Here is a 279,378-nt window from a genome sequence, read left to right on the forward strand (position 1 = left end):
ACAAAAATTATCTGAGTAAGCTTATTTTTATGATTTAGTTTATCAAAGTTTAAATGTTTTATCATATTTTTGACTTATATTGATTTTGTAAAACATTCATGAAGGATATGAAAAAAAGTGACTCCGAAAAATAATGCAAACAAACAGATTCACGCATGCATATATAGGCTATGGCCTCTCAATTTCATTATTAGGCTTGTTAAAAAAATCGTTCTATTTTTTTCATTATAATATTTATATACTTCTGAAGGATTTTTTATTATTTTATATCTGGGAGTGGTTGATTCAGCTGCATCATATGGGATACATGATGATTTTGTATTATAAAAATGATTTACATGTTACATTTTGTAAATATGTATATTGAACTATCCAGTGGCGTAACTACGGGGGCATGGGGGGCACGTGCCCCCCCCCCCCCAATCGGCTGACCTAAAAAATAAAAAACGGGGGAAAGGAGAAAAAGAAGGAGAAAGGAAGAGAAACTTAGTGGGAAAGAAGACATTATTATTCATTATAATGCATCATGATTATGTTATGTTATTTTACAGAGAAACACTTTTTTATAACTTAATGAAACATAATTTGCTCAGGGCCAATGTCTTCATTGTTCCTGGTGCTCGCATTGTCTGTTTACCGAGAAAAATAATCCTGTTATACTAAAACCTCCCGTTTTCAAGTCACCAAACTGCCAAATTTCCTCGCACTTCGAGTTATTATTGTTTTATGTACAATAGTATGCTTCTTTTTCATGACTACTTAAAGTGATTGCCCCATTTAAAGATCTTAATATAAAACATTTCCTGTCCGTGCTTACGTTCGCAGTAGTGGATTGTTGTCTGCTCTCCATGAATTCCTAGAATCAGTCCGTAAAATGTCCCTTTTTCTGATCTGAATATCAAAAATTTTCAGCTCGCGCTTCGCGCTCGCATCATTTGGTTAGTGAACTACTTATGGTCTTCACGAATTCCTACAAACAAGCCTTAAAATGCCCCTCTTCAGGTCTGAATTTCCTAAATTTTCAGCTCGCGCTTCGCTCTCGCAAAATTTGATTAGTGAGATGGGTATGTTAATCATGATTACAAATGCTTTATGTGCATGTTTAGATGTAATTCTAACAAAATCAGCAAGCGCTTATTGGCACTTGCATTAGATGACTATGGTGAGATGTGTATACTCTTAATGGATTCCTAAATTATAGTCCTTACAATCTTCCTGTTTGGGGGTCAATATTTACAAAAATTTCAGCTCGCGCTTTCGCGCTCGCATTATTTAGCGAGACAGGTACGTATCATGATTACAGAAGATTGATTATACTGTCCATTTTTAGGTCTGAATATCAAAAACTTTAAGCTCGCGCTTCGCGCTCGCATTATTTTACCAATGAGATACATATCCGTTTAATGGCATCATCCTTAAAATGTCTTTATTAGGTCAGTAAACCTGGCAACTGGGCACGCTTCGCGCGCTCACTAAGTGACTAATTTTTTTTATGGTGCCCCCCCCCCCCCAATGCCGTGATCGACCCACGGTACGCCGCTGGAACTATCATTGTAAATGTAAAAAGATTGAAAGAGGAAATAAATAAATTGAATTGAATTTCGGAAATAAAGTCAGTTGAATGCACTGACAGAGTGATTTTTGCACCCTTCCACAGAGGTCGAGGAAGCGAGGGGGGGGGGAGTTGGGCACAATGACAATTAACATTAAGTTGCAAGAGGTGCAGCCAGAAAGCTCAATTTCGCACCACTAGATTGATATTATTTAGGCCAGGTACAACTGTGCAGGCATTTTAATAGCACCTTATTTTATAGGAAGCACGAAGCTTTCGGTGTTTCATAATTTAAAATGAAAATGAGCCGTCTCTCTTGTCTCTATAGTACAACTACAACTCAATTGACTTGTGATTTTGAGCCTTGTTTTCAAAAGTGATTATGAACGCACAAAAAGGGATAAAATGGAGGAAATTAAAATAATAATTACCCCCACGCGAAGCACGAAAGCTTAAAATTTTTTTTTCAATTTTTTTTCCAAAGAAAAAGGGTCTGAGATACTGAGGGTTCTCTAAGTTAAAATGAATGCTTCCCTAGCTTGGAAAGATCAGATTTGATTACAAACAATTATATCTTTAACAGAGGAAAAGAAGGGTATATGTGCTGGGAGGAATTAAATATTCCTCCCCGCCATATGAGCTATGAAACTCTGGAATTTCAAAGGGCGGACGTTCCATCAAACAGATATCTCCATCGGCTCTAATTTAATTGATTTTCTAAGATTATTGAACTTCATTACAGGAAAATAGTGCACAAAAAGTTGAAACTTCTGTGATTCATTTAAATTTAAAAAAGGATGGTTTTTATTATCATCCTGAAGCGCTTCATTATAATGATAAAGAAACTTTAATGTCATCCAAAATTTCAAACTGAGGGCGCAAAACAGGACAAGAGATGAATGTGCAGGGAAATTGAAGTTTAATGTGATTTGATAAAAAAAGTATTGTATTTCTTTTATTTAATATGACACAAATTGTATACTTTCCTCTTTTTGAGTATAATTTGCCCCCAAATTATGGTTGTTGAGCTGAAAAGCGGGAGCCAGCTGCCTGTGGAGGTTACGGCAGATTTTTGATATAAAGATTTTACCATCAGCCCGGAGTCGACCCGACCAGAAGTTGTGCGATCAATTTGAAAAAAAAGACATCCCCATATACTTTGGACTAACCTTACTCTAATTCTATGGAGCTATAAAACATATCTAATTCCATGCCCTATATGCATTTGAACATAACTGGGAAGAAACACATATAGCTGAGGTGGAAAAACAGGGTAAGAGAAAGGACGATGGGATACAAAGGAAAACTGCAATATTGTCATTTAACCGCGTGCAGCGTGGAAGCAAAATGCACATATAAAAATTCAGAGCAAGAGTGCAGGAGATTCTCTTTTGAGAAAAAAAAGAATAAAAAGAAAAACCCACAAAGCTATACGTTTCTTAACCCCCCCTCGCTTTCCTTTTTCTCCTCTCTTTTTTTCCTTTTTTTTTTGGGGGGGCGACCGCTCCCACCGCCCCCTGGCTACGCGCCTGCCGCACCTCCACCTCCCCCATATGCATTCTCTCAGTCGGATTGATTATGCCCAATGTGTAGAATCGCGAGTTGTTTATATGAAAAGTACCATACAATATTTGTCATTTATTTTCGTGCGCTTGTTTCGTGCGTGTGCATATTGGTTAGCAATGGGATACCGTTTTAAACTTAGCAGCTAAAATCGCAACGATGGCCATGTACGTATTCTTGAATTGAGATGCACGCGTGCGCAGCTGCGTGTGCGTTAGCAAGAAAAAAAGGTAAAACAACATAAAAGGGAACTTACTTGCTATATCTGTCGTGGTCTCTCTCTACAAAATGCTCTAAAAAGCAGGAGTTTCATCGATTTGAGTCCTGATTCTACCCATTAGAGTGAACGACCCAAGCGCCATGTCGAAACGTAAGAAACCAAGCAGAGCAGTGATAAATTCAGACAGTTCTGCATCGGAAAATGAGTCGGATCTGGAAGAGGTAATTTCTCCATTCACTTTACACACACAGAAAGACATGAGCATGACAGACACTGTCTGACACTGTCTTGAGAATCAGAGACTATGCCTATGCCACTCATTCAATGAACTTGCATGCATGGCATAGGCATGGTATATTTGCATGCAGTTTGTGTTTCTGAGAATAAACTTTAGCTGAGTCAATGAATGAGTGTTTGAATTTTGATGCTGATCTCCGATAAACGCGGAGGAAGAACAAGAAAAAGATGTCATAATAATAAAAGGAACTGCAACTTGCAAGTGCAAGAAAATTTGCTGGCGGTTGCTTTTAATGTAGACAGGAATAACCGTCGTTTCTGGGGATTTATTCAACAATTTCTCACATACTATCATCCCCATTCATATTTAAGTAAGCCAACGCAGTTCAGCAGAACGACCAAAGTACAGGGACTGAAGCTTTTGGTCTACTTTTAATGCTGCCATCAATTTTTCATACTTAGCTTTTGCATTGCACACCGAAGTCTGAAAACAAATTGAAAAATCATTGAGCCAACAATAAAACGGTTCATAAGGGTGCCTATAAGCAAGGCTCCACATTAACTTTTTTTGGTGGTGGCCCGTTCGGGCCACCAAAACCTTCAAATAATTTTTTTTGGTGGCCCATTAGTAAAGTTTGGTGGCCCGAAAAATATAAAGAAAAACATTAATTAAAAATGAATAAAACAAACAAATATTCTGCAGTCACTACCACGTACCACTATTCTTTGTACATCTTGTATGTTAATCGTGCTTGCTGTTATTTTACTTTGCTTATTTTGTGGTAATATATAAATTGTTCTATCATTGTGAATATGAAATGATTGAAAGAGAATAAAAGAATTGTATTGCTCCCAGGATGTGTGGACTTTTAATCTCCGTATAGACACACACTCATAATGGTAAAGTAAATAAATAGTGCATAAAGCAAACTCAGATTGATTTACAAAACAATGATTTTTCCTTCCTTTTTGATCGTAAAACCTAGATTATGCAGGCCCCAAATCCAGTTTATTTTCTCTTTTCCAGCATATTATAGCAGGAGAAAATCACAGAAAATATGCTGCAGAATTAGAACAATGTATAAAAGGGGGAAATAAACAAAAATAATTTTTAGAATAGTATATTGAAAAAAAAAATTGTAAAAATGAATAAGTGAAATATACAAATAAAAAATGAAGAAAAAAAAAAGAAAAAAAATTGAGAAAAAAAAACAAAAGAAAATGTAAGAAAAATGAATAAGACAAAATTATCAGAAAAAATGGGGGAAATTATTATTATTCAGTAGAAACATGTTCTTTAATCAGGCATATTCAATGGGAAGGGGTATAAATGGTTTTATCACTTAAAAAAAATGACAGAAAAAAATAAGAAAACGGCAAGTTATCTGGAAAAAACAGTGAGAAAATTCCTTCCCTATATTTGACAAAATGATGGAAAAATTCACATTTCATATCAATAAAATGCCTTCCCAAAGTATTTACTTCCTTAAGAGTGGTTTAAGAAGTCATTTATAAACAAGAAAGAAAAAAGCTGTCTATTCAAGACAGCTTCGAAAATAAACCAAATATCAACATACATACAAATGCACATGTGGGACTGTGATGTACTCACCTATGTGTATTAATGCATTTGGAAATCGGTCTTTTTGAGTCAAAAGAGAGGTCATAATTCCTCCTTTTAATGCTTGCAAATTATCAGGTTTCAGTAATATGGACTGTAGAAGGGCATTTCATTGGTTTAAAATGTGACTTTGACGTAGATTTTCAAAGTTCTGGGGAAGATTTCTTAGCAGTATCATTTCGCATCGCAGCTCCCTGAGTCTGAATAGTCTGCTAGCGCACAGCCAGCTGCACTGGTTTCACGCATGCAAAGCTCAGCCAGGCATAGGCCAACATACTGTCATGACTGCAATCTTTGTGTGTGTGTATTTGTGTGTAGATTAACAAAAAAGGCGCATGACGAATTGACTTGCAATTTGAACTGTAGAAAGTTGATAAATGCATGCAAAATCGGGAGAAAAATTGCGCTACTTTGAAAATTATTGGTTGCCCGATTCGGGCCACCAAAACTTAACATTTTTTCAATAATGGTTGCCCGAGATGAATTTTTGGTGGCCCCGGGCCACCGCTAATGTCGAGCCTTGCTATAAGCCTCGGGCAGACATTTATTTTGAAACCATCCATGCACACGTTGGTTGTAAATAATGCAGTCTTTGGATTAGCTGCTGAGAGTGAACGTTAGTTAAATATCACATTGATATTGCTTGATTTTTTCATTTGTCTTAGACTTGACTGAGTTTGACGTGTATAGAGTAGACACTATGGCAATCAGTACTAAAGGTGGTGGCATCAGCAATTTTTCTTGTGATTTCTATGAAAAGACCCTTGTGTTAAAAACTGTTACAGTACGGTATTGCAATTGAATTACCTTTGTTAAGGTATAGCGAGTGATTGTATTACTGACTGGCCTTGTATTACCAAACGCGCGCATCGTACGTGTCAGAAAATAATTTCATACGCTCAAAACTTTGCAACATCCTTCCAAGGTAACATGAAAAGAGAGATGATGAAAAATGGTCTAAAACATATTTCCAAAGTCTGAATATTCTAAAAAATAATCAAATATGGTCAAAATAGCTCAGTGATTTTGTTGTTTCATGGGGGAAATCATCACGGGGAGGCACATCTTTCACACATGTATGAAAAATGAAACAAGTGGGGATGTGACATCATCAGTCCATCTAATGAATATTTATGACAATGTGCATATAACTGTTTTCACAATATATTGCTAAGATTAAAAATTCAATAACTTTGCTATTTACTATCAGATTTTGATGAATTTTCAGCATTTTGCTCTGTGAATTTTACTTATATTTTTTAATAGATATTTTCAGCATAGATTGGTTTATTTACCGGCTCAATGACATTTGCTCCAATTGAAAATCTACGCATTAAGTGTAACCTCCAAAACTGAATAAACCCTAATGGCTAATCCATGTCTGTGCATTATTCTTAACTAAAAACTGTTCAAAATTCTGATTTTTTGTTTTCCTTCCTTTCATCCCACTGTTGTTAAGCTTGTTTTATTATTTTATTGCTGTTGCCAGGAACTGCTTACTTTAGCCAAAAGGAAAAAGGTGGAGCCAGAGTCGGCCAAGGAATCAACTTCACAAAAGAGCAATTCTGAGTCCGAGACATCAGAGAGTGATGATGATGTGAGTACAGATTCTCTTTGAATTTCAGCACTTATGTGCATAGCACTTTTTTGCAAATATTTCTTATTATATTGCTTTCTTCTTTTAGTCAAGTATATATGTGCATTATCGATAGAAATATAGAATATTAATTGTCTCAAACACCTTTAAATATGTAGCCTTGCATTCTGGTATGATTTATATGATTTTTTTGTAAATACCCCGTTAATGAAATAAGATGATGTATGGGCTATGCACTTCATTTGTGCTTGATGCTTTGACTTATCTTTTTTTTTCAAATTCTTTTAATGAAGCACATGACATACAAGAAAAAATGCCTTGCTGCTTGCGTATCTAGGACTAAGTAAGTGAATAATATCGAGATGTAATTAAAACATACATGAAATAATTGTCTCACATAGCAATAATGGCGAGTTATTTCACTATTCAGTTTTACTTTTAATGGATTAATCTTCACTACGACATTTTTTTCAGGGATAAATATAAATAAAGATAAATATATCTACATCTATATGGATAGGAATTGATCAGCTTTGATTTTTTTTTTTTGTATTCAGTGGACACTGGGTGGCAACAAAAAGAAGTCCAGGATCAAGAAGAACCCTAAGAAAAAGGTGGCTCGGTCAGCATCTGATGGATCCGGGGTCATCAGTGACTCTGACAAGTCTTCACTTGAAGAAGGTACTGTACAATAGGAATGTTCTCACTGCCCTACCTCCTGAGTTATGTCAAACCCTTGTCAATTACACTGTAGTCTTTTCAGTACCTTTGAATTGATTCCAAGGTGATGTTTCATTAAAATTTGAGTAAAGATGTTTTTATGTACATTCTTAATGAATGGGTATCCAACTCATCTCAAGCAACAAATCACAATAGCTCCAGTTCTGATTTTGTTTATAGAAAGATATGGTGTTGTGTAAGTATTGCATTACATGTGGTGTTAGGGTCGAATTTTAAATTCAGGTTAGCCCTTTGAGCAGATATTTGAGTTCTGTTTCAGCCTTTATATTCTTGGTGGGCATGTAAGGGTGCTTTGAATACATGTAGTATACTTTTTATGAAGCCCATATTTTGTTTACACATGTATGATAACATGGAACCTATAACATGAAGAGCAAGCATTCTTGGAGTGATTGATGCACTTAAAAAAAATGTTTTTACAAAACTCCCATCTAATATGTTCCCTTCTCAGGAGAAGTGTCCGATTCCGAGAGCGACGATTCCGATTCTGGTTCTGATGATGAGAAGTTCTTTGATGGGTACGATGAGAACTTCATTGGGGATGAGGAGGATCGGGCGATGCTGGAGAAGATGACAGAGAAGGAAAGAGAACAAGTCATCTACAACAGATCAGAGAAGAGAGATGCCCTAAGGACAAGGTCAGTTTAAAGAGGACCTTGTGTTCTGGGAAATGGGAAGAATGTTTTTAGAGCTTGCTCCCTCTTCCCTTCTCATTTGAATATTGAATAAAATTTTGCTGAAAAGAATTGTAAGGTTCAGGGGTTGTTTTGGTAATAAATGCTGAGGATAAGAGGATATTTCCATTTCATATCCTTCAAATAGAATACATTTTGGAAGCAGTTGTTTTGTCATTTCATTTTGAATGGGATGATTATGCCAGCCCAGTAAATTTGAAAATCCTTAACTCAAGAATGTCAAATCCTTCATCAGTCACTGATAAATGCAGTTATTCATTCTCTTTGGCTGTGTGAAGTATTTGTTGCCTGTTAGAAGAGTTACTTGAAAGTGCTATATTGTAAAAATGAAGAGATATTGAAACACAAAATACATTTTTATTTATACTATATATAGGTATGAAATTGAAAGAAAGCTCAAGAAAGAGAAGAAGGAGCGCAAGAAGCAGAAACGAGAGGAAATGATGAAACAAGCTGCCAGTGCACCGTCGGCTGCCGCTGCTGCTGCCGCACCCACTCCAAACAGTGCTGTCAACGTCTACAACAGCTCCAGAGAAAACCGTAGCAAGGAAAGGAGGCAGACCATTGAAACTAAGTATGACAAGAAAGCAAGAGCCATAGAGGATCTCAAAGCCCTCAGGGAAAAGAAGAAGAAATCAGGTAGGTGATTTTTTTCATATTCTTCATAGGAAATACCATGAAACTGTTTTGTAAAGACAACTTCCTTAAAAAATTTCACCTGTATATTCTTCTTGTAAAAATTGAGAAACAAAAATAATTGGCCGCATATTCTTTAACTGTTTTTTGTTTGTGTGTGATACATTGTTAAGTCTGCAAATTGGCATAATTCTATTATGTTACAGTAGTCTGAAAGCAAGGAGGGGGAGGGGGTTATTGGTAATTATGAAAGAAAAAAATTTAAAAAAATACAAAATCTGCCGTTTCCTCTCATGTTAAATGCAGTTGAGAATGCACCCTCAAAGAAGGAACTCCTGAAAGCCAGTGATGTGTACACAGACGATGAAGACGACGATGATGACGATGATGAGGAAGATGATGATGAGGAGAGGAAGGAAGATCCAAGATCGTCCGATCCAAGCGATGCTTCTTCTGAAGCTTCAGACTCGGATAGAGATGAGTGAGTGATTGACAGGGGGGGGGATTTCACGGAGTGATTTGTTGGTAGTTTTCATTAACCATTGTGAAGCTACTGAAATACTTGTATCTGATTGGTTGAGAGCAAATTGGTTATTTCAAATTGCTTATGAGATGATTCATGGAATGCTTTCCAGTTGTGAAACTTAAGACTGAAATATTTGATTTCATTCTTAAGTATCAGAATTTAGGCATTCTGTGGTAGTTTTACTGGTCAGAAAGTTAGACCTGTTTGTACATGTAAATTAAATCACATACTCCCATCTTGTAATTTGCCAGATTTTTTTTCTTCAAAAAAGTCTTTTGTTTTCCATTTAGGAAATTGGTTATGCAATAGCTATTTTCTGGTTACTTACCAAAGACTTATACATGAAAATGTGTATTTTATTAGGTATACGATATGTCAAGATCTATGTTTGTAAATATTCAGGAACAATGATGTTACATGTATATTGAACATCTTTTAAATGTGTCGGCTTAGGTTTGCAGGTGTAGAGGTAACTGATTGGAATGACAACCTTATGTCTTGGTGATGACTGATTTGCATTTTGCTTGTAGATGAAAATACGTTTGTTTCAATGACTTATTGTTTTCTGTGGTGTTTATTTTCAGTGACGATGATGATGAGCAGATGACCATGTATGTTTCTACCAAGGAGGAATTGAACAGGATCAGATTAACAAGGAATAAAATGGAAAAGTAAGGATTAATGTTAGTTTAGAAAATTAAATCCTCCACAGAGTATTTTGTTGAATCAAATAATGATTTGTATTATGATGAATTGAAGTATATTGTTTGATGATTAAGAGCTTATGTGATACAATTCAAATTATTGAACCTTTATCAAACCTTTAGATCAGCGTTAAGCTATACATGTAAATTGACAAGAGCATTTGTGTTTGCATTGGACACATTGAGTTTTAGAGAGAACGGATAACATTATTTGTGTAATTTTCAAATAAGATCTAAAAAAGATAATACATTGAAGGAAAAAAACGTTTTGTTTTGTTTTATTCAGGTGGGTACATATGCCCTTTTTCCCCCACACAACGATTGGCTGCTTTGTACGTATTGGCATTGGACAGAATAACGGCAGGCCTGTTTATAGAGTAAGTTGCCATTTCCCATACATATTCTTATATATTTATCAGAAATAGTTACATGCTCTACAGTTTGACATTTCTACTACAAATGATTGGATAGAACATCATAATATTTTGGGCTCTGTTTGTATACACAAAAACCAGTAAACTAAATATTCATTTTTTATGACATGACCACTGACCAGCATATCTTCATTTTAATGGACATTTGGTGATGATTAAAAGTCAAGTCCACCCCAGATAAATGTTGACTTCAATGAATACTGAAAAATCAAATTAGCGTAATGCTGAAAATTTCATCAAAATTGGATGTAAAATATGAAAGTTTTGCTTATTTTTTCACAAAACAGTGATATGCACAATTCAGTGACATGCATATGAGACAGTTGATGATTTGACTCACTCTTTCTTTTTTTTTTTTGAATTATACAATATTTCATTTCTTGCAAATTTGACAAGAAGGACCAACTTGAATGAACCATATAGTATTAAACAATGCTAATTCCACATGTTAAGGGAAGAATTGTTACGCTTTACAATAAGGAGAAAATTTGAATATTTCATATAGTAAAATACAAAAGAAATAGTGAGTGGATGACATCATCTGTGTCCTCATTTGCATACTGACCAGGATGTGTTTTGTGAAATCAAGCAAAAGTTTGAAAAATCGTAACTTTTCTTATTTTACATCCGATTTTGATGACATTTTCACTGTTATGCTTGTAGGATTTTTCTCTTATTCAAATCAACTTTTTGTTTGGGTGGACTTGTCCTTTAAAGTCTGTTTTTTTTTTCTTTGTAGGTGGCAGAAATAATTGATGTAGTCGAAACAGCTAAGGTATACCCTCTAGGAAGCACGCGTACAAACAAAGGTCTCAGACTGAAGTAAGTAGAATATAGTATCAACAACACGTATTTAAAACAAGCCATAATTACAATAAATCAGTATTTTTTTCCTTGTTATATTGACTTGTTGAAATTCATGAATCTTCATTCACCAGGGGGTCTAGTAACAAGGAACTCCTTTAAACTCTCTGGCCCATATTCTAAAGTTGGGTTTAACTTAAACTCGGGTTTAAAGTTTTGATTTAAGTGTGGATAGCCAATTGTTACATAAATCACTAACAGTAGAGATAGCATATTTCAGCTCATTTGGCTCTCAAAATCATTCATAATAGTCTAGGAAGTATAAATAGATGATTGTCTTCACCATTGATGAATCAGGAATAAGCACAGTAAGCATAAGAAACATACAACTTAATAATTTTTTTTCACTTTCGGCTTCCCATAAGTTTAGCACAGAGTTAGACCATGGTCTAAGTTAAACCTGACTTCAGAATATGGGCCTCTAGCTGCTAATACAAGAATCAATTTTGCAGTTAGACTGTGTATGCTTTCAGGTTGTCATGAAATTTCCTAATTTAAGTAAGTTTATGCACAAATTTGAATATGTTGATAATTGCATGTATTTTCAATATTTAATTCCAACTGGTTTAGTTTCCTATTTGCAAAAATCAGAAACTGATTTGGAACAAATAACATATGTTTTGTACCAATCACTGCTGATCTTGGTCATGATAATTTCTAACAATAGGTGCAAGTTGATGCTCATGCGTTTACAACGATTAGATCTATAAAGTTACTCCTCCTGTGGGAAGTCTACATCTTCCATTTAATGGTCCTTTAGCAAGTTTTGTCCCTCGATCTGAAAAATATACTTCATCGACTTTGTAACACCATTCTGATGTCTTTTGCATCCAGATATGCTTCACAAGAACGTGTCTTCAGATTGGAATTTGTCTCAAATCAGGATTTCACAGATACGGAGTTCAAGAGATGGCATGAAGATGTAAGATTTCAAACAAGAACATGTTTTTTTTAAGGGGGGGGGGTTCTTTTGCTTAAACAATGTTCATTTAGTATTCTTTTGAATTAGAATGACCTGATGTGATATAGACATTTTCCTATTTAGATGAAAAAGGAGAGCTGTTTTCACTATTGATTATATTGTATCCTGATGTTTTTTTAGTAGCTGTAAAAATAAATTCATAAGAATTTTCGAATTACAGTTTAATACTAATTGGACCCCTTTTCTTGACATGTGAGATGTGTGTGCTTGCAAGCATGGATCGGTATAAGCCATTGCAATTCTTTGTTGTAGGAGTGTGATGTATTGGGTATTTTTAAAATATTTTTTCTGCATTGTGTTTATTATTTAATTTCAGATGATCAATGGAGATTACGATCTGCCCACCATCAACGATGTGGAAAACAAAGAAGCAATGATCAAGAGGGCGCTCAACTACAAATACAAAGAAGAAGACATTGAAAAGGTAAAGAAGGTCTTCTGAATTTCAAGTGTAGGGTAGGGGTGACATCTGTTTTTGACAGGAAAAATATATTCCATATTCTCATTTAATTTGGGACATGGTAAAACTCAGTGATGAAAATTATGGGAAGTAGACAATGTCAAATTGTGCTTAAATCTTATATTGTGTTTACTGTGCCCTTTATTTATGATTCAGTCATTATTCCCAGACAGTTTAGAGGAGTCGTCCTGTACCAGCCGCACAGGAACGTTGTTTGCGCTATTAAACAGAGCACAACCAGTAGGCCCAATAGCATCTTTCGGATTGTGATGTCAAACGTGGATCCAAGATGTAAATAATGTGTTCGTATGGCATAGGGCATTGCTGCGACATTACTGGTTGTAACAGGTCCTCTGTTTATAGCGCATCGTTAGCACTCATGTTTCAGTGTGGCCAGTAATGGTGGAGTTGTCTTACCTTCATAACATCTCTTCACTCGTCTATTTTTCTCATCAGATTGTTCATGAAAAGGAAAGATTCAGGAAAAACCCAAGGAACTATGCAATGAAGAAGACAGAGCTGAGGAAAGCAAGGGTAAGCTTATCACACTAATCTCTTTGCACTGGTCACCTTCATAGAATGAATTAGGCCAATTATGTAGTTGTCTGCAGTGTAATCCGTATCTAAATTATTATACATTTAATATAGCATAAGAGGTGTGAAAATGTGTTCAAGTGGTACTGTTATAAGTCAATTTTTTAATTTATTATGTTTCAAAACATTAATAGAAGTGCCTTGTCTGAGTGGTCTAAGTTACCTTTCTAGAAATATGAAAGTGAGGAGTTTGATTACCGTCATGGCACCTGTGCCCTTGAGCAAGGCATTAATTCATAATTACTCCTTCATACATTAAAATGAGTGGAAATGCTATGGGTATTATTGGTATCAGTGTGTGAATGTGTCTACATATTAAGAGAATCTTGACTTTAAAGTGTCTTTAAAGTGTCTCATAAACATAACCCCTGTAATAATAGTTGGTGCCGCATACTATCCTGACAACACTCGAAATGTTTATTTTTTCCCCCAGGACCAAGCATTAATAGAAGGAGACGAAGACAGGGCCAAAGGTTTATCTCAGAAGCTGACAGATTTGGAAGAGAGGGCTCAGGAACTGGACAGGATCAGAAACCGTGAAGTCAATGCAATCACGTAAGAAACCTGAAAAAAAAAAACAGGGAGAAGCATACAACTTTCATGTATTCTCTAGATATATACTTAAACAGTGCATGTTAGTACCTGTACATTTGCATTTTGAGCATCAGTTTAAGACAATAAGAATTATTCTTATCAGTATAAGATGAATACAAAATTAAAAGTAAAACATTTCTCCGAAAAATTATGAAAACGTGAAACAGCATGAAAGAATTGAGACGACTTTTTGAAATTATGTCTTATAGGACATGTTTTATTTCTCTTATAGAGAAATTCCAGTAGTTGCAGTAAACACTGATTTCATGGAAAAGCCTGTAAAACAAGGCTTAATTGTCAGTATATCATCGAGGATCTAGATCTGGTACAGTTACATTAACTGAACTTTGTGAAATCTTGAAATCTACGCTGAAAAATGTTCACACCGAAAATCCCCAACACAGATAAGCGCACGTGGGACAATGTATAATTATTGCTTAGGGCGTCGGGCACGACGCTCTACCCGAATCCTGTGCTTATTTGCTGATTTCTCAGCAATTACACAATTTCTTCCAGAATCCTTTGGCACATGCTTTTTATTTATACAAACAGACACTTTGGTGGTCATTTCATTGGATTCTGTACGAACTCATTTTGACATCGTTACCAAAACTAGCATTTACCAGTTTGACTGTCAGAACATGAATAAGCATGTTTTAATTCATTCATCGACTAGTATTCATTATCCATTTATTTATTTAATAGGTACATCAATCAGAGGAACAGAAATAGGAATATAGCCGAGTCTGAGGTTGCCATGAAAGAAGAAATCAAAGAGATTGAAAACGCTCCACCGGATCCCTTCACACGCAGACATTGTAGACCACAGCTAGTGACAAAGGTAAGACATGCACAGGTGATTTAAGTAATAATAATAATCCGCTTTTATATAGCGCTTAATCCATCGGAACGACGTGTCTAAGCGCTTTACAGATATATTATTACCCCGGTCATCGGATTCAATCAGTCATTCCCGCACACAATGTGTACACATCCTCCACTCCCTGGGGAGTAAGTAACAAAAATTAAAGAATAAAGGGATTTTCCGCTTTACATTGTGCTTAATACAATCATACACCATATCTTAGTTATTTTCCACATATAATATATGCACTTTCTCCACTCCCTGGGAGCATTGTAACAAGATTCTCTCGATTTGCTTGGCCAGCTACGTGACATACGACTGGGCCCGTAACGCGAGTGTTAGCGATTAATCGCTAAATGAAGTGACCTATCAAGATCATCGTTGGTTGCGCGTTTTGCTCCGAGGACTGAAGTGGAACCAATCAGAATTGTCCTTTGATCACTAACCCCACCCATGGCGTAATTTTCTTCAGCAAGAAATTTATCCACATTGTGCTGCACTCGACCCAGGTGAGGTGAATGGGTACCCAGCGGGATTAATTCCTTGAATGCATGAGCGCTGAGAGGCAGCTCGAGCTAAAGCCGGGGTAATAATAATATCAACGCGCCTCGGAATAGAATATTTCTAGATAGATGGTGCTATATAAATGCCTATTATTATTATTATTATTAACCTGGGATGTTGAAAGTTATTGAACGTATAGAAAATAATATATAAATTACACATGCCTCTGCTTGCTTATGGTGGTTTCAAAGCAGCTGGAAGTATGATCATGTGTTCATATAATCCATCTATGAACTACATTACATACTGTATTGTTACAATATAGTGCTCTTTTTTTCCATCTTTCAATTTCTATTTCATAGAAACTTTCTTTCTCACCACTTTACCCTTTCTCTTTTTTTTTCTTCCTCTCTCTATGTATCTTGGTCCCCCTCTTCTTTCTGGAATGACTTTACCAAAACCCGAGATGTTGTACTTATACTTTACATTGTCTTTTGATCCATCCTACACAGGCGCGTGAAGATACGGCAGATATTCTCAAGAGACTGGAAGAAGAGAGGCTTATGCAGGAAAAGGCCGAAAAAGAAAAGAGAGAACAAGAAGAACTTCAGAAAAGAAGGGTACGTTTGTTACCAGATTTTATGTGTATTCCTAATATAAGCTCCATGCTTGTAAAGGATGAAGACATTGCTTGTATTTATCAACTTTTTGTCATCCATTTTCATACTGACTTGCCAGATAATGGTTTATATGTGAAATCTGGATCCATTAAAAATTCTCTTTCTGTTTTTTTTTTGTTTTGGAGGGGGGGTTGTAATTTGTATTTAATTCCCAGTGACCTACTACAGTATTAAATCTATTATACTGTCAATAGTGTTCTATTCCATTGATGTCCTGTTTGCAATTTGATTTTTTCTTATATATTTTTTGTCAAATTGAGAAATTTCTATGTGTTTTGATCGAAATAAACTATTCTAATTTGAATTACTAGTATGTATGGTATATACAGTTGGGAAGGTGCTGAGTAATGCAAAGATTAGATTAAAATTTGTTTGACCTGTATTGTCAACTGATGATTGATTAAAAAAAAAATATCATTTTGGCTTTTATTTCCATACCAAACTGCATTATTTGACCACTGCCCATTTTTCATAAATAACATTAATATTGAAATTTGACAGATATGTTTCTGTGTTGATTGCAGGAAGAAGATATCATTGCCTCACTGACCCAGGAAGCAGTTCCGGCAAAGGTCGCAGATAGGAAGGTATCCGAGGATCTCTTCCAGGCCCATGACTTTGACATTAAAATTGACCTCGATGTTTCTATACCAGGTGAGATTTAAGAAATAGAAATAAAAATATGATTTCTCTTTTTATCGAGGCTTAACTTTGTAGAGTTGGTTGTTCTGGGCTTTATTCCCTTGGCTTATGTAGACTAGGAATCTATCTGCATTTGCAAGTTGCATTTAATGTATATGTTTTTAACAAAGTTTACAATTCCACATGTTTTTCATGAAGAGTATTATTTTTTTCTCCCCAAATTTGCCTTGCACAGCTATTTCAAAGTTAGCATTATTGTCATTTGTTAATCCCATTTGCATTTTTTTTATAAATACTGTCAACATCATCTTTTTCTCCCTAAAATTACTCATATGTGTATGCTTCATACCAAATACGCCATCTAAAACAATGTTTGTCAATTTTTTACGGCAAAGACTTAATCACTCTTAGAACTCGTACAAACACTCTCAAAAACATGTTAATCAAACATTTACATCAAAGACACAGTCACTTTTTCACATTCAACAAAGCATTCTATCATCCTCTTCTCTTGTTGTTTGCACAGAATCCCGACCCATCTCTGCCGTCAACTCGGAGAGAGACCCTCAAGGTGCTCCCAGGAGGTCCCTCAACCTGGACGAGTACAAGAAGATGAGAGGACTCATCTAACTCCACCTTAACCGTCCACGGGGAGTGGTTTCATGAAGCATCTGGTCAGTGCTTTTCACCAACACATGTGCTCTGAGCCAATCAGATGCCTGGATTTCAGTAGCTTATAACCCTTGTCGGTGAAATTTCTTCAAGCATCTTATTAGTGCTTTTCACTGACAAATGTGCTCTGAGCCAATCAGATGCCCGGATTTCAGTACCTTGTAACAATAGTTAGTGAAGATCACCGACCATTTCTGTCATGAAATGCTTCCCGCAGACCTTCACCAAGGACTCTTTGACCCGTGTTCTACACAACAGGGACCACATGACCGGAACTGAATGCGATGAGCTTGCTTCACCGGTCGCCATCCATGAGAGATAATAGACTCTTGTTATACATATAGTGGTGCATCGGAGGAGGGCGATACTTGGCAAAATGCAGACAACTTGGGTAAAAAAATCATCCTCCAGAACGAGTTATTGATATCAGAGGATCAAAGCAATTGCAGATTGCAAACATTCACCAATACACCCAGATTTTTGTTGGTGCCCTGTGCATGCTTTGGGTGTATTTAGAAAGATTTTCCTCCATACCAAGTTTTTACACCAAGTGGGTTATGTATTATGGTTTTCGCGTTCGGAAAGTCGTAACATGTACTGTCGAAAGGAATTCTGTGAATTACTTCGTCCCTGTATGTTTGTGCTGTGCGTTAGAACTGCTCTAAACTGAGTCAAGCAGCTGGACTTTACAAATCTTTTGAGCTTGTGAATCATTTACTGGTAAATGATTGAAATCAAGAAGAAAGAAGATAAGTCTTGCATTTCATTCACCTTTGGTTCCCTTTAACACTTATCTTGTGGCATGTGTGCAAGGAATCACTCTAAGCAATAGACAAGAGCATGTTCTATTTACCAAATCTACCACTTTGTTTTAATTTCAGACAATACCAGGGTTATTTTGATGTCAGTTTTCACAATGTTTGCTATATTTTTCATGTATTCTCTCCTCATTGCCAGATAAAAACCTCAAAATTTTGTCGCTGAAATTTATTTTCTTTTCCATTGTCATTTCAGAGGAAATGTTTGAATATTTCTGAATGGGAATTTTTCATTTTCATCCATTATAACTAGCAATCTATTTCTGTATGTTCAAATATTTTCGCTCATTTTGGATTTTTATATTTGATTTTTGGATTTATACCAAAAGGGTTTGTTGTTAGTGTGTGTTTGTTTAATGGGCAGCTTCTTCAGTTTAGAGAAGGAATAAATTGATATAATATTGACAGCCTCCATTGATTTTGAAAAATCCAAGTATTCATGATAATTTGCATAGTTGGTCTAAGATTTATTTCAAAGTGAATTTTTTAAAGGCTTGATACAGACAACAAAACTCCAACACAAAGCTCAGAACCATTTTATGTACAAAACCAAAATGATATGAACCTGAGGTGTCAAAGATTGTCGCAAATGAAGGAGATTGACTTAGGGTTGGTTCTCTGTCTACACAAGGCTGTTAACCAATCAACTCTTTAATAGGTTAGAGCAAATTTATACATGTCTAAAGTTGCATGGATATAGGCCATGGCATTGTTATGGCATAATTAAGATATCCAGACCAGACTCTGCAGTACTAAGGATAATTTCACCATGTCTTACTCACATGGCTTTATAGACCACAAGATACAGGCAAATTTAATGCACATGTACAGTTTTTTTCTGATCTTGTGATTTGGATATAAAAAAAGCTTTACTGGAGTTATTACATTGAACATAACAAATGCGTCTGATGCAAAATTTGTCAGGTTTTTTTTTTTGGAGATAAGTAAGATATATTTATTTTTTTCTGAAACTTTATTGCACTACACACAGTACAGCAATTAATAAACACCCATAAATGTGACACAAACTTGCAGCCAAATTTTCTATCAAAATTTGTGATACTTCGGTATGTATAATGAGAGTATTTGTACAAAGAAACCCTGCAACAAAACCTCGACAATTAGACAGATATGATCGATCACTTTGTAGAAACTTGCTTTCCACTGATCTTTCTCTAGGAATATTCTCCCTAACTGGTAATGAAAGAGTGTTCAAGCTTACAAACTATGCTATTTAGTTACCTTTTCCCCACACTCACAAGATTAGGAGGAATTCAATTTTCACTTTTGTTCAAAAATAATCCTTTGAATGTTTCATTCACTGTGCTGCCATTGCATCCTGAAATTCCCAAAGGAGATGGCCCATTTGCAGTTAAAAATATAGGTATATATACAGTGTGTATCAAAAAATGAATGTGAATTAAAAAATATACAACATATGGGTAATTTTTTCACATATAATCTTGGGTTTGGGTCTCATCTATCCAATGAAAGTAAAAGTTTTGACAGAATGTTACACTTGAGTGAGCACTGTCCATTTTTGTAAAGCTCGCAGAAATCTGTTTGCGCAGAAATGCTTGTTTTCACGCAGTGTCAAGGGGAAAGGGCGAAATCAAACTTACCCTGCGATACATTTTTCCTACATTTCCCTTGCACTTTTAGTCAATTAAGATAAAACAGATACATTCAAGCATTTTTAAACAAATTTGCCACCCAAATTGAAATTTCAACACTTAGTAAGCACAACTTTTACCCTTTTTGTGCCAGCTGAATCTGAGGACATAACTGAATCGGAACAAAAGTTTACATCAGACATCTCCAGCACTTTTTCACTAAGTTTTTATTATTTAAAGTGGGTTGACATTTAATTTTTCATTTAATACTTGTTTCTCCACACTTTTCCCAAGCTTGACAATGATTAACAAAATGAAAATCAAGCCTAATTCATTTTATGTAAATCACAGCTCAGTGTAAATCAAATATCGTCTTGATGGCCTTGGTGTGTGGGGAAGTGGGCGGGGCGCAATGCACTCTTCGGAGTGTATTGGGCAAGGAAACAAGTTAAAAGAGGTCAAAGATATCTTCAAATCAACTTTACTCGCTGAATTCTATGTGTTCTTCATGATAAAGGTTTACTTTTATTCGCAAAGCTAACTCAAAGTTCTGCGCAAATCATTTTTCACTAACTTTTCAAAAGTAAGTAATGCTCACTCAAGCGGAAATATTTTTCGATAGTTATATCGTCATTTGCTTAAATGGATCTGTACCAATGTTTAAATGTGGAAAAATCTTCAGGATATTACAAATGTATGATTTTACAGGATTTTTTCAAAGTGTAAACTTTTTTTTGATACGCACTGTATATATATATATAAATAACTATTATTCACTAATTTATCATCAGGTTACTGTAGGCTTGAATCAGATATTAAATGATGTTAAAATATAAAATTGGCAAATATAGAGGTACAGAGGTGACTTAAGTGGTAATGCCATGTACCCCCCCCCCAAATGTTTTGTTCTTGTACAGAATTTGACTAATTGGGCATTGTTATAAGTTATAATATCGCAAACTAGACACATCCATGCCCTCAAAATGCTGCATTTCTCTTAACCCTAAAAGGCCGGGGGGGGGGTGTATTTCGCCCCCTCTACATTTTTCTCGATAAATCCACCACGCAATATTTTTCAACTGCGCCGCTCACCGACTTTTTTACTTTCAGATCTCACACAACTTTTGAGATCAAATTTGCAATGCTGGGGTCCGTGCTTATGAAATTGCGCAACATTATGTAAGTGCATGTCAGACCCAAAAGTGCTCAAAAACTTGTCAAAATGTTCCTCAAAATTTTGCCCCCCCCCCCCTTTGGAAAATCTTGGATCGGTCCCTGTCACAGTGTAATGATCAAGGCTGTGTCACATGGATATATATATGTGTATCAAGGGAATAGGCCATTGCTTGACCCTTCCTGTTCCAATTTGTTGTTTTCATTCATTTGTTATCTTTGAGGGCCATATAATACTATGTTGAACAGAAGTTTTCTAGACTGGAAATATTTGTTTGAAGATTACCATCCAAAATGGATATCCTTTGAGAAATAAGTTTGTACATTTTGTAAAGATAAGTGTAGTTTGTTCCATTTTTGAACAGCACGATTCAAGTTTAGTGATTATTCTCGGCATGTGAAAAATAACATCTAAAGTATACAACGATGTGATGGAAGGGAAGGTCTTTTATTTCATAAGTATCAGCATGGCCTTATGTGAGTTTACCCCCAACGAACTGCAGTGTTGACACCCTTTACGTTTGTTGGTCTACCCGATGTAATATTGCAGTTATGAACTGTAAATTTTCAAAAAGTCACAGCATTTTATTAAAATCTGACATTGTTGTTTGTATGGTAAAATATGACATATCATGAGCTCTTTTCATGTTTGTAGTTACATTATCAGATATTTTGATTTTCTGCTTAAGTAGAAAATATTTTGACTTTTGTATGTGTAAGATCTTCAATGATGCAAGGGGGAAACATCATGCATCTAGCAAAAAAACATTTCATAGGGAAAAGTGATCTGACATCAGGCCCATTTCTAACATACTGCCCATGTTATCGCTATGGTTACCATTTGATAAACGAATGCAAGAATTTCGAAACGCTGTGACTTCCTCATACATCAAAGTTTGATGACAGTTTAATTGTGTGTTACTGACTCTAAAGATTTGACTCATACTGATTTAAGGGTTGACTTGGACTTTGATTGTTCTATCTTCATATTTAATTTTGATACAAGCTTTGTTTGGGACATTTCAGTGTGCAAAGAATGTGACAAGTGTGGTATACCCTGTTTGTGTATCAGTGAAGGTCATAGAAAGTGTACTGTACATACATTTGTAGAAATAAACCACTGTTTTTATATGAATACCTGTATAACTTGTGTGGTCCGTCTTTTCCTTTTAGTAGTGACAGTATTAAGGGGAGAGCTTAGCACATATATATTACGTAGACATGTCTCGGCCTATTCTAAAATTGTCCAGTTTAGCTTCTGTGAGAGAGAATTGACCATTCCCAAAGCCCAACATAGATGGACTCACAAGACCCCCCCCCCCCCCTCCCCCCTCTTCACAGTAATCCATCCCCAAAGTCTACCTTACTGGATTGGTGCTGGTTTTGGGAAAGGTAGCATTTACGTTATCTCACACGGACCAAAGTGGGCCCTTTCTTATTAAGAGTTGCAATTGATCCAATTCGCAACTGTGGAAAGCCAGCAACCCCAACAACTAAAATGCATGTGTGTGTTCAAAATATTCCTAAATATGAATATCATGTATCATATTCGAGGCATTTTCTTCTCTCTGTGTTTCCACAAGATGAGCAAATATCATGTATCAAAAACATTGATGGTTTCTCAAAGTTCAGGTTGATTAAATAAATCACAACTCTGTAAGACGAGGCACTGGAATATATCTTATCTGAAAACATTTTTGATGCAAAGCCTAACTAGTATGGAAGGCCAACAGCACAATTTATTATCTGGAATGCCTGCATTTTGGCATAGCACTCTCCAGAAGATAGATATGCCTGTACCACAAAAATATTAGTTATCTAGCCTGTTAATTTTTTTTGAATGACACAGTCATACTTTCATATCAATAATAATTATCTTTAAAACTCTTTTCTTATTGAATATAGACAAACATCACATCTCTTTTGACTTCTCTTCCCTTTTGGATCTGCACAACTCACAAACAAAATCTTAACTGTGGCTGATAAATGGGAAACTAATACGAGAATTACAAAGAACACAAAACAGGCTTCTTATCATCCAGTGTCTTTATCTCTGAAAAATTGACAATTCAGCGGATATGCGTGTACAAAACATATATTGTGTGAATGACTGGGAGACATCAACAAAGTACTGTTGATTCATAATTTTCAAGTACTAGTAAATATGCAACAATTATGTAACATGAAATGAGAATAATACAAATAACTTTAAAGCTCATTTTGCACTTGTGTAACAAAGCTTCTCTCGACGGTTTAAACAACAGTTATGCTTCCTTGCCTGCAAAAATATGGGGTTTAACTTAAACTCAGCTTTAAAGTTGTGGTTTAAGTATGGATAGCCAACTGTTACATAAATCACTAAAACAGTAGAGATATCATTCACAGCTCTTTTGCCTCTAAAGTCATTCATAATTGTCTAGGAAGCATAAAAAGATGATTGCCTTCACCATCGATGAATCAGGAAAGAGCACAGTAAACATTAGAAACATACAACTTAACAAAAAATTTGACACTTGGCTTCCCATAATTTTAGCACAGAGTTAGACCATGGTTTAAGTTGAACCTGACTTCAGAATACGGGCCTGGGAGTTTAGCACTATAGAGAACACAGTTGTTACAGTGGCTACCAGTCAAAATTTAGTTTCCAAATTTTCCTTTAAGAATATATGAGTAAACACCTTGATTAGGCATGCTAGGAGTGTATCCCCTAATCCGAATGTCTGTGATCAAGCCCAAGGAGTGGGCATCATACTTGCACAAAGAGCCCGGGGGGGGGACCAACTACCATTCACGAGTGGATACCATGCGCGACCATGGGGTCTCGAAAAGCACCCTAAACACGTAATTTCCATATTCTGAAAATGCACCCCTTAACAAGTATTGGCGTGTGAAACCTTACCCTTAACAAGTATTGGAAACAAAATGATACTCTTGGAAAATATTCCCTGAAAGGAACCCCTAAACAAGTACAGGAATGTTTTATTGTTATGGGTCCTTCGGTCGTCGGCTTTACCTTATTTGGTTTAGTACGAACCCACCTTCTACACCTCGCGCAAATAGGACTCTAAACACGTAGTGTTGGGGCAAAAAAGGACATCCTTTATAAAACATTTTAATTTTGTTTTATCATCCCCGCAAATTCGACCCTAAACACGTAATTTTCCTAGCGAAATAGATACCCTTTTTAATTATTTTTGTGTTTTTGACACCCTTTTCACGTTACGTACGTAACGTGCCCTATCGTGAAAAGGACATCCTTTTTACGGGTATTTTGGTCGCGCATGGTATCTACTCGTCAATGTAAGTGGCCCCCCCGGGACAAAGTGCTCATTGCTTAGAAAAAGAAAGTTGGATGCATTTGCTCTTGAGGAAGCTCACAGCAAGTTGACAAGATTTCATCACTTAGCAGTTGCAAACCCCACACAGTGGCACACTCACTCACAGTAGTCCACACACATACACATGCCTGGTTAACACACACATTTGTCTACATTTATGTGCGAATGGTTATATTCACATGTGCATCATGTAAGCTCAAGCAGTGTTCACTCATTACGTTCAAGTCGTGTTCACACACGTTTATGTTACGAATCAAGTGACATTTCAACATTTGTTATTACTCGTCAATCTTCATCCATTGAATAAATGCAACAAGGCTTTATTGGTTGAAACTTTAGGACAAGGTCTTCATGGCGATTTATTTAGTGTAGTATTGACTTTCAAGTTCGTGTGCGTGAAAACGTTAGAGCTTCCCTCCGTGTAGGAAGTTTATTTAGCTGTAAATGACCCTACATGTCAGTTAGCAAATCTATATATTAGTTAAGATTTCTTCTTTAGAAAAGAGTTCGACGACGAGCAAGCCTGGCGATCACAAGGATACACAAAAGGACTCGGCATCAGATGATAGCAAGCCAATTAAAGCAAAAACTGAGCAGTCAGAAGATGTCGCGTCAATGCGGCATTCTTGCCAAGGTTACGTAAGAAGCTTGGCAAGACAGTTCCAAGAACTTGAGTTTCTCATGCTAAGCGGAGACAACTTTGATAAAGCTGAACTAAAGTACATTCAACTTAAAAGTAAATTCTTTCTATATGAAAGAAAGTGCAAAGACTACTTTCGCAAACTATCTACAGATGAAAAGCAAGCCGAGATGAAATTGTATGAATCTCAGATGCAAAATAAAGCTGAATCTGAACGAACGCCGATACTCAGAATGGGCCGATCAGATGAGACAACCCAAGTTGGAAGATCTACAATCTGAGAACTCAGATAAGCTTTGTGTTTGGTCAACGGCAATGAGGAGAAGCGGTTCCAGTCGGGCAAGCGGCTTGAGGTCATCTTCCTTGCAACTAAGGGATGACAAGGTGAAAGCACATCTTGCCAAGCTCAAGTTAGAACAATCAAAGAGAGCTCAGGAAGTTAAGCGGGAGCAGATAAGGCTCAAAGAACAGTTGGACGCTATCGAAATGGAAAATGAAATAAAAAATGTTGAGGTAGAAGCTCAGCTCTTAGAAGATATTGATAGTGAAGTTGAGCTAAAGGTAAATGACTATGATGTTAATGATATAATTCATGTACCACATAGTGTAAATAAGGAACCAAACAAGGAAGAGCGACTAACTGAAGGTGTAGCTAAAGATAACACAGGTCTGTCTAATCAGAACCCTAATGCCCCAGTATGGCAGACCAATCAAAATGTAGCAAAGGTGTGACGAGATAATAATACACGTATAAGTCTTGAGGACAGACTAGTGGAGTTAGTAATGGCCACAGGTGAACAACGGACTTGTTAGTCGGAATCGGACGTCATGTGTAAATTTGTAAATAATAAACAGTGTTTTAAAACCATTTGACACAGCGTGGTTTGTTTTCTAGGAGTTCATGAGTTTCTAAATGGAGATCAGGATCCTAGGAGGGTACGTGGGAGCTGTGGAGGAATCAGCCCACGTAACAACAGGGACTTGATTTACCTCAGCTCTTTCAGGACCTGGACTCAGACACACAGACTGAAATCTGATGATGGCGGTTTGACGAGTAAACGGCTCTGCGCTGACGCTGGAGTTGGACGGATAATAACGGTTTCCATCAAAAGTTTTTTCTTATAATTGGATGCTATCCTTGCAATTATTCTACTACCTTCGCCATTGTGACTTTCTTTACCTGTCCCCGTAAGTGGTTGTGATCTACTTCGAGTTATTTTGGTCTTACAAATTTGCGGCTGATTCAGCTCTGTGCATTAACACTAGCAGTATAGCAGAAACCACGCGGCCGACCACGTACAGTACCCGCACGTTTTGCTCGGATCGTGAAGCCCAGCCACGTTGACAACCCCCGCTCTTCGTCTCCATAAAAAAATATACACTGCACTAACTTCGTGTAAACATTTTGCGCCTCTACGTGTAGCCTGTGGGTAACCGTTTGTGGTTAACAGTTCGCAATGTCTAGCTCAAACCAAAAGAGGGATCGTTACAGTAATGTCACTCACTCTAACACTAATACTCCCCGCAGAGAGATGAAGAAACAAAAGACAAGTGGGTCTGGTACTGATGACACGTACCCGAATCCGATGATGAACCTCGACCCTGGTCACGATCAAGACCCCATGTCAGCCCCCGTGATGAGTGATAATGATAGGGATGCGATCACTCGGTCCCTACTTGATGCTTCAGATGGAGCCTCTGCTCAGCTTCCTTCTAGCCCAAGCTCCTCTAAACAAATAGTGATGGAAACAGTGGATATGATGGTCCCAGTCCTCAACAAACTCATTGAAACTGCTTTTGAAAAGATGCTGACGAAAATCAACGAAAAACTAGACCCTATCCAAGAGGTACGAGCTGACCTCCAACAAGTTCAAGATTCTCTGGACACACACAGGCGCCTCACAAAGTATGAGATTGACAACATCGAACAATACACAAGAAGGGAGAACATAAAAGTTTCTGAGTTTGCTGAAGAGGAGAGTGAGGATCTGGCTGACAAAATGGTAAAGCTCGCTGCTGAAATTGGCGTCGCTTTATCTCGCCAAGATATCTCGGCCATTCATAGAGTGGGGAAACCTAAACATGGAAAACCACGGGCAGTCATCTGTCGCTTCACCAACCGGATGCGAAAGGACGAGCCGATAAAGAATCGTAGAAGATTGAAAGACGTCCCTGCTTGCAAAGATTCGGTCTACATCAACGAGGACCTCACTACCCTCCGCTACAAACTGCTTTCATACGCCAAATCACTACCCAATGTCAAGAGGATCAACAGCAGAAACGGGAAATTGTTCTGCAACCCGAGGGACAAGCGACTAGTTGTCATTGAGACAGCAGATGACCTCTTCAAGATTGGTGTCGACAGTGTTGATTACGTAAAGCTTGGCCTGGAGATGCCTAGTAACAAATAGGGTCTTGCAGAGAGGCGGGATCATCCTGTCCAACGATCTTGTATATATGAACCTACTGAGCCAACCGAACCTGCCTGTACTGTCTCTACTGTTGCTAATATCAATATCCGAACCCTAAATAACGCAAATGATCACATTACCGTTAATGTCTCTCTCGACCACCCCTATTTCACATCAGCCAAAGTAAACGTTTCCCTACTTAACGTTGGAGGACTCGTTAACAAACTGAATATCCCAGATTTTGTTAATGACATTACTAATAATGATATATTTGCAATTGTTGAAACTAAATTGGATAAATTTGACCTACCTAATATTTGTGTTCCTAACTATAGGTTTATTGCTCAAAATCGTTCAAAATTCAAACACAAGTCAGGTGGTGTCGGAGTTTTTGTTAGAAATAGTATCTATAATCATATAACTGTTTTGAATTCTGATAATGACCACTGTTTATGGCTTCTGTTTGATAAAGTCCTTATTGGTAACCAATTTCTATTAGGAGTGATTTATATCCCACCGGAATCATCACATTTTTCTAGTATTGATTTATTTGATTCACTTGAGGAAGATATTCTGAGGCTGGCTAACCCAGTAAACAAAGACAAAATTCCAGTTTGTTTATGTGGCGATTTCAACGCCTGGTGTGGTGAACTGTCCGACTATGTTGATGTAAGTGACAAATCTGAAACTAATTTTAATGTTGATTATTTGCAATCCCTCCCCATCCTGGAAAATTTAAATAGCATTGTTAATCTAGATGCCCTGGGCATTGAAACTAACAGAAAGTGTATGCAAAAGAAAACAAACAGGTATGGTCATAGACTCATTGAATTATGTAAAAACAATAATCTTTTTATTGCTAACGGTAGATTAAGAGGTGACTGTGATGGTAAATTTACCTGTAAAAACTCAAGTATTGTTGACTATTTTATTTTGTCCCCTGAAATAATATGCAGACTAGCCACCTTTGAAATACTGGATTTTGAACCGCTATTTTCTGATGCACACAACCTGGTTCATGCAGTGTTTAAACTTAAATGTAATGAGCATGATGTTATTAATTCTGATAATGCTGATGGTGAAGGTGTTTCTGATATTGGCATCACGTCAAATAAAATTACCCGACCTAAATTGAAACCCGAACATAGAATTAAAATAATTGAAAATCTCAATGCTGAAGCTACCCTTCTCATAGAACAACATCTTAATTCCTTTCTTGAAAATTTATCAGTAGTGGATGATAATGCTATTAATGAAGTTACTAATTCTATCAATAATCTCCTACTGAATTCAGCTAAAATTTCCAACTGCTATTCACATAATGCCAGAATTGAGCATTTTAAGCAACCCTGGTTTAATCATTCTTGCAATAAATTGAGGAAAAAATATCGCAATGCCAGAAATACCTTCATCAGATCAAAGTCTGAATATAATAAACTCAAAATGAATCGCTTATGTAAAAAATATAAAAAACAACTTATTATAATGAGCTCAATAATAAACTGCGTAATCTAAAATGTAGTAAGCCCAATGAATACTGGAATATTCTTAAAGACAAGGCATATAACCTTAAACCATCATTAGAAGCCAGCTTTATAGACCTTGTTAATTCTTTTAAGGAACTTAATCAATCTTCAGGTAACACTAACCCTCCAGAGTTTTGTGGTCTTGAAAATCCTATCAATAATGATTTTACTCTCAATGAAGTAAAGAACGCAATTAAAAAGTTAAAAAGGAATAAAGCTTGTGGTATTGATGGTATAGTGAATGAATTTATTATAGATACTTCTGATGTTATTTCCCCAATACTCACTAAATTATTTAATATTGTGTTAAATACTGGTGTAGTACCTGACATATGGGGCATCGGGGTCATAACCCCAATTTATAAAAACAATGGACCCTGAGCCCACCCACACATGACCTCTCCACTATGACTATCATTGCTTGATTCCACATCGACCTCATGCTCCAGTGTGGAAGGTATGAGTGGGCTGCCTCAGAGGTTATGTTATTTCATTTGTTGTATCCTTGTACACCCCTTCGGGGTTTTATTTGAAGGATCGTTAATAAATTTGAAACTTGAAACTTGGATCTATCTGTAAATCTCCCCAAGCCTGATCTGATGAAATCTGATAGTGAACCAATAGATTACCAGTAATTTATTAACAACTTTGAAATCAATATAGATGGAAAGATTGCAGATAATAGGACAAGGTTGATGTATCTTTTTCAATACTGCTCAGGGGTAGCAAGGAGCAGTAGTGAGAATTGTGTTTTAAGGGGTGGGGACCTTGGGTACCTAGAAGCCAAAAGAATACTTAGGGAACAGTTTGGACAACCTTACTTGGTAGCCAAGGACCATCTAAAGAATGTCCTAAATCGCCCCCAAGTAAAGTCTAATGATGGAATTGGGATGTGGTCATTCAATAGGGACATGCAAAGATGTCAGATGGTTCTAAGTCAAATGGGTTATATGGCAAATTTCAATAACTCAAATAACTTACTCAAGATTCAACAGCTTCTCCCCATCCATCTCCAGTCAGAGTGGGCCAAGCAAGCACACAGTAAAGACAACCTTCGTGGAGAAGGCCGCTAAGCCGGCCAACAGTATGTTTGGCCAAAATGTTGGACGGTCCTCCACGAAGGAGAAAACTCAATCTTCAAAGTTGTATTCTAAGAGAAAGGGCACCACCCTGACAACGCAAGGTAAAAGCCAAAAAACAGCAGACGCCAGGACAGGATAGCAGGCCAAGCAACAAGTGCCCCTGCTGTTCTGATGATCATAGGCCGAGTGCTTGCAAGGTCTTCAAGCAAAAGCCCTATGAAGACAGGTTCCAGCTGGCACAAAAGGTGAGGGTATGTTTCAACTGCCTCCTGCCATCACACATGGCGAAGAACTGCACCAGCGAAGGTAGGTGCAGGAGAGAAGGATGCCAGAAGAAGCATCATACTGTTCTTCATTCCTCCACAAAACCAAGCTCCAGGTAAACTGCGGCCGGTGAAAGGGAAGAGATTCCACCTGAACCAGCAAGTGACGTAACAGAAGCAGGTCAATGCCATAGTGTGTCTTCCTGAAAGAAGGTGTGCCTGAGAGCTGTTCCTGTGAAGGTCAGGGGCAAAGACAAGGACATTTTCACGTGGGCACTCTTGGACCAAGGAAGTGATGTCTCGCTGTGTGACAAGAAACTAGTCGAGGAACTGGGCATACAGGGAGTAAAAAGAAGCTTCCAACTCACCACAGTTGACAAGTGGCACACTCACACACAGCACGTGGTCCACACACACATGCCTGGTTAACACACACAATAGTCAACATTTACGTGTGACTGGTTGTATTCACATGTATGTCATATAAGCTTAAGCAGTGTTCAAGCATGACATTCAAGTCGTGTTCACACACAAGTTTATGTTACGAATCAAGTGACACTTCGACATTTGTTATTACTCGTTGATCGGCTACCAGTCTGGCTGCATCAGTAATTAAGGTCTGTCTGAGAATTACCCCTGTTAAGATAAGAAATCGTGGTCGAGAAGTCAAAACTTGGGCTCTGCTTGATAGTGGAAGTGATGTCTCACTTTGTGACGAGAGGCTTGCCCAGAAACTTGGTATAAAAGGTGACAAGAAAAGATTTAATTTGTCTACTATTATCCAGGAGAACAAGGAGATGAGCGGTACAGAGATCAACCTCTCAGTCTCTGGAATTAAGGAAGCTGAATGCATTGACTAAGGAGGGGTGTGGACAGTCGAGAAATTGCCGATTTCTGATGGTGACATCACCATCCCTCAAATCTATTCCAATGAAGTAATGCTCCTCATTTAAGGGCATATTCCAGAAGCATTTTGAATTAAGATAGACAAGCTAAGAAGGGAGAACCATATGATATGCGTACAGTATTCAGATGGACCCTACTAGGACCAAACTTCCACCAAAATAAACAGAGGTCAGGGTTCACTCATACAATTATGAGTGATGGCTTGCTCGGAAGACTTTGGAGAGCACCGCCATGAGGGTAAACGGGGGCTGTCAGTAGAACATCAGCGAGCTGAAGTGATCTTCAAAGAAACAGCTAGGCCAAAAACATTGATGGGCACTAAGAGATTGGATTGCCCTAGCATCATCCGGATGTCACTTTGACGGATGCGATCAATACAGAGGCGCTTGGCTAAGGACCAAGTGATGCATGAGAAGTATACAGAAACTGTGGCGGGAAAGGCTATGCTCAAGAAGTATCTGATGTGGATAGTACATGTCATTCAGGAAAGACATGGTACATGCCTCACCATCCAGTTGTCCATCCACAGAAAGGTGAGGTACGAGTAGTCTTTGATGAGCCGTGGCACATCCATGAACAACCAGCTACTCCAAGGACCTGATTACAATATTAACCTAGTTGGTGTCTTGACAAGATTCAGAGAAGAAAGGGTTGCCTTGATGGCCAACATTGAAGCAATGTTTCACCAGGTGAAGGTAGCACCCAAATACAGTGATGCCCTGCCATTTCTCTGGTGGCCTAATGGAGACTTGTCTAAGACACTAAGGACCTACAAGATGTTGGTTCACTTGTTTGGTACCACTTCCTCTCCAAGTTGTCCAGCTTTTGCATTGAGGAAGGCTGCCAAGGAAAATGGCGGAGTGGGGCTCGAGGAAGTAATGAAGGCAGTGAAAGATAACTTACGTAGATGACTGCCTTGTGTCTGTTGCAACACGACAAGATGCTATAGACCTATCACCTAAGGTGCTGTCAGCTGGAGGATTTGGACTCACGAAGTGGGTCAGTGATGACTATGATATCATTGACAATATCCCTCCTTCTGAGCAAGCAGCATCTGTAGTTGACCTCGACTTTGATAATCCTCCAATGGAGCGGACTCTTGGGGTATCTTGGAACACTGAAGCTGACATCTTCACTTTTAAGGTAAATCCTCGGTAACCAGTTTATATGATCATCTCGGATTTGTAGCCCCAGTTGTGCACTTGCAGGATGTTTGCAAAGAAGGCCTAAGATGGGATCAAGTTGTTGGTGAAGCTGGCCAAGTTCGATGGAAGCTCTGGCAGAACGGACTGCAGATTCAACGGTGTCTGTAACTAAAGACAAGTGCAGAGACGTCAATACACGACTTACTAGTCTTCTGCCATGCTTCCCAGAGAACGTATGCAGCAGTGGCCTATCTCCATACAGAGGAAGCAGAAGGAAAGGTTCACTGTGCCTTTGTTATGGGGAAGACAAGGCAAGCATCTAAAGCTCTCAAGAGCTGTTCTTGCAGTCTTGCTTGGCCAGACAATCTAGAATGAGTTGAAGCTGCCAATAGCCACAACCACTTACTGGACATATTCTACATCATTATATTCAAAATGAGAGTAGGCGCTTTCATACATTTGTGGCTAATCATGTATCTAAGATTCTTGCTGCAACTGATGTTGCGCAGTGGCGATATGTAGACACAATGTTGAATTCTGCAGATGAGGGTACTAGAGGCTTGTCTGCAGGTGAACTGATTTCCGAAGCAAGATGGCTTAATGGGCCTGATTTTCTGTGGAAGAAACAGGATCGATGACCTAAACCCTTGCATCTAGCTCAATTGATGCAAGAACTTCAAAGGGACCCTGAAGTGAAGAAGATAGCAAAGAGCAACTTTGTTAGTAGTGACAGGATGATCTCCTGGAATGCCACTCCAAAAGGGCGTTGCCTAGATCAGGCGATTCTTGAGTACCTTTGCTTGAAGAGGTCAGAAAACAAAGAGCCATGCACTGACATCGTGCTTTTTCATGCAGAGCTGCAGGAGGCTGAAGTGGCTATTGTTAAGTACGTTCAGGCGAAAGAGTTCCCTGATGAGCTGATAGTTGTTAATGGGAGTGCTAAGAAGACCTCTGGTCTTAGCTTAGCGAAGGTTAATCCTGTCATGGTAGATGGAGTGTTGCCGTTGGTGGAAGACTTGCTAATGCACCAGTACAATATGATGGCAAACACCCAGTGATCATTCCAAGTTGACATTCCATGTCACCAAGCGGCTCATCATTCATCATCACATATTGGTGGGACATTGTGGTGCAGGTGCTTCATGAACTCCTTGAGAGAGCGGTTCTGGATCATTAATGGTGGAGCTACAGTACGCAAAACAATTGACAGGTGTTACAGATGTAAGAACAGGAATGCTGCCAGGGGGCAACAGTTCATGGCAGATTACCGGTAGCCTAAAGACAGTCACACCTGCCAAACCACCCTTTTCTTGTGTTGGCATTGATTATTTCAGGCCATTCCATGTTCAGGAAGGGCGGAAAACAGTGAAGAGATATGGATGTATCTTCATGTGCCTTGCAAGCAGGGCAGTTTACCTTGAAGTGGCTCACACTGTCGATACTGATTTGTATTCACATGTGCTAAGAAGATTCATGGGTAGGAGAGGGAGGCCAGAGAAAATTTGTAGTGACAACAGAAAAAACTTCAAGGGTGCTGAATGTGAACTATGTGAGAATCTTCACATTTTGAAACAGAAGGTAGCAGAGTTTCTGGATCAGAAGAATATCAAGTGGCAGTTCACCACTCTTGCAAGTCACATGGGCAGGGTGTGGAAACAGCTTATAAGGTCTGTGAGGAAGATATTAAAGAGTATTCTTGGAGAAGAACTTGTGAACGATACGATCCTAGTGGCGACACTAGTAGAGGTCCAAGGGATTCTTAACTTGAGATCTCTGACCAATATCAGGCAAGATCCAAATGACTTGGGGCCGCTTACTCCAAATCATCTTCTGATGATGAAGCAACCACACTGCTTACCTCCAGGCATCTTTACGAAAGATGATCAATACTACCGTCGCAGATGGCGACAATGTCATTATCTAGCTGATCTCTTCTGGAAACGATGGCGTCGTGAATATCTGCCGCTGCTACAGAACAGACAAAAAGGCTTCATTCAGTCAGGAACTTTAAGGAGGACAAGATTACGACAAGGGGACAGTGGGCCATTGGCAAAGTCTCGGAGGTACACCCCGGAAGCGATGGCAAGCTTCACCAGGCAGAAGGTTGGACCAAGGTTTTACAAGCATCCTATAACCAAGCTTTGCCTGCTTGAAAGCAGTGAGCATAACACTGCTCAAGATGAGTGTGGTACATGTATAGAGCTCATCTACTCCTGCATGTGCGCGGCCATCATTCAATGAAATTCTTTTTTGTGTAAATTGCATGCAACTTGATGCATTTCCAACCTTCTCTTATCACATAAAATACACTGTCTTTTATTTGTGTTGGTTATAATCAATTTTAGGGTATGTCAATGATTATTGGCGTGAAAAAACGAGTTGATTATTTAATTTTTATTATCGTCTTTGTTTATGTCTTCTTAATGTTTATTTCAATATATTTCTCATTTCCAAGATGTTTGCTATGTTTTATTGTTTATATTCATTGTTGTTACTTTAATAGGCATCTTTGCCGCTTATGATATTTTCTGGAAAGTTGCGCGCAGCTTCTACCCGACTACACTTAATGAGAGGTCCGCTGTGCTGTGTGGGCCGTTGCGCAGTTGCACTCAAGTATCAAGATGTAAATAAATATGCGCAGGCTAAATATATGCTCTAATTTTTGAAAATTAGTATCGGATCTTGACTCACCTTGTTAGGTATGTTTATTCCAAATTTAAGGATCCTGTATGAACGGCCATCGGAATTATATTTTTTGCATGATAATCTAGTCTTCTAGACCCAATTCCACTTTTTTTTTTCAGATTGGTTCAGGGAGCATGCACAGTTCAATGTTGAGAGAATATATCGAGCATGAGCATGCGCAGTACTGCCCATGAAAGTATATCGAAAAATACACGGAGTGGAAGAAAACTATACGGAGCTATTTGCAAGGATGTGTTTTCCTGAAAAATTGAAATTATACTTTGTCACATGATCATGAATTGACCAATCGTTTATCTAGAATACTCATGAATATTCATAAGAAGGATATAACAGTGTCTAATCGGGTATAAATAAGTTTAGGTAGTGACAGATTCGATGACCAGCGCAGTGGCCAAAGGGTGTAACTTTCCCATAATTCTCTGTGTGAAAGAAGATGCATTTAATAATAATAATAATAATAGGCATTTATATAGCGCCATCTATCTAGAAATATTCTATTCCAAGGCGCACTTTTTATACTGGGTTCAAGCAGGAGCATTATTAATTGTGTTCGAAGTCACTCTTAAGAGGAGAGGTTAGACTTTTAAAGAGAGCAATCCTGATTAAGCTATTGTTAATAGGGATCTAACAGTTGGTGAGTTATTTCATATTATCTTTACATATAAGAATTGTTTCAGCAGTAATATATCAGTTTATCACAACTAGTGTATTAGGTATTAATTGAATACTCTTCTCCGTTGTTAGTGAGTTATAATCATATTATTACGCGTTTATGGGTTATTTTATTTGACTTAAACAATAATTCCACAGCTTCAGGTTATTGACATTTACCATGATATGTTTCCCAAATTAAGTCGGAGATATGAATAATTAGGATTTTATTCCAATGTGTTGATAACAGTCAACTATTATATGCATTGATATGAGTTGTATATAAATTGTATTAACTGTTTACTTTTATATTTACTAAAATTTTTATAATTAAGTACCAGTATCTTAATTCTTGTATTCATTTTCTTTATTGTTTTCATTCAAACCACTTGCTGAATACACTTGCTGAATTACCACTAGCTGAATTGCATACACACACACACACGTGAGGTAGCCGCAAGAGGTGATCTGCATTTAAACGTTGTAAATACATCGCACATTTGGAACTGTGTTTTGTAACTGTTTCTCGCTTTGGTGAATGATTAGTGCATTTGGCACCGAACCCCCAATGTTGAAGGATCAACACCCAAGATGATTAGGTCCTTGTTGCATCAATGGATGAGCAACACCGCTAATGCATCACAGACTTGGCTTTTATCGCAATTAAACCAAATCTGTTCAAACTTAGATACCAACCTCATCTTGACTGTGATCTCAATCATGATTTCCCTCAACATATTGTGATATGTTAGAAAAACAGTATGTTTAGCAACTGATCTGCAGAGAGAACAAATTGCTTCTGCCATGCGTTTGCTGCCAGTCCTCGGGTGAGTTTCATGAATTATCTTTTAGCATGATGGTAAACCTCTTGACATGGATAGCACACAGGTTGGTTTGGAGCATTATGGATTAGTCTCCGGACTTTGAAACAGAGGATCGTGGGTATGGCACAATTTCCTTCAGCATGAAATTAATCCACAATGTGCTGCACTCAACCTAGGTGGGGTAAATGGGAACCGGCATGAATTCCTAAAAAAAAAAAAAAGCTGTGAGCAATGGCCGAGGTAATAACGGAATGCCTTGAGCACCTGACAAGGTGGATAAGTGTGCTATACAAATATCTTATCTTTATTCATATGGCCATATCAGATGGCCCTCACTTTACTTATTGAAGGGCCATCTCGGTGGAACTCTGGAAGCGCAGTTCTGTCTTCCAACTCCTCTGCAGGTTTTGTCAGTGATATTTTAGTTGGTGATTTTCACTGACCAATTTGCTCTCCACCAATCAGAAGCAAGGATTTTGCAGTAGCTTTCAACAGCATTCAGTGAAAATTACACGTTTCATAAAATGCTCCCTCGTACGACCGTCGAGTACGCTTGTTGAATTTTCCATCAAACGGTGGAGGCATTCTCACAGAGAGATATTTTCATCCATTAATGGCCACACAACTTCCATGATGAAATCTTGGGCAGTACGACCCCTTCCTAGGTACTCTTGACCTTTCAACTCTAACCCTTCAAGGTGGATGTCCGATGTGAAAGCATAGTGGGGAGTGGATTGAATCCCATCTGTGGACCTGTGTGCAATGGAAACAGCAATTATACTATGAACACTTTTCTATAAAAATAACAATACAATACGTGCTTACAGATTATTACCCCGATCATCGGATTCAATCAGTCATTCCTGCACACAATGCATTGTATTTGTTTCATGTTTAACAAACTCTTTTGTTTTAAATTTGTTATTTACCTAGTTTCTTCTATAGTGAGATGAAGGCAGTAGCCGCTGTGTCTTGTCAAAAAGGTCAATCTTGTTGGCGCACACCTTCCTTCTCTTCCTTGGTTGTCTGAGGGCAGTCTGACATTGTAGAAATAATCTTCATCCACACAGTGGTCTACATACATGAATATAATTATACATGGAAAAAATTGATCAGATTTTAACCGAAAATATCACAAAAATTTCGTGATCCTGCTTGACTTTTATTTTTTACACTATCCCATCAGCTAGTTCACGAACATAAAACATTTCACTAAAATGAGTATGTAAGCTCAGGTCAGTCAGGTGGTGCAGACTTCAGTGTTCATTGATAACAAAAATTTTTCAAAAGAAAAGTTTATACTTTACATTTGTGTTTTTACATTACTTATATGATAAGATTATAGTGTTTTATTCTATATTATGGAATATTTTTGTATACTTTATATGTAAAGACATTTTGTATTGTATTATTTGAAGTTTCAAACAGAAATAAAAGCAAACATACAAATTACCAAGTATAAACAAACACTCTTGAAAAGGTTGTACAGATTTGTCAGTAGTCACACCATATTCAGTCAATAGTCCCAAAACAATATCATCATCTTATTAAAGGACAAGTCCACCCCAACAAAAACTTGATGTGAATAAAAAGAGAAAAATTCAACAAGAATAACACTAAAAAATTTCATCAAAATCGGATGTAAAATAAGAAAGTTATGGCATTTTAAAGTTTCGCTTATTTTCAACAAAATAGTTATATGAACGAGCCAGTTACATCCAAATGAGAGAGTCGATGATGTCACTCACTCACTATTTCTTTTGTAATTTATTATATGAAATGTGAATTATTTTTATTTTCTCGTCATTGTCATGTGAAATGAAGTTTCATTCCTCACTGAACACATGTAATTCCATTATTTTAACATTTTGTGCTTTGTCAAATTCGTAAAAATTGAAATATTGTATAATTCAAACAATAAAAAAAACAAAGGAAATAGTGACTGAGTGACATCATCGACTATCTCATTTGGATGTAACTGGCTCGTTTATATAACTATTTTGTTGAAAATAAGTGAAACTTTGAAATGTCATAACTTTCTTATTTTACATCCGATTTTGATGAAATTTTCACCATTGTACTTGTCTGATTTTTCTCTATTGATTCAAATCAACATTTTTCTGAGGTGGACTTGACCTTTAATAGCTTCTTTTCATGTAACAGGCTACTTCTCCTCTAGTGGCCAGACAACGATCTTAAAATATTCTATGATACCACAAGAAAAGCATATTAAGAACGTGATCTTACACTGTTGGCTAATCCTATCCTGAACATGTTTCTTCATCTGTTGATACCAGGCATATAGCATGCTTGATGGGTCCATATTTTCAGGAGCATCTTGGGCTTCAGTTAGACCTGCAAAATACAAAATTGGAAATTCAGGAAGGAGTTAAAAAGATTAGAATATTAATAAGTTATTTGCTGCTTTGTCTACAGTTCACCCACTACTTGCTTTTTCTGTTTTGTCTCATCCCACATGATCTTATCCTAGTTTGTTTATAACTAGTTTGTCTACTACCCATTTAGTCTAATTGCCATTTAGCAAATTACCATTTTGTCATATTTCTATATACCGGTAGCAGTGGAGCGTTGTGGCCCAGTGGATTACTCTTCTGACTTGGAAACAGAGGGCTGTGGGTTCGTATCCCAGCCATGGCGTATTTTCCTTCAACAAGAACTTTATCCACATTGTGCTGCACTTAACCCAGGTGAGGTGAATAGGTATCAGGCAGGATTAATTCCTTGAATGCAATGAGCGCTGAAAGGCAGCTCGAGCTAAAGCCAGGGTAATAATAATAAATAATGCGCCTCGGAATAGATTATTTCTGGATAGATGGCGCTATTATCATTATTAGGCTATACCCATTTTGTCTATTATCCACTTGGTCTAGTACCTCTTGGTCTAAAGGGTTTATAGAAAAACTAATTACGAACCAAATTTTCATTTGATAAAGCAAAATATAATACATAGACAAAAACAAAATTAGGCAAACTAGCAATGGACAAAATGAGAATTAGGCTAAGTGGCCAAGTGAGTATTAAAACAGTATTGGTTACTCTATGGGAACTGAACCATTGATAGAAATAGTTACATTTATACAACGCTTAAAGGGATGGTCTAGGCTGAAAATATTTATCAAAAAAGAATAAAATTCACTGAGCAAAAATGCTGAAATTTCATCAAAATCGGACAACAAATAACAAAGTTATTGAATATGAAAGATTGTCAATATTTTGTGAAAAGAGTTATATGCACATCATCATGAATATTCACTAGCTGGGCTGATGTCATATCCCCACTTTCTTTTTCTTATGTTATTACATGCAAACATAACTGATACATTTTTTCATATGTGTAAATGTTGTGTCTCCATTATGATGAAATAAGTTGCGGCAATGAATAACTAATGCACTTAATTAGTTGCCAATCCAATTGTTTTAGCTCATGGTAGAAATATTTCGAATAAACCTAATTTCATACAATAAAATATAAAAGAACAAGTGGGGATATAACATCATCAGCCCACCTCATGAATATTCATGAAGACATGCCTAGAACTGTTTCACCGGAATAATGCAAATCTTTAAAATTCAATAACTTTTTTATTTGTTATCTGATTTTGATCAAATTTTCAGCATTTTGTTAATTGAATTTTACTCTATTTATTGAAATATTTATATCTCCAGCCTGGACCATCCCTTTAATATTTTGCATTTCTAAGAGCTTTACATGATCACTGACAAATCAGCATTAATGCATATGCTAATCTGCATTCTATAGCCTTATCACATGGAGAAATGGTTCTTAGTTGATTGAAATTAAATAGCAAATTACTATTCACTGAATACATCTCACAGCTACTATACCTTTAAGTAAAGAAATACTGTCCTTTTCTTCACACAAATCTTTTGCAAATGCAAGTTGTTCTTCGAGTTCACAAATCAAGAGCTGTAGATGATAGCAGCTATCAACAAGTCTAAATACTTCATCAAACCTGAAAGAAATATAGAAAATGGGATATTGGAGTGTACACAAAATAAAAACAAAAAAAAATTCTAAATGTATATTACCATTAGGGCATATATCTTGATGGGGAAAAATGGTCAAAATGTGACGTTCAGTCCAAAACTAAAAATAAAAGGGTCTCGTTCAGTATATTAATTTCTACAATAAATTGTTAATAATGCCCATATAAACCTACAATGCATTTTTTTCCATTTTCCAAGGTGTCCATTGGTGTTTTCTTGAAGAAAGAAAAATAACAAAGACACAGAATAACCCTTGATATTCATCTAGAACTGCTTATCACCTGACAGACAGATTGGGTAATTCACATAACAATTACATTGTATTAAGCAAACCAAGAAACATGTTGAAATATTACATTTTCATCCTACATCATCATGACTATCTCGACTCCAGATAAGGAAGAGTGGGTCATTCTCATTAACATTTTTTATTGTATTAGCAGGCCAAAGAACAAACTTAAAATCTTACATTTTCTTTCCTTGTACACCAGGTTGATTCTCTCTGGCTGCGGTGATAATCCTCTCCCTTTCTTTGATGTCTTCACCATGCACTTTTCTCATAAGCAACAGCTCTTCTTTTTTGACTTGGAGTTCATGCTCTCTCTTTTTTACCTGTGGATGATTTATGAAAACGTAACTATCATCATGTTTATGATTGTTTATTTTAATAATCCGCTTTTATAAAGCGCTTAATACATCGGAATGACATCTCTAAGCACTTTACAGATATATTATTACCCCGGTCATCGGATTTAAGCAGTCATTCCCGCACACAATGTATGCACATCCTCCACTCCCAGGGGATTGATTAACTTTGTGCAAAGAGCTGAGGTTTGTGGAGCCCTGCATGCCGTCAGTGCATGCAATGATCCCACGGCTGTAGTTTTTAAGCTAAATCAAGGTAAGATAGACAACCATGAAATTTAAAGGAGCACATAGGTCAAATGCATGATCACTTTCAACCCAAACAGACACAAAAGTATTTAAGCTTGTTTGTTTTCTTCTTTTTGAAATGCGACTGCATTACCTCAACTAATAAAGTCAAGAGCAAAAAAATTTTGCCGCTTGCGTACGATCAACAATCAATCCTACCAGATATTAGAAGGGATGATCTGATTGCCAATAGATGGTTTCCACCCAGAAGTTTTTTCATACAGCCATAATATGTTTGTGTATCATAAAATATGTTAGTTGAACTCAAAATAAGTCACTGCTTTTTTTTTCCTTTTCAAGTTATTTTTTTTCCCGTTTTGGTGCATTTGAGGCCAAAACAGAATAATCAACTTTCCATTTAGTAGTATTAGGGTATTTTTTTATGCAATCATTTAGAATAAAGTGAAAAATCAAAGATCCCCATCAGGGTTTCTTTGCATTGCGACCCCCCCCCCTTGGCAGCTGCACGTTCGATTGCGAGCCATCTGTGTACGAGGAGAAATTTAAAAAATGTTTTACTAGAAATTTGACTTAGTCTAGTAACAATACATGTCGAAATAATTAAGATCTTGATTCTCAACTGTCCTCTCTCTTTCTCGTTTCAGACTTTCCTCTGAGCTCTGGCTGTTCAGAGCCGAGACTGACACAGACAACACTGCAGACCACACAACTTAGGCCCAGAATCGCGATGATCTCACATTCACAATGACAAATTACAACCATTACCATTTTTACACTTATCTAGCTTTACTTTTCTTTGTCTTGAGGTCTCCATGATGATGTCTTTTTAATATTTTGACATACTGGTATACTTCTTCACGAAGAAGTACATCAAGGAGTCCTCAATGCAAGACTAGCTTAGACTACTTTAACAGTATGATGTGATCCCAGTCATCATTTATATCATCGACGTCTTTTACTGGCCCACTTGGTTAAAACGTGAATAGAAACATGTGGGTCCATATAGATACCGCATATACATTACAATTACATAGACGACGTTTATAAAAGTAAACGAATTAGTCTTTCAAAAATTTACTCTTCACTTGGCGCTTGAAATCTTTAAAATAATAAGAAAAAAAAGTAGAATCTTACCGTTTCAAATTCATCTAAAATGCGTTCCTGGCATTTCTGCATTCTTATTCGATGTCACAAGCTCACAGGAATAGGGACACTGACCACTTTTCTTCAAGTGCCGAGGTCTTTAACTGAATATCAGCGAAATTGCAGGCATGCATAGCACCAATAGCACACACGTGTGTCGCCGAATGCGCCCGGTGACCGTGGATGGACGGTCGCCGAATGCGCCCGGTGGATGGACGGAGCTGAGTACCGTACCCGGTACGTCTCTCAGCGCCTTTAACAGGCTCGCGTTTGTCGTCGTCTGCTAAACACTCAAAGACGCCATACCGAAATGAATGCCGTCGTTCTGAAGTCTGCATGCATGGACTGCATGGACTTGGGACTGAACTTGTTGGATTATTGCTCCATTACCGCTTTTTTCGCTGAAACAATCTATTGGTTATATGAAGATGAATGTATTTTCATTTGCTGGTTATTTTAGAAATGGTTTTGTTATTTCTTTTTGTCGAAAAAGTATCAATTTTAGAGCCTTTGGCAACCACCACCCCTTTCCGGTCAGCTCTTCAGTCGCATTCCCACTAACGTCAGGCAACGCGGGCCTGGGCATCGCTCCCGCCTGGCGCTCGTCGGGGTATTCCTCTCCAAGGATCCTGCTTGATTCATTGCACAGCTCCCGTGTGAGAACCGAGTTGAGTGTTAGATTCACAACGTCGTATGTTTTATCCCATTTTCAACAAACATCAAGGGCAAGGTGGGCCCATGATTCCTCATCACAAACATTAAAGTCAGAAAACTGTTTCTCAACAATTCCACTGTCTTGCCCTTGGAGGCAACATCATCTCAAATTGAAATTCCTTCAAGTAAGATTGGCAAATGTTTGTCTTTATAGGAATTTTAGTTCCACCAGATTCTTGTCATCTAATCCTGCGTCAACACAGTCATCATCAGGCCAACCAGTGAAGGATGACCAAGACCACAGATCTGTCCTTCACCAGCTGAAAAAGCTAGAGAACTCACTCAGATTTCACGGATACTCGACTATTCGTATTGGAGTAGGAGTTTTCATCATCATAGGTAATTAGATCATGGAGATAAGGGGTCTAAGTTTAGATTAAATGTTCAATGTACCGTAGTCTACGTCGGGCCCCCTACAAAAACAGTGACTAACGCATGGACCTATCCACGGAGGATTATCTATTGTTACCGGGGTGCTGTGACAATGCTCAGCACGGCCCTAGTAACAGAATAATCCTTCATGGATGGGTCCATGGACAAACATTGTTTTTTTTTTTGCAGTGATATAAGGTTTTACAATGATAAATTTTGAGTCGTGGTGATGCAACAATCTTGTCTCAATGATGTAGCCTCGATTAATGAGAGCAGGATTATTTGTAACAGAAAATGATAAAATATGCCAGAAAACACTAAAGGAATTAATCAATGTTACTTGTGACTCGTGAAAAACCTTTGACAATGATTTGAATAAAATCCAGGTAATTTTTTTTCTCTCCATTCCAGGTCTGATGGTGTACATACTGCGGGATCCTATCAGAGAAAACGTTGCTGTGGAAGTATCGCAAGTAGCCTCACGATCTCTGGAGCATGAGCATGTGGCCATGAAGGCAGAGGAGTTTGCCAAGTCTCTCCTTCAGACACTCCTACATGATGAAAACATGCACCGTCTAGCTACGCAATTTATCAAGCAGGTATACAATTGGCCTTGGCCGTGCTGCATGTAATTCAAGAGTTCAATCATCACAATTTGATCAAATTTTGTTAAAGGACTGAGATAGAGGGAGGGGCTAATTTATGGTATCTTAACATTCATATGTCTAAAAGAAAATCATAATTATAATAAGTTATGATTTTCGCCTGAAATCCAAAACATATTTTTGCCTATTGCTTAGAGAGAGAAGCCTCTTAAACATGTGATAAGATGTATTACTCTTTACAATTACAAGACATTATCAACCTTGCTGCAAAAGTTTGACTAAAGGGTAATTCGTTCCTTTGATCCATGGTTAACAATTCACTTACATAGTATTATTGAAGAATTTCTTCTAATTTGAATCAGACTTGATAGAAATTGCCATCTTTATTTTCCGTGATGCAGATTGATTTGGCACCTGCCAATGGCACCACTTTCCTTTTAGGAAGCCATGGAAAGAAATTATTGGATGTCATGCTAATATTCCACTTTCTATCATTTCATTTTTATCCATGCACCAATTTAGGTATTGAACAGCCCAGAGACTAGAAAAGCTACAACAGATTACATCTCAAGCATTCTGGAGGACCCACAGAACAGACGGCTCCTGGCATCAACCATCAAACAGGTCCTGCTCCTCGCCATCCATGATCCCGAGACTACGGCAGCGCTCAAGGCAGTGGTGGTTCTCATCCTGTCCGATCCAGAGTCTCAGAAAGCAGCCAGGGGTCTTATCACAGCCGTATTCAAGCACGACGACCTCAAGGCCGCAGCAGCGCTTTTCTTCGCTGATGTGCTCCAGTCGCAGGCTGTTGTGAAACAGGCAACCAAACTAGGTAAATTACCGTTTCTTCATTCCTTGTGGGGGAAGTACTAGGTAATGTGTATGTAATCTTCATTAGATGAGAACATGTTCTAGTGTAAAGTGATAGAATATGAATACCCAGAAGAAAAAAAATGAGACAGTCTCATCTCAACTACTGCACTTTGTGTTGTTAAGTACAACAGATTTTCTTCAAGTTTTTATACAGAGAACGGTTGCTTATTTTAATATCTGTGTAAAAAGAAAAAGGAGTCTTGGTCAGGGTGCAAACAATTTATCAATACCTCAATGAAACTTTTCCTCACGACCATATCATGGATATTGTGAAGAAATTTTCTCATCATGATGGTTATTAAGGCATACACCAATGCTTTACCCAAACTGCATTTTTTAGGGCTGTTGGAAATTTGTAATGCTACTTCCATCTTAATGAGATGTAAACATAGTCGATCACATTCTCTATTTTCCCCTGGGCCCTGTTCCATAAAAACTCAACTTTTGGCATTAATATGGTGATGATTATGGTAAGGGCTCAGCAGCCAATCAGAATCAAGGTTATAGATTTAGTTACAAATTCTGATGAAATATGTTTACATCTAATGAAGATTATATCAATACATTCTGTATTCTTAAAAAAGTAGAACATTAATGTAATTGAAAAGGCTGGGATTGGATGTATGTTACAAATATTGCTGACATTTCTAGTATTATGAAATCACTCAAAATATTTTTCTACTTTACTGGACTGTATATTAAGATATTTTGATGAAAGAAACATTACTTTTCCCTTCTACATCTTATATTTGAAATTTACAGGTAAGTATGAATAGCTCTTTAATACGGCATCTTTTTCTTTATAATTGTAAAAAGGTGTGCGATTGTACTAACACATTTAAATATATTGTTGGAATAATATCTAGAAAACTACATGTATTTTGTTGTTTTCATTTCAGGAAAGGATGTGACCTTCAATATCATCACAGACCCTAACCTGAAAGAAGAGACGGGAAAGTCTTTTTGGGAGGCTGTGAAATACTCAATAACACCAAGGTGGTTCTCAGGAGCGACATCATCCTCCTCCTCATCATCAGAGCCATCCGCTGATTCCTCAGAGATACATCCATCTTCATCATCGCTCTCTTCAAACCAGGACACCTTGCCCCCATCACCATTATCGTCATCATCGTCACTACCATCTCAACTAACGTCATCAGAGCCTCTATCATCTCAACCGTCATCACCTTTGCCATCATCATCGCCATCATCATCACTACCATCACCAGAGTCATCTCCATCATCACCAGAGTCATCGCCATCGATATCGTCGTTATCACCACCATCACCGTCAACATCTCTGCCATCACCACCACCTTCCAAGCCAACCGGGGAGTCGACAACCCCCTCACCGACTGAAGGAGAATTATTTGAAGAGCAACAACTACTTGATGAACAAGGACTTGATGAAGACTCCAATATCCTAACATAGAACTCGAGGGCTCCCCTTCTCTAAACTGTGACGGTTGGACCTCTGATTTTATGTCGCAACTTCAGCCTTCAGGCATTTTTTTATTTATGATTTTTTATTGCTACTCTTGACAACCTACTGCCTAATATTGCAACATTGGCTAAGCATTACGATGGGTATTTTCTGGGGATTATCTTTTTTTTAGGGCTCTTTTGATCATTTTTGGGTAGATATCGTCCCGAGACCCTGCATATTTTTTTCTTCCCTCACTTATATATCTCGAGTCTCTCTTTCACACTTTGACATTCAGGGTAGATTCTGTACATGAAATCATGGCTGTTTCCCTCTTGGATGTTACGATGCAAGTGGAGATTGACGATTTGAAAAAAAGATGGTCAGAGGATACTATCTATATTGATGTAGTGATTCCATAATAAACTATTGCAATGTGATGATTTTCCATTTGGCAGTTTTGAATTGAACCTGCATCTCAGCCTCACTTGGAAAAAGGAGATGTCGGAAGCATTACCTTGAGTGTTCATCATATACATAAAATATGATGGCATGATTAATGCCAAAGGTGGAAATTTTTTATTTCTAGATTGCCGTAAGACTTGCCGGTATTTTTCGGTCTAATTATGTTGTTATTCTTTGCCAAAGTTTGTTATTATTTGTAAGAAACATTCCAAGCAATGGAACATTGGTGCATGCAATATTTCATGTAATAATTGAATTGTTGAATTAAAAGAAATGAATTGAAATACTGCGTATGTTGTTCTTTATAGATTAAGCTCTTGAGACTTTTAGCAGTCAAGATGGCAAGGCCAGTGAATTATCTGTACAACAGAATTATTCGGACCATAATAAGTTTGGGTTTATTTGGTAAAAGTAGTCTATTTTTTTTGTGAAGAAAGTAAAGGATAGGACCCGGGACGAGTTTGATTAACATCTTCGTCTGACAAGTTCAGATCTGCCAACTTTCCTTGATCATGATTGGCTGACTAGCACTGTTACTTTGCTAACTGTAGGATAGGCCTGGGACTTTCGGGTTTTTTCTCTTCGGGTACCCGTGGTAATTTTCGGGCGGGTACCCGAAAATCATGTCGCTCGAAATATGACTGGTGGAAAAACCCCATTGGTGACGTCATCAAGCCAATGCGATGCAGGCCAATTTATGAATGAAAATATAGTAAGCATGTGCATTGCAAGCCTCCCGTGCGCCACGCAGTATTCCATAGAAACAAGTCTGCAATACTCTGTCACCTCGTACCAAAATCGACCTACAATTCCACTTTTCTATATTTTATATGAATTATAAAAGGTATTCTCAGAGGATCTGTTTTCTCACCGATACCGCACAGGTAAGCAAATATTTATTACTTCTTGCTTTTCCGTCAAAATCGTACGAAGTAGCGTCGATATTACATCGTGTTCGTGAGTTTGTAGAATCTATCGCTACGTGAACAAAGTCAATTGATTTCCGGGTTTTGGAGCGTCAAATGCGCCAGCCAATCACGATCGTGTTACCATTTTCGGTTTATGATGAACTGAAAATGGTATCAAGAACGTGATTGGCTGGCGCCTCGTATGCTCTGAAACCCGGAAATCAATTGACTTTGCGCTCCAAAGAAACATGGCGACGATTGAACGTTCTCAGTCACATCATCATCACTTGAAAAACTAGTATATTTATGGATATTTCGAGGGTAATTGGTGAGATTCAAAATGAGACTTGTGTACTTTTGTGATGAGTTTACAATCATGTCTTACACTACGCAATACAAATCAAATGTACGTTATACTGGTGAGCAATTTTCGGGTATCGGGTATTGATTTTTCTACCCGGGTACCCGAGGCTTCCGGGCGGGACCCGGGTACCCGGGTTTTAGTCCCAGCCCTACTGTAGGATAAATCAGGATTTGTCTGATAAAACATCTGACAAGTCCTTTCATGAAACGCTCTCCAGAAATTTAAACTTTGATCATGGAATGTTTTGTTCCTCAATACTTGATAAAACATCATGACATGATTTCATTGCACATTAAAACCCAAAGCAGTGTTGGGAAAATATAGGTGAACGCACTCTTCCTGTACTAGATTATTAAAATAATCAGCATGACTGCAACGATCATCAAGATACTGGCTCCTCAGTTCTCCGAAGACTGCATTTCCACTTTATCGATAATATCCACAGCGCAAAACAAAAAGACTCCATAAACACAAACTGATTAATTCAAGCAATATAGTATATTGTTTGAGATTACAACAAAGACAAAATCGGTATAAAAAAAGGTTCAGTGAAGGAAACGTGAAAATGCCGACTTCATACTATTGGCTATACAAGACAATGTGAGACATCTAAGAATACATAGTATTAGCCGTTATTACAGACAAAAAAACAACATAAAAAATGAGTTGAAAATTCATATCCACAGACAATAACTTTCTGACAAAGGAGGTTGAACAGTCAAAACAAACTCTGGCCTTATGCTAGTACTTAAAAAGCCAGAGATTCTTCAATCTTAGGATTCCAAAGCTCACTCAAAGTTGAAAGGATGTCAATTTTCACCTAGTTGTCATATTGAGGTTTAGAACGTGCAGTATGGACAGCAAAAATACTGAAATGACCTTGATTTTATTTCACACAACCAGATATCAGAGACATGATAAATTTCTTCATTTGTGTAGCAATATTCGTAATAATTAAAAGAAAGTTGTCTGCTTAAAGCCTGCAAAAAAGTAGTCAATTTCCTCATTATCCTTACTTTTTTTCTCCTGCAGAAAGCAATTTCTCCACTATTCCTTTTTTAACATCATTAATAAAGAGATATACTCTAATACAAATGATGTTTTTTTTTGTGACAAAGAGGCAAGGTCATTTTTAATGATTTTTAAACTGATTCACAACATGATCATTAATAAAGAGATATACTCTAATACAAATGATGTTTTTTTTGTGACAAAGAGGCAAGGTCATTTTTAATCAAATACATCAGGCAATGTTATTAAATCAATGATTCATCTAACTTCAATGCTCAAAAGTAAAACATGCAAATAGCATTTCGATCACATCGAAGTTACTTCCGCTTGCATTGAATTCATCATTGATATTAAACTGGAAATTTGAATTAAAACACATGATCATACTACACGAGATGTTTCAATACATACAAATTCTGACTCGATTTTACAACCCATGATCATGTCCATCGGCAACCTACATTAAATTTAATAACACAATCATGTTTTACAATCTTAAAAATTCATGAAATGGCAGGACATCTGAATTTAATAAAAAACAAATCCATTACAAAAACATTCACCTAAGTATATACAAATAGATTTTTTTAAAAGGATCAAATTCATTTAAAATTGTGAGAAGCTACTTTTACCACCTACATCACAGTCAAAATGCACTGGTAAATTTAATAAGTGAATTGATGAACCATGATTCGTCTGCGTTACACAAAAATAGTCGAGAAATTCAGCAGCTTTATCGGATGAGGAATGAAGATTGTTTATTTGACTCAAGGGGCTTGAATTATGTCTTACCTTACAAATTAAAACCATTTCAAAAGTGATCTATAATCTTGTCCCAAGTGTCATAAAAACTGATTCACAACAATTAAATGCTTGCAGTCTAATTTGCTCTCTGCAAGACACCATACATATAGCTTTCCACAGTATTATTAGGTAACTTGACACTAACAACTTTGTGGTACAGAAACCGTGTTTAATTTCAAAATGGGAAGTATTGTTGAGTTGAACTTAACTTTTTTCTTCACACAGACGACTTGACATGACGAGAAATATTGTTGAGCATGTAACAAGTACACAGTCTTCTCAGAACTGTTTCCAAGAAAAATATAACTATGTACATCCGTTTCTTGTAAAAAGAGGACCTCCCAAAAATTTGCAATCTCTATTCTGAATTCAATTCATTTTTTTTTTCTTTTTTTTTCCCCTTCTCTACACATGTACAAAGAGTTGATATTTCATTTGCAAACAACTTCATTCATCTACACCGAAAAAATCCCACTGCCGGGCTAAAAAATATAAATTGCTAAAAATTCATGCAGAGCTTATTTACACTCACAATAAATCCAATTGTGATTCATAAAAGCATTTAATAAAAAAATTGACCATTGGAAATCGCAAGAACATTCTATTGCAAAATACTACCGCAAAAAGTACTACAGCACCATATACTACATAGCAAGCTATAAATAAGGACACAACAGAGCACTGTACATTATTTGAGCAGTGGTTTAGTAGCTGTCCTTTCCCTACAGGTATTCTAAAAGTTGAAAGCAGAAAATATTTTCATTCTCATGTTAACCTATACTGGCAGCTACAAACTTATTCCCTACTTGCAGAATATCACCAAAATCTGAGATGCTGGATCGTAAAACAAGATACACTCTAGAAGTCTAACAACTATTTAACAATTTTACCCTTGTCTTATTCTATGAGTACTAAAATTCTTGTCTTTTTCCCCCTATTTATTCTTTTATACACTCCCAAGTGTAAGATGATATATCACAACCTGATAATTAACAATATACCATAAAAATTTTACAAATGAAAATTTATGAAAATTTCAGATTAACACAATTTTTCTTCTTCTTCCCTTTTTATTTCACGAGCTCTTACCAAAGTAGCAGAACCTCTCATCTCGATCATTTAAATGTTTGATTAATGCACTTAATTACATGTATTCAATAATATATCACAACCTGATAATTACAAGGTTACAGAATACCATGAGAATTTTGGAAAATTATGGATTAAAAAGATTTTTTTTTTCTCCCTATATTTCAATTAGCTTTTAACAGAATTTTTCATCCTTATTTACATGTTTTTATGTTTTTTGATTAATGCACTAAATCACATGTATTAAATGTTTTTCACTTACTTCACATGCCCATGCTCCACCCCCCCCCCCCCCCCCCCCCCCCCCCCCCCCCGTTTCCTCAAGCACCCTATACTTCCTTTACATCTGATGCAGATAAAGACTCAAGTTGATAACTTGATAATTCCTTGTTAAGGATGCATTACAATATTATTTCACAATGTTTGATTGAATACAGGTCTAGTTCAGCTACTGGATTGGTTCTCCCCCGATCCACTATTACATTCTGGCCTAGACTAGGCCTGGACCTGGACCAGATAGCGAAGACAGACCTGGTTCTCCTTATAGACTACAAACTCATTGTGACCCCAGCCATAGGACTTGCCAACGCGTGCTGGGTTCCCAAGAGGCAGAACAGCACCTAGATAGAACATGAAAATTGTTTAAAAAAAGATTCAATTAAAAAAACCTACACTTTACATGGTATGCGGATTCTTTTCTCATGAATTTTATTTATGAAAATATGATTCCGGATAACACTGGTTATTTTTAGATGTCTAGCAATGAAGGAGGAGGAAGGTGTATTGCATTATGTATGAATCACTTTAATTTGTAAATCTTTGATAGCCCTCAGAAAATGACATTTCAACAGTGAAAATATATTGAAATCATACTTCTGAGAAAAATGAGTGAAAAATTGAATTGATATTCATTATATATTGGATGGATAGAATCACTGAAAATTCATAAATAATGTACACATCAAAATGAGAACAATAATATCTATAATAAGTGAAATATTTCTGATGTCTCATGAAGGAAATCCATCCCAAATAATTATTATCTTCAATGATTGTTACTCATTTCATTTAGACCATGGAATGTGGCACATTTTCATCTATATAGAGTTCAAGCGATACGTTGAAAATGCACATTTGGTCTGCATCAATTGCCTGTGCAGTATCAGAGCATATCCCAATGGGTAAAAAAAATACATTGAAAGAAATTGAATTAATATTGCATCTTTCTTCCTACCTGTGGGGAGAAGAAGATCTCCGTTAGGGTTGGGTTCTTCGTGTCCAAGGCTCTTGAGACTGTTGAAGCCTTTCTTCAGTTCAGCATCCTCTGTCTGCATGTTACCCAGTGCAACCTATCAAACAAAGGATCGAAGTGGTGATAGAAGGGGAAAGCGCACCACAGAGAGAACAGAAATAATAATAATAATATAGGTATATTTACCAGGGAAGCTGCTTCAGTTCCGAAAACTGTTCTCCCAGCGGGCCCTGCTATTATCATCACCCTGGCTTTAGCTGGGCTGCCTAGGCGCTCAAGCATTCAAGGAATTTCTTCCTACCGGGGACCCATTCACCTCACCTGGGTTGAGTGCAGCACAGTGTGGATAAATTTCTTGCTGAAGGAAATTACGCCATGCCTGGGATTCGAACCCACAACTCTCTGTTTCAAAGTAATCCACAATGCTCCACACTTGCAGACAGATTATCAAACTTATCAGGAGAGTGTTTCGTCAACATTTTTGTCTGAAAAATTGTTGGATCTGACAACTTTCCTGGATTTCAAATGACCTAAGAACCACAGGTGCTATGGTCACTGTCTGATGAAACATGCTTTTTCGAATAAGGATATAACATTCAAAAAATCCTTTCATGAACTACCCTAGTAGTTGCAAGAAAGCCATTCAAAATTCACAACAAATAACAATTTGCATATTTGGAAAATTACCACTACACAGAATGTTTTTTCTTTCCTCTGTCGTCTTTCTATCTACTCAGCAGAAAAAAAAATATGAGCTACTTGATTTACATATGTAGAATTATGTTATTGTTAAGTGAGTCTTGGTATTATCTTAAGAGTGGCATCATAAAGTCTAGTAGACCAAATGGCTATTGAACCAAACTGATAGACCAAATGGATTCAGCCCATATGAAAAATAGACAGATCGCTTGAACACGGGAGTGAAAATAACCGACAGACTTACCTCATCGACGAAGAGGAAACGGCTTTTGAAGTCTGCACCATAGCTGTCTGCATAGGCAGAACTCTTGGTAAACATGTCAGCATGGTATATACCCTGAAAGTAAAACAAAATGGATTACAAAGTAAACTTGCATAAGTGGACCTTTCACGAATCGGATATTCACCTAAGTCAAATTTAATACAGGTGTTTTATCCTCTCCTAGGGGAAATTTCTTGCAAAGTCAAAAAAGATATATGTGGCCCAGATATATTTGAATTAAGAAAAGTTAATTACAATTCCTAAGTGTATGTGATACTAAATGCACATGCTACAACTTCCAAACAGACTCCACAAATAAAATTGCACGAGTTTTAAACATTCAAACCACATGAAGAGATAAAATAGCAACAAGGAAGAAGTAATATTTAAATGAAGTGAATAAGAAAAAAGAAATGACAGCCAGACATAAAGACATACATTTAGAAGGGAAGTCTGTTGCATAGAACCATTTGCCCATTGGCATGTAAATGCAATGCTATTTTCGTCATTTGCTTTTATTAGTATCAACGTAGTTACACTGAAAAATGAAAATAAAGAGCAAAAAGACTGTAAAATATAAGATGCTTAGTTTTGCTTACAGATCCATATCGCATTCCTGTAATGGGTACCCCAATAGGCGTCATGATCAGGCCTCGCCTGAGAATACTGAGAATGTTGAAAGGCTTAGTCCCATGCCACAGCAACTTGTGGTTGTCAAGGTTACATGATGCTAATGTATCTTCTTCTCCTTTCCTCCTCACTCTGTAGATCCTCTGGACATTCACCTGTTGTCTATCCTCTGACATACCACAAAATATTCAAATATTCAAGCATTTAAATATTCAACATGTTCAACCCATTCAATGCATTCAATATATTCAACATATTCATCATATTAAAAAAAATATATCAAAATATTACAATGTTAAAATGTTAAGATGTTAAATTATTGAAACATACAAATATCAAACTATTCAGCAAACCCAGGAGGCAATTTGAACTATGGATTAAACTTAAGATCCTTTCGTTTGTTATTCTTGAATATCTGTTCACCACACAAGTTTATTGACAAAGAATTCTTTGAGTAGGTCATAATTATCACAATCAATGAAGAGACTTATGGGGTATTGCAAGAAACTTCCGATCAATTGCAAGTCAATGTTTGGTCCCTAAATCAATCATATGTCTTGCAGTTAATTGCAGATTAGTGATTGATTGCTTATTTGCTCCTTGAAACAAGAAGTTTAATCTGATTTGCTACAGCTAACATTGATCTATCAGTTGTAAAATTTCAACAGAATATTTGCAATTGATTGCAAATATTTTCTTGCAACACCCCCTTAGTATAGTTTCATGTATAGTTTCATGAGAAGAAACAAAATGAGGGGATACTCACTTGTCTTGTAAATCTGTTGAAGAATAAGTTGAGCCATGACATCATCCTCTTCCAGTGGGACAATCTCACAGTCTAAGCATCGATAGATATAATCCAGAGGGTTCATATCTGTAACAACCAAAAACAAAAAATATGCTTCCATAACAAAGATATCCCACAATATATTGCAAGAGTGAAAGGCAGACAGAAAGATATATAATATACAAATATACCAGGCTTTGAGTAGGTATAGCGGGAAAATGGTAATTTTGCCAGTACAACCGAGGATGAATAATTCCCTCTATACTATCGAAATAAAGGCCAGGTATATTTTTTTTATATCCCAGAGCAATAGATCTTGATAATCAAGGTTCTTGTACTCGTAGTTCATCCTTCTTCAAACTGAACCAAGGTAACCCGCTGTGCTGACTGACCCATTTTTCCTGAAGCCATGTGTTCAGCGCGCGGAACGCGTATTAGAGCCTGAGCCATCATGATCTGTGACGTCAGTGATGGAATAGTGCACTATTCCATCATTGACGTCACCGAATAGCAATTTTTCTTCGGTGGGCGTTTCATTTTCAACATCATCACAAAATTGTGAGAATATGTTTGGTCACATGATGCTATTTAGACCAATCAGCATACATAATTTAATCTATGCAGGATATAATGAAGAATACCAAAGTGGAAGCTAGCTTTAGCTAAAGCCATGGTAGCAATAGTTGCACTTTATAATCCTCTGGAAAAAGTGCTACATAATTCCAGCAGTAGTAATAGTAACAATAATAATAATCACAACAATAATAATACTGATAATAATAACAGTAATAATAATAATAACTAAATAATAATAATTATTAAAAAACAATAATACTAGTAGTAGTAGTAGAAGTAGTAGTAGTACTACTACTACTACAACTAGTAGTAGTAGTAGTAGTAGTAGTAGTAGTAGTAGAAGTAGCATTAGCAGTAGCAGCAGCAGTAGTAGTAGTAGTAGTGCATGTAGTAGTAGTAGTTGTAGTAGTAGCAGTAGCACTAGTAGTAGTAGCAGTAGTAGTAGTAGTAGTAGTAGTAGCAGTAGCAGTAGTAGTAGTAGTAGTAGTAGTAGTAGTAGTAGTAGTAGTAGTAGTAGTAGTAGTAGTAGTAGTAGTAGTAGTTAGTAGTAGTAGTAGTAGTAGTAGTAGTAGTAGTAGTTTAGTAGTAGTAGTTTAGTAGTAGTTTAGTAGTAGTAGTAGTAGTAGTAGTAGTAGTAGTAGTAGTAGTAGTAGTAGTAGTAGTAGTAGTAGTAGTAGTAGTAGTAGTAGTAGTAGTAGTAGTAGTAGTAGTAGTAGTAGTAGTAGTAGTAGTAGTAGTAGTAGTAGTAGTAGTAGTAGTAGTAGTAGTAGTAGTAGTAGTAGTAGTAGTAGTAGTAGTAGTAGTAGTAGTAGTAGTAGTAGTAGTAGTAGTAGTAGTAGTAGTAGTAGTAGTAGTAGTAGTAGTAGTAGTAGTAGTAGTAGTAGTAGTAGTAGTAGTAGTAGTAGTAGTAGTAGTAGTAGTAGTAGTAGTAGTAGTAGTAGTAGTAGTAGTAGTAGTAGTAGTAGTAGTAGTAGTAGTAGTAGTAGTAGTAGTAGTAGTAGTAGTAGTAGTAGTAGTAGTAGTAGTAGTAGTAGTAGTAGTAGTAGTAGTAGTAGTAGTAGTAGTAGTAGTAGTAGTAGTAGTAGTAGTAGTAGTAGTAGTAGTAGTAGTAGTAGTAGTAGTAGTAGTAGTAGTAGTAGTAGTAGTATCATTATCATTATAGCATTATCATCATCATCATCACCACCACCACCACCACCACCATCATAATCATCATATTTGACCGACTCGTGATCATTCCTAGATCCAACTGTTCTCATCCTTAGCTGTGACTGCCATATCAAGCAGGAGTACTGTATAACTTATTTCTGTCTTACCTGCAACTCTATGCTGTGCACCAAGCATCAGGTTCCCCGTCAGCTCCAAGTCAGCCATATCGGCTAGATGCTGCATCAAGGTCTCTACAGTGTTTGCATCATTAATGGGCTCCATGCTCTGATGTGTGAAGGAGTCGTTGGGTACCAGCATGTAGAAATCGGAACTCAATGCAGCCATCTGAATGGAAAATATGAACCAAATTTAGCTTAGTTTCTTGATGACATTTATTTCATGATGCTAATTTCATGATGTTAATTTCATAATGACAATTTAATGATAAAGAGGACTACAAAAAACAAAATAAGGAATTATTGGGAACCAGTATATAGGACTCTGAATTCAAAGAAGCCATCTGACAGGAAATAACAAGTAAAACAAATTAACATTAGTTTCAAGATTATGTTGACTTCATGATTTTTCATGATAAAAAAGACATTAAAAAAAGAAGCAGAAGTAAAGAATAATTGGTTACCAGCATAAAGAAATCTGAAATAAATTAAACCATTTAATTGCAAAAATTGTTTGTAATAACAGAAAAAGGAAGCATGGCTGCATTTTTTTCTTGCAATGCTGATTATGAAATAAACTGATGTTAGTTTCATGATAATTTAATGGTAACAATAAATAAAAATGAATAATTAAACAACAGTAATGCCAACTAAGGCATCTGATTGTTTGCATCATCAACAATCATGTTGGAATAAAACTTTTGGCTCACATTCAAGAACTGTGTATTCCAAATATTCTTATTTCTGGGGAAAGGGTGCTACTTACCTTGTCGTATATTTCAATTCTTTCATTCATAGCTGTAGCCTTCTCCAACTTCTTGATGTTGTCCCTAAAATTTGAAAAAGAGGAGAAATGCATTAAAATCCAAGATTGCATATTACAGACAAGTTAGAAAATTCTAAATCAATAAAACCTTCAAGAAATTCAAAAATATCTTAATCTGAAAACTTTCCATTCAAAGAAAAAGAACTGCAACTGGTTGGTTTGCCCAAATGATCAAGTACAGCAGGAACTTGGAATAGAAAATGTTCTCTGGGATAACTAAGATGGCTTTGGCTTTGTTGGCTTTGTTGCAGCAATAACTGCATTCATGTGAATGATATTTACCATCTTGTTAAGACAAGGAGTATGGCGACCATTTCGTACTGACTAAGTACGTACGTACTAAGAAGGAAGCATTGCTGCATTTTTTTTTCTTGCAATGCCGATTATGAAATAAAATATTAGGCTTCACATGTTTCCATGAACAATTCATAAGAAGTGTTGCCGTAATATAAAATGTCCTTTTCTGTCGTACAACCATTTATCTTATGCATGATCTATCACATAAATCATTATCATAATATTTAATCTAGCCCCACTCACTGGATTTCTTGTAGTTTTTTGGATGCTTGGTCCAAGACTTCTCTTTGTAAGTGGCCAAAAGGTAGGTACTTCTCTGATGCCCCACACTGCTTCATCGCGTGTTTCAACATACTTGGTGAAGTCTTAAAAAAAAAACAGAATTCATAATCATTGGGTGTGATTTCTTCTTTTCACATTTGAGCCGAATGGCATTCATATTTACATTTCATGGTAACTGCACTTAGTGTCCATGGTAAATATACTTAGTACTCATGGTAAATATACATGTACTAATACTTTTCCTGTTATGCTGATTATGAAATAAAATGTTTGAATTGCACAGGTAAATATACTTAGTCTTCATGGTAAATATACATAGTATTCATGGTAAATATACATAGTATTCATGGTAAATACACAAAGTATTCAAGGGAAAATAAACCGGTACTAAGTATTCATGGTCAACATACTTGTATTCATGATAACATTGCAACAAATGGTAACTACCAGGGATACCTTGAAAAGGATTGGTTGTTGAATCGTATCAAAACAGCAGTTTTCAATGATAATACAAAAATCATATTAATCAGATTTCAGGTTTAATTAATAAAAGTAGACCCTAAAGGCTTATAACAACATATTATAGATAAATGGCAATGCAATTCAAGTTGGTATTTGTGAAATCACCCACTTATGTCTAAGCCTTGAAAATGAAGTACAGGTCGACCGGGGGCATTTCATGAAAGATGTCGGCACTGACTCAAATGTCGGCACTGACAATATCAGTGAAATCCTTGGTTTTTATTGGCAGAGAAGCACTGGCCTCAGGCTGCTACTACAGTTAACTGTCGATTAAAGAAAACTTGTCAGTGCTGGCAAGTTTAATGTAACAGTCCCTAGGTATAGATCCCACCAAGTCTGCTACCAGTCATAGTCAACTACATGTACATGTCCTTCCAAAAGCAATTTGAACAATTTAACGAATCCCTTCGAATTTTTCTCCAGAGAAACAAAAGAAGATGGTACTCACGAGTGTCTGAAGTAATTTCTGTGTCCCTGAGTGGAGTTTGGAGGGTTTGTCTGACTTGAGGTTGAACTCTACGTTCTTCACGGTTCTCCTATCAAAGTACGGGTCTGTTCTCACCAAGTTGTACTTCCCTGGATGCTTGGAGAATCTACACAAAGAAAGAAAGATGCTTTGCGATGACTACCATTCATGAAGTTATAAATGAAAATTGTTTTTTATTCAAAAGCATCAAATGGTACCCACGTCTTGATTTGAAAGTACAAGTAAACTTGAAGACCTATCAATTCGTGACTATAAAATTTGCTCAAGTCAAAGTAATCGTTTATACAAAATTATTTGGGTAGACTTGTATTATTCGATCTTCCACTCAGTATTGGCCCAATCAAAGTAATAAAAAAACAGATTATGCACAGCATGTGTCATATACTGCTTTGTCAAACATATTTCTGTGACACCAAAATATGTGACTGAGACAAAGTTACCTGTGCTTTCATTAATGCCAGGTGAATCTGTATTTCACAACTCCAGACCCTTACAAACTGTCGAAGCATTTTAGTATGTATTCACTCATCATAGCACCCAAACATCTCCTTAATAAAAACTTACTCTTTGACCTGGGACCATGAATTGCCACTCTTTGCTTTGAAGATCTTGCAGAATTCTGTGACGGCCTCCTCTTTCGTGCCGAAGGGGGTTCGTTGGAATTGACCCGAATCTCCGATGCGCCCCCATCTCGTCAGCAGGATGTACATGTCCTTCCCTTTGGCAAAGACAACCTAGACACCAAGACAGACTTGATTCAACATTTTATATCATATCAATAATTTTTTTTTACAATTACGGAAAATAATTGTGGTCAGATTACAAACACAACAAAGAGAAAAACTTTTTACGGGAGGTACATGATATGCTTTGTGTATTATAAAACTGTTACGGGGTGGGGAGGTGGTCATGCTTAATGCTGACGTGCACTTCATATCTAATGGATGATCTCATTTATCACTACGCAGTAGCGCGCCTCCTCTGGGCATGATCTGGATCCCGTCTTTCAAAGAATTGTGATTGATCCAATCAACCTCAACTACAGAAATCCATCAATGTCATAATTCTTAATACTGTAAATTTGCAAAATGTCCCTTTGTAAGGAACAGGGAACACACTTAATAGTCAAGACAATGATGCATGTATAAATATGCATCATATTCAGAACCAATTTTTTTCACAGATGTGTTCATGTAAGATGCTGGGGTTATTGGCTTTCCAAAATTGTAGTTGATTGGACCAATCGCAACTCTTTGTAAGACAGGGCCCAGATCAAAGCGGTGATATGTTATATACATCTATAAGGAATACCAACTCGAGCAATCCGGTGAATCTCATACCCTATGAGAAATACACCCTTGATCATCATACAAGTAAATATCATTGACCCTCCTGATACAATAAGATAAATGAAGTGAAACGAAAACAACAGCTGGTAGTGGGAATCAAAAGCGGGGCAAGGAGGGGGGGTCAACTGACCTGCATCTTGTAGAAGTTGTTCATGCCGTACTGGCCATATCGAATGTCAACCTTGGTCATCAATATATCATATGGAATGTCTTGTTCTGTGTCCATCAATACCTCACTGTTCAAATCGGAAGAGGAGAAAAGAAATGGATTACATTCAATGAACATTTTATTTATCTTGAGATAAGCCTGCTACCTGCTGAAGACTACCACACACAATATGTCTGTGATCCAAGATTGGATAAGAAATGTATTCAACAGTCATCCTGTTAGAGAACTTACAAACTAAATTACAAAATTTTGTTGCTATTGTAAGCCTCTTTATAATTGTAAAACAAAGTTCCTCCAAGGAAGCATTCAGACAATTTTATTTTTTGAATTTTCACATTCAAACCACCATATCTAGGGGCCATTTCATAAAGCTGTTTGTAGGTTAAGAGCAACTTTGTTCCTTTTTTGTGGAAAATAGTATACACCCAAATGTTCACTGGCAATGGCTTAGCGCATAAGAAAGGATCACTAGTCGTTCTTAAAGTCACTCTTAACATAAGAGCAGCTTTATGAAACGACCACCACACATGATATCAAAGTATAACCCGACTAAACAGTCAACATGTTTGTGTATAATAATGACAGTGTTACAACTAGATTGAACCCTTTATCACGTAAATCTTTAGAGGAGCCAAAGTAGTCTTTGACCACAAGGAGTGCAATACATCAACATCCCCCATTTCAGTAAATTCCATACCCTGCTTCCTTGAGCTGAGCATCTTTGTCCACTTTGGGTTTGGGATACTTGGGGAGTTCCTCAAGGTTCTTTTCACTCTCCTCTTTTACTTTGGTCAGGAGTGCCCTGGAATCTTCCCTGAAGTCGATACTGGGTTCTCCAGCCCAAGAATAACCATCTGTCCAAGTACTCTTCTTCAAGGTTGGTAGTTGCTGTTGATAGAATACAGTAGGGTTTCTTAGAACACAGTATTAAATATCTAAATGACAACACTGATGTGATATTGGATTATTATGGGTGATCTCAGAACTGTGTGACAAGCTCAGGTCATCAGAGAGACTGAATAAGTTTGCTGCTGACAAGATACACTAGGGTTGTTTCAGAACACAATGTTAAATATCCGAGTGGCAATACCGATGTGCGATACCTGACCATAGGTGATCTTAGATCCATCATGCATTCTCAGATTAGTGGAGGTGACTGTATTGCAGCATCGAGTCAAAGAATGGTGTAATGTTATATTAACTGTGATTGAAAAATAAGCTGCAAAATAGAAAATATAAGCCTGTGGATTCTTTTATTGCAATTGTTTGTAATATAATCAACTTGGTAAAAGGCTTGCATAACAATGTGTACGTTTGCATGAATAATTAATATAATGGAGCGGTATAATCTGTCAAAATAAGTTGATCAAGTTTCAAGTTTATTTTCATTTCCACAGTACATCACATAACATTATTCATGTCATCAATAAATAAACAATAATTAAATGCAGAGTGAAGGTACAAGTCTTTTAAACAGGGATCCTTGGCAGATTTCAAGCAGCCTGAAAAGCAGCATCCTTAGCTATGTTTAAATAACTACAAGCATACCATTTGAGGTTTCTTAATGCCCTGCAGCCTCTGTAACAGCTCTGCCATGACGTGTGAGCCAGCTTCCAAGGCATAGTCCAATGGGGACTTCCCCTCGCCATCCTTGGTGTCAAGGGGAACCCCTAAACTGTGGAACAGATTTAGCATGGCCTTATTCTGGTACGTGCCAAAGTCGCATGTACACATAAGGTGATGGATGACAGTGCGCCCTCTAGAGTCTCTCGCAGAGAGGTCAACGTTGCTCGTCTTGACGAAAGGTTTCTCTTCTGATAAGAACAATATAGTCAAAATTGATTGGTGAGTAGTGAAAGCATCAACTAATCTCCTCAGCTGATGTGAATAAATTTGAACAAGAAAAATAGGGCTGAATGATATGAAGATAGTATCAAAATACCGAGACATTGAAATTCCAATAAACAGGCGATATTAGGTTCATAACACATTACCGACATACATAATATAATGTAAACAAAGTAGATTTCAATGTGTTTCATACAAGAAATCCACCTTAAATTGCTTTAAAACACAAACATTATTCACATTACTCCAATCAAACTCACCACCAGGGTCCCAGGAAAATGGTTATAAAAAAGTTAATTATTATCCTGTATTCACTCCTATTTATCTGTAAATTAATTTGCAATATTCAAAATTGTTAAAATATTTATTCATAAAATTTCCTTTAACATGGACACTTTGCTGCACACTGAAATTTACTGTTTCTTTTTATATTTCTTTAACTCGAAGTAATATTAATTCTGTTTTTATCTATACCACAGATTTACTTTATCTAAATTTCAATCACTTGACCTTTGCTTCAACTTCACCACCCATTTTTGCTTTTGTTCATTGTTGCTCATTTAGCCCTAGTTGTTTGTTTCTGTATTTTTATTTCAAACATAATAGTAGAAAATCGATTTATTGTTATTTCTATCAAATGCATTTGGCATTTTATCGATGTTAATTTAACATATGATTTATCTCTCACCCTTGTATAATTATACTATAAAGGTTGATTTTTTTGCATGTAAATTGAACATTTTCAGCCTGCGAGCTGCCTGTTTGATATCTTTTTCAATAAACCAAACCAATTCAATTCAATTCTATTCATATCCCTAAATAATATTTTATCCTCCATCTCTACGCTGAAGCTTTCCTTGAAAAAAGGGAGGGGGTGACATATTCCCATATTGTAGTATCTATAGGTAGAAATAATCACATTTCCGAATATGCTGTATTGTGCAAACCAAGAGTAGGCTATTACAACCCGTAAACATCTTTAAATTTTACAAAGTACCAAACTGATACTGGTACTTTACTTAATTTCTGCATTCATATGTTAAACAGTATGACAATAGCAATTCTCTTGTAATAGGTTCATACATTACACATATTCTTTGGGTAATACTTTATAATACCCTTACTCTCTTCTGGTTTATTTTTATCTTTTTCCTTGTCATCCTCCTCCGAGACTTCTCCGTTCTCTTGGCTTCCATCATGGTCCATCTCCTCCTCATCATCCTCGTTCTCTTCATCGCCATTCTCGTCCATCTCTGCATCTTCATCTTCGTTCTCATCATCTTCATTCTCTTCATCTTCGTTCTCTTCATCGATTTCATCCTCCTCCTCCTCATCCTCGTCCATCTCGGCATCATCTCCGTTGAAGAGACCGGGACCTCCAGCTGGTGTAAAAGAATGTGATAAAGCATACAGGCTATCAACAGGGTTCCCAGCTTTTCAAGAAAACAAAATTTCCTGATGAAGTTTAAAAATTCCCTGATAATTATTTATAACCATTCCCAGTTTCGCATGGTTCCAAAGTTGTTGCAGTGAATTACATGTAAAAAAAAAATGAAAAAAAAAACCCCACCATAACCAGTCATTCAATGGATGTTGTTTTGATATGCAACAAAATATAACAGAGTCTGACTGACTACCGTGCTTTCGACTTTTGGGCCAATCAAAATTCCCTGATTTTTCCCTCATTTGAGACATTTTTCCCCGATTTCAGGTATTTTTAATCAAATTCCCTGATTTTGCCCTGACTGGAAAAAGAGTAAAATGATAATAATATAGTAACGTATATATTAAAAGTAAAATAATAATAATATTCCCTGATAGGCTGGGAACCCTGAGTGGCATTTCCAACATTGATTAACAACTTAAGGTTCTTTATGGCATAACAAATGCAAAGCTAAAAGAGAATGATCATAAATAAAGAATGTTGTATAGATCACATGGACAAGGGGGGGCAGGGGAAGAAATGTTCTTTCCAAAATAGAATTTTGATGCCATTTTTGCTTTCATTTTTATTGGAAGGGGGGGGGGTCAGAAACTTGATGGGAAAGTGCTTCCGGAAAACTTTTGCCCCTTTATTTCAATTTTGGACCAGTCTAAATAATGTATAAGCAAGAAAACAAAAATATATTTCAAACAATCACTTTAAAATGTAAATTATTTATATCATGTCATTACATATAGGTTACTCCACAAAGGGTAATATCGCACATAATTCTCCATTCGACCACAAGTCAATTATCTGCATCAAGACATGCAACATCACAACACAATTTGACAACAATAATGTGAAAGAATATATCTGAAAGTTTAAGAGCAAGACTTACATTTCCACTTGCTGACTCCAAAAGAACCCAACGAATTAAAAGTAGGGTTTGCAGTTTTCGTAGATGACGAGTCTGCATTGCTATCTTTTGCTGGGTCATAGTCATAGTTCAGAAGAAGCTTCACAAGTTTGAGATTATTCTGCAAGTGAGAGACAAAAATGTATTTATAATCATGAAAATACTAATAACAACCACAATAATAAAATAATTATTTCAGATCTTTCGACCATTAAATATAACATAGCATAACATGAAGTAACATCAAATACTATAATTCTATACAAAACATAAATAATAATAAAACAAATGTATGATTTCAATAAATACAACATTATCAACATAATAAATCTACAGCAAAATTATTTTTCTCCATCAGCTATCAAATGATACAAAGTTATTACTTTTAACATAAATGTAGTGTGAAACAGAACGAAAAAAAGAGAAGTGATGATTGATTTGATTCAACAGGTGAAACTTGATATCCTTGATACCCTTGTCAAGACTGCCTCACCTTCCTGACAGCACACATGAGTGGGGTTAGCATGTCCTTGGCCGGTAAGTTAGGGTCCGCCCCTTTGGTCAGGAGGAACTTGACACGGTCGAAGCTGGCGACCCTGAGAGCGGCTAGGAGGGGTGTGAGGTAGCCCACCGGGTGGTCTTCACGGTGGTGGAACCACTCCTCCAGCTTGTCGGCCGGGATGGTCTCTGCACCCCTCCCCTCGGTCTCCCACAGGGGAACCGGGAATGCAACGTTGAGGGAGGCGCCAACCTCCACCAGCCAGCTATACGCATGGAAGAACAATGTTCAAAGGTCACAGATTATAATTTACAAGTTATCATTCAGGTAGAAGGGCAAAGGAGGAGATTTTCCTAACTAGGATATCATTTTACACAATGCGATGAGCATCCATTCACTGTTAGCTTTGAAGGGTTGTATGGTGGTAAGACTAGGTTAATAGGTTTTCAGATACACCATAGAGTGGTAAACAAGAAACTTGCAGTCAAAGGCAAATATATTTGGAGTTTCCGAATCAATCATGTCACTTGGCAATCGGTCGTTGATCTACTCCATGCAACAAAGAGTGTAAGCGCATTTGCAGCAGCTTAAATTGATTTATCAACTGTTAAAATTGCAACAGAAATTTACAAATATTTTCTTGCAACACCAACATCATATAAAGATATTGCAGGAGAATAAAACTTCACCTGACTAGATTTGTGTCAAAGTATTCCCTCCTCCAGAAAGCTGTGGCCAAGAGGTTTCGTCCCTTCACGTCAGTACTGGTCAATGCCTGCTTGCCACCCTGCTGCTTCATATGACCTACAAGCAAACATGAAAAGAATGTCATAAATTTACACTTTCACATCCTAAAGATGGAACCAAGACCAAGTCAGTTAATTCCAGGGGTGTGAGTGGTCACAAATAAAAAGATCTGAAAAAGCTGAAGAGTATTGAAAAAGTCTGAAATAGAAAGAGCTCCCATACTTTTTGTACAGAGGAAAGCCAAATATGAGCTGAAATTCAGCTGAATATCAAAACAAAAAAATCTGAAATCAGATAAAAATATGAACCCTCACACCCCTGGTTAATTCTTTCCACAAAAGAAGATGCAGTTTCTCTATCCTATATGTGTACTAGTAAATGTGTAGCCACTTCTCTCTTGTAAATTGTCTTCTTTTATTTAAATAGCTTTTCTATACTGTGTCATAAGATGCTATTCATAAGATGCTATTTTCTTGTTTGGTTTGTCTGTTACCCAATAGTCATTATAATAGTGAACATATAAGTAGGTGTTCCCTAAAATATGTAGGTTGGATGCTATAGCATATATTAAATTTTTAAGCAACTTACCCCACAAGAACTTTGCAAGCCCTATGTTTTCAGAAAGGACGGCATAAGTTAGCGGTGTACATTTGAACTGGTCATGAGTGAGGCTTACTCCCTTTGAAAGTAATTTCTCAGCAACCTGAGAAACAAAGGAAATTGAATTCAATTCAATTAAGCAGTCAAAAAAAATGCAGGATATAAAATGATTGAGAGTAATCAATGAAAGGAAATGTTCTATTTACAAATCGTGCCATACTCAATATCATATTTTTATACCAAGTGTGAAATATAAAATCTCACCATGAATTATTGTCAACCTGCATGAAATAAATACAGGTCATATAAAGATTTTTCCTTAGCATAAAGCTTATCATCAAGAATTCAAAATTTCATTTTGTTCTTCATTTAGAATTCCAGATACATCCACCATATTTCATTAAAAGTAGGTCAGATTAAAATAGGTAAAATCAGCAGAGGCTGATGAATATTTCAGTCTTCAGTATTTACCCATTAACATGTGGTTCAATGTCTGGAGACTTATTAACCCGTTGCTTATTGGAACCAGGTGATACCTGTACAAAGTCTATTGGAATTACAGAATTCAGTATTCAACAGGTTAACTGGACCACAACTCTACTTATGCATGTTATTCGGTCAGTCAGAAAAGTAATTTCTTAACTACATGAATTTGTGACTATTCCTTACCTTGTTAGAAAGCTGATCAGCAGGCTGTAAGGCCAGGATGTGTAGAAGGTTCTGTTGCTTCGCAGCGACACCATCGACCTTGTGACCTCTGGACTTGGAGACTAGATTCAAAGCCATCTGATATCTGTGCTCCTCAATAGCTGCCTATAATCATATACGGAACAGAGAAGATAGTTCAATTAAATTTGATTAAATTCGGTTCAATTTCAATTCATTTGTTGCTTAGCAGCGAGACCATCAAGTTTGTGTCTTCCAGACTTTGAGATCGTATTCAAAATTCAGAATCACCTCAATTCTGTGCTCCTCAATAGCTGCCTACAATCATACAAGCAATAGAGAAAATTGTTTAATTCAATTAAATTCAAGTTATTTTTACCCTAAGAAGACGGGGGGGGGGGGGCTGAATCAGGGGGCTGTGTCATATAACATTAATAACATTAAATCCAGGATTGCAGTTGTTCATTCAATTAGTGTGTGGAATTTATAGCGCAATGGTCATGGAACCATTTTAATGGGGAATCCAGCCTTGGCCATAAAATGTTGTGTTGGGAAGGAGAAAAATAAATTAAACAGGAAGGTGTAAGTTTGAAAGAAATCGAACAAGCAATAAGAAAGTTATTGCTGCTTTAAAATTGAGATCACTAATACTATGTAGATTTCAAATTGGCAACTGGGTAAGTAAATTATGACAAGGGGCAAGGACATTTTTCCCATAGGCCATGTACTTTATTATCAGTGATTTGTGGTTTTTCTTTCAAGCATCCATTCCCCTGGGGTAGCAATCTAAATATAACCCAGGTAGTATATTGTTTTATGTCCTCATGAAAGAAAAATATAATTGAAATAAAACTTCTGGGAAAAATGACATTTTAGCCAAAATATGTATTGGAGTACATGGAAGAGTAGTCCTTACCTTACATCACTATGACATCCCATATGCAGCCAATTTGAAGTCTCCATGGGTATAGTGATTACCAATATTTCCAACTTTTGAAAATTCATAGCTTTCTTGTTGTTTGTCCAATATTGTTCAAACTTTCACCTTTCAACTTGTCTGATTTTTCTTTTCTTTTTAAAAACAAAAAGTTTTTATTTGGGCTGGATTCCCCTTTAATGGCATGGATGACATGTTGGGTTACCTTGATAGGTGTGATGTAAGGTACTTTGAACTTCTCCAGTCTGTCCATGAGGAGGAAGAGGATTCCCTGCCATCCGTTCTTCACCACCCTCCTGAACAGGGTCTCCGCAACGGTCGGCATCGCCGTCCTGCCCGTCTTCTCCCGCAGGGGCCTCCACTCCCAGAAATGCTCCTTCGTCTTCTCCTCTTCTTCTTTCTTCTTCCGGGCTTTCTCCGCCTCTTCGTCCTTGAGGGGCTCGAGGCGGGTGACGGTCGCTGAGATGTTGGCCCCCTGCTGGAGCAGGAAGATCACCACACTGTAAGAGATGAAAATGACGGAACATTATTCAACGAAACATAACATAGAATACATACCGTAACATAAGATGTGTACAGTAATAAAACATCATTTAACTTAAATGTAACAAACATATCATCACACCACATAACATAACAAAACATAACATAGAAATGAACAAATATCACAGAATTTGCCCGTAGATAAGTAATTTAAGGTAGTTAAGTTATCTAAGTGAGTTACGTTGGTTAAAGGTAAATGCTAATTTTGGTAACAATATCAAAATGAGTTCGTACAGAATCCAATGAAATGACCACCAAAGTGTCTGTTTGTATTAATAAAACGTACGTGCCAAAGGATTCTGGAAGAAATTGTGTAATTACTGAGAAATCAGCAAATAAGCACAGAATTCGGGTAGAGCATCAGGCCCGACATTCAAAGCAATAATAATACACTGTCCCATGTGCGCTTATCTGTGTTGGGGATCTTTAGTCTGAACATTTTGCAGCGTAGATTTCAAGATTTCACAAAGTTCAGTTTATGTAACTGTACCAGATCTAGATCCTCGATGATATACTGACAATTAAGCCTTGTTTTACAGACTTTCTTATGAAATCACTGTTTACTGCAACTACTGGAATTTCTCTTTAACTAGCTATTTCAGCTAGTTGTTGTTAGATAAGTAATTGAGTTTAGTTAATTAAGTTTAGTAGTTACGTTTTGTAATGGAAACCGCTTAGAGAAATTCTCATAGGCGCTATATAAATATTTAATAATTATAAATATTATTATCAAGTTGGGAGGAACAGGGAAATTGTAGAATTTCATAGAAACCAAACATTTTCACGTCCAAAAACAAGAATTACCAAAAAAAAAACAATGAAAATCATGAAAATCGACCAAATCCAATCAGACAAAACTTTGCATCAAAGGAAAATAGTGTTTACTGCAACTGTTGGTACTTTAAGAAACAAATACAAAATAAAAGAACAAAAATGTATCTCACCTGATGTGTTCTCCCATACAAGCCATAGAGAGGGGAGTGTTTCCAACAGAGTCTCTCGTATCCACACTGTTAACACACTGTAAAAAACAAAAAACAAAAAAAGATAATTGATCTTAAAAGAGTTTGCATAGTATGTGCCTAAGCCTAAAACAAGCTGGGCATTTATTGGTATTTCCAATAATCTGAATTTGAATCTAACACATAGCCAATTACCTTTTGATTGAATGTACATCAATATAATAAGGTAAGATCCATTCTTAGGATGTAATGGGCACTTTATATCTGTCAGATCTTAAAGCTGGAGGTAGTAACATCAAGGGTTCATTGAAAGTAGACAATGACAAAAGCTCATAATTTTAAATGTCTATATACAATGAATGAATTCTATTTAGTGATTGTAATCATTGGTGATTAAGATTATGATGATGAAAAAAATCACTCTGATTTGCCATAACCCAACCTATCCTAGTAGTAGTTTCATTCAATCTCAAAAATAAATAATAAATGTGCTGACTGTCCCTAATCATACATACAAAAAAATACATTCTTGAAACTTTAATAAAACTAAGAAATGGTACAATCTGGACAACACTTGATCTCCATATTTAGTTTTTGGTCTAATGATATTTGCGAGGAGTCCCTATCACGAGCACAAATAGGGTTTCACATAATTTTTTAATAAGAGGAAAATATAGACCGACCCCATCATTTTCCTATTACAGCAAACTTTTTTTTTTTTGGGGGGGGGGAGAGGGAGGCCTATGGGATATAAAAATCAGACTTACATCAGCAAGATCCATAAGTGAGATAATAGCCCCTCTTAGAGCTGCAGCATGGATGGGGGTCTGTCCTTGCTTGTCTGGGTGACCTATCTTCTGTTTCCTCATAGCGTCTTTCAACAGACTTGAAGCCTCGATGGGATCAATTGAAGATTTCTCATTCGGACTGGGGGAAAATGTATTCATTATCTTAGAGGATTCAACTCTTAGACATATCAGGGGTGTGAGTGGTCCCCCAAAAAAAATCTGAAAAAAGCTGAAGAGTGTTGAAAAAGAAAGACCTCTCATACTTTTTGCAGAGGAAAGCCAAAAATAAGCTGAAATTAAGCTGAAAAAAAAAAAAAAATCTGATATCAGATAAAAAAATCTGAACTCTCACACCCCTGACATATGCATAAAGCAAAGGAAAATGGAGAAAGATCATGACATGAACGGAATATATAATTCAGAGACTATCTAAATCCAGACATGAACCATTTCCAGAATGAGGTCACCGAACCCCATACAAGCTCATCCATATTGAAGAACAAAAGCGTAAATGAATCAGTTCTACATTAGAAAAGCAGTTATGGTTTCTTCTTCAATAAAATTATAATTTACACATGAAAGACGGCATAAATATCTAATATCAAAAGTCAATGGGTCATTGCATTGTTAACAATTAGAAATTATTATCTAAATATTAATGTAGACTTTCTAAATACGGTGATGTTCTTATGTTCATGCATAACTGGAAAGATTCAAACATGCTTTATGAAAGCACAGACATATCGCCAAACTCCCATCGCTGAAAAAAAGCTACAATATTCTGGAACAGAATACATACTTATCCATATCAAAGAAGAGGTAGTGGAGTGGCAGTCTTCCTTCGTTGTCCTCGGCGAAGACGTCAGCCTTGTTGTCTAGGAGGAGCTCCAGGGCATCCGTGCTTGGATCCCTGTCATTGATATAGGTCTTGCATGCATAGTGTAAGGGTGTCCTCCCTTTCCAGTCTCTGGCCTGGATCCTGGCTCCTTTGGCCAGGAGCTTCCGCATCACCTGACAGATCACCTGACTAAGCACATCTGTGGGTGGAGAAAGGGGATTGCAGAATTACTCTTTCAACAATTTGTTACGGGTTTAACACACGTCATGATGAAATCACAGATTACGTTAACGTGGTATGCAATGTCACAAATGTCATAGACCACAGAGTGCTTGGAAATATTTGTGATAACGTTGAGAAATAAAATGTATAAAATGTTTTTTGGAAAATTCTTCAACATCAATGTGATTTTATCATTACTTTCAATATCATCATCATCATCATTATCATCATCATCATCATTATCATCACCATTATCATCACCATCACCATAATTATCATCATCATCATCATCATCACCATCGTCACCAATTTCTTCTTGATCATTATCATTGTTATTTATAATCACTTTCATCCTCCTCCTCATCATCATAACCACCACCAACAAAACCACCATCATTATAACTATCACCACAGTCAACATTTTCTTCATCATCATTGCGATTCATCCATTGTAAATAAGAATCATCTTAATTATTTATTTCAAAACAATAGAGCGATGAGGGACTTACTGCGGTGTGACATGGCCACAAAGTGGAATGGTGTGAGCCTGTTCGGTTCGTTAGGAGCATTCACCGTGGAATCAGTGATGAGGAGATCTACCATCCCAAAATGACCATCCCTATAAAAACAAATTTCAACAAAAACAGCGAGATTAGCAAGATATATCACAATACAATCATGTTTTTTTTTAATGTATAACATACAAGGCCACAGTCACATTGGCGTAACTGACTCCACACCAACCAAATCTATTACATTATTTCCAATATCATCAGGTTTATTATTTCCAATATCATCATCATCTCGACCCAGGTGAGGTAAATGGGTACCGGCAGGAAGTAATTCCTCAAAAAGCTGTGTGCACCGAGAAGGTAGCCTAGCTTAGCCGGGTAATAATAGCAGGGCCCGCTGGGAGAACAGTTTTCGGAACTGAAGTGGCTACCCTGGGTAAATATACCTTTATTATTATTATTATTATTATCAGTCGGTTTGGAGCTTGCTTCCTTGATGTGACTGCAGCATTAGAGAAGGAGCCTGTTTCATAAAGGACTTGCAACTGTTGTAACTTTGCCATTATGGCAACTACCATGGTAACCTTGATTCTGATTGGCTGCTGAGCCCTGTTGCCATGGTAGTTGCCATTATGGCATAGTTATAACAGTTGCAAGTCCTCTTATGAAACGGGCCCAAGATAAGGGCCTTCCTTCGAAAAATTACATTACATTCCAATACATTTATACTATGGAAAGCCAACTATATCATAATTCATCATCCAAGAGGGTATGCCCTGTACCTTCGTAAACAAAATGAAGCTTGCCCGTTGATCATATTGAGGATTCAAGCAAAAAAAAAATAAAATTTTTCAATAACTACACTAGCCATATTTGATATCAATTCTTTCTTTTAAATAAAATAAATTATTTGAATGAAAATGAGATTAATAGTTGACGCCATAAACAAAGACTGCACCAGCCTTGAAGATACGTTCTTACCTCATGGCAAGATTGAGGGGTGTGGCCAGTTTGTCGCTGTCTTTCTCTTGGGATTTCAGATTCACATTTGCCCCTTCCTTCACCTGAAATACAAATAAAGAAATAATGATAATACGTCCATTCAAATAGAGCTGTTACTACATGCATTATACTCAACTGCACTTTGATACGTGGTGTCATTTGATTACCCCTGCCGTAGTTGAGCCGCCATATCGGCGCTGAAGAGTCAGGGAATAAATCCTACCGGGTACCCATTCACCTCACCTGGGTCGAGTGCAGCACAATGTGGGGAAATTTCTTGCTTAAAGAAAACGCCCCATGGCTGGGATTTGAACCCACGTCCCTTCTGACTGAAAGACGAGAGTCGTAACCACTAGACCATGACGCCCCCACTAGAAATCATACAAAGACACTAAATAGATATATTGCATTAATGATATCATGCAGATACATGATATGAATTACCAGGGGAGTGTTTCATGGAGCAAAGAGTTGGCAATTTTCATTGGCCAGTTTGTTCTGAGCCAATCGGGAGCAAGGATTTCAGTAGCTTATAACCATTGTCTGTGAAAACCACTATTTTCAATTAGCTAGCCTTTGAACAGACTACTTTTCTTAATCTGTCCTTATTCACAAGGCAAACATTTGAGAGCTCATAAACCAATCCTCACTTTTGGGGGGAATCTAAAACTGAAATCAATGGAGATATCAGTATTTCTTCCTCATTGGATAGCTGAAAAAAACCACTGGAAATAAAGTACCAAATTGTGGATAAATTTAATTTCAGTTTCAGTTTATTACCCATTTCTCCCAACAATCAGAATTTATGTGTATTGTGTTTAAAGGGATGGTTCGGGCTGCAAATATTTATATCTTAATAAATAGCGTAGAATTCACTGAGCAAAATGCCAAAAATATCATAAAAATCGGATAACAAATAATAAAGTCATTGAAGTTTACAGTTAAGCAATATTTTGTGAGGACAATTGTCATGAATATTCATTAGGTGGGCTAATTTAATAATAATATTTTTATCATTATTTCAGACTTGTGTGAATATGTTTCCCTTATAATGAAATAAGTTGCAGCAATAAATATCTAACGCACTAACTCAGTTGTCCATCCAATTTTTATAGTTCTTTGAGGAAAATAAATTGAATAAACCTAATTTCATATAATGAAATACAAGAGAACAAGTGGGGATGTGACATCATCAGCCCACCTAATGAATATTCATGATGACTGCTTTCACAAAATATTGCATAACTTTGAAATTCAATAACTTTGTTATTTGTTATGCGAATTTGATGAAATTTTTGGCATTTTGCTCAGTGAATTCTACTCTATTTATTAAGCTATAAATACTTTCAGCCCGGACCATCCCTTTAAACATTTTCATAGGCATTATACAAATTGTATACGATAGATTTACATTAACAGTACAAACATAATATTACATATATATCAGAAGTATATTCATCCCCCCCATTAATTCAGAGCTAAATGTACCTAAAGTGGAGTATCATAACAATTCTTTCTCTAGTAAAAAAAAATGCTGTCAAACTTACAAATTTCTCTACTAGTGAGACCCTTTTACATATCAGAAGTATAATCACCCCTCCCCAAGTTAATCCAGAGCTACATGTACCCAAAGTGGAGTGTAATAGCAATTCTTTCTCTAGTATATAGATGCTGTCAAACTTACAAGTTTCTCTACAAGTGCGATTCGGCCTGTCTTCACAGCCTTGATCAGAGGGGTACGTCCATCCTTGTCTCTGGCATTGAGGTCGGGTTTGTACGAAAGGATGGTGTCCAGGGCTGGGAAACTACTGAGCCCCGCCTTCGATTTCTCAGTCATCTCACAGAGCAAGTGGAGCACATTCTTTTCAGCTGTAAATTAGTGGGTGACGATAAAGATCATGTAATTACTCGTGAGTGGAAAACAAAGGGAGTTTAAATCTAGACCATTGAGTTTTCAGATGTTGCGGCATAGGTATACTTCATTTGATATTTGCACTTGGAAAGATGTGATTCTTGTAAAAGAATATGTGTGTTTGGTAAAATGCGCTACATTCACACTTGGTGTCATGGCCTTAACCATGGACTAATGCAGGTTTTAGGAAATTAATTTCCCTAAACTTGCATTATTCAATACTAGAAATCATCACAACAGACTCAAAGCTACATGTAGCATGCCTTACCAAACATATGTCATGCATCTAAATACTGTATAAGCTGTTATTTTCGCGGATTTCGCGAATTGACGAAACAACACACGAAAATATTGACACATTTATTAGCCAGTGCCAATATTCCCAACAGCAAAGCTTTGCTATTAAAAACATCCTGTGTAGTAAAATAATTGAGATATGCACCTCGCACCTCTATATGTACACAAAATAAGGTTTAGAAAGTACAGTTAGTGATTCAAAAAGTTAGCTAGAATTTCACTTTTTTTTATTTCTCAAACAAAATCAGAGCCTAAACTATTTTCTCACATAATTCTATTGATATTTATTCACTCACTGTAATATTGAAATGTACTTTTCATAAAATAATTTGATTTTGATTCACTATATACACAAGTATTGGCAGCTATTTGTATACTCATAAATATTCACATGACCAGAGCTTTTAGAGGTGTAAGATTCTGTTCACAAAATTCAACATATTTGCACTGAAATCAACTTTTTAAAAAGTGAATCTAACAAAACACAACTTCAAAAGATTACTCAACAGATCAAACTGTGACATGACGAATTTTCGGATCTCAAGGTACAAAAAAGTGAAATTTAAGCCACTTTTTTCCACATTTTGTAACTGCTTTTACAGGGACATATCTATGTACAAAAGACACACCAGCAGGGGGATTTTGAGGAGTATAGTTTTGCACATGATTTGCACGAGTTTTGCTTCTTTGAAATGCTGTGGAAGTGTTCCGTACATCTTCCGATCGCGAATTTAAATTTAAAAACTCGCAAAAATGTTGGGACCCCCGCGATTTGCAAAAACTTCTCTACGTGAAAAAAACAGCTTGTATAGTATCACATTAAAAAAACATCACAATACATAGCATAACTTGACATGGTTACAAAGTATAATTTACAAATGGTCTTTAAGTTAAACTACATTACCATGAGCATCCCGAGTGTTTTCCTTCTTCAATATCTTGGCATTGATATCTGAATGTGATAGTTCAAGCAAACGCTGTAAAATAAAAGAGCATCCAAATTAAACTTTAACAATGTGATTTACATATGGATAATGCATATATTAAGTAACATATCTTGTGGAAAAAATAGCATGTATTGTGAATCAATAACACAGATTGTGAAGAAATAACACATATTTTGAATAAATAAACAATTATCATTCTTAACATGTCATGTCTATGTGCCTGTAATCAACATACAGTAGACTCGGTGAAAGTCAACCTTTAATCAGTCCAATAATCGCCCAACTCAAAGCACTGTTTCAGACCAGAATATGCAGAACTTGTTTGCATGCCATCTTCTACATCAAAATTTGCCTAAAACAGATTCTTGTGGTCCCAAGATACCGGTGCGTTGGTTCATTTAATGGAATGTCCATTTCACAGCTGGGAGGTTGGGAAGACCAAAAGACATACAAAGATGGAAATTGTCACTACCTATTCGGCGTTCAACGTCTAAGGGATAGAGCCACGCCAATCTGGCACTGCGCAGTGGCTGCTGGGCCCACGATCAATTGGGCAAAATGATTTATTTTCAGAATGTTTCTATTCTCAGATCTTTATTTCAAACAATCAAATAAAGTATGTTTTTTTAAAAGGTTCGACTTAGGCAGAGTCACATATATATATATGTGCAAAATACGAGTAAATTGACTAGCTAGCACTGTCTTTTACTGAGAAACTTTGATGCTGGGTGTATGTATTCAACTACCATAAAAAAGAATCATTACCTTTAAAAATGATCTGCCTCTTTCATTTTGCTCTTCATTCTGCAAACAAAGCAATAGGAAAATTGAGAATTCAAAAGTCAACTTTCTCCTAATCACCAAGTATATATCCAATAAAATATTACCAATTTTAGTATTTTCATTATCCAATGATATCTTTATATCATGTAATCGAATTATCACAAATCTCATTCATTACTTTTTATAAGTAGAAATTTCATAAATTCATTAGGATACTTTTCAACATGATCATTTCATTTCATTTTATTTAGTTATGGATCCGTTCTGAGCTTCAAAAATAATAATTGTGCAAGTACATTTACTAGTATATTGTTTCAAGAGAAAACTTGCCAGGGCAGTATCAATGACATGAGCAATTGCATAATATGAGCAAAAAAATAATTATATTTTTTTTTCCTCCTCACTCACACCAACATTATTATATTGCTCCTCATTGCAATCATCCTACATTCAGACCTTCATTTTTGAGGAGGGCAAAATACTTACCGAGGCAAAAAATGTAAAATGTGAAATTTTAGCAATTTTTTTTTTTTAGCAGGAGTACGATATTTTGTAAACGTCTTGACCCAGGCCTTGTTTCACCACAGATTAATTAATAGCTACATAGCTATTGCATATACGATGTTAGGAAAAATCTATAATTTATCATACATGTATTGTATTGAATTGATCTGAGCTCCTCAAGGAAAGCGATTCTGAGGAGCTCAATTGAGCTCCTCAAAAATATAAGGAGAGCTATTTATTGAGCTTCATGGAATTATAAACGTGAAGGACTGTACCTTGCGACTGGAGTACGTAACATACGTAACAGCCCATCTCAGCAGCGGAGTATAGCACGACGAGTCTCTGGCCTGAGCGAGCTGCTTGATGAAAGCATTGGGCTGGGCCGCTGATGGAGTCTGGGCGGCGGTGTCATTAGCAAGTTTACTATCAGCAGAACACTCATTCTTCATCTGGAAAACCGGAAGATGGACAAAATTTGTGAGAACACAAAATAAACAGATACATATGATAATACTTTGGTGATGAAAGCAGTGTGAAGACAATGAATTACTTCATAATATTGCAGTCCGACAAAGGACTGGGGGAATATTTCAGCAATATTTTTGTCCAAGTTGCCGGATCTGATAGCTTTCCTTGATTTTGATTGGCTGAGAAGCCCTTTTACTTTGATAGCTGTCTGATAAACAGGACTTGGATAAAACGTCTGTCAAGAATTTTCACGAAATGCTCACCTGGTGCTGGCAGTGTGCCTGAGGTAATATTTTATTAGATGTATGATGTGGGCAACTTTTCATTGTCATTCGCCACTATAATAATAATAATAGCTGGATTTATATAGTGCTTCTTGCCTGAGGATACAAAGCGCTTGCTAATATTACCCCGGCTTTAGCTCAAGCTACCATCATCGGTGCTCAGTGCATGCAAGGAATTAATCCTGCCAGGTACTTGGTCGAGTGCAGCACAGAGTGGATAAATTTCTTGCTGAAGGAAAACATGCCATGGCTAGGATTCGAACCCATGACCCTCTGTTTGAAAGGCGAGTGTCGGAACCACTAGTCCACGACCTGCCCACTAGTCAAATCAAGATGTCATTCATCAAGTTTTTTAATAACTTGAAATATACTGGAGCATTGTGATTAAAACAAGTGAATTAGGATACATACATTTTCAGCCACAATGTTCAAGAGTTCAATCTGATCAGTGTCAAGGCATCGTTGGGCCATCAGATGAAGCAGATTCTCATTCTTCTCATTGGTGAAGTTGGTTAGCTTACTGCCTTTGCCCAGGAGGAACTTGACCATGTCAGCGTTGACTTGATTCTGAGTGAAATAAAGACAGTGAGGATTAATAGTAATAACATAAATATATTGACATTACAAATTATGAATTTTGGAACACACTGTCATACAAAACAATTACAAAAGAATTTTAAAAATGAAATACATAAGAAATTGACAAAACAATTACTTACAATAGAATCAATTCAAGCTTGACATTTTTCGCAAATAGTAATATTGGTAATGCTTTCCAGCAACTTTTTGCAAAAGATTTGTTATTGAAACACCTATTTTGAGGGAAATAACAATAAAGACAGAAATGCAAGCATCTCTTTCGCATGATTTAATATAATAAAATAGAAAGCAATTTTGTCGATGAAAACAAACTACATAGCGACAACGACAAGTGTCGTAACAGTCGGGTTAAAGCATCTGCATAAATTCAAGAACTCTATAACATTAAGTTATCAACCAGTGTCTTTGGAGTGATGCCTTGTTTTCTCTTACCCTCTTGATAGCAATGTCAAGGGCCGTTTCTCCGTCCGACGTCTTGGCATGGATATCACATCCTTTGGAGATGAGGAAGGTCGCCATGTCGACACTGATCTTCTTCCTCTCGTCCCTCTTTGCCAAGGTACCCTGGATGGTACATGGATAGAAAAGAAAAGAGATAGAGGCTCATGAATGCTCAGAGAAATTGTCATGCATTAAATCTCCTCGTTTGAATGGTATGCTCTTAACCTTTTCTTCAGAATCCATCACAGTAGAATTTTTCTAGGATGTTTCTTAGAATGAATACCTAGATGGCTTTGTAGAAATACAAATTTATTCACTCCAATTTTGAGACAAGAAAGACAAAGATCAGAGATTACTGTTCATTGATTCTCCATTTAATTTCTTCTTCAAAGGCTACTCCTCTCTTTCTCACTTAAACTGAATGCTCTTTAGCTACCTGTACTATTTAAATCAGAATTCACCATTAAAGGATCATTAAGTCTTCATATGTTTCTCAGTAAAAAGAAAAAGACGGCTTAATAGTGAGTTTTATTTGTTTATTTCAATTTCCGGACATAAAACCAGACAAAAATTACAACATTGTATTGCATTAACCCACAATTCAGAGATGTTATTACAAAAATAAGGTTACCAAAGAAAACTAGCAAGTGGTTATACTGACCTGATGGAAGTTAGCGGCTGCCAAATGATGAAGCTAAGGGAAAATGAAAAATACAATATAGATTCAAAAGGAACAAGGATATAAACATCTTCCTAAAATCTAAGGCACTCTTCATATTCAAAATCAATATTTTTACACTTGCTTACTGCAATGAAGTCCTGTCAGCAATATTCTGCACATATTACATTAATTTTCAATACATGTACACTGAGGATATATCCATTTCATTTTCTGAGGATAAAATCAAGAAATTTCTTTCACTTCGGACATTTGTCCTTTCTTTTTCTGTAAAGCAAGACCAGCAGAGTTCCCGAAAACTTTTTTTTTTTTAGAAGTTACACCCCTAACTCAAGAGGTCACAGTCACCTGTGCCAAAATAACTGGAAACGACAGAAAGTGATCCTAGAACTACTGATGATTGCTTAATGGCAATGAAAACTGCTCAGCGCTGAAGTTTTGGCGGGTAAACCAGGAGTGTAAAGACTTGCGTACAAGAGGGCTCAGGGTTGCAGGCTACTCTCTCCCTGCCTTTTTCCCCCTGAGATCTGGCACATCCCCTTAAAAAAAAAATATTGTGCCCTTAGAGATGGGGAAGTTCTTACCGCAGTCCAGTCGTTGGCATCCTTGAGGGTCACACTGGCGTTCTTCTCCTCCACCAGGTACTTCAGCTGCTCCCACATCTCAGGGGTCAGCTGGCTCACGGTCAGCATCACGATCGTCCAGCCGTCGGCATCACGGAAGTTCACATCTGCGTTGGAGTCCTCCAGGAGCAGGTCGGCGCATCCCACGTGGCCCTTCATGAAGGCAATGGCTAGGGGTGGTACCTACAAACAGGATGATAATGTGTTTGGTTCAATTTGGGTCAAACAATTTTCAAGGGATACAATAACTAGGGTAAGTAGCCACTTCTCTTCAGTTCTTGTGGGTGCGTTGTGGTCTAGTGCTTCTGACCATCCCCTTTCAAACGGAGGGTCGTGGGTTCGAATCCTACCCATGGCATGTTTTCCTTCAGCAAGAAATTTATCCACACTGTGCTGCACTCGACCCAGGTGAGGTGAATGGGTACCCGACAGAATATTCCTTGGATGCGCCCAGTGCTGGAAAAATGCTTGAGCTAAAGCCGGGGTAATAATATCCAAGTCCTTTGGAAGCGGATAGGAACGTTATGACATAACTGTGATATGCGCTATACAAGAACTGCCTTATTATCATACTTACTATTAATTTTCAAGGGATACAATAACTAGTGCAATACAATAGCCAATTCTCTTTAGGGGCCAATAACACAAAGCTTAGCAATGATCGTAGAACATTTTTCTACGATTGATAGCATTGACTACAATGTACAATCATTCGTGGAAATCAAGCATACGATTAATCACCTTTGTGTTACAGGACCCTGATCAGCTGTATGTAGTGCTTCCACTACAATCTTATATTTTTTTTATCATGGACTTACTGCTCATTGAAACGAACTTCATGAAAGAATTAGTCAGTCATTTTCATTGATTAAATCGACCTGAGCCAATCAGATGCACGGATTTCAGTAGCTTACAACTACTTGTTCCTGAAACATTCCCCAGAAGAAACTCACCTTCCAATCGTTGAGTGCATTCGGGTCCGCGCCAGCCGAGAGGAGAAGCCGGAGCATAAACCACCATCCATATGCAGCAGAATAATGGAGAGGGGAATTCCCTGATGAGTCGCTGGCGTTCGGGTCGCATCCCTTCCGAAGTAGGAATGCGGCGACGGGGACATGCCCGTTAATAGCAGCCAGCATCAGGGGCGTCCGCTTTAATTTATCTAGAGGACAATTAGCAAGAATTCAAAGTTTACTAGGGGAATAACAAAGGGTCAAATACAGTATATAAGGTAGACTCATTTGCCTTAATCAAAGTCTTACTGATACAGGATTAACACTAAAACTGTTGATGTGTGAGTTAGCAAAGTTGGTTTTAGAAGTGCTTTCAACACATATGTCTTTGTGGTGTACAAATAATCATAGTTGCAAAAAGTCAAAATAATATAATACAACATAATATAATTTTGTGAACCCATAATTTCTTAACCAAAATCCTGCATCTAAAAGCTGAAAAGAATTTTATAACCACTCATTACAATGTATATACAAATAATGTTATAGATCATACACCACCAGTAATAAACAGGTACCTTTTATGTAACCATTATAAGTCTAGCTTCATTTTTTTTTAATCTTATTATACAGACTCTGATTCAAATGGTTGAATAAAAGGTTAAGACTTCTATTTAGAGAGGAGGCACGATAGCTGGGTTCCGGATCCTGTTGACCGGGATTCCTACTTGGTGTGCTACTGTCCTCTGGTAAGGCATTAGTCTTCATTACCAGGGTCCCGTAACACAAAGGTAAGCGATTGATCATACGCTTGATTTTTATGATTGATTGTACATTGTAGTCAATGGAATCAATCGTAGAAAAATGTTCTATGTTCATTGCTAAGCTTTGTGTTACGGGCCCCAGGACCCTCGTTGGTCTTCTGGTTGCTTGCTTGCAGGCATTCATGTTTTCTGAACAACCAGGTAAAAAAATCACCTACATTTATTTACCACTTATTCATAAAACAGGCCGAAATGTTCCTGATTTTCTTGCTTTCGAGCTGATATCATCACTATATAACAATCCCCTTTTGGCCAGTCACATCAAGAAAATCAACTCCAGATCGATAAAATTGATTACATTATTTTCAATGACATACCACTGGGCGGTACAGAGTCCAGCATTGTTGGTGTGACTGCACCCATAAGTATGATGTTACTGAAATATGATTAAAATATTTGCGAAGTGAATATAACTCACCTCTCTGGTCAAGAATAGCCCCATGGTCAGCCATGATCTTGACCGTCTGAAGGTGACCCCGTTCACAAGCTACCATGAATGGGGTGAGTTTGTTCTTGCCGGCTGATAAAGTTGCTTGCAGGTTTGCGCCATGCTTGAGTAGTGCTCGAACAGCATCCTAACAAGAAAAATCAATGTTCATAATGCTATTGCAGTGAAGTCTTTCTTATTTAAAATCGATAGAAGTGAATCACCACTGTGCTATTTTTGTGGTAAATACCCTGAAACTTTAAAACATATTTTTTGTGAATGTGAAAAGGTCTTACCATTTAGAAAGAAGCTCACAGACTACATTGATAGTATTATTCATGAAACAACAGTCTATCCTGATATCAGTTTCATTTTTGGTTTTGATATTGGTGGCAAACATGATATGTGTATTAATTTCCTATTTTTATGTCTTAAATTCTATATTATGAGATGCAAGTTTCAAGAAATTGATTTAAACTTTCAGGCTTTCATAACCTTTGTCAAAGTAAAACAGAAAACAGAATACTATATAGCTGAAAAGAATGATAAGTTGGCACTGCATTTCAAGAAGTGGTCCTTTAATGTAGATTAATGCTTATCCCTCACAAAATTATTGTTTTCTCCATATTCTGGAATCTGGATGCCTTTATGTATTTTTTATTTATTGATTAATTTATTTACCTATTTATTTATTCTTTATCTTTTTGCTACTGAGAGAATCGTGTTTGTCCTGTGTATGTGTCGTCTTGTCATCAGTTGTGTAGATATTTTGTGTAGATATCTTAAGTACAGTAGCTATGAAGTTTTGTTGTTATTGTATATATTATTTTGTTTTACAATAAAAACATAAATACAAAAAAAAAAGAAAAATCAATGTAGAGCACAAGGTCAATTTAATAAAGTCAAGCTTCCTTGCAGAGTCTACATCTTCCTCACTTGCAAGGAGACTTGTATCTTCCATTGATTGAGGATCAGTCTTCAGTCTCTATCAAAACCTTATCGTCCGCATTGTGTTTTCTTTTTGTATTTGCCAGTGAGACATTTTCTCCTGCGACAATTGCTCCGGGCTTAATTATGTTTAAGATGTGGGGTTAGGGTTAGGGTTGCAATCAGGTTCTACGTTAGGTTTAGGGTAGGGTATAGTCAAACCCAGGGTTGAAGTTACTCAATTTGATTAGTGTGTGTAATTTACAGCGGCACAATTGTCGCCGGAGCAATTGTCATGGAGTGGGACCAAGTTAACCTACCGTTTACTTCGTAACATTATCCCTTCTTATACTTTTGCTCTCATTCCTCCCTCCTCTACTACTTACAAAAGTGTTCATTCAGCTTATTCCATTAAATCAACAAAAGAGACATGAGGTGATATAGCATTCTTTGCTGTTACACCTGTCTCTGGAACTCTTTCCCACTGCAAAATTCAAATCCTATCCTCTCTTTGGTTATTATAAAGAAAATTCAAACCTATGTAATGTCTTATAATTTCTCTTGATATCCCATTAACATATGAATATTCTATTAATCCATGATTTTTTTTCAATTGTTAGATGCCCTGAACATTTTTGGAATGGATATTTGTATATTAGAAATGAAGTTTTCATTATTATTTACTCCTGTTACCAATCCATGTACATATTTGTCATAAATATCTCTCTCTCTCTCTCTCATCATAGTATATGCAATGAACCAAATGCCACAATTGTTTATAATAATTTGCTAGGCAATTCTTGAACGATACCTAAAAAATCCAATTAGAAGATCTTAACCAAAGAAAATTGTCACTGAGTAATGCTAAGCTAATACTTTTTAATCACTATCATATAATATGTGACTGCAGTACATCGTATTAATCAGCAAGCTATCAAGGGCTATTTAAGATTTTGTAATAAATCATAGGGGGTGTTGCAAGAAAATACTTGCGATCAATTGCATATATTCTGTTGCAATTTTACAACTGATAGATCAACATTAGCTCTAGCAAATCAGATTAAACTTCCTTTTTCAAGGAGCAGATTAGCAATCAATCACTAATTTGCAATGAACTGCAAGACATATGATTGATTTAGGGACCAAAAATAGACTCGCAATTGATCGAAAGGTTTCTTGCAACACCCCCATTAGACTCACATTATGTCCATTCTCTGCAGCATAGTGAAGTGGTGTCTGACCAAATGTATTTCTTCGGAACACTCCACCCTTTTCATCTGGAAAAAAAAGGATGAAATTCATATCATTTGAAAAAAATAGCAATTTGACAGCAATCACTGAAAGATTGCTAAAAATATTAAAAATAATCAAAATGGGGCTTTAATATAATCAAACGAGAGACAATGGGTAACAGTCACAGCAACAAATTTAGAAGACGAGTCAACTTGTAAAAAAAAATATCTATTTCATAACTTTCAAAACTGAGAAAGCATGACGCATATATCACACTTAAAATAATATTTGATCTCTTTTATTCCAAGAGTTTACTGTATTTGATGTAATTTTGATAGAGAGCTTATCAATTCCGTCAGTCCAGCACCATTCAAATGTTCACTTAAATATATGACTGAAGAAAATTGAATACAACTTATGAATATGCTACTTGCGGCATCCTATTACCTGTAGTAATATTATAAATAGATTTACCTGATTTGAGTTTCTTGACAAGGACCTCAATGTTCTGTGTCCTGTTGAGTGAAGCGGCTACCATGAGCGGTGTGTTCCCTTGGTTATCTGTGTCGTCTGCAAACGCTGACCTGGAGGGTAAGAACAAACATAAAAACCCAATCAAATCCAACCCTGAGCCCCATCTGACCAAATGTTACAATTGATCTGATCAATCGCAACTATGGAAAGCCAGCAACGTCAACATCTAAAATACATGTTTGCTGAAAATATTTTCTAGAAATGATGTATTTTCACACATTCACTGTTTTCTTGACAATTCAGTATGCTTCTCTTTAGTTTTCAAAGGACATTGAGCAAATTTCCTACAGAAAAAATTATGACATTGATGGATTTCCATATACTTGAGATTGATTGGATCAATCGTAACTCTATCCCGTATATTAAAAAATGTCCCATGCTGAAGCACGCTTTTGTCACAGTGGGCCAAATTGACACCTGTTGCCATGGTTATCCACACCATCATATTCATGAGTCCACTGATTTGAATGAGACCACTCTCCAAAAAGTGAAATCATGAAAAAAATAGCGAATCTAACCATGGAATAGGTGTCAATTTGGCGCACTGTGACAAAAGCGCGCATCAGCGTTGGACATTTCTAATACACGCGCCCGATACGCGCTAAATTAAACGTAATTTATACAGGAAATCTGCGTAAACCATGGATTCAACCGTGGGTTTTCAAAACCACCTATGTGAATTCGGGCCTATACCTTAAATCAATTGAATCTATACAGTCGGCAATGCCTGCGTCCTGTAACACAAAGGTTAGCGATTAATCGTATGCCTAATTTTTAATCAATTTGCAATTTGTAATCAATCGTAAAAAAAAATTCTACGATCATTGCTAAGCTTTGTGTTACGGGCCCCTGGTCATAAGTAGAGTCTGAACTAATCATTTGATGAGGATCCACCCGGGGTGTGTTTCATGAAGCATCTTGCCAGTGATTTTTTCACTCATTCTTTCTTAGCCAATCGGATGCAAGGATTTCAGTAGCTTATAACAGCTGTCGGAGAACTTCACTGCCTATTTGTTTCATGAAAATGTTTCCCTAGTCCTCTTGTTAACACAAAGTAATGTACATGAGAGAAGAATTACGGTGGTGACACAACTTCTGCTCCTGAGACAATTGCTCCAGGCTTTATTTTGTCTAAGATGTAAGGTCAGGGTTGCAATAGGGTTTTATATTAGATTTAGTATGCCGGACAGGGTATAGGGTTCAATCCAAGGTTGAAGTTGGTCACTCGATTAGTGTGTGGAATTTACAGCAGAGTAATTGTCGCTGGAGCAAATGTCATGGGACCAGAAATACGAACCTCTGAATGAGGAGTTCGAGCGGTCCAGACCCCGTGCAGGCAGCAGCGTAGTGGATGATCTTCTTTCCTTTGGTATCGGCAAGGTTGAGCTCCGGCACGGTGTTCAGAAGCTTCTCAAGGATCTTGGGGTTGGGGTTGATGGCAGCACAATGGATTGGCATGATCTGTAAAAGAGAAAGGGAGTAATGAAGAAATACACTGTACAATGAAATACACTATACAATGAAATAATATCTGTCTCAGTGGGCACCTGTCTGTAGCAACCACTTGCCTCTAGTGCCCGCTAAAACAAATTCCTACAGAGGCACTTGTGTGTATACATGAAGTCTCTGTCTATAGGAACCACCTGTCTATAGTGAACACTATAACTGATTCCCACGGATGCAGATTGCCTGTATAAGAATTTGTCTAAAGCAGCAACCTGTCTATAGTGACCCCTATAACTGATTCCCACGGAGGCAGATTGTGTGTATGAGAATCTGTTTATAGCAGCCACCTGTCTATAGAGTCACCTGTCTATAGTGACCAATAAAACTGATTCCCACAGAGGCAGATTGTGCGTATAACAATCAGTCTATAGCAGCCACCTGTCTATAGTGACCAATAAAACTGATTCCCACAGAGGCAGATTGTGTGTATAAGAATCTGTCTATACCAGCCAACTGTCTATAGTGACCAATAAAACTGATTCCCACAGAGGCAGATTGTGTGTATAAGAATCTGTCTATAGCAGCCACCTGTCTATAGTGACCAATAAAACTGATTCCCACAGAGGCAGATTGTGTGTATAAGAATCTGTCTATACCAGCCAACTGTCTATAGTGACCAATAAAACTGATTCCCACGGAGGCAGATTGTGTGTATAACAATCAGTCTATAGCAGCCATCTGTCTACGGAGGCAGATTGTGCATATAAGAATCTGTCTATAACAGCCAACTGTCTATAGTGACCAATAAAACTGATTCCCACAGAGGCAGATTGTGTGTATAAGAGTCTGTTTATAGCAGCCACCTGTCTATAGTGACCACTATAACTGATTCCCACGGAGGCAGATTGTGTGTATAAGAATCTGTTTATAGTAGCCACCTGTCTATAGAGTCACCTGTCTATAGGGACCACTATAACTGATTCCCACGGAGGCAGATTGTGTGTATAACAATCAGTCTATAGCAGTCATCTGTCTACGGAGGCAAATTGCCTGTATAAGAATCTGTCTATAACAGCCAACTGTCTATAGTGACCAATAAAACTGATTCCCACAGAGGCAGATTGTGTATATAAGAATCTATCTATAGCAGCCACCTGTCTATTGACCACTATAACTGATTCCCATGGAGGCAGATTGTGTGCATAAGAATCTATCTATAGCAGCCACCTGTCTATAGTGACCCCTATAACTGATTCCCACGGAGGAAGATTGTATTTGTCCAGAGCAGCCACCTAACTACAATGGCCAAATTATGTGTTTCCCCTGAGTTGCCATTATAGACAGATTTCACTTTACCAGAATTTTTTCTTTGGGACTCTCCTCTGCTTGCATTAGGGTACAACTTCAGTCAGTCACATGCAAGGAAATGCTTCACCACTGTAGATGACCGGAAGCTAGATGTATCTCTCCTGGCTAAGACTATAGTGTACAACTAATGAATGTTCAAGAGTGCAATGAGGGGAAAGATGAAATGATCCATTCAACAAGGCATGGCCGAGTGGAAGGGATCATTCATTTCATCTTTCACCAAATTTTATTTATTTGAAATTCATTGAACATTCATTATTGTTTATATTTGACACCTTTAACCATAGATCCTTTCATTTGGCATTTTATAAATTTGAATGCAAAAGTGCATTTAGTGCGAACGCGATGTATTGATTGTCGCATACATACAAACACAAGCACTGTAAACAGTGTTTTTACGCGAACTGCCAGTTGTCTTGGCATGCGCGGGCAATGGACAAAATCGTATGGATCCAAAATTGCACGGTTGATGACATAATTGTAAAATGGGCTAAAAGACCGTCATTAAACTACTAATCAAAAAACAAGGATCTACATGTATCTAGGTATTGGTTTCTTGAATATCTTTGCACTGTCACACAGATATGATGTAGTGATCTCAGGGCCCCCGTCTTACAAAGAGTTGCGACTGATCCAACCAATCACAACTATGGATGGCCAGCGATGTCAACATCTAATATGCACGTTTGTTCAAAATATTTTCCAACTTTGATGCATATTCATACTTTCATCATTCTCTTGAAGATTCAGTCTGATTCTCTTTGTTTACTAAGGCGATTGTGCAAATTTCCTGGAGAACAAATTATGGTATGGTGGATTTCCATACAGTTGAGATTGATTGGCTCAATCATAGGTCTTTGTAAGACTGGGCCCAGGACATAGAGATGTATATTATTGACACTAGAGTAATCGCTCGCATTGACGCGCGCGTAATGCGGCTGTGATTCCATGTATTGCGCAGCCGCCATCTTAAAGAGGGCAAGAACGCGGATTTATAACACACGGCTCTACGGGAGAATATCACATATTTCACTTTTTTAAAATTATATTTTCAATTTAATGCTGTATGCAACGTTAAAATCACAAGGCAAAACATTTTTATGTTAAAATATATGATAACCATGCATATTTTATAAAGGAGATGGACTGAACATCCAGAAAACGGGAAAAACGACGAGGTCGACTGAGTTATAGTTATTCAATATATAACCATCATATAGCATATACCGTGACAAGGGTGTCAGATAAGGTCAACTTAACACTTTAGAGTGTTCATAAGCAATATACTGTGTTGAAACAACACTTTGAGTGTAAAATAAACACCAAATACTCAGAAGTGTTGAAACAACTTGGTGCTCATTTGACACTCCGGCAGTGTTCAAGCAATATACTGTGTTGAAACAACACTTATAGAGTGTAAAATAAACACCAAATACTCAGAAGTGTTGAAACAACACCGTGACAGGTGTTGGATAGAAATATTTTAACAAAAATTATTGTTCAAGTTACACTTCACTGGAGTAACTCAACACTGTCTGTTGTTGGGGTATATATTTAAAAAAAAAATACCCTAGTGTTAAGTTACACCATCAGGCTGCAGGTGTTGAAGAACTTGAAATCGGACACCACATGATGTGTATCCGAACCGTGAAACAACACCAAAGCTGGTGTTGGTATATATATTTTTTTAAACCAATGGGTGATTTAAACTTTTGTTTAAATGTTCGTTTCTGCAGGTGTTTGAGGGTGTCAAATGAACACCAAATGGTGTCAACTTCATAACATTCTCCGACTCGTGTTCAAATCGAACACCAAGACTGGTGTTGATATATTTTAACATCCTATAAATGTTGGTAATCTTAACACCAGTGGCAGTGTAACTCCAACACCAGATGGTGTGGTCCTTTATTGATTGGGCTGATGTTAGATTTATAACACCCGTGGTGTTAAATATAGCTATAACGTCGCACAGTCTCCAATATTATATTTAATGGGATTATCAGTGATTCACCGTATGATTTCTACTTTGATTTCCTCAAAATTAACTGAAAGGAGGGGAAACTTCAGACCAAGCCCTGATCTACATCATAGGTAATGCACGTACAGCAACCTATTTTTTGCCCTCTTTAAGATGGCGGCCGCCCCGAACATGGATTCACAGTAATTTGATGAAGTCCGCCATCTAGTGTCAATAATATACATCTCTATGGCCCAGGACCAACTATTCATGTATATTTGAGCAAATGCTAAGGAAGTTACAGGTACAAATCAAAGTCATTCCCATGTCATCAGGCACATGGGGCAGCGCCTCTTTAGTAACAGCTAACGAATGTTAAGTCCTCAAGTAGCTCAGTGCTTTGACTTCCCCTACTCCTTTCATATTGCTGAGTGCCTGGTAAAAAGGCCAAAAGAAAATGTAATGTTCTTGAAAGTCTATGGCATGCCCGGACTAATCCACAACCTTTCAGCTAAGGGGCACGTGCTTTAACCAGACACTTAAAACTGATTAAGCTTTATACTAAACGAAACTTGTACATTAAAATCACACAACAATATAGACCACTTTTCTTCTTTCCTTTTTAAAGTGGTCTCTACACAGAGATGCTAACTGATAGCATCAAAAAAATCCTGAAAACCCAGGCCGGGGGTCCTGGGGCCCGCCCAGGGCCCCTGGCGGGGTCAAGGGCGAAGCCCCCTGAAGCTGGAACGTTTTCTTATTGTTTAGAGGGCTGAAATCATTAATCTACAGTAGTACATAACAAATAATTAATGACATAATAAACTTCATATCATAGGCAAGAAAGGTGCTCAAAAAAAAAATCATGTAACCCGTACTCATTACGGTACGGGTTAACCTGCTGCGGGTTAATATGCTGCGGCCAATGGGTGCGACTCAGGACGGGTGTATGTAGCAGCTGGGGTGCCCTCTTTCACTCACTGTACTCATCAACAAGACAATCCTATACTATTGAAAATCCATAAATCACAATTTCTATCAAAATGATGGATAGTTCACACATATGAATTGATGAATACGCACCAGAGAACACATATTTCATGGTAGCAAATAGGTTTTCAGCTGAAATCCCGCGGCAGACAACCAATCACTCACGCAGCAGCAGGCAATTGCAGCCACACCGGGCCGTGCTTCGAGCGGTTCTAACGGGCGATCGCCCGACTGGGATAGCGCTGACACCCGTATCCCTGCAGGGTATAGGGCGGCGTTTGCAACTGCTACAATGTATTGCTCGCGCGTACCGTGCAAGTACAGTACAGCTAAACTTCATGCTGCGCACAACGCTAATAATTTTCCGTCTGCGCAAATTGGCCATCCAAAATTGAAATTGCGCTCTCCGTAGCGAACTCCGTGACAAGATTTGGAGGGGAAATTTTTACGGATTTCACTTTGACAATCGATTTTTTTTTCCGGAATATTTTTCAGCAAAGGAAAAAATCCGGAATTCCGGAAAAATCCGGAAAATTAGCAACTCTGCTCTACACACAGTGTCAGTGTAGCATCACAAACCAACTGAATATTTGATTTTGGTTGATTAATCTAAACCACACAGATAATAATGCATGAATAAGTACGAGGAGTAATGTTTGAAGTTTTCAATTCATCTTACCCTATCGCATGCGTATGGTTTCTTCTTGACCGAGACAGCCTTGAACGGAGTGAGCTCTTCTGGTTTATCACACAGCAACACCTATGCATAAAAAAAGCAAATGAATGAATGAATAAATAAATAAACAATTTTGTTGAAGCAGAGGTGCAGAATATAGCAAAGGCACAACATTTTCTTTTGACCAAAATAGCATTGTACCAATTTGATAAGATCCCTTGGCAGATATGAATAACAAAATATGTTCTTAACTACACAAAATAGACATTTACATTTCCCCTGAGGGAAAATAAATCTACTTCATAATCAAGCAATTAATAACTGAATTGCACGGTCTATTGCTTTATAACAATCTTCAGGAAGGTTAATCTATTTCACAATCAATACTACATTCTATCACTGAATCAAACAGTCTATTGGTATGTAACAATGTTCACATAGAATAAATTGTTTACAATCAATCAATCAATATTACATTCTATCACTAAATCAAGCAGTCTACTGGTATGTCACAATCTTCACAAAGAATAAACTTGGCAAAAAGAATAAACTTTTCACAATCAATCAATCAATCAATATTACAATCTATCACTAAATCAAACAGTCTACTGGTATGTAACAATCTTCACATAGAATAAACTTTTCACAATCAATCAATCAATCAATATTACATTCTATCACTAAATCAAATAGTCTATTGGTATTTAACAATCTTCACAAGGAATAAACTTTTCACAATCAATCAATCACTAAATCTACAGTCTATTGGTATGTAACAATCTTCACAAAGAATAAACTTTTCACAATCAATCAAACAATATTACAATAAATCGCTAAATCTACAGTCTATTGGTATGTAACAATCTTCACTGGGGATAAACTTTTTCCCAATTGATTAATCAAACAATATTACAACCAATCAATGAACAAAACAGTGTATTGGTATATATCAATCTTCACTATACATCATTCAAACAATATTACAATCAATCAATCAATCATATTATATATCAATCTCCACTGAAGAGCATCAGCATTGTGTAAATCATATTCACCTCTGAATGCAATCTGTTGAAGCCATGTCCACCTTCCTGCTCCTGACGCTTAAAGAGTTCCCCAGCAACCTTCCTGTTTCCTCTCCTAACCAGCTTCTGAAGGTCATTGCATACAACATTCTGAAAATGAGTCAAAGTGATGATATAATATCAACATTGCATTGGGTTTTTATCAATGAAGTCTGATATCAAAAAACAAGCACACAATCTGTTTATGCCCTTGTGTTGTTGTTTGTGTTTATTCATATAAACCTGTCCCCCCCCCACCTCTAGACATGTGATTAAATTAACATTTTTCAGATGTTAGCTAATGAAATTTACAAGTATGTATAGCACAGTACAGTATAATTCCAGTTCCATCATAAATATAATCAAATCTTTTTATATCATGGAGACTGCTAATTCATTCACATTGTTGACCTGGGCTCAGTTATATAAGGCTTAGGAATTGCATTGATAATTTTGCATGATCAATGCAAAGCTCTTATGTTTTACCAAGCCCAGGGCATGCTTGTTTAAGGATATTATAATCTAGATGCCTAATTATGATAATTATAATAATAGCTGGATTCATAAAGGGCTTTTCGCCTGAGGGTACAAAGCGCTGCTATCATTACCCCACCTTTATCTGTGCTGCCATACAGGCACTCAAGCATTCGAGGAATATCTTCCTATCGGGTTCCCATTTACCTAACCTGGGTTTCATGCAGCACAACGTGGGTAAATTTATTGCTGAAGGAAAACACGCCATATCTGGGAACCAAACCCAAATCCCTCAGATTGAAAGACAAAAGTCATAACCACTAGACCAGAACACCCCCACGTCCTCCCATAAGAGCAGTTAACCCCGCAAAAGCCAGACAATTGTTTACTTTACGATCTCAAATTCCTGTCAACATCTTGTCTTCATTGCTTACTTTTACTCCCTGTCTTTCTTTGCATATGAGATCCATCGTCGTCATAGAGACATCTGAATCGGTCAATTTATGAGCAATGCTTGTATCATCTTCCCGTCGAGCAAAACTGTCCTGTAATGCAGGATAAAGAGAGAGAGATGATAATAAAATACAACCTATGATAGTGAATATCATACATAGGCTCGTATTCTGGTAGTTACACCTTGGTCTAACCCTAATTCAACCTAGAATTTTAGACCACACCTCTACGGAATGCTGAGTTTCACAATACCTTTTCCATATTCATGACTAAGGTAATGCACCAATCAACTGATTAATATGCATTGTATTTCCCTATTTTAGATTTTAGGACAAAAATTACATTTTTGACAACTTTCTCTTCCAGGATTAGAATATTTTTACTTAGTGAAAGACTTATGGCATTCCATAAAAGTGTGGTCTATAAGTTAACTTAGGTTTAACTAAACCATTGCCATCAGAATACCACCCACGGGACAGTATTCTGAAGTAAGGTTTCAGTTAGACCCTGAATTAAAGTTGTGGTTTAACTATGCATAGCAAATAGTGGCATAAATCTCTAACAGTATAATTTCAATGTGTCGGGTAATTTTTCTCTCAAATCACTTTTGAATCACTTTTAAAGATTAATAAGATAGCTTTCTTCACCATTCACGAGCTAAGAAAGAGTACAGCATACATAAGAAACAAACAAGTAAGGAAAAATGTGTATTTGGCTTTCCAGAATTTCAGAATACGGGCCATCAAGTTTAAGTGCTTGGAAAAGCATAGGATTCAAACACAAATTTTCAGGTTGACTGTGCCTACCAATGACTTTCCAGAGAAGGAAAATGTACATTTTATACACTCAATCTGAGTACCATGCATGACATGAGATAGTTGACTATACAATCGAAATTCGAAGTCTCATGAAAAACTTGCAAACTTAAATTTCTACGGCTCTTTTGAATAAATCAATGAATGACTTTGATATCCTGAAAAAGGATGATACATGTACAGTACGACAATGAGAAGACAAACATCATTTTTATCAGATTTGTGCATATCTCAGCTGTAAGTCCTTTCAGGAGCTGTTTGCTTGCATTAAGGTTGGACTCAGGGGCAGATCCAGGATTTTCCAAAAGGAAGGGGAGGGGGACAATTTTGTTCAGGAAAAATATTCTTCACTCCCTAATCATGGTGATTTATGTAACGAAAAAAATGTGACAAGCAAAAAGGTCTTCACTTGTCTATGCATGACATTTTCCACTAGAAATATATTTCATGGATCTCAAAGGATAGGGGGAGGGGGGGGGATGGACCAGGGGGGGTGTTTCATAAAGATTTTAATAATGACTTAAGAGTCACACTGAAATGCCTTGTTGCATGTGGTATAAGAGGCATGGCCACATAGTCAGATCACGCCAAGAGGACACGCACTACTGCAAAATGAACAACAGCATTTCGCGTTTCATATAGTGTTTAAATGCGACTATAAGTCATACTTAATCTTTATGAAACACCACCCCCCCCCCCCGATGTGCCCCCACCTAGATCTGCCACTGCCACAAATCATCAGGGTCTCATTTCTTAACCCTATCTAGGCCGGGGTATTTTGGGAGTTCATATGGCCGGGGGGGGGGCCTCCCAGGCCCCCCCTTCCTTAAGATCTCGGCCGTCGACCGCGCGATCACGCCGAAAATTGGCACGCAGGTTGTCTGGGATATAATCTACGAAACTGTATAGTAATTTATATCATGCAAATCATCATTACGTAATTATGCTAATTTATGCGTAATTAGTATGCAAAATCATACTTTTTCCTCTAACTCCATAAATAAAGCTCCAAATATTCTAATTTTTGGCATAGAAACTCTTTGTGATGTTCTTGGCAAGTGCACATGAAAAAAATTTTGATATCAGATCAATTTCTTATGTATTTTATTGTTTTTTGCAATTTCTTATGTATTTCTTTGTTTTTTGGACCTCTTGTTTTTCATTTTTTTTTTAATGAAATTCATTGGGGACTCTTCTAAGATCATAAACAGCATAAAATACATCCATTTAGGCCAGCAAAACTAAAAATAATCATACATTTATGATTTTTTGGTTGAAAACACAATTTACATTGACTTTGTACACAAAATCACGTTTTTGAGCAATTTTTGGTCTGACATGCACTTACATAACGTTGCATAACTTCGGAACCGTGTACCAGGGTGATGCAAAATCGGTCTCAAAAGTTGCGCAAGACTTGAAAGTAAAATTTTGCGCGGCGAAAATATTGCGCGACTCGTTGAGGGGGGGGGCCTCCGAGGCCCCCCCACGGCCTAGATAGGGTTAAAACTTGTTAGAATAACAACTTTGCAATCACAGTTAAAAGCTACTGAAATCCTTCTGTCTGATTGGCTGATGGTACATTTGTTACAGATATTGTGCATTTTGCTACTAAAACCAGTCTTAATGAAAAGGGACCAAGGAATTAGGATACTCACTTTGAGGAATGCATCCTGCCCTTCTCGTCCTCCTCGTGATACGTTGATGGCCCGTACAGCATGCCCAAGACTCCTGTAGTTGTAACTAGAAGAAAGAGAAAGAAAGAGACAGGGATTATTTAGTTTGTTACACATATCGTCGGCGTTCATCTGAACTGTGGTATCAGTGAATTTTGGTTTAAAAAAAATTGATTTTGAGATTTTTGCGGAAAATGAATATACAAGTCCTATTCGATTCATAACTAAAATTTCTCGGCAGCAATTTATTTTGGTTTCTGAGATAGGAGACTGTCACTGCATCATATCGGCACTGCATTGACTTTGCAAGTGAAAAAGCGATATAACGTTTTGACTGATCGTGCGCATTGAAATCGCAGTCAGGGTTGTTGTACCCCAATGGCGTTTTGGTACAGGGAAAATCTAAACCGCTCAAACCGAAATTACAAGCAAGTAGCTCTTTATCAATATTTTCTCTGATCCTTGGTTTTGTGTAAAAATAACGGTACCAACGTCAAGCAATTGTCTTGGTCTTTCAAACCATGTATTTTTCTAGCGAAGAATAGGTTGTAAGGCTGGGTAACTAAGTGTGAAAATTATAGTAAACTTTGAAGTCGATTTTCTCTGAAATGGATTTGCATCGTCGTATGTGTGATACAATGGTTCGGATGACTGCCGACGATATGATGCAATCTGCAGACATTAAAAGCTCTGCTTTTTATGCAAGTTCCTTTATATTTCACTTTTATTTACTGCCATTGTTAAAATATTCTGCATTCTGTATGTAATCAAATGTATTTCTTGTGTTATGTTATTATATTTTGTTATATATTTTGTGAAGTATGAAAATAAATTCAATTCAATTCGACCTTATCTTACCTCAACTTTGCTTAAAATTTCACAGGTATGCAATTCCACAGTATTGGATCCAATTCATTTGGGCGATTCCATAAAATGATCAACCTTTTTGTACATTCGCCCATTTGCTTAATTCATAAGTTGCAATATAAAATGGACAAATTTCACATGAAATGAAATGCGAAGTGAATTATACACAAGTGGAGGTGATTCAGTATTAGCTATCATACGACTGGATTTAATTACGCAGGCACCAGTAAAACTGGTCACACCAACAAATCTGGCTGATAATATGTTGTTGGAAATAATGTGAAAGCTTTGGTCGGTCAGAAGTTGGCATAAAATCTTGTGTAACAAGACCAATGAAAGGGACAATTACAAGTAGATTACAAGATTATTTATAATCTTCCATATAGAGTGTTTCTAGAGCGATACATTAAAAACATGTATTTTGGTCTTCATCAATTGCAGTATCAGAGCATATCCCTAAAAAAGACCGAATTTCCAATCAATAGCCCATAGGCTACTGTACAAACTTTTCTGTTGAATATGAGAGCGTATTCAACAGTCTAGTGGGCATGCGCAAATGCTTGAAATATACAACGCGTACAACAATGAAAGCAATACAATGCGCACATAGAGCACAATTACACTCAATGACGTCATAATGAACTACAAGCAAAGTCACATGTCAACGACAAATAGCCAATAGCCATAAGACTTATTGAATTGAATTTCTCCCTCTCTTTTGTTCGCGGGAGGGGGTGGGATAGATGACAATAATTATATTGGATGGTTTTATTTCATGGAATATTCCACTCAACTGAGATTCTTGGAATATTTCTGGTATTCCATTCTGAGCCATCCAATACAATATAAAAATTCTACAGGGTAGAAACTCACCTGCCAGTATTTTCCTTTGTTAGACTGTGAACGGGCATCTCACATCGGCTTGGATTGCTCTTCAGCTCATTCAGGAATGCTCGGATGAATGGTTGACTGTTACTCTGAAACATGAAAACACTCATTTTGTTTACTTTTCCATTGTTAGCTATACAGCACTAGCGTACCTAAGTGGGGGGCAGGGGAGGCAGACTGCCCCCCCTGACGACTCACAACTCATGCAAGGGACGTACCTCTCCCCCTCCCCCTTGACAAGTCACAACTGCTGATCTCTGACAAGACTTGAAGACCTGTGTTTTTCTTTTTTTTGGCTTGTCAATTTTTTTTTCTGGTATGAAATCCTTTATTTATAGTTGAAGACCATTTTTTTTTGCTTTAAATTTGTTGGCGGACGAATTTGCCCCCCCCCCCCCCTTTGGAAAATCAATAATCTCACAACTTTGAAAAGCTCATCACTTTATTTTGATAGGATATCTAACCAACATTTAACAGCTATTGTGATATGTAGAAAACATCATCAGGAATAAAGTCTCCAGGCAAACATGCTATGTGGATATACTGTACATAGAGGTGTTGTAGATCAATGGTTAAGTTTTCAACTTTGAACGAATAGGTATGGGGTTTAAATCCCACAACAGCACTCATATCCTTCAGCAAGCTCTTTATCTTCATTTGCCACTCTCCACCCAGGTGTAGAATATAAGTACCTGGTAGGAAAAAATTCCTTGAATGCTTGAGCGCCAGATGAAAATAACCTTGCTACACCCAAGGTAGTAACATGTAGTGCATGGAAACATTTATAAAAGTTTATAAATGTTTCATTTCATTATATCAACTATAATAACAACAACTACAATAATCATAGTGCATTTATGTTGCACAATTTCTATATGAATATACTAAACTGTGCATTACAAAATTTTAATATTATTATCGGCTATTATTGGCTAGAGCCATGCTTCCTACAGGCGCTCTGGCATTCAAGGAATATATTTCCTACCAGGCACCCATTCACCTCACCTAGGTAGAGCACAGCACAGTGTGGTAAATTTCTTGCTAAAGGAAAACATGCCATGGGTGGGAATCGAACCCACATCCCTCAGATAGAAAGACAAGAGTAAAAACCACTAGACCACAACGCCCCCACTATCTATTGTCCTTTAATACCTTGATGGCATATCCCAGAGCGGTCTCTGGCACGGCAACGCTTCTCTGAAGAAAGACTGAAGGCACTCGTTTAGTGTCTGTCAAGAGTTGTTTGAGGAGAGGCATGTCGTTGGTGAGGACTGCCCGGATCGCTCTCTTACACTGAACTACCTTGGACACTTCGGGCATGCTGTTCTCATTTCTGTAAAAAAAAAAACAAAGGTCAATGATTTTAAGTCTCAAGTTATGTCTTTGTACACAGCATAAATCACATTGTTGTTATGTTCTTCCAACTAGATAAGCCCAAACTGATGAAGGTCATATACATGTATGTAGTACATAACACAAATCCCGTACAGAATACCAAATTTACTATCTTAAAGTTTAGTCCAACCTTGATAAAGGTGTGAAATCCCTTTTATTTCACATCCCATATGGACTGAGACGAAGTTATAGGTAACTCTGTCATTAATCCTGTAATTAATACAATATCTTCACCATTTTAACCCCCCTCTGTAATGGTCAAAATTTATTACAGAGAGTACATCATCATAGGCTCTGATAAAAATAATTTTCTGAGACGTCTAACTCAGAGTCATGATTTTCTGCTGAAAAACACATTTTTTTTTCATTATAAGTGACATTGCTTTACCTTCTATATCAATTCCATCAATTCTTTATCTCCATCTATGTTATTCTTTCATACTTACTTCACTTCAAACATGGGATCTTTGCTGACCAGTTCGATCTTGTTGTTGGGGACAAGTTTACGGTTGGGGTCAAGCTTGCCTCGTCCTTTGGCGACCTTTTCATCCTTTTTCTTTCCTGCTCTGCCCTTTGGGATAGCCTTTTTCTTCGCTGTGAAGGAAATGTTAAACAAGATCACAAAGTTCAAAATGTGAACATCTTTTCTTAGAATTTGGAAAGTTGATCAAACTTTGTAAAAGGCTTGTCAACATCGAAATAGAGAGGTGTGATTGTAGGACCTCAGAAATCCTTCAAAAGTGACTTTGAATAAAGCTGATAATGATGTACTGGTTTGATGAAAGTTTGTCTCGTATGCCTTTCTATGATTACCATAATTGTTGACAGGGGGCAGTACATGGTAATAAGGATTAATTCCTTACCAACCAACCAAAACAACTAGAGGATCCAATTTCTTTCCATTTAGGGCAACCACGTTACTTTGACACTCCTGAGAAACAATGCGATGCCTAGCAGTGAACAAATAGTGGGCAGGTGATTATTGCCTTATCAAAAACAAACCATTGAATATCTACACAGCCAAACAGTATATCATCGTAACACAGCGGAGACAGAGCTCACACATATGCAGCCGGGCTCCATGGAAAATATGTGTTATAGCAAATTAGCCGGTCTAATGACAGGTTAGGTAAACACAAAATTGTTACCTTTCGCTGCAGCCTTCTTCCTTCCAGACGACCTATCCTTGGCACTCTTGAGGATCTTGGAAGCGACTGCTCTGGTCTTGGTAGGGACTTTCCTCCTGCGGTTCGGAGTCGGTTTGGGTCTTGCAGGGGTGGAGGGGGTGGCCGGCTCTTTCCTCTTTCTCCCTTTGGAATTAGCAATTTGCTCTGAGAGTTGGTCCAGAGAGGCACGACCTGATAGGAGCGATGGCGTGATATTAACGTTAAGGGAGTATTCAAATCAGTATGGCACTTCCAACAATAAGAGATGCTTGAAAAAAATCATGAAAACCCTATATTACAAGCAGTGATTTACATTCATACTATGTTATATGCAAATAAAATTGTTCTGCCATAAAGAATACTACATGTATATAATAATATGCATCTATGTAGCGCAAAAACTATTTCTATATATTCTATTGCGCTGCACGAGCTTCCCAGATGCTGCACATACTATTGGAAAAGATAGGTTTTTAATTTTAATCTAAAATTGAGTAAAGTAGTTGAATTCCTAATGTCGAGGGGAAGTTTGTTCCATAGTTGTGGGGCTGATACAAGAAATCTCCTAGCGTTGCTTTAGTTATGAGTGGGGGTACTTGCAGCGTGAGTGTATCTTGTGAGCTTACGAAAGTGATGGTCATGAGATCGGGATTTTAATTTCAAGATATCTGAGATATAACTTGGGGCCTGACCATTAAGACCTTTAAAGACAATCGTAAGGATTTTGTCAAGTACCATAGGTACTTGACAAAACAAGCATCGGCAATAAAGGTTTGTGATGAATTAAAAAAGAAAGAACCACTGTGGTTGGTTCCTGGTGAGTATTTTGAATAAAGTATGCATGAAACGACAATCTTGATTGGTCACTGCCATTAAGCAATTTATTGAAAACCTTCACACATTTTTGTGCCCAGATAATAATTGAAGAGTTTTTACTGAGGGTTTGGGGAAACAACAAAATACACCCTACCATCGGCTTCACTGAGTTGTCCTTTCTCTTTCTTTACTGAGATATTGATGATCTTATCGATCCTGGAGATCTCCGTCTCTGGCAGCTTCTTGAGTCCTTTCTCTCCGGCCGGCCTGAGCTGGACCTGGGTGAGGACGCTGTCTCGGTCCACAAAGTCCAGGAAAGACATCTTGTAGATGCCTGGCTTGGTCTCCTCAAGCCATTGGATGGCAAGTTTGCGGCTGATGTCGTAGACTATCTTCAAGGATTGGCAAAGGAAGAAACCAGCTGCGGAGAAGAAAAATCGAGCATCGAGGGGAACCTTGGTATTCACATGGAATGCTTGCAATAAGGCGTATCTTCTCCATAAAAATATATCATAATCAGGCAAGGAGAATGTATTCACAAAGTTTCTAGCACAGTAAGCATCTGTATCTGACACATGACTATGTATATCTAAAGGGAATGAATTCACATGCTGCTCTCCATCAAGGGATACAAAGATCTTTATTTCCTTGAAAGTTTATAAGTTCCTTTGGTTATGCATTATAGATTGTAGATTCTTTGATTTACCCGCAGGGAGAGATATAAATGGAATGAAAATATTTACATCACTTTATGATGCTTCTAATGCTTAACATTTTGTAACAATGAAAGTAGATTTGGGGATTGCATTTTAGTGCCACTCTTTCTGCATCAGGTTGATGTTTCAAAAAGCTGTTCATAAGGTCAGAGAGACTTTAAGAACGACCAGTGAACCTTTCTTATGTGCTAAGTAATCACCAATGAACCTTTTTAATTGTGAATATCATTTACCACAAGAAAGGATCACCAGTCATTCTGAAAGTCACTCCTCACTTATGAACAGCTTTATGAAATGGCCCGGGTTCCTGATAATCCATGATATGCATCACAATGTCTATGAATAAGATCAAAACCAATGAGAAGTACTCAAATTTCATGATTGAAAGAATTAAGTCACTACCCTTAACCCTAATTAAGACTGAGGGGGGCTGATTTATCCCCCTCAACATATTTCACAATAAATCTGCCGCGCGAAATTTTTTGACCACGCCACTTGCTGACTTTTTATTTTCAAGTCTCGCGCAACTTTTGAGACCAAATTTGCGACCCCTGGGTATGCAGTTCCAAAATCACGCAAGTGCATGCAGACCCAAAGTTGCTCAAAACCCTGACTTTGTGTACAAATCCAATGCAGTGTTTTTTGCCCAAATCTATCAATGCACTATTATTTTTCCTTTTACTGATTAAACTCAATTAATTTTGTTATTTATATTTATGGTCAAAATATAGTCCCCTACGATTTACGTTGAAAAAATAAAGTTGAAAAACAAAGAAATACATAAGAAATTTACAAAACAATAAAATTGTGATATTTAGAATTTTAAGTGCATTTGATAAGAATCCTATAAAGAGCCTGTGAATTCAAAAAGGAGTATTTATGGGGCCTTATGTAGTTAATTAGAACATAATGTTGATTTTATGAAAAATTTTGATTTTACACATAAATTAGCATAATTAATTAGCAATGAGATTTTTTGAAGAATTTTATTTTACTATTATGTAGATTATGCCACAGGTAATGCATGTGCCAATTTTCGTTGTGATTGCGTGACCGACTGACAGCCGACATCGGGGGGGGGGGGGGGGGGACTGAATCATCCCCCACCCTAGTCTACTTAAGCATCAAGATAGCACGGTCTATTTAGGGTTAATACTGTATCACCCAACAACAGTACTTATTACTGTAATATAAAAGAAATACTATTATGAAGATTCCTGGTGATAACGGGGGGAGGGGGGGGTTATTAATGAAATAAATAATTTTTTTCACTGACAATTGTTATAAGCTACCGAAATCTTTGCATCTGATTGGCTCTGAACAAATTAGTCACAAAAAATCACTGATTATTTATTTCATGAAATTTACCCCCCCCCTCCCCCGTTGCACCCTGTCGACATACCATCACTTCTGACTGCCAGATAGGCCCCCTTCCCAAAGTAGACTTCTTTCTTGGCCGAGGCAGGCGTCCTGGTCTTGGAAGGCTTGGAGAATGCCTCCACCACATCGGACTGGTAGCGGTCGGCTTGGGTGCGCTTCCGCTTCACGTTGGGGCTGCGCTGTGAGCTGTCCGATTTGGCGGGGGAGGAGCGCTTCTGATAAGTTTTAAAAGATGCATTAAAAAGATTTTTTTAATATAAAGAAGGAATATAACAAACAACAAAAAGATTACATCCAGTATAAAGAATAAATAGGCCTAAACTTTGAATTCTCAAGTACATGTATTTATTAAAGACCATGACATTTGTAAGTTTATGAGACTTACAAGGCTACCAAGTTCATTTAAATACATGTAACAAGTGGAATACCTCTGGCCGTCTCACCTGCATCACGCGGTTCAATATAGCAGCAGTGCTGACTTTGAATACTTCTCTAACTCGCACAAGATATTCAGTGATACATGGTTAGACCAATAAACTTACAGAGATATGATGGTTATTCAACAAAAAACCCCAACATGGCTAAAGTTCATTGACCTTACATGACCTTTGACCTTGATCATGTGACCTGAAACTCGCACAGGATGTTCAGTGATACTTGATTACTCTTATGTACAAGTTTCATGAATCAGATCCATAAACTTTCAAAGTTATGATGGTAATTCAACAGATACACCCAATTCGGCCAAAGTTCATTGACCTTTGACCTTGGTCATGTGACCTGAAACGCGCACAGGATGTTCAGAGATACTTGATTACTCTAATGTCCAAGTTTCATGAATCAGATCCATAAACTTTCAAAGTTATAATGGTAATTCAACAGATACCCCCGATTCGGCCAAAGTTCATTGACCCTAAATGACCTTTAACCTTAATCATGAGACCTGAAACTTGCACAAAATGTTCAATGATGCTTGATTACTATTATGTCCAAGTTTCATGAATCAGATCCATAAACTTTCAAAGTTATGATGGGAATTCAACAGATATCCCCAATTCGGCCAAAGTTCATTGACCCTAAATGACCTTTGACCTTGGTCATGTGATGTGAAACTCGTGCAGGATGTTCAGTGATACTTGATTAACCTTATTTCCAAGTTTCATGAACTAGGTCTATATATTTTCTAAGTTATGATGACATTTCAAAAACTTAACCTCAGGTTAAGATTTCGATGTTGATCCCTCCAACATGGTCTAAGTTCATTGACCCTAAATGACCTTTGACCTTGGTCATGTGACATGAAACTCTACTAGGATGTTCAGTAATACTTGATTAACCTTATGGCCAAGTTTTATTAACTAGGTCCATATACTTTCTAAGTTATGATGTCATTTCAAAAACTTAACCTCAGGTTAAGATTTGATGTTGATGTTTTTTTACTATATTTCATCAAATTGCATGAACAATTAGAAATTTGAATGATTTTGAAATTTCTACATTTAATAATGGACATGTAAAAAACAGTGATGGATAATGTGGACAATATTCAAATGATAGAGACAATGTCACTTACTCTTCAATATATACTGTATGAAATTTCACATTTCAAAGGTTATAAATCTCAAAAAGAAGCTCTGAAATTTTGTCACAACAGATACCAGTAATATTGATTTTAAAGGTCAAGTCCACCCCAGAAAAATACTGACTTGAATAGATAGAAAAAAATCAAACTAGCATAGTGCTGAAAATTTCATCAAAATCGGATCTAAAATAAGTTATGACATTTTAAAGTTTCGCTTATTTTTCACAAAACAGTGATATGCAAATCTAGGTGAGTCTGTCGATGATGTCCATCACTCACTATTTCTTTTGTTTTTATTGTTTGAATTATACAATATTTCATTTTTTTATAGATTTGACAATAAGGACCAACTTGACTGAAACATAGTATGAAACAATGTATGAAACAATAGTATATACAATGCTTATTCCACATATTCAGGGAGGAATTAATCGTATCACTTGACAATGAGGAGAAAATTAAAATGTTTCATATTTCATATAATAAAATACAAAAGAAAAAGTGAGTGGATGAAGTCATAGTATCCTCATTTGCATACCAGCCAGGATGTGCATATCGCCATATAACTGTTTTGTGAAATTAAGCGAAACTTCAAAATGTCATAACTTTCTTATTTTACATCTGATTTTGATTGAATTTCCAGTGTTTTGCTAGTTTGATTTTTATCTATTTATTCAAATCAACATTTTCCTGGGGTGGACTTGACCTTTAAAAAGTACATAAGGAATGGAATAAGGTTTTAGATCAGATTTGAATAGATGAAATTTCATTAATTGAAATACATTATGAAAGCATGTGTAAAATCATCAACTCATCCAGTTAATATACATGTAGTTTTAGAACTTCAGAAATTCCACCAATAACAATTGATTCCATATTCTTTTGTGTTTTGCTTACATTTTGAATAGCCTCTTTTCAAACATATATTCCCCTGTACTCATATTTATCAAGTACATTTGTGGGGAAAATAAGAATGAATAACAGAGGTCACGCTACAGGTAGATTTAAAGAGAATTAGTTTGAATTCTTGTAAATATACATTCACAAATTAAACAATAATAAATGAAATCAGAATTCAACATTGATGTAAGTATATGTACCTAGAAATATAGGTTTTGAAATGTTTAATACATACATATACAATACATTAAGCCTGAGTCATATCGATTATTTTGAAAACCGGTGTTCGACAGCTCTAATTCGATCGAACATCGATGCATCGAATATTGAAGGCGGGGAAAATTTAGTCTTTTGTTTTTGCGTCGATGCGATGCGCTTTGCATATGCACTACGCACTGACGGTATGCGCTGGCGTTGGCCGGGTGAGCGTTGCACAAGCAGATGACAGCTAGAGCAAAGTTCGTTTGTATTTTCCATGATCACAAAACACACAAAAAAGGCCGGGGACCAAAGCAGAATTCTTCCCAAAATATCTTCAACAATGATATTTGCAGATGACAACATATAAGTTTAAAATGAAACAATAATAAAGACATGAATCACGGCTCACGCAGAGTCGATCCGAATGATTTTCGGTCAACTAGCATTCGCAGTCCATTCACCAGCCCCGTCCGCAGCTCCGTACACTCACTCTCCCGAAACGACAGGCGTGCTTGACGTCAGCGCCAGCAAACAATTGCAATCAACGGAGAGCGCTGTAACTTGCCTGAGATTGTGTAGTTGGATCCAAAATGAGCTCCAAATAAATTTATGGGAATAAAAACATAATTTTCTCTGGATGGTCATTTGAATTGCTATTCAATGCTGATATAACGATTGTGAGGAAAGATTGTGGAATATGAGTTATGACGATGTTCGAGAATTAATCCTGATAATGACAATCCAGTTTTTTAGACGCAATTGAGCATGCGATCAAAATAAATACGAATGTTTCGAATCGAGCCCTAAATTCATTATTACGATTTAACAAGATTTTATGGTCATACTAAGAATATTGACGATGTCAGCAAAGTATGTTATGTTCATATGGAAGAAATAATACTGGGATTATTTCTATTGTTCCATCTCTGGACGTCTCCTCCAGATCCAAGCTCCGAGAAAATAAGCACAATGCGCATGCGTGTTTGATGACGTATGACATATTTTCCCATTCATGAAATCAGAGCCCAAAGTTGGGCACAAACTAGCTTCAAATTGATGGGAAAAAATATCAAACGCAACTTTCTCTGTTTTGTCATGTAAAATGATATTATATGGTGATATTACGAACTTGAACAGAGTTTTTGCATGTAGACAATGTTCGAGAATCAATCCTGACGTGATGATTATTTTTTTTAGACAAGTGCGCTAGCTCGACTCAAGAAGTAAAGTCGATCGTCATGAGATGTCCGCCATTGAAAATTGAAACGAAATACAAACGTTTCACATCAAGCTCTAAATTCATATTAATGATTATCATATGCAAATTATTGTTAAATATTACGATTAAATAATGTTCTATGGTCATGATTTTAATATTGTTCATGAAAGCAAGATTTATTTTACGTTGATCGCGTCAATTTCCGGCCATTTTCTGGTTTGATTAAAGAACAGTACTGCGCATGCACGATCGATGGCCATGACTTCCATTCATGAATTCATCGTGCATAAATTATCTCGGCACGAGCAGACGAGTAAGACTCGAACTATGATCGAAATAAACTTCAAATTAATGGTGAATAGCATCATAATTACTCATTCGGTTTCATTTTGGGGGCAATAGAAATCAAGTAAGTAGTAGTAAAGTTGGACATTACTGATATTTTGATGATTGATTGTGTAAACCAAACAAATCGGCCGGCCGACGTTTTTTTTTTTTTTTTTTTCGATGCACCGATTTTGCAAAATCTGCACCGGTGTTCGATGACATCGATCGAACACCGATTTTAAAATCGATTCGACTCAGGCTTACAATACAACTACAAGTATGTCAGGGAATATTGTCATTAATTTTATCTAGTTTCAGTATTCATATTATTTGATTCGATGCTCACTCTACACACAAAAACATAATTTGATTTCTTCACAGGCATTATATTATACATGTACATTGTAATTCCGCCTTGACAATTAACATTTGGAGCAAGTCATACATTACTGATCCCTGCAATGATAATACAAACATGATCATATACAATGCAGAAGCCTCCTGTCAGGCTCTAGACACTAGCACGTTCAATGCTCCAGGCAGACTAATTGGAAGTTCATATCAAACCAGGGGAGAGTTTCATGAAGCATAATTCACTGAGTATTGTTATAAGCTACTGGTAAACCTTGCATCTGATTGGCTCATTGCAACTTAGTCAGTGAAAAGTCACTGACACAACTCTTCATGAAATGCTCCCTGCATGGAGATGAACATCAGTAACTCATGATGGGAGATGACAAGGTCTGTCTAATTGGCTCTTATACTGTAATTATCCTATCTCCTGAAACATGTACTTTGTATACATGTAGATCTGGGGGGGGTTAAGACAGTCTGTAAAATGACAGCTCACCAACTGATTTCAACAGATTTTTTTTTTTTTTTGATTTACATTTGTTCTCCTCATGCATTCATGGTCAAGTACAAATCATCATGTTAAAAAAGTGTCCCATCATTATTTGTCGACAAGTCAGAACTGACAACTTTCCTTACAAGTCCACCCCAGAAAATTGTTGATTTTAATCAATAGAGAAAAATCAAACAAACATAACGCTGCAAATTTCATCGAAATCGGATGTAAAATAAGAAAGTTATGACACCTTTAAGTTTCGCTCATTTTTTACGAAACAGTTTAAATGCAAAACTCAGCGATATGCAAATGAGAGTCGATGATGTCCATCGCTGTTTTTGTTTTTTATTGTTTAAATAATACAATATTTGAATTTTTACAGATTTAACAATAAGGATCAACTATAAAACTTAACCATAAATTGTTAAAAATTGTTATTCGACATGTTCGGGGAGAAATAAAACTTTGTTTCACTTGACAAGGAGGAGAAAATTAGAATATTTCATATTTCATATAATGAAATACAAAAGAAATAGTGAGTGGGTGACGTCATCAGTCTGCCAATTTGCATATCGACCAGGATGTCCATATAACTGTTTTGTGAAGTCAAGCAAAACTTTAAAATGTCATAACTTTCTTATTTTACATCCGATTTTGATGAAATTTTCAGTGTTTTGCTTGTTGGATTTGTCTCCTTTTTTTTCAAATCAACTATTTGTTTGGATGGACTTGTCCTTTAAACATTGTTACTTAATACTGTACCTTGGGAGGAGCACTACTCGTACTAGCTTCTTGATCATCAGCCATCTTCCTCCTCTTCTGCAATAAATGAAAATATAAAACTATATTAATCAAAATGATAAACACAAAAGCTATGCGCTAGTTTCTCAATGGATGCAATAATGAAATAAAAATAAATGCCATATACTGTTGTAGATTTCAACAATGTATTCAGATGAAGGGTTTTAGATGCATCCATATTCATATTAGGTTTGTTCCAGTCATTTCAGATATCAAACGTAATATATATATATGCCTATTGTGATGAGGCCAATTTAAAAAAAAAAGATTTTTTTTTTTTCAAATGGATGTAAAAGGATAGCACTGTCCACAAGATTATCATTGGTCAATCAATGATCATATTTGATCATGCACTTTTTGTGAAAGCCATGAGCAGATGTGCATATACTTTGTAAAAGTGCAGCATTTGATAATCACACATCTTGTGTATGATCCTTAAATAGGCATGTCGCCATGGCAACAAAACTCTGACCCTGTTCTCATTTGCTGAACTGGTTTTCAAAAACCAGATTAGAAAACAGCTTCATAAAGGTTGTTATGACAAACTCCTGAACTCGTTTCCCCCAATAACTTCATGTTTACATGTACAGGTACGTGATCGAGTTGCTATGGTAATGCTCCCAGGGATCACACATTTCGCACAAACTTTGAAAGTGTAGGGTTGGCATAGACATAGATATTGATTCTACACACAAGTGTACAAAAAAGCATACCCAACATGCACACACTACGCTAGTTACGGGCGAAGATCGCTACCCGAAGACAAGCTGTGTCCTCACCATCTCTTAAACCAGTTTAACGAGGCAGAGCAGTCTCACAAAGTACAAGAGATGGATTTCGAAACTTGTTTGGAAGACCACTAAGATCACCTCAAACACTGCTTCAAGTGTGCCCATTACACATAAAACTGGTGTTCTATAAACTAAACCGATTTAAGAAAGTAGATGAGAACAAGGTCTTCACGTATGAATGACATCTAACAACAGAACTGTGTTTATCTATCCTTTGATGGATTTTTCTCTATTTTTTTCTCCTTTACATAAAACAAACTTGACGCCCAGGTTTGGCATCCCTTTGAACTGAATTGGCATTTAATGGACAAGTCAACAGCGAAAGTAGGCATATTTGAGAACTTGCTCCACTTTGCTTCCATACATAAATAATCATGATTTTGGAGTGACATACATATAGTTTATTGCCCAATCTTCCAAAGTTTGTGCAATCCTAATCAAGCAGTTCATCATTTGGAAGAAAATTACAAGTGACACTTGCATACCAGATCTAGAGCATGTTACGTGATCTGCTCCTGTATGCTTAGGAGAAAAAAAGTGAAGGAAGTTGGAAGACTGATAAACCAGAAGCTACTTTAAACATAAATTCATGATGCACGGTGCTAGTTTCAGTAAAAAATCATGAGACCTGGTAACTGTTTAGCATTAAATGGTGACTGAAAACTTCAAAAACCTAATAAATGACGATCCTGAGCTCCGTCGAATTTCGATTCTACTAGTCCCCATAATTTGCCTCTTTATTGTCCCTTAAGTGCTTTATCCATAGCATCAAGAACAAACAGACTTTTATGCAAACATGTTTTGTATTTGATAAAAAGGTATGTACCCTTGCACTCACTACATGCAAACATCAAGGTCAACAGAATATGATGTGTTCACAACGTTTAAAACAAATATCCCTCTGATGAAAAGATAAGTAACCTATAGCATGTACATGTAACAGTATGAAAGTAGACTGCCAGATGTGGCTTGGAGCCATTGAAGGTCAAGTCCACCCCTGGAAAATGTTGGTTGAAACTATGAGAAAATTTAATATTTCACACATCATATAATGAAATACAGAAGAAAACGTACATAGGTGATGTCATCGGTGAGCTGATTTGCATACTGACCAGGATGTGCACATCACGGGTTTGTGAAATCAAGCAAAAACTTCAAAATTTCACAACTTTCCTATTCTACACGTACATCGATACTTGATGAAATTTTCAGCGTTATGCTTGTTTGGTTTTGTTGGGGGTGGACTTTACCTTTCATACAAATTCATGATAGTTTACCTGTTCTAATTGTTTGACATTGTACTTGTATTGAACCTCCGGGGGGGGGGCGCACTCATTGGTGGTACGGGGGCGTGCCGCTTTGATGACCCCTTTTTCAGACCTAATTTTCAGTTCTCTAGATACTCCGAATGACAAAAGTTCGGTTCAGAAGCCGCCCAGCCCCGCTCGCAAGACCCCCGTTACGAGACGTCTCAGTTCCCCAGCTCTGCCAAAATTGTCAAGCGCGAGGCTTTGCAACTCCCGACATATAACTAGTAGCCACTCCATGCATGGCGAGCACATGCACAGCACTCTACCTACAGTGCCGCGATCCCATTCCTTAGACCCTGCTTTTCAAACCGCACCGTATACATGTACATGTATGTTTAATCACCAAGACCGCACTTCACCCTTTAAGTCAGTTCCATAAATCTCCATTTCATAGTTTCGTGAGGCACACCCCCATCAAAAAATAATTTGAGTGCCCCCCCCCCTCTCCCAGTGTACTGAACATGTACACATGTGTCCACTGAAGAAAAACTTGAAATTTGAAGCTTTGGGTGTCTAGTTAATAATAAGTAGCTAATGTGTGTACGTTACCGTTATCAAGTGTATGTGATAAATCACATGCTTCCAAAAATACCTATTGTGTGCAGATTATATTTACATAACCCATTCATAAATCAGGGTTGTAAGTTTATGATTGATTCAACTCTAAAATAGTTTTCATTTAACATGGGTCATTAATTCTCTCCTTTTTGATGGTAGCAGGATTTCCTGACCACTACACAATCACATTTAAAGACATGAAATAAACATCTATCTGCTCAGTCTTGCAATGTTTTATCATGAACTAATACCCCTCTCACACTGGTTTTCAAATTGATCCCAGTGCTGTCAAGGGACGGCGGCATCGTTATAAAACCTGCTATAAATGCATTCACAGTAGAAAAGTTATCCCGGCACAGTCCCGTGATAAATTTCATGTACCCATTCACACTGCAGCAAGTGATTTTTATTACCTCCATAACAAAACATTGTAGGCTTGTGACCCTATAGGCAGTGCTGCACCATCCCGAGTTTGCTCAATCTTGAGATTTTAGCCCGATTGGCCCTCTTCGCAATTAATCTCGAGATTCAAGAATCCCCGTCTCCAGCATCGGAAGAAGAGCGATTCCTGCTCGAGCGAGGCATCGATGCATTATGGTCTGACGCCGTGAATAAATAAACCCGAGTGCGTCTGTACCGACGAATTAGAGGGATAATTTGTAAAATAGCGCGCTATTTTGCAAATAATCACAAGTTGCTTGGGACTGCAATCTCGAGATGAATCCTACGAACTAGCGCGATAATTGCGTCTCCACTGCAAATAATCTCGAGATTGTTCAGATCGGGATAATTTGCCGGATCAGAAATATCGCGCTAATATGAAAACTCGGGATGGTGCAGACGGCCCTTAAGAGTGACACAACTCTGACACCAAGATTACTTGAGGGCAGGGAATTGAACCCATGTCCTTCATATTGAAAGACGAGAGTCATAACCACTAGACCACAATGCCCCCATATTAATCATAAGTGGTAAATCCCGATGTTGTAGCGTTGTGCCTTCACATTGAAGGAACACCACGACAGTCGCGGGGCTGTCCCTACATGTATGGCTTGCCTAGCGATAGTTTGTTGCAGAGTTATTGCGAGGCAGGGTTATCCCGGGTAGTTTATTGTGGGTCCAAGAATTCACACGGAAGGCAACACCGCTACAGTCTCGGTACTGTAGCGGTGTTTGTGGCCAGTGTGAAGGGGGTATCAGAGACCAAAGGTACATTATCACACTCCTCTAACAAACAATGTACATGTGTATGAAGGTTTTATTTACATTTCCACATGTACCCATGATTTCATAAATCTGCACGATCAGACTGAATATCTGTTAAAACATATTTCCATGTACATGTACATTCAGAGGAGTAATACAGTATGGTAGAAAGACAGATTATATTACTGTACAAATCATGTACAGTACATGTAGGCTTTTAAAAAAAAACATTTCCACCTGGAGGTCACAGTGCATTAAAATCTCTGAAAGTAATAACTTCTCTTTCTAAGCAGTCTTTGCAAAATAATAATTCTTACACTCAATGTGCACGTGCTTGACATTTCTTTTTCTTTATTTGTGAATCATGTGAAAAAAATCACCCAAAGTTTGGGGGGTAATAATGCTCCCATGGTGGTCCCACCCCCTGAAAGAATTAATTCAGATGAGATACTAAAAAAAAAAAAAAAATACTAAACAAAAAATCATAAGATCACACGGCTGCTTGAATCTAAAAAAAAAATCGCCTGAAGTCATTTCATTTTCAAAAGGTCATTGATTGAAAGGAAGTCTTTTTTTCATCATGTTGTAGGGCAGATGGAAGATGATATTGTATACAATGTAGCATAACAGCAAGGAAAATGTGCTAATTGATTGGATCAATGGATTGGATTTAACAATGAAATTATTATAATATGGGGTAATACATGTAGTACTGCACACTCGTGTACACTCAATGTTGTCTATGAGGTGTATATGTACAGTATGTGTTTTGTGTATTTGTGTATCCAGACTAAGCCTGAGTCGAATCGATTTTAAAATCGGTGTTCGATCGATGTCATCGAACACCGGTGCAGATTTTGCAAAATCGGTGCATCGAAAAAAAAAAAAATACGTCGGGCGGCCGATTCGTTTGGTTTACACAATCAGTCATCAAAATATCAGTAATGTCCAACTTTACTACTACTTACTTGATTTCTATTGCCCCCAAAATGAAACCGAATGAGTAATTATTATGCTATTCACCATTAATTTTAAGTTTATTTCGATCATAGTTCGAGTCTCACTCGTCTGCTCGTGCCGAGATAATTTATGCACGATGAATTCATGTATGGAAGTCATGGCCATCGATCGTGCATGCGCAGTACCGTAAGGGCACTAGTATTCAACCCGGCATTATTCAAAGATTTTGACATATTTCCAAAAATATTTAGAAATATGGAAACGATCTTAATTTCATACCTTTGTTATTTCCAGGGTAATCTGTTGTCAGTATTTTCTTTATCAATCTGTCGACTGTATGCGCGTAGGATCGAATTATGCGCCGATGGCCTTTTGCACTGAATTGCACTAGTATTCAACCTAGTGAGGATAGATGGCAAATCTCAAAAGGCTTAATATTGCTAAATTAGATTTAGATCTATGTAAGTATCTGGCTTTGATTAATTCCCTGTTTGGTCTCATCTCAAATGGTCTAGTCCATAGTCGGATGGGACAAGGGCAGATTGAGAGACAGGACCATCTTTCATCGCTAGGTTGAATACTAGTGCAGACGGGTTGAATACTAGTGCAAAAAACCGTCGCCGTATAATTCGATCGCCCGCGCACACAGTCGACTGGTTGAAGAAAAAAATAACGGAAAAAGAATAACCAGCATTTGCTCTTAGAAATAAGACGGGTCTGAAATTCAGGTAAATTCTATGTTTCTATATATTTGAGGAAACTCTCCAAACGGGTTGAATACTAGTGCCCTTACGGTACTGTTCTTTAATCAAACCAGAAAATGGCCGGAAATTGACGCGATCAACGTAAATAAATCTTGCTTTCATGAACAATATTAAAATCATGACCATAGAACATTATTTAATCGTAATATTTAACAATAATTTGCATATGATAATCATTAATATGAATTTAGAGCTTGATGTGAAACGTTTGTATTTCGTTTCAATTTTTAATGGCGGACATCTCATGACGATCGACTTGACTTCTTGAGTCGAGCTAGTGCACTTGTCTAAAAAAAATAATCATCACGTCAGGATTGATTCTCGAACATTGTCTACATGCAAAAACTCTGTTCAAGTTCGTAATATCACCATATAATAACATTTTACATGACAAAACAGAGAAAATTGCGTTTGATATTTTTTCCCATCAATTTGAAGCTAGTTTGTGCCCAACTTTGGGCTCTGATTTCATGAATGGGAAAATATGTCATACGTCATCAAACACGCATGCGCATTGTGCTTATTTTCTCGGAGCTTGGAGGAGACGTCCAGAGATGGAATAACAATAGAAATAATCCCAGTATTATTTCTTCCATATGAACATAACATACTTTGCTGACATCGTCAATATTCTTAGTATGACCATAAAATCTTGTTAAATCGTAATAATTTAGATGAATTTAGGGCTCGATTCGAAACATTCGTATTTATTTTGATCGCATGCTCAATTGCGTCTAAAAAACTGGATTGTCATCAGGATTAATTCTCGAACATCGTCATAACTCATATTCCACAATCTTTCCTCACAATCGTTATATCAGCATTGAATAGCAATTCAAATGACCATCCAGAGAAAATTACGTATTTATTCCCATAAATTTATTTGGAGCTCATTTTGGATCCAACTACACAATCTCAGGCAAGTTACAGCGCTCTCCGTTGATTGCACTTGTTTGCTGGCGCTGACGTCAAGCACGCCTGTCGTTTCGGGAGAGTGAGTGTACGGAGCTGCGGACGGGGCTGGTGAATGGACTGCGAATGCTAGTCGACCGAAAATCATTCGGATCGACTCTGCGTGATTCATGTCTTTATTATTGTTTCATTTTAAAGTTATATGTTGTCATCTGCAAATATCATTGTTGAAGATATTTTGGGAAGAATTCTGCTTTGGTCCCCGGCCTTTTTTGTGTGTTTTGTGATCATGGAAAATACAAACGAACTTTGCTCTGTCATCTGCTGTCACCGGCCAACGCCAGCGCATTCAGTCAGTGCGTAGTGCATATGCAAAGCGCATCGCATCGACGCAAAAACAAGACTAAATTTTCCCCGCCTTCAATATTCGATGCATCGATGTTCGATCGAATTAGAGCTGTCGAACACCGGTTTTCAAAATAATCGATATGACTCAGGCTTAATCCAGACTGACTCAATCACCAGAGCACAGTGTACTCTTAAATTACAAGAACTTTTTCGGACCTTTAAATAACCAATAATTATTTTCTGCAATCATACCGACCTGAAGCAAACCCTTAATATGAATGTATTCGTATAGTCTGATTAGCAGACGAGGACAAGGTGCTTGCACTCAAGTGCTTGCTAGGTTGAGAAAGTTCCTGTAATTTGCTTTCACACTGCCACAATACCCAACATCAGAAATATCTCTGCGAATGTTATTGTAATTTTGGCAAGTACCGACTACTTATCAAGTATTTTCTTACAGAATATTACTAACATTTTGCTTTCACATAAGGTGGTTTCAGATCACCTCGAAGTTCGTCAGTTCCAGGTATTCTCTAATCGGGAAATTTACCCCGATCAGAAAATACCCGCTAAATAGTAGGTACTTGGCGAAATTACGAGAACTTTCGCGGGGATTTTTCAAAGGTCGCAGGTATTTTGGCAATGTGAAAGCAATTTACGGGAACATTTAGCCCAGCGTGTCGTTGGGCACCGGTGCCGTGGGTGGCTGCTGGGCTTCATTGGATTTCAATGAAAAGTTTATGATCACTTGTCAATGTAAAACATTCCCCCAAAATTAATAGTCTACAGAAATTGGATGGAAAGTTGGATACCGGTAATCAATTTATAAATTAACAAGAGTGTCTCTATAGGGCGAGCACATAATACGCCCGCCTGTAAAGCGGAAAATGGAGTTATTGGTTGAGCAAGAAAATTGGAGCCTTGACTTTTGACATTTTTACCACAAATTCAATATATTTCCTGGGACCAATGCTAGTATCATACCCACCAAATTATATGAGCCTACGTGTAGGTTAAGTTAAACTAAGGTTATCGCGTTTACAAGGACTTCAGAAGGGTAAGATGAAAACATGTCACTGTGACCTTGACCTTTGACTTTTTGACCTCAAATTCAATACATTTCCTGGTATCCATGCTAGTATCATGCACACCAAATTATATGAGCATAGGTTAAGTTAAACTGCAGTTATCGTGTTTACAAGGAAAAGATTGACGGACGGAGGGAGGGACAGACGGACGGACAGGCATAAGTGAAATACATGTACAATAGAGAATATTTTATTTGTGTAGATATTTTTTTTCCTGTTTTTCATGTGAAAATGACAGTAAACTACAACAAAACCTCGTACTACATGTATATCTTAGAAATGTACATCATTCTTCACATACCCTGCTTCTGCTTGAGGAACGTCGGAGCCACATACCACGAGTCATGGCGTATCAAATATGAAGACAAATCTCACTTGTCAATGACAGACACAATTCAAGAATACAATCACCCACGCCTCGTTGATTCTCTTCCCTGTGCCTTTAGCAGAATAGCAAGGAAATATTTCACGAGATTGATGTTCTTTTCTTAATGAAAGGTGCAAGCAGCAACCAATATGAGATCAGACAAGTCTGATGCAGAACATGGATGCAGCAGTGAGCTTATGTTCATTTTCCCACCATCCACCGGCTTTTTATACACATGTGTACCGTACACGAATGTACATGCCCAGACTTTAAATAACAAAGTTCAATATTTCAGAGACGAGCGGGTCTCTCTCTCTTTCTCTTTCTCTCTCTCTGTGCCTGTCTGAACCTGACCGTCTGACGTAATGATTGGGTACAGCCTCAACTGTATCCATTGGACTGCTGCCAATTTCAAGGGTGATGATTCTATACAATGATTGGATGTTTGTTTCCGCACCGGAACACATGAAAACAAGCAGTCAAATGAAATGAAAGTGAGAGCCGAGAAACAGTAAGTCATTAATATAGAAACTTCAAAATGTATTTCACAGAGTTGGGTTGATACTTTGAAATAATACCTTTTACTTGATTAACAAGTAAATAATTCAGTGATCCTTATAATGCAAATAAAGATCATCAAATTGGGCTAACTCCTCCCAGGCACTTGCCTATTCTGTGTAAATTTGTAGTGTGTTAGGCGGCGAGAACTAATATTGTTTTAAATCTTCTTTCACTTCTGCTCATAAGACATAGGATAAAAACTTGAACTTTGACTGTTCATTCAGTGTTTAAAAATGCTGGTACTGAGCAAACAATCCTTAAGTTATCTTTGAAAATCCAGATTGATTGCATTTTGGAGGGTGGGGTGTATACTCTTTAATGGAAATGGTGTTTCATACATGTAAAGTATATCATGGAAAGCAGATCTAGAGAAAAGGTGAATGTACCTTGTAATTCACAGCATGAAATCAAATCTAGATATACATGTACATGTATATTCCTAAATTGTATATGAATAAAGAATCTCCCTCAGGCGCAGATCCAGGAGGGGGCCAAGCCCCCCCCCCCCTATTTTTTGACAACCTGCGGAAAAAGTGTACTCTTTAACTTGATAGAAACTATGAAAAACAGAAAGAAAAGTAAGAAGAGGTATTATACCCATGATGCAAGGCTCGACATTAGCGGTGGCCCGGTGCCACCAAAAATTCATCTCGGGCAACCATTATTGAAAAAATGTTAAGTTTTGGTGGCCCGAATCGGGCAACCAATAATTTTCAAAGTAGCGCAATTTTTCTCCCGATTTTGCATGCATTTATCAACTTTCTACAGTTCAAATTGCAATCTAATCCGTCATGCGCCTTTTTTGTTAATCTACACACAAATACACACACACAAAGATTGCATAGTCATGACAGTATGTAGGCCTACCGCTGGCATACAGCAACTATTATTCAGCCGGCCGCGCCGGCTGTCTGGCTGAGCTTTGCATGCATGAAACCACTGCAGCTACATTGTAGCTGTGCGATAGCAGACTATTCAGACTCAGGGAGCTACGATACGAAATGTTACTGCCAAGAAATCTTCCCCAGAACTTTGAAAATCTACGTCAAAGTCACATTTTACACCAATGAAATGCCTTTCTACAGTCCATATTACTGAAACCTGATTATTTAAAAGCATTAAAAGGAGGAATTATGACCTCTCTTTTGACTCAAAAAGACCGATTTCCAAATGCATTAATACACATAAAACACAGAGGTGAGTACATCACAGTCCCAAATGTGCATTTGTATGTATGTTGATATTTGGTTTATTTCGAAGCTGTGTCTCTTCTAGCCAAAAATAAATAGACAGCTTCTTTCTTTCTTGTTTATAAATGACTTCTTAAACCACTCTTAAGGAAGTAAATACTTTGGAAAGGCATTACATTGATATGAAATGTGAATTTTTTCCATCATTTTGTCAAATATAAGGAAGGAATTTTCTCATTTTTTTTTCCAGATAACTTTTGCCGTTTTCTTATTCCCCCCCCCCTTTTTTTTACAGTGATTAAACCATTTATACCCCTTCCCATTGAATATGCCTGATTAAAGAACATGTTTCTACTGAATAATATTAATAATAAAATTTTTCCCCATTTTCTTATAATTTTGTCCTATTCATTTTTCTTACATTTTCTTTTGTTTTTTTCTCAATTTTTTTCCTGTTTTTTCTTTCAGCATTTTTTCTTTTGTTTTATTTCACTTAGATCTATTCATTTTTACAATTTTTGTTTTCTTTTTTCAATACATTGTATACTATTCTAAAAATTATTTTTGTTTATTTCCCCCTTTTACACATTGTTCTAATTCTGCAGCATATTTTTCTGTGATTTTCTCCTGCTATAATATGCTGGAAAAGAGAAAATAAACTGGATTTGGGGCCTGCATAATCTAGGTTTTACGATCAAAAAGGAGGAAAGGAAAAATCATTGTTTTGTAATCTATCTGAGTTTGCTACATGCACTATTTATTTACTTTACCATTATGAGTGTGTCTATACGGAGATTAAAAGTCCACACAACCTGGGAACAATACAATTCTTTTATTCTCTTTCAATCATTTTTCATATTTACAATGATGGAACAATTTATATATAACCACAAAATAAGCAAAGTAAAATAACAGCAAGCACGATTTACATACAAGATAAAGAATAGTGGTACGTGGTAGTGACTGCAAAATATTTCAGTTTGTTTTATTCATTTTTAACTAATGTTTTTCTTTATATTTTTCGGGCCACCAAACTTTACTAATGGGCCACCAAAAAAAATTATTTGAAGGTTTTGGTGGCCCGAATGGGCCACCACCAAAAAAAGTTAATATTGAGCCTTGCATGATGTGTAATTTACAGCCTCGTAACGGCCGGCCCAACCCCAAAAGGAAACAAGAAAAAGGTGAGGGGAAGAATTGGAAAATAGATTTTTTTTAAAAAAAATTTCGCTCGCGCTTCGCACTCTCATTATTTAATTGGTGATACCTGTATCCTATTCATTAATCACTAAAAACAGTCCTAATTGAGTCTTTTTTCACGTTCGCGCTCGCATTGTTTAGTTGGATACTTATCTTTGTTCATGATTATAAAAAATGCTCAGAATCTTCAGTTCTAAGGCAAGGCTCCACATTAACTTTTTTTGGTGGTGGCCCATTCGGGCCACAAAAACCTTCAAATAATTTTTTTTAGTGGCCCATTAGTAAAGTTTGGTGGCCTGAAAAATATAAAGAAAAACATTAATTAAAAATGAATAAAACAAACCGAAATATTCTGCAGTCACTAGCACGTACCACTATTCTTTGTACATCTTGTATGTAAATCGTGCTTGCTGTTATTTTACTTTGCTTATTTTGTGGTAATATATGAATTGTTTTATCATTGTAAATATGAAATGATTGAAAGAGAATAAAAGAATTGTATTGTTCCCAGGTTGTGTGGACTTTTAATCTCCGTAAAGTCACACACTCATAATGGTAAAGTAAATAAATAGTGCATATAGCAAACTCAGATAGATTTACAAAACAATGATTTCTCCTTTCTTCCTTTTTGATCGTAAAACCTGGATTATGCAGGCCCCAAATCCAGTTTATTTTCTCTTTTCCAGCATATTATAGCAGGAGAAAATCACAGAAAATATGCTGCAGAATTAGAACAATGTGTAAAAGGGGGAAATAAACAAAAACAATTTTTAGAATAGTATATTGAAAAAAGAAAACAAAAATTGTAAAAATGAAAAAGTGAAACAAAACAAATGAAAAAATGATGAAAGAAAAAACAAACAGGAAAAAAAAGTTTGAGAAAAAAGCAAAAGAAAATGTAAGAAAAATGAATAAGACAAAATTATCAAAAAATGGGGGAAATCATTATTATGATTATTATTCAGAAGAAACATGTTTTTTAATCAGGCATATTCAATGGGAAGCGGTATAAATGGTTTAATCACTGTAAAAAAAAATGAAAGAAAAAAAATAAGAAAACGGCAAAAGTTATCTGGAAAAAACAGTGAGAAAATTCCTTCCTTGTATTTGACAAAATGATGGAAAAAAATCACATATCATATCAATGAAATGCCTTTCCAAAGTATTTACTTCCTTAAGAGTGGTTTAAGAAGTCATTTATAAACAAAGAAAGAAGCTATTTATTTTTGGCTAGAAGAGACACAGCTTCGAAATAAACCAAATATCAACACATGTGGGACTGTGATGTACTCACCTATGTGTTTTATGTGTATTAAATACATTTGGAAATCGGTCTTTTTGAGTCAAAAGAGAGGTCATAATTCTTCCTTATAATGCTTGCAAAAAAATCAGGTTTCAGTAATATGGACTGTAGAAGGGCATTTCATTGGTGTAAAATGTGACTTTGACGTAGATTTTCAAAGTTCTGGGGAAGATTTCTTAGCAGTAACATTTCGTATCGTAGCTCCCTGAGTGTGAATAGTCTGCTAGCGCACAGTCAGCTGCAGTGGTTTCATGCGTGCAAAGCTCAGCCAGAGAGCTGGCGTGGCCGGCTGAATAATAGTTACTGTATGCTAGCGGTAGGCCTACATACTGTCATGACTATGCAATCTTTGTGTGTGTGTATTTGTGTGTAGATTACCAAAAAAGGCGCATGACGAATCGGATTGCAATTTGAACTGTAGAAAGTTGATAAATGCATGCAAAATCGGGAGAAATATTGCGCTACTTTGAAAATTATTGGTTGCCCAATTTGGGCCACCAAAACTTAAAATTTTTCAATAATGGTTGCCCGAGATGAATTTTTGGTGGCCCCGGGCCACCGCTAATGTCGAGCCTTGTCTAAGGACATATAGAATATCAAAGAATTTTAGCCCCCGTTTCGCACTTGCATTGTATATTAAGACCACATGAGATACATGTACATGTACCTTATCTTGTGCCCTGATTTTAATTATTTTCTTCCCATTTTCCCCTCGTTTAAACTACTTTTCTTTTTCTGTTCAATTTCACAAGTTACTGAAAACTGGATATATCAAGATAGATTACTTTAGTACAGTACAATACATACAAGTGAACCAGTGATACATGTACACCCCCCCCCCCCCTTTGCATCAAATGAGTGACTTTTCTCTTTGAAAATGTGAACAAAAAAACATACGGTATATACATGAACACCGTACAGTGTTTATTAAAGGACAAGTCCACCCCAACAAAAGTGGATTTGAATAAAAAGAGAGAAAAAAAAACAAGAATAACAATGAAAATTTCATCAAAATCGGTTGTAAAATAAAGTTATGACATTTCAAAGTTTCGCTTTACACAAAACAGTTTGCACATCTCAGTGACATGATGTCCTTCACTATTTCTCTTGTTTTTTATTGTTTGAATTACACAATATTTCATTTTTTACAGATTTGACAATAAGGACCAACTTGACTGAACCATATAGTTTTAAACAATGCAAATTCCACATGTTCAGGGAGGAATTAGTCATTGTTTCCCTTGACAAAGAGTGGAAAATTTAAATATTTGATATTTCATATAATAAAATACAAAAGAAATAGTGAGTGGATGACGTCATCAGTCTCCTAATTTGCATACCAACCAGGGATGTGCATATAACTGATAAATATGAAATTAAGCAAAACTTTAAAATGTCATAACTTTCTTATTTCACATCAGATTTTGATGAAATTTTCAGTGTTATGTTTGTTGGATTTTTCTCTTTTAATTCAAATCAACTTTTTGTTGAGGTGGACTTGTTCTCTAATTCAATATTGAAAACTGCATGTAATAATATTCAACAAGATGTTCCTTCTTGGTCACCTTGTGTTTTACTTCATGATTCAAATTCACTGATTTCCACAGTGAGCACTTAATGGGGAAGTTACAATACAATCATGTACATGAGGCAGTATCTAATTTCTGAAAATGATACTACATTATTTCCTCTGTTCGTGAGACATGTGTTCCAATGAACATTCAGGAAAGACAAAGTGTTGAAATTAAAATGTCTTCCTTTTTGTGTAACTATCCCCCCCCCCCTTATCCCCATCATGAAACATGCTTACATAGTTTTAAAGGTATTGTTTAACTTTGTGAGCAGCCGATTTAAAAAATTCTCAAACCAAGATGAAACATGTGTACAAGTGCATGTATTAGAACTAATAAACCCTGAAAACAACCATTTTTGAGAATGAAAAGCAAAAACTACAAGGCAAACACCGATTTTGTAAATAAGGCATCTTGTAGATGCCTAAATAGTGCACATAAGTGTATGGAATGAAATTAAGATGGTGTTTCCGGTCACTTTATATTTCAATTTTTGAAGCACTAAATAATTATTTTCGACCGCAATTTTTTCTGGGCTTCATTTTTGTAACATATCACAGACACAGGTGACAAGTGTGACCTTCTAGCTCACATTTTTAAAAAGTCAAACCAATGTTAACCAATCACTTTAATATAATTTATATTATTAATATGTTATTGATATCAGTTCACTAGCAAGGGGGAGGGGAGTAGGGGAGGGAAACTTCCTTGGCCCTGGAAAGCAGGGGTGCTTCAGCACCAAAAGATTTTTTCCCAGGGGTGCTGCATGTACTATTTTCCATAGGCAGCACACCTTGGAATTCTGGTAGGTGTGTCAGACAGAAGAAATGTAAGAAAAAATGACCAAAATCTTTTGTTGAACCCCCCTTTTTGGGGGGATGATCAATTTTTTTGGCACCAAAATGACCTCCATTTTGCAATGAAACCTCTTTTTTTTTTTTTGCTTGTCTAATTTACATAGGCGGATCCAGCCCCCCCCCCCCCCTTATTGGCAGAGCAAAATAAGAGGGAGGAATTTACAAAAGGGAAAAGAGAGGAAGAGGAGAGAATGAAATAAGGTGAGGGTAAGACATGGAAAATGAAATTAAAAAATCTTTCATATCACTATATAATATTTTCACTTGCGCTTCGCACTCGTATTGCATGTTTGACGAGATAGGCCTTCATAAGATTCTTCCTCAAAAGGCTGATATGGAGCTTAAAATACTAAGTCTTGAAGTCAATATATAAAAACATATTTCAGCTCCGACATCATGCTTTCATTACTTTGATTGATTTACAAATTGACTTTGAAAAGGTGTTATGTACTATGTCTATTTTATTGTCTCAGGATCAACATTTTCAGCTTGCGCTGCACGAATTTTCAACCTATTATTTTTGTGTATAAATAAAAATATATAAAAATATATCTCTTCAAGTTTGATTGTCAAAACCTATCAGCCAGCACTCGCATTTTAATTGGTGAGTAATGTATACCTCAATAATTACATAATAAGCTATGTATAAACAAACTATTTAAAATCACTTATTCTGACATCGCGATTAGCGCTCTCATTAATTTTTAGAAATATATTAATCCATGCATTCTGTTTATAATCACAAAAGTGCTTAAAATGTAGTTATCGGGCCTTAATATCAACAAATTTTGTTTCTTTTTTCAATATACTATTCTAAAAATTATTTTTGTTTATTTCCCCCTTTTATACATTGTTCTAATTCTGCAGCATATTTTCTGTGATTTTCTCCTGCTATAATATGCTGGAAAATAAACTGGATTTGGGGCCTGCATAATCTAGGTTTTACGATCAATAAGGAAGAAAGGAAAATCATTGTTTTGTAAATCAATCTGAGTTTGCTATATGCACTATTTATTTACTTTACCATTATGAGTGTGTGTCTATACGGAGATTAAAAGTCCACACAACCTGGGAACAATACAATTCTTTTATTCTCTCAATCATTTCATGTTCACAATGATAGAACAATTTATATATTACCACAAAATAAGCAAAGTAAAATAACAGCAAGCACGATTTACATACAAGATGTACAAAGAATAGTGGTACATGGTAGTGACTGCAGAATATTTCAGTTTGTTTTATTCATTTTTAATTAATGTTTTTCTTTATATTTTTCGGGCCACCAAACTTTACTAATGGGCCACCAAAAAAAATTATTTGAAGGTTTTGGTGGCCCGAACGGGCCACCACCAAAAAAAGTTAATGTGGAGTCTTGCATTAGGCTTATTAGATTAATAAATACAAAAATAACGTTTTCATGAATTCCTAATAACTAAATTGTTCCTTTCTTCAGAATGGAATATCTCTCGATTTGGAAGAATAGAATTTTATGACAAAATGTCCTTAGAATGCCCCAGTCCTAGGCTCATACATACCTCTGTGTTCAGTGGACCAAATCGCATAAAATTTAAGCTTGTTGTACAAAACAAATGCCATTTTAGGATTACAAATTAATTGCTTGCCCAATAGAAAAAATGCTTGCGCAATTTTTTTATAATTATTTTGCTCTTAATTATTCTTTTATGATGATACAAGATCTACACTTCATTTTAAAGGTCAAGAGAAATAAAAACAAATGAGAATCATGTACATGTACAATGTAGTAAACACACATATACATGTCGGCCTATAACTTAAGCAAAGTCATGACAACAGTTCTTATTGCCATTTTACTAGACAATGGATGTGCTAATTTTTACTGTTTCGCTGGTAGCTTGCGCAATTTTTTTATAATTATTTTGCTCTTAATTATTTTTTTATGATGATACAAGATCTACTTCATTTTAAAGGTCAAGAGAAATAAAAACAATTGAGAATCATGTACAATGTAGTAAACACACATATACATGTCGGCCTATAACTTAAGCAAAGTCATGACAACAGTTCTTATTGCCATTTTACTAGACAATGGATGTGCTAATTTTTACTGTTTCGATGGTAGCTTCACTCATACCCCTTTCATAAACCCAATTAAAATGAATTAGGCGGCTAATAGCAGCATAATTTGGTCGTAAAATTGGAGGAGGACAAGAGTTATCCGCATTACTCTGATGCTGCTATTATCCGCATAATAGCGGCATCGGGATAAGATTTTGAGTTTATGAACGCATTTCCAAATAATGCGGATAATTGCCATGGTGCGGTCACAAGGTCACCCTTTTCCAACACAACCGCATCGGAGGGGGCGTGTCCAGTTGTCATGGCGATTATCTGCCTTTTTCAGGAAGGGCGCTCGTAAAAATAATGCGGCTTATTTTCGGAGTTTATGAACGCAATTTTTATTGAATTATCCGCATTACTCTTAGGCGGCTAATTGGAGGATAGGTTTATGAAAAGGGTATCAGACTACAGTACCTTTGGAGCTATAAAAGTCACTGCCGATCATGATGACAAAAATTGCAGATTTTATTCTCATGACTCCTTACATGTATTTACTCACTTGGAAATGATTAAGAATGAGGCCAATAACAAATTCTGAAGTTTGCAGTGAGCTCGAGAATCAGCTGGCTCATTCATTATTGCGCCGATGTACGGGGCATGCGCACATTGTGAAATAATGGGTTTCCCAAGCCTGCCTTCGTCACTGGCAAATTGCACAGGAAAGTAGTGCATGCACACAGTGTACTTTAGAGCTATTAAGATGGCAGCCCCCATAGCCGTTCTTCGAACGAGTTACCTGGCGAAAAGTTATTGGTACATTGGCACCGATTTAACATGTTTCCACCACTTTTTTACTGGATTGACATTGTATGAAAGATAATTGGCCAATAATTGTGATTTATCCAAAACAGTTATTAAAATTTAATGTCATTTTTTTTTAAACAACCCCTTGCATAATCATGCAATTGACTTTGAGAAATGCTTGCCTACATGTCATTTTCACTCGCCCCAGGCAAGCGGGTTTGTCACACCCTGCGTACTGTAGGCTACGTGTAGAGTGGCACTCAAAAGGAATTATGAATCCTGACCCCTTTTCCAATAATAAGGGGAAATACACGCTGATGATAAGTTTATTGCAAAAATAGCAGAAAATATAGAAAAACTTTGGTGAAGGTTGGTAGAAAATCCATTAAAGATTAAGAAAGTATAGAATTAGAATTTTATGTTTTTGATTTGTGACTTTCAAGCAGCTGTTCTGCTGCCCCATATGTTAAAAATGCATAAATTTCATTTTTTTTAATGGTTCATGATGACAAAAAAAAAATTCAGGAGGTGTGAAATAATTCATCTCTTGATATACATGTATACTAAAAGTAAATGAACCCATTTTCAATTTTTAAGAAAGTGACATTTTCAATTCACGATGCAAAGCTGCTTGTATGTGATATCACAAATTAAAAAAAAAAAATTCTAAAGACTTTTTAAATCATTGATGGATTTTCTTCAAATCTTTACCAATATTTTAATCATTTTTCTGTTATTTTTTTACGATAAACTTCTTGTCAGGGTGAATTTCCACTAAAAACAGGATCCACGGTTTGACATTGATTTAAGCAGACATTGTAATTGACCTGTCAACATACAGAACAAGAGGCCTGTCAGCATTACAAGAGGCCAACTGAACAATTCTCAAAATCAAGTTGATTTTCAGTCATGATATACATGTACATTGTAACTGTGAAATCAAAGTTCTAAGTATTCAATATTAAATTGGATGGAAATGAAAAATAGGTAATAAGATTCAAGCAGATCAAGTTCTACTTGAATTAAGACATGTTCCATTTACCTATAGTACACTCTACAAAATCTCTACTAAGTAAAAATATTACTTTGAGCTGATTTGTCTCCATATACATGTTCTGTACATGCAGGATGAAAGATCTTTCCATTTTGTTCTGAAGTACAAATCACACCCATGTGGTTCTTTCTCCTTACAAATGTAAAATCCATTACGAGAAAAGTGAAATGAAATCTGCAAGTGTAAGTTATTAATTTCAACACAACCACATACTTTACTCTACATAGAGCTACTCTAATATGCTTTTCACACTGCACTTTTGTCTTAAATTGGTGGGGCTAAGGGGGGTCTTAGCCCCACCAATTTCCTGGGGTTAAGCTTAGCCCACTTCGTTTTCACACTACCTTTTAGCAAAGTGGGCTAGCACGGTAAATAGTACGGTAATATCTGGCCCTGCAAAAAAGCAGAGTTAGCCGGCTTATTGTGGTGCTAGATGCAGTGTGAAAACGAAACAGGGCTAAGGAAAGTGGGGCTAAGCACTAGCCAATAACAGAAGTCGAATTGCACGTTAATCACACTCTGTTTGGTAAAACCATCAATATTCATGAGCTGAGGGATAGTCCGGGGTTAAGGCATTAACCACGGTTGAGTAGATAGTATGGGGGTCAGAAAGACAGTGTGAATCGAAAAAAAGATAGTATGGGGTTAAGGATAGTCCGGGGTTAAGGATAGTATGGGGTTAAGGAAATGCAATGTGAAAAGCATATATATGTAGTACGTACCGGAGATTACATACGTACATGTATCAAAATGTAGGTCCAAAATCCAGTTTGGATGTTCAAAGAAAAACCAGGGCGCCGTCTTACAAAGAGTTACAATTGATCCGATCAACATCAACTATATGGAAATCCAATATCATAGTTTTTTTACAGGAAATTTGCATAATGTAACAAAGAGAAGCACACTGAATTCTCAAAGAAATGAGGAATGTACATGTATATCATCATATCTAGAAAGCATTCTGAACAAACATGCTTTTTAGATGTTGACATTGCTGACTTTCCATAGTTGTGGTTGATTGGATCAATTGCAAATCTTTGTAAGATGGGGCCCAGGCATAGATACAAAACTTATCAAAAGAGGGTGCTATTCCAAAACCTCAAGCTCACATGTTGATGTATATGTACAATGTCCAAACAAATATTAGGATGGTACACATTTACACGTAGACGGTACCGGTACTCTACTAGCTGCATGTATGAAATTTTTTTTTTTCTAAATAAACATTGCACATGATAATCCTTCATACAGCTTGTCCCAGAAAAAAATATTATTAATATTTATTAACAAATATATGTACAGTATGCCCAGGCCATGAACAAGGGCATTGCGAATTTGGTCTAAAAAATTGCTTTAGACCTGAAACAAAAAAAGTCAAGAAATGATGTAGTACATGCAAACATTTCACATCAGAGATTTCAGGGTTTAACATGCCATATTTTGAAACTAATTATTTAAAAACATTTTAAAAATACCCGGACTACTCATCTCTTCATTCTAAACACCAACTTACAATTCTTTTAATACCTATAAAATGCTGCCGCCGGAGGAAAAGCAGCTCCTCTGTCTACTTCCATGATCAAGGAGAGGCAATTCCACAAGTTGGTGGAAAAGAAATAAAAAACTAAATGATCAAACAATTTTTTTTTTGGGGGGGAGGGTTCACTAATTTCCATGGGACATCAAACCGTATCAGTAAACTTGCCACTGTGCAACTAAAGAGAAAAAAAAACCACGAAGTTGCAAATTACACAGGGCTTCTTTGATATTTTTTCATAAAAATTGTGATGAAGGAGGATCATTTCTATACTCTCTTAAAGGCCATGTCACATTTTGTCTAAGTACTACAAAAAATTGAAAGGACACTTGGACAAAATGGAAAGCGAGCAATCATGTTTCCCGTCTCTTGCATGAAAAATAAACATTGCTCTCTGATTTTACAACATACGAAGTTTCCATCTTTCCTTAGAAGTTAAGAAAACATATTCAGTTCAATTCAATTTATTTTCCATATATTGAGTAAAAAACACACAATACATGTATACAATCAAATACTATATAGATAATTACAATACAAAATTTTTATAATGCATTAGCATACATAGAAAATCAAAATGTGGAGGGGATTGAAAAAGGACATATTGATCTATCAAGGTCAATCCCCAATGAAAAGAAAAAAGAGATTAAAAATGGAATGCATAAATTACATACTGTACGAGGAAAGAGATACTTGACCTCAAAAACCCAGACAAAGCAAGACAGTAAAAGACCTATAAAGGGGGGGAGGCAAATATAAAACTACCCGAAGTTAAGGAGGAAGAAGGGAAATTTTATATTTATGTTTGAAAGACAGGAGTGTGGGGGAATGTTTGAGTTCATTCGATAAAGAATTCCAAAATTTGTATCCGACATATTGAATAGTGTTTCATGAAAATGTGCACTTGAAATTTGGAATAAAGAGATCATTAGCTTGTCTGGTAAGGAAAGTTAACATCTTGTCATATTGCTGTCCAAAAAATGAAACATGAGTAACTGGCTGAAAAAAAAACTTTGTGTCTCTGAGCGCTTTAGATGTATATATTTTTCCCCGAGTCCCCGATCACCATATTCCGACATGCCCGCACACAATGAATGCACTTTCTGCATTCCCTGGAGAGCATTTCAACAACAGTTCCAAGACTCAATTGCTACAGTACACTACATGTACCAGTCACAATTCTTTGACTCACTCTTACCTGTTTCATCCAGAGAACAATAGATTCAGTGGACCAAATTGTTCTCTGGTTGAAACAGGTAATAGCGAGTCAAAGATTTGTGACTGCTACCAGTAACAATTCTTCTTATGCCAACTCCTCCAATTGCCAACTCGTCTTCTATCATTTGGTCTACCATCAGTTCATCCACTCACCACAAGGTCTGCTTTCATTAAGTCTAATGCCATTCCGTCTAATAACCAGTTGGTCCAATAGCCATATAGTTCAATAGCCAATTAGTCCATATACCATTTGGTCTAATTGGACTAAGTGTCAAATTGAGCAAAATGAATAAAAATGAAATGGATATTAGACCAACTGGTTATGAGACGACGACGCTTCCACTCAAATTTCTATTCCAATGCATAGCAGTTTTCTTCTCAAGAAAAAAAACAGAATCACCACTCATATATGGGTCATTCCATCAAGTCAGTCGAATCTCATCTTTGCTGGTCAAAACTTGCCGTTGTCATTGTTACAAGGGCGAGTCTCTGTCAAATTTAACTTGAAATCAAAGCTTTAGTTTAGGAGCAAACTGACCAAAACGAATATGTTCCTTCATGAACTGTGTGTTAGAAAAAAAACTAGTCTCAAATTAATTTCGCTCCAAGCATCATGCAATTATAAATGCTCCACTTTAGGGGGGTTGAATGCCAATGGCAATTCCCTGCCCCCTGAACGCACATTATTAATGTTATTATTATTAAAGTGATAAATGCACAAGGAATGGATAAGAATTAAGATAACTAACGCGTAAGCTAGTTTCACCTTCGAGAGGAAGGGGGAGAGCCCCTCCGGAGGCATTATTGATACCGCTGATCGATATTGACCAAAATTGCAAAAATTTGCAATTCAAATGCAATCTGCAAAAGTGCAATTTTTATTTGCATCCTCTATCTCACATCCAACATTCTCATCTGGGCAAAGAATGGTTTGCTAAGATTCAATGGATATGGCTGCCTGTGGAAAATATCATAAAGCGCAATAAAGGGAATAAAAGTTACATTCTACAAAATCTGAAGCCAACAATACAGTCTATACGATAAATACTGAATACTGTCTGTACGCTCACTCAAGCTCTCTCTCGTACACAATCGGCCTCGCTGAGATTAGGCAGCAAACGCAAGGGACCTCCCCATTATTAACACAATACACATGTGGAACAACACGTCGAAGGCGAAGCCGAAGGTCTCAAACGCAACATCAAGGGGGCTCAAAATGCACAATCCAGACAATATAAGATTATCTATTTCATTGAGATTATCATAAATAATTGGGTTCATTATTACAAGTCACGTCACAATATCAAACATGAATGATTTGGGGTAAAATAAATGAAAAGTACATACCAAAGCGTCCACTATCCGGAAATTTATGGGTACCGCTCGCGATCGCGTTTTCCGATCAACGCTAATTTAGATGCCAGATTCTGAACGCAGATGGCGACATTCCACAAATGCGAACGATCGATCCAAAATACCGAAACGTGCAATCGTCGCGGTAAAATTAGATTTGGTTTGAGCATTGAGTTGATGTCAATTCCGCCCGTGAAAATACTTGAATTGTCTTTTTCAGATTCATGTGAGACTGTTGAATTAGAGGGAAAGCTGGAAGACGAGGTACAGTATGATTTTTATGAAGAATCGATAATGGATACTTCCAGACTAACGTTAGATTGAAATTAAAAAAATATTTTATCAATGACAATATCATCGACCCAGCCAATGTCACCTCAGTCCCACAACATTATTTTTTTCTGAGTTCTGGGGCCGTATTAAAATTGTCGTCTTAACTTTATAGAGTTACAATAAAATCCGTATTCCGAAAATTCTTGTATATTTTCTTGTAAATCTTCTTGTAACTTTTGCTGAGTGCATGATGTCAGAGCTAGAATTACGTGTAAAGTTAAAAACGACGCATATTATTTCTTTTGCCAAAAGTTTGCCAGGGTGACCTGGCAAAATAGGCCTAACCATGCTAACGTTGGGCTATAGTACAGGACAATTGAAAAATAAAGATCTACAAAAAAGGCTACACAGTGTAAGACTTGTGAAAATAATATGAAGAATTTGAAAGGAGGGAGAACAAAAGAATGAAGGAGAGAAAGAAAAGAGATGAACTTACTAAAGAAATAAAAAATGAATAAAAGAAAGTTAACAAAAGTTAGAATTAAAGAGAGGAAAAAGGTTTTCTGTCATTCTTTGAAATGAATATAGAAAGAAAGGACAGGAAGATGAATAAATGTGAAAAACAAAATGAAAGAGAGAAAGGAAAAAACTAAGAAGAAAGGAGGAAAGAAAGAAGCAAGGAAAGAAAAATATTACATAAGGTTCAGTTCTGGACGCAGGATCTTCTGTTCCTCTATGTCCAGCTCCTGATGATAAACAGTGATGTCTGAAGAATTAGCGCGGTCTGGGGGAGGAACCTTATATATAATCAAATTTAAATTCTGCATTACGCCACCAAAAATCAATCCTTTTTTCAAATTGTAATACATCCTTAGACTCTACTACAAGCTCAGGAAGACTATTCCATTAGTTGCAGATTCTCAATGTAAAAAAAGTTCTTACATGTATTAGCTCTAACCTTGAAAAGCTTGTGTGCATGACCCCTTATTCTAGTTAGCGAGAGAATTAAGTTGCAGACTTGGGGTAACGTCAGGGTCATATTTGTGAAGAATCTTAATCTTATCTCCTTCATTCTTTGAAAGAAACAAAGAAGAAAACAGGAAAGGGGGAAGAAAGAATAAGTGAAAAGAATAAGAAAGAAAGGAGGGAAGAATGAAGGGAGGAGCGGAATGAAAAAAAAGGAGAAAATAATGGAAAGAGTGAAAAGAAAAAGGAGACTGAGCATGGGAGAAGGGAGCAAAGAAAGAAAAGGTTTAGGAAATAAAGACAGATGGAACAAAAAAAGGGCAAGCAGGAAGGATAGAAGGATGAAGAAAGAAGGATAGAAAAGAAAGAAAGAGGAAAAAAGTTTGAACGTCAAGCAAACAAAGAAATCCAATCTAATAAAAATCATACTGATATTTGGTGTTTTAGAAATGAATAAAATTTCAAAGTGAAACATTGTCAAACTTAAAAATTAGATGAAACATCGCGGCATCATAAATCCATAATTTATTGTTCAAAATAGACATGAAATGATATACTCTGAAAATTTGCTTTGCCCAATTGATCATGGGCCACTGTGCAGCGCCAGATCGACGAGGCTCTATCCCTTTAATCGTTGAATGCCAAACAGGGTAGCAGCAACTCCCATCTTTTGGTCGGATCCCCCGACCTCCCGGTTGTGAGACGGACGCTCTGCCAACTGAGCCAACACACGGGTTCGTACACACAAAGACTCAAAACGAAAGCTGAAACAACTAGATCTAGTTATGAAAACTCAATAACTTTGTTCCCCTGATTACATCTCCAAATCAGTAATCTGAGAATCCATAATATTATTATAAAATTTCCCATGGATTTTGTGATTATTTTGGTGGAAAAACTGTTTATTGTGTGACCATTGCACCATTGAGAATCTGCTCCGATCCATGCCTTGCTTGTAGCCTGCCACACACAGGCAGTAGGCAGTTGGTTTGCAATGTATTTAATTGGGTTAGCAACAAAATCACTGCAGAACTTGCAAAAGTTTACAGTTAACAATTTTATTGTTGTTTCTGCTTCGTTATCTGTTGGTTATTTGCTGAAAATTTGTCACTTTTAAATGTATTAACTACCCTTTGTTAAATATTCTCAAATACGGGACAAATGGGCGTCCAGGTAAGTGTTTGTCGGGACGCCGGGGCAAAGGAGCAAAATACGGGACGTCTGGTCACCCTGATGTTTTCGCAAGATCGAGATAGAACAAAAGGTATTCTTGCATGTCTGAAAATTCTCTTAATTTGCGTTCTGTTAACTTCCTTGCAAAATACAAGAAAATTTACAAGATGTAGGGGGCTATGGTAACTTATTGTTGCGATATTTGTTCGTCTGCAATACATATTTCTTGCTGCATCCCTCAAGAACATGTTTTACAAAAGGAGACATTCCGAGGACATGAACAACAGTTTAGACTTTTCAGCAATAAAAAATTGGTTTTTGGTTCGAGACAATGAATCTTTTCAGAGAAGAGCCACGTGTATTTTTAACCCAGAAGTGCACAAGCATAAGCGTCGGTGGCACAAGGAAATTACGCCGCATACCAACAATGCACTTCATTATTTTTCAGAAGAGATGCTTCTATTGTTTGACCTAAGCATATTTACAAGCTTAATGGTTGGTTGATGATGAAATATTGTGTCAGAGATAAAATAATGGGCATGCTTACAGAGACAAGACAATTTTTAGAATTACAATTTAAAAAATTTTTAGCGAGCTGTGCTTGCTGACTTACAAGAAAAGTTAAAGTAGAAATATATTGAAAATCGTAAAAATGGAGCATCATATATCAAATTAAAGGAGAACATGATGGTGTCCATCATTTATCATTGAGACCAATGAAACTCATTAAATAGTTTAAAGTTCTCTCTCTGAATGCTTCAAACATGCAGAATTACGTCCGCGAAATTGGGGATTTTTTATGACGTCACTGTCTGTACGAGAGGCGTGATTGGCTCTCCCACGTGAAGCTCTACTTGCATGCAAAACCTGTTGCGAGGGTACGTTTTCTCCACATTGTCACTGAATACTTCGATCCCGAAATGAAACGAAAACCTAGAATTTTATCTAGATTTGGATTTTCAAATTGATGATTTTGAAGATGAAGAAAATGATGATGAACTGAACAACAAAGTGACGTAGTTGGAGGTAAATTGGGGGAATTACGCCGATGATGATGAGTCGGACAATTCAACTTGCAACACAATTACATGCAGATTCGCTACCAACTCATGCAGCTGCTACAAGTGCTAGCTACACCATGCAGGCCAAATTGAATTCATGAAAATGAATTACCACACTGTCCAGACAGAGTCTCTTACCTCTGACTATGAGGAAGGAAAATAATGATATAACTGTACTTACAAACAAGTGAATATAATCCGAACTTGAAGGCAAATCAACTCAACGAATAGCAGCAGGCGATATGCACCGACGATTAAACTTCATGTGGCTGTGAAATGTCACTCGTTCTGTTAGATGTAATTTTTATCTCATTAATTTGACAAAATTACGAAACTCGGGGAATTATTTATCTATATAAAAATATAGCAACATCTCGTGTTAGTTTTTAAATAATGATAAAACCTTTTTTGAATGAAAACGTTGAGGTAAATTAAAATTAGATGTAAAAGATCATCTCCAACATCGCAGCTCGTATATGTGATCGTAAACAAACCATCACAAACATGCCGTATTACTTGCCTCGCCTTGGCTGAGAGAGTAGATCTATGCACGTGTTGCACAGCTCTCAAAAAGCAAGGCGAGCAAGGAAGGAATACCAGTACGTGTGTGTGAGATGGTTTGTTTGCAATGACATACCGAGAACGGACCTATAGGTCCATGCATACAAGCTACGCAGGATGAACGAACCCCTGTGAAACGTCCCTGTTCGCCGAGACAATATTCTCTTGACGAAATATAGTTTAGGTGTTCTTGTACATTTACTTACAATGTTAACCTCCAGTTTAACTGTATGTTTTTCAAACCCTAAAAAACTTAGGCGAAATAAGAGCAGTCCTTTTTTACAATATTGTCCTCAATATCATGTGAATTTCTGGCTCCTACTAATATGTTGCATACTGCACACAGATCACTGGCATATTGGTTGATCTTTGGATAAATGATTGCCCTTTCTCTGTCTGAAGTTCGGTCTCTTGTCAATACCCATTTTTGTCGGCATACACTTCACCTGGACTTGGGGCACAAGTCGGCCGAAACCATTCACTCATAAGGGGCAAAAAGAAAATGATGACATTTACAGACGGCGCAGAGACATGCAGATATGAAGTGTGTAATCTTATTTATTGTTAGACGGAAACAAAAAACCCTCTAGTATAATAATCGCTCAGGATTATGTGTGTCCTGGTCAGCTGTGCTCATGGTCGGCAGCCATTAGAAGATGTTCAGCCTCTATATCAGCGGCTGGTAAATAATAACTGCAAACACGCGATCAAATGCTAACGTGCAGCTTCCAAAAAAGGGTAAACAAGTCGCAACGACCTCGTTTTTTGTTGAGAGCGGGATGTTGTTACTGCCAAGCTACAGGGCCTTGCCTGATATATCTCTGAATATTAATGATGTCACATTCTATTGCATCAAAATTTGATATACTTGTGAATATAATGTTAAAATTGACATTAATGAATAATATATATATGTGTGTGTATATCTATATTTATGGGTATCTGTTCAACAATTGTATAGTAATATATTATTAAAGGTCAAGTCCACCTCAGAAAAATGTTGATTTGAATCAATAGAGAAAAATCAGACAAGCACAATGCTGAAAATTTCATCAAAATCGGATGTAAAATAAGAAAGTTATGACATTTCAAAGTTTCGCTTATTTTTAACAAAATAGTAATGTGAACGAGCCAGTTACATCCAAATGAGGGAGTCGACGATGTCACTCACTCACTATTTCTTTTGTTTTTTATTGTTTGAATTATACAATATTTCAATTTTTACGAATTTGAAGATTAGGAAGTTCCTGCTTGAACCACAAAATGTTAAAATAATGGAATTCCACGTGTTCAGGGAGGAATGAAATTTCATTTCACATGACAATGCCGAGAAAATCAAAATATTTCATATTTCATATAATATAATACAAAAGAAATAGTGAGTGAGTGATGTCATCAGTTCCCTCATTTGCATACTGACTGAGATGTGCATATATGTGAAATGAAGCGAAACTTTAAAATGTCATAACTTTCTTATTTTACATCCGATTTTGATGAATTTTTCAGTATTATGCTTGTTGAATTTTTCTTTTTTTATTCAAATCAAGTTTTTGTTGGGTTGGACTTGTCCTTTAATGAATTATAAAGGGGAGGACTATTATTCCTCGGTGGACTGACACCAGACCCATGTGACCCCAAAGAGTAATGAGGTTTCGCGGTCTGTGTCATAATTTCACCACACCCGAACTGGTTGTATGGTGATGAAAAATAGGAAAATCAAACAGAAAAAAATCAAGGAATTAGTTCGGTCACTACAACCTTTGTCATTTTTCTATGTACACAATCCAGGTCATGATAGCGGCCAGCGAGCCTCGTGCCTATGTCCCTTTCGGTCGCTCCATCTCTCGCAGTCACCCCGGCCAAGACGGCTTGCCCCAGCAGAAGGACCTTGTCTCCGATCACGACGTCCCTCTGGCTGCTTTCAAGGATGTCTCCCTCAGTGAGGGCCCAGAGGTAAGGTGTCCACTCTTTCAAGTCGTACATGTACCTAGTCAAAAGTGCGAGCTGCACCATTCCCGTAGAAATACGGAAGCAGCTTCCCGTTACCAATCATCACATGTCCATCATAGACAAAATGATTTGAATTCACACAGTTATCACTTTGTTTCATTTTTAGGAGGAATCCTGGCAGGTAGTAAATAGATCAAGGTATCTATTTCTGCTCTGATATCCATTCTGATACTACTGCATGATTAATCTGTCAAAAACCAAAATGGTGTCATGCTACCCCTCTTCTAAATGAACTACATTGGCTACCTGTTTCTGATAGAATACATTATCGAATACTTGTTCAAACCTATAAGTCTCTGTCAACCACACTACCTTCTTACATTTCTTCATTATTTCAGCAACAAAGATCTACTTACTCTCTTCGTTCTACGGCTGCTCCTTCCTATGTAATTCCAAAGTCCAGAAAACAGGCCGGTTTCAACTCCTTTCAATCTCTTGCCCCCCGTCTTTGGAACAAACTCCCTCCATCTCTTCGAAACCTCTCTTCTCTTAACCTCTTCAAAAAACATCTCAAAACACACTTATATAACCATAAACCTTAACTTGTCTTATGCAATTAACAGCGCTTTGTATCCTCTGGAAAAAGCGCTATATAAATCCAATTATTATTATTACTGCCAATTATTGTTCTGTTTTGTACATTTTAGAGATTCATTGTAGATGTTAAATGGATTTATGCTAAGACATCAGTCTGAAATAATCAACTTGTTGTTTTAAAAAGACCCATAGCAGATAATAAATATATTTTTTATTTCTGGTTCATTTTTGAGAGACTCATGACTTATAATGATTAGATGAAGTTATGCATTAATGTTCAGCTAGCAAGTAATTGATAATTAAATGCCAATTATGTTTTTTTTTTGTTTTTTTTTTCGAAAGAATCATGGCAAATCACAATAAAAATATAAAAACTTAAAGTTGTCTTTTTCTGTTCAGTTAGCCACTGTGATGATAATAATGCAATATCATTTTATTTTCTTCATTTTAAAGATATTCATGGCAGTTAATAGATAGGTAAAGCTAAATCAGTGCACATTTTAGATTGCATGCAGCTTGAGTGCCGCGATGGGGGGGAAATACAGTTTTTCATTCACAGAGGTTGGAAGGTCTGAGTAAATAGATAAACACTTCAATTTATTTATTTATATTCTGTGAGCCCTTTTGATAATGCCAGTAATCATTGTGTTTTTGTTTATTTCAGAAGGAATGATTGCAGCTAATTATCAAGAACATTAAGATTCGTGGCATTTAATAATTGATTCAAGCTCAGACAACTACTTTGATTATACCCATTATCATTCTGTTCAATGTAGAAAGAATCATGGCAGATAAGAGAGTGTACAGATGCAGGGGACTGTGAAGAGGAGCTTTATTTCAAAGATAGGGTCGTTGTATGGAGCAAGGGATGCGGCTACTCAACGAGCACTGTTCAAAAATCTTTCACACTCCATGATCCAGTTCTGCAGGTTTGTGTGTTCAAATATGGGGCCGATTGCACGAAAGGATCTTTGCATGAACCGTCTTTCGAGTCACCCATTTTATTATGATGCACCATGTGAAACGCATTTTAAATAGATTACCTGCAAACATATTTTATTCATCCGTTAAAGTAAACAAAATCTTTGTTTATGAAATGATGTGATATATCATGAAGTTGTGTACAAATTGATTTAAATGCTAGCTAGGAAAATTTTGTTTGTTTATCATGTATTTCAAAAATACCCCGCATACAGCGCATCATAAAAGATGGGCGACACGAAAGACGGTCCTTAGCCTGGAAGACCTTTTCGTGCAGTCGGCCCCTCCATAAGCATTAACCATAATAGTTGTAATAGTTGTAACCATGATGCAATGTTTGATATTCAGATAGCCATGGTTTAGTGAAACCTGGGTTAACTTAGACCTCACTTTTATGGAGTGCCAGTTGTCAACTAATTCACCAAATGAATTTTTTTCTTATCCTGTTACAAACAGTTGTCAAAAATTAATTGAGATATGAAATTTGAAGAATGGGAAAATGCAAAAATACAATTGATTTTGATGGATTAATTATACATTATAATTCCCACAAATATGGAAGAAATATTATAAAGCCCAGCATTCCATAGAGTTTGGGTTTGAAATGCTAGTTTGGACTAGGGTTAAACCTAGGTTTGATCATCAGTATACCACTCAATGAGTTTACAAGGAAGCTTTGTGCTAGTTTGAATTTGCTACTAAAAATATCTTCCAACAGCAATCTTCATTTATGATATCTGAAATTTTGGGGTGGGAATTATAATATGGTCCATTTATATAACGCAGCTACTATAATTGCATATTCTCTACTGCGCTTGATACTTGGTATTATATTATTACCCCGGCTGTAGCTGAGCCACCATATAGGCGCTAAAGCATTCAAGGAATAAATCCTACTGGGTACCCATTCACCTCACCTAGGTGGAATGCAGCACAATGTGGGTAAACTTCTTGCTGAAGGAAAACACGCTATGGCTGGGATTTGAATCTACGTCACTGTGATTGAAAGACGAGAGTCATAACACTAGACCATGATGCTCTCATATTAGTGATAAATCAGTCTTGAGGGTGTAACAATAGATAAAGACATGTTTTATTGAACAATTAATGCTATCTTTTGTGTTACAAGGCTCAAAGTCACAATTTTGCTGTTAATTAAGCCTAATTTTCTTATTAGCCTATTCAGTTTTTGCAAAAAAAAATTTCTGATTGATACTTTTCTCTTCCATAATACTCCAATATAGTAAGTGTTTATGTATCTGCTCTCAATATTTGTTTGATATCAATGTTGATAAACTAAGTGAGGATAGTAAAAGCAGATTTAAAACAAATACTTTTGTCTATCCTAGGTCGAATGGAGTCGGTTTCGAATACAAAGACATAAACAGACTGATACCAAGCCATCTCTTGCTGAGAATAACCAAGGTAAGATCAAAGAGTGAACATTTGTCAGACTGATTTTGTACTTTCTTATAAAATGTATTTTTGTCATTTTTTTTTATCCTTGGCAATTTGCATGTGATTATTCTGCTCCCTTTCAATGTCACTAATATATTTTCCTCTTCTTTTTTTTCGCTTCACTCACATGCCTGAATATACCAATCGATGATTCTGTGAATTTGATTATTATACCAATTTTGAATTTGTATTATTTCATAAATTATTTGAAAAGTATTTCTTAATGATTTTGAATTTAACTGTATTATTGTGCTATTGTTGGCAAAAGTATGGAAGCTTAAAAGTGCCACCGAGATGTTGAGATAATTATCTTGGGAAGTTGACATCATGATAGCACAAGATCAGATGACGAGATTCTGGATCTCGTCATGTTGACATCTTTTGGAAGAGATGATCAGATGTCATGATCTCGTAACTCGTCATGTCTACATCTTTTAGAAGAGATGATCAGATGACATGATCATGGATCGAAGATCTTGTCATCTGATCATCTCTTCTAAAGGATTTCGACATGACGAGATCCGGGATCTTGTCATCTGATCATCTCTTCTACAAGATGTCAACATGACGAGATCCGGGATCTCGTCATCTGATCTTTTGCTATCATGATGTCGACTTCCCAAGATAATTATCTCAACATCTCGGTGGCACTTTTAAGCTTCCATACAAAAGAAATGAAATTTGACAGAATAATCATAATTAGCACTTCTTTGGGGATTTTCTTTTGGAAAATCTAGAAGAGGATGTAGTGGGCATCAGTATCTCTCACCCTGCTAGCATCACTGTCTTCACTGAAGCTGGAGAAAAATTTGTGGCATCACTTCCATTTCAGGTATGTATGATATATCGCAGACATTGTACTCTAAACTTTTGACATTTACTGTATCACTCTGTATGATATATGCATACCATTTTAATTGATGCATTGTTTGTAAATAGTGTATTAACTTTTATCTGGGCATCCTACAGGACAGCAGCTTCTACAACACGTCTGTAAAAACTCAGAATTTTTCATTTGCAATTTATTTGTTTGTTTGTTTCCCCCCCCCCCCTATAAATTGGTTGAAAGTATGGCCTTTCCTTACATGTTTGTTCCTGAATTTTCTCATTCACAATGATTTTGCACAGGGACCACTTGGTTCTTGTAGGTTAACAGCAGGTTAACCGTGGGAGCACTTCATTGAACAAAATAATCAGCGACTTTCACTGACTTTTGTTATAAGCTACCAACATCCTTCCATCTGATTGGCTCAGAGCGAACTTGTCAGTGAAAATCACTGACTTCTTGTTCCATGAAACTCCCCCCTTATTATCTTCATTTGTCAACTAGGTCTCAAAAACATGGATAGTAGACGGAGGTATGTTACTGGAACAAGCTGTCTCTCAGACGGAACTAGCCTCAGTTTATGGCAAACGGTATGTTCTCTTCTCATAGTTATATGCAATACAATGTTTCTAAGTGCTACATACCATATCTCTTGATCAAGTGCTTGAGCATTCAAGGAATTCCTTCCTACCGGGTAGTCGGGTACCCATTCAATACACCTCAGTGGAGAGGGGCTAATTCTTAACTTTTCTAACATTATCAGCTTTTGGCACTATGGCACTTACACAAACTATCTTTTTCTTTCTACTTTCCATCAGAATGTTTTATCAGGATAGAATATTTCTGAAATTGATGACACTGTATAAATGCTGTCTATTATTGTTGATGTTGCTGTTATCATTTTTGTTGTTCCTGATAATGTATTATTTCATTATTACTGTTATTAGTGCATAATACACTCTTGTTTAATGACTCTTGTTTTTTTCAGTAGAGCAGACAGAAGTATATTTCATTCTGTTTATCCTGCATGTTACAAATTTATTTGATGTTTACAGAGAGAAAGAGAAACTACCAACTCTTTTCAGTTTGCTGCATCCCCTTGATGAACCAACCCCAGTATTGTGTAGAAGTGGCAGTAAGTGTTGCACTCTCATTTTCATTCTGTTTCAAAACTTACTTTTTTCAATAGTGTAAACAGACCTGCCGACCAGTATATTTTTTCGTTAAAAATATGTTTTTGAAAAAAAAATAATAATCTTTTTTTTTTACAAAATTGTAATTTATTTAATCTAATAAGAAAAATCATCTCTATATGTCTCTATTTCATAAAACTTACATAAATATGATTATTAGATTAATGTACTTTCAGGTAACTTTTTTTTTTTTTCAATCATTTTTTTTAAACCAGGGTGAGATATCCACATGTTTCAATGTTTTTTTTTTCATCTGCAAGAGCAGTGCGCATTTTAGCTTGCATGCAGCTTGAGCGCCGCGATGAGCGAGTGCGCCGCAATGAGCGAGTGCGCCGAGCATTTTATTATGAAATACACTTTTTTGTGGAAAATTCAGTTTTTTTATCACATAATACAATTTTTCATTCCCAGAGGTTGGCAGGTCTGTTTAAATTAATAATTTTGTGGAGGTACCAGTAGTAGGTTTCCCTAATCCTCCTTTAGCTATAACTTAATATGTAGTATGCCTAGCGATTGCTTATTGAAAATTTTGTTTTAGTGCTCCACAGGGAGTGGAGTGAGTGCATACCTTGCATGCCAGTATCTGATGCCTGGGGCAATAATATACATGAATGTATGAAGTGCTATTACAGATATGTTGAGATGTATCAAGCGTTAAATAACAGAATATAAGTATCATTGTTGAATGTGCTATGTATTTCAATGGGCAATATAGAAATTGCATATTATAAATCTACTATTGTTATTGTCATTATTATTAAGCAAATAAATGGGTAGTTACTTTCCATTCTGACACAACTGAAAAAAAAGCATTGCTGTTGTGCATATTCAAACATATAAAACCACCTTGGGCTCGTTGCATAAAACTTTTCACCAGAGAAAACTCAGGTTGTTTTTACTGGAGTTTTTGCCGTGTTAAAGTCAATGGCAGAAATCAGACTAACCTTAGTTTTTGTCTCACCTGCGAAGCAAAGTGAGACTATAGGCGCCGCTTTTCCGACGGCGGCGGCGGCGTCGTCAACATCAAATCTTAACCTGAGGTTAAGTTTTTGAAATGACGTCATAACTTAGAAAGTATATGGACCTAGTTAATAAAACTTGGCCATAAGGTTAATCAAGTATTACTGAACATCCTATTAGAGTTTCATGTCACATGACCAAGGTCAAAGGTCATTTAGGGTCAATGAACTTAGACCATGTTGGAGGAATCAACATCGAAATCTTAACCTGAGGTTAAGTTTTTGAAATGTCATCATAACTTAGAAAATATATGGACCTAGTTCATGAAACTTGGACATAAGGTTAATCAAGTATCACTGAACATCCTGCATGAGTTTCACGTCACATGACCAAGGTCAAAGGTCATTTAGGGTCAATGAACTTTGGCCAAATTGGGGATATCTGTTGAATTCCCATCATAACTTTGAAAGTTTATGGATCTGATTCATGAAACTTAAACATAATAGTAATCAAGCATCACTGAAAATTTTGTGCAAGTTTCAGGTCTCATGATTAAGGTCAAAGGTCATTTAGGGTCAATGAACTTTGGCCGAATCGGGAGTATCTGTTGAATTACCATCATAACTTTGAAAGTTTATTGGTCTAGTTCATTAAACTTGGACATTAGAGTAATCAAGTATCACTGAACATCCTGTGCGCGTTTCAGGTCACATGACCAAGGTCAAAGGTCAATGAACTTTGGCCGAATTGGGTGTATCTGTTGAATTACCATCATAACTTTGAAAGTTTATGGATCTGATTCATGAAACTTGTACATAAGAGTAATCAAGTATCACTGAACATCCTGTTCGAGTTTCAGGTCACATGATCAAGGTCAAAGGCCATGTAAGGTCAATGAACTTTGGCCATGTTGGGGTGTTTTGTTGAATAACCATCATATCTCTGTAAGTTTATTGGTCTAGTTCATTAAAAAGGGAAATAAGAGTAACCATGTATCACTGAACATCTTTTGCGAGTTAGAGTAGTATTCAATGTGAGCACTGCTGCTATATTGAACCGCGTGATGCAGGTGAGACGGCCAGAGGCATTCCACTTGTCTACTTTTACCAGAGTTTTCTCAGGTAAAAAGTTTTATGCAACAGGCCTGTTTTGAAAATGAAAAAAAAAGTTAAACAGGTAATATGGGGATTAGAAAACGTTTATTTTTAACATGTTTTGCGAAATCTGGTTCAACTTAATATGAAAAACAGTCGACTTATTGAAGGCCAACCTACGAAAGTTTACCCGTACATTAACTTTTGTCAGTTTTTTCTCCATTCTCTCATCTCTAGGCAGCGGAAACACTAGAGTCAGCTTCGTGACAGACCCCATGCAACAGATTGTCTTTACAAGTCAGAAACCTTCCCTGGTCATGACCTTTGACCGGTCGATTGGAGTCCACTCGGTCTGGGCATTGAGAAAGGTCAAAGAAGAGGTAAAAAAACATATTTTTTAATTGATTTTCATTTGTTATGATAACCTTTAAATCAATTTCATTCTATATATAAAATTCATTTGTTCCAGATTAATTTCATTTGTTTATATATGAATTTAATTTGTTTTAGATTAATTTTATTTGTTATAAATGTATTTCATTTATAACAATCCTTAGGGTTAATTAGATTTGTCTCAATTTTCAAAATAACAAAGATTGCGCAATGCATATATTGATCTTTGTGTTATATTTTTTCCATCAACTTGATATGTACATTTATATGGCAAATACTTATTTTGCATTCTGAGACAAATTTTATCATTCACACAGGCAATGAAATAATGTAAGCCATCTCTTGTATTTTATTGATTTATTTGGTTTCAAAACACTTAAAGACATGATTTGATGGGTAAAATGACCAAAACTAATCATGTTTACAATAACTACACTATAATTGTAGATGAAAGCAAAATAATTCATAGCAAGATCCAACAAATACCAAAATCAATAAATCTTTCATAGGTAAATACATCATTACAGAATGCGGTTAAATAATTTTTTAATTAATTCTGATGTTTACTTGTCTTCTTCCACCAAATTTCAGGAGGCAAACACAGCAGTGAAGCTGTTAGATGTCCTCAGTGGGTCTCTCTCCCTCCACTCCTCCATGGCGAACACCACCGGTCTTGGAGCCACGCCCAAGCACCATAGCACTAGCTCTACAGCAAGCTTACTGGCAGGCCTGAGCATGAGTGCCCAGTCACGCCTTAGCATGTCCAGCGTATCGCCGGCCATGTCACCTGCACCAGGTTTCCGGGGCTATGCCCGCACCCTGGCCTCTCCTCATTTGGCCTCCAGAGGGCAGAGTCCGGCCTTGTCTCACTCAGGAGTGAAGTAAGTTTGGTTTGTCCAAGTCAGGGTATTTTTCATGTTTCTTCCTGAAAGGCATGGAAAATCATAAGTTGAGAAGAATTGAAATGACATTGAATATACATGTAATTGTGTTACTAATGGTATGGCTAAGAAGTTAGTGCTGGGATAAATAATGACTCTTCCTAATCAGTTCTTTAAAGTTCACAAATAGGTATTTTATTTTTGTCAGACTCATTATGTATTTGAATATGTCTGGAGTTCAAAAAATATCTCCTTTCTTTACTAATTACTTATCATGAAGAAATTTTTTTCTCTAACAGTCGATAATAATCTAGGGCACAGTCTACCCTCCTTGTTTCCAGGAGTTTCTTTCTCAAAAAGAAACTCCTGAGCGTGGGTCAAAGGAACAATACAGTTGTATATCATCTGCATAACAAATATACTGTAGACCATTTTTATTAATAATGTCAGAGATGGGAGTGATATACAAACTAAACAGAATCGGCCCGAGAACTGACCCTTGGGGTACCCCAAACTCAGTGACCCATGGGTCAGACAACTCTCCGGCTATGCTTACCCTAGATGACCAACCAGTCAGGTATTAAAGACTTGTGAAATCGAGATTTTAAGCAATTCAGTAGTGTCAAAAGCTGCACTTAAGCCCAATGAGACTAAGAAAACACACTTATGCTGATCGAAAAATGACAGAACATCATTCTGCAATTTCAAAAGGGCTATCTCAGTGCTGAAATAAGATCTATATGCTGACTGCATTGGATCGTATAAGCCATTATCATTTACGTGTTCTGTTAGTTGAATTGATACTACCTTTTCTATCACTTTAGCAATATGTGAAATATTACTAACAGGCCTATAATTACATAATGTGTCTTTATTGATTTGTTTCTTTCTCAAAACAGTCGATCCTTCTCTCCAGGACACAGCCTTCCCTTCTCGTCTCCAGGAGTTAGCCAAACTCCTAGATCATCTTACCCTTGGACGCCCGGTGCAGGTACCACCAACGACATGACAACAATGTGTGAGGACATTGACGAACCATTACTTCCTGAACTGTGCCTTGAACATTGCTGGACAGAACCTTTCACAGCTAATAGGTAAGTGAACCCCTTCAGGGGACCGTTTCATCATCATTTTTGTCATCTGACAATTATCCTTGGCATAGATTGCATCTTCTGCTGTTGTTGAGTAAAGTCCTCTTTAGATAGATTAGATAAATGGTTTTATTTAAAAAAAACAATTCATGGCAGTCCAAAGGCTAAATTTACATTGTTTTACATTGTAAAGATCTTGTTACATGTAAGATTAGATATATACAAAAAACATTTTGAACAACATGAAAATTTAAAGGTAAACTATCAATGTACAAAAATCATAAAAATACAAACATTAGCCTCCAAACCAATTAAATTAGAATAATAAAAGATAACTCATAAATATATAATGCAAATTAAAATTAAAATTAAAATTGAGGACAGGTCTGGAAATGGGTAACACCAGAGCAACGGACGCAACTCCGAGACATACCCCTACACCTCCGAAGCGCTACAGCCCAGAAATGCTCGGTCCCAAACAGCCACTTCCGAGCTGGACAGGCGCAGAAAAACCACCAGCCGCACACACGATGAGAAAGGCGCCGAGAGAAATGTATCCCCCGGGAGCTATGGGCATGGCACAAGCCTGTCACACCCATCACTCCCAGGGAAACACATTCCTCCCAGCCACCCAACCCGATCGGATATGCGACCAATAGTCTAATGCGCCCGTCCAACCAAGCAACAGCCGTCCGGAGCCACACACCCCAAACTGCAGCACTCCGAAACCATAGGGGCCAGTCCCGATGTCGCGTCCGCCGCTCCGGTACCGCCCACACGACACCTATCCCTGCAAAATCATGGCATAATGTCTATTGACATACATGTATGAATGAGATGTGAACTATACATACACACTGGTATTCCCTGACAGTGTAAGCTGTTATTGCACAATATAAATCAAACTACTGCCCTAAGGAATTTGCATGGGCAGTGGAACAGAGGAGCACAATATTCCACAATGGGTCTAATGTATCCAGAATACACAGTAATAAGATCATACATGGGTAAATTGAACCGTTTAAGTTTGCGCAACATGAACAGTCGTCTATTGCATTTTTTTATCATTTCATTAACTTGAGAATCCCATTTCAGGTTTTGTTGAAATAAAACACCCAAAATTTTAACAATACTGGTCTCATTCATTTGTATTTGGTTGATATTGAAATTTTGGTGTATCGTTTGTTTCATGAATGAAATAGTCATAAAAACACATTTACTAGGATTGAGTGTCATGTTATTAGCCAAAGACCAAGCAAGCAAAGAGTCAATCTCTCTTTGCATCTGAGAAGGTTTGTTTTGATTTCTAGCTTCTACAATTGTTAAATCATCCACATACTTATAGAAAGGTAGGGGACAATTGTTACAAGCATCATTTACCATAATCAGGAACAACACAGGGCCGAGCTTTGTCCCTTGCGGAACACCCGCATTACGGTCCTTGACATCAGAAATGTGACCATTATATTTTACAGACTGTTGTCTGCAGTACAAGAAATCAATGACTAATGAGATTACACATGGTCGTACATTCAAGCATATTAATTTGTGAATAAGAATATTATGATCAATTCGATCAAAAGCCTAAGAAAAATCTGTCAACACCATAGTTGAGATATTTTTTTGTTTGTCAGCATTCGTATAGAGATTATGAAGCATTGAAATAAGATAATGACAAGTAGAGAGACCTGGACGGTTACCAAATTGATTGTTATCAATCTGATCGCGTATATCCTCCAACAACCACTTAACAATGAACGATTCAGCAGTCTTAGCAAAGTAAGATGTTAAGGCTATTGGTCTTAGATCAGACACCACAGGAGGAAGGATTTTGGAATTGGTACAATTTCAGCAAGTTTCCATATCTGTGGAAAGATACCTTGTTTAAAGGCAGTATTTATAATATGACATAGTGGAAAACATAATTCATAGGAAAACTCTCTAATAATTCTGATAGGTAAATCACCAGAAACAGTTGACTTCTGCAAATTTAATTTGCGTAATTTATTGTAAATATCCAATGGTTGTACTGTTGGACATTCAGAGGGTGATGGCAAATAAGCTGGCAAATTTGACCTGTCAAGTTTTGGAAGGTCAGATGCAATCGATAAAAACCTGTCATTGATAATATTTGCTACACACTTAAAATTTTGAAGTTCCTCATATGAGAGATTTGGTATATCAATATGTGTTTGAGATTGAGAGCCATGAGTCATGAGTTTGATATGATGGTACCAATCAGCTGGATTATTAAGTTTAAGTTTCTGTATTCTTTTATAAAATTTATCCTTCGCCAAGTCTATGGCCCTCTGTACCTTGTTCCTATAAAATGTTTCCACAATGTTACATTATTATTTGAAAAAGCTTCTTGCCTTTTTTCTATTAGTGATTTAATTTTGCCATTAATCCATGGTTTGTCATTTTCATGAAATTTAATAACCTTAGTGGGAAATGTCAAATCTATGTGGTATTTTAAGACTTGCAAAAACATGTTACACATTACAGATACATCCATGGTATTGTACAATTCATCCCAAGAATAATGGGTTAACCAAGTTCCAAATTCCCGAATTCCACTATCAGTTAAAGGACGTACAATTTTTGTCTTTTTGCTCTTTTGATTGTGAGATAAATGTCCAGAATAATGAAGTAAAGGACACCAAAGGATACAGTTGATACTCTTTGTAGAGTATCGTCGTACTGGATTGTTGAGGTCGAAATCACAAGAACATATGACATTGAATGCTTTGAGAGATCAATCCTGAAGCTGTGTGAGTGAGAAAAGCTGCATCTGAACTGTTTCCTGAAAGATCTATTTGATTGAGCCAAAACCCCTGTTGCAGGCAGGACATTCAAGTAGTAATGATTTTCAGTATTTTTACTGAAAATGAGAAGAAAACTTATGGTTTCATGCAAAATACTTATTACTAAATTTTTAGTTTTATGTGTATTCCCGTGGTATTTCTTTGAAAACGCTGATATCCTCAAGAAAACACTGATTTTTAGCTTTTAAAATACCAAAATGTTCTTGTTCAGGCCGGCAGCTCTGTGGACATTCTACAAATAGGTGGTACTTGGGCGAAAAAAGCTGTGCTAGTAGGAGATGATTCTTGCTGAGTAGCAAACGTGTCTGACTTTTGCTGTAGTTACTCTCCGATAATCACAATTTATCAGTGCCGACAAGTCTGTGCAATGGTTCACAATGGTCAATTGGTCAACCAACATCTCTGTAGCTCAGAAGGGGGAGGGTACGGAGGGGGCAGACATGTACCAACTTGATCACCTTCTGTTTCACTCCACTCATTCAGAGATGGCATTCTGGGGCAAGCCTCCAAGGCGTTCTTGACCTCTGACCTGTCGGGTCAGGACTTCCTCTGCTTCCTCCTGCCACGTTATCGTCAACTCAGGTGCCTGAAGTTCAATTCAAGTAACGACTGCACGCAGCTCATCTTTGGCAGCCTTACTACTCTCCACGTCAGGGATGCTGTGCAGTTGGAGGTAAGCACATTGCCCACCACCATTGAGTGAAATAACTTTTTAATCTGAATAAATGATAACGTGCAACATTTTGTAGCACGTCATACAATGTTTCTAAGCCCTGCATCTAATCAACCTGGGTTTAGCACTGCTACCCTCATCAGGCACTCAGGATTCAAGGAATTTCTTCCTACCAGGAACCCATAAACTTCACCCGGGTTGGGAGTGGCAGTGTACTATGTAATTAAATGCCTTGCCAGAGAACATGGTTACTGCAGTGGGGAGTGAACCCCAGACCTTGTAGTTCAAAGACAGGTGAGTTGTTTCATCAGACATGCCATTCCTAAAGCACACCAGGTCATTTCATGAAATTACAATTGGTACAAGATTTCAATGGTACAAAAGATGTTGATCACCGTGGTAGTAGAGAATCGCTATAGAAGTTGATCCTTTGTCTCACGATGTGGCAAACTGTTATTGCGACGTTTTGACTGCAACTGCTGGTCTTCATCAGGCAGTGTGGACAATCGTTGTGTGCGCGCCTTTTATGGCATATTAAAAGCTGCGTGCCGAAGGTGCTGGAAACGCCGCGCTGTGATTCGGCGGCACAACCGACCAGTCAACCCGCTTTCCATGCTGCCGCCAGCTGACGGGATTTCCCTGACGTCCGTAGGCAGCCCGGGGATCACACCGTCCGCGGCTACTGAAAGGTCTGCTGTGCCGACCAATTAGGTTCCGGCACCTTCAGCACACAGCTACGCTAAAAATGGCACGTACAGCAATGATTTTCCACATAGCAGTTTGCGGCATCGTGAACCAACAGATTAACTCCTATAGCGAAGATTTCAATGGTCTAACTCTATTCCTCTTCTGGAATTTCTTCCCTGTTTCTTCTAATTAAGCACAGGATTTCATTTGGTTTAGGATCTGTTGGATAGGGTTAAATAGTCATTATTAACTTAAGTTATTAAGTTAACTTTGAGGGCATTCCAGTGAGTGCACATTCCTTCTCTGTTATGTACATTATTGGGTTCTAGGATATTTATATTGTTCGTTAATTGTCAAAATAGATGATGATGATGATGGTGATGATGATATTGTAATAACAAAACTAATGAAAAATCTTAAGTCTTCTCTGTATATTTTTGTCATGGCCAGGATCTGAAGATGATGGCGGTGGTAGAAGCCAACGGGAACCTGGCACTCTATACCGGCATCAACAAGGTCGGCAATATTCTGCTCCCAGGGGTCGCCCCTACCATCATGGCCAGTAGCGTAGGACCAGGGGGTACTACCATGCCACGCCCCAGTACTCCTCTGGATAGTCCCTACCTGACGTCATCCCATCTGACAGGGGCCTCGCCAACCCTGAATGACGAGGTAATGGAGTCATCTAACACACAATAAAATAATTGTTCTTAGCAAGAGAAAGTAACCGCCTATAAACAGTTCATCTGCCATTTAGCTCATTCTCTATTTTTCTTTAATTTCCAGCGTTGCTATACTTGTTTCATCTTAACATCCATGTGGTCTAACACTACTCTTATTCTCCATTTTATGAAGAACTGCTTATTTACCAAATTTTCATTTGACAAGATAAAATATGATAAGATACAATGAAAATTAGACCTACTAGGCATTGGCCTGAGTGGATACTAGACTAATTGTTATGTAAACCAAATGGTTATCAGGCCAAATGGTTTTATCCCATGTGATATTAGACTATCTGAGGAGGAGACCAAGTGAATTAGAAGGAGTGGAAAATAGACCAACTGGGCATTAGACTAATTGGGTATTAGACTAATTTTTATGTAAACCAATTGGTCATCAGGCCAAATGGTTTTATCTTGTGTTCTATTAGACTATCTGAGAAATGGGCTAGGTGAATAAAATGCAACCCTTTTCCACTTCTCAACTCTCTTTTCCAAATCAGGTTGTACTTCTCTCTCCGGTGCCTGGCGAGGTTAGTCACACCAAGCTCCAAGAATCGACCTGCAGCGAAGATTTGACCCTGTCGCACAGCGCCACCAGTGGTCAACATGTTGTACGACTTCAGGATCCAGTCAAGAACAGGTTCACTGTGGTAAATTAATACATTCAAACTCTTGCTGAGAAAGTAAAAAGAAATAATAATTATGTTATGCTTTTATTAAGCGGTTAATGTATTGGAACAACGTGTCTAAGCTCTTTACAGATTTATTATAACCCTGGTCATCGGATTCAATCAGTCATTCCTGCACACAATGTATGTACATCTTCCACTCCCTGGGGAGTATTCCAGTCAGTCGCTGGTGAGGCACACAGAGAACAAGCTTCAATGACTTTCACATCCTATTGGGAACCCATTTAGCACCTGGGTCGAGAGTGGCAAAGAATGGATTAACGCCTTGCCAAAGGACGCCAGACTGCAGTGGGATGTTACCTGATCCTGGGCCCCGTCTTACAAAGAGTTGCGATTGATCCAATCAATTACAACTATTGAAGGCCAGCAACATCAACATATAAAATTAATGTTAAAAAAAAATTCTAGATATGATATGTATTCATATATTCACTGTTTTCTTACAATTCAGTATGCTTCTCTTTGTTGTCAAAAGACATTGAGCAAATTTCCTTTTAAAAAATTATGGTATGGATGGATTTCCATACAGTTGAGATTGATTAGATCAATTGTAAGTCTTTGTAAGACAAGGCTCAGATCTAATGATGATATGATAAAAAAATTTCTTCTTGTTTAAAACTTTCTCATGAAAACCATGTACTTTAATTCCATTAAATAACATGCATGTATTTCATTTGAATGACACATAGATTTAACATTTAAATATATTTTGTTTATAAATATTTTTCATTTAATTACTTCTTTATTTAAATATTTCATTTATACATGAAGTTGTCATAAATGACAACTTTATGTTCTTTAATAAATTGGAAGGACATATTTCTCTTCTTTTACTATCATCCAAAATGCAGGTCCTGTCAAATGACACTATGATAAGGACATCACTACCAAAAATATCAGTATCAAATACAGGTTTGTAAACATTTTCATGTTTTGTATTATAGAGATACATTACATACACTCCTTCTCGTATAATTAAACTATTGAAATGCCAGACATCAGCCCAAATAAAATCAGCTTTATTTTTTATTATCAAGAATAAAATAATGAATCACATTTAAAACAAGTGCCATAATCTATATCATGATTACAAATTATGCAAATATGTTCTTTGCTACTCCTTGATGTTGATTAATTTTTGTACAACTATTTTAGTGATTCAAATATACCTTTGATATATTTTTTCTAGCATGCAATTATCCAATTTCTGATTCATGGCTGGTTTAAATAATACACTTAAAACTTGTGAGTTTCACAATCAAATTTAGGCTTTGTTATTACATATCATGTGGCACTTTACTTTCCTTGCCTCAGAATAGTTATACTAGATTTAATTACATGTTTATGTTATATGCACATTTCATACAACTGTATCAAGTTCCAATTTCATTAGATTCAGAATCAGTTTGGTTTATTTAAAAAAAAAAAATCCTCGTCAAAACATTAGGGGAACTGATACAAACCTAGGTTACAAAGATGTACAGTGAGATAATTGAATCTAAATACATGAAGTGAAATAATGATCGTAGTGAATTCATTATAAATGATACAGGCATATTGCATTACAGGGTATGAGTTAACGCATAGGGGAACACATTACAAAATAGGTTACAACTGAAAACTTCAGTCTTATAAGAACTACCCCTCCCTTATATCATTTTTAAACAATTTACATTTATATAGTTAATCTGTGCCTTGAGGCCGTGAAGTATGTGTTGCCAAGGGATACAGCAATCCAGTTCCAGGCAAAGTGGTATGCCACCAATCATGCACCGGGAGAGATCCGTGACCAATCAGAGCTCATGACCTTTGTGACCTGTTTGTTGAATATGATGGGATATAATACCGAACAGCTTAATCTATATGGTCGGGTGAGTTTAAGGTGCTGAATAATATTATTTGGAGATTCGTAAGTACATGTTCGTGTCCTTCGAGTATTAAAGTAGAGGTGCTATGGCCCTGTGGATATGTCTTATAGGAATTTTGACCCACAGGGTCCCAGGTTCAAATCCCAAAACAGCACTTTTGTCCTTTGACAAGGTAAATTTGCCTATCTGAAACCAGGTGTAGTACCCAGTAACGGATTAATTCCTTTAATGACCGAGTACCAGGGAAGAGTTTCATCAACATTTACGTCCGACAAGTCACCAGATCTGACATTTTTCCTCGATTTTGATTGGCTGAGGAGCACAGTTCCTATGGCAACTGTCGAACAAAACAGGACTTGTCAGATAAAACTTCTAACAAGTCCTTTCATGGAACACTCTCCAGATGATGGGAGCTGCATTAAAGCTGGTGGGTGTTTCATAAAGCTGTTCGTAAGTTAAGATCGACTTTAAGAACGATTGGTGATCATTTCTTGTGGTAAATACTATATTGAAATGGCGTAGGTTTAGCGCATAAGAAAGGGATAAAGTCGCTCTTAGCTTACGAACAGCTTTATGAAACGGCTCCCGGGAGTAGTAGTATTAAGTGCTTAGAAAAATTGTAAGAAACGCTACAATAATCTTGCATATTTGTTTTTGCTTGAGGGTGCCTCCAGTTCTTCTATTTTGGTTTTGTGGTGTCTTTCACAGTAAATTGGTAAACCAAGCCTCCATATCCTCTCATAGAGGAAAGCATTTCATGAAATGTTTTGTCAGTGATTTTCACTGACTAATTCATTAATCTTGGCCAATCGGATGCGAGGGTTTTCGGTAGCTGATAACACTTGCCAGTGAAAATCACTGAAATTTAGTTTCATGAAAATCGATATTCCCCGATGTTCTCCAGAAAGAGATGTCAACAAAAGTGCAAAAATTTCATTTTCATGGGCTATTTTTCCCAATTGACTGGCTAATCTACAATATTAGAGAGCCTTTACAACAAATGATTGCAGTGAATGGGTATTTTCCAGAGTTTTTTTTTTTTGGGGGGGGAGGGGGGCTTATCAACCGAGCCCCTGTGTAGGTTCCCCCCCCCCCTTGAAAGAAGTTCTGTTAGATTGTACACCAGGCCAATAGTTTCTACATTTTCAGCTGGTCAAATATTCTTTGATTATTTTCAGGACACTGAATCATCAGGTTCCCCTGGAGTGGCAGCCAAGAAACATAAACCCTCAGGCTGGGATGAGGTGAGTCAAGCGCAAAATAAAGATTTTAGAAGAGTGCCTTTATTTGCATTTATTTTCTTTTTACCTCATTTTATATGTATTTTGTCAATGGGCCCTTTTAACATTAACCATTTCATCTATGCCTTGTGATGAAATGGAAATTTGATGTTTGTAATTACCCTTTTCTCTTTTTTTATAAATCAATGTTTATGAAAAAGTTGAAATAAACTTAACAAGAAGGTCACGTTACATAGAATTAAATCAGGGCAAAATATATTGGATACAGTATTGTGATAATATAAAATTAGACAGGGCTATGCACATGTCGAATGAGTCGATTCAAAATAAAATAATGAGAGGGGAGTATAGGAACGGGAGTATGCCACAACATTCTTTAACTTAAGTTTTTTCTGACTTTGAAGATGAATTTACAATCGCAAATTCATTGATTCACAGATTTTGTTGAAATATCTAGGGCAACTACATGTACCTCACATACTTTTGTAGTTAGGCTCCTCACTATCCATTCCACACATAGCAAATTTGCATTGCCACATTTAATTTTACTTAGATCAATTTGGGGATTGATTCTGATGTCCGTACCTCAGTATTGTTTTATAGATGTTTTCATCATTACTGACAATGTCAGTGAAATCATGGGGATTTGGTTGGTTAAAGAGCACTATTGCAAAAATAATTTTCAATGAACAAAACAATTTGTCAATGATGACCAACCTGTATGAATCAAAGCACTGATGTTATGAATTTCCTTCCATTGCCAGGACTGGGATTATCTCTTTTCCTCGGACTACCACGGCAAGGTGAAGGACAACTTCCCAGCATTCAGCCACCCTGATAGGGCGCCCTCGCCCGGTGCGAAGGACACAGACACGTCCAACGACCCAGCGACCAACCGTAAACCCCTGGAATCCTCAGCGCTTCTCTTCACCCACATACCTGGGCTGGCTTTTGTTCTTCATCTTGTATATGAGGTAAACAGGGCCCTGTATCATAAAACCTAACGATTGATTGTGAGGCTGATTTCGATTAATTGCACTGACTACTGTGTATAGTAATGAAAATAATACACTTCATTCATATAGTGCCTTTTCATCAGATACAAAGCACATTAAAGAAAGAAAGAATAAATAGGGAGTATGAAACATAAGAATAATAACCACAAAAATTAAGAACATTATGGAATACAGACAGAAAATTTAGAACAGTTACGTTTGTAGACATTTCTTAAATGAGGAAAGCGTCGGGGAAGTCTTTAGTAAAGGCGGCAAGGAATTCCATGTTTGGGGGGCAACGTTAGAAAAGGCCCTCTCACCTATTTGTGGCCGAGCGTGTGCTGTATTTGGATATGTGGTGTGTGTGTGTGTGCAAGGAGAAGATCAGGGGCCTTTTGCAGAAAGAGTTGCAATCAATCACACAACTCTAAAAATCATTCGCAACTTGATTTTCAACCCATCAACAGCGCGCAGTTGGGACTTGCGATTGATTTTTTGAATTGCGTTTGAACGCAACTCTTTCTGCAACGGACCCCAGATAAGTAAGTTGGGGCTTGATTGTTAATATAGTCTTATGTTTGATACGATCATTAACATGGAGCCAGTGGAGATCATTTATGAGAGGAGGAGAATAATCAATCGTAAAAACCAGCACCACAAGCAATAACAAATCCTGGTGATACCCTCATTTATCCATATTCATTTCCATGTTTTATTGTTCAAAATAGAAATATAAGATAAACATACTTCAAAATTAACTTTGCCTGATTGGTCGTGGGCCCAGCTGCCACTGGGCAGTGCAAGATAAGTTTGATATTGATGATGTAGAAATGTGTCATGCTATGAACTGTTAGAGATTAATATAAATTAACAATATTATTTCACTCATGATATAATGTTCTCTTCTTTATTTTTTATTTATTTATATTTATTCATTCATATATATGAACTAGATATAGTGGTATTCATTAGTAGATGTTGAAGAAATCAATCTTATCTTTCATATTGCAAGAATAATAATGTTAATTTTGTCATTCTTTTCTTCCCCCTTTAGGAACTGAAATTGAATAAGTTTTCGAAAGAGGATGTGAAAGAATTGGTTGTAGTTCTCAATCATCTAGCATGGTAAATACTTCTTATTTGTTTCATCCCAAATATTGTTTGTGTATTGATCACTGAATATATATAATTTATGCCAGTTAAAAATCATGCAATTAAGCTGAATCGGTTCAATCATTTGTGATTCAGTGATATCTATTATTAAAACCAGCATTTTTAAGGAAGAAAAAAACACATTTTAAAGAAGTATTGTTGGCCATTCTTGGTCACCTGTGTGACCAAAATTATGAAAAATCGTGACTTATATTAGTCTCAATTCCACAAATTTAAAAGATTGTGAGTGATTTTATGGTGATTTTGAAAGTTTAATCTTTCAAACTTAAACTCTCGAAATCATGCTTTGTGTGATATCACACACATGACCCACTTCTTTTGACCTCTGACCTTGAACCTGCATATTGGAGACAGCAAAGAATATTTCCAAATGATCGTCGACTGAATATGTTAATGTCATATAATCTTTGAATTACTAAATCTCTAAAATTTTTAGATTTATAACTAATTAAAGTCACGATTTGTCATAATTTTGGTCACACACATGACCAAGAATGGCCCTTTTCCTTATTTGCCAAACAATTTTTAACCAATCAAAAGCACAAAGTGTCAATAGCTGTGTATGCATACCTGTGTATACCTGTTAATGTTACTTCTACATTGAAGATAGATGATGTTGGCAAGTATCTTTTGTAATTTGCTATGTAACTTACTTTGTTTATATTTACCCCCTCAACTACCTCCCCCCTTTTTTCCCCCATGTAAACAGTGAGTTGGATTGGTGTCAGTACCAAGACTACTATCTCAGAAACCACCCAAACCTGTTCAGTTCAACACCAGAGAAAAGCTTAACACCAGGTATTATGTTTCTTTTTCTTATGTTAAAGGTAAAGTCCACCCCAGAAAAAAAAATTAATTCAAATAAATAGAGAAAAAGTCATAACTTTCTTATTTCACATCCGATTTTGATGAAATTTTCGGTGTTATGCTTGTTGGATTTATCTCTTTTTATTCTAATCAACTTTTTGATGGGGTGGACTTGTCCTTTAATCTTCAAACTTTGCCGTTCCATCACCCTCGTCACCAACATCCGAGACTCATTACATAAAACTTATTAAAACATATTTTCAATCACAGTTTAACCCTAATTCTCCTGACAATTTTCGCAATATATCCGCTGCGCAAAAATTTATGACCTCGCCACTCACTGACTTTTTACTGCATGTCAGACCCAAAATTGCTCATTTTTATTTCATGTAATAATCCAATGCAAATTGTGTATTTAGCCAAAATTTATAAATGTATCATTATTTCTACTTTTACTGATTAAACTTAATTAATTTTGCCTTGTTTATGATCAGAATTAAGACTGGAATGATATCCATCAAAAAAACAAAAACAAAGTAAAAAAACAAAGAAATACATAAGAAATTTAAACAACAATAAAATACATAAGAAATCGGTCTTGGTACCAGAATATTTTTCATTCACAATTGTTAGGAATGCTATAAAAGATATTTTCACCCAAAAATAGCATTCTAGGAGCTTTATTTAGTGAATCAGAGCAAAAAGTTTGATTTCATGAATAAATTAGCATAATTAATCCATGTAAAATAAAAATATATGAATTCAGTAAAATTTACCAATGCAACTGCGTAGATTACGTCATTCTCTACCATCATGCAAATTTTCGTTGTGATCTCGCAATCCGCGGCTGAGATCTTAAGGGGGGTCATAATGCCCCCCCCCCGGGAATGACTAGAATCAAAATACCCTGGAAGATTTAGGGTTAAAGCTACTGAAATCCTTCATTCTGATTGGCTGATAGTTAATTTGTTTTAGAGATGATCATAAAAAGTCTTTATGAAACAGGACATTGTAATGTACATGCATTTCATTAAATTTCGCAATAGCTTTCTTCAGAAACACGTAGCAATATTATGTGTACATAATGATGTCATTGATGCCATTTTAGGGGAACTATTCTTCATTTGGGTCACTATCCTGGGCCCTGTTGAATAAAGAGTTACAATTGATCCGATCATTCGTAACTCTATGGAAATCCATTAGTGTCATAATTTTTTCTACGAAAAATTTGCACAATGTCCTTTTTATGCAAAGGGAAGTGCAGTGAATTTTCAAGAAAACAATAAATGCATTAATATACATCACAGCTAGAATATATTTTGAACAAACATGCGTAATAGATGTTGATGTTGCTGGCCATCCATAGTTGCAATTGATCAGATCAATTGTAACTCTTTGTACACCAGGGCCCAGAAGTATGTCTATCTATGATTTTCGGTTCAGTTGATTTATTCATCTTTCTTTCATACCTTCCATAAGTATATGCCATATTGTTACCTTTGTTCATATTCATTGGCATCATTTGGCAAGGGCTGCTGCGATGGTTGGTACCTGCAATGTAATTTGCATTATAACCAATATAGGTCTATTTCAACCTTGCATTATAACTGCATATTTTGGTCTGCATGACTTGCTTATGCAGTACCAGAGCATATTGCATGATGCACCAAAATCGGGAGAGATAGCTCGCTGGCCGGTGCGCCCGAGAGTTAGCTAAATATCCAGTTTTCTGAAATAATGACGTCAGAATATTGGTATAGCGTAAAATATATTGAGGTCTGACATCACGCAACATCATAGTTGAAATATATTTGGTCACATGATGCTATTTGAACCAATCACTATACAAGATGAAATCTATGTAGGATATGATAATAAATATTTGTTTGCTCTTAACGTAATATTCAGAAATGAAGAAAGATCTCCAGGTTCCTACCTTCTGGACTCCTCTACCCCCTAGCATCCATCGGTACCTCTACAACTACATCAGGGGGGCAAAACAGGACCCCTTCCCGATCTTGTCAGGTCTTTGCACCAGAACCAGTGAGGCGGTTTCTGTAAGTATACCGGTAGTCAAACTTTCTGTTCCCTGGGCCATGTTTCATATTTCTATATCTGATTGGCTAATTACACATTTGCTATAGAATTTCTTGATTGAACGGTAGGGGAAGGCGGGGTAAGTTGAGCATAGGGGCAAGTTGAGCCACCAGCCCCAGTCCAATAATGAATGAGTCAGACATAGTGGTGGTGTCATGTATTGATGACCCATAGCATAACCCCTAACCCCACCACATTGTTTTCAACTTTGAAACAAAAAGTAGTTTTTTTAGAGGGAAAAATATGAATTTCAGCCAAAAAAGTAAAAAAGAGTGTGAAATAGATAAGTGCTTTATAAACACACACGTCTTTAAATATAATAAAGACATGATAACAACATTATTAGTCCAGGTATGGATCTTCATTCTTGTCATAGTCTTTTATATGATGGATGCATAATAAATGTGTGGATACAAAATTATCGCACTAAGTTTGGACTGGGGTAAGTTGAGCCAAACAGCATGGGGCAAGTTGAGCCATGGTAATTCCTATGGTAATGTATCTTAAAAAAACAAACAAACCATAAAAATCGATTGAAATGCTGGCTGAAAGGAGCAAATTTACATGACTGCTCTTTTCCTTTTAAAGGATGTTAGTATTTATAGAGAATTAGCAAGTGAAAAGACTTTAAACAAAAAAATGACATGCTGGTTCTCCCCTCATACATTTTGTACATAGTTTTTGTGGCTCAACTTACCCCAGAAGGTGGCTCAAACTTACCCCATATATGGGGCAAGTTGAGCCATTTGACATTGTTTTTTTTTCAAAGGTCATGATGAATTTCAGTGTGGGGATAGAAAGTGATATATAGGTGGAAAATATTTTAGAAGAATTAATTTTCAAGGCAAGGTACTTATTCCGACAAGATTATTAATCATATCAATTCTAACATGCAAAAACTGTCACAACTTACCCCGCCTTCCCCTACCCAGTTGTTGTAACGATCTCAGAATGAGTTGAAACTGAATCAAATGAAATTATCACACAAGTGTTTGTATGTATGAATAAAAAATTGCGCTGAATGATTGTGGTATAAAATTTGTAAATGCTGAGATGCCGGATCTTTTTTAAAACAATAGTATGTGCTTTTCTGTGTTTGCGATCTTCAGTGTGGTGTGGTTTTTTTCAGCTTAGATTTCATAAAGTTAGGTATGTGTTATGAAAGGGTGATAATTAAACTCGATCATGACTTTCGTGGAATAACGGGAATAATGTAATAATTGTTTGCTGCAACTTCATTCCTTTAGCTTTAATGGACAGTCACACCAACAGAACCTACTCTGAACCATACAGTGGTATGTCATTGGTAATAACGTAATAGATTCAGTCAGTCTGGAGTCAGTTTGGTATGTGTGATTGTGGCATTAGCTACCACCTTCCTAAGGGTTATGATAATAACCATATTCCTGGTTGATGATAATTTTCTTCTTCTTTTTTTGTGCTTTGTTTGTTATACTCTTATCATAAGATAATAGTTTTATATATTTATATATAATATTTTACATTTCTACAGCTTTACATGCTTTGCATGGATGAAGGAATCCCTGATATAGCAGGCACACATAGACTCAGTAGAAGACAGTCTGTCAGTGGTAAGAAATATTCATCTTTACTTGACAATTGATGTGTATTATTATTAGGCGTAGAAGAAGGGATGGTAGGAGTCAAAGTGGTATGTTGAGGTAGTATTAATAGTTAATTTGTCAGAAATTCTTACTCTTACATCTGAGGATATTTGGTGCACTTTCTCTGTAATATATATATCTTTACTTTTCATAAAAAACGCCCACAACACCACAAATTTAGGCCTTACACATTCATGTAATGATGTATATATAATTTTTTATTACCTACTACATTATTATTGAAGGTTGTGTGTGTTTTTGTTCTCATTCTCTCAATTTAAAGTAATTTCTTTTTACAGGAGGCCTGCACCCTACATGCTCTGCTTTTCACCCTTTTCATTATTGTCCTTATTATTATTAATTGTACTTTGTTGCATGTTGTTCTACAAACATATTGTTATGTGAATAAATGTTACTGTATCATCATTTATAAGACAGAAAACTGGAAGTGGAAAAATATGATCAGATATATGTTAAAGGGGAAGTTCACCCTGAAGAAAACTTTCTTGTGAAAATAGCAGAAAAAATAGTAAAAAATATTGGTGAAGGTTTGAGGAAAATCCGTTAAAGAGTAAGAAAGTTCAAAATTTTGGATTTGTGACGTCATAAACGAGCAGCTGCCCCATGTGTTATGTAATATATAATGTATGAATTTCAAATTTTGTATGGTTCCTGATGACTTAATTTTGTTTTCTTTTCATGATCAGGTATGAAATGATTTGTTTATTGATATACAAAAGTTACAGTGAAAACCATTTTCAATTTTCTGAGAAAATTACATTTCATTGATTTTTTACCATTCGCTATGTAGGAATGCTGCTCGCATATGACGTCACAAATCAAATAATTGAAATTCTAATAACTTTTTAATTATTTGATGAATTTTTCTCAAACCTTCGGCAATATTTTTTATTATTTTTTCTGCTATTTTTACAATAAACTGTTTGTCAGGGTGAACTTCCCCTTTAATACTCCCCTTTCCTTTCCCATGCCAGCCTTCCCATCAGATCTCAATTCTATGGACGGCCTGAACGCTTTCCTGCTGCGCTACCCCGACCTCCCTCCGTCCCAGCGGACAGTGGTCTACATGAGCCAGCTAGGGTACACCCTGGCCACCCTCAACTCCTTCCCTGTGGGCGTGGCCCTACCCCTGATGGAGGCCATCTCTCAGAGTCGGGATGCCCCGCCCTCCAGCTGGCCCAAGGGGGCGTATGACCTCCTCTGCAGGCAGGACCTCTCCAACCAGGTCGAGTGGCTTTCAGCGTCCAGTAAGAAACATCACAGGTCGAAGGTGAGAGATATGAGGTCAAGAACAGACATGCCTACTGTTCCCTTTTTAGAGTATTTGTTCCTCTTTTGTTGCTATGAATACACCAATACTTTTTTTGTATGATTTTTATTAAATTTCTGATCATGGAGTATGTATTATACACAGCGCGTGACACTAGCGATGGTCCGACAGTCCAAGACCAGTAAAAATCACTGTCTGGCCAGTAACTTGTTGCATGAAAAGAACAAGTTAATTCTAGCCTAAGAGCACATGTTTAAAAGGGTGAATCATCAAGTTTTCAAGTAGAGTCATTTCACATGGTTTTTTCACCGATCTCACCACAACAGGCTGGTGATTTTTATGTTGAGCCAAATTTTTAAAAATACTCTTTTTTGTCAAAAAATAACTTCTTTTTTTCCTTCTAAGAATACTTTTTTTGGTTGTAGAAGTTTGGCAGGTCTGCAAGAAGAACATTCATCCCGAGTAATTATGTGTTCCATAGTGTTCTTGGTCGGGAGATCACGTATTGAAGAGCTTGTCAGTGACTTTTTACTCACTGACAACCGTTTTAAGACTCTTGAAAATCCTCATCTGATTGATTTGCTTAGAGCAAATTCATCAGTGAAGATCACTAAGACCTTTATGGAAAGCTTTCTTGTGGAGGAGTCCTTGGCCTGTTGATGAGGTTAAAGGTCCTATGACAACAATTCTATCTTATTCTAGATTCATATCTATTATTAGGTAGTTTTACTTGAAAAATACAAATGTGCCATCGGTTCCTGTGTACAATGAACCAGTGTTGAGTTATTCCATGGAAATGAACTTCAATGGCAATGTCCACTAAAAATTTCGAAAGAGTCGACCGATGGACCTGTCAATATTTGTGACGTCATCGAAGGAAAGCTTTCCCAGCTGTGCAGCCGGACCCCTAGTTATTGTACACGTTCCTCGTGTAGTTGCTGTTTCAACCGAGCTCATCCTTAACGGATTTTTTAGATTTTTATGAGGTTTTGATCATGGCTGCAGCATCGTCATCAGCTGTGGCTTATTCTTCAGACTTTAAAGATTCAGGTTATAATAATAATAATAAATAATAATAATAGCGGCATATTTACCCAGGGTAGCCACTTCAGTTCCGAAAACTGTTCTCCCAGCGGGCCCTGCTATTATAGGTTCGGAATATTATTCCAGCAATTCAATTAATTTACTTTGAATCCACATGTACAACCACAATAGGCACTTATTCACGCTCCTAACGTCAACATTCAGCAGCTTCCTTCCCTGACGTCATAATTGTCACGTGATATACGAAACCACATTGGGGTTAATTTTTGTGGGCCGGGCGAATTTGGCTCAATTTTCAGTATAAAACTGCCTTTAAACCTGATGTGGGATGTTTTTCAGGTAAAATTTTGATGGAATCATAATTCGTAACCACTAAGCTAACGAATAAATCAGCATCTTTACTGTATTTTATAGGACCTTTAAGGGCAGGGTGTACATAAGCATTTGCCTGATTGCCCGGGGCAAGTAAAAGTTAGAGTCGGGCAAGTGTTTTGAAGTGAATACCAAAACTACAAGCAAAATTCTCACAGTAAATAGACCAAAATTAGGGTCGATATGATATATTGACCATAATTTTGGTCATGGCAGGCAAGATAAAATCACTTTGGAAAAAGAAATGCAATAACAAAGTAGATCAATTCATGTCAAAAGAGAGAAAAGGGTCAATGGTTTGTAAAACCGCAAAAACTTTCTTTTGGAGAGGTAAGACTTTTTTCAATGATTTTTTTTTCAGGCAAGTGAAATAGATTTTGAGGCAAGTATATTCCAACTATTTAAAAAATTACTTGCCTGGCCGGGCAAGTGCTTTTAAAGAGTTATGTAGCACCCTGTTAAGGGTTCTAATCCCAAATTTTTAAAACCTAGCAGAGGGGAGGGGGCATTGGACTTATAAATGAAATATTTTTGAGGTCTGATATGCACTTACATGGTGTTACCTAATTTCATATCCTCCTACCCATATGGTCCGTTCTGCTGGACTTGAAAGAAAATATTCCTGAAACGACATTGCGCAAACTTCTCACTTTTGGGATGTGTCACTGAAAAAATTGTTGAGGGAGGCATGATAGCCCCACCCCGCCACCTAGGACTATTAAGATTAATTTATTCATATTTTATTTTTACTAAATTGGGAAGCATTGAGAAGTAATTCCTTCCTCTGTGACTTGATTCATTTCTTTTCCCACCTTCCCTCAGATGCATTGTGGTTCACAAGGGCTTGGTCTCAGCACCATGGCAACCAAACAAGAAGAGCGAGATGGGATGGAGCATCTGGACCAGGAGCTCCTCCGGCTCCGGTTCCCCGACGACCTCCGCGTCCAGGAGGTGAGACGTGTCCTCCAGTCGTCAAAGCCCGTCACCATCGCCCTCACTCAGAAACCAGAAACAAGGTCAGGAAAGGTCATCATCGTCTAAGCAGAATTATGTTTATATGTATATGTTATGGTCTGATATTGAATGCTCCATGTATTTGAAATCTTTCATATATCAACTTATGGGGTTGTCTTCTTGAATTTGTCGCAGAATTCAGAAACAAGGTCAGTAAAGGTCATCATCATGGAAAGCAGAATTATATTGATGTGTATGTGTTGTGGTCTGATATTTGATGTTAGATCCATGCATATTTACAATCTTTCCATTAATATGAATACTTTTCTCCTACCTTTTGTCTCAGAAAACCAAAAATGAGGTCAGTAAAGGTCATCTCTATCTGAAGTGAGATTGTATTTACATGTGTATGTTGTGGTCTTCTATCAATAAATGTTTTATGTATTAACAATCTTTTCATCAAGTAATACCCTAAAAAAAAATTTTCTAGTCTTTGTCTCACTCAGAAACCTAAAACAAGGTCAGTATAGATCACCATCTGAAGCAGAATTATATTTAAGTCTATATATTGTGGTGTGATATAGAATGCTATGCATATTTACAATTTTGTCATGTAGTACATTTTTGTCTCGCCCACCAGAGGTGAAGGCGAGACTTAGGGATCCAAATGTCGTCCGTCCGTCACAAATCTTATGACACATAACTCCACAACCGTAAGTCACTTTTCAACCAAACTTGGATGGTAGATGGACTTGGGGGACCCACATATTATGCTGCAGTCAGAAATCACATGATAAAGGTCAAAGGTCATTTTCAGGTAGATGTTAAAGTTAACATGCAAGACTCTCTTATGACACCTAATTCTGCAACCATAAGTCATTTTCAACCAAACTTGGATGGTAGATGGACTTGGGGGTCCTGCATGTTATGCTGCAGTCGGAGGTCACATGGTAAGGTCAAAGGTCATTTTCAGGTTAACATTAAAGTCAACATGCAAGACTCTTATGAGTTATTCCATCCCAGTCATTTCACACTGAAGTTTCGATGCAATTCTGTTGCGTGCCCTCGCAAATCACGATATTTCTGGTTATTTTCATAAGTGGGCGAGACACAAAATCGCTTTTGCCTTGTTTTAAAAGAAATGTTTCATCCAGCCTTTGTGTCACTCACAAATCAGAAATGAGGTCTGTAAAGGGTCTCTATATCTGAAATAGAATTATATTGACATGTATATTTGGCTGTCCAATATTGAATGCTACATACATTTATGATATTTAACCACTGTATCATCGAGTAATACCTTTTTTAAAGAATAATTACTTTTTTATTCTGACTCTTTATGTTCTCTCCTGTACCCCCTCCCCTTCTGTATCCAGTGACCATGAGTTCATCGAAGAACAAGAACTACATCTGTTACTGGTCTCTCAACGAACAATGGCTCTTCCAGTTGGCAGGTACACCACCTTGAGCAATTAAGTCGTCGGCATTCATCTGAACCGTCATATCATGCATACAACGGTGCAAACCCTTTTCAGAAAAAATCGACTTCAAAGCTTACTGTAGTTTTCACAGTTAGTTCCCCTGCCTTAAAACATAAAACATATTCATTGCTTGAAAATACATGGTTGGAAAAACCAAGACAATTGCACAAAACCAAGAATCAGAGAAAATATTGCAAAAGAGCTACATGCTTGTAATTTTGGTTTCAGCGGTTTAGATTTTCCCCGTACAAAACCTCCATAGAAGATACAACAACCCTGACCGCGATTTTAATGCGCGCAATCAGTCAAAACTTTGTATCGCATTTTCATGTGCAAAGTCAATGCCGTATGACCACGCATTTGCATATTTATTGCACGCAGGTGTCGTTTACTTTGCTACAGTACACGTTTCCTGTGGTATTTGCGCTTTTTATCAACAATTTGCATGGCATCGCCGGGAAAATCCCCACATATCTCAGAAACTAAAATTAATTGCTGCCTAGAAACTTAGTTATGAATAGAATAGGATTTTTACTTTCATTTTTTTTCATTGGACCAAAACTGACTGATAAAATGATTCGGATGAACACCAACGAAATAAGTCAGAGCATCAATGTTTTTCTCCATGTCACGTTCAACTTCACCTTCATATGTTTTTTTCGACATACAATATTATGTCAGTCCCGATTTCCATTGAAATAATCTCAAGGAAAAATTGATTATTAGTAGTGGAAACCTAAGTCATGAGATTGTATATGGACATAATTCTGACCGGGGGAGGGGGTGTTTCACAAAGATTTAAGTATGACTTAGACTCGCACTTAAATGCCAATGCGTACATGGTATGCAACATGCAATCTTATTCTAGTATTTCTATGTACATCTACGAAAACCTTGATTGTGAATGTGTACAAGGATCTTGTAACACAAAGCTTAGCACTCATCGTAGAACATTTTTTTTAATGATTGATTGCATTGATGACAATGTACAATTAATCGTGTAAATCAAGCGTGTGATTAATCGCTAACCTTCGTGTTACGGGACCAAGGTCTTACTTGTTACATACCTCAAGGACCCAAATTCACAAAGCTGGTTTTGAAAACCATGAGTCGAACCCATGGTTTATGCAGATTTTCTATATGAATTACGCCTGATTTATCGCGTAGAATAAAAAATGTAAAAATGATGCACGCTTTCGTCACAGTGCGCCGAATTGACACCTGTTACTATGATTTAGTATGCTATTTTATTCATGAGTCCAATGTTTTGAATTAATAAGTCCACTCTTAAAAACAGTGAACTCATGAATAAAATAGCACACCTAACCATGTCAACAGGTGTCAATTTGGCGCACTGAGACAAAAGCGTGCATCATTTGGACATTTTTTATTGTACGTGATAAATTAGCCCTAATTCATATAGGAAGTCTACATGATACCATGGGTTTAATCAATGGTTTTCAAAACCACCTTTGTGAATTTGGGCCAAGAAGCTCATTATGAGCATTGTGTCAATATTTTCTTGCAGGGGCATCTTCACACTCTGCACTTCCAATGCTGTCATCACGGAACCTCTTCACATCCCAAAGTTAAACCTCACCGGCAAGGCACCCCCAAGGTAAGCTAGTGTGAACTACCAGTGGCCTAGCGTCCTTTCAAAAGGCATCAATCCACACTTTAACACTCTCCACCCAGGTGTAAAATCGGCTCCCAGTAAGAGACAAAGGTCTATGCAGTATGCCTAGCAATTGATTTTTGAATTTTTTTTGTGGAATGCTGCCCAGGGAGTGGTGAAAGTGTATACATTGTATGCAGGCTAGCCAAGATCCGATGACTGGGGGTATATATCTGGAGACTGCGTAGAGACATTATGATGTATTAAAGCATTATTTGAAAGCTGAATTAAGCACAATCGATGCATCAAATCTGCATGAATCATAGTTCAAACCACAGATTCAATGCTATCTTTGTGAATATGATCTTTGATTTTTAAGGCCCGATCTTTCAATAATGGGGTGCAATTGATTTGTATGATTCTTAACCGTGAAAAGTGAAAGGACAAGTCCATCCCAACAAAACCTGATTTGAATAAAAAAGAAAAATTAAAAAAGCATAAAACTGAAAATTTCATCAAAATCGGATGTAAAATAAGAAAGTTATGGCATTTTAAAGTTTCGCTTCATTTCACAAAACAGTTATATGCACATCTTGGTCGGTGTGCAAATAAGGAACTGATGACATCACTCACTCACTATTTCTTTTGTATTTTATTATATGAAATATGAAATATTTTTATTTTCTCGTCATTGTCATGTGAAATGAAGTTTCATTCCTCCCTGAACACGTGGAATTCCATTATTTTAACATTTTGTGTTTCAGGCAAGGAGGTCCTAATCATCAAATTCGTAAAAATTGAAATATTGTATAATTCAAACAATAAAAAACAAAAGAAATAGTGAGTGAGTGACATCATCGACTCTCATTTGGATGTAACTGGCTCGTTCATATAACTATTTTGTTGAAAATAAGCGAAACTTTGAAATGTCATAACTTTCTTATTTTATATCCGATTTTGATGAAATTTTCAGCGTTGTGCTTGTCTGATTTTTCTCTATTGATTTAAATCAAAATTTTTCTGAGGTGGACTTGACCTTTAAGTGATTCTAAAATACGTTGTAAGGATTTTTTTGTTGGCAGTGAAAAAAGCAAGGTCTGGTGAAATCAGTGATGCATTCAAACGTTTCCCATGGTACTCTGCTTGAACATACTCATTCTAAATGACAAATTATGGCATCATTAGCTTTCCTTACATACAATTGATTTCAATCATTCTTTTTGTATTTTAAGAATGAACATCAATTTACCAATGAGTTAAAACATTATTATACAGATATTGCCTACCTAGAGTTTGAATATAACATTTCCTCTCCCTGACTGAGTTATATTTTCCCAAGGGAATATATTTTGCCCGAAACGCACAGCGCTGAGGGAAAATATTATCCCGAGGGAAAAAATATAGCGTCGGAGGGGAGTTGAAATATTATTTATTAAAACGATAGACCAGGCAATATCTGTTATATTATATAGTATATGTGGATTCGCCATCAGAAATTGCATTCATCATCTGGTTCAAACCCGGAATTCTTGCTACAGCTCTGATCCATTTACGTCATAATAGATTTTTTTTTTTTAAATACATCAAGCACGTTCTTCATACAGTCGACGCGTTAACGTTAGCGCGTACATCAAATAAACTACCTTGTTACGCAACTTATATGCAGCGAGTGATGTCACCTTAGTGAATATAACGCCGCAATTGAAAATGCAACGCAGTATATTCCCTGAGATGACGTCAAAACCTAGAATATAACAAATGCGATCCTCGCAGCTATGGTCACGTGATGGCATATTGACCTATCACTGACTCGAATCTACATAACCTATGTAATATATATATATATTTTTTTAATGTTATTACAGGAACAACACAATAAACTTTGTGAACATCGATGTGCCAACCAACATGAATGCATGGCCCTTGTTTCACAATGGAGTTGCCGCAGGGCTTAAGATTGCCAGAGGAGATAATCAGGTACAGTGAAACCTGTCTATAGTTACTTTGTATTATGTATTATATTTGAATGGAAATGAAATAAAGAAAAGAATTGAATTGAATCATGCATTGTTCATTTAATTCCCATACAGATCGACTCTGCATGGATAGTATACAACAGACCTCAGACGACTGAGTTAGCCAATGAGCATGCTGGATTCCTAATGGCCTTGGGTCTCAACGGCCACCTCTCCAACCTGGATAAACTCAATATACACAACTACCTCTGCTCCGTAAGTCACACAAAAATGAAATGACATGAGAGTGTTTGTGGAGCGTTGTGGCCCAGTGGATTAGTCTTCGGACTTTGAAACAGAGGGTCGTGGGTTCGAATCCCAGCCATGGCGCAATTTCCTTCAGCAAGAAATTTATCCACATTGTGCTGCACTCGACCCAGGTGAGGTGAATGGGTACCCGGTAGGAAGAAATTCCTCGAATGCTTGAGTGCCCGATCAAGGTAGCCATGCTAAAGCCAGGGTAATAATAGCAGGGCCCGCTGGGAGAACAGTTTTCGGAACTGAAGTGGCTACCCTGGGTAAATATGCTGCTATTATTATTATTACTATTTTTTTCTGTTCTTTTTTTGTTTTTGGTTTTTGTCAACATTTACTAAATCCCTTTGTTCCCCTCTCCATCCGCACATACAATAATCTCACTATCTGAATGTTTTTTTTCTGATCTTTTCTTCCGGGCGGTTTTCTTTACTTATCGTCTTTACTCTTGCATCTTTCTATTGGACAAACATTACCATTTTCCTGGAGAATTTCCATCGTAAATGTCGCTTTCTTATGTAATTTTGTATAATTGTATCTATGCATCTATTCTTACAAATGTTTATAATGGGAGCAAAACAAATTTCTATGTGGACAAGAAAATGATATTGAATTGAGTTGGATTGAATTCAACCAATTGCATTCAAAGCAGCTTTCACTGCATACTTTCAATTGAATGTAAATGAGGGAGTAGCCATGATAGGCCAATGGCTTTTTGCTAGTCATTCACATCCCATTCATTACTTTATGTAGTTTTATCTCAATTTTACTATTGTCATTGTTGTTTATTTTCTTCTCGAACCATTTGATTGATTTGATTCTCTATGTACTGTGTCTTTTATTTTAAAGATGTCAAAATTAATAAATTTGAATTGTTTCATATCCTAGTTTTTAACCATTTTCTTTGTGCTTGTACAGATATAACCTCTTGAAACGGCTTCTTTAATTCACCATTTCACTTATGTTTTTTTGGGGGGGTATTAGATTCGTTTTTTTTTCAATTCAATTCTTTTATTTCCATTTTCAAATTTGTGCCAGTTAAAAACATGATGAAAATACAAACAATAATTAAAAATGACAAAACACAAGAAAAAAAATACCAGTATCAAAAGCTACAAAAATACAGAGAACAACCAAAGAAGAACATATGTAACCCTTATTAGTTAGTAGTTAGTCCACCCTCCTGTATGCTTTGAAATATCTGTATCAAGCACCCTACCAGTGTTATTATTCTTATTTTTTTATTATTGGTTTTGTTGTTGATAATAACAGTATATTTACTCAGGTTAGCCACTTCAGTTCCGAAAACTGTTTTCCCAGCATGCATTGCTATTATTATTATTACCCCGGCTTTAGCTCGGCTATCTAGGTGCTCAAGCATTCAAGAAATTTCTTCCTATCGGGTACCCATCCACAACACCTGGGTTGAGTGCAGCACAATGGGGGTAAATTTCTTGCTGAAGGAAAACACGCCATGGCTAGGAATTGAACCCACGTCCCTCAGATTGAAATACGAGAGTCATAATCACTAGACCACAACGCTTACAGTATTCTTAAATTAATGTGTATTGTATCATATCAAGTTGATGTTTTCATCTCTGGATATGATTACATCATGAACCCATGATAAACAGCATTATGTTTTAAACCCAGTAAAATTGAATACTTATCTATGATTTGGAATGTTGGAATTTGAATGTAATAAAAATAATACCAACATGCTTATATAGTGCATATCACTGCCAAATGCGTCCCATATTACCCTGGCTGTAGGCCCGCAGCCTTTTAGAGAGCGGTGGCCTTTCAAGGAGTAAACCCCTGCCAGGTACCCATTTGCCTCTCCTGGGTTGAGTGCAGCACAATGTGGATAAATTTCTTGCCGAAGAAAATTACGCCATGGCTGGGATTCAAACCCAAGATCCTCTGTTTCAGTACTCGGTGGTTCAACAACATTGTGAACGTTTACTTTGAAATAATTGGAAATATATTCTTATTCAATCATAAAATTATTTTGATTTAAGTGTGAATTTGAATTTATTGACAAACTTCATTCGCATTGACTTCAGTATGTAATTATTTCAGTAATGAGATATCTTCCTTGTACTTCCTTATTCAGGGTCATGAGATGACAAGTGTAGGGCTTCTCCTTGGACTTGCAGCTGCAAAGTAAGCATTAACATAAGTCACTGAATTATTTTTGATAACTAACATTCTAAAAAAAGTCTAATTATTTGTGGAAATGATGACTCATGTGTAGTTGGTGATTTTCACAATATCTTTATACAATATGGAAAGTGCATACATTATGTCGGGGCAAGCCAGGATCTGATGGCCCGGATTATAATATACATGTTTCTGTAAAGCACTTGAAGATGTTTTTTGGATGTATTAGCACTATATAAAACAATATATTATTGTGAACTCTTTTGTTTTTCAAATTTCAAATTCAGTTATTTCCTACAGAAAAATATGATACAAAAAAATAACATACATGTATAATTACATTCAATAGTATAAATGAAACATACAGAAAATTGTAGACAATTTATGATATATGATTTAAATAGATGTATTATGAGTAGATGTCTTGAGATAAATTCTTGCAAGATTTGCAGACTTTTTTTTTCTCTCTCCGGGTGAAAATTGATAATTTGCTGTAATTGCAATATATATTTATGCCTTTAGACGAGGTACTATGGACGTCACTACCACCAAAATCCTATGCATTCACATCAGTTCCTTGCTACCTCCCACATCCACCGAGCTCGACGTACCTCACAGCGTCCAGGTGGCAGCCATCTTGGGAACGGGCCTCGTCTATCAGAAGACAGCACACAGACATGTTGCTGAAGTGCTGCTTGGGGAAATAGGTGAGTTACTGATTTATATTTCATATTACATGATGATGACAATGATGTTGATGATGATAATAATGGTGGTGATGATGATGATGCTGATGACAACAACGATGATGATGATGACAAAGATGATGATGATGATGCCTTCCTTGGGCTGCTATTCTCTCAAGCATTTTGCTTATGATAGCTGGCCACTGCATTTTATTTCATATAATTATTATTACTTACATGTACATGTATATCTATATAAATTATTCTATTATGTAATCGTCACAATTTGTAATTATTTCATTTATTTTTGTATTTCTTTATATTCATTATGATTACTGTGTTTGATATATTGAATTTTCAATAAATGCAGAAACACCTGCAAAAAAATGTTGATGATGATGATGTTGATGATGTTGATGACGATGATGACGATGATGACGATGATAGTCATGGTTCATCCTTCGACTCAACTCTCATGATTTTCTCATTTCTAACTCTGACTGATACAACAGGTCGTCCTCCAGGACCTGAGCTGAGTAACTGTACCAACCGTGAATCGTACTCACTCGCTGCCGGGTTAGCCCTTGGTATGGTCACACTAGGGGTAAGGATGATCTTCCTTCCCCCCCCCCCACCCCCCCATTTGTCTCCCTCGATGACACTACAATTGCTCCTGCAACATTTGCTCCGGTCTTAATATCTCAGAGGGCATAGGGTTAAAGTAAAGATTGTAATAGAATTTTTGACTCAGAATCATGTAAAGATAATGATTAGTTATAGAGGTTGGATTTTATGTTTGGCTTAACATGCAGATTTTCCATTGGAGCAATTGTCGCTGGAGCAATATCACAGAACCGTCTCCCTCACCCACTCTCCACTTCTTACCTTCTACCTCTCTTTCCCTCCCTTCTTTCTGTCATTCTCTGTCTTACCTTTCCCATCTGTTTCTGTTTCCTCCTCTCACCTTTTTCTCCCTTTCCCCAGTCGCTTTCTCTATAACTATCTCATATTTTGTATTAATTCCCTTTTATTCTCGCACTTTCTCATCTCTCTTCTTTGCCTCTATTTCTTCCTCTAACCTTCTATCCTCATCCCCAGCTATCTTTTATTTTCTTATCCCCACCCTCTTTTTACTTACTGTCTAATCATTTTATCATTTCTGCCTGTGTATGATTTCCTTCCCTCATCTTCTCTCCTCTCCTCCAGTCTCTTCCTATATAACGATATCATATTTCCTCCCCATTCCCTTTCATCCCTCGCTCCACCTTTCTTTTTTACTTGTTTCAATCTAAATTTCTGTTCCTCATTAATCTTTTGTTTCTTTCAAAGAATTTTTTTATCTGGTTTTTCAAACTTCTGAGCAAAACAATGAATATGATTGATTGAATACACAAAATTTGTCAGGAGGGTCTTCTCTCGATCTCGTTTTTTTTTTTTAGATCAATAGATAGGTTGATTGATTTTAATTTCTTAAATGAAGTCAGATGATTGTCTTTAGAAAGGAAAGTGGAGGGGAAAATATTTTTTTTAAATATATATATATTTAAGAGAACCATTATATTATGTAAATGACCAGCTTCCACAACAAGGGCATGTACATGTATATAATCATAAAACAAAGAAGAGACAATTTTGGTGAGAAGATTGATGTTAAAAAGATGGTATAAAAGGAAAATGGTGATATCGTGTTTCTTTTTTTTTTTATTTGTTCAATGTGCAGCGTGGTAGTGGAGCTGTGGGACTTTCAGACCTGAACATCCCGGATCAGCTGTATCATTACATGGCCGGTGGACACAAGAAAAATCTGGTGAGGATGCTCTAAGCGGTTGTGTTTAATATTTTATTTCATTCACGTTTGATTCTCTTAATAATTTATTTGCTTGATGTTAGTTGAAGGGGGCCGAAAGAGAGTTAGACTTGCTCACAAGAATGATTATCATTTAATTGTTACCTGTTACCTATCCTCCAGATGCCTAGTGGCACATAGGGCCTCCACCGAACGTCTCCACATTTGCCTGTCAGAGGCCACAGCTCTGGCTTCTGTCCATGTCCTCCATCCAGCCAGGGTCCTTTCATTTTCTACTGTTCGTCGCCAAGTTGATTTGGGCCTTTTCCCTTCTGGTGCCCAGGTCAATGCTGTGTTACAGATACTTGCAGGTTCCCCCTTAGTGTGTGCCCAATAAATTTCCATCTTCTCCTCCTTATTGTAGTGTATGTTATTGTAATCATTTAATTGTAGGTACATGTATATCTATATAACTGACACAAATTTATGTGAAGCAATATGAAATGTGTACAAAATAAGGATTACTTGCCATATTCTTAGAATATCATTAATCTATTTATCTTCAAAAGGAGAAGATTTATGTAACCATGCCTAATTCGCGCCCCCCACACACACTTTCATCAAGCTGTACTTGTTATCTAAAAGAACTTTGATAATAGTATGCAAATACAGTATACCATTACATGACCACTTGATGTTAAACTTTGTCATTTCTCATCTTGCTTGAAAGATAATTGTATTGAGCAATCCAGGGGCTTGTTTCACAAAGGTTTACAATCAGAGTAACTTTGCTACTTTGTAACTAACATATAAAACCTTTATTGTGATTGGCTGCTTAGCCCTATTACCATAAATAAGTCTGTCATGAAACCGACTCCAGGGACCTGCCCTACAAAGAGTTACAATTGATCCAAACAACCTCAGCTGTATGGAAATCCATCAATGTCTTCATTTGTTTATTAGAAATTTGCACAATGTCCTTCGTAAACAAAGAGAAGCACACTGAAGTTTGAAGAAAACAATTTCTGATACAAGAACAATAACATTCCAATACGAAATATCAATCATGTCTCTCTTCATTTTCTCTGCTTTAAATTTATTAGTTGTTTGTCAGTGTATTTAAAGTGATTGGCTAACATTGGTTTGAGAAGGTCACACTTGTCACCTGTCTCTGTGATATGTTACAAAAGTGAAGCCCAGAAAAAATTGCGTTAAAAAATAATTATTAAGTGCTTCAAAAATTGAAATATAAAGTGACCGGAAACACCATCTTAATTTCATCCCATACACTTATGTGTACTATTTAGGTGTCTATAAGACGCCTATTTACAAAATCGGGGTTTGCCTTGTAGTTTTAGCTTTTCACTATCAATAATGTTTGTTTTCAGGGTTTATTAGTTCTAATACATGCACTTGTACACACGTTTCATCTAGGTTTGAGAATTTGTTAAATCAGCTGCTCATAAAGTTAAACAATACCTTTAATCTTCCCTCTAATGTTCCATCAATTATTATTACAGACCAATTCTGGGTACATGTAGCTTGGACGGGGAGGGAGACCCTCGGTTCACAGTTATCAAGTTTGCTTTCCCCATACCCAGGCAGCTAAGCTACATGTAACCATCTATGGCTCTGCTTTTTTTATATTTTGTTGAAATTTTATTGTATATTCTAATTGCCGAATTGTGTTTGTTTATTTATATCAGGGTTCCCACGGTCATGGAAAATCCTGGAAAAATTTGTGGTACTGGAAAGTCAGGAAAAAGTGAGGGAATTTGGAAAATTTGTGAAAAGTCATGGAATTGCATTTACCTCATGGCTATGGCAGCTTTCCGTTTTGTCATGTCTCGCAAAGTTCTCTTTTACTTAATTATCATACTCTGCTGTGTCTGATTTTGGAAACCATGCCAGAAAGCAAGTCATGAAAAGCAGCAATTTAGTCATGGAAAAGTCATGGAATTCTGTTTTCAAATTTCTGTGGGAACCCTGTTATATCCTTCTTTTTTTACCAGTTATATTATTTGTAGGGCCCCGGCTATAAGCAGTCTTGCTTCTTAGGGGTCCTGACCATTAAGTAACTTGTAACCTGTTATATTTCGAATTAGTTTGTTTGTATCATGTTATTTTTGTAAATATTTTGATGTCTTTTTAATGGTCAGTAAATTGAATTTGAAATTGAATTGATAATAAATAGATAAATAAATATTTAAACAAACCTGCATTTTAGATGTTTACATTACTGACTTTTCATAGTTGTAGTTGGTTTGATCAATTCGCAATGCTACGTTAGACGGGACCCAGATCACCAGAGTTGATTTAATTTCTTTCCTTTCTTGCTTGCAGAGTGGCCAGAGCCGAGAGAAGAAATCACCATGTTATCAGATACGAGAGGGTGATCAGGTCAATCTTGACGTGACCTCACCCGGAGCGACCCTTGCCCTTGGCCTTATGTTCCTACAGACAGGCAATAGGTTTGTTTAAATCTGGGCCTTGTCTTACAAAGAGTTGCGACTGATCCAATCTGTCGTAACTCTATGGAAATCCATCAGTGCCATAATTTTTTCTACAGGAAATTTGAAAAATGTCCTTTGTAAACAAAGGAGAACACACCAAATTGTTAAGAAATCAATGAATTCATGGATATACATTCATATCTGGGAATCTTGTGAACAAACATGCAGTTTATATGTTGACTTCGCTGGCTTTCCATAGTTGCAAATGATCGGATCAGTCGCAGCTCTTTGTAAGATGGGCCCGTGGTCATGTAAGTGAGATTTTTTTATAAGGATGCAAATCTTTGTAAAACATTCTCTTCTGTACAGCTCTTTAGCTAAAACACATGCATTGTTATTAAGCCTTAGCTGTGTCACAATTCGGCAACTAGAATATACAATAAAATTTCAACAAAATATAAAAAAAGCAGAGCCATGGTTAAAAATAATTCAGGATATCGCATTGCACTTGTAACATATTTAATTTACAACGACAGAATGGTGAATGATTATCCCATGTAGTAAGATACATTGTGCATCAGGAAATGTGCAGATTATGAATCTGACAAAGGCTAATGACTTTGGCAACCTTGGGCAATGCCATTTTCTGATGTTATGAACCACACCATTCTTTTTACATAGGCCAACCTCTTAATTATGAATTATCAAGTGTACAAAATATACATATCATGTTTGGTTCATATTTTCGTTGGATATTTAGCTGAGGATTACTATATAATATATGGATGATTTTGTTGTTGTTTTTTCATCTGTTTACAGAGCCGTTGCTGATTGGTTAGCTGCGCCTGATACCCAGTCACTGTTAGACATGGTCAAACCAGACTTCTTGCTTCTCAGGGTATGGTTATCTCTAACCCCCCCTTCCTCCCCTCCCATTTAGGGCTGTTGCAAATTGGTTAACTGCCCCTTGTACTCTCCTCTTCATTGCTAGACTTGGTCAAAAAACGATTTCTTGCTTCTCTAGGTAAATTATTGCAACACCCCCCCTTGAAGTAGTTGCTTATTGGCTAGCTGTCTTTCATACCCCATCACCCCCCCCCCCTTCTCTGAGCTCTTACTGTTTTTGCCAGCTGCCCCTGATACCCAGTCATTGATGGGAAAGGGATAGGAGAGGAGGGGGAGGAACTGAGGGAGTTGGAGAAGAAAGTAGTAGAAATGGAAAAAAAGAAAAGAAGACATGGAGGATAATAATATGCAGAAAGAGAAAGCAGGGGAGGAGGAATGAGAAGAGAAAAGGAGGGAGAGAGAATGAGAAAGAAAAGAAGAAGGGAGGGAGGGAGGGATGAGTGTAATTGGAAAAGAAAGGAAAGAAAGAGAAGTAGGATATACTGATGATGGAAAAGGGAAAAGATAAATGTTGTTTTCTTTCAAATTATTATTTTCTTTATCTTGTAGGCCATCAGCAGAGGGCTGGTTTTATGGGACGACATCAGACCAACCTGTGAATGGGTTGATAGTAACATTCCTCCTGTAAGTATCTCTGGATTCTAATAAGGGTTGCACAAAACTTAACATTAATTGCAAGTTAAGGTTTGAATCCTGTAATCAATTATAAGCCTTCAGTCAGTTGCAAATTTGCACTAAATTCGGTGGATTCACTATATGGAGCGCCATCTATTGGTTGCAACGGACAGGCCGAAATTTGTAATGCATCATGGGAAAAGTGTGGGTGCTAGTACTAAAGTGAATGCGTGCATGCAATTATTCAGCGTTGGCCGACGCAGCTCAACCGGATATGCTGTTAATTTGGGTCCAGGAGGTAGGAGAGAAATTCGCCTGCATATTTCTTTGCGAAATTCAGACCGTTATTGGTGAAGTCTTGCCATATGCTTTTCATTTTTGAAGCAGTAGCACTGCGCTGCCTGTACTTGTCGACCCCAAAGTTACAAATTGGCCTGTCCGCTGCAAACCGATAGATGGCGTACCATACTGTAAATCCACCAAATTGCTAGTCTGCTTTTTTTAATCGAGAAGTTCAAATTGATTTGCTAAAGTTAAAAATTTTTTAATTTACATCAAATATTTGTAATTGATTGTAAAAATTGCTTGCAACACCTTATTTATAGACTATCGTGATATCTGCAGAATAAGTGGCTTTACAAGATCAACCTTACTTTGTTTTTTTTCTGATTTTCATTGTGTGAGATTTTTTCAGAGTTACCTAAGGGTTATGTCAATGCACATGAGGTTTAGTCCATAACTATTGATAACAATAATATCTAATCCGAATAAATGTCTATCCTAATGATTCCTATGTTTATTGTGTATATGTGTATATATAAGTTGTTTTTCTTTTTTTTCATTTGACGAAATACTATTTTGTTTTTGTTTATTTGCTTATATTCCTTGCATTGTATATTTGTTTTGTATCATTTTGTACTTCTTGTTTTGAACAAAATATTGGCAATTGCCAGTGAAGTTCCTATAAATTCAATTCAATAATCAAAATAAGTACAATAACGATGATATTATGTCCACGACTGTAGCTGGTCATATTCCAGATGCAAATGCGTTATTGATAGAATTCCTTCCTGATTCCGATGTACAGCATACAATTATTATTTCCAGCATTTATGCTTCATACTTGATAATGCAAACAATACAGACTCAAGTCTTTAATTATTAAACCGCTTTTCACTACCATAACAAACCTTAAAATTAGGAATCATATGAAAACAGATATATGTAAACACAATTCATTTACTGTTGCAGGCATATTATTATGAATACATGATATACAATTAATTTATCATTTGATCCCATCATGCATTTCCATAAATTTCTAGATTGTGAAGAAGTATGCTTTCAAGGCAAACATAGAGGAGAGCAGCGGTGAGGAGGGAATAGAATATCAGACATTGAGGTAAATATATTGGTTTATACTCACTTTGTTTACAGGCAGTTGGTCTATCTCTCATATAGTCTAATGCCACATGGGCTAAAAACTTGAGCCCATATTCTGAAGTCCATTTAGGCCGTGATTAACTCTCTGCTAAAATTATGGCAAGCTGAAAATGTCAAACCTCTGTTTCCTTATCTTTACTTTTGTCATTTCTCATGCTTTAATTGTGGAGAAAGATGTTGCTATCATTGACTAAACAAATGAAAGTGAATAAATTTGACTTATTTCACAAAATGTTGAAAATGCATATGTGGTGATAAGTAAACCACCATTTAACTAATTTGTTTACAGCCAAGCTATCTGTAATATAGGAGCAGGGGCTTGCTTTGTATTGGGACTTCGGTTTGCTGGAACTGCCAACAAATGTGCTTATGAGTGTCTGGTAAGTAGACTACTTCATACTATTTCTTTATTTCTATGTGATTCTTTAAATGTAATGTACATACAACATGTCTATAATGATAATTTTTGTGTCACCTGTGAGCAGTCTGTTATACAGAGTGGATTTACTGACGTTTTATTATGTTGATAATCAAGAAAATTATTATTGAAACAGTTGCTTGATTGACTTCCATTCGAGGAAATTTTATCACAGTGATTTTCACATTTGAATTTATCTGTGTTTGCTAGAAATTATCTTTTTCATATTGCCAAATAAGGGCCATCTGCACCATCCTGAGTTTTCAAATTAGTGAGCAATTTCTGATCTGGCAAATTATCCCGATCTGAACAATCTCTAGATTATTTGCAATGGAGATGCAATTATCGCGCTAGTTCGTAGGATTAATCTCGAGATTGCAATCCCAAGTCAACTTGGGATTATTTGCAAAATAGCACTAGTTTTCGAATTATCGCGCTAATTCGTAGGTGCAGACGCACTCGGGATTATTTATTCACGGCGTCAGACCATAATGCATCGATGCCTCGGTCGAGCAGGAATCGCTCTTGCGATGGTGGAGACTGGGTTTCTTGAATCTCGAGATTAAATGCGAAGCGGGCCGATCGGGCTAATATCTCGAGATTGAGCAAACTCGGGATGGTGCAGCACCGCCTATACAGTGTATTCTCTCATCCCTTTCAGTGGACCACCTATACAGTGTATTCTCTCAGCAGCACCTATACAGTGTATTCTCTCATCCTTTTCAGTGGACCCCTCCATTCTTCTTATAATATATAATTGCATTGATTTAATTATATTTAATGATATTGATTATATTGATTTAAACTTGACATGTATATTAATTTATATTTAAATCACTTTCAAATATGTATTTCTTTTTTTTTCAATATTGAATTTTGTTCATGCTATTATTTAGATTGAATCAATCTGTCTTGTACTTATTTGTATTATTTTGAAGAATGAAAATAAATTGAATTGAATTGAATCCACTCTTTGTTTTTTTTTCAGCTCTCTTATTTGAAGAAACTAATGAACAGGGCATCTCAGTCCCTTGTGGATGTCGTAAGTATGATGCTTGATAAAATCACATATGCCTTGATTTTATGAAACTGGAGGCTGTAAATGAAACCATTTTGAACTACGAAGTATGATCTTCACATCTCTTCTCAATTTCATTAGCATTTCTAAGTTTTTGGTTTTTTTTCTTTAGAGAATGTCTTTATCCCAAATTTCTCCTCAAAGCATATAATCGAACACAAAATTCATGTTATACATTACATACAGTTGTATACATGTCGAGAATTCAACGCTTTGAATAAGCTCTACGTGCATCGATCCAACAAGATATACATGTTCAAAGTACTGCAATAGAACTGCTTCACAGAATAGCATAATAACATAGGAGCATTCAACACAGGATCATGAGCTTGACTAAACAGCAAACTTCAGTAGCAATGTACATGAAATGTATGTGAAAATGGCTACAGTATACAGAGTGGTCAGAGATAACAAACAAAAATGAATTTATACTACAACAAAATGCAGGTTTACCAGACACTTAATTTGATCTGCCTGCTTCCTAATACATTAATAAAACTGTTGTTAATTCAATTCAATTCATTTTTATTAACCGTATAAAAAATATTTAAATACAATGTAAAATAACATATATAAATGCATAAATATAGCAACACATACAACAAATAAATATGATTTATACTTTCATGTAAAAGAAAAGCAATAGTCCACAAGATACCTATAGTACTGGTACACAAGATACACATAAGTGACAATGATACACAGAAATGTAAGAGCAATGCTGATGGGGCACCAGCAGGCGCTCTCAACCACAATAGAATGCTCAATATCCACTCGTGAAGATAAGTAAAAAAAACAAACAAAAAAATCGACCCTTTTTGCTACAATCATGAAAAGAAGGCATCAGTTTACAACATGTTTTGTTTCGTAGTATTCACATACATGTACCTTTTGTAATGGCTCAATCTCTGCCAATGAATCGATGAAGGTGAATTAAAAAACAAAAATTTAAAAAACATCAACTTTATAAAAATGCACCATGATGCCAAAATTACATGTATGACTAGAAGTCAAATTTTGCTTCATATTCAAAATATTAACGTACATGTTGAGTGTAGTCTGTTTGTGAAAATTTGTGGACACAGTGGACAAAAATTGTTTTCTTCCATACCTTGTACATGTAGAACTATTAAAAAAGAAAGACAGAAGGAACAGTAAAAAAAAGATGGATCTGAACGTCAGCAGCAACCAACACAACCGGCTTCTGACATGCAGCCACATATGATTAATTCCTTCCTGGCTTAAGGGATGGTCATCCATGCAGGTATCCAGTGATCTATGTCTGTTGTCCATCCCTATTCCCTCTGGAGAAGGCACCAGTTGTTGTGCCTGCCTGAGGACTTCATGTTGTCCAGATTCCTCACTGGCACACCACTCTCTTGATGTGTTGAATGTCTGCAGCAACCAACACAACCGGCTTCTGACATGCAGCCACATTTGATCAGCTCCTTGCAAGCTTTTGCTGCTTCAGGGATGGTCATCCATACAGGTATCTAGTGATTTCTGTCCATTGTCCATCCCTATTCCCTCTGGAGAAGGCACCAGTTGTTTTGCCTGCCTGAGGACATCATGTTGTCCAGATTCCTCCCTGGTACACCACTCTCTTGATGTGTTGAATGTCTGCAGCAACCAACACAACCGGCTTCTGACATGCAGCCACATTTGATCAACTCCTTGCAAGCTTTTGCTGCTTCAGGGATGGTCATCCATACAGGTATCCAGTGATTTCTGTCCATTGTCCATCCCTATTCCCTCTGGAGAAGGCACCAGTTGTTTTGCCTGCCTGAGGACATCATGTTGTCCAGATTCCTCCCTGGTACACCACTCTCTTGATGTGTTGAATGTCTGCAGCAACCAACACAACCGGCTCCTGACATGCAGCCACATTTGATCAGCTCCTTACAAGCTTTTGCTGCTTCAGGGATGGCCATCCATACAGTTATCCAGTCATCTCTGTCCATTGTCCATCCCTATTCCCTCTGGAGAAGGTACCAATGATTGGTATTTATTTTTATTGGGGGGGGGGGTGAAAAGATCTATTGCCAGTCTTGAATGGCATGATGATAATATTTTTATTTCAATATTCAATCAAGGATCATGGTACACGTAAGATATGACGTTTACGTAATAATTCATAAACACAACGAACAGAGGAAGTAGTAGTAGTCATGGTGCATTACTGCCGAGGCAGCACATACTATATAGATCGTAATGAAAGATGAAGTAGAGGATATCATATCATAGCAGGGTAACATAATACTTGTTCCTTAGAGGTCAGATTTTGACAATGGTAAAAACTACATACTGCCATGTCTGCTAAAGATATGTGTTTGGAGGAACATAATGTTCACTCACATTTCGTTTAAAGGGTGGGTTAGTCCACCTCAAAAATATGTTGATTTGAATAAACTGAGAAAAACTCAGGAACATTGCTCCCAGATAATTTGTACAAGAGTCTTTTGTCATGCATGTCACTGGCCATTGTCTCTAGTGACCAATCAGTTCCAAATGTAGCAAATTCATGCAATTTTTCATTGCCATATTTTTCGCAGAATAGCCACATGCTCTTGTATTCAAATGTTGACTGTTGGCGCTTACGTCGTCTTATGTCACTGGAAAGGTCTACTCCTTCCTTGATTTCTATTTTCTGTTGAGTTTGTCATTATTTAACTTTTGATGGCAAAAACGGTGCCTAGAGGCTTTGTTTGTCACAAATGTTTCTACAGTTCCATCTGATCCATATTCAACTTTTACTGATAATGCATTCATCTGCCAGAACTCCACAACATTCTCTAAGAATGATGCATGTGCACTCCTGGCACTTTGGCTCAGTCCTTTCTGTGGACAATTCGGATTTTCTTTTGTATTTTTCCTGACAGATGACACAGATATTCCAATCCATAATGACCTACAGAAAAAACAACAACATAATCTTAGGTTATTTGTTAAACAACACTCCTAGACCCTTTTCTTCTGTGCTTTAGTTGAGTATGGTGTAGCCCTTTCTATATGTATGGTGAAGGTTGCGATTCCCAAAGAGAATGACTCCACATTTATCGGCATTTCTTCTCATCTGCCATGTATTTGCCTATCATTAAAGGGGATCTATGAGTTTTTGGCGCATTTTCTCGATCATCATGTTTGTATTTGATGGAGTAGCTTGGTATTAGCAGTATATTTACTGACAATTGCCACATACTTTGTATTTTCCAGTCTTGTCAGGAAAGGTAAAGACAAGAGAATTCATGGTGTTTGTCTAATGTTGTCAAAATGATAACAGTATATCCAATGTATTTCGTATCCAAAAAACTGGGACAGCCATGGTGCAAAATTTGTCTGTACATTAAAAGAATCAGCACCGTTAAAACAATGGCATTGTTTTAATGGTATTTCAATATATATTTTGTATCTAATCTTATAATGTGCACTTTCACAATTTTAGCAAATTGTTGCCCAATTGATGGCATTCAATTTTCACAAAATGTCATGTCCTTATATTTCATGTACATTAGTTAACTCTACCTGTCACAGTATCATCACTTGTAGATCTAAACAAGAAAAAAGTTTTGTTTTTTCAAAGAAACACACCTCCTTTAATCTTCTTCCTTTCAGATAAACATGACAGTTTAAAAGTTATGCTGATCAATGCACATGTGTACACTTCAAGCCGACATCACATTGAATATCACAATGATTTTGTCATAAATTATGATTTCATTATGATGTCATGAGCCATATAATGTAGCATCACAACATGATGACATCACAATCACATTATTATGATTTTGATTATGATGGCATGAGCCATGTAATGTAGCATCACAACATGATGACATCACAATCACATTATTATGATTTCATTATGATGGCATGAGCCATATAATGTAGCATCACAACATGATGACATCACAATCACATTATTATGATTTTGATTATGATGGCATGAGCCATGTAATGTAGTATCACAACATGATGACATCACAATCACATTATTATGATTTTAATTATGATGGCATTAGCCATGTAATGTAGCATCAAAACATTATGACATCACAATGATATTATGATTTCATTATGATGGCATGAGCCATAAAATATAGCATCACAACATGATGACATCACAATGACTTTATGATCTTATGATGGCCTGCGCAATTTTATATAACATAATGTATTGAATTGTTTAAAACATTTGCATTCTTTTCATTAGTTGTCAAATTTTCATTTGCCATCACCTTTCTTTTATTTTCAGGCTGGAAGAACAACCTACAAGACCTGTCTGTACACTATCCTTCTTGCGTCAGCCATGGTAAGCTATCTTGTAACTTAGTTTTGGTTTGCTAGGGCTTTCTTTTAGTAGGATTTTGATAAGAATATTAAAAAAATAAAATTACAGTACTTTTTGCAAGAATGTGATATTAGCACAATTTTGTAGAATAATCAACTATTTTGTACATCCAACCTCTCTTTACTGTATTTTGTATTACTTTGTTAACTACTCAGGCAATGATTCCTTGGAGAATTTCCATCTATCATTTGAACTACAAAACAGTGACAAATATTTTGAAGATTGTCCAATACATCGGGGTCAGAAATACATAATGTATGGAATTGCGTGATAGAATATCCTTTTGAAATCATTTCCATCATTTAAAATTTGAGAATCTTCAAATATTTTTAGGAATGTCCCATACATTGGGTTCAGAAATACATGATGTATGGAATTGCCTGTTAGAATATCCTGTTAGAATATCCTTTTGAAATGCTTTCATCATTTAAAATTTGAGAATCTTCAAAATTTCATTTCCTGAATGAAAGAAACAAGATCAATTTATTTCATATTATGAATAAGGAAAATGCTTGGTCACTCAGTTTCACTCCTTAGGATCAGTTTTACTCATGTCTTTGCAAATGAAGATTTAAAAAATCTTATTTCTAAATGTTATTTTAAGAAATTTGAAATAGAAAAGAATTTATGTTCTTACAGTCACTTTTCATATTGCTTGATCTCTGCAAGGGGAAAGTGATGTATTAGTTAAAAAAGGGGGAACTATGTAAGTGCAAAGATCATGACTACTGTGCAATTAACTGCTTTAGTGACTCTCTGTATTGGAAGACCACCTGTATTTAACCCTTTGAACCTGAATATACCCTTAAAAAACAAAAAAACATGCCTTGGTTCTAAATGTCAGGTGATCTTTAAAAATGATGTCATCGTTCTAGTACTTGTAGGGATATTTAGTCAATATTTTTTCAGTCAAGATTGGTTTTGATTTCAGACGGTTTTAGCATGAAAATGGCCAAAATATTCCTCTCTTCTGCGGGGCTCATGTGCGGTTATACACAGTGTAATACGCGGCGAGTCACATGCTGGCTATGGGGAAGCTATTGATAAATCTGACTGTAGTCAAGACAGTGATTCTGAGCCTAAAACAGACACTTAAGTTGATATTTCTGTCTGTAGACTAGGTCTACAAGAATCTGAACAACTTCAGCCAGCCATGCCAGCCCGGGTACTAGCGGGGGTGAGATGCCGTTGGGACTCAGATCATGGGAGTTTGTGAATGTGGTCGATATGTTCAAATAAATTCAGCATATAAGTCATGGCTGCCCAAAAAAATTTAGGGTTCAAAGGGTTGAACGCCAAAAATTGATTCCTCAATTGAAAAAAAATTTATCAGGTACCTGTGCATAAGAACACATGCCAAAAAAGTCTGTTTTTCTTGTATCCCTTTCAATGGACTTTCTATCCAGGTTCCGCTATAATTGTGCTTTTCTTGCTTTCCAGGTTATGGCTGGAACAGGGGACCTTGAACTTTTGCGCGTCGCCCGCGGTCTCCGCAGCCGGGTTCACAACGACATCTCGTACGGCAATCACATGGCGTGCTCCATGGCCATTGGACTCTTGTTCATGGGAGGAGGGCGCTATACCCTCAGCACGTCTCAGGAGTCCGTGGCTGCCCTTGTTACGAGCCTCTTCCCGTGCTTTCCAGGGAACAGCAAAGGCAACAGGTCGGGGTTTATTTGATCTCTGTAGCTTTTAATGGTGTACCTGGTGGGTGTTTCATAAAGATGTCTGTACATCACTGGCATCAAACAACTGCTACGTGATAATACGTATGTTATTGATTTACCACCTATGTAAATGTTCCCCTTGTTCATAAAATGTGCGTAACTTTACAAATAGCTGTCTGAAGCACCCACCAGATAACGATGACTGTGTTTGTGAGAGCAGTGAGTTCTGTTTCAAAAGATCTAAGAGAATTTATATATCTTTCCTGTTTCAATCCAACCATTTTTGAAAGCATGGATTTTTTGCCTCTGCCCTTCGTGATGTATAAGTTAATAACAGAACAGATACAGGATTTGTTGTTTTTTTACCATTTTGTCCTGGACAGTTTGGAATTTTATCAAGATTGCAGCGTGCACCTCTCATACTTGAGTGAACTCGAAACTTTGTTTTCTCAGCATTCTTTGATGCTCTCTCTGAATTTCTTCTCCATTCAATCAAATACATGATTAGATTATTTTTGATAAATTTTGACAAATTATGTATCATTATTAACCTTTGTATGTGATTTCTCAAGCTCAAACAAAATTAAAAAAAAATTGATTTTGGGTGACTAATTGTTGGTTTTGGGGTGTTGGGTCACATATATCATGCCCCGTTGAGTGAGCAACCCGATTGGCTCCTCCTAATGGCTATATTTATTATAAATATATTGACAGGTACCATCTCCAGGCTTTGAGGCACCTGTATGTGTTAGCAGCAGAGCCGAGGTTGATCCTTCCTAAAGACGTTGGGACTGGCAAACCTTGCTATGTACCTCTAGAAGTCACCCTCAAGGTAACACACTATGAAAATAATAATAATAATAGTCAGTTCTTGTACAGCGCATAACACATTATGAGTAACGTTTCTATGCAACTTTTTGTAAGACGAGGTCCTGTTTTCAGGATGTAAAACACCGACTCTAAACAGGTTTACTGCATAGAATCATGTCCTCTGATTAACCTCTTATTTTAGATAATATTCATTTTGGTTGTCTTGAATACTGTGATAAACGTAATCACAAAAAAGCTTATAATACCTATGCTTTTAAAAACTGATTTTTCAGTTATTAAATGATAATCTATATACCCCAGAAAATCTAACATAATAAGGGTATGCGGGTTTCAATATGGAGGCTTTCACGGTGCACCATATATTTTTTGAAGGTATTTGTTTGGTCCTGCAATGGACCAACCAATCCGAGCAAGTATGTTCTTGCCACCATTCATTGATTCATTCATCGCTAATGTTACAAATGTATTTTTATCCTTGTCATGTAGGCATCTGAGTGGCATGATGAGACAATCTTGAAGCTGATGGCACCCTGCATCATCGGTGAACTATCAACTCTAAAAAGGGTAATTACATCACCCCGTTTGCATCATTTAGACTTGAAAGCTACTTGCTCGTCAGGGAATTAGCTATACTAATGAATTTGGGCTTCCTCCTGTATAAAATTTGATCAATATCGCCAATTTTTGGTGTCCAATATTCGATTTCTAACTACACCATTTGTGTGCGCGCAAGCTGTATGTTTGCACATCTAGGCCCTGTTGTACAGAGAGTTATGATTGATCCGATCAATTGTAACTATGGAAATCCATCAGTGTCAGAATTTTTTCTACGAAAAATTTGCACAATGTCCTTTTTATGCAAAGAGAAGTGCAGTGAATTTTCAAGAAAACAATAAATGCATGAATATACATCACAGCTAGAAAATATTTGTAACAAACATGCATAATAGATGTTGACATTGCTGGCTGTCCATAGTTACGATTGATCGGATCGAACGTAACTCTTTGTACAACAGGGCCCAGGTATTACACTATTAAACTGCACTGGCTGTGATGTTCTTGGGGTTCATCTTGCTGCCTTCCATCGTCTTTCCTGCATTTAATGTTTACAACAGACAAAATAGGGTTAACTTTAATGCTGTACTTTTGTTCCTTTATTTTGTGCCAATGGCCAAAAGGGTGAATTCTCTGCACAAAGTCTAGAAGGAGGACAACACTCAAGTGTAAAATCTCATACTCTCAGTTCTCCATGAATTTTGAAGCTTTCCTTTAAAAGACGTCAAATATTTGTAATAAATGCTGGCTCAACTGGCCTGCTGGTAGTAAAGTGGATTGCAAATATTGTTTAAAAATCTTGTAGTTGAAAATCACTATGCAGAGATTAGGGCCGTTTCACATGGGCTATTTGCATGTTAAATCATTTATCAATGTATAATACAGTGTATTGTAGTATTAATTTTATTCTATATGAAGAATCCATTCTGTAAGTAAAATTTGAGAGGGCAACTTCATAAAGTCTCTATTCACCTTTTGCTTACATGTGCTTTCTCTTAACAGGTCCGGATAGTTGGTCCCAGGTACCTCGGTGTGACCCTTGACCTTGAGCATGACCTTGAGACCCTGAAAGGTCTCTTGACCTCTGGAGGAACCCTGTTTGTCAAGCAGAGAGCTGGACATCTCTCTTACGCTGAGGATCCTAAGGTAGTGCGGAAATAACAAAATTTACCCTTTGGACCAATGTCATAAAGACGTATTACCATTGTAACGTTGGCATTATTGTAACTTCCAATGAAACCCTTTTTTTAATGGGCAGCTAAATCGATGACATGACAAGTGCTCCTGCGACAATTGCTCTGGCTTTATTTCGTCTTAAAGGACAAGTCCACCCAAGCAAAAAGTTCATTTGAATAAAAAGAGAAAAATCCAACAAGCATAACACTGTAAATTTTCATCAAAATCGGATGTAAAATTATGACACTTTTCGCTAAATTTCACAAAACAGAAATATGCACATCCTGGTCGGTATGCAAATGAGGAAACTTATGATGTCATCCCTTATGACGTCATCCACTCACTATTTCTTTTGTATGAAATTTTCTCTTCATTATCAAGTAAAACAATGATAAATTTCCCCCATGAACATGTGGAATAAACATTATTTAATACTGGTTCAGTCAAGTTGGTCCTTATCAAATCTGTAAAAATGATATATATTGTTTAATTCAAACAATAAAAAAACAAGAGATAGTGAGTGAGGGACATTATTGACCGTCTCATTTGCATGTCATTGAGTTGTAAATATCACTGTTTTGTGAAATTTAGCAAAAAATGTCATAACTTTACATCCGATTTTGATGAAAATTTACAGTGTTATGCTAGTGTGATTTTTCTCTATTTATTTATATCAACATTTTTCTGGGGTGGACTAGACCTTTAAGCTTTAGGGTACAGTTTGCAATAAAGTTTGTGTTAGTTTTTGGACAGGGTATAGTGTTAAATCCAGGGTTGAAGTCAGTATTTTTTATTAGTGTGAGGAATTTATAGCAGAGCAATTTTCACCGGAGAAAATGCCATGAAACCGCTGTTGTAACTCTTAAAATGAGAAGGATGCTTGATCTTTGAAACTTGACATGATGGTACAGATAATGTGGAAGAGGTTTTTGGTTCGAAATGGAGTTAGTCTTGGCAAGGACTGTTGGATGATGGATTGATAAAAATGAAAATGATAGGCAAGAAAGAGAAGGATGAGAGTAAGGACTATCTTGTGATGTATGGCAAAGTCCTTAACTGGACAGTAAACCAGGGCCCCATCTTACAAAGAGTTACGATCGATCCAATTAATCGTAAATATGGAAATCCATCAGTGTCAACAAAAATTTCTACAGGAAATTTTCAAAATGTCCTTTTTAAATAAAGGAGAACACACCAACTTGTCAAGAAATCAAAGAATTTATGGATATACATTCATATCTGGATTTTTTTTTAAATAAACATGCAATTTATATGTTGACTTTGCTGGCTTTCCATAGTTGCAATTGATTGGATCAATTGCAACTCTTTGTAAAACATGGCCGAGTGAAATCGTGACTTTGACTAGAAGAGTGACTGAGTTGAGAAATCCTGCGGGAGATGCGTAGATGAGCTGTGATAACTAAGTGAGCTGGGGCCCGTTGCAGAAAGAGTTGCAATCAATCGCAACTCTAAAAATCACGCGCAACTTGATTTTCAACCAATCAACAGCGCGCATTTGGGACTTGCGGTTGATTTTTTGACTTGCGTTTAAACGCAACTCTTTCTGCAACAGACCCCAGAGGAGACAACAATGGATACAAGTTTGCTCTTTCCAATGTCAATGAAGAATTCAGGCAACACCGAAATGCACCATTTAGATTAATTGTTCGTTTTGCTTGTTGATGCAGGGATACCGTAGTCTTCTGGCCCAGCTCTTGACCCACGAAACCTCTAACCATTCGACCTCTGACCTCAAGCTGATTGAGTCTTTCACCTCTGACCCCTACATCCTCACCTTTGTGAAGCAGTTCTGCTGGTGGAACTCGGATAAGCCTAAACAGGTAGAACTTCTTCTCTCTTCAGACCGAGCTTCTTTTGACTGTGCTATACCTGGGGGGCGCAGAGTCATTAAATTAGTGATTTTTTAGGTCTAAAGTTTTCTCTGATTCAATCAGTATAAGCAGTATTGCTGTCATTTCATCTTGGCTTGAGAAGTTCATGAAGTCGATAGAGAATTGAGAAAACTGGGGTCAGAAATACTTGCACAAAGGTTGAAGATTTGATGGTGTTGCCCTTTTGGATGGCGCTGGGGGTTGCCGCATATTCTTGTTCTATAGTTCCACTCAGAGAAAAAATACATGGTGGCTTGGGGCGATTTCATTCCAAAATGCTTAAAAGAACCTCCGAAAATTAAAAAAGGAGCCTTGATATCCCCGTACACTGCAATGTTAAAGATTATCCAATGCCGCAGATTGAATGAGTAGATTGTGAGAAGTACCCCCTGATAGTGATGATAATATTTATTTTATTTTTTTTGCCTAATTATAATATTTTTGTTTTTCATGTGATTATCATTGCAGGAAGATGAGAAGTCGTTAATGATGGGTAGTTTGCTCTTTGAGAGTGTCACCAAGGAGAAGTTATCGGTTCTTCCAGTGCTTCTCGAATTACATCAGGTAATCATGACGTGTCTCTTATATCATGTGTCTTAAAAGATCTTTTATTCATTTATTATTTTCTTGATTGGTTAACATTTGACTTTAACAAATCCTTAGATGTTATAGGTCCCATTTGTTATCCTTGTCTGTGATAGTCTTCCTGGGGTTTTTCTATATCCATATCCACAATGCTAAATACAGGGGGGGGGTTAAAGACCTATTACCTTCTTCAAAACTCAATTATAAACCTACCTTTATCAAGAGAGTATCAATAAATAAGTCACATTTTTTTGTTATATAATTTGTAAAGATAGTAGGCTTCCCTTTTCAAGTAATTAGAACTTAATCGTACTTTTGTGTATTTGTCTTAACTATTTTATCTTTTATTGTAATGCGCAGTTGAGTATATACAAATAGAAATTACACAATATTAATGTACAATTATAATTATTACTATTATTATTATAATTACTAATAATAATAATATTAACCCTCTTTCTTTGAAACCATTAAATATTATTAAAGTTAAAATTATGCAGCTACCATAATTCAATTAAATGTCCAATAATTTTTTTTAGATAATGTGTGTGTGATACTCTATTTACTTAAGATCAGATACAAGCAAAAAAAATATGGGTGTGCAGCCTGACCTGACCATTCGCTCTTTCTGTCTCTACCCTTTAGTCTTTGGAACAGCCACTTGAGAGCTTGGATGCATCTGATCTGTGGCAGCTCAAGCTGGTACTAGCCTACTATAGCCATCATCCTGCAGTCAAAACTCTGGTGGACAAGTCTAACCAGACCACTGCACAGAGAAGAAGGCTGGTCCATGCTGAGGCCTGTGCGCACTTCAAATCAAGACTGGACTCTGTTCTTGACACATGGCTGCAAGGTAATCTCCTATTTCTTTAACCTTCAGTTATTTTGGAATGACACTTGGATAGATACAGGTAAATTTTCCTAAGTCAAACCCTAGAACCACAGAAATCTTCTCGACTAAGGAGAAATTCCTCTTTGATAGAAGAGTTTGTGGATTTTAATCTATGTGGGTGTTTCATAAAGCCATTTGTAAAGTTACGCACAACTTGGGGGTGTTTCACAAAGATGACTTAGAATCGTATATGAAATGCAACAAGCAATCTTATTGATCAATATGCAGTAGTGCGCATCCTCTTGGCATGATCTGACCAATGCGGTCATGCCTTTTATACCGCATGCAACTAGGCATTTTAGTGCGACCCTAAGTCATACTTTGTGAAACACCCCCCTGGTTCATTTCTTAGATGCTATGTCAGTTACATAGGGATATATCATGTAGCACGTAAATGGATCACCAGTCGTGCGTAATGTAGTTCATAACTAACGAAAAGCTTTATGAAACACCTAACTGGTTCCCGTTGCATAAAAGTTAACATTATGGCAACTTTGCCATCCAATGGCTAACTATCATGGGCATGGCAACAATTACCAATAGCCAATCAAAATCAAGGATTCCGTGAAAGATACCATTGGATGGCAAATTTACCATAAGAGTAACTTTTGGGGGCGAAATTTGACTTACACGGAAGGTTGTCTTAAGCAAGCTTACCAGAATTTTTTTTTGAATAGTTATTGAACCTCTTTTTATTATACCTCAGTATATCGATACCAAAGACACTTTTTATAACTTTCAAGGAGTTGATAATGCAATTACAAAATTGTCCTATTTTAATTGAAATCAACATCCCCAATTGTTTCTGCAGTTCACAGCAGTGATGTCTTGGGCTACCTTCAGTCGGGAGCTCTCCCCGCTGATGCGAAGGACAGGGCTATCCTCTACGTCTTCCTACACGTCTATGACATCGCACATTCCAGTATGACGAGTCAGACAGCACTTCAAGGTTAGTTAATACTGTCACAAGCAACCTCCAGAACACTTCCACGCTCACTCGTACAACATTGCATTCCTTGCAAACACAACACCAAACACATGGGTCATGGGGTCCAGTGGTTAGAGCATTGGACTCATAATCGCAAAGTTGTGAGTTGGAATCCTCACTCCGCCATTGTCTCCACTTTGACAAGAAGGCCCGAGAGTGTCGTCTAAAAGGTCAGCCACTATGACTGATTAACCTAGACATAAAATGTTTCCTAGGTAATTGGTTGTATACCAGCTTAGCGTTTACAGAATAAAGACAATTTGCAAACCAAAAGAGGGGTGAAATGTTGTCGCCTTGGCTCCCTATTTTAGCCTCCTGTCAACTTGTATTATATTATATCGCATATCCTTGTAACACTATTTTAAGATAACAAAGTGGATCCTGACAGTATGAATAGTTGAACATGTGACCTACTGATTTGCCTAGCATGTAGAAGATTTACTAACGACCGGTCATGATCAATCATTAGTAAAATATAATGACCTGTCATGGGTTTGAGATAAGAGTAGTTTATCACAGCAGACAATACCAGTGCTTCCAAGTCTTGTTGATTGTTAGGGAGACTCCCAGAAAACTGGCCAATTTTGGAGTGAAAACATGCAGATTTTTAACATCTCCCTGATCCATACATTGATTTCTTTCATTGGGATTTGGGTAATTGAGAAAGATCTCCTTTCTTCTTCAGTGTATCCCTGATAAATGTCAAAGTTGACTGCTCTGCAATACTCATCATTCTGCATTGGCGTTGGAATGATTACCCACACTTTTTTTTCTTTCAAACAGTGCATATGCCCTCGGCTATGCCTCAGGAATGTACTGTAAGAATTGTTCCAGAGGTATCTTGTGCATGTTATTGTTACCGATGCCCTCAATGATGTTTATTATTCCTACACAAGGTGATCCTACCGAGTTGTGTCAATGGTAGAGATGGTATATAAACTCCACCTGGTGGATTGCCGCTTCATTATTTGATAATAATACAGTGTAAAAATAGCAAATATTCACGAGTGTGATGGTGCGAGATTTTGCATAACACCTTCTTGAATAGAGTGTTTCTTTCTCAATAAGAATATTCGCTATTCGTGTTGTACAGTGGAGGAGCCGTGATGTAGTGGTTCTGACTCTCGCCTTGTAAACAGAGGGTCTTGTGTTCGAATCCCACCTCGGTCTGGCGTCCTTTGGCAAGGCGTTAATCCACACTTTGCCACTCTCGACCCAGGTGCTAAATGGGTACCCGGTAGGATGTGAAAGTCATTGTAGCTTGTCCAGTACTGTGTGCACCTCACAGGCAACTGACTGGAATACTCCCCAGGGAGTGGAGGATGTGCACACATTGTGTGCGGGAATGACTTGTTGAATCCGATGACAGGGGTAATAATATATCTGTAAAGCGCTTAGACACATCGTTCCGATGTATTAAGCGCTATATAAAAGCGGATTATTATTATTATTATTACAACGCCTCAGAAGTTAGCAAGAATATGAGCTGTGGCGTGTGATACGTCGAAACTAAACAAAACCCAGGAATCAGACCGAGTCTAGTGTGTTGATGTGTGCACAATGAGACTAATTCAATGTCATTGGGCTCGTATCACGAAATTAAAGAAATTTAACAACTACGGACAAGCGACACGCTTTCCATGATTGGACAAAAAGCAATATATGCCATCAATCGGTATATCTAATCTAAATAAAAATCGATTTACAAGATGAAACAAAAACAGTATCAAACAAATTGAAAAATTATTAACCTTCATCCTGTACACGACATGAGCAATAATCGTTTTTTCCCCACGTAAATCTATGAAAATAAGAAAGAAAATTTTGAATACGAAAGGAAAATCCACCAAACGAGCATCAGATCTGCAGCAATAATGCGCATTTTAGCCAGTAAGCCCGGCCCTATGTGTATTGCACCTGCATTTACTTAGCGCATTCAAGGCGTTGAATCACATTTTTATAGTGACCTCACCTTTTCCAGACCCGAGCAATGGTACATTTTGGACAGCACGTGAGCAACGATAGAAATGTCTTCCAAATGCCACAATCATAATTTGTAGATTAATTGGCATGTATAATAATTGCCAGCAGCATCAACTGAGGGGGTAAATTTAGAATTGTCTAATGGTACAATGCTTGAAAATATAGGAAGGAGTTATGAAAGAAAGTTTTTTAATTAAAGACATTATGCAATTGATTTGTTTTACATGTGCATCCTTTTTACAACTGATGTGATCAAATATGCATTCTTGTTCAATTACCTTGGACAAATACGCTCATGGTACGTTGATTGACACTAAAGGAAATGATCACAATAGGCAATTATACAATTTTTTATTCTAATAAATTTTGATTGTTAAAGCTGCAGATATTCCTCAATACCTCAGCATATGTTCACATTCAGTGATCAAATATACATCCCAGTTCAATTACCTTAAACAAATACATGTACATGAAAGGCACATTAGGTCCCCAAATCTCACAAAATTGGGTTTGTCATTAATATTGAGAGTTTAAAACATTGAATGTATGTACTGGTTGTATAAAAGAAAAGTTCTGTGACCAAGAAAAAATATGAGAAAAAAAAAAAATGGGGTAAAGCAATTAAACCTTTGTTTCTGAATAGTTTGATTTTTCATTTTTAAGAGGTCAACATTTTTGTTCGCTCATGACCTTAGAAAAAAAATGTCCCATGTTGTGCCTCATCATGCCGCCTCAACATTTCAGCTGGCAACAGCTTTCTTTACATCATCTGTATGTATTCATCATCCCTCAGTTTCTTATTTATTTCATGTATTTTGTTATTCTTCGTCACAGGGGACAGCTCTCTCCCAGAGGTCTATACAGCTCTCAAGGATTACCAACTACCCATGTCAACAGTTCTTAGGATATACCAATGTTTGCAGAGGACCAGATAGCACTAGGATCCACTGATCAAGGATTCAGCAAAGACTGTGATGCAAGTGTCTCCAGAACTACTAGATTCCAATGCCGGATGTTCTAAGGATTCCATAGAGAATGTTGTACAAATGTATCCCGGATCTTAGGATATCCCAAATAGCACTAGTATCCACTGATCAAGGTTTCAGCAAAGACTGAGATGCAAGTGTCTCCAGAATTACAACATTCCAATGCCGAATGTTCTAAGGATATTCCAAAGTGTGAGGACCAGTTAGCACTAGAGTAAACTTCACATTGATCAAGGATTCCATTGAGAATGTTGTACTAATGTATCCAGGATTACCAACTTCCAATGTCAGCTGTTCTTAGAATATACCAATTTCGCAGTATGATCGCAGTATGATCGCAGTATGATCCACTGTACAAGTGTTCAGTAAAGACCGTCATTCTAGTGTCCCCAGGAGTACTACCTTCCAATGTCAGATGTTCATTGGATATACTAATGCTCGCAGAGGACCAGTTTGCACCAGAATGAATTTCACATTTATCAAGGATTCCATAAAGAATGTTGTATTAATGTATCCAGGATTACCAACTTCCAATGTCAGCTTTTCTAAGAACATACAAAAAAGTTTTCAGAGGACCAGATAGCAGTAGGATCCACTGAACAAGGATTCAGTAAAGACTGTCATTCTAGTGTCCCCAGGAGTACTACCTTCCAATGTGAAATGCTTGCAGAGGACCAGTTTGCACCAGAATGAACTTCACATTGATCAACATTTCCATAGAGTGTACACTATAAACTAGATAGCAGTAGGATCTACTGATCAATGATTTTATTAAGATTGCAAAACCAGTGCCTCAAGGACTACCAGCTGTACATGTTGGCTGTCCTTCTGATCTACTTATGGACCAGAAAGTGGTAGAATCCTTGAGGAATACTAATTAAGGATTCATTGAGACCGTTTCACTATTGTCTCCAGAATTTCTACCTACCCATTTCAGCTCTTTTTACGATATACCAATGTTTCCACGTGACCAGATTGTGCTATTTTTAAAGATCCCTGAGGAACTGTACATTGATCAAGGATTCAATAAAAACTGTTACACTAGTGTCTCCATAATCACTACCTGTCCATGACAGTTGTTCTCAGGATATACCAATGCTTGCAGTGGACCAGATAGCAGTAAATAAATGAATAATATAGGATTTGTATGGTGCACGTATCCACCTTGCTAGGTGCGCAAGGCGCTCCTATATTACCCTGGCTAAGCTAGTCTACCGATTCTGGTGCACACAGCTATTTGAGATACCCATTTACCTAACCTGGGTCGAGTGCAGCACAGTGTGGATAAATTTCTTGCTGAAGGAAAACACGCCATGGCTAGGATTCGAACCCATAACCCTCTGTTTGAAAGGCGAGAGTCAGAACCACTAGACCACAACGCGCCCAGTAAGATCACTGGGGAACTGTACATAGTTCAGGTGGTCATCTAGTTTTCCATCCTACATGTAGTATTTGCAGCAACCAAGACTTATGTACCAGCCAATTACAGGATGATGTCGCCAAGGCATCTTGCTGAAAGTGTCAACATATTTGACTTGTCACTGCCTTCATCAACTGGAAGGAGTAGGGAAGGCTTCCGATTCACTAATGCATTTCGTAAACCAGTTTTCTGCTTGCTGTTAGTGACAGAAGATGGACGTCCTCTTCATACAGTCCCAATTTGACCGATTGGGATGGTGGAAGTATTTACAGTCCTCCTCCTCAGAGCATTGCCCCCTCTGCTTGCAATTGCTCATCCTGTGATCACGACCAGCCTTTATTAACTTTAGTCTCTCTGGCTGTGTCATTGCTAGAAGCTTTGGTCAACCCCAATGTGTGTGTACTTGGCATACCCAACATCTAGGTGGAAGCTTTTGAGGAGGTGGTGAATCTGCTTTTTCGCTCTTGATGTGGTAGATCTGATGATCCAGTCTATTAGAGTGGACACTGTTATTTCATTGATTTTCATCAAGTTTAGGTGTCTAAACTAAATCTTTTTATCTTCTATACGGAGCTTCTTTTCAATTACTGCCATCGTTTCAGCATTGTCAATGTCTGTTGCTCGCCCGGCATCTTTTAACGTATTGTAGCTGCGAAGAACTAACTGGGTTAGTTCCCAGAACCGAGCGTCTTCTTCCTCTCGTAACATGCGAAATGCACTTGTGTCATTTGTAACCGCATCACTCACAAAACGTAGATCTCCATATACTGCATCAAGAAGTTTCCATGCTACCTGGTGGTCACTTATCCCTCTCAAAAACACTGCTGGCTTTCCTTCTACAAAATTTCCGAGTATGGTAATAGCATCTCGATCTGAGTGAAAGTTGATAGATGCAAAAAATCTGTCTTGAAATTCTTATTCTCCCTTGAATTTAGGAAATTTCAGTTTTTCAACCTTGAAAGCCTTTGGTGTGCGGCCTGATTGGTCAGAAGGTGTTGATTCTGGACGAGGTGACGCTGATGCTGTTTGTTGTGGCGACTGCTGTAAAAACTGATCGCAACTGAGTGATTTCACTGTGCACCTCCTCCATCCATTCCTCTTCTGTTTCAAACTCTGTGAATTCTTTGTGCGCAGTCTGCACCTGCTGAAAAGCTTCCTTCACTTCAGATACTGGCCGGCTCACATCTATAACTAAATCTAGGGCATTGCTGCATCTGGTGAACCTTCCTTTTGCCCCACGATGCTTCAGTTTCAAGGACTTCTCAGCCATCTCGAAGCTAGTAGTGATCTCTGCAAACTTCTCGGCGGTGACCTCTGGTTACCTCAGAAATCACCAAAGACTGTCTGATACGAGAAAAAGCCGCTTTGAATTGTATAGCAGGTTCACTACCTTGTTTTATTCAATTTCTTTGGCGGCATTTCCTGGCCAACTTGACATAAAATTAGAAACATTTGTCCCTCGAACTTCAGTTCCTGACAAAACTAACATGGCATCTGCGATTTGCATAATAATATCCAGAATCGGCAAAAGTTAAACAAAGTTTAAGATGGAACAAAAGTGACAAACTTGCAAGGACTAATCAATTACTGCACATAAATAATTTTAAGGTTTGCCCTGCAAACCAGATCATTTGTTTTACAAAGGTACTCTCATGTGAGTGATTTTGGGTGCAAAATTCATACCATATGGTACATTTTGTCAATGAGGTGACAGCAAGTAGAATACATGTAAGAAGACTGATAAATGAGGAAAAGCTGCTTGTGAGCGTTTTAATCGTGACATTAATTATGGTCTTTGGCTTTTATTCAAAGATCTTAACTTTACAAATGCCTTCGAGACAGCTTGAAGTGCGCACATGAAATTAATTAAAGTGTAGGCGCTTTTATGGTCTTCGTCCCATGACCCCTCAGCCCTTAGGGGTCAATGTAATGCACTTTCTTTACATCCTTACCCAAGAGTCAATCTAACAGACTTGCACACGTATGGTGCAATATGCTGATATGTTCCAATAACGTACATGTATGGTTATTATGTGACACATGCAATAAGAATAAGTGTGCAAATGCTGTTTTTGTTTTGTAATCCCTGTATAACATTGAGTCCTGAATCTAAATATAGTTGTGTATTTTCATCCGTTTGAAATGTAAGAGATGGCCTGCGATGATTAGAATTCAAAATTCATCTTCAGTAAACCTTTACAGTGATGTGAAATGCATTTTATTTTCCATTAATTTCCTGTGTGTTCATCATGTGTGCATTCATTGCAAATCTATTCAAGAATAAAATAAAATGATACAAATATTGAAATGATAGAAATATCAAATATTGTTTACTTTGTGTTCAGTGTATGAGCAGTCGATTTACAGGTGCATTTGAGAGTGATTTTTGTCTCCTTTAATCAGTGGCGCAATGAGCCAAAAAATTTGAGGGGGCCAGATGCATGTGTGGTGTATCTTGTAAAGCTGATAACAAGTTGCGAGCGAGCAAAGATTATGACATTTTTATTACAATAATCAAATTTTGTGATAGAGCTTTACATAATTATCAGAAAATAATATCATATTTCACCTTTATTTTTCTTTCCCCATCTCTTTTTTTCTCTTGGTCGTGAATTTTCTGTTTTGTTGGGGGGGGCAAGAGCCCCTCCATCTGAACGCCAGTGCCTATAATTGTTTCATCAGGTTAATGAAATATTATAGAATGTAATACATAACGCTACATTGTCTGTGTGTGTGTGCTTGTAAATTTCATGTTGGTTATATCTCCCTGTTCGTTGTGCAGTAGTGTGTGAAGATATTGTAACAGGGTAGACGTGTGCGCTGAGGCCATTAGAAGGGGTGTTGCAAAGCGCTGACGTTTCTAAACGTAACAAAATAGAGAGTACCATCAGTAAGGTGTATAGGGTAACTTTTCAACATTGTGGTTTTGGGCAAAATGAATTTGTATAAGTGTTTTTTTTATTTTAGTGACCAATTTCTGTGTAAAAATAAGATTGATGAATTGGTTACTCAATACATCATTTCATTGATAGCTCTCCGGTTCATCCCATGAACATGATCTATCCAATGTGAGAACTTGGAGAAGAGCAATATTGATTATAACGAGTGGAGTAATTCAAAATAGACACAACTAGCTTTTCTCGCACACTCACAACCTCTATTTGTGCCCATGATGCACCTTGCCCTTAGACCACTTGACTGTCACAAAATTTATTCAGTAAGCCATTCACTAATTTACGTGTCATGTGACTTAACAAAAGACTCGAGATATTGGATTCCAAAAATGTAAGTTTTAGACCTAGGCCTAGTCTACATTTATTTTTTACAAAACAGTATGCAATGATTCCTTAAAATTAAATCCAAAATCTTGCGTGCAGTTATTTTTAATTGGTATTGTTGTCGGAGAGGAGGGATGTATTTAATTTTAGTAATTGGAAAATGTTTGGAATCTACAGATAGGCTTTTGAAATCAAAGGACAAGTCCACCCCAACAAACGGTTGATTTAAATAAAAAGAGAAAAATCCAACAAGCATAACACTGAAAATTTCAAAAATCGGATGAGAAATAAGAAAGTTATGACATATTTAAGTTTCACTTTATTTCACAAAACAGTTATATGCACATCCCGGTCAGTATGCAAATGAGGGAACTGGTGACATCACCCACTCGCTGTTTCTTTTGTATTTTATTATATGAAGTATGAAATATTCTAATTTTCTCCCCATTGTCCTGTGAAACAAAGTTTTGTTTCTCCCTGAACATGTGGAATTACCATTGTTTAACATTTTAAGGTTCAGTCAAGTTGGTCCTTGTGTCAAATCTGTGAAAATTGAAATATTGTATGATTCAAACAATAAAAAACAAAAGAAATAGTGAGGGACATCATCGATTCTCTCATTTGTATGTGTTTAAATTGTGCATATACCAATTTTGTGAAAAAGTAGCAAAACTTTAAATTGTCATAGCTTTCTTATTTTACACCCGATTTTGATGAAATTTCAGCATTATGCTTGTCTGATTTTTTTCTATGGATTTATATAGGCATTTTCTAAAGTGAAATAAAGAGGACTATTTTCAATAAGATTTGTAGTAAATAATATCAGTGTTTTTTTTATAACATTAATCTACCTTAACATACATATTGCAATTTCAGCCGATGCAGTTGAAAATGGTAGAGAATCGTGTTTGGTATCCCATTATCCAGAATTCTAGATCATAAAGATATGCGTAAGTTTATGATCAGCTTATGGAAAGGACCCTGACAGCGATCAAGTAGGTATGTCCAGCATTCCATAGCCAAATCCAGCCACTGATAATCTTTCTGAACTTCACATTTTACTACAAAACAATTAATGACAAAGTTCATGTTACATGTGATTTCAGAAATGTTTTATTGTGAAAAATATTTTGATATATATTGCAATCTTTGTACATGTACAATGACATTACATACAAGTAAATTCCTTCCCTCTGTAATCAAGCTCAAAATATAACAAAAAATATAAATGATGAATGTATACCATGGGCGTAAATACAATACCTTAGTGAGGAATGGAATAGTTCACCCCCCCCACAATAAGTTGAATTTACAGCAGTAATATGTAAACACACACTTTTTAGAATAAAATGTAGACCTGTTATTTGGATGAAAGGATAATTCTATATCAAACTTGTGAATTGTCTACAACTAAACAACAGAATAAATCATATCGGTACATTCAAAGGTGCAATCTCCTTGATCAAACATTGAATTCTATCAAAAAGAGATGTTTTGCCAGCAAACTAGAAACTTAAAGGGGAATCCAACCCAAATAAAAACTTGTTTTTATAAGGAAAAGAAAAATCAGACAAGTTGATAGGTGAAAGTTTGAACAATATTGGACAAACAACAAGAAAGTTATGAATTTTTAAAAGTTGTAAATATTGGTAATCACTATACCCATGGAGACTTCAAATTGGCCACGTATGGGATGTCATAGTGATGTAAGGCAAGGACTACTCTTCCATGTACTCCAATACATATTATGGCTAAAATGTCATTTTTCCCAAAAGTTTTATTTCAAATTATATTTTTCTTTCATGAGGACATAAAACAATATACTACATGGGTTATATTTAGATTACTGCCCCAGGGGAATGGGTACTTAGGAGAAAACCACAAATCCCTGATAATAAAGTACATGGCCTATGGGAAAGTTGTCCTTGCCCCTTGTCATAATTTACTGACACAGTTGCCAATTTGAAATCTACATAGTATTAGTGATCTCAATGTTAAAGCAGCTATAACTTTCTCATTGCTTGCCCAATTTCTTTCAAACTTTCACCATTCTGTTTAATTTATTTTTCTCCTTCCCAACATAACATTTTATGGCCAAGGCTGGATTCCCCTTTAATAAGACACATTAACATGTACCCTGGAAATTGAAATGTATATTGATCAAATATCTTTTGACAGAATTCATGTACATGTATGAAACATTGTGTTCTTGTACAAATTTAATGAAAAAATTGGGGCATCCCCGCCCCATTTATGTTGAAAATGAATAAAATCAACGCAGCTATGTAACTCTGCTTTCATGCTTGTGATATACTTCATCTCCAGTAATTCCAAAAACTAGAAATTGCACAGAATACATGTACATTATGGGTCACATCGTATTGTTAAGACGGAAACAAACTTTCAGGTTGGGAGTATTACATGTTCATGTAGATGATCTATATAGATTTATCATTATCCCACACTTCGTGGAGGGATTCGGGGGAGGCAGGCATAGTCTCTATACGGCCATCTGCACCAGCCCAAGTTTTAAAATTAGTGCGCTATTTCAGATCCGGCAAATCATCCCGATCTGAACAATCTCGAGATTATTTGTAATGGAGACACGATTATTGCAGTAGTTCCCTGGATTCATATCAAGATTACAATCCCAAGTCAACTTGAGATTTGCATAATACTACAGCACGCTATTTTACAAATTATCCTGCCAATTTACAGGTGCAGTCGCACTCGGGATCATTCATTCACGGCGTCAAACCATAATGCCTCATTCGAGCAGGAATTTGCGATGGTGGAGACGGGGTTTCTTGAATCTCGAAATAAATCGCGAAGAGGGATGATTGGGCTAAACTCTAGGGATTAAGCAAACTTGGGCTGGTGCAGCACCGCCTTTATACAGAGAAGAGTCCAGACAATTTTTTTTTTATATCCATGATTTTATGTGCACAAAGGTGTGAATAATACAACTGCATGTACGCTTGGCTGCTTTAAAAGGCACTACACATGGTTAGCATGCTTGATTGCTTATTGAATGTAGATGTACATGTAAATCCATATTTTCTAGATAGATGCCCCGGGAAGTTTACACGCCTGAATAAAATGAATTCCGCCCAATCATGGAAAACATTACACAGGTGCTTATGGCAGGTGATGCCACGAAACTCAGTGGTGAACCACTTCACCTCAATGTTAAGTGATATGGATGGACTCTTGAGGATATGTAATCTGATCATAAATCACTTTCAGATGGGAGATGGTAGGAGAGGTAAATGATATTTAAAAATCTACAGTACAAATAATCATAAAATTATGAAAAATAAGAAGTAAAAGGAGCAATATCCAAAATAATGATCATTTAAAAAATAAGTCACTGTTATGAAATTCATACATATAGAAAGTACAGAATATTCATAATTTTGAAGACCACAAAAAACATTAAAAAGTTAACATGCAAATTATATTCATTTTCATTATCATATTAATTTTCTGCCAACGATATAGTTACATGGGCAAAATTGAAATTATTGTCCCATCAAATATGGGATAAAGTGCAAAATAATTCTCATGATTGTACTGCTTATATCTGTGCACAATCAAAAATGATAAATATCGATAGAAAAATAAAATGGTCTGTTTTACAATTTTGTGCTTGAAGGTGTAGTTAAGGTGCAATATATATTTCTAATACGAGTATGAACCAGTATTTCTTGACCTCATTTTGCTAATGCTCTTTTACAATGTATGAATTAATAACAATATTTGATCAAGAGATAAACATCTTTAAGCATATTCAATCTGATGACAAATACCTTAGTAGACTTTAAACCCATGACTAAACAATCACTAGAATATACACTGTACATGTACATCTGAAAACTGACAGTAAAATTTAACCTGCACGCAAGCTATCAATCAAATAACTGTTCAGAACTAGGTGTTAAATGTGTTCTAAATCAGAACCTACATGTACAGTCTTCCATACTGTTCGCAAATACGTAGCCATTATCAGCAATGCAGAAACAAGCCAGACAGCTTGTGTAATGTATAACGTAAAAATAACTTGTATTCCTTTATTATAAATACTTGAACGGTTTCACAAGACAAATGATATGAACATTGTACGTTCTGCATCACAGATAGAATATAGCTATGTAAATGACTAATGATTTCCTGTTTAATATATAATTGTATGGTTTCACAGGATAAATAATATTGGCAGCCTTTGTTCTGCCTCACACATATATTTAACTGTATAGAAATACATGTACCTGTTATATTACTTTCTTATGCTTTTATGATCTCACCGGAAAACTAATATGGGCCTCATTTTTTTTCTCCATCACAAATTACAATGTATGTTAGTTCTGCTCTAACTGCCCCCCCCCCCCCCCCCGAAGAATTGTAGTCTGACATACATGTAGTACACAAAATAAAAAAATGTGTTGTTACTCTTGCATTGGGGCCCCCAAACTGTATTGATTTTATATAATTCTTAATGCTTTTTATATATTTTCTTCAGATTATTTTGATATCATTTCTCATTAGGTTTTCCTGTATTTATGTTTTCTGGAGATTATATCTGTAAAATATTTGTACAATTCGGCATATGCTGCAAAACCATCTTGAAATTCTATATAAATTTATGAAATTACTACCACACCGATACAAGTGCACTGTATGAATTTTACAATGAAAAGGAGTTGGGATTTGTCAGAAATAGGCCACATTAGTTCTGCATGAGAAATGATTTTGTTTGTAATATCCCTTTGAATCCAGCTCTGACTGTCCAATTGAGGCATGTATTGATAAAATGCATTATAGCAGAAACATTAATTTTTGTTATTTCATGTCCAAGTAGAGGGCCATCGCAGAGTATATAGAAATTACTATACATCTATGAAATGAAAGTGATACTAACCAAGTGAAACAGTGCAGTAGAAATAAGTTGTGATTTGTCTCAAGACATTGAAATTAACACAATCATATATAACCAGTGATGCTAAAAAGCTGATTTCATAAAATCATATTGACCCCTATATTCTCTTCAAAACACATATTAATACAGACTGAATTCTTTCATGAAATATATAATAAACTGATCACCATATCAAAAAAATCTCATCTTTTGCCTCTTATGGCATATAAATTATCAATAGTAGCATCCAAGGGGAGAGCTGATTTTTTTTTAAGCTTATCTCCCCCAAATAAATAAATAAATAATAATAATGATGATGATGATGATGATGATGATGATGATATTAATAATAGTACAAGTAATAATAATAATATTGATAATAATATTAATAGATAAAACAATAATAATAAATAAAATGATAGAAAAACATTATCAATTTATTGGGTAATACAAATATATTTTCAAAAATAATCAATATGATCAAAATATTAAAGATTTAAAATGGGTTGCAATTATAATACTATATGTTTAGATGGGTGTTTCTTTTTTCTCCACATGCCACATGTACCATAGATGAAATTCAAATAAATATCCCTCAAAGAAGAGACGACATATGGTGAGGTGAGGTGTGATATACCCTAACTGATAAATGGAATCTGATATTGTTTACATCACCATATGGTGCCGTTTCACATTGTTTGCTCATCCAGTAGTGATCAATCAAAATAATCTACTTCATACAACATGTACACTACAGTCATACTAACAAACCCAACTCCAGACCGATCAAAGCTATTACATTATTTCCAATGGCAAATCGTTGGTCAGATTGGGGTCGCTTTAACGGATGTGACTGAAGCACACAACTTATAGGCCCACATTCACAAAGGTGGTTTTTTAAACCATCAGTGGAACCTCCAAAAAGTCAGGTAAACTAGTGTCAGATAAACTCTTTGGCCCATATCTCCGGTAGCAGGTTTAACTGAAACTCAGGCTCTAAGTTGTGGTTTAAGTATGGATAGCCAATTATTAAATAAATCACTAAACCGTAAAGATATCATATTTCAGCTTATTTGGCTCTCAGATCATTCATAATTGTCTAGGAAGTTTAAATAGATTGTCTTCATCATCGATGAATCAGGAAAGAGCATAGTAAACATAAGAAACGTACAACTTAATAAAAAATGTTGATACTTTTGGCTTTGGGCCTTTGTATCTCTTTTTTTTTATTATTATTCAATGTTACACTGTTTGCTTATTTACAAAGTATGTTCCCTGGCAACTTACGGTCGGTTTCGGGATGGCTGGTCATAAACGATGAAATAAATGCTAATTCATCACTTTAAAACTTTTAAAAGAAAAAAAATCATTTCTGAATGAAAAAAATGTAAGCTGCACTGTTAAGGTAGGTTCTCCCATTACTATTCTCAACTCAAGTTTCCTGATAAATTCCAATTAGAATAGAGAACTACAGGTGAATCTGAGCTCTCTGAATCTATAAATACATATATATACAGTAACTAAACTAAAACTATTATGGATAAATGGAAAGTAAAAAAAATGGCTTGCTCTCTATTCATTTTGACAAATAGTACTTTTTTAATGCAGCAATATTTTCATATGAAACAAACAATGTCCAACAGGTCTACATATGAGTTAAAAACTTGTAGCAATTACATTTATTTCTCTTCAAAAGCATTGTCATAAACGGCTATAGGCCTGCAGTTTGCATTTAAGCAATTATACCTTTAAAAAAAACATTCCAAACAATGACAAAATAACTTGGTATTTACTACCAAGTAAATAAGAAGAAAATATGCTTATAAGTATATAATTGGAAAGATAATTGAAAGGAACATAAAATATGAAAATGGTTTTATGGACTCATTTTCATACCAAATGCTAAAAATATATCTATTCACATTAGTTTCATTTTGGTCTTTTTAAATAAAAGGTTTCATATTAGATACTAAAATTCAAATTACATTATTTAAATAAAAAGGCCATGAATTCCTATAGGCATACCAGTTATTCACAATGCATAACATTTTTTTTTTTGCTGGTTACATAAAGCACACGCGAACAGCACAATTGGTCATCAAATTGAAATTATTGATTATATCATCAAGTACTGATTTAAAGAAGATGCTGATAGATTCAACAGACACAAATATCAGGAGGAATAACAGAACATTAAATGAATGAAAACATGAGGGCAATTGCTGTAATGTGATACATGCTTTGAATTCTAAAAATCTAATGTACATGTACATATGTCATTCTCACTTATCACATGTTGAGGCGTGATAGCTCAGTCGGTAGAGCGGTGGTTTCGGATTGCGGTGACCCGGTTTCGATTCCCACCCAGTGTTCTAGTGCCCTTTGGTAAGGCATTAATCTTCATTACCAGGTCCCTCCGAGAGGACCTTACGCCGTCAGTCCTCTGGTTGCTTGAGTACAAGCATTCATGCTTTCTCAGCAATCAGGTAAAAAAAATCACCACCATGATCAGGGCTTGTTTGACAAAAAATTAAGAGTGACTTAAAAGTCAAGCTTAGATAAAGACACACATCCGGCCTCTTGCGATCTCATTAACTCATTAGGAGACTGAGCCGACATATACACTGCCTGGAGTGTATGTAATACGCGTGTTATAACAAAATCAACCAGTCTCCAACGGGTTAATACGGAGTAGCACACATCACCTGGGCATGTTCCGAGGAATGTGACAATGCATCTTATACCATACCAAACTGGGGATTCTTGTGTGGCTCTGAGTCACATTTTCATTTCTGCAAAACATCCCACCCAGGGGTGGTGTTATTACTGTTAAAGTAAATTGAATGCATTCATTGTGTTAACTCTTGAAATACTCCCCATTCTTCCCCTCTTCCCCAAACGCCACAGCAGGTGATACTCATTATTATCCATCAAGAATTATCCATCATAGATAGTAATATTAATAGATGCTCACCTTTTGTATTTGTCAGATATTTTGTGTACCTAGTTTTTGGCAGATGTCCAAAACCACAGATTATGTCTTCTTTTGTGACCAAAAAGTATGGGCTGTGTAGCAGAAGATTTTTTTCTCACATAGAGTTCCTGTGAATAAATAGATTTTGTGTCGATTTATTAAACTCATATCTGAACCGAAAGTCCAGCTGACGATATATTATCCCCACCCCCGGCTGTCCTGTGCACCTGCGTGCACACCAACACAGGAGCAACGCAAATCTCGTAATCATCCTCCTTCCAACACGAAACAGGTTTATCAACATCCAACGGGATCTTGCGACTGCCGTCCTCTTGAGAAACGGAAAAGGAGTCGTCCATGATGAGGCGCGACTTGGCCATGTCGACCTCGGAGCTGGCGCACACGTGCCTGTGAGCCGTCAACGATGCCTTCGCCGCTGCTGACATAGTGTTCTTCCAGGCTGACCCTTCTGTTGTCAAGATGGCCTGGAAGGCGAGGGTGTGGACGTGGAGCCGTGTGACCCTCCGCAGTCCTTCCCGTTGCGGTTGATTCCTGAGGATGCTGTAGACGGACCGGATCTGGTCCAGCATTGTGGCTACCCTAGGATAGGCATCTGAGACCAGACTGACGTTGCCGTAATTGAGGAGACTGTAGAGGTTGGGCAGCTCCTGCTCGTTCATGCCCAAGGAGTCAGAATAAGGAATGACATACTCCAGGAGTTGATGGAGAAGTGCCTCCTCAGCAAAGGAGGCCAGCTCCAGGTGAACTGGGGTGGAGCTAGGGAGACCGAGGATCATGGCTCGTTGCTTCTCAAGTCTCGCCTCCCTCTCACCTGTAAACAGAAATCATGAAAAAGTAAATCATTTGAGAGCTTTGGACTGGTAGAAAGGCTGATGCCAAATAGAATGCCTTGGGGATGTATTTCAGGAGGGGGATGTTAGTTTGCTGCATTAACATTTTCCTGAAGGAAACCAGTCTGAATATGCAGCCTAAATGCACTGACTGGACATTGTGTATCAAAGACCTGAACTGAAACAGGTTGTATTTGTGTTATTCCTATCTCAAAACCCACTTGTTAATCAAAGTTTCAATCAGGGACTGCATCTACACACTAAGTGGTGATGGTGGAGGAAGTAGAAGAAGTAACGACAGCAGCACGGAGCTTTCAAATACCAAAGAGTGCCTGCAAATTTCATATCGGAGAATGAAACATGGCCATTGGGGCCCTGAACATTGTAAACAAAGCTTTCCCCAGAAAGTACACATGCTACCTTTAGTTTTATCAAATATGGAATATGATACTATTTTAACCACTTAAGTCAAAGTCATCTGCAAAGAGGACACAAGAACTGGTCATTCCACAGTAACTTTGGGTGAGTATGCAATGCTTTTCACTATTCCTTTGACCTGTACTCTCTCATAACAGGAAATTAATATTACATCAGTCACATAAAAATATAAAGCTAACAATTAGCAATGGACTTTATCAATTTCAATGACACCCATCATCAGGCAAAACTAACAGCATAACATTAATTAACAAATTTGAAAAGGTAATAAAATTGGCATCTTGCATGATGTTAATTCTGTCATGACGTACTTCTCTAGCTGTAATGATGGAACCGCTGAGAAAAAAACAGTCTGCTACAGTGACAAACATTGTCAGGATGAACAGAAATTATCTAACAAATAAAAAATAAGAAAAAAAATTGAAAAAATGTTACCACCATTTTCAGAACCAACTGTCAGAGCATTTCTTCTAACAAGCATTTGTCAAAATTCTCTTCCGGACACTCTGCCACCTCCTCCCCCCCCCTTCACATTTGCTAGTAGCCTGTAAATTATCAATTTATCAAGATAGAAGAAATAAAAGTACCTTCTGAGAAAGGAAAGTTGTCCATCATCTGGAGTCCACCAAGGACTACTACTTGAGGCTTGAAATATTTCAACTCTTCTTGAAATTCTTCTAAACCGCTCAGGTATGGATTGTGTATATCACTGTGAATGATGAACCTATCAAATAGAAAAAAAAACAGAAAAATATCCTTTTAATATCAAAGAATCTTATATATTTATGAAATACACTTGTCACTAATCTTCCAGACATACTGTACAATGTGAAAAAGCAGAATTAACACTTTGTGTATGCAGCATGTCTTTTGTAGAAAAAAATGTGCATTCTGGACAGAACAATGCCTTTCCTTCAAAAAGTAATATCAATATAATAAAATTAATGATGAGACATGGAAAAATACCCAGTTGCACTTGCTTTGTTTGTGAATATATTTTTTAAAAAGAACTTCACACCCCCCCTTAAAATTCTTTTTAAAAAAGATAAATGAATAAAAGGTAAATGTGTCATCTCATAATAGAATTATGAGAGAAACATATCCACATCCATTATGATATAAAGAAATAAGGTAACTTATTGATCAGACCTAGAAAAAAATCATGTTGCATCTTCTTTGTGAGTATATTTCAAATAACTTCATCCCTCCCTACCCCCTAACCCAGAATAAAATGTGAATGTATGTTTGCATGTTAATATATGTTTTGGGGAGAAAGCTTAATTTCTCTGTCATACGACATTGCAGTAAATATGCTAATGCCAACTTTTGTAAAGCGCTATGTAACTATGGTTGTCGGATTATTTCATAACAGTACCTGTTCGCCCTTGGTGATATATATTTGCCAAATTGCTCCCCTGTCTTGTACTCAAGAATAACATGAACATCATCTTCTTCTGCAGGCTCACCAACCACTGTCATAAAAAAACAGGTAAAAATAGGGTCAAAAGAGTAAAATCTTAAACACCAAAGGTAAAACGTGATGCATTTTGAAGGGAAGGCCTCCCTCATTATATGATAATAATAATAATGATAACAATGATAGCTTTTCACTTATTACACTTTGTTTCTAAGCGCTTTACATTTGCAATTAATTATTACCCCGGTCATCGGATCATGGCATGCCTGCACACAATGTATGCACTTTCCCCACTCCCTGGGAAGCATTCCAATAAGAGTTCCAAGACTCAATTGCTAGGCATACTACATAAGCTTTCGCATCCTACCCGGTGGGTGTTTCATAAAGCTGTTCGTAAGTTAAGAGCGACTTTAAGAACGACTTGTGAACCTTTCTTGTGGTAAATGGTATATTGAATTGGCGATGGTTTATAGAGCGTAAAAATGATCACCAATCGTTCTTAAAGTCGCTCTTAACTTAAGAACAGCTTTATGAAGTAACTAGGTAACTAAGTACCCATTTGAACCTGGGTGGAGAGTGGCAAAGTGTGGATTGACACCTTGCCAAAGGATGCTAGGCCGTGGTGGGATTCGAACACACGACCCGACCCTCTGATTGCAAGGCAGGAGTCAATACCGCTTCACGACATTTCCATATATATGCGTAGTTTATCTTTTTTGTAAATATCAATACTTGTGTGTCACAAAATACTGCTGGAACACTTAATGTATACAGAAAGTTGAATATCAAGTAACAAATGATGGTCCAACAACCTTCAGAATGTCTAAAATATTGAGAATGATGTGCAAAAAAATAATTAAAATGATGAGTCAACTATATAGAGAAAGAAGGGATCAGAAGTGATAGATTGTACTGTCAAAGTATACCATTGCAAATTACATATCATTGATCATATGGATGTGGGAATATGAGATCAAAATATTTGAATAAAATAATTGTAAATGTTATTAATACTTGCGTTCACACAAAGATAAATTGTATACAGAAGATTGAATATGGAATACTGCAGGAATGATGACCAAGTCAAAAAACATATAAGAAAGTAACTGTCAAAGGATACCATCAAAAGTAACATCATTGGGCATTTAGATGGGGAAATAATATCTAAAACTAAAAGTCTGAATCATCGTAAATATGCAGGGATTTAGCCAAATGAACATGGAAAATTGATTATTTTAAGTAAAGCAAGAATGATGGTCAAACAATATCAAGCATAAAGAAAAAGTCATGGATGTCATCAAAGGATACCCATGGTTACAAATTGAAATTACATATCATTGGTCATACGGTTGGGGAAATTAAATCTAAATATTTCAGCAAATTCAGCTTGGGGTATCCATCACTGCAGCAGTATGAACCAGCACATCTTGGGATATGGAGGATTATACATTATGCATTGCATTTATCATTTAAAGGTAAATGCTAGTTTTGGTAAAGATATCAAAATGAGTTCGTACAGAATCCAATGAAATGACCACTAAAGTGTCTGTTTGTATAAATAAAACGCATGTGCCAAAGGATTCTGGAAGAAATTGTGTAATTGCTGAGAAATCAGCAAATAAGCACGGGATTCGGGTAGGGCGTCGGGCCCGACGCCCTAAGCAATAATTATACATTGTCCCACGTGCGCTTATCTGTGTTGGGGATTTTCGGTGTGAACATTTTTCAGCGTAGATTTCAAGATTTCACAAAGTCCAGTTAGTGTAACTGTACCAGATCTAGATCCTCGATGATATACTGGCAGTTCAGCCTTGTTTTACAGACTTTCTCATGAAATCAGTGTTAACTGCAACTACTGGAATTTCTCTTTAAATCAGAGAGATGAGAATGAGGTATTCTGAGTTCAGACAAGGTCTCTCGGAGTCATATAATATTCAAAATGCCCAAGAGATGGTCACATGACAGTGCCTAAATTTGGGGGGTTCTTAAGTAAACTAAGAAAAGTTGAAATAAATTGTAATTACCATGAGAGTTGAAAATGAAATGGCAAAAATGTGAAATATGTTTAATGCTGGGTCGCTATCCTGGAGGATCGGGGAGAAGTCCTCCCCCCCACCTCCCCCACTCAAATTTCGAACGTTGTACGGAAAATGGATCATCCCATTACCCCCTCCCCTTCCCCTTTAAGTAACAAAAAAATCTGCTACAGTAATCACATGATGTTGAACACGGACAAACAAAAGAAAACAATCAAACTATCAAACATTTTCATCCAAGTATTTTGGGAAAATGAAAAGAATCAACCCAAGGAAAGAATTTAAGCGAAGATCATTCATGACCAAAATCATGAGTGGGGTCAAATTAAAATTACATGGATCTTTCAGGAAGAAATAAACAGAGTGATTAAAGACTAAGTTCTCCCAACACAAGTATGGCGAGGTGCAAAGACACATCAGAGGGATCATCCATTATTTCAACAAAAAGAGAAATCTCCTCCAAGAACTTCAAATGTCAAAGAATCAAGTTGCAAATCTCAAAAGGCAGAAGCTTGACTTGGATGTCTCCTGTGTTAGAATCCAAATCCAGATAAACGACCACAAACACAACAAACAGCTCAAATGACAAGACTTGTCTCCAGTCAAAAAGAAGTCAGGGTTGCCCGGAGTGGAAGATACTACTGGTGGTAAATATTTTTTAGAAAATTAGGATATAGTTAGAAATGCAGAAAAATACTACAAAATATACTTCTTTAATATTTTCAGGTATTGCTCAGATGTTTCTTTGGCATATTCTAGCATCTTACGACCGAAGGTATTTCCCAGCATTTGTAAGCTTTTCCCATTATTTCCAACTTTGGCAGGAAACACCAGATTTTTTTTCTGGGAAATTGCCGACCCCAATATACAGGGAGATCATACAGATAACAAAATAACAAAGAAAAGTTCAAATATAGCCAAAGGTTAATGATCTCTGAAGCTCTTTGATCAATATTAAAGGATGATAGTGATATGAAAAAAATCATCATTATTGGTTTTCATTCAAGATCTAGAGAGAAGAGTGAAATGAAAAATAAAGTAAGAAATATCAATGAGGCAAAATTCTGTAACTCAAGGCTTGATTTACGGGATTTCGCCTCATTGATATCAAGCATATATCATGATCTCACAAACAATAAAATTAAAATACTTTTTAATATTTCATACTTTTTAATAGACAAATACTCTGTGGAGATTAAAAAGCTAAGAGATGAAATACGTGTACATGTATAAATCAAAAATATTATCTTCCAACAAAATTAGAAATGCTTTTGCATTACCGACAAATAGAGATTAAAAATCTAAAGGATAAAATAAATGTGCATTTAAATTACAAACAGGGCAAAAAAGTTCAAAAACTGAAAGCTCCCAGAGGGAGCCATTAAAGTCATCATTTATTCTCTCGAATCTGAGTGGCCGATCCCATCCCAACTTCAAATGCCAGGGCTGAAAAGCTCTCAAGAGACGAGAGCTTTTAATGGCTGCTGGGACCTTTCGGGGACTGTATAAATATTTAATTCGTTTGGAGGGCATTTCACAGCTCTTCACAAGCATGAAGGGAGACTGAGGGTAGGTGATCGATGTCATGTTACGTCTACTTTAATCATCGCTCGCCCCATTCACACAGACAAAAAATAATACAGTGCTTTTTCTGAAAATAGCGTATGTAGTACATGTACGTTTGGCAATTATACTAGGCAATAGGCAGTATATGTCTTGTCTTTAGAAATCAATATTTTGAGACACAAGAAATCATAATAAAAGCCGACTATTATATAGCATTGGGAAATACATGATGGTGATTTTGCCATATAATCACATCTCAAACATCCTTAAAATTCCCAAACATAATGCTTTATTGCAACCATTTTTTCTAGATTTGCCCAAAGACCTGTCACAAAAAAATTAACAAATATTGAGAAAATCAATGGTCTACATATATATATATGTTTAAGGTAGAATGATGTATGCCTTTGTATTGTAACATTTTTACTTTTTGCGGGCAAAAAGTATCCCCCTAAATTCTGCAATCATTTCATGACAAAAAAAACAGCTCCATAATTAATAAGAGAAAAATTTATACCCTGGACTATTAGTAGTGACCAGTTGGCAGTTGCACAAATCAAAAGTGTGAGCTGATACACTTGTCACACCCACATATATGCTCTGGCAAATTTCCAATATCAAACCTATCCATGTCTCTTCCAGCATGCTGTGGTTGTCTAATGATAACCATTATGAAATTCCTTTTGCAAGTCTATAGCCGGGGGAGGGATGGGAGTGGGGGGCAGTCAAATGTATTGCTGTACACATGCGTGGCCAAATTATTTCCAAACGGCCCCTAAACGAGTTTTTCTCTGTGGGCAAAATAATCTCCTCAAGTTTTTCACGGGCTTATTTACACACTTTGGCTCCTTAAAGGTCAAGTCCACCTCAGAAAAATGTTGGTTTGAATCAATAGAGAAAAATCAGACAAGCACAATGCTAAAAATTTCATCAAAATCGGATGTAAAATAAGACAGTTATGACATTTCAAAGTTTTGCTTATATCTGAAAAAATAGTTATGTGAACGAGCCAGTTACATCCAAATGAGAGAGTCGATGATGTCACTCACTCACTATTTCTTTTGTTTTTTATTGTTTGAATTATACAATATTTCAATTTTTACGAATTTGATGATTAGGACCTCCTTGCCTGAAGCACGAAATGTTAAAATAATGGAATTCCACGTGTTCAGGGAGGAATGAAACTTCATTTCACATGACAATGACGAGAAAATCAAAATATTTCATATTTTGAACAATAAAAAACAAAAGAAATAGTGAGTGAGTGACATCATCGACTCTCTCATTTTGATGTAACTGGCTCGTTCATATAACTTTTTTTGTGAAATGAAGCGAAACTTTAAAATGTCATAACTTTCTTATTTTACATCCGATTTTGATGAAATTTTCAGTGTTATGCTTGTTGAATTTTTCTCTTTTTATTCAAATCAAGTTTTTGTTGGGGTGGACTTGTCCTTTAACAAGTTGTCGTCAGAATATGACCCCGGGGAAAAAGCTTGGGCAAAAAAATACCCTAAATACGTTTGGCTAGTCTTAAAAAAAAAGCCTTGGAAAAAAACATACCCTAAATACGTTTGACCCCACGACTGACCATTGACCAGTCTTTCAAAACTACCCCTTCTTACTTTTAAAAATCAGCGTTTTTTATACCCTCAACAAGTGCACACGCGGCCCGCGTCCAAAACTGAAAAAACACCCCTTTAAACACGTTTTTTTCACGCATGTGTACATAAATATATTTGACTGCCCTCCCCCCCCTCCCGGGTCTATATAGGCTACCCATCCTATATTGCAGAGTTCTTGTCATTCTTTAAATTTCATATCACTTACACCTGCATCTTGCTTGAGCGTACTTGTTTGAGAGTGTATGTATACCCCTCCTATATCAAAATTTTTACCACTCTTTAAATATAAGTTATACAGGTGTGTGAACATGATTGTTTTAAAGTCAAAATCCCCTCTTACATTTCAGTTTTTGTTCTTCTTTATAAATCTTATACACCTGCATTACTTGTTTGAATGACTGAACATGCTCGTTTGCAAGTACATCCCTCTCTTACATTTCAATTGTTTGTTTAATCTTATACACTTGAACTCGCTTCTATTTCTCATATTGTCATTCTTTTATCTTTTCACCTGTATATCTAGTGTAAATGCATAACTTTTCTCATATCTTCATTAATCTTTACACCTACAAGTCTTGTGTGAACTCACTATATTTCTCATATTGTCATTCTTGTCTGCAAATCTCGTGTTGACACACTAATATTATTCTAATATTAACATTCTTTTGTCTTTAGACGTGTACGTCAATGCAATTTCAATTCAATTCAATTTGTTTTATTTTCATTTTCAGATAATAAACATATAACAACAAACATACATAAAAAATATAGAAAGCAGAATACATGTAATGATAGATACTTCAGTTACAATGATAACATCATAAAAACATGATCGGTAAATAAATAGGTTGTAATTTCAAACACATTGATAATGAAATGATTCAAAATGACAGGTCAAAGTTAACATATGAAAATGAGGGGATTATTAAAAAGCAAAGCTTGTATTGGTAAGCCCTTCTGGAAGTAGATAGTGATTTTAACCATAGGCAATTAAAAGTAGGGTAAGGTAAATATGATTAATTTTAGCGAAGAACATTATGGGTTTTGATAACAAAGAGAGAGAGAAAAAAAGGTATAGATAAAAAACAGTAACATCACAATTAAAAAGAAAGGAAGAAAGACATAAAACTAAGGGAGATGAGTATCAAGTGGGAAGATAGGAAAGGGATCGAGAGTCAAAGTATCGTACCACTAATTCACATATTACCTTGTGTGAACACACGACATATCCCAAGAGGTAATCATGGCTTAACCCAGATAGATACCCTCTTTCTGACATTCATGACAGAAGCACTTTTTAATTACCTTAATGCTATACTGCCATAAGGGGAGATAGAGGTACATGTCCGAAACCAATACTTTGTGAAAGGGGTTACGCTACAAATCTGAATGTTATTGAACTATTATACATGTAAGTGGATAATCACACTATTTTTTCGATTGAATGTTTCAAATTGTTTGATGAGAACACAGAACTAAGAATATTCAGATTGCTCTGAAATCTGAATCGTAACTGAGAACCACACACAACTGAACCTTGGTCACATATTATTTTTTTTTTCAATTTTTTTGTCTACAAGAGTGTACACTCTTGTATCAGATTTTCCCTGAAGATTTAACAGATCTTATCGTCATATTTCCCAAGAAATAAAGTTTTGATTAATAAACGAATACTCCGGTGGATTTTTTTTTAACTAGTCAATCAAAGGATGATATCAAAAAAAGAAAAATCATATCACATAAAATTAAAATAAAAAATTAATTAACAAACGAATGAACATACAAATTGATGAATTAAATGAATGAGTGAGTGAGTGGGTGGGTGGGTGCGTGAGTGAGTGGTCGGATGGATGGATGAAAGAATAAATCAATAAATGAATAAATTAAATGAATAAATAAATGAATAAATAAGATCACAGATATGACATGATTATTAAAATGGTGGAGGGTTCCTTCAAATGGGATTGATGATCAAATGAACACAGACTCTGAAATTTTACATAGTAAAAACTTCCAGCAGACCTGTCAAACAAAGTGACTCTTAAAAGTGACATTAAGAAAATGTAATGCCATCTTCTGTCCTACTTCTGAAGTGATTTGACATTTCAAGCCTCCTCAGGCACAAATCAGCCCTTCCTTCTTGATTTTATAATCTGCTATCCATTATTGTATCGCTTCTGTCTGGCCACCAAGAACTACAAAAATCGTTCCATAGAAATGGAGAATTTCTTTTAAGCAAAAAATGCAAAGGAAATTCTGGAGAAAAGTCAAAATCTAACAATTTTTTCAATAACTTATGGGTGCGCATTCTGCCTATTTATGTATTTTTTTCATTTCAAATGTACACTCAAGGTGAGGTAAATTTTAACATCAATGTTGCATTTTTATAGAAACACTTTCCAAGCACAATAGTGCAAAATAAAATGTATAAACGGAAGAGAGTTGGAATATTTTCAAGTTGTCCTCCTTTTCACAAAATAGGGATAGTGAGCCAGCGATTCATGAATACACTCAATATTCTTAGTATATTTTACTTAATCATTCCAACAAAGAAAATAAGCATTTATAGAGGGGGTAACTAAATTTATATAGAGTCCTCATTATGGTAACAGTCAGGGGTGTAAGTGGTCACAAATAAAAAGATCTAGAAAAGCTGAAGAGTATTGAAAAAGTCTGAAATAGAAAGAGCTCCCATACTTTTTGTACAGAGGAAAGCCAAATATAAGCAGAAATTCAGCTGAAAATCAAAACAAAAAAATCTGAAATCAGATAAAAATCTGAACGGAGCTACATACTCTATTCCCTCATCAATTTATTAAAAATTGAATTTCATACAATGATTTATGAAGGAATTAGCATTCATTTACGTCATACTGAATGTATTGTTCCTCTGAAATTTGACAAATCAACCATTCTATATCTCATTCCGACTAACTGAATATTGCTAAAAGCTTGGGGAATCCCTTTGATCTCAAAATCTCCCAGATTAAACCAGTTACATGTATTAACTGACATTTTCAAAATCAGGTTCTGCAATTAATATCTTGTTTTTAGTCAATATTTCATTTCATTTCTGTTCTGTCGCTCATTTCAATCATCGTTGATTCCTCCTGGGTAGATGTCCCATTTTTGTCCGAAACAATTTTGTAATATATTTTATTGTTTTGTATTGTATTATGTAGTGTGGTGTATTCCCTTGTTCGCTCATTCGACACATCTCCATCCCTCTCATTCTTGAATTTCCGTTTCATCAATATTCATGTTATTTTCCAGTCCAAAAATCTGACAACTCTGGAATTTCAATAGCCCCAAAGAATAGTCCAAGTCCACTTCAGGCAAGATTTCAATCCACTAAATCTCTAGCAGATAGATGAATCTGTTTGACATTTCCACCCTATACGATCTCTGACAAATATTTCTCCACATTTTGAACATCATATCTGATTGGATGCTACAAATGAAAATATATCACCCATTTCAGGAAAAGAATGAATAATTATTGGATCTCACAGGAAAAAGAATTTTTAAAAGGGCAAATAATATCAGATGATGCCAACTCTACATGCATGGAATCCGGTCATCAACACCATTTCTGTGGTATTTTATGGTTTGGGTCCTGTTGTCAAAGGCAGAGTTCAATTTCACTTCGGAAATTATTACAGAGCAACTGAATATCTATAACAATTTCTAGTATTCATTTGATTTTGCTCCTATATATTTTGAACACAACATAAGGGTTTATGGAGGGGTACAAACAACCCCTTTTTCGTCTCTTTCTCCATCCATATTGTGCACTATTTTACTTTCATGAGCAAGGGTGATTATCCCCCCCCCCTTAAAGATACAAACACACCTTGTTCCTGATCGTAGTAAACGGGTGACACGGGTCATGTGGTCAAGTGGTTAGAGCATTGGACTCGCGATCGCAAGGTTGTGAGTTTGAATCCCCACTCTGCCATTGTCTCCACTTTGATAAAAAGGCCAGAGAGTAATATCTGCCGTCTATAAGGTCAGCCACTATAACTGAAAATTAGACGTAAAATGTTTCCTAGTTAACTGGTTATATACCAGCTTGGTGTTTACCAGCAAAATGGTGTCCTGCCGAGTTCCTACAGGAGTTACCACAAACAGAAACTGAACTGAATAGTTTCATCAAAAGCCAAAACATTTTTTTAAAATAGTGCAGTAAATAGAGATAAGCGGCTGAGCTATCTTCAAAAAAATCATAAAACTAAATGACGTGCAATATAAAAAGGCATCCTTGTGGAACAAGTCCACCAATTTGTTGCATTATTCTAATCTGAAATGATATACAGTCTGTGACAAACATTCAATCTCACAAGTAAGCGGCTATTCCACCACCATCCGTGAATAAATCAATGCATCCAATTTGGGCTGTTCAAATGTTGGTGGCAACATGCCACTCACCAGAACATGCAATGGAAACTACCGAGTCAGATACATGTAACCGAAACAGCCATAAAGATACACAGCAAAAACTGTGGTGTTAACCGGTGTACAGAGGACCACATCAGTTATTTTACACCGGTGTTAAATTGGTGGTGTTAGTTTTACACCTATAGGTGTTATTACAACACCTATGGTTGTTACATTTACACTCTTTGGTGTTATGTTCCATCTCTAGGGTGTTATTTTAACACCTCAGGGTGTGGTCCTCTATTAACACCAATCGGTGTCAGTTTTAACACCACAGTTTTTACAGTGTACATACTAGTTGTGGTAAAGATTTCAAAATGGGTTCAAACAAATTCCAATAAAATGATCACCCAAGTGTGTGTACATATAAATTTGAAAAATATGTGCCCAATGGCTCTGGGTAAAAAGGTGTAATTACTGAGAAAGGAGTAAAAAAAAAGCATGAAATTTCAAAAAATGTCTAGTATTTTTTCCAAGCAATATTGTTACACTGTCCCCCATATGCCTTGAGCTGTGTTTGCTATCATCAGAATTACTAGTATCAGTTTTGAGCTAAGATTTCATGATTTCACTAAGATGAGTTGATTTCAATGTATCAGATCTAGAACTATGAATATATGGTGGTAATTAACTTTGATTTCAAAGGCTTTCACATGAAATAATTTTTTGCTGCAATTACTTTCTTTGACCTTTAATCTAATCTGCCAAGGAAAGGATTAATCAAATAACTCAAATGAAGTCACACAGAGTAAGCCTATTAATGTCACTATAATTAGATTTATAGATTAATTCCAGTCCAGATATGACAAAGACTGCAAAATAGATGACAGGATTCAATGAAATATCCAAGAATTGAAGTTATATTATCATGAGCCAAAATAATGCTCCTATGAGATAATGAGTGATTGCTGAAGAACAATAAACAAGGCATTTTGTCAGTCAATGGGTTTTTTTTCCAAGATATCCATTATGCATTATTTCAAGTCTAATGATTCTCCTTTATTTTACCAGAATTTCAATCCAAATTTTTGCTCTCTGGCTCTGCAATTACTATGTTTGCTATCAATTTTACTTTTCAATTGGATGTACACAAAACATATACAGACAAAAAGGGCTTCAAAGGGAAATGTTCAATTTCTTTGGCCAAGCTTTAATAACATTTGTAACTGTTTTATTGAAATGTGCTTTGTTTTAGCCCTGCTACACTCTGAAAAATGAAAGGGTATAAAGGGGTGATGGCCCTCTAAACGGGCCGAGGAGTGACAGTGTTTTTAATATTAAGGGGGGGAAATGCTGTCACTCCTCGGCTCCTTTCTATCATTTTTGTCTTCTGTGTTTTCAGATTGTAGGAAAGGATTATATTACATGTAAATTGAAGTAGAAGTTTCCAGAATTCAAGTAATTTGTTGGAAAATCATCTAAGCACTCAACTCTAAAAAAATTCATGAAAATATCAAATATTTTCCACCTTGCATATGAGATAATCAAGAGTTGATACTGTTCATGTACGTGTGCATGTCCTCTAAGAAAAACAAGACAATTTTACTTGTCAGTGACAATCGAGGCACTTAATCAAACTTCAAAGGATTCATAGATCGATACTAAACTTTCTCCAAGGACAACTTTCTCCAATAATCAGTCAAGACAAATAATCCAAGCTAAATTGATACCATAGCATTCCAGACCACACTCCCATCAGTGTTCATTTCCTATGCTTCAAATACAAACCTGCTTGGATGCTACCAACAAGCATTGCGGCCTTGCCTAAACTGATCAACCCACCCTTCCCCCGATCAGTCAAGTATAAATACCATTCCAAAGCGGAAAGACCCCTAATGACTTGTATTAGAAGAGCACATCATCGTAATGATCGCCATATTGATGGAGGAGTTTGGATCCAGGCTCCCATCCCACTTGCAAATCACCGAAGGTTGAGCAATCTGGGTTTTGAAAATCCGGTCCCTTGGGCTGATTATGTGTTATTTGTCGCTCGAGCAGGTCTGCGCTCAAGCACAAAAAATATGATTTACATTTTACATCATCAGTGGAAATGCCACCTGGCACAGCCTGAGTCAAACAATCAAGAACTTTCCACAAACATTGATCTCTGATATTTCAAGTAAAATAAATAAAGTTGGCATTATTTCTTTTTAATAAACACAATTCACTGATATGACATTATCAAATAAATTAACATGCATGTATTCTGGATGCAGGAAATCACTATCGTTTCAAGAGCTATGAATAAAGCTGGCATGAATTTTTGAAATATACATAAATCACTGATATGACAAACAAATGTATGAATGCATATTTCTTGATGCAGGAAATCACCTTCATTTCAACAAGACTGTAAAGTTGGAATTAATTTTCAATATGAACATCAATCATTTTATAACGAGATCAAAGCAAATTCATTAATGCATGTATATCCAAACATGCCGTATACCACTATCATTTCAAGAAAACTATAAAATCGTTTTTGATTATGGAAACGAACATCAAACATTAATATAACTTTATCGAAAAACATATTCATGAATGTACACGCAGGAATCCACCATGATAAAAAAGTAAGCATTAATTTGCGAATAAACAACAATCACTGATTAATGAATACAATAAATTGCCAACATGATCACTTGATGATGACATGCAGATAACTATGCTAAACACTACACCAGCATTTAAATTTTGAAGTAATAACAGTTTTATAGGATTTTTTACAACCAATCAGCATGAGATATGAACACATTATATAGAAGTACTATGAAATTTAATGGCTAAACCTGTATTCATGGAGAATTTTTTTTTAAAGAAAATGCATCTATTTCCATCATACACCCCGCTAATCATTCCATAGGCAATTTTACATTAACTAAATTTTCATAGCAATTTTAATTACATTTTACTTCTTTTACTGCATTTAACATTTAATCTGATAATTCCATTTCACTTCATATTATTATTAACTTGTTTTTCTTGATTTATTAATTTATCTTTCATATTTCATCTGTCTTTTTCCTATTTCTCTTTGGGGTAGGGGTAGGATTTCCATCGAAAACTACCATGGAATTTCTAGTTCACTTTTTTATGTATAACTACCCTAACAGAATTTCTTTGAAAACTGAATTTCAACCAAATAAAACATTAAAAAAAAGTTTGAAAATAGTCAATCATCATAATGAAAGATCATCTATGTTGTTGAAAGATTGTAGTGATTTGAGAATAAAAGCTGAATACATCATCATTAGATATGAAAACATTATACAGCATTCCTACAGTAGCCATGACCACTCTGTCATACAATTTAAATTTGAAGTACCTCACGGTAACTGGTATGTACTTAATCAATTTCCAGTATATTGAGAACAAAAGTTGGAATGTAACAGACATCATAAGATGATATGAAAACATTACTCAGCATTCTCCACATGTCAGCTCTCTCATACAAATTTCTCACAGTGTAGAGGCTGATCTTACACTCTAAATTTCAAGGAATTAGAATAAATCTAGATTGAACGTGAAAAATGACTAACTGAATATTAGATTTACGTTTTAATCCAAAGGATTAACTTTTCAATCTCAAAATACTACAATTCAAATATATCAAATTCCACTCCGCATGATTTCAATCTAAGTGTAATCTTTGGGCTGGTCACTATTCACCGACAATCTGCTGGAATCCTTGAAATTTCGAAAGTATCACTATCATAGAAAAAATGATAATGTCGCTGGAAACCAGTGCATTTTGAACAAAAGTTGAATTTATATGAAACTGTAAATACAGAATTTCCTTACATGTCACCTCCCTCATACAGTTTCAAATTAGAATACCTCATATAAGAGTAAGATGGAAAATTTAATATCACTGGAAGCCTGAAATCAATCAAAATCAATGCAAATCCACTCAGAGAATTATCAATAAACTCTTTTATGAGAAAGGGATAAACAAATCAAGAGATTCCAATAACACTGCCATTTCGGAGTTTACTTGGACTAATAACAAAATCAGTCTCGGATTTTCTCTTCATCATTTTGCAATTTATTTTCAATTGGAAGTCATAAAAAAGCTGCCAAGCACACCACGGCCCATCACACTTCATCATGTGTCAATGAAACTGAAAAGGGTGCATCACTCAATAGTCTTGAGTCGACTCTGAAGGGGTTGGTTTTATTTGGGAGCAGACTCTTTAATTACAGTTCAACCTGTATGTAAAGACTACCCTATGGGAAATAGAAAAGCAGCCACAGGAGAGTTTAGACAGTTGGCCTATATAATTATTGCTTCACTTTATTGTTGCATGAAAAACTCAATTTACATGTAAAAGCAATTAATACTTTTTAAGCCACAACCATTATTACTATGGCACAAATGTTCCTGTTAATCGCAGAGCGCTCTAGAACATATATTCCTTTCAAAAGGGGGAGACAATTTCGGTGGCCACTAAAGACAGGTTTTTTCACTATAACCAGGTGGCCACTATTGACTGTATATGTGTAGGCTCATTATCACACTCAAGATTTCAAGAATTTAAAGGGGAATGAAACCTTTGGAACAATTAGGTTTGTGTCAAAACAGAAAAATCAAAGATTAAGAACAAAGAAAGTTCGAGGAAAATCGGACAAACAATGAGAAAGTTATAAGCATTTGAATATTGCAATCGCTAATGCTATGGAGATCCTCCATTTTGCAATGCAACAAGGATGTATTACATGCGCTCCTATACAGAAAGAACACATGATCTACTGATAGATGTGATAAAGAAAGGCAGTTTATTAAAGTGAAATATATACTAAAGTAATGGGGAGAGTTGTTTACAAGTGACATCACACATCTTTGTGGCATTGCCAATGTGAGGATCCCCATAGCATTAGTGATCTCAATATTCAAATGCTCATAACTTTCTCATTATTTGTCTGATTTTTCTCAAACTTTTGTTGATCTGTTTCTTTCATTTTTCTGTTTTCACACAAGCTATCTTGTTCCACAGGTTTCACTCTCCTCTAAAACATATCCAGATCTGCTGTGAATAGTGATCATCCGGATATGTGGATATATTCTTAATCCTGGAGAGTTATGTTTAAATCTCAAAAAGATTTAAATGAAATTTTGTTAGCTTTATATTTTAATCCTCAAGGTTTGAATCTAAATCTTATATTTTATCAGGATTTATTTCAAATCCTTGGAATCTAGAGTGCATGGCTACTGGGATAAGGCCTGACTGGAACATCAATTTGAATTCACAATGCCTTCCCCTTTGAATTCACAATTTGAATTCACAATTTGAATTCACAATGCCTTCCACTTTGAAAAACATCAATTGTATCTCACTCAGTTCCCTAAGTCATGGTAACTGAGATAATCTCTAAAACTTCTGAGGACCCTCCAAAAGTATCAGATAAAATGAGCTGATTTAAACTAATTCATATATATGCACATTATACAAACCTCTATTTATCTTTACCTATTTGTACATTTTCAGCATGAAAAAAATGGGCTAATAATGCAATTTCAAACATCCTAAATGCAATATTCATGGGATACAGTTGTTATGGGGATATTCCTTACATCAAAGTGGATTAGATTTTCAAATGCTCGAGATCCAATGTGCATTATCCCTTCTTTTTTACAAATTGATCGGATAAAGTCTCGAAATGAGATCGAAGTTTGATAAATATTCATGAAAACTTGATACAGGATTCGATTCGAGTTTCTATACCCATACAAGTACTGCTTTTACATTGTAGGTGTTCATTTTACTTTAAAAGCAATAGATCTTATCTCCAGAAATGAGATCTATGTACAGTTAAAACAAAAGTTCTGCAATAGCTTGAAATTATAACATACAGGTAAATCCAACATCACAAAAATCTTACAGGAGAAATTCAACCAGATGCAAAGTTGGTTTGACTAAAAACACACAAATGAGAGAAATAATATTTTTAAGGTTTGGTATGAACCAACAAAAAATGATTTTTGGGGAATATTTCATTTCATAGTGATAATGTCACATCCTAGCAGGAGAAACTACCCAGTACATCATGTGATATTTATAAATTCCTTTTTTTTTTCATTGCACCTCCACAAGGGTTTTATTAATTGTTCCATTTAACAAAATATCTTTTCACTGACAAATCAGATTTATGGTGGTAAAATATAATACAACAATTGAAATGAAATTTGCATTAAATGACAATTTTTCTCAATAATTGAAATGATCTTTATTGTACCTATGAATCCACAACATGATTTGAAGCAATTGGAATTCACATGTACTCTCCTAATAAGTTATTACTGTAAAACCTGGGTATTAGAATTGACACCAGTCAGTGCCTCTAGAGGAAAACACCCTAAGGTGTTAAAATTGGTTCCACGACATTTGCTCTGGCGACGATTGATCAGCTGTAAATTCCACACACCAATGGAATTACCAACTTCAACCCTGGATTCGACAAGTGCTATATCATATCCTGAACTTAATCCTAAACTTAACCCTAAATCTAACATAAAACGCTGAAGCAAATGTTAAAATTACACCCTAGAGTTTAAACATACCAAAGGTTGCTAGTTTGACACAACATTTGGTGCTGGGACGATTGGTCCGGGCTCAATTTTGTCTAAGATGTAGGATTGGGGTTTCATTAGGGTTTTATGAATAACATTAGGGTTAGGTTTAAGCCAGGGTTGAAGATGGTCATTCGATAAGTGTGTGGAAGTTAGAGCGGAGCAAATGTTGTCAAGCACATGTCATGGAACCTGGGGGCCGTTTCATAAAGCTGTTCGTAAGTTAAGAGTGACTTTAAGAACGACTGGTGAACCTTTCTTACGCGCTTAACCATCGCCAATGAATATAACATTTTCCATAAGAAAGGATCACCAGTCATTCTTAAAGTCGCTCTTAACTTACGAACAGCTTTATGAAACACCTACCAGTTTCACAACCATAAGTGATGTAATATTAAACAACATGGGGTGTTAAACCGACATGTACACCACTTATCTATCACCGGTGTACACTGACTGGTGTGGCACTCTATAAACGACAGTTAACACCAAAGTTTTTAAGCAAGAATTACCTTTGACATGTTGATGAAACTCTTGGAGCGTGCTCGGAGTAGCCCTCCCGCCAAGGAGGACATCACAGCCTTCTATCGCAAGCCTGTTGGCAATGACCGCGGCGTTCCCACCAACAACGCTCCAGTGTCCAGCTTGCTGTTTGGAAAGCTTCACGATCTTTCGAAACAACTCTCGGTTATGAACATACCTCCTGGAAGAAAGTGTAGAAAATGAGAAATTTGGGGAAAATGTGCAATACTGGAATGATTGAGTCTCATTTGAAAGATATGACATGGTCACTATGAACAGGCTGTGCAAGATTTTTTTTTCATTAAAGGTAAATGCCAGTTGTGGTAACAATGTCAAAATGAGTTCGTACAGAATCCAATGAAATGACCACCAAAGTGTCTTTTCATATAAATAAAAGGATTGTGGAAGAAATTGTGTAATTGCGGAGAAATCAGTAAATAAGCACAGGATTCGGGTCAAGCGTCGGGCCTGACATTCAAAGCAATGATTATACACTGTCCCATGTGCGCTTATCTGTGTTGATGATTTTCAGAGTGAACATTTTTCAGCGTAAATTTCAAGATTTCACGAAGTTCATTTTATTAACTGTACCAGATCTAGATCCTCGATGATATGCTGACAATTAAGCCTTGTTTTACAGACTTTCTCATGAAATCAGTATTTACTGCAACTACTGGCATTCTCTTTAAATGGTGAGGTGCATGAATTCACTATTTTAATTATTAAATAAAATCTTTCTAAATTTCATGCACACACAAATTAGATATAAATACATAATTCATGCATATGTATAGATTGCCTCATGAATATTAACTTTCTGTGTATTGTTATCAATTGCTATTTTTTTTTACATATTTTAGAGAGAAAAAAAAGAAAATCATCATTTGAGATGATACATGTAAATTGACAACAATCACCCAAAGATATTTAAAAATATAACCGGTGTGTTGGCTCAGTTGGTAGAGCGTCCGTCTCACAACCGGGAGGTCGGGGGTTCAAACCCCGGCCGCGTCAGACCAAAAGACGTTAAAAGATGGGAGTTGCTGCTACCCTGTTTGGCGTTCAACGATTAAAGGGATAGAGCCTCGTCGATCTGGCGCTGCACAGCGGCTGCCGGGCCCACGATCAATTGGGCAAAGCAAATTTTCGGAGTATTTCATTTCATGTCTATTTCGAACAATAAATTATGGATTTTTTAAATAAATAAATTATGGATTTTCATAAGATTAATCATTAGGTGCTAAACCTTTAGAACATATCTTTTGAAAATGTATCAAATGTATAACAATCACAATGTGTAATAATTCAACAATACTGCCCAACTTTGGCAAAAGGAAGCAAATGACACATCAGTCAAATTTGAGTTATTGTTGTTTCTGAAACACCCTTTGTTATGTTGCACATTCATCGGGCAAAATTTGGGAAGAACCGATCTTTCTATGGCTAGATATTGAAGAAAATATGCTGTTAAATTGCATTGACACCTATATGTAAATGACAAACACACATTGCTCATTTACAACAACTGATACTTTTGTAACTTGCTTCCTTTTTCCAAAGTATGGCAGAATAGCTCCAGATTGATTTAATGATTTATTCTATTCACCAGGTATTACATCTAATACAGATATAAGATAAAAAGTATCAAAATACCTTGAAAGTATTAAGCTGACTTAGCTTAGTGAAAAGTTAAAACTTAAACTTTTTCAAGAGATTTTTTTTCAATAAAATAAGTCACTTTGTTGAGAGTCTGAATGCAATGTGTATAGTATGTAGGTTTCCCATATTTTCCTTCAGTAATTTATAATTTTGCATCTTTTGCTGATATTATTAATTACTGCTTCCTGTTCACTTATTATGTACATGTATCATAATGTACAGTATTATAGAAATTGAACAATATAACTTCACAATTTATGAATTTTCTATGGGGTCCTTAGACCATGCCTATTTCTTCCCTTCTAATCAATAGAGTTGAAATCAAGTTACCCATGCATGAGAATGTATACCTTGCTCAAGGAGCATTTCATGTAACAGACAGTGATTATCACTGACTAATTTGCTCTTAGCCAATCACATGCAAGGATTTCAGTAGCTTATAACGGTTGTCAGTGAAAATCATGGACTACTGGCTTCATGAAACACCCCCTCAGGGTCCCGTAGCACAAAAGTTAGCGATTGATCGTACGCTTGATTTTCACGATCGATTGTACAATTTAGTCAATGGAATCAATTATTGAAAATGTTCTACGATCATAGCTAAGTTTTGTGTTACAGGCCCCTGCTGGTTTTTTACATGTATGCCAATATTTTGGTCACAATCTCTGCCGTGGAGACTGTTCACAACTCACTTCATCTCCCTTCTTTATTAAATCAGCCTACAACCCGATCCAATAATCATAGGCAACCAAAACAGTAATACAAACCAGCTGGTATCATTAACATGGACGCCGCCACCGAGAGAGGCGTAATTTCGATCCCTCATGACATTAAAGGAAACCAAAACTCAAGAAGAGAAGCAATCTTATTGGAAAGAGTAAAATGAGAGGAACAATTTTTAAAAAATTTCATCAAAATCGGTTATGAAATAAGCAAGTTATGGACGATTAAAAAGTCTTGTTGTACTTACTATGTGGATCCTCAAATTGGCAAACGTGCTTCAAAATGGCTGATTTTGTGGACAACTCTCCATTTGTTTTGTACACATATTTTCAGATTTTCCCCTTTATTTTACATATTTCATATTATCTCTTCCTGACCTTGACATATATGGTGTGGATTATATTTTCCCATGACATATGTTGTGCTCAGAAGGAGGCAAGATGCAATTTGAAAGATGAGGAAAATCTGAAAATTTGTGTACAAAACAAATGGAGAGTTGTCCACAAAATCAGCCATTTTGAAGCACGTTTGCCAATTTGAGGATGCCCATAGAAAGTACAACAAGAGTTTTCAAACTCCCATAACTTGCTTATTTCATAACCGATTTTGATGAAACTTTTTGTAAATTGTTCCTCTCATTTTACTCTTTCCAATAAGATTATTTCTCTTCTGGGTTTTGGTTTCCTAATAAAGTCTCCATTGTACCCATTTCACACAGAAATATTTAGACCAAGATATTAAGACCTACATTTATGTGTTTGTCGTCATTAATACAACCTATGGGTAAGGTGCTCCAAGACAGCGCAGTGCCCCGTACCTGTGCAAATGCGAATCTGAGCAATCCTGACGTAAGAAGACCCGCAACTACCTCAAACTTTACACAAATCAGCAATACATCTACAGACAAATATTCATTTAAAAATCCAACTCAAAATGGTGGAAAAATATTGAACTTCAGACATTTCATGTAACGACATCGAAATACAGCCTTTAATTGTCACAAACATCCCTGAATTTCATGTACAGTGAATGGGTGCACAGACATGGATAACTTTTTTTTTCTGCTCAATCTGGAAATGACTTGCCAGGGTTTGTTTTCCCAGAAAATTATGCATATCTCTCGATTTCCTATCTAGATAAGTTTTTTGGCACAGTTACTCATAAGAATGTGAGGAACATTATAAACTGAATTTTTTGTGGAATTTAAAAGAAATTGTGTTTAATCTAAAGCTAATTTTTTTCAATGTGCAGACATACCCCCACGCTGTTCATATATTATGCTGAATTTCCTTCTGTGTTGCAGGTTTGGATCCCAGTGCAGTATTCAATTCAATTCATTTATTTAATTCCCATAAAACATACACATATCATACAACTGTGTGAAAACTTGAGCAGTGAAAGATTTAAAATATATCAAAATATGATATACAATATAAAAAGAACACATCATTATTGGAATAGGGCGGTCATAAAAAACTAAAAGGAATTGTCTGGATAACCACCCTTGATAATATAGTATAGAATTAGATTAAATCCATTTATAAATCATATTTAAGTAAAGAAAATTTATGAATAGGTAATAGGCATATAATTGTACCATGAAAACAAAGCAGAACACAACAAGATACAAAGTCCGCACAAACCCAAAACAAAAACAGGCAGTGCAGTAAAGACAGAATTTAAGTATTATTCATTAAATAAAACTTCAATTTTCTTTTAAACGCATACATTGAGTTGAGGGACTTTATAGCAATGGGGAGATCATTCCACACAACTGGTGCATGATGTCTAAATGAAAAAACATAATTTCTATTAACAGTCCATAAATGGTATTTATTTTTATTTCTTCTTCAAGTATGAAGCTTAGCAATTGATCAAAGTTTCGTGTAGGGCAGATATCTGCAACTGATTGCATTGATGACTGTGTATCTTCAATTGTAAAAATCAACCCCACTATAAACATCGATCGCTCAGCCTTGTTTCAGGGCCTTGGTTGTCCATCGTACAAACAATGCATTTTGATGAGAATTCATTCAGGCTGATCATCAATACAGTTTGAATTTGTTCAGAGAAGCATTCGTTTGAAAGCTGTGTCCTTACAGGACATATCCCACTCAATTTAACACACGTAAGAGTAACAAATGATATGTCATTAAATAATGCTTTAATAGATAGGCCTAACCTGCTCCTCATGTTTTTTAGATTTAAAAATATATATTTTCCAATCCGACGGCCATGAGTAATATCAATGGGGAGGGGTTTATTCAAATGAACAAAATTTAACACTTCACTTATCTTTTACCCATATAGCAGCGCTTTGTATCCTCAGGCAAAAAGCGCTTTATAAATCCAGCTATTATTATTATTATTATTATATGTATGATTCCAAACAGACAAAAAAGTTTATTTTTTCCTCCATATCAATTACCCATTTAAAAAATTGATAATTCTACACTGTAATTGCTAATTTAAAAATTCAGCTCCAAAGCTTTCCCTTTTTTTCAATTAGCCTTCACTTCATAGAAAATACTAATTATTATTTTTCAGTTCAATACAATTAAATTTTTATTATCTGCCTTCAATGAAAGAGTCACTAGAGAGTGTTAAATTGAAAGAGAAATATACAGGCACAGGAATTGAAACAGTAAATCAAGGATGAAGCAAAGTATACACTATGTTGTAAAGCTTTCAGCCCTGGCCTTCTTCAGTTTTTATTTGCTGACATGGGTCAGAGCAAATTCTTCTAAATTAGGTTGTGTTGTCTACCATGCATGTGTTATTTACAAAGTAAATAAAAACTGAAGAAGGCCAGGGCCAGAAGCTTTACAACATAGTGTATACTTTGCTTCATCCTTGATTCTACTCTACTCTTCACACATATATTATAAACAATGATCAAAGCGATTGGTTCATATATTCATGCCTCTCACGTTATACCCTTGTTCATATTGAATGAGTGATTTATACTAGGCTTAGCTTAGCCTAGTTTCTCCCAGTCAACTTTTAATGTTCATCAAAACGGCTGCCATCAAAACACTGCAACTTCATAAAATGGAAATCTTAATCAGCAATGACTAATGTCTGTCTTCTATAGACTATATACATACTACAGTACCGGTATGTGAATATTATGATGACTTTGCACTTTATCTTGCCTCGCTTTTGGACACACCCCCTTTCATAGAAACTTTCTCTCTCTAACTCAAAATACATTGCACTTAAAGTTTCTTTTAAAGCTTAGTACAAATATGAATATTAAGATAAACTTACTCTGCTGCTGCTCCAGTAGAAAAGAAATAAGCAAAGATCTCTGCCAAATCTTGAGAAGTTCGAATTTCGTCAATATGTCGCTTTTCTTCCGGTGCTTCTTGCTCAAGTTGACGAAACAATTCTACGCCGCCGGCGAAGCTGTCGCTGCACAAACTGAAGCCGACAGCTACCCGTGTACGGGGATGGACGCTGGCCTTCCTCTCGGCTCGAAGCAGACTCTGCAGAACATCTTGCAATCTCGAATCAAGCTCGTTATCCAAACGCTTCTTGTAGATAATAGCCAAGATGATGACTGCAATTGAAAAAATACCACCTAGTGTCAAGATGTTACGGGCCATTTTGGAGTAGATCTAATCTTGGAGTTAGCGTTCTTCGCTTGGGCTTTCTATCTCGACCGTACAGCTTCTGCAGTGTCTACGATTTAGCGCCAACGTAGCCGGCTGACGTCTGGCGGGAATGCCGAGTGTCGTCTAGCGACGATCTACGCGACGCGACGTGGCACAAGTTTCAACAGCTGATTTTGTTTACATCGGCAGCTACGCACACGTGTATCGCATGCTGGCGTTGAGTCATATAAAAGTACCTGTGGATTGATATCCATGAATGTTTTCAATGATAATTCCAATATTATAAATTTCAAGAATATTTCGGCAATTAGCTCTAACGTTATAGATCTATGTCCAATAATAATGATAATAGTCATTATGATAATAATGATAATAATAACTATAATAATAATGGGATTGTGATGCAACTATTTCAAGGGCGCTTACCTAACTGGGCGTTGTGGCGTGCGCCTGTAATCCAAGCTGTGGGGAAGTTACAAATTGATGCAGAGGGTCGAGGTTCGAGCCCTGGTCACGTCTTTCGGATGGTGACGTTAAAGGTCGGTCCCAGACGTAAATAATCATATCTGATTGATACACGTCTGACAAAACTCAAATACACACACACACACCTTATTCAAAACTTGTAAAAGAAACAAAACAAAAATATCAATGTACGTTAGCCTATATACTTGAATTTCAGGATATTTGGGGAAATCCACTGAGAGAGATGATCAACTGGATCTCAATCAAAGAAATTTTAAATTATAGGCCTATTAAAGAGGCCTATATTCTTTAATGAATCGATACATTGAATAGGATCAACAGGCCCGTCACGTCTTTTTTTTGGGGGGGCGGGGGCTTGTTGAAAAATAAAGTTAAGGTTATATATCCAGCCCTTTATAGGCCTATAGATCTCGTTTATTTTGACTCCCATATTTCAAAATCATTATGACAAACAAATAGATCTTAAAGTCTCCCAAAAAAGCAAGAAAATGCAAAAAAGGGTAAAACTGTAAATAGAGGAGAATCAAACATAATAAGACTAAATTGAATTTTCATCAAAATCAGAAATTAGGAAGATATTTTATTTGCAAATCTTGCTAAATTTCAATAAAATGGAATAAACAATTTCAAACTAACAGAAGCATATAATTCCCTAATAATAATAACTAGCATTTAGTACGCTCTCCATAGTTAACTATATCACAGCGTTTAATTACAAACGAGTTTAAAACGAGAGTACATAATAATTACAATAAAAATACATTCAAAAGAAATTAATCGGAAAAGAGGTATGTTTTTAGAAGTTTCTTGAATTGATCTGAAGAGTTTGATGATTTAATGAAAGTGGGTATATGTTGTTCCATTCTTTAGAAGCAGTAACACTAAATGTGCGATCACCTGTTTTTGTACGAGTTTGGGGTATGGCAAGCAAATATGGGTCTTTAGATGAACGGAGATTAGGGCGAGTTGGTCAATGGGAAGCAAGGCTATCTTTAGCATCTGGTAAAGGCTTTGAAGACAAAAAGAAGTAATTTAAAGACAATTCGGATCAAGTCAGGCTGATCATGCCGGGTTGAATATAGGGCATATGTGCACACGAGTCGATCACAAACATTAATCAATTCTTATTCTTATTCTCTTTTGTAATCACTACATGCTAACTCCTATAACTCTATAATTCAATGAATGCTGAATATAACATTTTCCAGGGAACATTTCATCAAAGCGATGGCAATCAACCACTTTTGCATAAAAAGAGGGAAATGATTCATACAATGTAGTGAGTGGGTGCACGTTAAGATAATAAACCAAAAGACAAAGTGTCAGAGAAGCATGCACAAAGCCCTAGGGCCTAGATCACTGTTTATATGCCAGCTATAAGATCCCCTATTCTCTTCATCTGTATGGCGCTGTTGCTTTTCTCGGACTCCCACGCTCCCAGAATCCTTTGAGGCCGCTTTTTTTGTCTCCCCCATTCCTTTTCGGCTGTTTGCTTTTCAAGATCGAGGTGTACGTAGCAATGCAATACATGTTACCAGAACCAGTGGCAGATCCTGGAGGGGCACAGCCCCCCTTTTCTTCCTTGAGAGGCAATATAGTAAGGTAAAAATGCCGTTAAAACAGAAGTGTTGCCCCCCCCCCCTTTAAAGGACAAGTCCACCCAAAATAATTGATCTGAATGAAAGGGAAAAATCCAACAAGCACAGCACTGAAAATTTCATCAAAATCGGATGTAAAATAAGAAAGTTAAAATTTCGCTTAATTTCACAAAACGGTTATATGCACATCTTGGTTGGTATGCAAATGAGGAGAGTGATGACGTCATCCACTCACTATTTCGTTTGTATTTTATTATATGAAATATGAAATATTCTATATATCTCCTATTTAATTGTCAAGTGAAACAATGATTAATTCCTCCCCGAATATCAGTGGAATTAGCATTGTTTAATACTATATGATTCAGTAAAGTCGGTCCCTAAGGTCAAATCTGTAAAAAATGAAATATTGGGTACTTTCAAACAATAAAAAACAAAAGAAAGAGTGAGTGATGGACGTCACTGAGTTGTGCATATCACTGTTTTGTGAAAAATAAGCGCAAATTTAAAATGCCATAACTTTCTTATTTGACATCCGGTTTGATGAAATTTTCAGTGTCATGCTTGTTTGATTTTTCTCTATTTATTCAAATCAACAATTTGCTGGGGTGGACTTGACCTTTAAAGTGAAGACTTTTTTTTTTGCTTGTCAACTTTTTTCGTACGTGGAACAAATCCTCTTCATTTTTGGTTAAAACCCCTTTTTTTGGTCAAATTTATCCCCGGAGAAAATGTGCCCCTCGGGTGCCCCGCCCCCCCCCCCTTCGAAAAATCCTGCATCCGCCCCTGACTAGAACTTATTAAGCTAATCGTATTTCTATTGAAATGAAACTGAAGATACGAGAATCCCAATTAGCCCCATATTTCCTGGATGTTTTCATTATTGACTTTAGCTAAAAATAACGTTTTTAGAATAAATTTGTGTTAACTTGAATAGTAAATGATAAAACTTTTGGGGGAAGAAACCCGAAAAGAATGTCATCATGATGTTTTTATTGTTGGGTTCATTTTCAAACAGAAGTCCATTGCCTTTTATATTTGAAGGGAGAATATTCTCCGCACTGGCATAAGCGACACACCCACTTCTTCGCGGAAATACTAAAAGCAGTGCAGTATCAATGTCATCGATCATCGCACATCACATCCGACCACTGATCTATCAGTGCATCCGACAAACGGCGAACGCGAGCAAGTTCTTTGGTGTCTGGTTGCCGTTGATGAACAAACCTTGATATTTCCGTCTTTTCTAACGCTAAAAAACGTCAGTACTGGTCACAATGGCACAGTCATCGGTGAGTATTTTCATAAATTTCAAAATACTATTTTTCCTAACCCTAGTAATGGACTGAAATAGAAGAAATAACCAGGCATATTTCATTTCTGTAAAAAGTGTTCCTTTCAGTCCCACCCCATTATTTTCTTGCTGGTATTGGTCACGTCCCTGAACAAAAATCAGATCTTCGTCTTCGATCATCCTAGACAGCTGGCAGTCGTCTGTTTCGAGGATTTTTTTCACTTTTTTTTTAAATTCCTCCTCGTACACAGACGGCTCGCTTTCTGTTGTTGGGGACAAATGATTGATTTTTATTTTCCACTAATAGAGGGCCTACACAAAAAATGCTAAAAATTACAGTTTTTTAGTGCGCTTGTGAATAGAAAAAAAATGATCCCCAAAGTAACTACTGATGAAAAAAAGATCACAACTTTTTGGAAATAAGTATTTTTGGTAACAAAAGTGATGTCTTGAAGAATTTTTTTAATGTGTGTTGTGTACTGCATAGATCTACATGGCATTGATGATGTAGATTCCCCCTCAGCAGGTTGGTTGCAGTTAACGAGTTGCAGTGAACAAGTACCTATTGACTTTGTTCTGTCTGTCTGCCATCAATCCTGGTGCTCTGTGTTTTGAGGACGTGCAACTCGAGTCCTATATTTGCTATATCCATTAAACTTCCTAGATTTTAGCTAATTAATTTAGCTAAAGAATTATACTAAACTTGTTTGAATAGCTCTCTTGGTTTTATTAAGAATAACTACTTGAATGAAGGAAAATATGTAACAGCACCACACTTTTTAATAGACAACCTCATGATGCATGGCCATAATTGTAAGATGGATAAGTCATGGTGAGCGTGGTAGGCCGGGTAGATACATGTAGTAAGAAGACTCTAGTCCCGACAGTGTGAATTGCATATAACAAACTTGGACATGTTTGTTTGAAAATAGAAAGCTTAAGTTGTCTATATCTTCTTGAAAGTTTAGGAATCAGTGAAGTTCATAGTGGCTTCACTCCCTGCATAGAGTACCAAGGCGATGACGTCAGATGCCATGGTCATGGTGTCATGATGGCCTGGTTCTAAACAAATGAATCCGGAGCGTGTTTCTCATAGGAGAAAAGGCTGCTAACGGAATTTCATCACTTGCAACCTCAAAATTATTGTAATTTTTGCAATACAAATGTGTATAGACGATCGTCAGCTGCGACTCTGTTTAGAACCAGCCGGTTCGTTGTCATGACAGCGACGTCATTCTTCGGTACTCTATAATCAGCATAGGAAATAAAAGAGGGTGACAGGGGTTTACCCTCATGTCAGCCCAATTGCCTCTAAAATTCCCCCAAAATGCATCCTTTGGGGAAACCATTCTTTCTAGAGTTGCCTCAAGGTCTGTTCCAAACAATATTCAAGATTATTTAGAAAATCGATATTCTAATTAGCATTATTCTAATTAGCATTAGAATAATATTTGATTTTACAGCAAAAATTAGCCCTTCAGATGAAAGAAATAGCCCCCAAAATTCTGCCATCGTCCCATTGTGAAAAATAGCCCCTAAAAAATAAAATATTTGTTGATGACATAAGCTTTCTCTGATTTTGTGTTACCATTGTAATAATTTCTGTGAGTGACTTTTCAACTTTATTATCTTTGTACAGAGGGGGAAAGAGATGTCTGATGACATGGATGATGATTACTGGAATGAAAAACCTGGAAAAAGAAGAAATTTCTTTGACGATAAGCCATCATCTCCTCCGCCTGTAAGTAATATACCAATTTCTTTCTTCGGTTTAGCTATTCCATAAAGCTTGTCATCATTAGCAACTTATAGGCCATAAATGTTTCATGTTGCGTACTAAGAATAGAAATTAGTTGCAGCCAGAAGGCTGAATTACAGATTTTCAAACCATGAAAGGAGTTCCATGACCAAGCATATTAAACATCAGTATTCAATTACAGCGTTCTCGCCAGTGTATAATACGCATGGTTCAAACACCATGTGTGCGGAAATGGAGACCAAGTGGAACCATGCGTAAAATTTCAGCGACATGCGTGGAAAAATTAAATGGAAATATTCAGAAAAAAATAATACACTCCATGAACTCATCTTAGTGATATCAACTTCATTTATCGGGTTGCGCCGAAGTCCCACCAACTTAAGACCACTTGCAAATGAAAATCAGTGCAGGGCCCTAGCTAGCGCCGACGCTCGTTGGATGCGCATTTTGTATACTGTACCGTACATGTATGCACAGATCGCTACAGAATTAAGGGTAACTGAAGTTATCGATTGATTTTCATTATTTTGTTGCCAATTTGAGGAGCGCTTGTTTGCAGGCTTATAGCACATGTGTACGAGCGTGCAAATATCGTTAACCCATTCATGACAGGAATTATTTAAAGCCTAATTTAATCAGCTTTATTCTTCAAATTGGCAACACCAACATTTTTATTTTATTGCTACATTTTTCTTATAAAACGTCATGTATCTGAAATGAATATAAATTGACGGAAATTATGAGAAGTCAAAAAGTTGCCAATTTGCAGGGGAAAACAGTGATTTTAAACTTTCTATCACATTGCCAATTTAAGGATTTTAATGCTTATTTTCCTTTAAAAAATTTTCAGCATCAAACAACGAATATTAATGCAACCAAAATGGGCCCAGTTTGTGTAGAATTCTTTGCTCTTTCTGCTCATGTATTTGGTATGATTTTTAGGGCTTTGCATCAAAAGATATTAGACCAAACCACAAAATGTGGACCTCTGTCATGAATGGGTTAATACTGTGTAATCCTCAACGTTGCCTTTGCAATTCAATGTAAACATTAAATCGCCTCTTGTCAGGAAATCACGGTTTTAGGTTATTCGAGTATTCAGGCCTACTTCAGTTGTTGTCCGTTCTCCTTTTTTGCTTTTCAGAATCAGAAGATAAGGGCGCAAAGCCGCGCAAGTGTATAGACGATCGCATGAGTTTAGTGAGTGCAAAAGGAGATAAAATTACTGTGAAAACCAAACTACTATAACGAATAACGATCATAAAAAATAAAGCTGATGAATGGCCGGCTTTAGATATTAGGTCCAAACGAGAGCGAGCTATCTTAAGTCAAGCATATCGTGAAAAGACATTGAAGCGCATTCCTGCAGCAGCATGATTGATGACGTAATACACAGTGCACGTGATTGACAGGGGTGCCGGTAGAGAATATAAAATGAACTTTCGCCAGCACGCACAGAACTTGCATGCACAACACGCACAAAATAATTGCAAGACAAGTGGTGATCAACTAGGTGCATGCACGATACGCGCGCGCTATATAGACGATCGACGGAGCGGCGGACATGTTTTGCAGATCCAGCCTAAATCTAGAAACACGACAAAGCCCTTTGACTTCTCATGTCTGGTCCGACCAGGGCCCGACTCTTTTTTTTTCTCGAAAATATTTACAATTCATAAGCTGGAAAGCTGCACTTCTCTTTCTTTGGACTGAACGGCAAGTATCTGTGCATTTATGTGCATTTGTGTGGGCTTAAAAATACGCCACAATGGGGCTTCCTTAGCGTCTCTATTTGATGAAAAGGCCGTCGCCCACCCCCCAGGAGTGGCAGCACAAGTCCCCGACATGGGTGAATTTTTTTCTGGCGAGAACGCTGTTCAATTACATAAATCATAATAATATGATTTTAAATTATGTATGTTATTTACCATCATCATAATATATCAAAAGTAAGTTATTAAAAGCCATAATTGTTCTTAGTATTATTCCTATCACCATACTTGAATTTGTTGTTTTAAAAAAGAGTTAGGGTACATTGTTAGTATTTATAGAAATGCATTGTATGGAATAGTAAATAGGCCTAGACATAATAAATTTGCAATTACTGTTATTATACACACTTTTTCCTTCTGTCTTTCTCTTTTTCTGCTTACATACTCTGCTTCAACAATAATGTTTCCCTTGGTGCCTGCATGTATGTACTATATTACAATTCAACTGTTTTCTTTTCCAGGATTCTACTGATTCAGGCAAGAAGGAAACCCGCTGTTTTGAGCAGTCATTGAAAGATGCCGGCTTGGACATCGATAATGAGCCAACAGATTTCATAAGCATGGACGGAGGAGTGCCAAGTAAGTACAGTCCGACCTCTCTTCTCCACCCCCCCCCCCTATCTGGATCTTTCTATTATTCGGACGCACACTTGTTGAATTTTTTTTTCTTCAATCTAGTGTGTGTGGAATGAGATTTCAATCTTAAGTCAAAATTTCTACGCAAACTCATTTGGATTCATTTTCCAGTGTAGTCTACCTGCAACCGCATTATTTGGTATGAAAAATATCATACCCAAATCATCGAAAGTATAGGATAATTCTCCAGTAAAACTTAGTTTCATCTCGTCATTCTCTTTGTTTCGAGGTATGCTTGATGTATTCCTCAATCATTTCAGCAGGTAAAATATCCAAGAGTTCTGGCAACCAATCGAAAATGCCTACAATTTGCACTGTGTACGCCCACTACAATAGATTACAGTAGCTACCATTGGGGAGGCAGCGGCGTGTATTTAATATTGGATCTCCCAGATCTGGATAAATCACAACTTGTGTACATATACATGTAGCAATTGATTGATTAAATTCATTTGTTATTAACATCATTTATTAAATTTTATTTATGTAGTTATCATGTACCAGTAATTATTATTCATTTGTTTCAGTTAGTTTGATTTATCATTTTTTAGGGGGATTGGGTGGGTGAGATTATTCAGATGGAGATTACACTGACACTGTAATGAATTTAAATAATTGAATCATGAGGGAACTATTTATGGCTATATGAATTCAGTAAACAATTATGGCTAGTAAAGCTAGGCATTGAGTTACTCTCAAATTTTTTGTTGTATTTTTTAAAAGGATTCTCAAAGGATGCTGGAAGAACGCAATCTGGCAGCTTCAGTAGTGGATCAGCGACGGGCCGTCCACACTCCCTTCAATCTGCCCGTGGCACGTCGTTGACACCCCAACCCTCTGCAGGTTCCAACTCCGTACCTGTAGAGCTGAAGACTTCACGGAGCAGCAGCGAGGTGATGGAGGGGAGCGGAAAGAGTTCCAGTGCCACGTCATCGACCACCAGTAGCCCAGCGGCGACCGGTCCGGGAACAGAGGGATTGTATGTTCATCGCAGATCAGCAAGTGCATCTCTAGGTAACTATGGAGTGTATATGTTTTTTCCCCATTCCTCTTTTGAAAGATTGAGGTTGAGAGAGAAAGGTGTGAGTCAGAGCAATTCAAAGAGTATTAATGGAAATAATTATGGTCAGAGAGGTGGATGATGCGTTTCGTTTTGAGTTATCGTGATTTCATAAGCCCGAAAAACGTATCTTGGACGATTTTCTTCTTTGCTTCTGCCAACTTTGGCTGGGAGTAAGGCTGTAAGGTCATTTGTCCGTCTGGTTTTTGGCCTGCAATAACTTCCTTCTTCCCATCTGTGAATGGTTTTAATTAAAATTACAGCAACGAAATTGTATTTTTTTATCATAATTCAAGCTGAAGCGGCATAATTCAGCATTGTTTTGATCCAATTCCAATCATGAGCTTTTGTGATATTTAGCACAACTCTTCGTTTTGGGGAAGGAAAAACGGAGCCACTGCTGGCCAGGTATGGATGGCTGAGCACCGGGTAAGGACCGCTGATATATAGACATACAAAACGGAATATTTCATGAGGATTTTTTTCTGACAGCCATTATCATTATTTGTCCACGTCGCATTTACAGTTCAGTACTAACAAATTATTCAATTGATTTCTCTCTTCACATATAGACAAAAATAACACTGCTTATAACTTTTTGATAATAATTGCATATCTATGTATAAAAAATGAGTATTCAACTTCAAGGTACATTTTGTGGTAAAGGGTTATGCTTGCAACTTTTCCATAGCAATTACATGTACATAAATTTAATGAGTAGGCCTACTGGCCTAATTCAACTTATTTCATCTCGATGAAAAATTGTGTAAAAATCATGTAGAGCAGCGTCGGCGTGATTCATGTAATGGCTTGGTTCTGACGGCCATAAGATGGAAAAATCATTGAATTCCAGACAAGAAAACTCCAACCTGGGGAGTGTTTCATGAAAGGACTTGTCGGACGTTTTATCCGACAAGTTCCCTTTTATCCGACAGTTACCATAGAAACAGTGACTCTCAGCCAATCAAAATTAAGGAAAGATGTCAGATCTGACAACTTGTCGGACAAAAATGTTGATGAAACGCTCCCCTGATCACTTTCTACAACACTTCCCTCTTAACCACGCCCTGGTCTCACACATACAGCCTTTCCTTTACACAGCTTTTAGCTTTATGCCTACGTGCCGCAAGCTTCGCTTACCCCCTGACCTAGCGACAGCGGATTATTATACGCATGGACACGTCACATTCCATTGTTTCGTCCCAACCAGGCGCGAACGTTGACACGGGTCAACTTTAAACTTGGCTCATGTATGCTTATTGGAGTGAAAATGATCCAATCACATGTTTGGAGTTGGGGTCATAGGTCACAGAGGTCATGGATGAAAATATTGATTCTCACTAGAACTTGAGCAGTTTAAGGGATTAACTTGAAACTTGCCTATGTATGCATATAGGAGTAAGAAGGTTTGAGGATCTCAATTTCAACAGTCATATTATTTATATGACAATACTTTGGCGGTGTTGAATAAAGAACTTTTGAAGAATCTAATAGCTTGTAGCCAGTAAATTCAATGATATATTACCTGAAAATGATACAGCGCTTAAGATAAAGAATTGTAATCTCATTTTACTGAGAAGCGCAAGTCAGGAATGTCATTGCTTTGATTGCAATATTTTATGATTCATATAAATATATGCAAATATTGTAGGTAAACTAGAGGGTTGTGGCTCAGAGGATGAAGTGTCTGAACTCTCATGTGCAGGCAATGCATATATTTACATTTGCCACTCTCCACCCAGGTGTATATGTACTATGTAGGAAGGTATTTTTAATACTCAAGCTAAGGAGGGTAACAGTAATAAAACCAGAGTAATGTAACACATAGAAATTACACAAAGCCCTGTATAAATGTTGTATGTTAATAGCCTGATATATTGATTTTTTTGTCAGGATAAGATAAAACATTATGTAGGTATGCTGGCAATCAAGTTTAATTAGTTTATCGGGCAATTAGCAAGATATACAACTTAATTGTCTCCTTTGCTGATAGGGTTAAACTAGTCGGAAGAAGGGATGTATAAATGAAAGGGAAATATACAATTTCCTTCTTTCTCCCTCTTAACACTGTAAGGCACTAAACACAGGAAGTGTTAGATATGGATGAAGGTGTTCACCATCCCAAGCAAACTATAATACAGACCATTATAAAGGGTGGTGCAAGTAGGAGCTTCATGTCTTTAGTGAAGAAGATCCAGCCTGTGTAACAATCAAAGCAATGCCGATTTCTCCATTGTTACTCGTAGCTCGCTCTAAAGGTATATTTGTAGGGCCCATAAATTTGTGTATATACATGTATATTTTTTCCTTTTATATTGTTTGTTTTGATACATGGGGGCATTATGTAGAGGTAGTTTGATGTTGTGTAAATTATCTTTTTCGTTTATAACAGAGTTGGAACGAGACTGGATGTGGCTCTGTATATGTTCCTTTTGGAGACATATTGGTCATGATTTCAAAAATCTATGGATATCTCATTGTTTTTGTTGTTTAGATGAGAATGTTGTTTGACAACTGATAAACGAAGCTCCACAAATTGGAAAAAAACAATTCTTGGCATGCATTAAAGAGAAATTCCAGTAGTTGCAGTAAACACTGATTTCATGAGAAAGTCTGTAAAACAAGGCTTAATTGTCAGTATATCATCGAGGATCTAGATCTGGTACAATTACATTAACTGAACTTTGTGAAATCTTGAAATCTACGCTGAAAAATGTTCACACCGAAGATCCCCAACACAGATAAGCGCACGTGGGACAATGTATAATTATTTTGCTAGTGTCGGGCCCGACACTCTACCCGAATCCTGTGCTTATTTGCTGATTTCTCAGCAATTACACAATTTCTTCCAGAATCCTTTGGCACATGCGTTTTATTTATACAAACAGACAATTTGGTGGTTATTTCATTGGATTCTGTATGAACTCATTTTGATATCGTTACCAAAACTAGCATTTGCCTTTAAGCTTCAGATTTCTATGCATTCTTTTGCAGAAAGCATTTATTATTGTTAATCACTTTGCAATTGATTCATTCACCCTGCTGCATCATTTGACAATTGTGTCTCTAATGAGCAGACAAATATAAGCCAAAGCTTGTTCTGTATTTGTTAATGTTTTTCTCTGATACTTGAGTACTTCCTGTATTTATATATTTTATATGTATTTTCTTCCTAGGAGATAAGAAGAATACATCACAATCGTCATCTCCTGGCTCCTCACATGGAAGTCACCATGGTAGCTCTGCATCGATTGAAGAAAGTAAGAAATAGGACATTTTATTTCTACTGTTACTGAGTACTTAACACATTGAACTGTATTTCAGTTTAGTAGATTCACAAGACTGAAATGTCTTTTGATATAAGAGTTACATACATGTAAAGACAATGATCTGGACTTGTGTTTTAAATATTTACATGTAATTACATGCTCAGAAAATATTTCCTTTTCTGTCAATTTTTATGTTCTCCAATGTATCTTTGTAAGCGGCAACGTAAATCCCCTATAAAGTATTTGAATTTAATCCTGTCAGGTGATTGGTTCAAGTAGCATCTCGTAATCAAAATTAGTTTAGAGAAGACAAAATGGCCATGAGGAAAATTTGACAGACAATCGCTTGGATGTACTGGACAGCAAGGTGTCTTTCCTGGGCAAGTTTTGTGATGCGATGGTGCAGACAATAATTAGATTCCGTCAAACGTAGTGTCTGAACAAGGAGTTGGTTAGTCAGCATGAAGTGATCTTGATTTTGGTCCAGATTGAGGATCAACTCGACTACATTACCGTGAACTGTAGTTTAGAATGAAGGAATGGATTTGAAACAAAGAAACTGTATATACCAGGCATCTTTTTCAAAACTAAAGCAGGATTAATTTTCCTTTGTTTTACTGGATATATTACTATATTTTCAAAGAGGTGAAGCAATATCTGCTAGCGAGATTAATAATTCCTAATCTATTTTCCCTAATCCTAGTACATTGTATACTAATATTCCAGATAGTAGAGCTGATTTATTTGTTATAAAGATGAAGAGTGCGTATGACTTTGAATTGTGTTATTTAAGATAAACAGCATTTTAATTTAATCTTTTATTTATTATTTTTATTGTAGCCACCAAGAAAGATACCAGACCATCCATGACAGAGGTTGCTAAACTTCAAGCAGAGATTCATGCCTTACATAGAAAAATAAAGGTAAAGAAATATTGTTTTATATATATATATCCTTGTCACGGCCCATTTAAGATACAGACCCTAGGTGATTGTTGTAATGATATATGCTGTCGTAATTTGAGATGAACATAAGGTTCCCCATTCAGAATGTACATTGGGAGAGCAAAAATAAAATCAAAATGAATGAATGAATGAATTAATAAATGAATTACTGTGCTCATCATTTTCTCAATTTTTTTTCATCTAGAGTCTTGAAAAATCCCGCTGGTCTGCTCTTCCCGTAGCGGATACTGTCAGTCGAATCATCACCGGTGAGAGGTATTCGCTTGAACCCTACAAGTCACTAAAAGACAAGATGACTCTCTTAGATGCTGCTATTGGTTTCCATGATGGAAATGCTATCATTGCGGTGAGTAACTATCTGGATGATTTTTTGATTGACAGGTGAATTGATTTTTGGAAATCATCATGTGTCGCTCTTAAAAACTGAAATGAACATCAATTCCAAATAAAAAAGAGTCACAAAAGACATCAATATGATATTGGATACCAAGAGGTGATATTCGTAATGTACCCAGAGTCATTCTTAACCCTAAACAGGCCGGGGGTTGAATCAACCCCCCCCCCACATTTTCTGCGATCATTACACCATGCGAAATGTTTTGACCGCGTCACTTACCGAGTTTATACTTTTAAGTCTCGCACATCTTTTGAGACCAAATTTACCACCCCCAGATACGCGGACCCGAAATTACGCGACATTTTGTAAGTGCATGTCAGACCAAAAATTGTTCCAAAATGTGATTTTGTGTACAAAGTCAATGCAAATTGAGTTTTCTCATCTTATTAAAAAAGATATGATTATTTTTACTTTAAACACCTGAAATCCATTGATTTTAGCATAATTATGCTTCAAAAAGGTTGTGCAATAAATCTGGTGAAAAGAAACAAAGAAAAACATAAGGTTGAAAAACAAAGAAATACATGAGAAATTAATAAAACAATAAAATACATGAGAAAGTGATTTCCAAACCGAAGTTTTTTTAAATTTGTTAAAAATGCTACAAAAAATATTTTTACCAGAAATTAGCATTCTAGGAGCTTTATTTAGTGAATTAGAACAAAAATATGATTTATGCAAAAATTAGCATAATTAATTCTTATAAAATAAAATGATGGTGGTGATGATGATGATGATGATCTCGATTTTGATATCGATGATGATGATGATGATGATGATGATGAAGATGAAGACGAAGATGATGATGAAGATGAAGATGGTGGTGGTGGTAATGATGGTGATGATGATGATGATGATGATGATGCTGATGATGATGCTGATGATGATGATGATGACGATGTATATGATGGAGATGAAGATGGTGGTGCTAATGGTGGTGATGATGATGAAGATGAAGAAGATGATGGGGGTGGTGGTGGTGGTAATGATGGTGATGATGATGATCACGATGTTGATATCGATAATGATGATGATGGTGGTGATGATGATGATGATGATGATGATGATGGTGGTGGTTGGTGATGATCTCAATGAGGATGATGATGCTGCTGCTGCTGATGATGATAAGGAGGAGGATGATGGTGGTGGTGGTGGTGGTGGAGGTGGTAGTGGTGATGGTGGTGGTGATGATTATAATTATGTTGACAATGAATATGATGTTCAGATGACTTCATTGAGGTTTTGGAGGACATTGTCATAGTAATTCACATTTTCACAAACATTTAATTTGTATCTACATCTATCCACCAAACCTTTCTGAATATCCTCCCTCTACAGATAGTAATGTTTTTGAAGAAAACGCTCAGCAAAACTTTATTTCACAAGGAGCTGAGTAAGAGACCAGAGGCTGTCAACCAATACATATCATTCCTAAAATCTTACCAGTCTAAGGAGGAGTCCGTTGCAGCTGAATTAGGGTGAGTAACAAGTACATGTCATGGGCCCGTATTCTGAAGTCAGGTTTAACTTAAACTCGGGTTTAAAGTTGTGGTTGAAGTATGGATAGCCAATTGTTACATAAATCATCAACAGTAGAGATATCATGTTTCAGCTCATTTGGCTCTCAAATCATTCATAATTGTCTAGGAAGTATAAACAGATTATTGTCTGCACCATCGATGAATCAGGAGCACAATAAACATAAGAAACAAACAACTAAAAAATTTGACACTTGGCTTCCCATAATTTTAGCACAGAGTTAGACCATAGTCTAAGTTAAACCTGACTCCAGAATACGGGACATAGTGAATGATTATTGATGGGTTGATGGGCCATCACAGTTATTTTTATAAACCTGGGGCCCCGTCTTACAAAGATTTGCGATTAATGGAATTCTTATGGAATTATGGAATGCCAGCAACGTCAACATCTAAAATACACGTTTGTTCAGAATATTCTATAGAAACGAGGTATATTCATACATTCACTGTTTTCTTGACAATTCATCTTGCTTCTCTTTGTTTTGAAAGGACCTTGTGCAAAATTCCTAAGAATTTTTTTTTTTACATTGATGGATTTCCATAAACTTGAGGTTGATCAGGTCAATCGTAACTCTTTGTAAGACCAGCCCTGATTCGAATGGTTGTTCTGATCAAGACTTGGTGCATGGCGGTCTAGGTCTATCAAATTTCATTATTGAAACCTTAAATGAATGAACTCAAACTGTGGAAATATAGTTAATGTAAAGATTTCTCAATTTTCTCAGGTGAATTCATCAGTCATTCACAAATGTTAATATTGTCCTGTTTGGAATTTTCTTTGTTTTTTCTTTCATGCCCTGGTTCAGACTAAATCAACCAGACTCTTAGCAAAAAGGTCAAAAGTCGTGATGGTTGATTACCATATGCCAATTCAGCACTATGACCAGCTCAAATATCTGGTGCAGGATAGAACGTTTTGTCTAGATGCTAATGAATTTCAGTGATTTATACTTGTATGTATGTAAACGCAAAATAAAGCAAAAACTAAATTATCAGTTAGGAAAGATAACAGCCTTGCAATTATTCAGGATATCAAAAGATCAAGTATAATATGTTAAGTTTAATATAGAGAATTAAGTAATAATTATATGTGCTTAATAAAATCTAACATTATTGATATCATTATAATCATGTATTACAATTTATATGAAATTATCTATTTCAACTAATGGTCTAGAAACATGCTCTCTTTTAACATAAAGTATGTCTTGAGTTGAATACAGTTTTGAATCTCACTTTTTTTTATTTCATTACAGAGCACTAGGAAGAGTTGAAGAAGCTGCAGTAAGTTCTTACTTTTGTCCAAGCTTGAACTAATGTAAATTACACAATGATGACTTTGTCTATGTTGTGACTGGTTCCAAATAAATGATGGGCATATCTGCTGCAAATTGTATTTTGTAATTTTTATTACATTTCTACACTCAAAATGTTTTTATTATTAGAATTTTTTTTCAAGTGTTTTTGTTTTAAAGAGTGGATTTTACACTTTGATTGAAAATTTATTCCTCCCAGAATTCAAACTTTTTGAGAAATATTTTTTTTTTCATCTATACTAACTTGCTAGTTCCTATTATATTTTTCTCTGTGAGCAAAGGTATTTAAAAAGGTATTAAAAGGGTATTAGTAAACAGGATCTTGGAAGACTTCAACGCCTTCAGAACAAATGTGCACGATTAATCTGTCAAAAACCCAAATGGTGTCACGCTACCACTCTTCTAAATGAACTACATTTGCTACCTGTTTCTGATAGAATACATTATTGAATACTTGTTCAAACCTATAAGTCTCTGTCAACCACACTACCTTCTTACATTTCTTCATTATTTCAGCAACAAAGATCTACATACTCTCTTCGTTCTACTGCTGCTCCTTCCTATGTAATTCCAAAGTCCAGAAAAGAGGCCGGTTTCAACTCCTTTCTATCTCTTGCCCCCCGTCTTTGGAACAAACTCCCTCCATCTCTTCGGAACCTCTCTTCTCTTAACCTCTTCAAAAAAACATCTCAAAACACAATTATATAACCCTAAACATTAACGTGTCTTATATGCAATTTAACAGCGCTTTGTATCCTCTGGAAAAAGCGCTATATAAATCCAATTATTATTATTATTAATACTGCACACTCAATTGTGAATGATGAGCCAAATGAATTGCAAATTCTGCTATGCTATTGTTTACCCTTTTAGCATGAACATGCACCAGCTGTTAACACATCATGCCATGTTTTGTTTTGTTTTGTCATTTTAGTTGTGGAGGTATAAACTAGCCAGCCAGACTGAACTCCCGCAGCAAAGGCTCACTAGAATAATGGACTGCAATTCGTAAGTAGCTCTACTATAATATGAGAAGAAGTTGTTTTGAAAGGCAAATACATGTACATAGTAAAGGCATTATCGATATGATGTTTAAATAATCATGTAAGGAATGTTGCCTCTTTTTAATGCAGAATTATATTAGTAAAACACACTTGAACATGGTTAACATTTTCGCTATGCTGATATTCTCAATCAGTAGTAATGATGTGATAATTATAACCCTTTTTGAGTATTGTATTTGTATAATTGTCATTACTACCATATAAGTCATCGTAGGACTGCTATTTTGGCATTTGGTTTCCTTTTATAGATTAATTATTTACAGTTCCAGCTTTGGTATTTAGTTCAGCTTTGTTTTCATTCTTGATGCTTCTGCTGTCATCCATTTCCTTTTGACTTTCAACCTGCTTCTTTGTCATTCCTTTCCTATTCAGATATGTTCATTCATTACATTCCCACATCTGATTTTTTTGTTCAACATTCGTCTTATGTAATCATCCCAACATATTATGCAGCTCCATCTACTTTCTCTCATTGGTTATTTTTATGAAGTAGACTCGTCCACTTTTAGTTGGCTCCTCCATTCTCTTTGATTGGTTGATTTTATGTAATTTGAATATATGTTAATTTTGTAATATTTAAGTTCTGATTAGGCAAAGCAGCCCTCTAACGAAATCAGTGCACGCACCAGACTTCATAGAGTTCATTTACATTTTGTTGTGTCTCCTAAGTGTTTCATCTCTCTGTGATATGTGATTGAGCTTGTGTTATTCCCTTCTTCGGTCAAACATTTATTTCACCATACACTGTATTATTTTCAAACCCCACATCATCGTAAGATGAAAAAAAAATCATGCACAATAGTTTTTCATGAATGTTGAGAGAATATCACTAGTAGCCTTGGCAAGTAGGATTGAATTCCTTGATCACCTTGTTTGGTGAATATTTTAACATCATGATTTATTATTGTTACACTTTTGTGGAAATGATCCGTCTTTTTATCTCCTGTGTAGGATGTACTTCCAGCGCAAAGAATCTTTAGCCACCGAAAATGAAATAATCAAAGAACAAGTTTTGCTTCTCAATAAGCAACTGCAGATTGAGGTAAGATGGCATTATGTAGTGAAGATTGGTCCCTGTCTGTCTCCGTCTCTCTGCCTCTCCTCTTCTCTCTCCTTCTTGTGATCTTTCTGCATTTCATTTCATAGAAATGATATGAGGAACTTGACAAAGTTGAGCAGCAGCCAACGAAACGTTGTGAACTCTCTTACAGTTTCAACCGCTTCGCGAGACAATGGATCAATCAACTCTATTGAATTATCCGCAACGACGAATATCTTCAGAATTTCATTTCATGTTCCTCATATGCCTATTTATACTTACTAACTTGCCATAAACCTCATTTTAATTATTCCAAATAGATAAGTTCCTGATCTAACATTCAAATTTCTGTAGAAATGTTTAACGGTAATAAGTGGAGCGTTGTGGCCCAGTGGATTAGTCTACGGACTCTGAAACAGGGTCGTGGGTTCGAATCCCAGCCATGGCGTAATTTCCTTCAGCAAGAAATCGATCCACAATGTGCTGCACTCAACCCAGGTGAGGTAAATGGGTACCTGGCAGGAATTTATTCCTTGAAACGCAGTGCGCGTAACAGCTGCACTGCTAAAGCCATGGTAATTATGCTGCATATACTGTAGAGCGCTTAGAGACTTCTGACAAAAGTAAGTATTAAGCGCTATATAAGCAAGTATAATTATAAGTACCAGGTAGAAAGTAAAGGTGGGTGTAAGGTGTTAAGAAATGTGAGTATCAACAATTTTGCTTGACTGCTTTTGAGTCCATCCATGCATTATGCTTAGACCTCAAGAGGTGTGTTTAAAATGTTAATTCTAACTTCCTGTAACTACTTAGTTATTGAGGCAATCAATTAAACATGCTGATGGTCATACTGAAAAATTTAAGTTTGTTTAATCCCATCTCACTTTCATTGGTCTTTCTTTTGCCATTTTTTAAATTTGGATTCCGGAAACAGTTAATTTGAAGGACTACAGCCTCTTTGTTACTAAACCAATCTCTTAATTATTGATACATGCTTAGTAAACATATTGAAGCTAGCCTGAGTCAAAATTTTGTTCATTTTGACTGTGTGGAATTTGTGTAGTGTGCTTGTGAAGTTTGATAAGTTTCCTTTGGAGCCCACTTTACTTTGTAACTTTCACTATTTCCAGTAAAAGATTTATGACTGACCAACACTCCTGTGATTGTTTCTCTAGCCTAGAGATCAGAGGTATCAGATGGAAGGAAGGTTTCCATTCCGAGAGCTCCCTAGGAAGACGTCTTTATACTTTCAGCCAGTCATCACAACTCTCTTCTACTGTTGCCTCTACCATTACGCTAGTCAGGAGGTAAGCTGGAACAAGAATGGGAAGTGACTTGATATTTCATTTCATGATGAATTAATTCTCCTCTCATAACATAATAATATAGGATATTTATATTGCGCACATTTCCACCTTGTTAGGTGCTCAAGGCGCTCCTATATTGAACATGAAGGCATTGAAAGTAATAGAAAGAAATGAAAAATGCAATTAAAGTGGGCTTGCATAGATCAGTTTTCTCAATCTTTGTCTAGAATCGGATTATCAATCACATTCTATTTATTCATTTATTTTGTTTTCATTTAACAGAGAAGCCTCATCAGTATTTAATATGATGTGTTATTAGTGGGCCCTCCTTAACATATTTATACATAAACATACTTGGGAACATTATTTCATTGTGAATATAAATGATTTAACATTAATAGGCTTATATTGAAAACTATCGTCTGTAAGTATCATTCAGGAGTCATATGTTTAAAAGAAGCTAATAATAAAATGGCCTTAAAAGCAGGCATACCAAAGCTTTTTGACGTTCATTGGAGTAAAATCGCACGAATGACTAAAATACTAGCAGAGATGCCAAGTTCAAAGACCAGCTATGCGTGAGATTTTCTGTGAATCTGAGTGAGATCACAGACATTGCGTGCAATGTATATGGGGATAGGCTGTGATAGTTGCATGAAACAGAGATTTGAGGGGATGAACAAGAGTCCAAAATGCTTGAGTCTCACGCATAATGCGTGAGACTTGGTAGCTCTGCGCTAGAGCAAAACAATGTAAACTAGAATTTTAATTCGTCATGAGGACGAATTAGGTGATCTGTCTCTGATTTTCATGATCATGAATACAATCACCATGTTTATTGAGATCAATACGATGCTCATATTGAAAACTAAACTTTTATTACGAAAAGAACATGTTGAATACTCTTGAAAAGAGGGAAATGAGAATATGTAAAATACATGTTATAGGCCTATTAACGATTTTAACCTACTTTATTGTGCGATATTTGAACTAATATACCTTGTAATGGTGATTAAGGAACATTTGCGAAAAGTTGAAAAGAAAAAAAAAGAAAAAAAATTATGTCCACTTTTGGGTTCGAACCCTCAACCTTAAGGATGCAAGTCTGGTGCCTTACCAATTGAGCTGCACTGTATCCCATAGACTTTCTACACAAGCAAATTAAGAGGATCTCAAATCCAATTTTGCAAGTGAAATACGGGCATGATCCCGGCATCTGATCGGAAAACGAAGACCACACTTGCGATAGCTTACAATCTCAGCTACAACATTCTTCAAACTCTGAAATCACATCTCCCATCCATACTCTATTCGAATATGAAAAAAAAACTTTAAAAACTACTTTAAAAGCTATAATGAATTTTGTATAGGCATGTTTTTGCACATATATTGTCTATGTTTAGTGCACGCGTGCGCGCGTGCTGTAAACTTTGATGGAGGCTAATTCCTTTATTACTTGTCGTAGAAGGTTGATCAAGGTATCAAATTGTTCAGAATTGTATTATCGGTGCATTGATATGAAAAAAATGGCGATCCTATGTTTTATAGTGCCGTTACGCGCAAGAACGCGTGCGTAACCGTGCGCGCGCGCAAATTTTTGAAATGCTTAAAATGACCTGATTCATACTCTGTTTTGGTCAAAAAGTAATTTTGACCATTTCAAAATTTTGACGCATGTGAACGCGCACGTCGTGACATTTACATGACCTTTGATGACATGGGCAGTTGACCCTTGATCTGAAGTTAATGTGATGTAAATATTGTTAATTTTTGATAATTGATAATGAAGATATGATTGATAATATGATTTTACAAAATGGCTTCTAGATGACGTCATGATGACCTTTTGACCTTGAACTTGCTTTATACACATCACATGAGAGGTCCCCATATCTGATGATATTTTGAAGATAATTGATGATGTAGATTTGAAGATTTTGTGCTAACAAGAAAAGGGCGGAAAAAATAAAAATAAATAAAGAAATAAAAAAGAAAATTCGTTCGAAATTAATAGTTGATCTTTCGATTGACAGATCACCTAATTAAAAGTTGATCTGTCAATTGACAGATCACCTAATAATAAATAAAAAAGAAAATTCTTACGAAATTAATAGTTGATCTGTCGATTGACAGATCACCTAAAAATTTATGTCCACTTTTGGGTTCGAACCGGGGAACCTAATTAGGATGCAAGGCTGATGCCTTACCCATTGAGCTACACGCTTCCCATAGACTTAACACATAAGCAAAACGAGAAGATCTGAAATCCCATTTTGCAAGTGAAATACGGGCATGATCCCGGCATCTGATCGGAAAATGGAGACCACACTTGCGATAGCTTACAATCTCAGCTACAACATATTCCAAGCTCAGAGAAAACCAACCAATAGAAATGGAGATATGGCTCGCGAAATAGAGGAATGTAAAATCCAATTTTGAGAAAAAGTCATTTCCCATAAAGATTGCACACAAAATGAGCGAAAATGACATGCCTCTATAACTTGACATTTTTCAGGATGATCCATTCCTTTAAAAGTAAATAAAGCCATCAAATTAGAATGAGTATGTCCTCAGCTACAAGATATTGAAAACTGAACGAAAATTGACCAATATTTACAGAGTTAAAGTCAAATTTGCATAATTATAATGACGTCATAAGTAGCAAAATGGGAATTTTGAGTTCCAACGCCATTTTGATGACGTCATGATAAAATTTCGGGTCAAATGCGACATGAAATCACATCTCCCATCCATACTCTATTCAAATATGAAAAAAAAACTTTAAAAACTACTTTAAAAGCTATAATGAATTTTGTATAGGCATGTTTTTGCACATATATTGTCTATGTTTAGTGCACGTGTGCGCGCGTGCTGTAAACTTTGATGGAGGCTAATTCCTTAATTACTTGTCGTAGAAGGTTGATCAAGGTATCAAATTGTTCAGAATTGTATTATCGGTGCATTGATATGAAAAAAATGGCGATCCTATGTTTTATAGTGCCGTTACGCGCGAGAACGCGCGCGTAACCGTGCGCGCGCGCAAATTTTTGAAATGCTTAAAATGACCTGATTCATACTCTGTTTTGGTCAAAAAGTGATTTTGACCATTTTAAAATTTTGACGCGCGCGTACGCGCACGTCGTGACCTTTACATGACCTTTGATGACATGGGCAGTTGACCCTTGATCTGAAGTTAATGTGATGTAAATATTGTTAATTTTTGATAATTGATAATGAAGATATGATTGATAATGTGATTTTACAAAATGGCGTCTAGATGACGTCATGATGACCTTTTGACCTTGAACTTGCTTTATACACATCACATGATAGGTCATCATATCTGATGATATTTTGAAGATAATTGATGATGTAGATTTGGAGATTTTGTGCTCACAAGAAGAGGTGGGAAAAGAAAAATTAAGAAATAAATAAATAAAAAAGAAAATTCGTACGAAATTAATAGTTGATCTGTCGATTGACAGATCACCTAAATAGAACCGAAATGGACAATGAACCCTAAATGGCAAGCCATGATTGGCTATTAGCAAATAGAATTTACGAGAAAACAGAATTGAAAGGAAATGATCAGGACTAGACCAATCCATTTGATTGATAGTATTTCTAAATTAATGCACAATTTTCGACAGTTTGACTTACTCATGTGAGTCCTTTACAGCACTTTTGGATAAAAACAAGCCAAGAGGTGTTGTGGCTCAGTGGGTTAGTCTCCGGACTTTGAACCACAAGGTCCAGGGTTGAAATCCCACCGCAGCACTAGCGTCCTTTGGCAATGTTGAAAATGGGTACCTGGTAGGAATGAATTCCTGGAATGCTCGAGCGCCTGATCAGGGTAGCCGGGGTAATAGTATGCAGTGCCTAGAAACATTTAAAAGATAAAAGATAAGATAAATCCATGATTTATTGTTCGAAATAGACATGAAATGAAATACTCCAAAAAAATTTGCTTTGCCCATTTGATCGTGGGCCCGGCGGCCACTGTGCAGCCCAGATCGACGAGGCCCTATCCCTTTAATTGTTGAACGCCAAACAGGGTAGCAGCAACTCCCATTTTTTTACATCTTTTGGTCTCACGTGGCCGGGGTTTTAACCCTCGACCTCCCAGTTGTGAGACGGACACTCTACCAACACAACACCATTACATTTGTATTAAGTGCTATACAAATGTTGCATATTATTTTCAACCATTTCCCTCTGTGTCTCTTCAGTAAGACATAAGCAACCCAAAAACTCTATTCAACCTATTAGATAAACAGTTCTTATTCCCAGTCCTACTGGCTCGAAACAAGCCATTTGTTTGAGGTCAAGTCCACCCCAGAAAATTGTTGTTTTTAATCGATAGAGAAAAATCGAACAAACATAACACAAATTTCATCGAAATCGGATGTAAAATAAGAAAGTTATGACATTTTTAAGTTTCGATTATTTTTTCCAAAACAGTTCAATGCACAACTCAGCGATATGCAAATGAGAGAGTCGATGATGTCTATCACTCACTATTTCTTTTGTTTTTTATTGTTTGAATAATACAATATTTCAATTTTTACAGATTTGACAATTAGGACCAACTTAACTTAACCATAAACTGTTAGAATAATGGTAATTCCACTTGTTCAGGGAGAAATAAAACTTTGTTTCCCTTGACAAGGAGGAGAAAATTAGAATATGTTGTATTTCATATAATAAAAAAACAAAAGAAATAGTGAGTGGGTGATGTCATCAGTCTGCCAATTTGCATACCGACCAGGATGTGCATATAATTGTTTTTTTAAATTAAGCAAAACTTCAAAATGTCACAACTTTCTTATTTTACATCCGATTTTGATGAAATTTTCAGTGTTTTGCTCGTTGGATTTTTCTCCTTTTTTTAAAATCAATGTTTGGTTAGGGGGACTTGTCCTTTTGTTCAACTTTATTCCTCATTTTCTCTCCAGTCTGACATGAGCAATCCACAAATTCTGAAGAGAGAATTCAATCTACATGTACAGGTGTATAGGATAAACAGTTCATATTCCCAGCCCAGATGGCTAGAAACAAGCCTCTATTTTCAAATAAACAGTATTTATTCCAAGCCCTGCTGGCTTGAAACAAGCCACTGTTTTCAACTATTTTCCTCCGTCTCTCTACAGTCTGACATGAGCAATCCACAAACTCTGAAGAGAGAATTCAACCTTTCAGATAAACAGTTCCTATTCCAAGCACTGCTGGCCAGGGCAAGACTCAAGGATTGGACCCAGGTAGAAGCCCTATTAACTTCCAAAGTAAGTACTGGGAATATTTCAAGTATATGTTTGCTTGTTGTTTTTTTTTGCCCGTGTGAGTATTGGCATGCGCCATTTGTATTTAAACACGCACATCCTTCAAATCTGACACTCTATATCTATGGATGTACCAAACATTGGTGGATCTAGCCAGATTAGATACAATACTTGTTTCAAACAGGCCTCCCTTCATTATACAGAAAATAAATTCAAATCAATTTGAAACAATTTAATAATCATATGTATATTTGTAGCATACATCAACTAGATTTCTATCCATCTTGATAATTTTGTGATAATACCAAGTTTGTAATGAATCAAGATTAAAATAAACTCCTGGAGCGTTGTGGCCCAGTAAATTAGTCTTCTGACTTTGAAACAGAGGGTCGTGGGTTCAAATCCGAGCCATGTCGTAATTTCCTTCAGCAAGGAACTCATCCACATTGTGCTGCACTCAACCCAGGTGAGGTGAATGGGTACCCGGTAGGAAGAAATTCCTTGAATGCTTGAGCACCTAGGTAGCCCAGCTAAAGCCGGGGTAATAATAATAGCAGGGCCCGCTGGGAGAACAGTTTTTGAAACTGAAGTGGCTATCCTGTGTAGATATACCTATGTTATCATTGTTATTAAGAAGGACCATCAAAATTTTGAATTAGATAAAGCATTTTTTTTTGCAAAAAAGGCATTAACTCTTGGCTTCTTTTTGTTATCTGAATGAATATACATTCATGTCTATTTAAATAAATTATATTACATTACAAAACGTTTGCTTGATTTTTGATAATTTATATTTCTTATTCAAAGCATCCTGTGATTCATAGCCTTTGATAGCATTTTGTATTTTTATTAACTAGATGATTGTGTTCTTTCAAAAAGTACTGTTATGTTATTTCACATGTATGTCCATCATAATTTTCGCCTTTTCTCTTTCTAGAACTGGTTAGGTAAAGCTAAAATGAAGGCAGCAGTCACTTTCAGTCAAGTTGTTTATATCCTTGTAACAGTCAAAGCGCCAACAGAGGTAAGCAAATTACTTTTTGTTTGTGCTTTCAATTAAAGTATTTGATCCTTTGTTTTGCAATGATACAATATTTAATGAATAAGTATTACTGTGCATATTTGATTGGACCTTTCTATTCCATTTTTGAAGATTACTTTTAATATTTGTTGAATCATATCTTCTATTTGTTGGAGATGTATAATATTTGTATCACATATGTAAAAATTTGACAATTTCGTATTTATCAGGATTGCAGGTGAAAATAAAACAAAGAAACAAACAACCAAGTATTTTGCGGAAGTGGTTTATGGTACACCATGTGTAAAGTTCTTAAAGGACTGAGATAAGAATAGTGGATAGAAATGGAGGTTAAATGGAAAGGCGAGAAAGTGGATGTTTGAAAGTAGAGTATTCTTTTCGAAATGAGTGTAGTCCTTAAAAGGACTGAGAACCAGAAGAAGTGGAAAGTTGAGTAGTAGGCAGACTTGAGTAGAAGTCTTGAGTAGGTGAGAGAAGGCTGGCTTGAGTCGGTGGGTAGAGTGGTAGCAGGAGAGTAGACTTGATGTTTTGGGCAGGTTGACTGTCTGTCTTCAGGAGTGAGCATTCGCTAGTTGTAGTATTCGCTAGTTGTAGTTGTGTTTCTCGCCTTTCCAAATCACCTCCAATTTTATCCACTTTTCTTAGCTTAGTCCCTCTAGGACTTTACACATGGTGTACCGTAAACCTCTTACGTGATTGCTCATACCACCAGGCAAACCTTCAAACATCAACAAAGTATTTGATTTAATAATAATAATACATATGATTTATATAGCGTCTTTTCCATTTTGACTAATTGCTCAAGGTGCTTATAAGAGCAGAACATAAAAGTAAAGAGAACTTAGAGAAGTACAAAAAAGGGTAATATGAGGAAAAATGTCTTTCTTCAAACCTAGTACCTGCTGGTGAACAAATGCAATTTTAGGTTGCCCTGAAAGGATGTTGCAGAGTTTGAGTTCTTCAGCTCCTGTGGTAGTGAATTCCACAGGCCTGGTCCAGCATGAGCAAAGGCTCGATCGCCCCAGGATTTTTTAGATAGTGAGATATGTAAGAGGCTAGAGTTGGAATTTACTGTTACACAAATTGAATCCCTGAAATAGAAGTGTCTGCTGTCGTTTGTTTTAGAAGTGTCTGCTGTCGTTTGTTTTACTTATATTTCACATGAGCTTTTATTCCAATGGGTTTTCTGTGATACAAAAAAAATGCAAAATTCAGAGTATTTTACGGAAGGGCAATGTTTTAAAATCTGAAATAGAAAAAGTACAATGAAAACAATACTGTGCATGAGTGGAAAATCTGCCCATCAAACCTATTTGCAGTGTTTACCATGTGTTTACCAAGATATATCTGTATGAAAACTCATGTGTTTCAAAGATTTTCACCATTTACAACTGCTTCATCATATGTTTGGAATGGCAACAAAGAACATGAAATGTTTAGAATACCGTAGAAAACAGAAAACTGGGATCCAGACATGACTGTATAGAATCCAAAGTGTAGTCATCGGCTTATATACTGTATGCACTGATCACATAAAATGAGGTAGTGATTAAGAAATTTCGATATAATATATGTGGGTTTTTTTCTCCATTTCCCAGATCATTGCCAAATATATGATGCTGATTGAAGACAAAGAGTCACGAATTGCCATGGCAACCAAGTTCAAGATTCATGTAGTAGTGATAGACACTCTTGCCCAGCTCAAGGACCGTCAGCGTCTACTTGCATACAGACCGCAGTGTATCAACACACCAGCGGATACGCACTTTGAAATTGTCCTAAGGAATACAGTGAGTCCCAGTTTCTTTATCTGTCTCTTATCTTCCCCCATTCCTTTGCAGGGCCTCTCTCTCTCTCTCTCTCTCTATGACACTGTTCTCACTACATTCCTAAAACTAGTTCATTGGAAACTAGTTTATCGTGTAGTGAGAACGGTCGAAGCGATCTTCCAAACCGGTTCAGAAAACCACCTTGCGATGTAGTTTTCAAGATCGCTTTGCCTCGATAAACTGGTTTTAGCGTAAGTGAGGACACAACCTTTCTTCGGGAAGCGATCTTCGCGAATTTTAAGCGCGCTACTCCACAATGCGTACACTGCGGTTTCGAATTTGGCGCGAAACGTGTCAACCCCACTGAGAGTGTTTCCATAGCAATAACATTGCTTTACGTGAAGTGATTTTGAAAAATCACTTTCGTGTGATCAAATGGGAATGCTAGCAAAGCAATATTCCAAACTGGTTTCCTGAATCGGTTTCCAGTAAACTAGTTTTAGAAAGTGTAATGAGAAGGATGTCTATCTCTTTCTTTATGTCTCTTTGTCTCCCTGTCAATGTTTCTCTGTGTGCATCTGCCTGTATCTCTGTCTATCTTTTTCTCTCTGAAAATTCATAACAGAGAATTCAGAGACACCATAAGTCTCCCTAATTGTGATATTGATAATAATTATAGTAATTTTGATGATGGTGATGATAATGGTGATGATGATGATGATGATGATGATGATGGTGGTTGTGGTGGTGGTGGTGGTGGTGGTTGTGGTGAAGATGATGATGATGATTGTATTCATTTTGGAATTTATTATGGTAGGCTTCAAAATGAGTCCAGAGCAGCTGAAAAGAAAGACTGAGAAAAGAGCCCACAATGTGGTTTAGGAAATGTGTCCTCTCAAGTCTTATTAACAAGAAAAAGTGCAATGCTTTCTAGCAAATTTTAAGCTAATAATATGGGTCTTCTTTAATATATACACCTCATTTTATATCCTGAGTACCCCCCCCCCCTCTATATTTAAGAATTAGTATGTACGGTTCTTCCTTCTTTTCCTCCTTTTTTTCCATTTTCTAACGTCTTTTTATTTTTCTTTTCTTTTCAAACACAGGATCACAAATGGAAGAATTGAACTTGGAGTTGATGTGTAGTCATTTCCAATAAAATGATCTCTTTTCTGTGAAAGGAAATTTGATTTTAAAAGCGGAAGTATGCTGCATAACTAGTCAGAAGGTTTTATGTAAAAGTACTTTTCATAATGAAAAATCAAATGTCTCAAATTTATATGGGATCAAGATGGTACATACATGAAATGAAATATTACCAGTCTCTAGTTTTTCCACACACTGAGGAGATTGAACACACCAAAGATGTATTCTTATAATTTAGAATATAAACAGAAAAATTTGCAATAGTGCTATTGTGGTTGGTGGTAATTAAAGCCCAACTACTAAGAAAGCATGAATGCTCGTTTGTAAGCAAACAGAGAATTGACAGTTTAAGGTCCTTTCCAAGGGACATGGTTATGAGCATAAATGCCCGACCAAAAGATACTTCATTGTTTAAATGTGGACCTGGAATTTTTTATCACAGATATCTGCAATATCGATATTTAGTACATTCCGCCCAATTTCTGATTATATCCAGACTTTGTAAGTTCTCATTTTTTTAGTGGGAACCTAGTATTCACAATATTATATTAATCTGTTATTAATGAGTGGATGACTTACCAGTCTGTAATAGTTAACCGTTGATATATCTGACAAGCCTCAGGTAAGCATTATGGTTCTCAAGGATAACCTTGATTTGAACAGTATATGCATAGAATTCGGGTATATTAAATGGTTATTAACATATAATTTTATGGTATGAAATTGGGTATTTAATGACTATACTCATAATATACATGTTTATCAGTACAAGAGTGTCTTAATTTCTGTATGATGAAAAAAGGTGCAGCCAGTTGAGTTTTATATAAACTTGTATGAACATCTAAGCAAGCCGACGGACGAATAAATTATCAGGGGTTTTCTTTACACTGCTTCAGAAAAAATTCGATATTTTTACTTGATAAACGAAAGTTGCATCTTCTAAAGCAAAGTTAGATAAATATTGCCAGTTCCACGGAATTGTGTTGATGCTTGAGGTAATCCCTTTTCCGTTGTTTTAAAAAAGTATTTGTCGGGCGGTAAGATCGTGCCAAGTAGCATAGCAAAATGTGATCAGATGTTTGATTAAAGTAAAACAAGATTACAGTAGGACTAAACATCTAAGCCGGCCGACGTGATGGGTCAATGGGTCTTTGTCTTCATTTGGGTGTATATAAGAAATAAAAAATGTGTAAGTAGCCACTAGTTTTAGAATATTCTTCGCCTGGTTATGTTACATCTCGATCGTGAATAGGCAGAAATCTCAAGGTAGATCAAATAGGTCTGAGGTTTGGAAGCATTTTTGGATAGATGCGCAAGATGACAGTAAAGCTATCTGTATACACTGTCAGCGCTCATTTTCTAGAGGAAAGACAAAAGCAAACTACACCACCACAAACCTGACACGGCACTTACAATCTTGTTTGCAATGTCCACGGCCAGGCGATCAAAATGAAGGGTCGACATCAGCTGCATCATCATCATCATCTTCATCACCAACTTCGACCGTGATGCTGAACCGACAAACCTCAGTGGTTTTGTTTCTAGTTCCAAATAGAGCAGGATATGGGCGGAACCATCCATGGCAATTGACCTCCGACCATTCAGCATGGTTGCGACAACAAAGGATTTCGGGAACTTCTCCACACTCTAGATCCCCGATATCATATACCATCTCGACCCGTCTTTTCCGAGAACATCATCCCGAATCTTTACAGAGGTGAAACAAGGTTTTATCATAATTTTAAAAATCATTTGAGCTCAAACAGAAGTTATGTGGAAAAATAACAACTTTTTTGTTGCATGAAAATAATGATTTTCTTTCATGTTTTAGATAAAAAGTTTCACCTATATTACACAATCTTTTTAAAAATCCAAACACATGACCTGAAAGAACTAATTTTCTTCTTTTTAAAGATACCAAGAACATGAAATTTGGTCAATATTTAGAGCAGCAATGCCTGAATAAAAAGAGGTGTTTTCGTCCGCACCAAGCTCATTAACAATGCAAAAACCCTCTAGTCATGAATATCACTTGGATAAAAGAAGCTACTTTTTCAGGGCTTGCCGACTGACTGTAAGGGACGGCTTTCGGGTATTTGGTTTCGGGAGGGGGGAATAAGACCTAAATATTTTCTCAATCATTTTCACAAAACATGACCTATACCACTCTTTCTGATGGCCTCTTTCTATTTCTTTTTTTCCTTTTTTTCATTTTTTTCCCCACTACTTTAAAAACCATAGGGATGGTGGCCCATTTCCCCTGTAGTGCTGCCCATGAATGAATATGTCAAGAAAAGTAAAAACGGTTTATCTTTTCCGAAATCGAAAACAGTATCACCCTTAAAACAACCTTTTTCTACAGAGCGAATAATCCGATTAACTCACATTCTGCGTCGATTAACATGGCAATAACCACATCCCAGAGGTGGTTAAGAGAAACCGTATTTTACGCAATGCGGCTTATCAAAAAACCGCATCGCATCACATTTGTTTCTACAAGGAAGTTTTCCGGAATTCTGGATACTTACGCGGGTAATACCGTTTAATGATTCTCTGTAGAAACACACCGTAAGAGTCGCACAGTTTGAATGTTAACTGCAATGGTTATGCCGTCATTGAAATGATTTGGAAACTTATGAGATTAGTTGAATTATCATTGCTTGCCCTTTTCTCCATTTATGTGTATATAAATCCATAGGGTGGTATATTCAGATAGCCATGGTTTAGTTAAACCACGGTTAACTTAGACCACCCTTTTATGGAGTGCCAGTTGTCAACTAATTCTCCAAGTAAATATTATTCTTATCCTGTGGGAGAAAGTTGTCCCCCCAAAAAAAAAATGAGTCATGAAATGTGAAAAATAGGAAACTAATGAAATATGATGAATTTTAATGAATTAATTGGTACATTATAATTGCCATGAATATGACAGGATTATTATGAAATATAGCATTCCATATTCTAGTTTGGACTGGTGGTTAAACCGGGATTTAATTATCAGAATATCACCCATAGAATATGAGGAGCATAGTATGTTTGCTCTATAGGTATTATGCGTCCCTGAAGGGTTTGTCGAATAGAGAGGAGTTGCCAATTTGAGTATGATCACTGTTAATTAAATTGTCTTTCAGTACTAGTTTGTCTGTGAGTGAGTGATTGTTTGGATGGTATTGAGTGGAACTGAGAAATGTCATTATGTACAGTAGTGTGTATCTGTATAGCAGCAGAGCATGCAGAGTCAGGGATGTTTTTAGCTCAAAACAACTACTTGATTGTTGAACATTTCCATGGCTGCATTGGATTGTGAATAGTTGAGAATATCCTCGCACCCCAGGTTCTCTTGGAGAGTGAATTATAGATTCTGCAGCTTTGTTGCATTGGATATGAGTAACAAAGTGAATAATATGCTTACTTTTCTTTTATTTTGTAGAGCCGATAATATGTTAGAGATATGTGAAAATTTACATTAATAATGCTACTAAAGTACATTAGATGAAAGTGAATCCTGTATTGAAATACCATTGTCAGTTAAAGGTCAAGTACACCCCAGAAAAAACGTTGATTTGAATAAATAGAGAATAATCAAACAAGCATTGTGCTGAAAATTTCATCAAAATCGGATATGAAATAAGTAAGTTATGACGTTTTTTAAAGTTTACCTACATGTATATAGCAAAGCTGTGCATACACCAATAGCCCCAACCCAATTCATACGCAGAGGATCCTTTTTTTTGCAGTATTTCATACTTATTTTTAAAAAATGATAATTACATTATATTGGATGGCTCAGAATGGAATACCAGAAATGTTCCAAGAGTTGGGGCACGAATTGGGGATGAGTGGAATATCGACCCTAACAAGTGGAAAATTTCTGGTATATCCTTTTTTTTTTGCAGTATTTCATGATACTTATTTAAAAAAAATGATAATTACATTATATTGGATGGTTCAGAATGGAATACCAGAAATGTTCCAAGAGTTGGGGCACGAATTGGGGATGAGTGGAATATTGACCCTAACGAGTGGAAAATTTCTGGTATTCCATGAAATAAACCATCCAATATAACTATCATCTATCCCCTCCCCCAAGGAGGGAGAAATGTGATTGAACAATTCATATCACTTACAACATTATGGCATCCTCACTTCATAGGATCAAGTTTGGTCTTTCAACAGATGCGACTTACGTTTAGTTTATTATGATGTCATTGATTGCCATTGTGCTCTTTGCTGCGCATCGCATTGCTTTCATTTTTGCATTGTATATTTCGCGCATACGCACCAGACTGTTGCATACGGTCTCAGATTCAATGGCAGACTTTTTACAGGAGCCTATGGGATATTTGTCGGATTTCGGTCCTGTTCATGGGGATATGCTCTGACACTTCATGGGTAATTGATGCAGACCAAAATACCCATTTTAAATGCATCGTTAAATCGCTATATATAGATGATAATACTGTTTGTTTCATAGCGTATATTTTCCCCAAAATTGTATTATACACATGTCTTTTGCAAATAAGTTGAAAGTGTGACTTGTTTTTTCTGCCCAGAATAATTTGTCCTCAAAATTTTTACAAGGACCCTTTGCATGTAGAATTTTAAATTCGGAAAAAAGGTGATTTAACTGCTTAATTAAAAAACAGGGACAACATATCAGTTTGTAAAAAAAAAAATTGCCCCAGAGGTGCGTTTTAATATATGCTTACACTGTTCATACAATATCTAACCCTTCTAGTTAGGTCACCCGTATAGACTGCTTGTCCCTGCACAAAATTCATGTGGTTTAAAAGTATTGTAGTGCAAATTAGACTAATAATTTGCACAAATTCCTGTTATTCAACATTCCCTGCACAAATGATAAATGAATCAATCATGCCTGAAATTAATGATTATTGATTTGATAATTTAAGATGCATATTTATTTAATAGATGTGATATTGAAATAGAATTGTGGTACTTTTATGGATTATCATAATATATGGAAACCATAATGAATGATAAATGGAAATCTGTACATCTGTACACACATGAACATATCTGCTGTTATTCATTGTAAAAAAAATGATTCAATGGATGAAGATTGTCTTGCATTGAAATAAATATTATGAAGTTAAAGCTAAAATAATTTCTTGACCAATAATGCATGTTGTCAAATTTAGTCTAAAGTCAAATCTACATTATAGATTGTAAACACATCTAGTTTTTTTTTCGGGAGAGTTCAAAGCCAGACAAACCCACTGCATATTTATATTCACATGTCTTTTAAATCCGTAGCCATTCCAATATAAGTATGTGGACAGTTATGTGGTGTGTATGGTTTTTTTTTTTTTGCTTGCTTTCTGTATTGTTAACCCAAAGTGCTATATTTGTTATGTATTGATTATAAAATGATTTGTTCAAAGTGATTTGAATTCAGCTACGTTTATATGGTTTAAATGAGAACTGATATGAAATAATAAATATTTTATATGAACCAAATAAAAGTTTTATTGATTATTGTTGTTATTGTTGTGACAGGTTGATTAAGAGGATTTATTTTGATCCTCTACAAAGCCATTGATGACGTTATGCATTACATTGCTAACATCTAAAACAATGTTGATTTCAAACATTTTACCAACAATCACATATTCTGATAGTTTAGATATGCAGATAATTGTCAACACACACATTTAGTGCTATGTTTATTTCTGCTAACAGTATCAAAGTATATTATTAGAAATACAATGATATTCTGTGTAAAAGACAAAGAATTTTGGCTCCTGATTTGGCAGTCATGTCGCAGATCTGGTTATTGAATAAATCTAATAATTTCAAGTTTAATTTTTGAGATGTTTGCAAAGGTAAAATGTTATGATAAATAAAAATCAAGTGACTTGCCCCTCAATTCCAATGCAAAGTGTTGGAATATTAACCTTGCAAATTATAACATTTTTTTTTACTGAGACATCCCTTTAAAAAAAAAAAAATTTATATACCGCAAATTTGCAAATTGCCTCTAAGTGGTTAAGAGAAAGGAGATATGAAGTATAAAGGAAAAAAGGAAATAGAAATACTTTGCACAACAAAATGTATCAAAACTATTAAATATTACAATTTACAACTTTTTCTCACCAGATCATGAATAAAGAAATACCATCAAATGGGCCAATAAACATATGATATGATCAATTTAAGATTTAAGCATAGCTTTAAATGTATTAACATTGCGAATTTGTAGGGGGAGATTGTTCCAAAGAAATGAAGCTGCATTTGAGAAAGAACGCTGACTGTATTGTTTGTAAGAAGTATGAGATCGAGAAAGAAGAGATTGAGAAGCAGAACGTAGAACTCCAATAAATATTGAAATTGGAAGCTGAAAAGAAGGCCTCAATGCATGGTTCAATTCTCTTTTGTGTTTTTAATAATTATTATCTAATTAAAGGTCAAGTCCAACCAAGAAAATAGTTGATTTGAATAAATAGAGAAAAATCAAACTAGCATAACACTCAAAATTTCATCAAAATTGGATGTAAAATAAGAAATTTATGCCATTTGAAAGTTTCGCTTATTTTTCACAAGACAGTGATATGCACAACTCAATGACATACAAATGAGTCAGTCGATGATGTCCTTTTTTATTGTTTGAATTATACAATATTTCATTTTTGTTACAGTTTGACAATGAGGACCAACTTGACTGAACCATATAGTACTAAACAATGCTAATGCCACATGTTCAGGGAGGAATTAATCCGTGTTTCACTTGACAATGGGGAGAAAATTAGAATATTTCATATAATAAAATACAAAAGAAATAGTGAGTGGATGACGTCATCAGTCTCCTCATTTGCATACCGACCAGGATGTGCCTATAACTGTTTTGTGAAATTAAGCGAAACTTTAAATAGTCATAACTTTCTTATTTTACATCCGATTCATGAAATTTTCAGTGTTGTGCTTGATTGATTTTTCCCTTTTCATTCAAACAAATTTTTGTTGGGGTGGACTTGTCCTTTAAACCTTGCAAGCAAATATCCAAATATCCAGCCATCATGCCACCTTGCATCTTGCATAGCACATCTTAGTGTTCATATTTTTTCAAAAATATAAATGTAGGGAAGACCGGGTTAGTTGGAACATAGGGTAAGTTCACTTCCCTCAATTTATTGCAATAATAATTCAACAGTGTTGTATTATTAATATTGAATAAATTGAGGGAAGTATTGCATAAATTTATTTTACAGGCGTTAAAGAAAGTTACAATGTTTTAACTTACCCCATGTTCCTACTAACCCCGGTCTCCCCTACTACAGGAAATGAATACTCTTTCAATCCCTGTTCATAGTTTTATATCTTTATTGCCCAACAAGAAATATGCAACAGATATGTATGAACTGAGAAAATACAATCAATAAATAAAGTTTATTTGATTCAAGGCACTGTGTGACAAATTGTAACAGCTGCTTGACTTCGGAAGGAAACAAATATGTGATACATGCAGTACCATTTCTTCATAATTTACCTTGTACAGAGATCAATTTGTACAATCATGTTTTCATATCAACTTCCCTGTGCATTTCCCCCTTTGATATTACCATAACTTTACTTCTTTTATATTTCTGCCTTTATATTTCCATAATTTCTGTTTACACGGTTGACTTTGTACATTAATATTACACTGCTAAACATGCTGAACATTTATTCATTTTCAGGTAGATTGCAAAGATGAAAGTCACACAGAAAAGTAGAAGAATGATTGCACTATGAATATGTATACCTGAAAATTCACATCTGGGCAATTTTTATGAAATATGTACATCCGACCCCCTTTATGTGGTACCTGCATGAACTTTTCTTTCACTGATTTCTTGTTCTTTTGACAGTCTGTAATGCTCTCAAAGGACCATGACTTGGTCAGTTAATGAAGTGAAGTAAGACTTGAGAAAAATGGGGGTCGGATGTACAAAAAGGCTGATCGTTTTATGGAATTGCCCATCTGAAGATGGAATTCAGTACCTTTCTTTAAATCTCCATGAACTACATACCTACATGCATATACTGATTTGATGACATTGTTTCTGATGACATAATAATGGAAGCCAATACTGTTGTACAGAGATGTGATATACATGTACTGCATTCTTCTTGATCCCAATACTCTACGTTCTTTAAAAAAAATTATATTTAAAGATTTAAGTATTTTCAATTTGAGCACATTTTATTTACCATGGATACTAAAACTAATTCTAATTTACACAAAATCCTTTCTCGAGACTTGTGACCGAGCATCTCTCACTATTGTTTTAACCAGACTGAGATTGTGCCTGTCATGGAACTTGGAGCCAGGTCTAGTAGAAGTTTGATAAATCAAAATGAAATGGTATTACAATATCAAAAGTTCTAGGTTTAACAAGTTCTGACAAAGTTAAGGCAAGCACACATCATGAAACAATGAAAGCTAACAAACTGAAGTGGGTGAAAATTGCTAACAAAGGTAAGCACACACTGGTACATATGGGCCCTGTTGCAGAAAAGTTACTATTCTAGTAACTTTGCCATCCAATGGTAACTGCCATGGTAACAATGCATGACAGCCAATCAAAATCAAGGACTTCAGGGAAGTTACCATTGCATGGCAAAGTTATCATAATAGTAACTTTTATGCAACGGGGCCCTGTTAATTGTAGTCTGGTAAAAAAAGAAAAACCTGTTCACTGGATAATGGCAGAAAGACATTGCTTAGTACTGACTGATTATTAAATTTCTGATTTCTACCAGAATCATCCCAATATTTGTTTGTTTATGAATTAAATAATACTTTCAGGTTCGCTTTGTTTATATTCTGTTGAATTCATTCGCCCATTATTACGACTGTAAGTAATCTTTAACCCCCCCCCCCCTCAAAAAAAAGGGGAAAAAATAAGATAGCAGAATAGTAAGGAAACAGACATGCCAAAAGATCAAATAAATAAATTTAATTTTAAATATGAAGAACTAGAAAAAGATGATTTGAACATGCATACGAAATAATAACAACTAAAGTTACAAAGCTCATCTACTATTCTGATTCAGAATATACAATGGTATCCCTAATGATGAACCCTCAAAATATCCATGTGGTAAAATGGTAGTGATTATTATACCGGATTGCTTTAATAAAGAAAGTATGAATTCTTGTTAGCAAGTAACCAGAGGACCTACGGCTTAAAGTCCTCTCAGAGGGAACCGGTAATGAGAATTAATGCACTAGCACACCAAATGGGAATTGAACCAAGGTCACCAGAATTTGAAATCCTCGCTCTACTGAATGAGCTATTAATTTGTTAGGCCTTGGTGTTACTTTGTTAATTTGAAAGTGTTCATTCATGAAGACCTACTCTATTACAAAATAAAGACTACAGTATTGTGTGATCCAATTATGACATCCATACACAGTAATACTGTATCAAGGTAAATCCTTTGACATCCATATTTATATAGTACAGGACAAGGTAATACTTAATCAAGGTTATACCGAATCCGTCTTTGATAGTGAACTTTTCTTTGCATTGCATACCAATGGGAAACCATGGCAACCAAACATGCATTTCTCAGAATACTTGATGCAGAGCTGCCAACCTGAACAAGAACATTTCAGTACTTTAAAGGCTGAAAATCAGTATTTTGGTGAGGAAATTAGTATTTTCACAGGAATACCATAGGACAACACATAAACTTAAACTTTAGAAATCAGTATTTTGCATGAAACCATCAGTATTCTTCTCTATTTTCAGTACTAAATACGGAAAATCAGTACTACTTGGCAGCTCTGTTAATGGTACTCATATCTTTAAACCATAAAGGTATCAAAATTACTTACTAATAAGCCACAGAAGTTTGATTTTTTTTAAATGTCAATCCACAATGAACCAATCCCACTATTGCTTGGTCCTTTCATGATATCCATATGATGAGGTACAGTACTGAGTAATACATTATCAAGGTACATGTAATACTTAATCAAGGTAATATCAAATCAGGGGGGTGTTTCACAAAAGATTAAGTATGACTTAGGTCGCACTTAAATGTCGACGCGTACATGATATGCAACGCGCAATCATATTGATCAATACGCAGTAGTGCGCGTCCTCTTGGCATGATCTGACCAATGCTGTCATGCCTTTTATACTGCGCGCAACTAGGCATTTAAGTGCGACTCTAAGTCATACTTAAATCTTTGTGAAACACCCCCCAGGTACTAATGTTCAATGTTCGTATGCCACAGGAACCATATAGCACAATTTGAAAAAAAACCCTGAAAACTATGCATAGAATACTTTCAAAAATTGTATGAAAAGCAAAATCCCATGAAATCCCAGATGACAAATGTCAATATGTCCATTAAAAGACAAAAGAAATGTGAGATAACCTTCAAAATATCTGTATAAAAAATGGTATAAATAGCACTATATGCACTATATAGCAAATGGGGCATAGCCGAGTTGAATGAAGTGTCTCTTTCTTACGCTGAATGTGAAATGTCACACCATTGCACAAATAAGTATATTCACTAACATAAAGTTGAAACTTTTGATCTAAAAAATTTGAAGAATTTCCTCGAAACTTTTCGGTTTCTAACTGCAGGTAATTCTTCAAGGTAATTCTTCAAATTTTTCTTTGTGTTGAGATCAAAAGTTTCCATTTTATGTTTTTTTCTCAATCAACACAGATGAACTTTCATGAAGAATATTCACTACTCGTGTTGTACAACAATGCCATAGAAGTTAGCGAAAATAATCATTTTTTCCCAATGTTAATCCAAGAAAATAAGAATTAGTGAAAGCGAAAAAACAAAATCCCGCAGCGATGCGCATTTACATGTAGCCAGTAAGCCCTACGTGTATTGCACCTGCGTTTACTAAGTGCAATGTATTAAATCCTAATTTTTACAGTGACGCCACCTTACCATACAACGGTATGTGTGCAACAGTACGAGTGTCAAAATCAACTTGTATTTTTTTTTTAATAGGAGTACTTCTCCTAACTCCATAGTACGGAGGTAAATATCCTTTTCCTGAAATTTATTGTTTATATGCGACATTCTAACAAACCCTTTTATTTTAGCTTTGGCTCATAAAATGATTTTCCATCTTGTAAATGTAACATGCACCTCTTAGTCCATATTATTTGGTCACATATTTGTTTATGTTTTTCTGAAAAACTGCTCTCCTCAGTATAATAAAGCCCTTTTTGATTAAATATAATTTAATTTCAGAATTAGAAAATTTTAAAGAATTACCCAATATTTCAGAACAAAATTATGTAAACATTGATCACTGATCCAGACAAAATCATTCTATATATTCCAAAGCATTTTGTATCACTTAAAAAGACATTCACAAATATCGTTTAATATGTATAATTAGAGTCACTTGGGAATAAAATAATGACCTGATAAGTAATGTTAAACAAAGAAAATGTACCAAATGGCACTAAAAAATGAGCAATCATAACAATGAATTATTCATCCCATCTGGTCTAATAATTTAGAAAAAAAATGAAATATATATATTTGACTAATTATAATAATATGTTTTTCTTTCAAACACTAATGATCAATTTGGGCCAATCACCATACATTTCCACACGATAAATCTAAATAGACAAAGAATGCCGAAAGTAAAGGCAAATCAACTTAAAAAAAAAATATATAAACTTTAAGACTCATACTTATGTATACATAATAAACTTATAATCATAACCTTTTGCACAAAAACAAAATATTTCAAATGTGGCCAGACTCGGGCCAAATCCACATTATACATCTAAAGAGACAAAGAATGCCTGAACGAAAGACCAAACAACTTTTGAAAAATAAAACCTATTAGAACCATACTTAACTTTACATCATAAACTTATACAAGTACTTACAAGCCTGTGCACCAATAAATATTTCCAAGCTTGGGCTAAATCAGACAAAATGCAAGGAATCTTTCCTAAAGCTAATTATAAGGTTACAAAAATAATTGAAATATGGAAGATTTTAGTCACACAAATACGAACAAATCCATTTGGTTCACATTTTGGCACTTCAGTCAGCGAATTTTACTGACTATTGTTATAAGCAACAGAAATCCATGAATGTGATAGGCTCGGAACGAATTAGTCAGTGAAAACCACTGACAAGATGCTTCATGAAACACTCCACCTAGGCTCTGTTGCATAATGTAGATATTATACCACAGTTTACAAACACCTATACATACACTGTATGAACGATTTTACACCATTCATTTTACATGTATAACAAGTGGAATGCCTCTGGCGGTCTCACCTGCATCACGCGATTCAATATAGCAGCAGTGCTGACTTTGAAAACTACTATAACATAATTATTCACAAAAAACACCATTCATATAATGATACAATACTACGTTCATTGATATTTAACCTTGATCATGTGACCTAAACTTGTCAGTGATACTTGATTACTCCTATATCCACATTTTATACACTATAAACTGATAATTACCTCTAAATTGGCCAAAGTTAAATGACCTTAAATGACCTTTGACTTTCGTCGTGACCTGAAATTCACACAGGATGTATAATACTTGATTACTCTTATGTCTAAGTTTCATGAATCAGATCCATAAACATTCAGTTATGATGGTAATTCAACAGATACCCC

The 279,378-nt window shown here is 36.4% G+C and overlaps 7 protein-coding genes across 8 annotated transcripts; 4 read left to right on the forward strand and 3 right to left on the reverse strand.

Annotated features, from left to right (window-relative positions):
• Window positions 1-3,319: 3,319 nt before the first annotated feature.
• LOC121418344 (RNA polymerase-associated protein RTF1 homolog) lies at window positions 3,320-18,994 on the forward strand. The gene is made up of 17 exons (XM_041612158.1): window positions 3,320-3,556; window positions 6,683-6,790; window positions 7,348-7,471; window positions 7,983-8,169; window positions 8,603-8,865; window positions 9,169-9,343; window positions 9,973-10,059; window positions 10,379-10,469; window positions 11,266-11,348; window positions 12,225-12,312; window positions 12,689-12,796; window positions 13,289-13,366; window positions 13,860-13,981; window positions 14,726-14,861; window positions 15,902-16,009; window positions 16,594-16,723; window positions 17,238-18,994. The coding sequence occupies exons 1-17, from the start codon at window positions 3,476-3,478 to the stop codon at window positions 17,339-17,341; spliced, it is 2,073 nt and encodes a 690-aa protein (XP_041468092.1). The 5' UTR covers window positions 3,320-3,475; the 3' UTR covers window positions 17,342-18,994.
• Window positions 18,995-35,304: 16,310 nt separating this feature from the next.
• LOC121418345 lies at window positions 35,305-42,758 on the reverse strand. Its single transcript, XM_041612159.1, has 6 exons — window positions 42,537-42,758; window positions 40,978-41,120; window positions 40,347-40,474; window positions 38,727-38,834; window positions 37,409-37,553; window positions 35,305-37,232 (listed from the first exon to the last, which is right to left on the reverse strand). The coding sequence occupies exons 1-6, from the start codon at window positions 42,576-42,578 to the stop codon at window positions 37,067-37,069; spliced, it is 732 nt and encodes a 243-aa protein (XP_041468093.1). The 5' UTR covers window positions 42,579-42,758; the 3' UTR covers window positions 35,305-37,066.
• A 30-nt stretch (window positions 42,759-42,788) lies between these two features.
• On the forward strand, window positions 42,789-47,277 carry LOC121418347. Its single transcript, XM_041612160.1, has 4 exons — window positions 42,789-43,598; window positions 44,043-44,230; window positions 44,759-45,068; window positions 46,009-47,277. The coding sequence occupies exons 1-4, from the start codon at window positions 42,968-42,970 to the stop codon at window positions 46,539-46,541; spliced, it is 1,662 nt and encodes a 553-aa protein (XP_041468094.1). The 5' UTR covers window positions 42,789-42,967; the 3' UTR covers window positions 46,542-47,277.
• Window positions 47,278-48,748: 1,471 nt separating this feature from the next.
• Window positions 48,749-132,647, reverse strand: LOC121418348 (poly [ADP-ribose] polymerase tankyrase-like). Of its 2 annotated transcripts, none has more exons than XM_041612162.1 (50): window positions 132,592-132,647; window positions 109,564-109,620; window positions 103,748-103,940; window positions 101,784-102,050; window positions 100,796-101,005; window positions 100,094-100,241; window positions 99,405-99,585; window positions 98,238-98,341; window positions 96,480-96,564; window positions 93,988-94,098; window positions 93,071-93,190; window positions 92,019-92,099; window positions 86,876-87,039; window positions 85,519-85,628; window positions 85,012-85,088; window positions 82,876-83,032; window positions 81,634-81,842; window positions 80,642-80,863; window positions 80,040-80,072; window positions 79,370-79,501; window positions 78,749-78,904; window positions 77,861-78,034; window positions 77,064-77,102; window positions 76,256-76,328; window positions 74,827-75,011; window positions 73,122-73,204; window positions 72,138-72,247; window positions 71,368-71,605; window positions 70,548-70,707; window positions 69,763-69,839; window positions 68,481-68,775; window positions 67,342-67,485; window positions 66,661-66,775; window positions 66,015-66,129; window positions 65,320-65,590; window positions 64,809-64,947; window positions 63,609-63,866; window positions 62,185-62,450; window positions 61,334-61,524; window positions 60,598-60,703; window positions 59,683-59,852; window positions 59,080-59,224; window positions 58,071-58,192; window positions 57,471-57,534; window positions 56,696-56,873; window positions 54,783-54,890; window positions 53,986-54,185; window positions 53,369-53,461; window positions 52,408-52,522; window positions 48,749-51,793 (listed from the first exon to the last, which is right to left on the reverse strand). In XM_041612162.1, the coding sequence occupies exons 2-50, from the start codon at window positions 109,606-109,608 to the stop codon at window positions 51,669-51,671; spliced, it is 7,164 nt and encodes a 2,387-aa protein (XP_041468096.1). In that variant the 5' UTR covers window positions 109,609-109,620; window positions 132,592-132,647; the 3' UTR covers window positions 48,749-51,668. The 2 variants fall into 2 exon arrangements, with proteins under 2 accessions (XP_041468096.1, XP_041468095.1); XM_041612161.1 differs by lacking the exon at window positions 132,592-132,647 and adding an exon at window positions 117,841-118,101.
• On the forward strand, window positions 132,602-203,099 carry LOC121418349 (anaphase-promoting complex subunit 1-like). The gene is made up of 47 exons (XM_041612163.1): window positions 132,602-132,861; window positions 138,420-138,584; window positions 139,955-140,107; window positions 141,509-141,584; window positions 142,355-142,449; window positions 142,948-143,033; window positions 143,499-143,578; window positions 145,928-146,070; window positions 146,675-146,964; window positions 147,864-148,058; window positions 151,364-151,553; window positions 152,691-152,912; window positions 153,466-153,615; window positions 154,506-154,566; window positions 155,338-155,525; window positions 156,701-156,766; window positions 157,528-157,737; window positions 158,813-158,883; window positions 159,641-159,729; window positions 161,647-161,795; window positions 163,349-163,427; window positions 164,456-164,751; window positions 166,990-167,183; window positions 168,498-168,575; window positions 170,131-170,220; window positions 172,083-172,194; window positions 172,308-172,448; window positions 174,604-174,653; window positions 175,173-175,357; window positions 175,849-175,940; window positions 177,057-177,143; window positions 179,466-179,593; window positions 180,395-180,473; window positions 181,031-181,105; window positions 182,422-182,498; window positions 182,829-182,919; window positions 183,946-183,999; window positions 188,288-188,344; window positions 189,824-190,047; window positions 190,765-190,882; window positions 191,368-191,445; window positions 192,439-192,582; window positions 194,301-194,453; window positions 194,973-195,068; window positions 195,735-195,942; window positions 196,793-196,930; window positions 199,787-203,099. Exons 1-47 carry the CDS (start codon window positions 132,682-132,684, stop codon window positions 199,885-199,887), a joined length of 6,084 nt encoding a protein of 2,027 aa, XP_041468097.1. The 5' UTR covers window positions 132,602-132,681; the 3' UTR covers window positions 199,888-203,099.
• A 7,834-nt stretch (window positions 203,100-210,933) lies between these two features.
• On the reverse strand, window positions 210,934-238,180 carry LOC121418350 (ADP-dependent glucokinase-like). Its single transcript, XM_041612165.1, has 5 exons — window positions 237,638-238,180; window positions 231,976-232,166; window positions 215,190-215,286; window positions 214,402-214,538; window positions 210,934-213,357 (listed from the first exon to the last, which is right to left on the reverse strand). The coding sequence occupies exons 1-5, from the start codon at window positions 237,973-237,975 to the stop codon at window positions 212,690-212,692; spliced, it is 1,431 nt and encodes a 476-aa protein (XP_041468099.1). The 5' UTR covers window positions 237,976-238,180; the 3' UTR covers window positions 210,934-212,689.
• Window positions 238,181-241,243: 3,063 nt separating this feature from the next.
• LOC121418351 (spermatogenesis-defective protein 39 homolog) lies at window positions 241,244-268,546 on the forward strand. The gene is made up of 16 exons (XM_041612166.1): window positions 241,244-241,360; window positions 243,002-243,103; window positions 245,355-245,472; window positions 246,253-246,543; window positions 249,766-249,849; window positions 250,699-250,781; window positions 251,008-251,169; window positions 252,559-252,698; window positions 254,018-254,045; window positions 255,012-255,085; window positions 256,093-256,183; window positions 257,356-257,487; window positions 262,638-262,769; window positions 263,704-263,790; window positions 265,407-265,598; window positions 266,684-268,546. Exons 1-16 carry the CDS (start codon window positions 241,346-241,348, stop codon window positions 266,702-266,704), a joined length of 1,752 nt encoding a protein of 583 aa, XP_041468100.1. The 5' UTR covers window positions 241,244-241,345; the 3' UTR covers window positions 266,705-268,546.
• Window positions 268,547-279,378: the final 10,832 nt, after the last annotated feature.

This window comes from Lytechinus variegatus, chromosome 7 (assembly GCF_018143015.1).
Source record: "Lytechinus variegatus isolate NC3 chromosome 7, Lvar_3.0, whole genome shotgun sequence".
Lineage (NCBI taxonomy): Eukaryota > Metazoa > Echinodermata > Echinoidea > Temnopleuroida > Toxopneustidae > Lytechinus > Lytechinus variegatus.

Coding starts and splice junctions, on each gene's coding strand:
- LOC121418349 (XM_041612163.1), top strand. CDS start 132,682: ATGGCGACATTCCACAAATGCGAACGATCGATCCAAAATACCGAAACG. Junction 157,738..158,812: donor TTCTTCATCTTGTATATGAG/GTAAACAGGGCC, acceptor TTCCCCCTTTAG/GAACTGAAATTGAATAAGTT. Junction 195,943..196,792: donor TCTTGACACATGGCTGCAAG/GTAATCTCCTAT, acceptor TTGTTTCTGCAG/TTCACAGCAGTGATGTCTTG.
- LOC121418345 (XM_041612159.1), bottom strand. CDS start 42,578: ATGCAGAAATGCCAGGAACGCATTTTAGATGAATTTGAAACG. Junction 40,475..40,977: donor GGTGTACAAGGAAAGAAAAT/GTAAGATTTTAA, acceptor TATTTCTTTCAG/GTTTGATGAAGTATTTAGAC. Junction 38,835..40,346: donor CAGTATTTCTTTACTTAAAG/GTATAGTAGCTG, acceptor TGTATTTTGCAG/GTCTAACTGAAGCCCAAGAT.
- LOC121418347 (XM_041612160.1), top strand. CDS start 42,968: ATGAAGATGAATGTATTTTCATTTGCTGGTTATTTTAGAAATGGTTTT. Junction 43,599..44,042: donor AGGAGTTTTCATCATCATAG/GTAATTAGATCA, acceptor TCTCCATTCCAG/GTCTGATGGTGTACATACTG. Junction 44,231..44,758: donor CTACGCAATTTATCAAGCAG/GTATACAATTGG, acceptor GCACCAATTTAG/GTATTGAACAGCCCAGAGAC.
- LOC121418348 (XM_041612161.1), bottom strand. CDS start 117,885: ATGACTCGTGGTATGTGGCTCCGACGTTCCTCAAGCAGAAGCAGG. Junction 70,708..71,367: donor CTCTTCTTTGATATGGATAA/GTATGTATTCTG, acceptor ATTTTCCCCCAG/TCCGAATGAGAAATCTTCAA. Junction 54,891..56,695: donor TGCACAGCATAGAGTTGCAG/GTAAGACAGAAA, acceptor TGGTTGTTACAG/ATATGAACCCTCTGGATTAT.
- LOC121418344 (XM_041612158.1), top strand. CDS start 3,476: ATGTCGAAACGTAAGAAACCAAGCAGAGCAGTGATAAATTCAGACAGT. Junction 6,791..7,347: donor CATCAGAGAGTGATGATGAT/GTGAGTACAGAT, acceptor TTTTGTATTCAG/TGGACACTGGGTGGCAACAA. Junction 14,862..15,901: donor GACCACAGCTAGTGACAAAG/GTAAGACATGCA, acceptor CATCCTACACAG/GCGCGTGAAGATACGGCAGA.
- LOC121418350 (XM_041612165.1), bottom strand. CDS start 237,975: ATGGCCCGTAACATCTTGACACTAGGTGGTATTTTTTCAATTGCAGTC. Junction 214,539..215,189: donor ATATCACCAAGGGCGAACAG/GTACTGTTATGA, acceptor TCTATTTGATAG/GTTCATCATTCACAGTGATA. Junction 213,358..214,401: donor CAACTTTCCTTTCTCAGAAG/GTACTTTTATTT, acceptor TTCTGTTTACAG/GTGAGAGGGAGGCGAGACTT.
- LOC121418351 (XM_041612166.1), top strand. Junction 245,473..246,252: donor CATGGACGGAGGAGTGCCAA/GTAAGTACAGTC, acceptor ATTTTTTAAAAG/GATTCTCAAAGGATGCTGGA. Junction 257,488..262,637: donor ACCATTACGCTAGTCAGGAG/GTAAGCTGGAAC, acceptor GTCTCTCTACAG/TCTGACATGAGCAATCCACA.